This window comes from Anabrus simplex, chromosome 2 (assembly GCF_040414725.1).
Source record: "Anabrus simplex isolate iqAnaSimp1 chromosome 2, ASM4041472v1, whole genome shotgun sequence".
NCBI classification, from domain to species: Eukaryota; Metazoa; Arthropoda; class Insecta; order Orthoptera; family Tettigoniidae; genus Anabrus; species Anabrus simplex.
The window spans coordinates 922,485,609-922,773,966 of record NC_090266.1 but is presented as its reverse complement, the minus strand read 5'-3'; the positions used below and the strand labels follow the sequence as shown (position 1 = coordinate 922,773,966).

The window sequence follows — 288,358 nt, the reverse complement described above, 5'->3', positions numbered from 1 at the left end:
AATGTGTTCAAAATGTTTCTGTCATGATGAGACCGTTGCTCGTCCTACCGGGCCACCTGGCATGCTTAACAGCCCGAGTGTTGAGTGTGAGTGCTGGACTCGTTCCGTTGGAAGCTCGATTATCGGCTGAATATCAAGTTGAATATGGCGATCTATTCGTCGTGAAGTCGAATTACCAATTACTGGCATCAGTCCAGGTTGATACTTAAGTGAATAACTTCCAATATATGTGTTGAAAATGCTGTTATGTTTCCGTGAAGCTAGTAGAAGCTCAGTCCGTCTCCGTAAGTATCTAGTCACTCCACCTACACTTAACTACGAACAACTCTTGTTATCAGCTCTCTTTTTCTTCCCGCGCAGTGACTCTTTCTTAGTTAATTACTCGAAATACTCTAATTAATATGAGTCGACATGTTCGCTGCGCATTTCTACTTGAAGCGAACTTGGTAATTGTAATCTGCTGTCTCCCATTGCAACCCACCATTATATCTTTGCTCAAGAGATCTATTTCGGCGACACGCACCGTACCACGTTCACACATCAACAGCGATCCCATTTCAAGGATCACACCCTTTTTTATAAGTTCCCAGAAGAGATGCGGCGCAAGGGGGATCCTCAACAAACATTGCCTTCTTCTTTGTGTCAAGTAACCTTCAGTTCCCACGCTCCACAAAAGTATGAATATTAGTCAGAGCACTAAACTAAACTGAAGACACTTGAAAAATTACAAAACATTTCTCTGTTTTGCACTCGCAAACAACATTTGACTGAGTAATTTGCACATCCAAACAGTCATCACCCACTCTTCTACCCGCTGAATTGAGTTAGGTAATTCCCCTAACTTATGTCTCTGCCACAAGCCTCGATTCTCTCTCATACACCTGTGCACGCTGTGGGTGGCCAACTATACTGCTACTCTGAGCGTTCGCGGGCTTTCCAGTTTTCATGCCTCGGTATCGGTAAATATTATTAATTCAGCGTTAAATATTGGCCTTATGACATACGATATTGTTCAGTACATATAATCCTGTATGTAGTAGTGTGTGTACCCCTTAATCCCGTTTTCTAATATGGGGTTAGGTATGAGGTAAGATGATATTTCAAGGCATGCTTCTACGACCGAATGCCCTTTCTCACGCTAACATCAGTTGAGATGCTAATGAGGATGAAATGAATGGTGATGAATGTAATTAGGTGAAAAGAAAGGGCTGTGACCTACGAATAGTAACAATACCGGGATTTGCCTGAAAGTGAATATGTGAATATGTGAAACCATAGAAAGCCGACGGTGGGGGTCGAACACACACGTCTCCCGAATGCAGAGCTTGGCGTTAACGCGCGGGGCTACTCCGCTCAGTGTACATATAATCCAGTGACACGTTAAAAACCTGCTGAGAATTTACATGGAAGTGTCTTTGTAAAAAATACTGTTTCTGGAGAAAGAGTATATCATTAAGAAACCCAATAAAACAATTCATTTTAATATATTGTTGGGGAAACGTTTCTCTCATAATTTCCATAAATTAACTTCAGAGCTGCCTTTCATCTTCTACCCAGCCTGATTAAAATACGCATTCCCTGCGAATATTAAAAATATATTGTTCTACTGCACTTAATAAACTTAATATAAAAACTGCGTGCAATACTTGTCATGTGTTTAGCGCACGGATAATCGGAGGAAATGGCAGGACTAATACTTGAATGAATGGCCTGGATATCAATCTGTGCATTTTTGTCTACAAAAATATGCGAACAATTTAAATTTTCCTGCAACCTTTTGTGAAGCACACGGAAATTAAATACCGTAAAAGGTTGCCAAATTAAAACGTTCCATCGCTGTTTTTAATGCAGAATATGTCGTATCTTAAACCGAACCAATAATCAAACCCCATGGCACAGCAGCCCTGAAGAGTCATGGCCTACCAAGCTGTTCAGCTCGAAGGCCTGCAGATTATGAGGTGTTGTGTGGTCAGCACGACGAATGCTCTCGGCCGTTCTACTTGGATTCCTAGACCGAAGTCGGCACCTCACCGTCAGATAGCTCCTCAATTGTAATCACGTAGGCTGATTGGACCTTGAAGCAGATTCCGGTAAAATTCCCTGACCTGGCCGAGAAACGAACCCGGGTCCTCCGGGTAAAGGGCAGGCACGCTCCCCCTACACCACCGAGCCGGCATGTCGTATCGTAAAGATAAATACCGGGTGGTGTGAAACAACGTGGAATGGGTTGATGAAGAGTGTTGGTCATAATGATAAATAATTTTAAAAAATAATTCGCCATCTCACGCAGTTATTTTATTATTAGGTGCTGAAGATAGGCAATCAGATCGTTTCGCGAGTGAATTCAAACGGGCTCTGCGAGGCGGTGTTTGCTAAATCTACACGGGGCTTAGGACCGGTTTGAGAGCATCAATCGCAGGAAAACCTTTGCCAATTGAGGGATTTGAATATGAACCTCCTAACTGACAGGGTCGCGCCATAGCAAGTACGCTACGGTGTTAGCTGCTTAAACGCACGGTGTGTTTGTGTTTGATGCTGATTCCTCGGCATGGCTCTCAAATCGATCTTAAGCAACACCGCCTCGTAGAGCCCATTTAAAATCGCCCGCGAAGCGATCTGATTGGCTAAATTCAGCAGCAGATAAAATTGCGACGGCGCGAGATATCGAATTATACATTTCCAAGTATTTATCAGGATGACCTACCCTCCAACACTCATATACCTGGTTCACGTTGTTTCCGACAATCCTGTATTTACAAATCACTGCTCCATTTTATATTTTAAGAACAATGCAATTTCAGTGAAGTGAAGTCTCCTTATGGTTTATTACTAATGATGTTGGCTGCAGGCCCCACTAACAATCTTTACGGTTTTCATACACGCCGATGTGCCGGAAACTTGTCCCAGTAAATCTGCTGACACAACCCTGGTGTATTTGAACAACTCCAAATATGATCGAACCAAGATGAGTTCAGAATAACCACATTTTAAAATTTTTCTCAGGTTGCACAGGTATTGTAAAATCATACACAGTGTGTTAATGTATGGTCAAATGATGTATGCATTTAAATTTTAAGTCTTATTCGCTTAAGTTATCAAAACTTGTACTTTAAATTAATGAATGTATGTAACTCTATGTATTTGGTTCATTCATTCTGTACAACAACAAAAATCACAGCACAATTTTCTGTCTTTACAGGTATGGGTGACATCTGAAGCCACACGCCACTGAGCATTCCCGTAAGGAAATATCATTTCTGCATTAATTTACACCGAACTCACAACATTTTCTTCAGTCAGGCATGTTGATAAGTATCCAAATAAACAAAGAGCAATAATATATATAAGGAAAAATTCCTATTTTCTTATTCTTTCGAATTAATTTTTATGTACAAACTGTACTCTGTAAGCAAAAGCTTCCTCAGGTTGTCGTCAGTGGAATATGGTCATCCCAGTACTGATGAAATCGCTAGCTATGTGGGCATCAAGCCGTCATTAATGAAAAGAATAATATCATACATATTATTTCAATAAGGTGTTTCTTTCGTCGCTGCGCCATATCTTCTTCAATACTTCATCAGAATTAATGATTGAGACATCATTTTGAATATTACGTTCCCCGTTAATGATGAAAAATAAAAGCATAGTTTAAAATTAATGTTTTTGTAAAAGCTTGATTTTAAAACCCTTATTTGCATAAAGATTGTAGAAGGCACCATATGTTGACAATCTGTTTAACCGGACCTCCAACCAAAGGGTGTTCAACACCATTGGAACGTGTCACAGATCTCAGTAGCAGAAATTCCACAAGTGCAGAAACCGTATTTGCATAAAGAATATAGAAGGCGCCATCTGTTAACAATCTGTTTAACTAACAAGCACGACAGCTGTATGTTGGAGTTATTTACATTTTTTAAAGAATGTAACTACAGTCCATTTCACATTGGAAGGGTACTGCGACACAATTATTAGATGTTATTTTGAAGATAACGTTCGCATGGCAGCTCTTGGTTGGAATTATTTACATTTTTCACGCAAGTGTAATATATCACTTATAAACTGTATAAATCAAATAAATGCCATATACTCGTATTGCTCCTAACCTCAGTATTTGACAATTCAATCCATAATGCCAAGGGGCACAGCAGGCAGATCAAGAGGGAAACCTCAACCATAGGGCGTTACATACCATCGGAAAGTGTCACGGATCACAGAAGTATAAATTCCAGAAGTGACGAATAACGACAACTTCGACTTCAGAAAGACAGGGAAGCTCAGCGCAATCGCTGACAAGACAGAGTCAATGCTCAACGACAACACTTAGTGCAAGATAACAACTTTGTGCCATCAACTTACTTACTTCACCTCCAATCAAAACGTCAGTGCAAGACGACAACTAATATACTTCCAAGAACATATTGTTCTGCCCGTATTTTCCCTAAAAACAATGAGGTGCAAACACATAGTATTGGTGACAAAAAAGTGCGTACATTGCTCTGCAAGGTTGTTGCAGAGGAATTCTGTGACAATTCAGCTACCATGTGTTGCAACAATGGAAAGGTTAATTTAGAGCCCATAAACGTTCGTGAAGAGCTTCAAAACCTCATAGAGCAGAATGATGACTATACTAAGAACTACCTAGAAAATATTAGACAATATTAAACAATTCTCTGGCATTTGCTTCAGTTTAGATTAACTCGGTTGACATTCCCGGCAGAGTTCCATATTCTTTTTAACTACGTGGGCAGGTGTATAATAATTACGGTAGGAAATTTGCATCCTCCTGCAGGAGTTGCACCAACTTAAACTGGCCTCTTCATTGTCGAAATTGATACTGCATTACAGTATCGTATAGAGAATGAAGCCAATAGAAATTGTTGGAAATAAATGACAGTTACATTGCAAGTAATGCTTGATACACGTAATCCTTATGCACAGTTGTTTAAATACACGTATAAAAGATGAATCGTGTGTTTCAGAAACGACACTTCTCCAACGTACCAAATTGTTCAGAAAACAGGAAAAACTGTCTGTAGTGTGTAATGTCATTTCTATCCTTCCGATATTTATTATGCTTATTCTACTGTTGAAATGACTATGACAGATAGGTTGTTTGTATGAATTAGTTCAATACGTTCCTTTACAGACTTTGTTGAAAATGGTGGAGACGTGCTGTTTCTGCAACAAACACCATTAATGAGAATATAAGGAAGTGTAACATTGTTTTTCACGTCATTTCAATTTCAAAAGGAACTTTATTTGTACTGAGGAAATACAGTGTTTAAACCCATTTTTTAATAGTTATTTGTAAGACTTACTTATTTTCACATATTATGATTAGACCACATTGTATAGAAAAATAAACAGAAGAATACTTCTTTTATGTCCCTTTCCGAAGTTAAAAATATATATAAAACAAAACAACACAATATATTACAAGTAACATGGTGTTCTTCTGGTATGTAAGATTCCAACTTCTTTATGTCTGCTAATTTCTTTTCATTTAATGGAACACAGCCTTGTAGATAAGCAAGTATAGTTGGTAACACAGGGAGAAGGGTTGCAGAAATAAGCAACTTGAAAGTATGAACGCACAGTACATAAATACGGTATTTTCCTAAGACATGATTTGCCCCATACTGAAACTCCATAAATATTTATTATATGAAACGCGACTTTTGCATCTCTTTTCACACCTCTTCCTAGTGACACAACTAAAAGAACTGACACAACTACTTTGTGAAGCGGGCTGGTTGGAAGTAAAAACAACACCTCTGCACAAAACGGAAACCTTCATTCGCGACTGACAGGCAGAGATATATGGTAGAAGTGTTTTTTCTGCACACAATGGTAGCCCTTCGTGCATTAATCATGGCAGTATTAATTACTCATATAGTGTCAAAAAGTGGAGAAGTGCTGTTTCTGCAACAAACGATTCAGATGTAGTTGACACTACACCTGATTTTAATTTACAATTCACTGCTAGCAATGCATTTCATCCTCGAAGATCCAATGCACCTACAGTTGGTGAGGTGGCTGCTGTTTTTGTCACTGATGACAGAACACCACCAGGCAATGTCGATTTTGTCATCTATTCTAAAGGAACTGGTGCACTTACTAAAATGCCGTAAGAAATTAATTCCCAATTGTTACTTCATTGACGGACCTTGGAGGGGGTCTCCGGTCAAACATTACTCTACCAAACATTGTGCCAAACTGTACGGGGTGAAAACAAGGTTGTTTTACCAGTTGCACGGACATGTATTGCCGCCAATCTCCTACCACGGGGCGCACATCACATTGGATTTTCAAACTACCTGTACCAATCTTGAATACATCGGTCTCATCGATTCGCACTCACACCAAGGATGCACAACTTCTTCGTGACTCAGACCTCATCATTCGGCACGACATTTCATTAGTTCCGAAGGACGCGCTAAGCGTTGTCGAACGACTTTTAAAGGACAACATGAATAATAATCTCCCTTATGGAGGCAAAATAATTCTGCTTGGTGGAGATTTCCGTCAGGTGTTACCCGTTGTTAGACATGCCAGTAGAGGAGACATCGTTGAAAATACAAGTTAAACGATCGGCCTTATGGTTTCATGTTAGAATTCATAAATATGAGGGCAAATGATGATCCCGTTTTCACTGAATGGTTGCTTAAATTGGATAACGGTGATTTAGGGGTTCAAACAGACAATGAAGCGATCAAAATTCCGGAACATTGTTATTGTAAATAAGATAGTATTATTACCGCCATATCCAATGCCACAGTAATCAATGTACATAATGATTCGCAATTCTATTCGACGGCCATTTTATATCCAAATAACGATGATCGTACAACAATTAATGATGATGTCATTTCCAATTTGTTACTTGAAGAGGAAAATGTTTACCTCAGTTCTGATTCTGTCCAACATGAAAAAATAAACAACGTTCAATTGTACCTCATGGAATTCTTTAACTCCTTAAATCCGCCCGGTTTACCACCTCATAAATTGCGTTTAAAGAAAAACTCTATTACTATGTTAATAAGAAATATTAACGCAAATCAGGGATTAATTAGTGATGCAGGATTAGTTGTGACTCACTTAGGCGAGTACATCATCACTGCTAAATTCATATACTCAGATAAAACTGTGCTCATACCCCGCAATAACCTCACACCACCTGATCCAACCGTGCCTGTCCAAATGAAAAGAAAACAGTCCCCAATTAGGTCAGACGCTTCAAAAGGCAGGACTGCATTTACCCGAACCTGTTTTCTTTCACATGGACAGTTAGTTATACGTGGCTTTTTTACAAGTTCGGTGATTCAGTGATATTTATGTTTGTGTTAAAGACACAGACGCCAAATGGTAAATGATGATCACTTTATAACTGCAAACATGGTTTTCAAAGAAGGTTTGTAAAGTAAGGAAGTTTGAAAACAAAATTCACATCTGAAAAAGACAATATCGATTTTTTAATGTCTACCTTTAACGCGTTTTACAATTAAATATATTTTGTATCCAATTATAACCTCTGTTTACAGTATGACTGATATTTATTAATACTCTTCAAAATAAAATGCATTTCATTAATAAATACTTGTTTCAAATTATATCCGCATATTTTGTGTTATGATGGATGATGAGAAAGGTAGCGAAGTTTAGATGGTATTTACTCAAGTAATGGTGTCTGTATGTGTAGTGTAATTGTTATTGAAGTGATGGTGTCTTTAGGTATAAGATGGATGGATGATAAGAGGGGTAGCGAAGTTTAAATGGTATTGATGATAAGAGAGGTAGCGAAGTTTAGATGTTATTTATTCAAGTGGTGATGTCTGTGTGTGCATTTTAATGGTTAAAGCAAAAAGTAATTGAGGACTGGAATTGAAGTGTTAAGTGTGAAATGTGATGATGGATGGATCATAAGAGAGGAAGCGCAGTTTAAATGGTATTGGTAAGTGATTTATTAGTTAATTGTAGATCGGTAAGCAAAGTTGGTTGTAGATGATTATTTAAATTAGATTAAGCATGGTTGAATAAGACGAGCAGGAACAGATAAGTAGAGCAGTGATAAAGTTGCAACGTGAGCAGAGTACGTAGTAGCAGAATGTGAGTGCAACGGAAGTATGGAATCAGCAACCCAGAGGGAGTCAAGTAGAGGAAATGTAGGAGGAATGGAATGTGCAAAGGTTTGCGTGTTTACTCAGCAGGGGCATGAAGGTCTGTGACATTCATAATACAGCTTAAATTGCATATTCTGGGAAAACAATAGAAATATTCAGGAGAGAAGTTGGACGTGACATGAAGAGGCCGAGGATGACTACCGTGGTGACCTTCATTTGGAGCGTCACGTTTCCGGAGTATCCTAGGGGATTCATGCCATGTCCAAGAAGTATCATTATTTTACTAAATTGTTCTATTCATTTTCTGTTCATTTCGTGTATTATTTTCTTTTCTTTTTCTGTACAGTATATAGAGTGTGAATTTTGGCTTAGGCTGGACATTGTTATTTTTCTCTTTTAACGGACCAAATGGGTATTGTTACTGTAGATCTGGAGAAATGTAATAAATCAATCAAGTATATCCGCATATTACCATTCGGTGACTGATCACGACACTGTGCGAAATAATCGCAGGGGTCAGCTAGTACAACTTACTTCAACTTGAATATATTTATCGTCAGAAAGAGAATGCTCAAATCTGTAACATCAATTTACATTAGTAAAATGAAACAAGGAACCACTTTCTCTAGCTCATTTCTACAGCCAGAGGTATTGTGCCACAGCACGCTAGTAGATACTTTTCAGAGTGTCGGCGGCGCCACCTCCACAGGCCCCCGGCAGAGGTCTCCGCAGCATTGACCTCTGGCAAGGTCATTGCTATGCTAGCTAAGACAGCATGCTTAACCTCACATCCGTTATCTTGGAGGGGCTTAACCTTACTTTTTACGCGTAAGAGAGCAAGCCTAACCTCATGGAGGGGTCTAACCTCACTTCTACGGCCAGATGCCCTTACTCACGCCTAAGAGAACGAGCTTAACCCCACAGACGCTATCTTGGCGGGGCTTAACCTTACTTTTTACACGCGAGACAGCAAGCCTAACCTCAGAGCCGCTATCTTGCAGGGGCCTAACCTTTCCCGACGCCAATTTCACAAGATGGCGGCTATACACAGCTCCTTATGAGACGGCATAAGGGCGCTTGCACAAGATGGTTGCTGCTCTTGGGAGATGGCCAAGGGCGCTTGCGCAGTATGGCGGCTATCTATTTCTACAAGATGGTGGCTATGCATAGGCTCTTATGAGACGGTTTAAGGGCGCTTGCGCAAGATGACGGCTATACATAGGCTCTTATGAGACGGCCAAGGGCGCTTGCGCAAGATGGCGGCTATCTAATTGCGCAAGATGGCAGCTATACATAGGCTTTTATTAGACGCCGTAGGGAAGCTTGCGCAAGATGGCGGCTATTTAATTGCGCAAGATGGCTGCTGTACATAGGTTCTTTTGAGACGGCCTAGGGGCGCTTGCTCAAGATGGCTGTTACACATAGGCTCTTATAAGACGCCCTAGGGACGCTTGCGCAAGATGGCTGTTATACACAGGCTTTTATGAGACGCCCTAGGGACGCTTGCGCAAGATGGCGGCTATCTAATTGCACAAGATGGCGACTATACATAGGCTCTTATGAGACTCCCTAGGGACGCTAGCGCAAGATGGCGGCTATTTAATTGCACAAGGTGGCGACTATACATAGCTTCTTATGAGACGGCCTAGGGGCGCTTGCGCAAATGGCTGCTATATTTAGTCTCTTATGAGACGCATTAGGAACGCTTGCGTAAATGGCTGCTATATATAGTATCTTATGAGACTCCCTAGGGACGCTTGCGCATGATGGCCACTGTACATAGCTTCTTATGAGACGGCCTAGGGGTGCTTGCGCAAGATGGCTGCTATACACAGGCTCTTATGGAGAAAGCTAGCTTAGAGGCTACTGCGCAAGATGACGACTGCTCTTATGAGACGGCTTAAGGGCGCTTGCGCAAGATAGCGGCTGCCCTTATGGAGAAAGCTGGCTAAGGGGGCCTATTGCACAAGATGGTGGCTATACACAGGCTCTTATGATGAAAGCTAGCTTAGAGGCTACAGCACAAGATGGCGGCTATACATAGGCTGTTATGACTTTTCTTCCTCTTCCTCCTCTGTCAAGGCATAGCGTTATGTCTCTATCAAACAAGTTTAAACACGCATTACTATAACTACGCGATCTTATGCTTAAGGCTGGAGTGAGCACGTGCTATTATTCTGTTTTAACCTGCAGCGATGACGTCGTCATAGTTGTGCATGTTCAGACTTGATCGTTTTCTCATGCTTTTATAGATAGAATAAGTAGGTGTAAGGAGGCAAAGGAATGCAATAAGTATATTTCTGAATGCAATAAAATATTTATTTACAATGAGCTACAACAGTTTTCGTTTTGCTGCTGACAAGGTTGGTATGCTTCTTAACAGCTTTGTGTGAAGAGGTAGCATGCTTCCGAAATTGTAATGCCTCCTGCAACATTAAAATGAAGCAAAACATTTAGACATATATTATTATAGCCTATGCTTTACAAAGAAGATAATGCAGTTCGTACTTTGTTGTTTTTCATGTGGTTTGTGCCTGTTCATCGTCGTCATGTACTAGAAAATAATCATCCATACACTGTGTACACTGTTTAATCTTCACATTTGGTCCATCCCAATCATCATCACCATTTTGACCTCGATGCATGTAATGACGTTGACAGGTTCTGCATAAAGCTACATCGATTGACATCTTACCATGGAGAAGAAGGATGTCTCGATAATTATTTACCAAAGGAGCAGCGTACGTAGATAAAAATCCTGATGGTAAACATTGAATCAGATGTTTCTGAGTCTGAGATAAGGTTCCAAGTTTATAGAACATCTTACTTACTCGTGTGAGATAAATAAGATGTTGCGTATGAGCATGCGAACAGCATGCACATTGACAGTTCTGTTTGTTGTACTATTTCTGTTCCATGGCGTACGATGTCGAAGCACATACTTATGTTGATGATAAAGGACTATTCCGTAGGAGGAGGGATTGAGCTAACATCGGTAACTGCGAGGAGGAGGAGGAGGAGGAGGAGGAACGTAGCTATGTCCGGTCGGAGGAAGAGGAGGAAGCTGTTATCTTAACAGCTGTTCCATTAAAAATAATTAGTGTCGGGAAGGGATTATGTTACACAATAATACGCTTACGGCGTAATTCGTCTTCTATTTCCTGAATATCTCGTACATACACTGTGTATCCAGCATCTTGATAAGCTCTTAGGAGTTGTAATCGTTCAACGAGTAAGTTAACGTCTTTACAGTGTCTTGCATGTGCATAAAGTAACAGAGTTCTGCTAATACATGTAGACAGTTGATGTGTAGAAAAGGGAAGAACTTGTTTCGATGCGGTATAAGCTTCGGCAATGTTATCAGCAGATAAAAACTTAACACTGTTTGATTGAAAAGAAGCGGTTAATCTTCTTCTTTTTCTTCTACTGATGCATCTTGCTTCTCTTCTTGAGATGTTTGCACAGCTACGGAACATGTTGCTGGGATAGAAAATAAAGTAGAATGAAAAAGCTTCGATGGAAAGAAACGTGTTCTTCGTTTTCTTCCTTATGCACCTCCTTTTTATCTGGTGGTGTGAGGTTAGTAACGGAAGCTGTAGTAAGCTGTGACGATGTTATATCGTTTCGATCACGTTTTTTTATATCACGCTTTCGACATTTAGTTGATGTTCCTATGCGTTCTACTCGTAAATTACTTAAACAAATGTGTTTAGAATTTACATGTCGTGTGAGATTATCACGTCTGTTGAATATAGCAGTACATTGTTTGCATGCACATATTTCGGATTGAGGAAGGGTTTATGGACTGGGAAGAGGCGATCGACATTATTGATCATGCTTATGAGAGAGACACGTTCCTGGTTTTCTGTGTATAAAAGCAACATGAAAAGTCTGAAGGAATTTAAGACGAAGTTCACAGACAAATATTGGAACGAATACGTTCAAAGCCGTGAAAGAGAAAGGGTAGTATTTGGGAAGTTCAAACATAATGAAGGTATCTCTGTGACTGAGTATTTCCTGTCACATGTTATGATTTGCTAGAATTTAGACGGAATCACGGCTGGTTCCGATGTAGTCCGATTACTGTTACGACATTTCCCGGACAGGGTACGCGAAGCAGCGTGCATGCAACGTATTAAGATTATCCAGGGAATGGAGCAGTTATTAGGGAGTTCTGATGCATTAGGAAACATTGGGCATAGAACAGGAAACTCACAGAATTTTGTTCCTCATAGTGAGCCAAGGGATTATAGGAGACAGCAAAACTACGAGAATCGTAATCAGTTTCAGCCAAGGAATAACGGTAGGGGTGGAGCACTTGAAAATAGAACCGGAAATGCCCAGCAAGATAGAGGACAAGTTACTAATGAGCCAAGTGTACGTACACGAGTGCAACCTTTAACTAAGTGCAGGCTGTAATAAAGGGTCAGAATTCCAGCCTTATCGGGAAATAGTTAGAAATTGTGTTATGAAACAATTGCCGTATGACCTAGACGTTAAGGAAGATCTTATGTGTGAACCAGATCATAATTATTTTGATTCAGGTGATGAAGTGGTTAATCCTGTGGTTCAATTAGAAGTATGGTGGGGGGCGTATGTTAATGCGTTAATTGATACAGGAAGTCAGAAATCATGCATTAGCTCATAATGGTATGATTGTTTAGTTAAACAGGGTATTAAGATTGAAGAGATGCGCGTTAAGTCAACATTAATTGTTACGGAGTTATCCGTGGTAGTTAGAGGTGAAAGAACGTGCTGGGATGAACAGGTCTCAATCTACGAAATTAAAATTAATTTAAAATTTAACAACGTTATATTTTCTTTTTAAGATCAAGAAATAACAAATATAACAGGTACTTAGTAGCCTAGCAACAAATCGAGAATGTACAATTACAGTGATTACAGGATTTGGGCTCCGAGAGCCAGACACACAATTCTTGAGCTATAAGCCCAACTTGACACTATACGAGATTCAACAAAGGGGCAGAAGACCCCAATCATGCCCAGGAGCTCTTGCTCCCAATTACACAGTAAAGCCTCCTCGAGGCACGCAGAAACAAATTTTTTGGGAAGAGCAACCCGCTCTCAAAGTTCCAGCCTATCAAAGGCCACACCAAACTCCACCTTCAAGCTGACCTCCGAGCACATGAAAACAGGGGTAAAAATACCCAACCTACTGAGGCCTACTTAATAAAGAAATAGGACAATTACATGGCCTCCAAAATACCAACTTGAGGGGAGGCGAAACTGCACTCCTAATACATTTTATTTAAACCCTATTTGGCACGAGGCCGCATATGCAAGGGCTAATCCCATACTAAAGAGGTGACACGATAGGAAAACTTATTACATTACGAAACGAAGAAAAATGGTTGAGAAAACGTAGTCACCTCAAACACAATATGAAAGGGAGCTCGAGAGGGTTAGGCACTCTCTATCCAAATTTGTAGTTTAAAGAGATTGAATTTATACCAAGAGTCTTTTACATTTTAGAGGAAAGTTACATAGTAAGAGGTATCGAACCTGCCCCGAGAGTTAAACTGCTGATCTAGCAAGAAAAGAAGTTATTAAAAGGCCATTACCTTATTGAAGAACTGCTGCCCGACGAAAGAGGCGCTTCCCGCCCCTGCTACATAATTTACACAATGATAGATGTTACTGAAGTGGCGCAGAGACCCGAAAATCAGCAGTTTATATACCCTCGCGGAACATTCGAGACCTTTCATGAATGATAACACCCGCCCACCAGCATTTTATTGGACGGTCAAAAGATTACAAGTCAAAACTGAAGAAGACATCTAGGATTGGTGGAAAATTAATTACAAAAATTTATGATTGGCCAATTTCAAAACTGGCGGAAAGAAAGGGTTAACGTTGCCAACTTAAAAAAATGGCAGAAAGAAATTTAATAGAGAACAAACTTATGCATACTAAAATTCTTCAAAAAAAAGTTATTTCACTTCGCACTAGGGTGCACCGTTGTATTTCTTCAGTAGTGTCATCTAGAAGAGAATGTTCACACTTCTCACTACAGAGAAAACAAAAATAAATCGAAAAAGACACAGTTCAGAACTCTTCAAAATTTACCGATAGCGACATCTTCTGATAACCTTTAGAATTAACATGGTTGTTAGAGTTCAGGCTTCCTCCAGTAGAGGAGTTTCAACTGGCGCAAAGTTTGAATTAGCGGCGCGGAGGTGTACCGCCTGGTACATTAATTATTAAAGCTGTTGGTAAAAAGTCGAAACAAATCTGCAAGCAATTCGCGGTTCTCATTGGTATAGAGGGTTTAATTTCTGCACATGTATGTTTGGTTATTCCTCACCTGGTATTTCATCTCATCTTGGGATGTGATTGACTGACCTTGAAATCGGCCCAATTAGATTACAAATAAACAATGGTAAATCTGAAGTGGGATGATAAGTATATCAAACTCGAACTGAAAAATTGAATTCAGAGGAAAACGAGTGGTTGTGACATGTGGAGTGTTATTGAGGTTTCTAGATATAAGGAGAAACCCAGTAAAGGGTTTAATATATTCCAGTTGTCGTTGAAAAATGATCAGATGAATGCCTTATTTGAAGCTGCGAGTAAGAGTAAATTGGAGGAAGTCCAGAGGGACGAATTGTTGGGAGTGTTATGTGAACACGCTGAGATTTTTCTGAGAAACCCTGTAGAATACATGTTTATGAACATTCTTTTTCAGTGCTGAATGACTGTCCTTTGAGCGGGCCACGGTATGCTATACCACACAAATATGCCAAGGCAGTTGATGATCAGATACAAGCGATGTTAGCCGATGGCGTTATTGAAGAGTCTAATAGCCAGTATTTAAATTCTTTAATCGTTGTGCTTAAGAGTGATGGAAGTGTAAGACTTTGTATTGACGAAACGTATTTGTGCCGACCAGTTAAAATCGCAGACAATTGAAGAGTTAATTCAGGGTTTCCAGGCTAAAAAATGGTTTTCAACTGCTGATTTAAGTAGTAGTTGTTGGCAGATTCCTTTGAGAGTAGGGGACAGGCCTCTTACAGCATTTAGTCATAAGTACAGCTTGTATCAGTTTCAGCGCGTTCCGTACGGGACGAAGACAAGTTCGCCAGCTTTAATTAGAGAATTAAATATTGCATTAGGCGATGGCACAGGGGATTTTGCCACGGTTTATATTGATGATCTGGCTGGAGTTTTATATTAAGGACCTTATCGTATACATAAGAAACCAGGACCTTGTGCTTATAAATTAGCTGACGGCGATAGCATTTTACTGGGATCGAACCACATTACAAGTCTACGTAAATATACTACGAGTTCGGTGGATTTTCCGTAGAGATGAGATATAGGTCAGTAGACCAGGCCACTCTTATATAATGTAGCTGTCGCGGGGAGTCCGGTGCCGTGGTGTTTCACAAGTTTTGTTTTGCTGTCCAGACGGTGTGTGTGTGTGTGTGTGTGTACGATAGACACGAGTTCATTACCAAGGTTATGTCTGCTCTCTTTATGTAATGTCATGTACGGGGTAATCTAGTAATTGATTTAATATAACGAGGATCATTAATATTGGAGAGCAAGATTTGTAAATTCTCCGTAGACAATATGAAGTCATCCTAAAAACTTGCAATAATTTTACCCTAGGCTAAAACCACGTGAATGTGTTAGCGTATGTGTAGTGATAGTCGTACAGCAAGAACGTATAAAACACTTGAAAGTGTAATACGATATATTTTGTTTGTGCTAATGTTGTACAGGTGTAAATTGAATTGTCAAGTTTTGCATACGCTGGATTCATGAAATCAACAAGATACGATGAACATTTTAGAAAGTGAGATATCAGAAGCTTGCTAAGTTATTTATATTGTGTTTTTTAGGAAATTTTTAAGTATTAAATATTATCTGTTGTAATTAAGTTGTATGTGGAATCATCAAGATGACGAACGGTTGGTCGTAGAAGAGACGAAGATGTAATTTTGGAAAATATTGTTTCATATGTTATGTTGTACAATGAGGGAATGTGGAGCTGCTTTAAAAAACAACTGAAACGTAAGTGGCAGAGCGTAGGTATGAGCCCTCAACGGAAATGTCACTTGTTTTGGGCTCAGAGGGGCGAATGTGATGTTTGGAACATCACAGCATGTTGTAAATTATTAAACTATGTAATTAATTGGAAGGGTATATATATTTAATCACTGGTAGCTCATTATTAAATTATATATGTAGGGTTTTAATCACCCATTTCACATCATCATTTAATTTCTTTGTATCGCGGATATAGCGTATTCTGAACGAACGACTTATTGAGTAAAGTATTTCAACATCATTCGTATTAATAGCTTGCAGTAAATTTTCTAATAGCCGAAGGCAGGTGACCAGAGTCAGCAGGCTAATTTCAGCCCATTACCAGGAAATGTACGTCATCAAGCTCACAAGAGACCTTACCCTCTCCACAGTCTGAGGAGACAGTTAAAGCCTTGTTAACGCCTACTTTTCGAAGTTCGCTACCCGACGCTTTGATTCTGCGGGAAAGTTCAACCTATGTGTATGGACGTAATGGAGCAGCATGATGGATTCACAGCAATGGATAAGAGAATGGATAGTACATGAGATCTTACTGGACCATGTGATACGGTTGATGGAGGGAGACTTTGGAACCTATATACATCAACGACAAAGACCTGGTAGGACACTCTTACTTACAACTACTTAGAGGGACGATTCTAATCTATCATCGGAGGAGGGCTGTACGTCTTGACATCGGAGAAGATCTTAACTTAATTCAGTGTACTACTCAAAAAAAATTCTCATTGAGACCTGTTATCTCAATGACAAGAGTTAGTCAACGGGAGACCGGTTTCTGTCTGGTATAGGGCAGGAGAGATTTTCTTATGAATTTAGTTACGCTACTGTTCCGTAATACGGAAGAATACAAGTGTATTCTCTCCATGAACGTAACCCATGGTGGTTTTGCTGTTAAAATTAGGACTCATTACGACTTTATGTAAGGAGTACAGTAGGCAGTGTTAAAGGCAGGGAAGTCGTAGTACAGCTAGTGTACTATGCATAAAGCAGAAGTAGGACTGGAATCCACAACAAGAGATGACGCCGTCTGTACGAGAGGTCCAGCAAACATCAGCTGCTACATAGATTGTATCTAGAGAACAGAGTCTACAAATGGTGAGCTCTTGGGATAATTTACTGCAAATCTTCTCGTAACAGTTCATTTTCTTAGAGTTTATTTCAATCAATTTTTCTTCTGCTTCCGTAAGTTCAGATTCCATTAATACGCCGTTACGTCACGTTCTTCATCCTAACAAATAGCTGTTTTAATTTATATTTTCTGAAATTTTTATTAATGATCCTTAACTTCCAAGTTAGTGTACTTAATGGTTAGTGTTCCGCCACCCCACACCTGGGAGTTTTTAGAGTCTCATTACGTATTATTATTATCATTATAGATTATCAACTATCGTTTTCAAGCCACAAGCTTGAAGGCTGGCGCCAATGGGATATTGTTATGGAGAAACAATGAGATATTACTTATTTATATTAAAATTACGGTGACCCGCCACGTCACAATTTTGCCACACATCTGTGGGCAAGAGTGCGTACGTCACATATCTCTACCAACCTATTTCATGGACTTACAGGAAGGACCTGTAAATATGCCAAGCCAGACTAAATACATCGGACAAGTACATACTTACTCATAAACGTCGGCGAATAAATCGTGGAAAATTATGTGGCATGAACAAAATAAACGAATATGAAGACATTTTACAGAAGTCAGCATTTACGACTGCGCAGCACTAACATTCTGCATGTGATTTGAACCTTTATTCATTTACCGATGTACTTTAAACAAATAAATAATAATAATGTAATTGGCCTTACGTCCCAATAAATACTTTTACGGTTCTCGGAGACGTCGAGGTGCCGGAATGTAGTCCCGCAATAGTTCCTTTACGTGCCAGAAAATCTACCGACACGAAGCTGACGTGGCTGAGCACATTCAAATACCACCGGACTGAGCTAAGATCGAACCCGCCAAGTTGGTAACAGAAGGCTAGTGACTCAACCGTTTGAGCCACTCAGCCCGACAAACAAATAACTAATGAAGTACAATTAAACGTGTTGCACTGAGGTATTTAAACTAGTTTACAGAAGTTAAGCAAATGTTACGAGTAAGCTGGGCAACACCACCTTTGCTGGCAGGACCTAGTGTTTACAGAGCACTATGTCTTCTGGTATAGGCTAGAGCAATTTTGTTACTTTCATAGATCTGTCTCTGTCTTATCCTTGGCTTTGACAATATGAAAGTGACTGAGGTATGAGCGATGCTAGTAATGCCAATCCTTATGCAGCCAGTTCCTGCTATGAATGGTATGAAAATGTTGCTCATAGGGTGGGTTGGTGTATGCAATCCAGTGGGCTGGGCAGACTGATATGTAACAGCAACTCTGGCTCGGTGAGGAAAGCAACAGGAAAATACCTCACTCCTCATTTCCCTAGTACGCCTCTTCAATGATGCCTAGGCCATCTAGGACAGCTGATGGCAGAGCAGTTGAGGATCCCACTAGCGGCATCGCTGACGGACTGAACATACATAAGCAGGGCAACAAGAAACAGATCGCAAATCGCACTATATATGCACCTACCAACCTTACGTGTTCGCTCTGTATGGAGTGTTTCCTGATTTGGCTAGCAGCGTAACTGCAAGGTAAACACCACCAGTGCCTGAGCCCCATATTCCCTCAGTCGTCTTTGCCCTGTTATAATGTGCGGAGTGTAGCCTCGTGGTGAACGTGACAACACAATGGCACAACGATGCCATTTGGACCACGTTTTGCATGGTATAATACTCGGCCGCCGGGAAGCTGGCCAGACACAGACCGAAGTCGCCATATCCTTAAATGTGCCACAAAGTGTCATTTCCAGGCTTTGGAGATGATTTCGAGACACAGGAGATGTTAGTCGTAGGCCAGTACCATGTCGACTAAGGGTAACCACCCCGCAGCAGGGCCGATATCTGGCCTTAACCGCCCGACGAAATCGGAGTGCACCTGCAAGACAATTGTCGGCGGAGCTTGCAGCCGTCTCAGGGGTTGCCGTTACCCGGAAAACTGTGTACCGGAGGCTCAGAACAGCAGGGCGGTTTGCCGACGTCCAGCGGTGTGCGCCCCGCTCACTCCAACACAGAGAGGGGCCCGTTTACTGTGAAGCCGTCAACATCGAAACTGGAACATGAATGAATGGAGGCATATGCTCTTCAAAGATGAATTCCGCCTCACTTTCCAGAACGGTTCCTTTCGCACATTAATCTGGAGAGAACCGGGTAGCCGATACAACCACAGGAACATCGTGGAACGGGACCAGTATGATGGTGGTGGCGTCATGGTGTGGAGCGGCATCATGTTGAATGGCCGTAAGGACTTGCACATCTTTATGGGTATTCCGAGGAACACTGTTAACGCTCGGAGATACAGGGATGAGGTACTGTTTTTTTTTACAATTTGTTTTATGTCGCACAGACACAGATATGTCTTGTGGCGACTGTGGGTTATGAAAGGTCTAGGAGTGGGAAGGAAGCGGCCGTGGCATTAATTAAGGTACAGCCCCAGCATTTGCCTCGTGTGGAAATGGGAAACCACGGAAAACCCACTTCAGGGCTGCCGACAGTGGGGCTCGAACCCACTATCTCCCGGTTGCAAGCTCACAGCTGCGCGCCCTTCACCGCACGGCCAACTCGCTCGGTGATGAGTTACTGAGACCACATGTTCGACTCTTCAGAGGTACGGTTTGTCCAGACTTCCTCTTAATGGACGATAATGCTCGACCGCACCGCGCTGCCCTGGTGGATGAATTTCTGGCTGGGGAAGACATTCATCCCATGGACTTGCCAGCGAGGTCTGCGGATCTGAATCCTATAGAGCATGCCTGGGATGCATTGGGGAGGCAAAATGCATCTCGTCAGCCTCCACCAAGGACCCTCCAAAACCTTCGCATTGCCTTTTCGGAGAAATGGGGTCGATCGCCACAAGAGCTCTTGGACAATCTGGTAGAGAGCATGCCACGTCGCTGCGAAGCATGTGTGGCCGTTAGGGCTAACCATACCCCCTACTAACAGCATATTTTCTTGTGGAAGATATTGGCAAGTTTTGTTAGTTGTTGTGAAAAGTGTACCTAGTTATCAGAACCTTTTTGACACTGTTAGTTTTGGACAAGTTGTGTGACATATTGTGTGTGAATCAGTTTCCGTTTGTTCAGCAATCTGTCTGATATTCCTATCAGGCGGTATGGCCTCGTATAGTGCTTATGCTTGACTTTTGGACACTAGTGATTGTAAATGCAGATCATTATTCGCCATAGTGAATCAGGAAAAGCGAGCGAGTTTCTACGCGGTTTGGACCACGTAGCTGTCAGCTTGAATTCGGTAGATAGTGGGTTCGAACGCCACTGTAGTCAGCCCGAAGATGATATTCCGTGGTTTCCCATTTCCACACCAAGAAAATGCTGGGGCTGTATCTTAATCAAGGCCAGGGTCGCTTCCTTCCCACTCCTAGATCTCTCCTATCCCATCGTTGCCATATGACCGGTGTGTGTCGGTGTGACGTAAAGCAAATTGTAAATTAATATTAATAAATCAGGGAGAGTGATTCCTGATATGAGAACGAGAGTACTTGCAACACACATCAAGACCTCCATTTACATATGGTGTGCAATGTGGCCAGCAGCAGCCCGAGTGCACGCCTGGGTGCGACGAAGCCTCCTTCCTCGTACGCGTTCACTTACTGTGGCGTCGTTTCTGATCATGCACGCCCTCCAAGGTCTTGAAGTTCATGCACATCGCGTCTGTACATCTGTTCATTCGCAAGGCCCCAGAAATAATAATCCATGGGATTTAAATCAAAAACGTCTAACTGACCATTGCACTGACTCAATTTCTAACCATGATCTATTTGGACGGGGGGATTCACCATCGATCAGGAACCATCTATCTCTCTGCGAATATGTAAATATGTATATAGTGGGTTCAAACGCCACTGTAGTCAGCCCTGAAGATGATATTCCGTGGTTTCCCATTTCCACACCAAGCAAATGCTGGGGCTGTATCTTAATCAAGGCCACGGCCGCTTCCTTCCTACTCCTAGATCTCTCCTATCCCATCGTTGCCATAAGCCCTGTGTGTGTCGATGTGACGTAAATGTAACAATAATAATAATAATATATTATTATTATTATTATTATTATTATTATTATTATTATTATTATTATTATTATTATTATTATTATTATTATTATTATTCGTCAGAAATGTTGAGCTTTGAAGCAAGGTGGAGTACAAAATGCTTATGATTGTGTCTTCGAAAGTTCTTTACCACAAGTTCAATGAAACCTTCTGTTGAAAGCTGCTCTGAACAACAACATCGGATTTTTTTCATTCCAGATACGCGAGATACGGAAATTTAGTATTCCATCCCGCGTAAAACATTTTCGTCAGTGACTGAAATCTTGAGCCGCCTCTGTGGTGTAGTGGTTAGGGTGATTAGTTGCCAATCCCGGAGGCCCGTGTTCGATTCCAGGCTCTGCCACGAAATTTGAAAAGTGGTAGGAGGACTGGAACCCGGTCCACTCAGCCTCGGGAGTTCAATTGAGTTGAGGTGGGTTCGATTCCCACCTCAGCCATCCTGCAAGTAGTTTTCCGTGGTTTCCCACTTCTCCTCCAGGCAAATGCCGGGATGGTACCTAATTTTACGCCACGGCCGCTTCCTTACCTCTTCCTTGTCTATCCCTTCCAATTTTCTCATCCCCCCGCAAGGCTCCTGTTCGGCATAGCAGGTGAAGCCGCCTGGGCGTGGTACTGGTCATCCTCCCCAGTTCTATCCCCGATCCACAGTCTGAAGTTCCAGGACACTGCCCTTGAGGCGGTAGAGGTAGGATCCCTTGCTGAATCCGACGGAGAAAACCGACTCGGGAGGGTAAACAGATAAAAAGAAGAAGACTAAAATCTTTGTAAGAAAATATAAAATCATTGCTCTTATTTTGTCACAAACCAAACCTTAGGGTATTTTCATAGAGTGGCGTGTACCATCACCAGTATTTCAGTTGTACAATGTATGTACTCGAAATTCGCCAAGCAAGCACTGAATCCAGCTGTCAGGCGGGAAACAGGAACAAATACAGGGATACATCACTGAACATGCCCGAATTCTGTGAACAGTGAACTGTAACTGCTAATGTGTTCTTCCTGTTACTTTCTTCATTTATAATTCTGAAAACACAGTTAAGAATTAAACGCAAAAGGTTATACAGTTTTAAGAGTAGCTGGAATCTCTTATCTTATCTTATCAATATTAAATTTGCCATTTTATATCCCTGTATTCCTGAGAATTCTGCAGTGAGAACTTTTAACATTGTAAAGCTTTCCTTGCCATGTCTTTTAGCTGCACTAGACCAGGCTTAAGTGATTATCGTTTTAATACGATTTACGAATTTCTTTTCACTTTAATCCATTATTTGTCTCTGTAATTCACATAATGAGTAAGATTGCGTTACGATTTTGGATCCGCGGGTTTTTGTAATCGTTTTAAAATAGTTGATGAAAATATTTGTATTATCCGCTCAGTAGTTTGCGTTACACCGATGTCTTGCTAACTCGCTGAAGTGTTCTCTCCATAGTGCTACAAGGCTGGACAGAGCATTATGGGGAACCTAACTTACCCTTCCACCAAGATCCCCCTTTGGTTTTGCTGACAGTGTCCAAAGGAAAGGCTGAACCAATAGATTTGGGACCAGTCCAGCTTCAGCAGCTGCCAAAAGGAAACGCAATATGCCAGCCAGCCACCATGGGGGCATGACTTCGCATCTTCAGACAAGATAATCTCACATACTTTGGTAGTCCCCCCCCTACAAACCTGCAAGGCAGCAAACTGTACACATATGATATCCCTGAACACTTGGTTTTCTCTTTCGCCATTTCCATCGTACCGAAATTCATCTTTTCCGCTGTCGATGCCGTTGAGATTTCATTCGTAACTCTGAGCTGGGAACCTTGCTAGATTCTGCATACTTGGTCAGTGTACTCTAGGACTCACGTTGGCAGAATCGCTACCCCCTCAATTAGGGCTTCCTCTATAAAGGGTGCTTACCGCTACCCATAGTTTGTCGGTTGTTTGTACATATTAAATTGAAAATGCGAATTCTTCGGTGAATGGTCAGCATACTGACTTTCGGTTCGGAGTGACCCCGAGTTCGAATCTAGAAGAGGTAGATAATTTTAACTGCATATAATAATTAGGCCTATATAATCTTTTTTAAACCAGCATACAGGATTTCTCTTGAAAATGCACTCAAAATGTTGAACTTTAAAATACCTAGAGTTAGGGCTGCAAAGTATGGGGATTAATTATTGACGAATTACTATCTTGGAGTGGTCAAGCTCAGGCGATATACTGTATAATACAATTACACCAGCTATTGGCGTTCTTAATAGACTGAAGTACAAATTGACTAACATTTTCTTAAAGTATATTTTTCACACTCCTATTCAAAGTCGTATATTATATATATAGTATGTGTTTTGGCATTTTGTAGTAATGAGCTATTTCCGACCGTTGAATTTATATACAAGAGAACATTGAAAGTACATTTTAAGCTGTCTACATTGACGGCAACAGCTTATCTACACTGACTGACAGAGCAAATGCAACACCAAGAAGGAGTGGTCAGAACTTTATGCCAATTGCAGGGTAGACTGACGTCACTGAGGTATGCTCATGATGTGAAATGCGCCGCTGTGCTGCGCACGTAGCGAACGATAAATGGGACACGGCGTTGGCGAATGGCCCAATTCGTACCGTGATTTCTCAGCCGACAGTCATTGTAGAACGTGTTGTCGTGTGCCACAGGACACGTGTATAGCTAAGAATGCCAGGCCGCCGTCAACGGAGGCATTTCCAGCAGACAGACGACTTTACGAGGGGTATGGTGATCGGGCTGAGAAGGGCAGGTTGGTCGCTTCGTCAAATCGCAGCCGATACCCATAGGGATGTGTCCACGGTGCAGCGCCTGTGGCGAAGATGGATGGCGCAGGGACATGTGGCACGTGCGAGGGGTCCAGGCGCAGCCCGAGTGACGTCAGCACGCGAGGATCGGCGCATCCACCGCCAAGCGGTGGCAGCCCCGCACGCCACGTCAACCGCCATTCATCAGCATGTGCAAGACACCCTGGCTGTTCCAATATCGACCAGAACAATTTCCCGTCGATTGGTTGAAGGAGGCCTGCACTCCCGGCGTCCGCTCAGAAGACTACCATTGACTCCACAGCATAGACGTGCACGCCTGGCATGGTGCCGGGCTAGAGCGACTTGGATGAGGGAATGGCGGAACGTCGTGTTCTCCGATGAGTCACGCTTCTGTTCTGTCAGTGATAGTCACCGCAGACGAGTGTGGCGTCGGCGTGGAGAAAAGTCAAATCCGGCAGTAACTGTGGAGCGCCCTACCGCTAGACAACGCGGCATCATGGTTTGGGGCGCTATTGCGTATGATTCGACGTCACCTCTAGTGCGTATTCAAGGCACGTTAAATGCCCACCGCTACGTGCAGCATGTGCTGCGGCCGGTGGCACTCCCGTACCTTCAGGGGCTGCCCAATGCTCTGTTTCAGCAGGATAATCTCCGCCCACATACTGCTCGCATCTCCCAACAGGCTCTACGAGGTGTACAGATGCTTCCGTGGCCAGCGTACTCTCCGGATCTCTCACCAATCGAACACGTGTGGGATCTCATTGGACGCCGTTTGCAAACTCTGCCCCAGCCTCGTACGGACGACCAACTGTGGCAAATGGTTGACAGAGAATAGAGAACCATCCCCCAGGACACCATCCGCACTCTTATTGACTCTGTACCTCGACGTGTTTCTGCGTGCATCGCCGCTCGCGGTGGTCCTACATCCTACTGAGTCGATGCCGTGCGCATTGTGTAACCTGCATATCGGTTTGAAATAAACATCAATTATTCATCCGTGCCGTCTCTGTTTTTTCCCCAACTTTCATCCCTTTCGAACCACTCCTCCTTGGTGTTGCATTGTCACTGTCAGTCAGTGTATACAAACATTCTACTCATAATATTCTTCCACTTGAATCTTTACGTCAAATATCTTCATCTGTGATGATCTATACACTCAGAAATGATTTGGTTCACTTAAATAGACTATGTGCGATAACGTCTGACATTTACTCCTACAAATTTAGAGTTACTAATAAAATTCACATTCATTCAATTAACTCAACTAAATATGGCAGCAAATCCGTATGGCACTACTCTGCACATGTGTGTAACTCACTGATCATATTCGACAGGCTGCTTCATTTCCTGTATTTAAACACAAACTTGTAAAATATTTACATACAATAATAATAATAGTAATAATAATAATAATAATAATAATAATAATAATAATCGTATGGCCTCAGCTACCGTGTGCAGATATTTCGATTTGACGCCATCTGGCTGTCTGCTCGTCAATCTCGACGCTCTGTTTTACTCTAAGCCCACTAGATGGCAGACCGAGTAAACTGAAACTCTCTTGGGTGTCTATGGCTGAGATTTAATGAATTTTGTCCGGTAAACACCAAAATGAGTCACCAGAGATCTTTTACATGCCGACATCGCACTGCATGGAGTGTCGAATGGACTTATTTCCGCCCTTCAAAAATCCGACTACCTCTGCCAGGTTTGAACTCACCATCTTCGGATACGGAAGCCGACACTCTACCACTCATCCACAGAGGCAGCTACATGTACGTATGATGCTATGAACATAGAGTATTTGTTATTTTAACTCTGCAACTTGTATACGGTAAATGTATTGCACTTACATTATGAGTATAACTCACTTTATGTTTAATCATCATCATCATCTGTTTACGTCCGACTCGTTGGCTGAACGGTCAGCGTACTGGCCTTCGGTTCAGAGGGTCCCGGGTTCGATTCCCGGCCGGGTCGGGGATTTTAACCTTAATTGGTTAATTCCAATGGCACGGGGGCTGGGTGTATGTGCTGTCTTCATCATCATTTCATCCTCATCACGACGCGCAGGTCACCTACGGGTGTCGAATAGAAAGACCTGCACCTGGCGAGCCGAACTTGTCTTCGGACACTCCCGGCACTAAAAGCCATACGCCATTTCATTTTTTTCATCTGTTTACCATCCCGGTTCGGTTTTTCCCTCGGACTCAGCGAGGGATCCCACCTCTACCGCCTCAAGGGCAGTGTCCTGGAGCTTCAGACTCTTGGTCGTGGGATACAACTGGGGAGAATGACCAGTACCTCGCCCAGGCGTCCTCACCTGCTATGCTGAACAGGGGCCTTGTGGAGGGATGGGAAGATCGGATGGGATAGGCAAGGAAGAAGGAAGGAAGCGGCCGTGGCCTTAAGGTAGGTACCATCCCAGCATTAGCCTGGGGGAGAAGTGGGAAACCACGGCAAACCACTTCGAGGATGGCTGAGGTGGGAATCGAACCCACATCTACTCAGTTGACCTCCCGAGGCTGAGTGGACCCCGTTCCAGCCCTCATACCACTTTTCAAATTTCGTGGCAGAGCCTGGAATCGAACCCGGACCTCCGGGGGTGGCAGCTAATCACGCTAATCACTACACCACAGAGGCGGACATGTTTAATTCTCTTGTAAAACCTCAGTCTTACTAAAGATGCTCCGTTACCTCTTAATTCTGATTCTTGTATATCTTACACATATTTCACCTGCTGTATACAGTAAAGCCGCCTCTGTGGTGTAGTAGTTAGTGTGATTAGCTGCCACCCGCCCCCCTCGGAGACCCGAGTTCGATTCCCGGCTCTGCCACGAAATTTGAAAAGTGGTACGAGGGCTGGAACGGGGGCCACTCAGCCTCGGGAGGTCAACTGAGTAGAGTTGGGTTCGATTCCCACCTCAGCCATTCTGGAAGTGGTTTTCCGTGGTTTCTCACTTCTCCTCCAGGCAATTGCCGGGATGGTACCTAACATAAGTCCACGGCCTCATCCTTCCCTCTTCCTTGTCTATCCCTTCCAATCTTCCATCCCGCCGCAAGGCCGCTGTTCAGCATAGCAGGTGAGGCCGCCTGGGCGAGGTACTGGTCATCCTCCCCAGTTGTATCCCCGACCGAGAGTCTGAAGCTCCAGGACACTGTCCTTGAGGCGGTAGAGGTGGGATCCCTCGCTGAGTCCGAGGGAAAAACCGACCCTGGAGGATAAACAGTACAAGAAGGAGAAGAAGAAGAATTATACAGTATGAGCCGCCGGGCAGGTGCTTTTTACGGAATAAATAAATGTTTTAAATTATATTGAAAAGGATGTATATAAGAAGCCATGGTCGAAGTAATTCGTTATAAGCACTAATAGAACGAAACACTTAACTCATACTCAGCTGCTGCCTTCTATATGTCTTTTCACGAGAGTTCAATCCTGATGTGATCATGGTATGTCCACGCCTCCACCAAAGAAAGAGTTGTGATTCGCTGAGCGTGTAGTACCGACCTCCACCCCGTCAACGTCTCGTGTTCGGACGTACAGGGCTGCGCATCGCATACGACAACAGTGCGAAGACCTGAACTTCCGATAAACAACTAAACCTGGGTTCTGTTCACTTAGTTTATTGAACACGTTCACAATGCACTGCCTCTGGTCACTTCTGAGCGGTTTTCCTCTTTTGTGCTTCACTACACGCGATGGTCCTACCTCTTGCTCCATTTCTCTCACTATGAATACTGGCACTGACTGCTGCTGCAGGATGCAACATCTTATCTCCACACTGTACAGCTTGGGACTTTCCCTCACTACAAGAAGACCTCCTGTATTACACCACGCCTTGTGTCTTCATTTCTCGTTATTTAATCACTATTTTATATATTTTTATACATATATATACCGGTATATATGACAACAATATTTGAATTTGATTTCGTACTCTTCCAAACTCTCTAAATGTAATAAACTAAAATAAAATTAATGCCACGTACTACTTCCCTTCGAGCTCGCATTCAGTTGAGTGAGTGCGACGGTTGCTTCTCCAAACAACTACGTTTATGTCCACGTGCAAAGGCAACGTTCACCGCCTATTTGTTTACATCAGGATTAAACTCTCATGAAAAGACATATAGGTTTGCGTACGTAAATAATAAAGCTTTCTGTATGAATTTGTTGAAACCGACACCTTCAGTAACAGTTTATTAAGGAAATGGAAAGTTTTCAAAAGAACAACAACAAAATTTTAACTTTAATTTGGTAAACGCCAGAAACTTGTATCTACGTTAACTGTATCACGAAATTTTAAATTAATTTTGGTGGGAATAAGTCTAATAATGTCTAATTTTCTAACCTTAGGGTTCTGACTCCGCTTAATGAAAGAGATACCACGTAAAAGTAGATATGGGTCGTCCACGAACAAACTGACTCAATTCAATGACTCATTCATTCACTCCACTAAAGCTAGAACCCGATTGTGTTATGAACTTTGGTCTCCAAAATGAGCTAGCTCATACATTATGACGGACTTTCATTCCCTTTAGTCTATAACATGCTCCAGATTATCACATGACATGGAATGCCACTTCATAGCCTATCTAGCTTAGCCGATTTACTCAGGGGTCCGCCATGAATTTGCAGCCTGCAGTCCATTGAACCAATAAAACAAAATTGCAAATAAACTAACATATTATTTAAAATTACTCACCAATGTTCTTGCCGCGTGAAGTTCAAATCTATGAAGGATGTAGATAGATCATGTAGGTTATGTGCAAATAATCATCAACACCACCGAAACGACATAAGATTGAAATGATTATTATTATTATTATTATTATTATTATTATTATTATTATTATTATTATTATTATAGATGCCATGCATTACTTTTTGGCTATTTGTTTAACGTCGCACTAACACATCGAAAGTTTTAGGCGACGGAAGGATGGGGAAGTGCTAGGATTGTGAAGTTGGCGGCCGTGGCCTTAATTAAGGTACAGCCCCAGAATTTGCCTTGTGTGGGAAATAGGAAACCACGGATAATCATCTTCTAGTCTGCTGATGTTGGGATTGGAACCTACTATCTCCCGAATGCAAGCGCACAGTTGCTCGATACTAACCACATGGCCAACTCACCTGGTCCATACATTATCATGTAAATAAATGTGCAAACATACTTCGTCCACCCTTGTAAATAAAACTACATCATATCATTTAGTTTTGATAACAATAGCTCATAATTATATATTATTTGATGAAATCCGTACGTTCACCTTCAAGAGTCGAAAGACTAATAGAGAGAATAATCATGAACGAACTGACTTTAGTGAACGATTCGCGGCTGCGAGCGGGTTCAAAAGAGCTAGCTCACAGCTCCGAAATGCAGAAATGGTAGAACAAAGGATGGGAGGCAGAGTGAGATGGTAGAGGCCCAGCTAGGGGCCAACAGTGAGACAATTCTGTATTCAAGCTAACTTGGTCAACTAAGGAGTACAGCGGTTGAAAAGGGGTCGGCATGTCACCTATTCGACTCTGAGAAACGGATGTCTCTGATTGCAACCTCAGGCGTAAACTCCACTTTTGCGGTCTTGCCCGTTGGAATTCCTCTTCTGACTTTACAGACAAAGGGAAACGGAACACTGCTAAGCCTTATCCACCACATACTTCTCTCTGTAATTGCGTTGACACTGGAGAATAGTCGCAAAATCCTCATCCCTGTGCTTAGTATTCGTAGTGATCTCGAATTGTGGACTTTAGCTAAAGACGGGAAAGAAGTACGTTGTCCCGTGAAAACTTCGTGCCGCCGAGAGGTACCGTAGTGTTCAAATCAACAAAGAAACCCACACAGGCGACTCTGTGCAGGGACTTGTATAGTATAATAAAACACTAAGCCATATGGTTTACTGTATTGAGTGCTTAGCCTCTTGAATATCCATTAATTAATCTATGTTTCAGTAGGCATTAATTTTGAATAATTTGGTTTATTAATTTGTATCTTCTTTGATTTATTAACGGTTGTGTTTAAATTCCGAAAGTGCATTAAATATGCATGAGTCATTGAATTAATTTCCATGCAAATTAATTTGGCATAATGAAATAATGGCCCATTTATAACCCATTAGAACCAATATACAACACAACGCGCGTTAATTAATGTTTAAATTACATCATGAATTAGTACGAAACGATAAATGAAGTTTCCTCTCCTCACGATCAGTCTGTTCTGTTTCTAAATTTTTCGGTGAGGTATAACTTAATTTCATTCAGTGAGAAGAATTCGGGTCGTCGTTTTTGCTGTAAGAGCGGGTTATTTTTCTGGACAAATTTACTTACATTAAATGAGGTGGTTGTTCTTGGTCAGAAAAGGGTACGTTGCTGCGCTGTTGCGGTTTGAAAATTACCTCTTCCTACACGAGAAATGCATTATCTACAGGAATGATTGTGTACAAAATAATAAGGACTGGTATTTACAACAGTGTCTCCAGTTCTTAATACCTCTAGTCAATTCAATAAAAAAGTGGATCATCTGGATTTGTCCTGGACGCTGTTTGCGGAAATAGACTCATTTGAAACTACCAGGTTTTGATGGGGATATCTGAACTCATTCTGTCATCAACATACCCACTAACTCAGCAATAGAATGACTAGACCTAAACAATTCACTCATTCTCTCACTGTTCCTCCGACATTATTAACTAGACCTATGCAATTCGACCATAAACACAGTCACTCTGTCTCAGTCATTAATTGGCTGGACCGTAATTATTCATCCATTTAGCGGTTCGAATTGATCGGTTGGCAGAACTCACGATGATGAGTGGTATTTGAAGGTGGTGAAATATTCAAACACGCCAGCCTCATGACGGTAGATTCACTGGACTTGAAAATGAACTCATACGGGAAGAAATTCCGGCACACGGCGTCTCCGAAAACCGCGAAGGAGTAGTTACTGCGACATCATGTGTTTACACACTCGCTCTACTTCATTCATTAATTGGCTGAACAACAGTCATTCACTCACCAACACACTGTCCGACTCGTTGGCTGGACGGTCAGCGTACTGGCCTTCGGTTCAGAGGGTCCCGGGTTCGATTCCAGGCCGGGTCGGGGATGTTAATCTTAATTGGTTAATTCTAACGGCACGGGGGCTGGGTGTGTGTGTTGTCTTCATCATCATTTCACCCTCATCACGACGCGCAGGTCGCCTACAGGGGTCAAATAAAAAGACCTGCACCTGGCGAGTCGAACCCGTCCTGGGTTATCCCGGCACTAAAAGCCATACGACATATCATACCAACACACTCATTCTGCCATAGCTGTTTACAGTCTTGGCCATAGTAATTCACCTTTTATTGCAATGTAACTCAGTCGTTAACTTACTAGACCTTAGCCGCCCACCCATTAACCACGGCCGACTTAATGCGTCGCTCTAGCTAGCTCCTTACCGGCTTTGACAATCGGGTCCACGCACTGTAATCTGAGTAGTTACACAGCTCGACACGTGGCGCTGGCGGCCTAACTATTTCCGGTAGAAATGCATACTTCTTTAAGGAAAATATATTGACTTTGATTGCCGATTTATCGTAATTTAGAGTTATGGAGAATGTTACATAGGTTAATACTGTTAAAATGATTAATCCTAGAGGTTACTTTCGTTGATATTTGTCAAAATAATGTCGTGAAATGAAACTGCGGAGAGATGGAGTAGTCCAGCTGACGTTCTGTTATTGCCTTTGATTGCCGATTTATCGTAATTTTGGGAAAGAAGGAGTATGTTACATTGGCTAATACTGTTAAAGTGATTAATCCTAAAGGCTACTTTCATTGATATTTGCCAAAATAACGTCGTGAAATGAAACTGCGGAGAGAATGAGTAGTCCAACGGACGTTCTTTAACTTTGAGGAATAATAGTAGTCACTTTTACTATCATAGAAGAACTTACCACAATACACTTGTATTCCGATGTTAATCTTGAGATTAAGAGTCATTGTTCAATAGAGTTTTAAAATTCTTCAAGTCCTGCTGTCAGGAAAGGGTCTAGACAAAACATGAAAGGCTTACTTTTTTCTATATTCGGTGCATGGATGACATAAATATTTTGAATCTAACATGTTTACATTTTAAATTCAATATATATAGTTTCAGATTACATTTAATTCATATATTGCACTAGAATTTTAAATACCTGGCGAGTTGGCCGTGCGGTTAGGGGCATGCAGTTATGAGCTTGCATCCGGGAGATAGTGGGTTCGAACCCCACCGTCGGCAGCTCTGAAGATGGTTTTCCGTGCTTTCCCCGTTTTCACACTAGGCTGTACCTTAATTAAGGCCACGGCAGATTCCTTCCCACTCCTAGACCTTTCCTATCCCACCGTCGCCATAAGGCAATGCAATTCAGCTATCATGCCCCTCAATGTGGCGCTGTGGCAAGTTCAGGAATAATTTGGCCGTCATTGCTACCATACTTGTTGGGCTGCGGATAAACGTTTTTCGACACTTGTTGAGAAATCCAATAGAGAAAATCCATTGCCATAAGTCGGTGTATAAGTTTGTCCAACCCTTATTCAGTTTCTCTACACGGTCGGGTATGACGTGTAGCCATGTAGCCAGTTTGTACGATCGGAAGCCCTTCCTGACGTCATCCACATCAGGGGAGTTAACAAGGTTAATGACGTGTGTATGATAGTAGGAAGAGGGAGGGTGCAACCCGGTGTCGGCATATAGTCCTACACCTGTCGAATAGAACATTTACTGGTTAACGGCCCCATCCGACGGACAAATCGCCATCAAAAGCGCCATAAGCCCGCACTCCATATGAACACTGTGGAGAGGTTTGGAGTTGAATCCGTGCTTTTTGCACGCAGTCTAGTGATTAGGATTTGTACACCACTACCTCTGCTACACTGCCGACCAACATTCTGATAGTGATATTTTTTCCACAAATGGGACTCGAACCGTCTAACTACGGTGTCAAACCGTATAGATTTGACGCCGTAACGATTATGGCTACTCTAATAATACACCCATGTTGATAAAAAACAGAACACCTTGAAATACTAGAGATAGGAAGTTCATAGTCACAGGACATTGCTATCATCATGATATCAACAATCACAGGTTTCTCTGGTAACCTTTAAAAGGGCTAGTATGTTCTGCAGAAACGATTAGCATTTCAGTCACCTAGGGTCAGCATGTGTACTGTTGCCTAGTAGGCAATCGGTCCTCCATGGACACTGATAACTTGCTCCATCCGTGATGGTATTGACGCGTATAAGGTGCGAATGGCGTCCTGGGGTATAGTCATCCATGCTGCATTCACCTGGTTCCATAGATCATCTTTGGTGGTTGGCATTGGGTCACAGCGCCGCACCTGTCGTTTCACCATATCCCACACATTTTCGATTGGCGACAAGTCCGGTGATCGGGCGGACCAAGGCAACAGTCTGACATTCTGCAACAACAAGAAGGCGCGTGTTTGTGCAGCAACATGTGATCGCGCATTGTCCTGCTGAAATATGACACCTGGGGTGTCGTGCATAAAGAGTATAGCTACGGGTCGCAGGATGTCATTCACCTAGGTCAAACTGGTCACAGTGCCCTGGACACGCACTGTGTGTGATTTGTGGTTGTACCCAATAGCTCCCCTCACCATAAGGCCTTGAGTTGGTACTGTGTCTCTTGTGTGAATGCAATCAATGTGATGCCTCTCCCTCTGTCCGCGGCGAACCAAAATGCGGCTATCATATCCAAACAAACAGCACCTGGATTCATCCGAAAACACTACCTGCTGCCATTCCTGTCCACGGCGACGTCGTTCCATACGCCATTGCTGTATAGCATGTTTATGCACATTTGACAAAGGAAGGTGGATAAGTGGACGACGCGCCGGTAACCCAGATCCTAATAAACGGCGACGGACTGTCACTCCTGATAGTGTACGATGTGTTACACTGTTCCACGGTTGCGCCACAGCCGTGGAGAACGCAGATCTCTACTGCAATGCCATTCGTATGAGGTGTCGATCTTCTCGGAGATTCAGCTGGGTGGATTGACCAGACGCATCTCGTCGTGTTCTACGGCCTTTTCTGAACCATTCTGTATATACCCGTTGCACTGCCAACACACTTCGTCCCACACGAGCAGCAATTTCCCGGGTGGATGCATCACGTTCTCTCATGCCAATAATGTGCCCTTTTTCAAATTCACTCATTTGACGGTACGGTTCTCGCATTCGTCTGCGGGGCATCCTGCACGTCTGCTCAAGTTACACTGATCCATTACCTTCGGTTTATAGCAGGCACAGTTTGCCAGTCGGTGGTGGTGCGCCGAGATATCGATGTGGACCTTGAACCTGAGAATAGACATGGTTCAAATGCTAATAATTTATTCAGAACATACTAATGCAAATATCCTGTGAACATGCTAGTGGCATTAGGCCTACGTCGCACAGACACAGATAGGTCTTATGCCGACGATGGGATATGAAAGGCCTAGGAGTTGGAAGGAAGCCGCCGTGGCCTTAATTAAGGTACAGCCCCATCATTTGTCTGGTGTGAAAATGGGAAACCAGGGAAAACCATCTTTAGGGCTGCCGACAGTGAGATTCGAACCCACTATCTCCCAGATACAAGCTCACAGCTGCGCGCTCCTAACCGCACGTCCAACTCGCCTGGTCCTGTGAATATGAACTTCCTATCTCTAGTCATTGAAGATCTTCTGGTTTTTATGTACATGAGTGCAATAAATAATAATAATAATAATAATAATAATAATAATAATAATAATAATAATAATAATAATAATAATAATAATTTCTTTAGGTTCCACAGAGTACTCTTACGGTTCTCGGAGACGGTGAGGTGCCGGAATTTAGTTCTGCGCGAGTTCTTTTACGTGCTAGTAAATCTGCCGGCACGAAGCTGACGTATTTCAGTAGCTTCAAATACCACCGGACTGAGCCAGGAGGCTACTATCACAAGTCGATAACATGAACTTCCTGATATAAAACTCACCTGCCGACTGTGTACCTCCGTTATTTCCCAGGTGAATCTAGGCCTAAGTACTGGCACAAATTCTTTGCATGTGAAAAAGGGTTCGGTTCTTAGCTGCTACCTTGTAAAGATACGATGTTATTATTATTATTATTGATAATGATGCTGCTGCTTGTTGTTTAAAGGGGCCTAACATCGAGGTCATCGGCCCCTAATGGTACGAAATGAAATGACAACAGAAAATTGAAAATCATAAATTGACCAAAAAAAAATCGTCATGAAGAAGGAATGGATGGACATGTAGCAAAAAAACACAACAAAAAACGAGCAAACAAAATAATTAGTGGATTCAATTCAAGAAAAGGATCATATATAATTTATTACTGACCAAGGGACCACTCATAAAGCAGAATCCTGAATCGAGGATGCTTGATGCCGAAAGGGGTGCAAATTCCACGTCTAAGGCCCCACATAATGGTACACGTCGCGAGTAAAGCATAACCATGCTCTTTGTCATGTTGGGGTACTGATCAAAAGTAGCGAAGACTCACAGTGTTCCACACAAGATGGTACTAATCACAAGTATTGTACTTCATACAGGTAACGCAGACCTATGGTGTATCTCACACAATGGCGCCACTCATAGCCAACGCAAACCGATGAATTTTCTCACCCAGGTGTACTAGTCACGGGTGCCGGTCCCATGGGCCCCGTGGTGTTCCTCACATAGGGGGTATTAATCACAGGCAACGCGGACCCACGGTGTCGCTCATATAGTGGTACAACTCACAGGCTACGCCCAGACCCGCGGTGTTGCTCACATGGGTACGACGCACGGGTACTGGAAACCCACAGGGGAACCACTCACTGCTTCTACAAATCACAAACCTATTGTGTACCAAGTATAGTGGTACTACTCGTAAGTAAAGGCGACCCATGGTGTTCCCCGCGTGATGGTACTAATCAATGGTAGTTTCATGGTTCTAATACCAGCATCCCTTGGTCGCCCCTTGTAGTCGCCTCTTACGACAGGCAGGGGATACCGAGGGTGTATTCTACATGTGCGTCCCCCACCCGCAGGGGGTATTATTATTATTATTATTATTATTATTATTATTATTATTATTATTATTATTATTATTATTATTATTATTATTACCAGGCAAGTGCTGGGGCTCTACTTTTCCTTCCCACTCCTATCCTTTTCCTGTCACATCGATCGCCATAAGACCTATCTCTGTCGGTGCGACGTAAAACCAATTGTAAATAAAACATTATATTATAAGGTAACCGTCCAGGGTAGGTTTTACCTCAGACTCAGCGAGGGATACAGCCTATACCGCCTCAAGGGCAGTGTCCTGGAGCGTGAGATATTTGGTCGGGGATACAGCTGGGAAGGAGGACGAGTACCTCGCCCAGGCCGCCTTACCTGCTATGCTGAACAGGGGCCTTGTGGGGGTGGGAAAATTGGAAGGGATAGAGAAGGAAGTTGGGAGGAAACAGCCGTGGCTTTAAGAAAAGTACCACCCCGGCATTTGCCTGGAGAAGAAGTGGGGAAACCACTTCGAGGGTGGCTGAGGAGGGGAGTCGAACCCCGTCTTCTCAGTTGACCTCCAGAGGCTGAGTGGACCCATTCCTACTCCTCGTTCCACTCTTCAAATGTTATGGTAGAGCCAGGAATCGAACCCGGGTCTGCGGAAGTGGCAGCTAATCACACTAACCACTATACCACAGAGGCGGACGTATATTTCATATCTATCATTCATTTGTATCACGTGCATATAATGTGTAGTTTTTGTATTATTTACGGTAATCATTAATAGGTCAGACGCGCAGGTCGCCTATATGGGGTCATCTCAAAAGACCTGCACCAGACCTCTTCGGAGGCCACACGCCATTTTTGATGAATAAGTGTAATTTACATATGTAGGATTTCTACATAGCAGTTTTGTGTGTATAGTGTTGAAGGCACAGAACGGAGTTGGCTCCGTGGTTTGGGCCCACGTACCTCTGAGCTTGCCTTTTGGAAATAGCGGGTTCGAACTTCACAATACCGAGCGAGTGGCTAAGCGGTTTGGGTCATGTAGCTGTCAGCTTATATTCGGGAGATAGTGGTTTCGAACCCTACTGTCAGCAGCCCTGAAGATGCGATTATGCGCTTTCCCATTTTCACATCAGACAAGGCCACAGTCAATTCTTTCCCAGCTCTAGCCCTGTTGTATTCCATCGTTGCCGTATGACCTACCTGTGTTAGTGCGACGTAAAACCAATAAAAAAATTATATATACATATTGATAATGACGTTCAGCAGATTGGACATGACAGAAGATGTTGTGTATCGTTGTTTATCACTTACTAGTGGGAAGTTTGAGTTAATGTACGAGATAAAAGTAATTGAAGTATCCTGTGCCTCGAATATATGATACAAAATGGTATCAGGATTAACTACAGTAAACAATAAGCACTCATTCCTTGTATAGAGATTACACACTATGCTTCATGTTGTGATGACCCTTCAGAAAGTCTTCAATTAATTTAGTATCGTGTAATATGTGGCAATCGATCTCCTTTCGGAGACTGAACTTTTATGCCTGCAATAGATTGAAGTACACGCGAACAGAAGCTTTACTCACCGTTCAATTTCTCTCGCGAACTAAATTTAGAAGTTCAATCACGGCTTTCACCGTCAGTGTTTGTAATTCTGTTGCAAGCAATTCAGAATTTAGGATGCATGCGCCATGACAGTAATTTGCGACAAAATAAGCACATCTCCTTTCTCACTGGTTCGCACGTCTGTCGAATTCTCTCTGACAGTACGCTCTATGAGTTGTTAACGAAAACCAGTCCCATGTACTTTGAAATACATTAATAAATATCTTCCAAGTAAAATATTCCTCCTAATACCAACTCCTGATCAGATAGGTGCATTCATGTGTACATTTTTAAACCATACACACGAATCTAAAGCGTAATCCACTCGATTGTCTTTACTGTTGATAATACGTCATATTCAGAGTTTCGGAACGTAATTATAACTACCGTATATATTTCCCCTTTGGCAGTTTTTAACTGTAATCTAACTAAAATTCTGACATCTTGGTGACAATTCTGGTCGTGCAGCTGTAAGCTTGAATTCACGAGATGGGAGGTTCAATTCCCGCCATCGGCAATCCTGAAGATAATTTTCCGTGGTTTCCTACTTTCATACGAATCCCACCCCAACGTCACCGAATATCTACCCGTGTTGGTGTGATGTTAAATTAATCACAAGAGAACATCGTAATGTTTAAAACTGCAATGATTTTCGTTCATAGCAAACTGCAACAATGATCAACACACTTCTTTCTTGAATGACTCTATTTGCCCGAAATGTCATCCGGATGAATGACTTGTCAATTATGCTCCTATGATAGGTTACCCTGCTTTTGTGTCTGATTTCACGCCTCATTCGATGACAGGACACTTTATTCAAACCTCATTGCAGTTCAATTATTCTGTACATCCATTTCATCCTGGCTTTTTTGATTTCTGCGTTTAATTTTATCTTATCTTGCCTCTTAATGTGAGTGCAATTTAATCATCTTCGACCCTCTAGCCTTAACTCTACACCTTTGTTTCTTCTTCTAGATCAGCCGTCAGAGCCGCCCAGTACCGGCTTACACTCTCTATCTTCGCACAGTGGGCCAGAACTGTAATACAACGGGACAAAAGAAAAACATTTTCTTGTCTCCATTTCTTCCCTCCCAAACTGTATGCAAATAACCATGGATAATGGTTTTCAATCCACCTGACAATACAGTATATAAACATTCATTTTTATTGGTATTTGTTTTACGTCGCACCGACACAGATAGGTCTTATGACTACAATGGGATAGGAAAGGCCTGGGAGTGGGAAGGAAATGGCCGTGGCCTTAATTATGGTACAGCCCCAGCGTTTGCCTGGTGTGAAAATGGGAAACCACGGAATACCACTTCAGGGCTGCCGACAGTAGGGTTCGAACCCACTATCTCCCGGATGCAAGCTGACAGCTGCGCGCCCCTAACCACATGGCCAACTTGCCTGGTGATATATAAACAGATATGACTGGAAATAACACTTTTTACCTCTCCTTTCTGGAAGAGACTGTCTGGCTTACTGCTACAGTAGTTGTGTTTTAGCAGTGAACTTCGCCGGTCGCTAACGTAGTACCAGTCGACGATATTGAATATCTGAAGAATGGAAAAGAAAGCTACAAATTTGCAACTCCATATTAATTGAATTGAAACAATTAGTTTCATCACTATTCCACGCCAAAGGCTTACAGTATGTAATGTGAATAGCGTGTGAAATTCTAACTTTACAAAATGTACATAGTTATAAAAATGTATCTGATCCTTCCCGCCTGAATTCTGGTACCACGATATAGATCAGTTCATGAGTATTAAGACTAATGTCTCAGTACGTGCACATTCGTGCACACTACTTGGAAAAGTAACTCTGTCTGCAGTGGCGCGTGCTCCACTGTGACCCGTAATAAGTACACAGTGAGCTGTGTCAAGTGTTGCAGGGCAAGAAACAGATTATAAACGAGATAGACGAATACGTATTATCGAAAATGAACATTCAGGACTGCTCTTCAAATGTTTTAGATTCCATTAAATTGACACTGAGTGTTTTCGAATATAAATGTCAAGAGCGATGAAAATAATGTTATAGGATGAAAGACAAGGTTTCAATGTCTAATTAGTATTTGCCGACTTTTTTTCCGATTGGTTAACAAAGCATGTACACATTCATGAAGATGCGCATGAATCTACACTGTCTAATCTTCAAACGAATAATTCAGTTCCATCCATCTTCAGAGTCGGAAGGCCTAGGAAATTCTACGAAGTTAGCGGATTGAGAACTAAACGGAGAAGGTTAGATAGTTTCCATAAATCATAATTTAATTGTGACCAAGGTAGATGGCAATATATATAAAACACTGAGGCAGACGCTTCTTCGCATATTTGCAACAAAGGCGGCAGTACTCCAAAAACAACGAAAGCCATTAATGTAGCGGATTGCAGTAGCATTGACGCTGGGAATTATTCTTTTGAACTTTCTCCTTTGCATACCTGGATCCGATTGTTTGAGTGCATTTTACACATTGCATACAGGAGTGATATTCGAAAGTGACAAAAAAGGAAAACTGAAGAAAGATCAATTTTGGAAATAAAAAACGTATAATTCAACAGATATTTACTTTTGTTGCTATTTTACTTTACGTCGCACCGACACGGATAGGTCTTATGGCGACGATGGGACAGGAAAGGCATAGGAATGGGATGGAAGCGGCCGTGGCCTTAATTAAGGTACAGCCCCAGTATTTGCCTGGTTGAAAATGGGAAACCACAGAAAACCATCTTCAGGGCTGCCGACAGTGGGGTTCGAACCCACTATCTCCCGGATGCAAGCTCACAGCTGTGCGCCCACAACCGCAGGGCCAACTCACCCGGTAAACGGAGATTTAGATCCCAAATGGGAATATTAAGTGATGAACCAATAGGAGGTTGCAGTGGCACTTCAAACGACCGAAGCACAGTTCACATTTTTCTTTTGAGAACTATGCGTTATAGGCAGAATTTACAGGTGTAAGTGAAATACTCCTCAAACATTTTCTTTCCTTCAAAATATTATCGACCTGATCAAGAAGCTACGAAGTAAACGAGGAAGCATTCAGCAAGTATGCTATGGAAACCGCAAAATTATATTCATCATGGTTATATATGACTCGATCTGTTCATAAAATTCTAATTCATGTTGCAAAATTAATACAGGCCGCTCGCTATCCTGCCGACTGGAATGCTATCACAAGAAGAAGTAGAATCAAGAAAAAGTACCAACGCCTGTATGAGTTAGAGCCTTGCGAGAATGTTCTTTCGAAGGTCTATTATACAGGATGTTTTTAATCTCTTACTAGTAAGTTCTGGGCCCTGTTTCATAAAATATATATCTCTAATATAATTAGTAAAAGTCAATAATATTAACTAATAACATTTGTATTATGTTTCATAAAGTTATTACATAATAATGTTAGTAATTAGTTTATGAGTCAAAATTATTAGTAGATGTTCGTAATAAAATTATTAGTGTGTTCCATAGACAACATGACTAATAAAAGTTACACTAATGGAAATAAACCCAATAATATGAGTATTTTGACTCATAATCCATATTATTAGTGAAACCAAAGTGAATGGTATTTTGATATTTTGGCATAAAATTGTGAAGATCGGTGAAATGGTTGACTCTGATTCAAGTAGTGATGAGGAGAGAGTGTATATTCGCCGTCCAAGGACTTTTAGGCAATAACGGCCCGTACTAATATGGTGCAAACATATGAATACAATGAGAGATTTAGGTTAGATTACAGAACATTTGAATATGTGCTTGTCACTTGTCAAGACGTGTAGACAATTATATGGCGCCTGAAACGGAAGACAATCACTTGGGGGAAGAGGATATTCGGGAGGGTGATGAAATTCCAGTCCAGACTCAATAAAAACTGCAATTCCTTTACGACCACTTCGCCTGAACGAACTTTGTGATGACTGAATAAAAATTAAATAAAAGGAAAATGGTATGGCCACCAAACAGAGTAGTGCTTTTTATTTCCTTTGAGGTCTGTGAATGAGCCGTAACAAAGTTTCCTTCATCATTTACTATATTACAATCATTGTTTGCAATGTAAAAGTTCCGAGTGTGCCGCAGCTCCTCAATGCTACTTGTGAGGGAGCGAATATTCAATTTTCAACGATTTTTCCTTTTCCAACACCTCGACCTCCAGTTTAGGAACTTCAAGTTGTAGCTTTGTTTTCTTCAGATATTATATTTCTTTAGTCCGACTCGTTGGCTGAACGGTCAGCGCACTGGCCTTCGGTGTAGAAGGTCCCGGGTTCGATTCCCGGCCGGGTCGGGGATTTTAACCTTAATTGGTTAATTCCAATGGCACGGGGGCTGGGTGTATGTGTTGTCTTCATCATCATTTCATCCTCATCACGACGCGCAGGTCGCCTAGGGAAGTCAAGTAGAATGACCTGCACCTGGCGAGCCGAACCCGTCCTGGGATATCCCGGCACTAAAAGCCATACATTTCATTTCATATTTCTTTAGCCGTATGTAGTTAAGCACTAGCCTACTGCAAGGAACAAACACATACTAAGAACATGCAACAAACCGATTCTTACCTTCAATTGTATCAGCTGACTAGTGAACTATTATGAGTGAAGTCATTTTATTAGTCATGCATAAATCTTTATGAAACAGAGTTAGGTTAACTACTAATTATTTTTATGAGTTCGAATGTAATTAAGTAATATTATTAGTTCGTTTTATGAAACAGGCCCCTGACCCCATAATTTCACAGATAACTGCAATATCAAGGAGCAAGAAGAAGGGGTCATTACTATTGGATATTCGTTGTTTGCTGAAAGAACGAAGATTAACCAGTGCCGCATCTGAGCAGGGAGGTGACATGCACAGTGATGACGAATGTGATGGCAGTGATGCTGCTGCTGCTGCTGCTGGTGACCAGGACAGTGATGAGGAAGATGATCTTCCTACAAATGACCAACATAACAGATATCCACCACAGTTCCTAAGAGGTAAGTTCGGTTGCTTCTAAAATTTAACATTTATGATGGCTGACTACTGTGCTAAGGAGAATTTGTTGCATATTCTTACTTGCAATATTAAATCTTCATAGTACCTATTCAAACTGTATCTTATGCTAAGTAATTTTGTCCCGCTAGAACTGCATTCTCTCCCACTGTGCATGGTCAGAGCGAGCACATGCAACACATTCATATGCACACAACTGAAGAGCGAGGAGAGACAAACAGAGAGAGCGAAGATAAATACGTCAAATCATTAAGCGTCAAATTATCCTATTTCGTTGTAATCCTTGTGTGCTGAAATGTGAGCGGTCTTGGCCATGACTTTTTATCAAATTGCGCTCGACCATAGTATGAAAGAATGACCCTTAAATTTGTAAGTATAGGCCCTATTCAATTAAACTACTTTAATACTTTCGTGAGCACTGTAAAAATAGTATTAATATAGTATGGACTGAAATACGCGCGCATATCGAATTTGTCGGCCAGAAATTAAGATGAAACAAGGTAAAATCTTCACTAAAGCTTAGTACGGCGAGCCGTGTTTCATCTAAATACAAACGCTTTAACTGAAATATGATACCTTGCTTTGATTAATATAATGATTCGTTGGCTGAATGGTCAGCGTACTGGCCTTCGGTTCAGAGGGTCATGGGTTCACTTCCCGGCCGAGTCGAGGATTTTAACCTTCATTGGTTAATTCCAGTGGCTCGGAGGCTGGGTATTTGTGCTGTCCCCAACATCCCTGCAACTCACACACCACACCTAACACTATCCTCCAACACATTAAGACGCAGTAACCTACATATGGCAGATGCCGCCCACCCTCATCGGAGGGTCTGCCTTACAAGGGTTGCACTCGGCTAGAAATAGCCACACGAAATGATTATTATTAATATAATTATGGGAAATGACAGAGAAATTAAATGGCATAAAATGACGTATAACAATAAAGGACACAGTTTATGTTTACATTTACAAAGACTTTTAAGTGACGAATATTCTTCAAACCCCAAAATATAAAGAATAATGATAGGCGAATTGTAATAGGTAAAAATAAGTTATTCTCATAATATAATAATAAACTGTATTGAAGAAATAAAGGAGTGCATATTTTAAGAAAAGGTTAATGAATCAAATGCACGCTTCATCCGCACAAAAATATAAATGCCTCTCCAATAAAAAATATGCCTGTTGTACAATATATTTCTGTTTTATATACTGAATTATTTTAAATGGCCACTAATATTTATTCTAGAATTATTTCTTAACTGGCTGTAACTGTGAAAACAATGAGATTTAAAATAAATGTACCATAGTAACTCTTTTAATTGAATCCAGAACAAACATAAGAGATCACATCTTGTATATTTCTTCACAATAAAATTACAGTTAGTTAATTGTTTTCCTTGATTAGGAAAAGCCAGTATAGCCAGAATGTTTAATAATGGAAAGACCCTACTCAATTCCCGAGAAAATGTTAATCGAACAGGAGTGATCAGTGAGCGTGTGGCGTCACAAGCCACACCTCGTGGAAGGCGAACACACCAGACGTTGTCCCGCTTTTCTCTTCTCCTTCCCCAGCGTTGGCCAAAATTTAACCTCAAAACTTTACCTGTTTTCCCTTCCAACCGGAATTCTTTCGATGCTGAGTGTACAACAGGTCATGTCATTTCTTACGTCTTTTACTCCCTAAATTAAATCATTTACCACAAAATTACTGTCAGAACTCCTCAATTGTGGTAAATAGCTCAAATCATACGATTTCCTATCTCACATTTCTAAACTGGAATGCCAACGGCTTTGAAGGTCAAACGTGCCTCCTTCTTGGAGTACATATCTCACCATAATATAGATGTATCTTGCAACTCTGGAACACACCTAGTTCAATATAATCGTTTTCCTGCACCCGGATACAACGTATGTAGTACTGATCTCGCAGCTTGCCTCTTATGGAGAAAAAACGGTGTTCCTACCCCAGCTATCCATCACAGAAGCTTGTGCTATTAAAATTAAGTTAAGCAAAGAACCTCGCCTGGCTTCCATAGCAGCCTATAAACCCACATCATCAAGTGTGCACATGGAAGACATGCGATGTTTATTTTCAGACTGGTCACCAAGCATGTTAATGAGAGATCTTTGCAGTAATAACGAGACATGGTATTATCGTATAACAACTCCTAATGATAGACAACTGTTATGGCAACTGAACTTAATGCCATCCACGTCACTTCTTCAGAAGAACCGTCCCACTACCCATATAACATAAACCAGCAGCCAGATATCCTCGACATTGCCCTAATCAATCATTTCTCAGTCCTGATTTACATAATATCTGTATCTGAAATGGACTCGAATCACTGCCCAGTAATTACATCATTTTATGCTGAAACTTTCGTTCAACAACTTCGCTCACTCATTTATGGTTATATTAAACGGGATATTTATCAACAACAGCTTGTCAACCAGGTATGACACTAACAACCTGTGGAGATATTGACAATACTATTCACCACTTCACAACCGTCATAAGTACCTCCCTTAAAGCAGCCACAGTATCCCAAAGGGGAGAACGAGACACAACTATTCTCTCAGCCTTTTCCCTCAGGTACATAAGATGCGACGTCTAAGGCAGAATCAGCATCCACCTTGGCAACATCATAGATTAAACCAACTTATGAGATTAGTTCGGTTCGCCCGAAAGGACGTGGGTTCGAATCCCCGTCAGGAAGTTGTAACATTTAAGAAACGAGATTTCCACTTCCGGAGGTGCATATCGCCCTGAGTTTCACTCAGCCTAAACCAAAAATGAGTACCAGGTTAATTCCTGGGGACGAAGGCGGCCGGGCGTAGACCTAACCACTCTACCCCATCACGTGCCGAGGTTAACAATGGTGGAAGCCTTTACATTCCACTCCTCTAAGGGCCTTCATGGCCTGTACGGAGGTGATTTTGCTTTGCTTTTCATCAGATTAGTACGCAGAGCGTTTGACAACCATCGTTTTGGATCTATCAGAATCTTATCTCCAGTCTGTCGCCCGATGATTGCACACTCATGAAGGAAACAAAGCGAATACTACATGAACCAAGCATTATTTCACCTTTGAAAGTATCTCATGCACATTACTTGTGATATACTCGCGAGTGTTTTTGAAGTTGCCTTTACCATCTGTGTCGGTGAGACGTAAAGGAGACTGTAGGAGCTGCCTTCACTCCACAATCAACCACGAGTATAACAGTGCATTCGAAGATGTTTCAGTATTCTACCCTACAGTTCCGGAAATAGTCAAATATACCTCACATGGACAAATCCAAAATCTGGTAAAAGAATTGCCCATCCAGGAAGCTGCTGGGCATGATGTAATCCCTAACAAAGCCTGGAAGCTATCCAATTTATATGAGATAATCCCTGCTAAACGCCTCAATAACAGGCAACATCTCTCCTTCCATTACACCAGTCTGGCCTCGACCACTCAGCAGCTACTACGTATTATGGAATATATTGCACTAGGTTTCGAGCTTAAGCATCACACTATTGCAGCTTTCTTAGATTATACTGTACAAAGGCATTCAGTGTTTAGTATAAAGGCCTTCTATGAAAGTTGCAGAAAATAAATTGAAACCCCACATTACACATATAATATTATCTACAGCTTATTGAGCCAGCGAACCTGTAGTGTACACATCAACTCCAAGAATTCAACACCTCGTCCATCAAAGCTACTCTTCAACATTGATACATACTATATTCCATTGCCTCCATTCATCAACAGATGCAGATGATACCGTTGTATTCACATCACACCATGCCAACTTATCTGCCTCCCAGCGCCGGCAAGATTCCCTGCAAATCATACCCGCTTGGTTAGAGGATTGGGGAATTTCAGAAAATGTACTGAAATGTGACCCTTCGACCCTTCAACGTCCACTACCTTCACCACCAATAATTCTACAATGGAACAGCCATACCATGGACGCCTAAGGAAAAATCTGGGAGGATACCTTGACCGCCATTTAACGTGGAAGTATTTCATGAATCAGAAACTAAAATTAAGTTGTGCAAGGCTAATGAAATTGTATCCACTCCTAAAGAGGAAATTGTCCCTCAAATTTAAATGTGGATTACGTCTAAACAATTCACTACTACACCCTTTATTCACCTACGCCTACCCGGTATGGGCAAGGTTGGATTGAACCACTATCAGACGACTAGAGTCATTCCAAAATACATTTCTCCACATCATCACCAATGCTCCATGGTATGTTCGAAACAAACAATTACATGGTGAACTTCAGTTAGATACACTGGAACACTGATATCCACACCAGTCAAGACTTTCTTCAAGAAGCTACTGAAAGTGTCTAATTCTGTGTTTTTTACTCTTGGGAATCGGCCATCACCTCCATGCCGGTTTAAAAGTCAACTCCCTCAGTATATTTTACTTTCACCAAGAGACGTGTCTGAAGATGATCAGTGAATGTTCCTCTGAATCAGTTCATTTACTTCAACTCCTGTGCTATTACTCAGTGATTATTTTAATCAAGTGTCAAGTTAATTATTAATAATTGATTAAATATAACTAGTATTACAGGAAAACAACAAACCAGAAAATGAAAACTGGTATCACTTCATGTTTGTGTATGTGAAAATTGTATTTTTCCTCTATCTTTCCGCTGTTTTATCTTACTAAAAAGTGTTGTCTTGCGATGTTACAGAAGGGTCCATAGGAGTTCGACTTCAAAACACGTTACTAGAAAGAGTTTATTTTTTCTTATATTTTTACATAACAAGATGTTTTATTTTGTTCTTCTTATCAACAGTAATCTGAGATAGCATGTACCTATGCTGAACGATTAAATACTAAAGTCCCTAAAATTGGTGCATATCGCCGGCCTAGTTCTAACACCACGTATCTGACAACGCTTTTCCTATCTATTATTTTCCTTAAGATAGATCAGGCCACATCCATCAGAACAGTTTTCCTTGTGTTCTTCTTCCTAAGCTGATGTTTAGACGAAAATGAACCGTAAACACATTATTCATTTATTTATAGTATCAGAATCACTAGCATATACATATAAATATAAACTGTGGGAGTAAGTACATCATACAAACACAATTTCTACAGTACGATACGGTAAGATTAGTTTTGCTCTACGTATTATCATAGTAAAATGAACACAACGAAAATTGTAGTGATGGACTACATATCCATATGTGGCTGGGAGGTGTGACAAGTCTTAAGGAAAATATCAGATATACACAATATTGTCAGATGCGTGGTATTAGATTAGGCCGTCGATATGCTTTAGAAATGCTTCGTTACATCCTCCACTGTGTTCACTTCATGATATTTCCTGAAATATGAAAAAATCCTTCACCGATATACCATGAGCGCCTGGGACAGAATTTTGCATCAGAACACCATTAAGTGTGATTTTCGATCCGTTATCAAAAGCTTCCAGTCCTGTGAGTACTGTCTTAAGGACTACAGGGCTTTTTTAATCAATAATGTTAGTTTGATATCAGCACTTTGAATTGGTTGTAACATGAATCATTAACGGACAAAGAGCTTCACGCCCTATCACATCCATTTTAAAATAGCGAACTGAGAATAAACCGTAATTTCCAGTCTTACAAGCCTGAACATATCGTAAACAGCTGTAAATATTAAGACAAGGTATTACATAATATTAGTATTACAATTACTATTATTTAACCTGAGCAAGGGGAACTAAACATGTAACATTCGCTTCAGATAATCTATAGTGCACCTGTATGTTGTTATGCAATCTGTGTATTCCTTACAATTACCTGACGGTATCTTTGCTTTTCATTTCGTTCTGTTTAATATGTTATTCACCGAGGGATTTGGTCACGCTGTATGTGTCACGAAGTTGTCAGCTTTAATTCGGGAGACAGTAGATTCAAACCCCACTGTCGACAGCCCTGAAATTGCTTCCTAGTTTTTTTCCATTTTCATACTATGGAAATACTGGGTGCTGTACTTTAATTAAGACCAGGGCCACTTCCTTTCCAGTCGTAGCCCTTTCCTATCACATCACAGGTATAAGACCTGTCAGTGTCGGTGCGACATAAAACAAAAATAAAATATATAGGCCTATAATCCTGTATCGTCAATTAAACACGAAACCTATAAATTATCCACCCTTGCACTTGATTAGTTTTAATTCAGTATGAAGCCATTCACTGACACACTCTACTCTGTGATTTGATTTACTTTAACTCTATGAAAAGTAGCGTACAACACGTTTACTTCTAAGCATGCATACGAGAGATGGTTTGTTCAAACCTCACCATCAACAGACCTCAATATGGTTTTGCGTTTCATTTCCACGTGTGCTGAATGCCGGTATTTTGCTTTAATTAGGTCCACGGTGGCTATCTTCCTAGTTCTAAACGTTCCCTTACCAACGACACCGAAAACCAAAACAGAAAAGTCACCCTCTGTTGATTTCGCGCTTGGCAACTCAAAATTCCGAACGCTGCTGATGTTATATTTTCTGTATGTTAGTTGCGTCGTGTCCCAGAGTGTTAGATTATCGGCTATACCTTTAAGACATCACGCTGGATGGCATACGCACTGAAATAAATTCGAATATGAGCAGCACGCCCATTCCTTGTCGGTAACACATGTTACAAATCATTCAGAAAAACATTGGCTTGGGCTGTACCTTAATTAAGGCTACGGCTGTTACCTTCCCAAACCCAGACCTTTCCCATCCCTCAATCGCCGAAAACCTACGATGTGTTAGTGCGACGTTAAACAAGTAATAAAACAATAAAAACAGAGCTTAATACTTACATTCCAGATATGGGAACTCCAATGGAATCGAAGTTCATCATGTCACGTCACTGATCACTAGAATGTATTCCTCTCATCTATCCATATATATAAAATTGGATGTTGGTATGTTTGAAGCTAATAGACTCAAAAACTACGGGACAGATTTCGCTGAAATTTTCACAGTTTGTTCTTGTTACATCTGAGAGGGATTATGAAGTGGTTTGAACGAAATCTGATTGATAGTTCGGCACTAAGGGTTGAAAAATAAAATAGGGGAAGATGAGCAAAACGCAAGACAAATCCGATCAGCGGGTTGCCTACCCAACAGTATGTGAAGATTATGATGTGTTCCTTAAAACTTATTTCTGCTTTTATCTAGAAAAATTACTGTAGCGGCAAGAAACCCCTAGCACCCCTAAAGGAAGGGGGTGAAATTTAAAAATCCGAAAGTTACGATATTAGTGACGAATTCATAGTCTTTGGGGTAGCTGAGGTGAGCTGTGACACTCTGAATGCCGTTTAAGTCAAAGTTCGTTCCCAATCGGTATGGTAAACATATTATGACTTACTGTTTGGGAAAGAAAACTGTAGGGTAAGACACACATACGGGCGGGATCGTACAACTGAAGATGTTACAGACGTTAAAATTGGTATTTGGAATCTTCTTTAAAAATAAACATTTTATTTTTTATTTTTGGAAAATTCACAAACTATATTATCGGTATAAATGTTCATAAAATTATTGAAATGGGCAGAAAAAACAATATGACTATGACAGGCATATCAAGACGAGTTATCTGACCTGTTGTGGAGCAGCGCACGGGGCCACTAGTATTCTATATGTATTGTGAAGCTCTGCTCTGATTATATACTGTGTGGTGATTGTAGTAATACTTCATTAATGAGTACCATACATAGAAACTACGACTGGATACATTTTAATAATCAATAAAATTGATAGGGAGGATGTATCGTATCATTTGTTATATTTGTTAGATCCCTCCAATGAAAGAGGGGAAATTCAATTTACCCACTGAAATGCAGTCGTCAACCAGCCTCGCAGCACGTTTGTCACAAGATCACTTTTGGTACATGGTGTAAAACTGGACTCAGACTAAAAGCACAGTGCGAAGTGGAAAATGGATAGCTACATATTGAGGTAAAATGGACAGACGAGGTTGTCGACATATTAGGTCAGACGTTGCTACTGTGACGTATATTTCAACGAATCATCCGAAGGAATGAAGACCGTACTCTTGCATTTCATATGCAAGTTGCCGGGCTGAGTGGCTCAGACGGTTGAGGCGCTGGTTTTCTGACCGCAACTTGGTAGGTTCGATTCTAGCTTAGTCCGGTGGTATTTGAAGGTGCTCAAATACGTCAGCCTCGTGTCGGTAGATGTACTGGGACGTAAAAGAAATCCAGTGGGACTAACCGAAAATGTACTTATTGGGACGAAAAACAATTATTATTTTTATCATTTAATAATCATTTCATTACCGGTAGTAGCTCCCTCTGTGATAAATGTGTTGGTCTCCGTTACCCAAGGTCTCGGGTTCATACCTGGAAGATTAGACGGATTCTTGAAGGGCAAAGTAGACCTACTCAGTATTCCGTGTCGTAGAATGTCTGCATGTAAAGGATCTGCGGTATCATTTGATGAAAACTCCTGCCATAGGTTACCTAACAGTTCTGGTTTCCTCTGACGTCTATAATAGAGTGAACCGAAATACCGACATTCAAAACTAGGCAGTCTCTAGCGTCAAATAGTGTTGCCTGCAAACTGTTACTGACGACATAAGATAATAATTATTATTACAACGGGCCAACTGGCCGTACAGCACGGTCCACGTAGCCACTTGGTATTCTGGAGATGATCGGTCCGGACACCACCATCGGAGCCCTGTATATCTTTGTCCCTGGTTTCCCATTATTTCTACACACCAGGCAAATGCTGGGGCGGTACTTTAATTAAGGCCGTGATCATTTCCTTTCCTATTCGAACGTCACCAAAACCCCGTCTGAGTTGGTGCGATATTTAAACCTTTCAAAAACAATTGTTTTAATTACTAATTATTTTACGTCGTTCCGACACAGACAGATCTTATGGCGACGATGGGATAGGAAAGGGCTCTGACTGGGAAGGAAGCGACCGTGGCCCTAATTAAGGTTCAGTCCCAGCATTTTCCTGGTGTGAAAATGGGAAACAACGGAAAGCCACCTTCAAACCCGCCGACAGTGGAAAGAATTTAAATTATTATTATTATTATTCTTATTATTATTATTATTATTATTATTATTATTATTATTATTATTATTATTATTATTATTATTGTTTCTTCAACCGTAATCTGCCAAAATATTGTCCTGAGAGAGCTTCTACAAGTTGCCTGTAAATTAATTTACTTGGATGTCTTGGATCTTGCACGTCTTAATGCCAACCAACTGTCTAGGTATCTGATCCTGTAATCTTAAGCACAGAAGGCGAGTGGCTAACCAATGTACTGTATAGCCAGCCTGGTTAACTAATTTGCTCATCATATGTCCGTCTGCAGCGTATCGGTTAGCGCCTTTAGATTCCGTCCCCAGAGACCCGGGTTCGGTTACCGGTACTGCCTGTTATTTAAGAAAGGTAGGACGGCTGATATGCGATTATATCGTTGCTAATGGCACAGTACATGCAGCGCATCTCCACAGCGTGTCCGCCTGAAAAGAGCTGCACCTCAGGAGACGAGAACACGAGTTTACTTTAGTTCATACGAAAAGAAAACCACGGCGCAACACCTACCAAGTGACCGCTGCTCAACCAGGCCTACAGATTATGAGGTGACGTGTGGTCAGCACGATGAATCCGGCTTCGTAGATCGGGGCCGCCATCTCACAGTCAGAGAGCTTCCCAATTGTGAGCACGTAGGCAGTGAGTGGACCTTGAACCAGCCCTCAAGTCCAGATAAAAATCTCTGAACTGGCCGGAAATAGAACCCGGGCTCTCCGGGTAAGATGCAGTCACGCTACTCCTACATAGCGGGGCCAGCTTTAGCTCATACTAGCGCAATAATAAGAAATGCTTATCAGGTAAATCTGACACATGTATTAAAAGACACTACGCAAGTGTACATAGTCAGGATGTCTGAATCCCCAAAACTTAGTAAATCAAAACAAGGAAATTAGAAATATCATATTACGTGTGGAAGAATAGCCCATTTACCAAAACGTGTTGATTGACAGTATTTCTATTTCGGTATATTCCACATTTTTATTTAATTCCTTTAACTAACACATTAGACCTAGTCAGCTCTCCAAACTGGGATATAGAATATGCGTGAAAAATCCATGCAGCACAATCTTTCCTCCTCATTTCAGCAGCGTAGCACAGTGTTGATAGGTATTGGCATCACTCAGCCTTCATACATGTTTCTGTAATGTTCTGGGCGACAAGCTTTTATCCACTTTACTGGATCAGCGAGTTTCACCTCTCAGACATAGCTCCCTTAACCACTTCGTAAACTGGCGTGTGTGAAGCTTTCATCAAAAAATTGGTACCGAAGTAATCACTGATGTTGATGATGATTGATGATATAATAATAATAATAATAATAATAATGCTGAGTTATGTTTTGCTGTTACCGAGCTAGTTAGCCGTGCTGTTAGGATCGCACAGCTGTGAGTACGCATTCGGGAGATAGTGGGTTCGAACTCCACTCTGGGCAGTCCTGAAGGCAGTTTTCTGTGGTTTCCCATTTTCACACCAGTCAAATGCTGGGGATGCAACTTAATTGAGGTCACGGCTTCTTCCTTCCCACTCCTAGCCCTTCCCTCTACCATCGCCGTCATAAGACATATGTGTCGGTGTGACGTAGAAGCAAATAATTGTAAAAAATTATTTTGTTGTTGCGTTGTCAAGTAATGAGTGTTGAGTAGTTCAGTGTGTGGAGCACTCGCATGAGTTGATTGTGCGAGTTATCGGCTTGTCTGAAATCGAGCCAGTTGCGCAGTTACAGTGCGCTGTGATAACCAACGCTCGTGTGTTCGAACCAGACTGCATGGGACTACTGAGCGAAGTGAAAGTTGAAACCTGTCATTCAAGATTAGGGATGTCTTTCCTGTTCCACGCAAAGACTACCAGCCGCAGAGCTGCTGTGAGGACAAGAGATTTGGTGAAATAGCCAGTAATTACTGAAGGTGTTTTCATTCATTATCGAGTATAAATGTGTGTGTGTGCGTGCGCGGTGATCTTCGATTAAAGTTGTTCATTAAAACAGTCAGTGTGTTATTATTATTATTATTATTATTATTATTATTATTATTATTATTATCATTATTATTATTATTATTATCAGCGACCGGCTCCATGGCTATATCGTTATCGTGCTGGCCTTTGGTCACAGGAGCCCCGGGCTCGATTCCCGGCAGGGTCGGGAATTTTAAACATAATTGGTTAATTCCCCTGGCACGGGGACTGGGTATATGTGGCGTCTTCATCATCATTTCATCCTCATCACGACGCACAGGTCGCTTATGGCCGTCAAATCAAAAAGTCCCACATGAGGCCTTTCCGGAGGCCACACACCATTATTATCAGCTTTTCTATACCCATCGCTGATTGGTTAGTTTTTGTAACTGCAGCTGTAATGCCATCTAGAGAATTAGAGTGACAGTGGAAGACTCAGAGCACGTCACATCTAGCAGCATTACTCAGTTATTGATATTGTTGATAAGTTCCAGGGGCTTATAACATAGCAGATCATCACATTTTGTTTTCTTCCGGCTCTGTGACATTAGGGTACTTGAGACCTAGGCTCCCAAGACCCGCCCTCCAACCATTCATTTTTCCCCTTCATTGTTCGAGAGACGGTTCCTTCGTTCTTTTCTTCTCGTTTTGATAGATATTTTTATTATTTCCCATCAATGCGAGCTAATAACGGCGCGATTTTGTGAACTTACAAAATCAATGAAGACAACCATCACCATCGCAGCTCCTTCACCATGATGATTGAACAATATTTCTACATGAGCTATGCTCGTCGTTGATGGAATTCCAATAAAAATCTAAATTCATGAAAATACTTATTGTTTTAGCTCTTCTGTAACAATTCATGAGACATAACAAACCAGAAATTGGATACTTGTTTGTTTGCTTGTTGTTTAAAGGGACCTAACACTAGGTCATCGGCCCTAGAAATTGGAGTTTCTGTCATTTTTGTTAGATAAACCTTTACAGTATGCAGTAACTAATATTTCCGTAGATATTTGGAAGTTTGTGAGAAAATGCAATAATCACAAATAAATCCATCATTAATCCTCGTAGGGTAAGGAGGTATGAAACACGAAAAATTGTAAATTATATTTTGCACAATCTTTTCAATGTAGTTTTCCGTTGCAGCAAATGAGAACGGAGTAATTTGATATTTCATGGTTTTTGTTCCCTTGATATTATTACACTACTGTACAATAACCAAATAACATATACAGGATGTTCGAAAACAACGCGAACCGGGTATATGAGCGTTAGAACGTTAGTCATACTGATACGTGATTTGAAAAGAAATACGTCAATATCTCGAGCAGTTGCCATTTTATCAGCTGCTGAAGTTAGCCTATCAGATCGCTTCGCGGACGACTTCACATGGGCGTTTTTCGAGGTGGCGCTGCTAAACCTGCACGTGATTTATGATCGGCTTCAGAGCGTCGATAGAAGAAATAAACTTCTCCAGAAGAGGGCCTTGATAGGCTCGGTCCACAGCAAGCGCGCTACAGTGGCATTGGCTTAAACCCACGGTGTGTCAGTTTTGATGCTCATTTCTCGGCTAACACCGACTTTTAAAACCGATTTGAATTCGCCCGCGAAGCTATCTGATTGGCTAACTTCATCAGCTGATTAAATGACAACGGCGTGAGATATCAACGCAGTTTTTTGAAATAACTCATCAGTATGACCAACTCTCTAACACTCATATACTCAGTTCACGTTGTTTCTAACCATCCTGTATATATATCAGCGAACTTAAATACCGAGATTCCAGAAATCCTGTTAGGCTATTTTCCTGAGATGTCAATACAAACAGACAAAACGTGAACTAAACCTCCATTCGAATTTTATATACCTAATTGGAGATAAAAAAGATGTACGAGACAAAAAACTGAAGTGTACAGACAGATTATATGTATTTATTGAAATAATAATAATAATAATAATAATAATAATAATAATAATAATAATAATAATAATAATAATAATAATAATAATAATAATAATAATGTCCGACTCTTTGGATGAATGGTCAGCCTTTTGGCCTTCAGTTCAGATGGTCCCGGGTTCTACTCCTGGACGGGTCAGGGATATTTATAGCATGTGATTAATTCTTCTGCCTCGGAGATTGGGTATTTGTGTCTGTCCCAACACTATCCTTTTCATACTCAGACAACACACCAAGCTAACAACCACCACGGAAACACGCAATAGTGATTACATCCCTCCACATAGGGTTGGCGTCAGAAAGGGCATCAAGCCGTAGAACATGGTCATTTCCTCATGAGCGTCACAGTTCGCAACCACGATTCCACAGGTGTGGGAGGAGTAGTAGCAGAAGATCCGACGCAAGGGTCTAGGGGTATGTGCCTGCCTCCTACCTGGAGGCCCCGGGTTCGATTCCTAGCCAGGTCAGGGATATTTATCTGGATTTGAGCGCTGGTTCGAGGTTCACTCACCCTACATGAAAACAATTGAAGAGCTATCACACGGTGAGATAGCCACCTTGGTCTAGAAAGTCAAGGATAACATCCTGCTGACTACGCCTCATCCCGTAATTTGCAGTCCTACGGGCTGAGCAGCGGTCGTTTTGTAGGCCAAGGAAAGTCGAGGCTGTAGCCCCTGGGGTTTTGGATTGTTTGGCTATATGATGATGATGATGATGATGATACGAATAAAACACCGTATGTAATTTAATTCAAAATGACCCAGGCCCGGTTTCTTCAACGAATGTTAAGTGTTGACACTGCTGTTAAGGAGACTTAACACACAATTTAACAAAATGGTTGTCTCATCAAGAATTGTTAACTCGAACAATTGTTAAATCTTGTGTTAAATTAACCTAGCAGTACCCCTGTGTTAAACCTCTTAACAGTTGCTAAAATTTCAAAATGGAGACATGTAGAAGACGTAAGTTTGAAGCTTTACTGCTGTATGAGGACTATTTATAAACTGAAGAAGGCAAAGGACGACCCATACTAAGAAATAACGACCTTTTAGAGTTGTCAGAAGAAAGATTTCTAATTACCGAAGCCATAATGAACAAGGTACTAGACGATATAGGTTAGAGTTTCCAACAGATTGCAACTTACCAATCTCTCCAGTGCAGCAGTTGCTTATAGACTTTACAAGGATGGGTCAGACCCTGCGTCCAAACGATTTCAACTAGCTTAATGTACCTGTTGGGGGACACTCAACAGTAACTCGTGTAGAAGGGTTTGGGTCAATACCGTACAGTTTCGTTTTCGAAATAAATGAGGACAAATGTCATGAGGCAGGATCCGCTTCGGACCACGTGGAAGGGATAGAACACTAAAATGCGAAAACATTTAACTTGAACTTGTTAGGTCCGCAACCTAATAATTTTCGAAAAAATTACGAATTCCCGATTGTAAAGCACCGCGTATATACTTGAAAAGTTGCGTACTAGTCAAGAGTATCAGTGGCCGAGTGGTCATCGTAGTAGTCTACGAGCCACGGTGATGAGAGTTCGAGTCCCGCCTTAGATCACTTTTTTTTATATACAAATTTAATTAATTATTTCAGGGAATGAGAAGGTAAAAATGCGAATAAAAGTAATGATCAAATTGCAGTGGAACTTTATTTCCAACCTCAAATTAATGTAGTCCGCCTCTGTGGTGTAGTGGTTAGCGTGATTAGTTGCCACCCCCGGAGGTCCGGGTTCGATTCCTGGCTCTGCCACGAAATTTGAAAAGTGGTATGAGGGCTGGAACGGGATCCACTCAGCCTCGGGAGGTCAATTGAGTAGAGGAGGGTTCGATTCCCACCTCAGCCATCCTCGAAGTGGTTTTCCGTAGGTTCCCACTTCTCCCCCAGGCAAATGCCGGGATGGTACCTAACTTAAGGCCACGGCCGCTTCCTTCCCTGTCCCATCCAATCTTCTTTCCATCCCTCCACAAGGCCCCTGTTCAGCATAGCAGGTGAGGCCGCCTGGGGGGGTACTGTTCATTCTCCCCAATTGTATCCCCCAACCCAAAGTCTGAAGCTCCAGGACACTGCACTTGATGCGGTAGAGGTGGGATCCCTCGTTGAGTCAAAGGGAAAAACCGACCCTGGAGGATAAACAGATTGAGAAGAAATTAATATATACAGGGAAAGAGATCCAGCAGTAACTGTGAGAACGTTTAGACCTATATTAATTTCAGGTAGAAAACAAAGTGTACCGGTACTGCAATTTGCGTAATATTTTTGTTCCAAATTTTAAATAACGTTCCCTGAAACGAGACTCGAACTCACGTCTACGACGCTCGCAGACAAGTACGATGAGCACTATGCCACAACTCCTAAGTTATTAGGTTGCGGACCTGACATGTTTGTAATGACATCTGACCTCGAGACACTTTCCGTGTAGGACTAATTGTAGGGGCAAAAGATCTTCATAGGTCGACGTCCGGAACAAATAGTATTTTTTAAAAAGAATAAAAGTCCGAATTGTAGGCGACTATGTTCACGACGGCAAGAAAAGAGTGTGTAGAATTCTACAAAGAATTCTTGCTGCCATTGCAGCATTAACAAGGCATTACATTATTTTCCCCGCAATAAAAGAATGCCCGAAAATCATTCAAAACATATCAATTATCACATTTTCCCGGTGATATAGGAACCTTAGATTGCACTCCTACAAGAATAGGCTATATCGAATGTTGTGATATAACAGCCCGTTATTTCATTTTTTAAGCACACTCGCATAATTTTAAATTAAAACTATAACAACATTTGTCTCGCATTCATCATAATAATGCTGTTGTTGCCTCTTACTTGACATGTTTACTTTTTAGCGGTCTCCGCTAACCATAACCTATAATAATGTCAACCATGTGTCTGTGTGACAAAATACTATTTCAGCACGCCACTAGGAGCGCTATATGTAAAGAAACAAAAGACGCTCACTGCCAAACGCGTTCAGAAATCTTACGGAAATGTGTTAATTTCTTTTTAACAATTGTTTCGTAACAAATGTTGGAAATATGTTCGTGAAACAGGGAACTTTTAAACGAACTGTTAAATTAACAATAATTGTTAGTTAACATTTGTTAAGCAAAATTTAACATAGAGTTGAAGAAACCGGGCCCCAGTAAATGCACCCACACATATATACACACGCAATTACATTCAACCGTGAATGACCACACTGACTAATTGCTGCCTGTTTACAAGTCTCCGTTCTTTACAAACAGCAGAGAGGACCACCTCGTTGGAATTATCTGGGAGGGCTATAATTCTATTCACAGGCTCGCCTTACTTTTACTTCTCCAAGTCGGATCACCCCACACAGCAACTGCGTGCAAATAGCTAGATATGAACACAGTACTATTGGATAAAATTTACGCGATGACTGTTCCTTGGTTCAACTCCAGAGACTGTCCAGTAATTCACACAGTCAAACACAGCGAACAAATAAACAGCAACAGCTCAACAGTGTTAAACTGCAGGAGAATACTCATCACAACAACGACCATTAACTCTCTTCCAATTAAACTCACTATAGCTGCTCAAATCGCTGACTCACGACGTTGCTCAACCCACAGAAGTACAATCACACAGTACTCCGTGCCGTACCCGATAATACCCTGACGGCAGCCAACAGCCGTCTTCAGTCTGACTATTCATTCGGCACTTCGACGCCACATACACTTCTCCTTCAGGCTCTGGTGATACACTATTGCAGTCAATAAATCTGTCGCCCTAAGCCCATCCACCGAACCCAACACACTGACTCCAACTCTCCGAGTCCAACACCGGCTCCACCACAAAGGCCCATACTGACGCTAACACTGACTCACATGGACTCCAACAAACCTCCCACACTGACAGACTGACCGCGACTAGCCGCCTTTTTATAGCTCGGCTGATGTGTATCAGAATATCCGCTATGTGGCTAGAGACGGAACATTCTCGTTGCATCTCCCAGAAACCCACAGGGAAACCAGCCGACGGGAACAATACCCAGAAAGGCCTGACCTACCTTCCAGGCCGGGAGATCCCTGATCGTCTGACCCACTACCCCATTCTAGGGAGTACAAAAGGGGCTACCACAGGGCTACATTTTACAAAATTTAATTTTTTCTCGTAATTTTCTTCTTGAAAACAAGCTGTCACCGTCACATTCTAGTAATCAATACACGTAGCATGGAAGAAGAACAAGAGAAATGGTGAAAAATATAACATTTTTAGTTCTACTACAGCTTTACCAGTGCTGCTTGAGATACTTCTTACCTCTCCAACACTTCCACAGATATCAAAATGATCCTACAACATCCATCACGGCTGCGAATGTTCTTAAAATTAAATACAACTATGTCTTCAAGTGCCCCTGCAGGGCGTATTTTGAGTGAATGCAAAGATGTACTTTTCCCCCAAGGTGCTCGAGGCTTAAGCGATGAGAATTTTAAGAATCAATTATTTCGTATTTAGCAAATTATTTGAAACTCTAGAAGTCACTAACTGAAAAATGAGCGTTTCGAAATTTCGAAGCTATTATAGTCTCACTTAGTGTTGATAGCCACTAAATGTCTCTATGCTTAAGGAAAAGCACAAACTGAAGTAATTCTTATCTTTTCCTTCGCAAAATATTGCATCATTCCAGCTCAATGTGAAAAAGTGTGGGCCGATGACCTTCGATGTTAGGCCCATTAAAATAACAAGCATCGTCATCAACAAGCAAGCGAAAAAGTGTCGGTGATTTGCTCAAGACTGGTGTCATGTGAAGTAGTTGTAATTTTACTGAATACTTGCAGAAAAAGTAATTTGTAATCTTAACTGAGTAAAATGTACATCAGGTAACTACAAGAAAAAGTGATGTATTGAATTACACCCTTCCGATTTCTGTATTTAGTATCTTGTAAAGCCACAACAGTCAAAATTCTCTTGTAGACTTCCAACACTATAAACTTGAAATACTTATATATTGTATCCTGAAAAGTGTTGAAATTCAGTAGATATGATTCAGTGGAAAATCATCTGGGAGGGAGATTGGAACCTAATCAGAGAAGAGGAACTTTGGAGGAGATGGGGGAATTAAGATTTATTGGGCACTTTCCTTCAGATGTCTCAATTCTCCCGCTAGAAACACATCACTTCATCATATTTAGGGTTAAACACTATCCTTGAATCTCAACCAGCAACAAAATGAATACTGCTTAAAGCAGTTAATTTTAATATGTTTATTTTATTTTCAGTTCTTTGCGTGGAGTGAACCATCCTGCTCTGACTTTCATATGGCCAGCTCCTCAAAAGTAAATTTTTAACTTCTTACAGCTTTTCCAGGCAGTTAAATCTCAGATGAAAAATTACTACGTACATTGTTCAGAAATTAGATGTTCAGCCATTTTTATTGAGAGTTCTATTTACTTTTCCCAGTCTGCGCTAGATTTTGAGTCTGGTTCCATCTCCTCAGCCTCCTCACCCCGGGAATTTGGCGGTGAGCCGCCGCCTCTGGCACCTCCACCCCTCACGCCACCATCACCACTACTAGAAGAATCCAGTCCCAAGGTTTTCATCAACCAATTACCAAACTTTCTGAACAGCCTCTTGAAGAATTTGCCGATTTTCTGCCCTAAAATAAAAGAAACACATACTTGTTATCAGGATGATATTCGTTCTCTGATAAAGCTAAATGTCTAGACCAATTTCATGCTCATACTGTAAAGTGAAAGTAAATTAGACTTCTCCTTTACTGTCTCTGTAGATTTTCGAACGTTTGGAGAGTCGTGATTCCTAACGTTCACTAATTCTAATTAATACCACTGATACTATTTAAATAGAGGACGCGCAGCTGTGAGCTTGCATCCGGGAGATAGTGGGTTCGAGCACCACTGTCAGCAGCCCTGAGGATGTTTTCCGTGGTTTCCCATTTTCACACCAGGCAAATTCTGGGGTTGTACCTTAATTAAGGCCACTGCCGCTTCCTTCTCCACTCCTAGCCCTTTCCTATCCCATCGTCGCCTTAAGACCTCTCTGTGTCGGTGCGACGTTAAGCAAATTCTATAAAAAGAACGAATTAAATAGTTATCGAAATACATTTTAGCATATCTGTTACAGCAAAGGTATTAAACCTAGTCACTGCACAAAACAATCAGCCACTTGTACCAAAATGAGCCAGTATTTCGTACATTATCCGGCTAGTTCCAAATATACATTTGTAGCGTCGCCAAAGTAAGTAATTATCTTTACTTGTTTCTTACCTCATTTTTAAAGATTTTTAATGAAATGTATGTCCATCCTTCTTTCTTCCTTTCTTAATGTGTTTACCCTCCAGGGTTGGTTCTTCCCTCGGACACAGCGAGGGATCCCACCTCTACCACCTCAAGAGCAGCGTCCTGGAGCGTGAGACTTAAGTTCGAGGAATAAAACTGGGGTGGGTGACCAGTACCTCGTCTAGGCGGCCTCACCTGCTATGCTGAACCGGGGGCTGTGGACTGATGGGAAGATTGGAAGTGGCAGACAAGGGAGGGGAAGGAAGCGGTCGTGGCCTTAAGTTAGGTACCATCCTTTCATTAGCCTGGAGGAGAAGTCGGAGCCATGGAAAACCACTTCTAGGATGGCTGAGGTGGGAGTCGAACCCATCTTTACTCAGTTGACCCACCAAGGCTCAGTGGATCCCGTTCCAGTCCTCGTACCACTTTTCAAACTTCGTGGCAGAGCCGGGAATCGAACCCGGTCCTCCGGGGGTGGCAGTTATTCACTCTAACCACTATACCTCAGAGGCGGACGAATGTATGTCTATTATGGATGAAAAGTTGGTATTTCTTTTTTAATATGACCATCGCAAATAAGTGTTCAAAATACTACATTGAAAATATAACAAATCGCACAATGTACAAAAACATATTATAATGACGTTATTTGCTTTACGTCCCACTAACTACGGTACTTTTATGGTTTTCGGACACGTGAAACATATAATTGTTGTTCCTATTGTAATCTGAATCCTGTCTTTGTTTCAGTCCTACCGTTGTGACAAAGTGTGTGCTTTACAATTTAAAGTAACAAGTGGACAAAACCCACTAGAATGGGATTTCATATTCTCCTTGGACATTAGCCACGTTCATGCCTCTAACTCGCGTTCTGACTGGTCAAAACACGAATTAAAAGTTAATTCCACATTTATTTCGCGTTGTGGCCGGCTCACCACCAACGTGCGACAATTCCAACCAATTTCCAAAGGAAACGATTTCGGGCTTTCATCATAGAATACCATTTAGTATTATCATTCCAAACTTCACGTTATGAACAGTCGCCTTCACAAACTGAATTTGTACTGTTAAATCCCAGTATTTTCTGGGGTCGCTGGAGTCACCCAGGCCGTTTTCGTTTTGGGAGGGTGTTAGGTGTTCAAGGCCGGATTCATTTCCTGACGCCATGCAATTTTTGAAAAGAAAATCTCAAACCAGCATCGACGGGGTTTCGAACCTGAGCCCTCCATTTAGGAATCCAGCAACTAAGGGAACAGTTAATAACACTCCCTTATTTATTATCGACAAATCTATTTCTTACAACGAATAGCACCAAATCATCTCAGTTTTTACGATTCAGTAATACACCAAGTAACTTAAGGAAGTGATAAAGCTATGTACTCCAAACTGCGCACAGAAATTCAATGGGTTGAAGTGTACGTCACAATTTAAATATTAAATTCCGTATTACAACAAATGTGTTCGACCTTTGTTTACTTCATCTTTATTGTAACAGGTGAAATATCAAGCCATTTTATTATATGATGTACTCTGTAGACTGTGAATAGCGACAAAGTGCAACCCATGTCCACCAAAAGACTGAGAGCGCAATTTCTACAACGAGACTCATGTCAATGAAAGGCCTCTTCAATCTTGTGCACCATTTCAGTCAACCTCCTTGCTATCGTAAGCTTCTCTTCCCGTGTTCCTTTCTCTTCAAAGCTGTAATTATTGTCACTCGCGGCTTCCTGCTCAGGAGGAGCTCTTTTATCTCCTGGCACATAAAGAGTTTTCAGTCTGCTGTTCTACAGGATAAGCTATATTAAAATATACTTCAGTATGGTGGGCCTTACTTATCAACCTCTTACAGAGGAACTGTCCGGAATGATGGAGCCGGAGTTCTTCACATCTGATATAGGATGTGCAAATATGCCTATATAGAAAATCTATATTTCATATTGCAAAGTGTTCAGCTAATACGGAAAATAGATAACTTTCCATAACAGCTAAACGCTTTGTGATATATATTTTTTGATAAATGATCTATCCAACACATTGCATGGTCATTAGGATCAGAATCCCAATAAAACTTTCGGACTCTCTGCTGGTAAATTTTCTACATGAAATGTAATTTGTGATTACCGTTTAATTAATGTACATACAAAAACTGCAGGTACCGATGTAGTGAACTTCTAATATCTGGGATTTGGACAAATTCATTGCATGGATTGACTACTGGATGTAGAGAAGTGGTGGAGAAGTCGAAATGATTTGACAGTCCTTATAATAAACATCTCGCACCAGGATCATGCACTGTACCCTTTAAAGACGGGACATAGATGAATATCAAGTAAGGAGTATCATGTGGATTATTTAAATACCTGTTGTGTAACGAAAGTCTCTTTGAAAACTCCTGCCGTTTAACACAATATAGGGATTAAGGGAGTATACATACACAGAAGTTTTAATTCGCCTCGCAAAGTTAGGGGCACTTGTGCCTAATTCCTACGCTACTATACTACACTAGCGTATACATAAAATATATAATATACTACACGATATAAAAATAAGAGGACGTATTGCTTCCTAAATACAATGTCCATCTCTTTGGCTGAATGGCCAGCGTTGAGGCCTTCGGTTTAGAGGGTACCGGCTTCAATTCCCGGCCGGGTCGGGGATTTTAGTTGCGTCTGATGAATCCTTCTTGCTCGGGGAGTGGGTATTCGTGTTTGTCTCAACATTTTCCTCTTCATATACAGACAACACATTACACTACCAACCACCACGGAAACACGCAATAATGATTACATCCTTCCATATAGGGTTGCGTCAGGAAGGGCATCCGGCCGTAAAACAGGGCGGAATCAACATGTGGTGCGCAGTTCGCACTTACGACCCCACAGATTTGGTAAAAGCGATAGAAAAGGAGGAAGAATAAAGACTGTTTCATAAATATAATAATAATATAATACCTATATAGGAATTAACTGACATAATAACAGTATTGTCAATAAAAGTAATGAAAATAATAATATTAATAAACTGAACTTTAAATTGTCATTTAATGTTAAACACCAGGAATAAGAATTATTTAATTGGAGAATGACAGCTGGGTACTTCTGCGACGATTTGCTTTTAATAATAATAATAATAATAATAATAATAATAATAATAATAATAATAATAATAATAATAAAAGAAGTGGAGAATGAAGAAGTAGAAGAAGAAAAAATATGGGAATGAAAAAAGAAGAGGGCCTTTTGTCGTTCTACGAGTTTATACCACGGAGATATTTTAAGCACGCTCGTTTAGAACGTCCGTGGTTTGAAGAATATTATATCGAGGACTAAATTCATGTCCACGGAGAAGACACGTAAACATACAGGGTATGTTTTGGGTGAAGTCAAAATAGAGTGGTTGGACAGTATTGAAGCTGTGTATTAATACCAGTATTGTAGGGTAACTAACAAAATCGATATAATAAGTTTTCTAACTAATTCATTTAATTTCTAAACTGACTTTTAATCACTGACATTGCTGTAAAGGTGCAATATGATTGCTGGAATTATTAAAACTCATTCAAATATAGGAGGAAGTATACATGAATACGGCTTGGAAATTTCTGCGGTGAGGAGGTAACAATAGAAAGATGATGAAAAGATTTAAGAAAGGAATTCAAGCTACAAATGAAATGTTCAAAGTATGCGATCATGAGATGCGAATGAACAAAGTACATTATTCAGAGGACTGATGAACTTGCATAAGAGATACTTAAAGGAATGCGCCCAATTGCCCAGTAATTGTCGGTAACAAAAGCATTATGTAAATTAAGAAGGTACGTTTTAGTTCCATACAGAAAAGAATATCCTTTCATTATATTAAATTTGTTGGCGATTTTCACCTTTAACAACTGAGAGTTTTTGTCCTGTAAATCACTTTGTCGAGAACTATATACCAGCAATATTATTTTTAAATATCCACCAAAATCTTTTCAAGACTTTAAATCTCTATTCTTGTCACACTTCAGAATTGGGTGGTGGAAAGATTTTCCTCAGTTGAACCAGCTGCATTATTCTTATCAAACTCAGTATTGAAGCTTAATAAATTAACACAACTCTGACTCAACATGCGTCAATTTGTAATTCTGTAATTTTATTCGCATCTTTGTGTGTGTTTTTTCAATACACTTTCAATTCTTATATATTTTAAGAATTACGAAGAAAGACCTGCGTCATTACAGCAGTTTTCACGAAGTATGTAACAGTAAATGAAACTGATGAACTGAGATTTATATTTATGCCATTAGACTTTCGTGTGTTGCTGATTCCTAAGTCTTGGATGCCAATTAAAACGCACCTTCTAGTTGTCAAGTCAAATCACTGCTTAGAAAAGATCGCACTAACATGCATTGTAGTCGAATGTGTAGTATTTGATAATTTATTTCACACTCAAGTTGCACTCATCTAGTAGGCTTGATAGGCAACCTGAATAAATGCTAGTCGAAGTAATATTGAAGGGAACTATGGTTCTCATAAGAGTATTATACAAACGTTTAATGACCTTCAATCTGATTTACAAGACTACACACAGCACATGATCATGCGTGCTTCTAGTACTGACCTAACCTCAAATGGGTTGTTACTGACGACAAAGTTTCATTCTTACAGCGTGGACCTCATCTCATTCATTCATACATAGTACTAGATCCAAGGCGAAGCTACATCCGAATAGCCCATGGAGGCCCGGGGAGGAGCGGGAGGTAAATATACCTTTATTCGTTACCTCGGCACAAAGTGAGAAAGTGCGTTTGCCTTTGTCCCAGCAATTAGCCAGGTATCCTAGACCCAATAGTTATTAATAATGACGAGACAGTTCTTGTTTATGATCAGACATGCAGGGTGTTTCTCCCTACAATCCAATCTATCAGTCATACATATTTCGACCACCGATGAAACCTACACAAAAATTCATAATATATCGACCATTCAATAATTTAAAAAGGAAGGCCTCGTCGAAGATGCAGAAAACGTTCAATGTCATAACATAAATATGTACGATGACCTAGGTGGAAAATTTACTTTATTTAAAATCCAAATGACGGGAAAATATCACAGCACAGAGTGAGGATTAATGTGGAACATTCATTTTGGCTGTCGGACGAAGCGCAATTAATGAGACAAAGGGACTCCATGTATGGACATTGCAGAATACAACCTTATGTCCAGTATGTTCTAGGGTACGGGAATTTAACGAAACACAATTACACAAATGATGATGACAAATTACAACACACTTACAGACTAATTACACATAACAATAAACAAGCAACGTTGTGGTGATCCATTCAGAACTTTCGACGTAGGTCAGTGTACCACTTGAGGTGCATAATGACCACTTTGCTTTTTTTTTTTTTTGCTAGTTGCTTTACGTCAGTAGTATAATTGGATGGTTCTGGCGCCACCACCCCCACCGGCTCCCAGAGGCCACCTCCACCACCACCACAGCCAGAGGCCTCCCAGATGCCTCCCCCACCACCACCACCACAGCCAGAGGCCTCCCAGAGGTCTCCTCCACCACCCGCGGGAAATTTGAATTTGTAAATAAAGCCACGTGCTTTTTGACAGCTGTCATCGACAACAACGCATCGCTAACCTCAGTACTGCCATCTTGACGGGCCTAAACCTCAGTAGTGCCAACTTGACCTAACTAGCGCGAGATAAAAAAAGCCACGTGTTTTTTGACAGCCACGTGCTTTTTGACAGACAACAACGCATCGCTAACCTCAGTACTGCCATCTTGACGTTCCTAAACCTCAGTAGTACCAACTTAACCTAACTAGCGCGAGATAAACAAAGTCACGTGTTTTTAGACAGCCACGTGCTTCTTTTTTTGACAGCTGTCATCCGCCATCTTTAAACTACAGAGCACCGTGCTGCCCTCTTTATCGCAGTAGCTGCAAATTCGTCACCTGTCATCGGCAGTGCTGCCATCTTGGCGGGCCTAAACCTTAGTGCTACCAACTTAACCTCACTAGCTCGAGATAAACAAATCCACGTGCAGCTGTCATCCGCCATCTTTAATCCATAGAGCACAGTGCTGCCCTCTTTAGCTACTTACCTTTGAAATGTGGTACGTCACAGCTGTCATCCGCCATCTTGCATCCGAAACCTCAGTGCTGTACTCTTTAGCTAGATACCTTTGAAATGTAGTGGTGGCGATTTGAAACATTCTTTATGCTCTTGTTTGGAAACAAAGCCACGTGCTTTTTGACAGCTATAATCCGCCATCCTTAATCTAGAGAGCACCGTGCTGCCCTCTATGTGGTGGTGGTAAATTCTACACGCTCTTGTTTGGAAACAAACCCATATGTTTTTCTGACAGTTGTCAACCGCCATCTTTAATCCAGAGAGCACCGTGCTGCCCTCTTTATTCCGGTAGCAAATTCCACGTGCTTTACAAACTCACATGCTTTTTGACAGCTGTCATCCGCCATCTTTAATCAAGAGAGCACCGTGCTGCCATCTTTAGCTAGATACCTTTGAAATGTGGTGGCGGCAAATTCCACGTGCTCTTGTTTGGAAACAAAGCCACGTGCTTTTTTGACAGCTATCATCCATCATCTTTAATCAATAGAGCACTGTGCTGCTATCATGCGGGTAATTTCGTCAGATGTCATCCACCATCTTTAATCTACAGAGCGCCGTGCTGCTCTCTGTAGTAGCGGGCAATTTGAAAAGTTCTGTTACTTGTCATCCGTCATCTTTAATCAACAAAGCATCGTGCTGCTATCTTTAGCTACATACATTTAACATGTGGTGGCGGATAATTTGAAAAAAAACTTCCGTTAGCTATCATCCACCATCTTTATTCAACAGAGCATCGTGCTGCTATATCTAGCTACATACATTTAACATGTGGTGACGGCAATTTGAAATTCTATCTAGATGCCATCTTTAATCAACAGAGCACCGTGCTGCTATCCCTTTGAATTGTGGTGACGGATAATTTGAAATTCCTTTAGCTATCATCATTAAACATTAGTGCATTCGCTAACCTAACCTCTCATCTACTATCTTGAAGGAGACTATACGACACCTCCTCTACCTCCTGCTCTTCCTCCTCCACCTCCTCCTCCCCTACCACCTCCGCCTCTTCCTCCTCTGTCAAGGCATAACTTTATCGAACACGCATCGCGAAGGCAAGAGTGTGCAGCGATATGCATGTTTAGACTTGCGGATTACGAAAGAAACATAACAAGACTTGAATTTAACACTGCACTCGATGTCGTTAACTTCAACATGTGATTAAAACATTGTCTGGTGTGTTCAGAACACTACATAAGTAGAATCGAACGCTGTACTTAATACAACATGTTAGGGGATACCTTTGTTCTAAGAAGATCAGATTGAAACATAACAAGACTAGAATTGAACACTGCACTCGATGTCGTTAACCTTAACATGTGATCAGAAAATTGATTGATGTGTTCAGATCACTAAACAAGTAGAACTGAACACTGTACAACATGTTAGGGGATACCTTTGTTCTAAGAAAATTAGATTGAAACATAACAAGACTAGAATCGAACACTACACTTGATGTCGTTAATCTTAACATGTGATCAGAACATTGATCGATGTGTTCAGATCACTAAACAAGTAGAACCGAACACTGTACAACATGTCAGGGGATACCTTTGTTCAAAGAAAATTAGATTGAAACATAACAAGACTAGAACCGAACACTGTACTCGATACAACATGCTAGGGGATACCTTTGTTCTAAGAAGATCAGATTGAAACATAACAAGACTAGAATTGAACACTGCACTCGTTGTCGTTAACCTTAACATGTGATCAGAACATTGACTGATGTGTTCAGATCACTAAACAAGCAGAATCGAACACTGTACAAAGTGTTAGGGGATACCTTTGTTCTAAGAAAATTAGATTGAAACATAACAAGACTAGAATCGAACACTGCACTCGATGTCGTTAACCTTAACATGTGATCCGATACAACATGTTAGGGGATACCTTTGTTCTAAGAAAATTAGATTGAAACATAGCAAGACTACAATCGAACACTGTACTCGATACAGCATGTGATTAGAACATTGTTTGATGTGTTCAGAGCAAAAGTACAACTTCAATGATTTACCTAGTGTAAAAATCAAGAACACACACTGTGCACATATCGCATAGCTAACTCGGCAACACTTCAAATGATTTGCTTAGTACGAAAATAACAAAATCTATACCGCGTAGCTAACTCGTTCATCGCACTGCTGATATGCTTAGTAATTGCAAATACACTGATATATATCATACGAAAATCAAGAAAGCACACTGCGTAGCCAACTCGCTCGGGTCACTCGCTTAGTAATTGCAACACGACTAGAACACTGATACACGTTACTCTTTTTTTTCTCGAAACACACACACACACACACACACACACACACACACACACACACACACGGATAAGAATGTTGCGAGATACTACATACTTACATGTTGCTGTTTTTTAAATAGGGGGGGTGAAAGATCATAAATTATATGTACACATGTTGTCTCCTCCAAGTTGTAAGACGAAATAGACGCAGTACTGCGAGTTTCCGCTATAGCTGGCGAAAGGAAGTAGCATGATATCTCAGCAAAAATATACGCGTGAGCTTGCATACACGCAAGTAAGACACAATGATGGATACCGCGATTCAAATCCTGGCAACATATGCCGTCAGGAATGGCATCCAGCGAGCATCTAGCTGTAAATCCCCGATTCTCATGTTGGAAAGGGCAACTTGTTGTAAAATAGATTCTTAATCCCAGTTCTTTGACGTCAGGAAGGGCAACCGGTCTAAAACAATAGTGTATGATGTAAGAGGCTAGATACTGCCAGTTTTGCGTCAGGAAGGGCAACTAGTCTTAAAACAAATTATTGGGATTTAAAATCTTAGTTTTGCGTCAGGAAGGGCATCCGGCTGTAAAACAATAGTTCGTGATACAGCGATTTAAAATCTAAGAAGTGCATCTAGCTGTAAAACCCCGATTCTCGTGTTAGAAAGGGTAACTAGTTGTAAAACACATTCTTAATCCCAGTTCTTTGACGTCAGGAAGGGCAACCGGTCGAAAACAATAGTGTATGATGTAAGAGGTTAGATACTGCCAGTTTTGCGTCAGGAAGGGCAACTAGTCTTAAAACAAACTCTTGCGATTTAAAATCTTATTTTTGCGTCAGGAAGGGCATCCGTCTGTAAAACAATAGTTCGTGATACAGCGATTTAAAATCTGAGTTCCTGCACTAAGAAGAGCATCTAGCTGTAAATCCACGATTCTCGTGTTAGAAAGGGTAACTAGTTGTAAAATAGATTCTTAATCCTAGTTCCTTGACGTCAGGAAGGGCAACCGGTCGAAAACAATAGTGTATGATGTAAGAGGCTAGATACTGCGAGTTTTGCGTCAGGAATGGCAACTAGTCTTAAAACAAATTCTTGCGATTTAAAATCTTAGTTTTGCGTCAGGAAGGGCATCCGGCTGTAAAACAAAAGTTCGTGATACAGCGATTTAAAATCTTAGTTCCTGAACTAAGAAGAGCATCTAGCTGTAAATCCCCGAATCTCGTGTTAGAAAGGGCAACTGGTTGTAAAACAGATTCTTAATCCGAGTTCTTTGACGTTAGGAAGGGCAACCGGTCGAAAACAATAGTGTATGATGTAAGAGGCTAGATACTGCCAGTTTTGCGTCAGGAAGGGCAACTAGTCTTAAAACAAATTCTTGCGATTTAAAATCTTAGTTTTGCGACAGGAAGGGAATCCGGCTGTAAAACAATAGTTCATGATACAGCGATTTAAAATCTAAGAAGTGCATCTAGCTGTAAAACCCCGATTCTCGTGTTAAAAAGAGCATCTAGTTGTAAAACAGATTCTTAATCCCAGTTCTTTGACGTCAGGAAGGGCAACCGGTCGAAAACAATAGTGTATGATGTAAGAGGTTAGATACTGACAGTTTTGCGTCAGGAAGGGCAACTAGTCTTAAAACAAATTCTTGCGATTTAAAATCTTAGTTTTGCGTCAGGAAGGGCATCCGTCTGTAAAACAATAGTTCGGGATACAGCGATTTAAAATCTTAGTTCCTGCACTAAGAAGAGCATCTAGCTGTAAATCCCCGCTTCTCGTGTTAGAAAGGGTAACTAGTTGTAAAACAGATTCTTAATCCTAGTTCTTTGACGTCAGGAAGGGCAACCGGTCGAAAACTATAGTGTATGATGTAAGAGGCTAGATACTGCCAGTTTTGCGTCAGGAAGGGCAACTAGTCTTAAAACAAATTCTTGCGATTTAAAATCTTAGTTTTGCGTCAGGAAGGGCATCCGGCTGTAAAACAATAGTTCGTGATACAGCGATTTAAAATCTTAGTTCCTGCACTAAGAAGAGCATCTAGCTGTAAATCCCCCATTCTCGTGTTAGAAAGGGTAACTAGTTGTAAAACAGACTCTTAATCCCAGTTCCTTGACGTCAGGAAGGGCAACCGGTCGAAAACAATAGTGTATGATGTAAGAGGCTAGATACTGCCAGTTTTGCGTCAGGAAGGGCAACTAGTCTTAAAACAAATTCTTGCGATTTAAAATCTTAGTTTTGCGTCAGGAAGGGCATCCGGCTGTAAAACAATAGTTCGTGATACAGCGATTTAAAATCTAAGAAGTGCATCTAGCTGTAAAACCACGATTCTCGTGTTAGAAAGGGTAACTAGTTGTAAAACACATTCTTAATCCCAGCGGTCGAAAACAATAGTGTATGATGTAAGAGGTTAGATACTGCCAGTTTTGCGTCAGGAAGGGCAACTAGTCTTAAAACAAACTCTTGCGATTTAAAATCTTAGTTTTGCGTCAGGAAGGGCATCCGGCTGTAAAACAATAGTTCGTGATACAGCGATTTAAAATCTTAGTTCCTGCACTAAGAAGAGCATCTAGCTGTAAATCCCCGCTTCTCGTGTTAGAAAGGGTAACTAGTTGTAAAACAGATTCTTAATCCTAGTTCTTTGACGTCAGGATGGGCAACCGGTCGAAAACAATGGTGTATGATGTAAGAGGCTAGATACTGCGAGTTTTGCGTCAGGAATGGCAACTAGTCTTAAAACAAATTCTTGCGATTTAAAATCTTAGTTTTGCGTCAGGAAGGGCATCCGGCTGTAAAACAATAGTTCATGATACAGCGATTTAAAATCTAAGAAGAGCAGCTAGCTGAAAATCCCCGATTCTCATGTTAAAAAGAGCATCTAGTTGTAAAACAGATTCTTAATCCCAGTTCTTTGGCGTCAGGAAGGGCAACCGGTCGAAAACAATAGTGTATGATGTAAGAGGCTAGATACTGCCAGTTTTGCGTCAGGAAGGGCAACTAGTCTTAAAACAAATTCTTGCGATTTAAAATCTTAGTTTTGCGTCAGGAAGGGCATCCGTCTGTAAAACAATAGTTCGTGATACAGCGATTTAAAATCTTAGTTCCTGCAGTAAGAAGAGCATCTAGCTGTAAATCCCCGCTTCTCGTGTTAGAGAGGGTAACTAGTTGTAAAACACATTCTTAATCCCAGTTCTTTTACGTCAGGAAGGGCAACCGGTCGATAACAATAGTGTATGATGTAAGAGGTTAGATACTGCCAGTTTTGCGTCAGGAAGGGCAACTAGTCTTAAAACAAATTCTTGCGTTTTAAAATCTTAGTTTTGCGTCAGGAACGGCATCCGGCTGTAAAACAATAGTTCATGATACAGCGATTTAAAATGTAAGAAGAGCATCTAGCTGTAAATCCCCGATTCTCGTGTTAGAAAGGGTAACTAGTAGTAAAATAGTTTCTTAATCCTAGTTCTTTGACGTCAGGAAGGGCAACCGGTCGAAAACAATAGTGTATGATGTAAGAGGTTAGATACTTCAATTTTTGCGTCAGGAAGGGCAACTAGTCTTAAAACAAATTCTTGCGATTTAAAATCTTAGTTTTGCGTCAGGAAGGGCATCCGGCTGTAAAACAATAGTTCGTGATACAGTGATTTAAAAATCTTAGTTCCTGCACTAAGAAGAGCACCTAGCTGTAAATCCCCGATTCTCGTATTAGAAAGGGCAACTGGTTGTAAAACAGATTCTTAATCCGAGTTCTTTGACGTTAGGAAGGGCAACCGGTCGAAAACAATAGTGTATGATGTAAGAGGCTAGATACTGCCAGTTTTGCGTCAGGAAGGGCAACTAGTCTTAAAACAAATTCTTGCGATTTAAAATCTTAGTTTTGCGTCAGGAAGGGCATCCGGCTGTAAAACAATAGTTCATGATACAGCGATTTAAAATCTTAGTTCCTGCACTAAGAAGAGCATCTAGCTTTAAATCCTCGATTCTCCTGTTGGAAAGGGTAACTAGTTGTAAAACTGATTCATAATCCCAGTTCTTTGACGTCAGGAAGGGCAAGCGGTCGAAAACAATAGTGTATGATGTAAGAGGCTAGATACTGCCAGTTTTGCGTCAGGAAGGGCAACTAGTCTTAAAACAAATTCTTGCGATTTAAAATCTTAGTTTTGCGTCAGGAAGGGCATCCGGCTGTAAAACAATAGTTCGTGATACAGCGATTTAAAATCTAAGAAGAGCATCTAGCTGTAAATCCCCAATTCTCATGTTAATAAGAGCATCTAGTTGTAAAACAGATACTTAATCCCAGTTCATTGACGTCAGGAAGGGCAACCGGTCGAAAACAATAGTGTATGATGTAAGAGGTTAGATACTGCTAGTTTTGCGTCAGGAAGGGCAACTAGTCTTAAGACAAATTCTTGCGATTTAAAATCTTAGTTTTGCGTCAGGTAGGGCATCCGGCTGTAAAACAATAGTTCATGATACAGCGATTTAAAATCTTAGTTCCTGCACTAAGAAAAGCATCTAGCTGTAAATCCCCGATTCTCGTGTTAGAAAGGGTAACTAGTTGTAAAACAGATTCTTAATCCTAGTTCTTTGACGTCAGGAAGGGCAACCGGTCGAAAACAATAGTGTATGATGTAAGAGGCTAGATACTGCCAGTTTTGCGTCAGGAAGGACAACTAGTCTTAAAACAAATTCTTGCGATTTAAAATCTTAGTTTTGCGTCAGGAAGGGCATCCGGCTGTAAAACAATAGTTCGTGATACAGCGATTTAAAATCTTAGTTTCTGCACTAAGAAGAGCATCTAGCTGTAAAACCCAATTCTCCTGTTAGAAAGGGCAACTAGTTGTAAAACAGATTCTTAATCCCATTTCTTTGACGTTAGGAAGGGCAACCGGTCGAAAACAATAGTGCATGATGTAAGAGTCTAGATACTGCTAGTTTTGTGTCAGGAAGGGCAACCAGTCGTAAAACAGATTCTTGTGATTTAAAATCTCGCGTCAGGAAGGGCAACCGGCCGTACTGTAAAACAACAGTGTATGATGTAAGAGGCTAGATACTGCTTTTTAAAATCTTAGAAGGGTATCTAGTTGTAAAACAGATTCTTGTGATTTAAAATCTCGCGTCAGGAAGGGCAATCGGCTGTAAAACAGATACTTATGATTTAAACTCTTGCGTCAGGAGGGGGCACTCGGCTGTAAAACATATTTTTAATCCCAAGAGAATCGAACCCGAGGCTGCCGGGTGAGAAGCAAGCACACTAAACCAAACTGTAGGCTATAGGTTACATTTTTTCTTCTACAGTCTTTGAAGTTGTATCGGCGCAGTCATTCAGAGCGGAATGCATGTGTTGACTGAAATTGTACACGCATCTTCCGGCTGCACTAACCTTGAACGGGTCACTGCGTGCTGATAAGCCACTTGTAACTCACGGAACGTCTTCTTAGCTGTGTGTAGCATTTAGCTGGTGTAAGTTCCTAACATAAAATATTATGATTGTACGGAGAGGTTAAAACACAGTACCAGCATATAGCCTACCCCTATCGAAAGAGCCTGCACGGCGCCGGCATATAGACTACTCCTGTTGAAGGAGTCTACACAAGGTTTAACACCCCCATCAACAGCCCTTACTTAATGCTGGCTTTTTGCATGCCCTCGAAACTACCTGAGAATGTAATATGCAACAGTAGGATCACCCCCATCCGACAAATGAATCACCCTCAACACTCTTGTACCCGCAATCATTCTCGCTACTTCGGGAGTTAGCAGGTTCGAACTCCTAATGTCGGAAGCCGTAAAAAATAGCAAATGCTAGGCGAGGGACCTGCGCGATCGTCATAACATGATCTAGCCGGATGCCCTTCCTGACAGCATAAGTTGCCAGGATTTGAATCGCGGTATCCATCATTGTGTCTGACTTGCGTGTATTCAAGCTCACGCGTATATTTTTGCTGAGATATCATGTTACTTCCTTCGACAGCTATAGCGGAAACTCGCAGTACTGCGTCTATTTCGTCTTACAACTTGGAGGAGACAACATGTGTACATATAATTTATGATCTTTCACCCCCCTATTTAAAAAAAAAACATGTAAGTATGTAATATCTCGCAACATTCTTATCCGTGTGTGTGTGTGTGTTTCGAGAAAAAAAAGAGTAACGTGTATCAGTGTTCTAGTCGTGATGCAATTACTAAGCGAGTGACCCGAGCGAGTTGGCTACGCAGTGTGCTTTCTTGATTTTCGAATGACATATATCAGTGTATTTGCAATTACTAAGCGTCTTAGCAGTGCGATGAAAGAGTTAGCTACGCGGTATAGATTTTTTATTTTCGTACTAAGCAAATCATTTGAAGTGTTGCCGAGTTAGCTATGCGATATGTGCACAGTGTGTGTTCTTGATTTTTACACTAGGTAAATCATTGAAGTTGTACTTTTGCTCTGAACACATCAAACAACGTTCTAATCACATGCTGTATCGAGTACAGTGTTCGATTCTAGTCTTGCTATGTTTCAATCTAATTTTCTTAGAACAAAGGTATCCCCTAACATGTTGTATCGGATCACATGTTAAGGTTAACGACATCGAGTGCAGTGTTCGATTCTAGTCTTGTTATGTTTCAATCTAATTTTCTTAGAACAAAGGTATCCCCTAACATGTTGTACAGTGTTCATTTCTACTTGTTTAGTGATCTGAACACATCAATCAATGTTCTGATCACATGTTAAGGTTAACGACATCGAGTGCAGTGTTCAATTCTAGTCTTGTTATGTTTCAATCTGATCTTCTTAGAACAAAGGTACCCCCTAACATGTTGTATTAAGTACAGCGTTCGATTCTACTTATGTAGTGTTCTGAACACACCAGACAATGTTTTAATCACATGTTGAAGTTAACGACATCGAGTGCAGTGTTAAATTCAAGTCTTGTTATGTTTCTTTCGTAATCCGCAATTCTAAACATGCATATCGCTGCACACTCTTGCCTTCGCGATGCGTGTTCGATAAAGTTATGCCTTGACAGAGGAGGAGGAGGCGGAGGTGGTAGGGGAGGAGGAGGAGGAGGAAGAGCAGGAGGTAGAGGAAGTGTCGTATAGTCTCCTTCAAGATAGTAGATGAGAGGTTAGGTTAGCGAATGCACTAATGTTTAATGATGTTAGCTAACTGAATTTCAAATTATCCGTCACCACAATTCAAAGGGATAGCAGCACGGTGCTCTGTTGATTAAAGATGGCATCTAGATAGAATTTCAAATTGCCGTCACCACATGTTAAATGTATGTAGCTAGAGATAGCAGCACGATGCTCTGTTGAATAAAGATGGTGGATGATAGCTAACGGAAGTTTTTTTTTCAAACTATCCGCCACCACATGTTAAATGTATGTAGCTAAAGATAGCAGTACGATGCTTTGTTGATTAAAGATGACGGATGACAAGTAACAGAAATTTTCAAATTGCCCGCTACTACAGAGAGCAGCACGGCGCTCTGTAGATTAAAGATGGTGGATGACAGCTGACGAAATTACCCGCATGATAGCAGCACAGTGCTCTATTGATTAAAGATGATGGATGATAGCTGTCAAAAAAGCACGTGGCTTTGTTTCCAAACAAGGGCACGTGGAATTTGCCGCCACCACATTTCAAAGGTATCTAGCTAAAGATGGCAGCACGGTGCTCTCTTGATTAAAGATGGCGGATGACAGCTGTCAAAAAGCATGTGAGTTTGTCAAGCACGTGGAATTTGCTACCGGCTTAAAGAGGGCAGCACGGTGCTCTCTGGATTAAAGATGGCGGTTGACAGCTGTCAGAATAGCATATGGGTTTGTTTCCAAACAAGAGCGTGTAGAATTTACCACCACCACATAGAGGGCAGCACGGTGCTCTCTGGATTAAAGATGGCGGATGATAGCTGACAAAAAAGCGCATACGTTTGTTTCCAAACAAGAGCATAAAGAATTTCTCAAATTACCGCCACTACATTTCAAAGGTATCTAGCTAAGGAGTGCAGCACTGAAGTTTGCGATGCAAGATGGCGGATGACAGCTGTGACGTACCACATTTCAAAGGTAAGTAGCTAAAGAGGGCAGCACGGTGCTCTCTAGATTAAAGATGGCGGATGATAGCTGTCAAAAAAGCACGTGGCTTTGTTTCCAAACAAGAGCATAAAGAATTTTTCAAATCGCCACCGCTACATTTCAAAGGTATCTAGCTAAAGAGTGCCGGACTGAGGTTTCGGATGCAAGATGGCGGATGACAGCTGTGACGTACCACATTTCAAAGGTAAGTAGCTAATGAGGGCAGCACTGTGCTCTATGGATTAAAGATGGCGGATGACAGCTGCACGTGGATTTGTTTATCTCGAGCTAGTGAGGTTAAGTTGGTAGCACTAAGGTTTAGGCCCGCCAAGATGGCAGCACTGCCGATGACAGGTGACGAATTTGCAGCTACTGCGATAAAGAGAGCAGCACGGTGCTCTGTAGTTTAAAGATGGCGGATGACAGCTGTCAAAAAAAGCACGTGGCTGTCTAAAAACACGTGGCTTTGTTTATCTCGCGCTAGTTAGGTTAAGTTGGTACTACTGTGGTTTAGGCCCGTCAAGATGGCAGTACTGAGGTTAGCGATGCGTTGTTGTCGATGACAGCTGTCAAAAAGCACGTGGCTTTGTTTACAAATTCAAATTTCCCGCGGGTGGTGGAGGAGACCTCTGGGAGGCCTCTGGCTGTGGTGGTGGTGGTGGAGGAGGCATCTGGGAGGCCTCTGGCTGTGGTGGTGGTGGAGGTGGCCTCTGGGAGCCGGTGGGGGTGGTGGTGCCAGAACCATCCAATTATACTACTTACGTCGCACCGACACAGATAGGTCTCATGGCGATGATGGGACAGGAAAGGGCTAAGAGTGGGAAGGAAGCGGCCGTGGCCTTAATTAAGGTGGTGTGAAAATGGGAAACCACGGAAAACCATTTTCAGGGCTGCCGACAGTGGGGTTCGAACCTACTATCTCCCGAATACTGGATACTGGCCGCACTTAAGCGACTGCAGCTATCGAGCTCTGTGACCAGTTTGCTGCTAGTTCATTTAGTATTTAACCCGTCAGGAAAGGCAGGCTCTAGGACTGTTATGAAGCACGCTTAACACCTGACGCCTCCTCGGCGACGAAGGAATAAGAAAGGAGCTAAGATTGGTATGGAAGTAACAGCGGCCCTAAATAACGCACAGCCTGGTATGAAAATTGGAAACCGCGAAAATCATCTTCGGGTCTGCCGATGGTTGACTTCGAAACAACCGAGTAGCGAATGCAAGCATACTGCTATGTGGCGCGTACTACACAGCTATGGCCCGCATACAGTCGGATGCCTTTCCTGGCACCAACTTAAGGGTATATTAAGGAATATATTCGATTATAATGTGCTTCTGTGATAGTTGGCAGTGTGATGTGAAAATGGAAAAGTGTGAATTAAGACAAATAGAAAAACCCAGTCCCTGAGCCAAATCAATTTACCAGACGCGGTGAAAATCCCTGTTCTCTCTTGGAAACTAATGCCTGATTTTTTAACCGCTATGCTAAACAATAAAACAGGAAGGTGGACATTTCTTGAGTTATATTTGCTTTCAATATGCAGTACCTGTCATAATAGATGATCTTCGATTTTAAAACAACACCTGACTTCTATAGGTATATAGTGGAGGTTATGGAATTAAGATAAATATGACTATAATGCAGGGTCTCTCAAACGCCCAAAATCTCACGCGTGCAAACAGCGGCACAGAGTTCCTGTGCACAGTGCATCGGTCCCGCTCGGCTCGCCTCGGACCAACGCTTCGTCTCTGGGCTACTCGGCTAAGCTCGGCTCAACTCGGCTCAACTCAGCTTGGATTTGGAGTGCTACGGAGCAAGTGATGAAGAGGGGGAGAGGGGAAGCGAGCGAGACAGGCGTGGGGAAAGAGAGAGATAGCGCTATTGCTCCAAGTCGGGGAGTGGGGGTCAGCACTCTGGTCAACCAAGCGAAGTCGTCTTTGGCACCGTGCACAGTGCATGCACCCTGAGAGGCCCTGCTATAATGTATTCAGAATACAATTATTAACTTAGATTTTTTTTTGCTAGGGGCTTTACGTCGCTCAGACACAGATAGGTCTTATGGCGACGATGGGATAGGAAAGGCCTAGGAGTTGGAAGGAAGCGGCCGTGGCCTTAATTAAGGTACAGCCCCAGCATTTGCCTGGTGTGAAAATGGGAAACCACGGAAAACCATCTTCAGGGCTGCCGATAGTGGGATTCGAACCTACTATCTCCCGGATGCAAGCTCACAGCCGCGCGCCTCAACGCGCACGGCCAACTCGCCCGGTTAACTTAGATTAAGAGAAGGATGAGTGACATTAATTTTGAGGCTTTTATATCTCTCCCCCTTCTCTCTCTCTCTCTCTCTCTCTCTCTCTTGCATTCTTGTGTCTAACCATCAGAAATATGTACATTTCTAAGAAAATTGTTTCACTGTTTTAGGTTTATATTCTTTAGATTGCTGTAGTCTAAAATAATAAATAGGCTTCATGATTTACTTTCTTACTTATTATGTAATGTGTGTGTTCATTTTACTGGATTTGGTATCTGTATTTTAAATGTTTAAGTTTAATGTTTTATTTAATACTTTGATATTATAAAAATGTAGTTAGTGTGTTCATAAACCTGTATCGTATTATATACGGACTCTACATAAAGGGGATTTTCAGCCTCAGTGGCACGTAAATTATCAATAAATTCAATAATTCAATTCAATTCAATTCAATAATTCTCTCTCTCTCTCTCTCTCTCTCTCTCTCTCTCTAATTGATTTATACATTTACACTATCTACACTATTTTTCTCGAGTTAATACTGGAATATGAGTTAATATCTGACGATATTCTTTTGTTGAGCTTTTCTGATTTCTACAACTGACCACGAACACTATTAAGTTAAAATATCACGTGGTAACTGACATCTTCACTAGTTCGCCATCAGGACGATTACGTTTCGACTCACGCATGATGGACTTGCTAAATCAAAAGTCGGGTCCCTGTGGTTCGAATTCCGCGTAATGTTATGTAGCCTATACCGTGGCTATAATCAAGACGTTAATAGTCAAGTAAAACTACGAGTTTCATTGTTCTGTACCCGGTCTCAAATAACATGCATTATGCAATTTAATCCAGTATCAGCGATATGAAAATGGTTCAAAAGGAACCAGTTTAAGATAAGTAACCTTCTACTGTTCTTATACTGAATAAAACCTTACGAAAATCTTTCCAAGTATTGAACTTAAATTTCCTTCAAACGACATATTAACAAGTGCCACTTCTGAATTCTATTTCCTACTCCAACTGTTGATCTCTTTGATCAAGTTTTGCAATGATCCTACAACATGGAAAACTCTGTGTCTGAAGTTCGTCACGTACACAAATCATGTTGTACGGCCTTTCAATTACTCAGATCTTGTTATTTCTGAATCAGAGCAGAGCTCCACAGATTGGTCACGTGTTATGAAGTTAAACGTGCTAGTGCCACGCAGCATGTGCAATTAATCCTGTGATCCCGCTTCGGTCCTTCAGAGCGTCCTGTGGTCCAGCACCCAATCACTCGAGCTTTAAATTGACATTGGAAACCTAATACATTGCCTGGCTCGGCGGAAACAACGAGACCTTTGTAGCTGCTCTGCAAGGTCCGTAACTTACCATCACTCAAATTGGTTCGTCAACAAAATTTCCTTTAATTTTCCCATGCATTACAATGTGATTTATTTTCACAAGGTTACCATGTGAATGCTTACTATGTGTGAATATGGAGCAGTAAATACGAATTAAATAATTAACAGAATATTAATAAGGTAGCGTGCCAATTAACTTAACAACACAAATAACACGTTGCTCCCGCTCTTTACAAGCGATCTTCAACCCAATTGACGTCAGGAATGTTGCCCAGCTTCAGGGTAGGTAAAGAGCTACAGTGTGCACTGGAACTGGCACATCTAAATTATTGTAGATTTGGCAAATATTTTACAGATTTGTATTCGATGCCCAGTCCACCTCGTTTCACAGTAAGACTTCAATTGTCACTGAGGTCAAAAACTGGAACTGATCACGTTCAATACAATCCCGCGCATGCTCGATCCCCTACTGAACGTGCTGGCCAATGAGCACTCCCCTACTGAACCTGCTGGCCAACGAGCACTCACCTACTGAACGTGCTGGCCAACGAGCACTCCCCTACTGAACGTGCTGGCTAAAATATTTAACGAGCACCTGTAAGAGCCCACGGGAGAGATGAACGATGCACGAATGCCATTGTACTGTTGGGAAAGTATATCTCCCTATTGTTGCACGAGGACTGTAAAACAGGTAGTCCTAAAGATTCAAAGCGAATTGACTGCATTGATTATAACTCCCCACACCATGATTCCACTCTAGTCCGTATTATTGACAATACCAACTGTGGACGATTTTGAGCACTTGGTCAACACCGTAAACGATTATCATCAGTGCCGTCCGGCTCCATGGCAAAATTGTTAGCGTGCTGACCTTTGGTCACAGGTGTCCCGGGTTCGATTCCCGTCAGGGTCTGGAATTTTAACCATAATTGGTTAATTCCGTCGGCCCGAGGGCTGGGTGTATATGTCGTCTTCATCATCATTTCATCCTCATCACGACGCGCAGGACACCTACGGTAGTCAAATCAAAAGACCTGCACCTGGTCTAAAAGCCATACACCATTTCATTTCATAAGCGCCAGAGCGTAATCTGTTATCGTCTCTGAAAACAACGCTACGCCACACGACAGGGCTCATTTCACGACAACGGCGAAGGTACGCTGCGCTGCGGTGAAGCGAGAGTAGACCTTTGCCTGTCGGCACTCTTTATCGTAAACCAGCTCTAAGCAAAAGGTTACAGATATTCGTAGTCTACACTACTAGTATGACAACACCACCTCTTCCGCGGCCACTGTGTAGTCCACAACAGACCGTCGTAAGATGCAATGAGTTTTGCATACATTTGCATTTCTCTGCACTACAGAAGTAGATGTGTGGGCATGAACTGTGAGTTAATAATGAAATGAACGGATTAGAGCAAACCTACATGCCTCACTTTATGGAACAACGAACGGTTTGTAAAACGTGAGGAAAACGTATTATATGGAATAGCCATTCTGCAAACTAGAAACGATAGAAGCAGCAGTACCTACATTTCAAGTTATTGCTGTTTCTTTTCTACTAACTTAGTAATAAAGCTGGTTGTTCCTTCTAAGGAAATCTTGTGTCTAATGAGCATTTGACCAAGAATGACAAAATTATTAAGAAATGGGTTCCCCGCAATATGGACAGGTGTAGGGTATATGGAGATTAGGGATATTGTCGAGGTTGTTGGATTTCATAGAAAATTGTCGGTATTGGGTTGACGTGTTTCAGGATTGTTAGTAGGAGATTTTTTAAATTGTTGGCAGTTATCGAGGTTTAGTGGTGTTTGCCAAATATTGGTAGAGTTCGTTCAGAACTTTTAGAGATTATTGTACACTGACAACCGAATATTCAGCGTCGAGTTCATTTCGGGATTGCTGAATATTCCTACAAATTATTTTGTGAATTTTTAGAGATTACAGCACATTTTAATTTTTTACTATCGAGAATTGTTGGAAAGTGTTGTATATGTTTACAGATTATTTCCTTTCTTCAGTGGATATAACTAAATTCTCCGACATTGTAGGAGTGTTTCCCAGTCGTAATTCTGGCTAAGATTATAGGTGATTACTGAAGATTTTAAAATATTATTAGAGCTACCGAGAATTACTTTCTCTCAGTAGAAAAATATTGTTACAGATTGCCGGGAGTTATCGTAAATAATCTTTGTCCTTCTGTGATTGCTTTCTTCTTCGAAGGAGTGGAGGAATCCTTTAAAAAAAGGAGTAATTTGTATGATGATTCAAGTTGCGTTGTAATTAAGAAAAATACAATAACTACTGATATTGATTAAAACATGTTTCTCACCACACAGGCAAATTGTCCATACGAATCATTTTTCCCTGCACGTCCTTGGATGTACGATGCAGTAGAGTATATACAGGATGAAGCGTAATTCGCGCACTCGGGCCTCGCAGCGCGACTCCTCACATGCCAGCAAAAAAAAAATGTCTCTTACAAAATTTCGTCTTGCCAGTATATCCGGCAGAAAAACGACGTTGAAGAGTAGCAATCTGGCAACGCTATAACCACATCTAGGGCAACTACCTCTGTCAGCAGACGTAAGTCGTACTGAACAGTTGGTGCAGTGGATAGAGTTTTGGGATAGGTTGCAGGAGGTCGGGTGGTCGATCCTGGGTTGAGGCGTATGTTTTTTATTTCGTAAATGTAGTCCAAGCCGCCTCTGTGGTGTAGTGGTTAGCGTGATTAGCTGCCACCCCCGGAGGTCCGGGTTCGATTCCCGGCTCTGCCACGAAATTTGAAAAGTGGTACGAGGGCTGGAACGGGGTCCACTCAGCCTCGGGAGGTCAACTGAGTAGAGGTGGGTTCGATTCCCACCTCAGCCATCCTCGAAGTGGTTTTCCGTGGTTTCCCACTTCACCTCCAGGCGAATGCCGGGATGGTACCTCACTTAAGGCCACGGCCGCTTCCTTCCCTCATCCTTGCCTATCCCTTCCAATCTTCCCATCCCCCTACAAGGCCCCTGTTCACCATAGCAGGTGAGGCCGCCTGGGCGAGGTACTGGTCATACTCCCCAGTTGTATCCCACGACCAAGAGTCTGAAGCTCCAGGACACTGCCCTTGGGCGGTAGAGGTGGGATCCCTCGCTGAGTCCGAGGGAAAAACCGAACCTGGAGGGTAAACAGATGATGATGATGATGATGATGAAATGTAGTCCAGGTGGTATGGTATCTGGCATCTTAATCGTCAACAGCGATTGCAGCGGGTCCTCTAGAAACCATTTGCACTTACATAATACGATCCTAGAAATGGGCGAACTATCGTTTTCATTGGTCAGCTTTGAAAGGCGCCCTTTCCACGTCGTGGGCGTGAATTTAATATGGACAATATTAGTGCTAATGTGCTACATCTGCGCAAGGATATTACATGTAGTATGATGGCATCTGTCCGCCTCTGTGATGTAGTGGTTAGCGTGATTAGCTGCCTCCCCCGGAGGCCCGGGTTCGATTCCCGGCTCTGCCACGAAATTTGAAAAGTGGTACGAGGGCTGGAACGGGGTCCACTCAGCCTCGGGAGGTCAACTGAGTAGAGGTGGGTTCGATTCCCACCTCAGCCATCCTGTAAGTGGTTTTCCGTGGTTTCCCACTTCTCCTCCAGGCGAATGCCGGGATGGTACCTAACTTAAGGCCACGGCCGCTTCCTTCCCTCTTCCTTGCCTATCCCTTCCAATCTTCCCATCCCTCCACAAGGCCCCTGTTCAGCATAGCAGGTGAGGCCGCCTGGGCGAGGTACTGGTCATACTCCCCTGTTGTATCCCCCGACCAAGAGTCTGAATCTCCAGGACACTGCCCTTGAGGCGGTAGAGGTGGGATCCCTCGCTAAGTCCGCGGGAAAAACCGAACCTGGAGGGTAAACAGATGATGATGATGATGGTGGCATCTCCGAAAACCTTAAAAAAGGTAGTTCGTGGGACGTGAAACAAATAACATTATTATTATACATTTAGTATGTAAATGACAAGGTAGACGTTGTGTTACTGTACTGTGCTATCATCTTTAGCATATCGAAAGTGATATTGTTTGTGTAGTTATTCTGTCCTATGACTGGTCATTTGTTTCAGTTGTCTATTTCTTATTAGTCTAACCAGGTATTTGTTGTTTCAGCGTTACAAAATGTTGTAAATGTAGGATACATGTAACCTCAGAAACGGTGTCTTACTGTATTACAGTAGGTAATGTCAGATGGAAATTAGCAAATAAAAAATGCGCCTCAACCCAGGATCGAACCATCGATCTCCTGCATGCCAACCAAAAAATCTACCCACTGCACCAAGTGTACAGCAAGGCCAGAACGCGCTGACAGCGGTAGTTACCCTACATATGCTTACAGTGTTGCCAGATTGCCACTCTTCAACGTCCGTTTTCTACCGGATATACTCGCAGGACGAAATTTTGTAAGAGACATTTGTTTTATTGCTGGCATGTGAGGAGTCGCGCTGCGACGCACGAATGCGCGAATTACGCTTCACCCTGTATATACCTCTGTAACAAAGATTGAAAATTGAATTGAACGTATCTGGATGAACCTCGTAGAGGAAAGCATTTTTCGCACATTGAAGAATATATTTATAGGTCTGACTAATTGGCTGAATGGTCAGCGTACTTTTGTTCAGAGGGTCCCGGGTTCGATTCCCGGCCGGGTAGGGGATTTTAATCGCTTCTGATTAATTCTTCTGGGTGTATTTTTCCGTCCCAACACTCTCCTTATCGTATTCAGACAACATACCACACTACCAACCACCACAGAAACACGCAATAGTGATTACATCCCTCCATTTAGGGTTGGTGTCAGGAAGGGCACTCGGCCGTAAAACAGGGCCAAATCCACATGTCGGACGCAGTTCGCACCCGCGACTCCACAGGTGTGGAAAAAAGCGGTAGCAAATGAAGAAAGAAAAGAAAGAAGAATATATTTATAGAATGTCCTTGATTTTGTTTGCCTAGTATTTGGCTTCATTGTGGACGTATAATATCACTTGCAGTTGAACTGGAAAATGCTACAGCATTTTACATTGGATCGGAGTTTAGAATGTGTTTTTCATTACTTGAAGGGAATTTGTGAGCCACGTAGCTATCAGCTTGCCTTCTGGAGATAGTGGGTTCGAACCCACCTGTCCGTAGCCCCGAAGATGGATTTCCGTGGTTTCCCATTTTTACACCTGGTAAATGAATATCATCAGTGTCGCGGCGTAATCTTCTATCGTTTCTGAAAATAACGCCACTCGAATCATAAGGCGCTCATATCACGACCTTAATTAAGGCCATGGTTGCTCCAACTCCTGCCAAATGTTCATAACAACTAGGGCTAACGGTCGAAGTTCCCACCTAAAACTGCCCCCTTGATCAGCCCCTGAAAAGTGCTGAATGTCTTAACTATATCATCAACAATAATTCAGTAGTCGACTAATCGATAGTTGCGACAATAATTGAAAAATTCGCTAATATCATCACCATAAGACATATCTTATGTCGGTGCTGCGTAAAGCAAGTCCTAAGAAAAAGTTATACATCCTGACTAAGGTATTTAGGGACCGACATAGCAAAGCAAACCCACCTTTGTACACGACATGAAGAAACTTGAAACTGTAGGAAGTACGAGCTTCTGCTATACATCACCACAGCAATATGCGAAATGAGGTGGTTAATATTATGCCTGGCTTCTTGGTAGTCATTGTGGTGTAGGCTGAGTGAAACCCAGGCCATGTGCCCTTCAGAAATGGATGTCTCATTTGTCTTTGTTTTAGATTTCCTGACAAATAATCGAACTCACGTCCTTCCAGGCGAACCTCAGATATCTTACGACTTCGTTTAGGAAGCCCTAATCATATTGACAAAAGTTCTTGATAGAGCAAATATGAAAAATATTAGATAATATGTTTTATAAACTCTTCTAACGAGGGTTATTGATGTATTTTTCCCTTTCTATAAAATTCCCATAGACTTAAAAATAGTACTTACGTATAAAAGTAGAACATTTAATTCAATGCTTAAACTTATTGTTTCTAACACCTATCTCTTCATGTCTAGTCATTTAATTGTCATGAATTTACACTAAAATTAGAAAGTTTTCAAAAATACATATCACAGAAAATAGTTTTCTGCATGTGCACTACTATTTTTTACCATATGTTTGCAGTTTATATATTAGTTCTCAATTCGGGGTTTATCGCTGAGTTATTTAAGACAATAGGAGAGGAAGATGGTAGAGCCGCAGTACGCGGAGACCTGCCGGTACTGACGATCGATATCCTGACTGTGAATAAATGACACGTTCTTCCCCACTAATTCAGGAAAGTCATAGAATAGCACATTATATTATAATATTCTCAGGGGTCATTCTCTCATTTAGCTCTTAAACAGATGCAAGTATAAGGGTCGATCAAAATGTTTCCGTTGGACGGCTATAGAGTCCTCAATCGGGATGCCAACCTGGCAAAATCGCCGAGACCATTGAGGCACACATCCCCCTGTGGTAAAACACCGTGTCCTGCTGCGTGAAGGAGTCCGTAACCGGTAACCGCCCACTGCACTTCCTCGTCCGACAGGAAGCATCGACACTTCAAGGCCTTCTTGAGGGAGCCGAAAGCGTGATAATTGTTTGGGGAGAGATCACGATTACAGGCCTCATCCACCGCCCGCTTTTTGCTGTCCGTAATGGATGATTCTGTCCTCCAGGATCGATCGGGGTCTTGTGTCGAAACGCGACCCGCACGAAACTTGTGCAACATTCCACAACGGTGGTTTTCTAGAGACATGCTGCCCCATACGCAGTCTTCATTCTCCGATGGATGTCCACCGGCGTTTGTCCTTCGGCAGCCAAGAACAGAGTAACAGCACGATGGTCCTGTTTGGACGCATTTGGTAATAACGTCTTCATAGTTCACGTGACCGCATTTAACGCACTCACCTCGGCACGACATGACTGCCACACTAATCCCTTTGCCTACATGTCCGTTCTTATATACCCGCATCGGAGTCGCGCAACGTTGCATGTCCGCTGGAGCAAAACCCTCAAACGGAAACTTTCTGATCAAGCTTTATAAATGCAGATGCATTTAATATATAGGTAAATAACTATTTATCAACAAAGTACATGGAACTGAAGAATGTGATATCCCAAGCCCCTTTAAGACTGTTAGGCTCTATGTCTCTTAGGCAAATGCTTTTCAAAACGATGCTTATTATTAGACTATAGAAACTCCATACATATCGACAGTCCGGGTTACATAAGCTTCTTGTCCGATAATTAACTATATTTGGTCAGGGCTATGCATCATTAAAATTAAAATTATAAAATTGTAAAATGCAATCTTTTTGACACTGAACGCATTATAATTGCATTGATTATCAAGACAGTCATCTTTGAAGGAATAAAAAAACAGGCTGCGCAAGTGGCATGTCTGCGAAGTACTTCGTTTCGAAGAAATATATGGTTGAAATAGTGTTACGAAACTTCTGAAACAGGCGCTGAGAATGACTGCGACCTTAGTCGTCACGTCAGCGAGCACCTGACCAGTAGTGGGAGCGGAGTAGGCAGTGGTAGGGAACATATACACTGGCCGAGGCAAAACGGGCGTGTGTGTTAGATTAGATGCTCGTTCCCATCGTCACCATAAGACTTATCTGTGTCGGTGCGACGTAAAGCAACTAGCAAAGAAAAGAGATGCTCGTGTTGGCTCTGTTATGCCTATCGTCAGCTTCGCTACCGTCGCCTTTTCATTCTATCTCCATGGTATCGCCACAAAACCAACTATTGGAAACGCAAGGCATTAAATAACGCACTCGTGAGTGTTGGGTGATAACACATTACTGTTGCCAAAGACAGAAATGAAAGCTACCGGATTTTCCTGGCATTTATACCAAACATACGTAGAGATTCTTAAATGGAGCAAATTTGCACCCGACATTTATGCAAATGCAGACATTAGAGAAGCAGCAAAGAAATCGGTAAACATAATTTACAAAGACATGAAAATGAACAGATTACGAAACACTTTTGCACATATTCCCGTACCAGGACATACGTTGTTATAACTACGATTACACACACTAATCTGGATGAAATCTTCAATTCCTGTGCCTCCAAGGACAGGTATTTCGGGGATGGAAATAACGATTCCCCCCACACTTAATGATCTTCAACACTAGAACCTACACACTCCTCAGTAAATAGTTACAAACACTCTAGTGGCATTAGGTTGGGACAAGAATTCGTGATGTCATTGCACAAGGTCTGCGACATGTTCTACAGGAGGTGCTGTAAATGGCCTCCATGGGTTTTAATACAGGCTGAAAAACGGCGCGTTATTGACTGCCTAACCTACTCGAAAACTGCACGCCTATGGCGATTCGCCTCACAAGCGTTCGTAGTGAGCTGCTTGTACATTCTCTACAGGACTTGAGTAAACCACTGACTTGAGATTCCCCCTAAGAGAAAGAGAGAGAGCTTGCCATGCATGTGTTTTGTGTGCGCATAAATATAATTTTTAAAATGTTATGTGGTCACACATCGAAGAGTTGTGTGCAATGGATCTTCCTTAACTGTGATAGTGTGTCTGAAGTGTTGAGATACATACTGCTTGTTACTCTATTTGTATTGTTGAAGCCCACTAGCTTGTGTTGGGTTGATGTTTGCGCTTGTGTTATTGCAGTGTTGTGGCATCGAATTATCCGCGTTAGTGTGTAAGGGGAGTAAAGGATGTGAAATATTGATGGATTTGTCACAGAATTAGTAAGTTCGATGAAGTTGGGGCCAAGTTAAGGTTACTCAAGTTTTGTATTATTTAACTCATAACAGGCAAATGCTTGGGTTGTGGTGTACTTCGTAGCTTTTTCATCTGTAATTTTCTAGGATGTTTATTTTTGGATTTACATCGTTCTCCAGGTTTAGGTAATGTCGTCCTCTACCGTGTATTTCATGAGTGGACTTTTATAGTAACATAATTTATAATTCAGGGTTATGTCGGTTAACTTCACTTTCAGAGGCTTGGGTCGTTATTGTTACCAAATCATCCCCGTTTGACTCTCTCTGTGTATTTCGTTCCAAACCCCCCGAAGCTGTGTTAAGCTCGTTCAAACTCTGAGAATCGTTACTGGGTTAACAGGACAGGAATTTGATAGAGTCTTCAACATATCGAGGATCTGATCTCATAAGCAAATTGTGGAGAAGGATCACCATGCAGTCTCTCTTCTTTATGTCATAAATGGCTGACTTGGCGATGAAGGAAGTGTTCGTCTTCGTCGCGACTTGCCTGTGGATTCTTCCCCTTGTTGCTCGCCGTCGTCTGGGTCACTCCTCCTATACCGTGAGAGTCGTTCCATCTGTGGACTCTCCTGAGCCGTCAGCTGCTCCACCTCCATTGTCCCTAGAATAGAACACAGAAGTCCATTAACATGCAAAGTACTGGTACAGTACACTGAGTACAGTGTTGTTTCAAACAGATCAAGGACTGTTTACACGGTATGTTTGGAAAATAAAAACAAATGATTCAATGTGAGACTTCTTGTCAAGTAAATGGTTACTGATATATTTGAAAATACCCATAATCAACCCTCACACCGAATTTTTCACTCCAAATTGATACACACTAATACAGACGTGGAGAACTTAACTTTCAAAAGATGCCTGCGGGTCTGAGCACTGGAAAACAGATGAAACCTAGATCATCTTACCAATCCGATGGCGTTGAGTCTCGTGGTGATAGCCTTTCCCGTGTCAAGTCCACCGTTTAGCTTGCAGCGTCATTCACAAATTAAAACGTTCCATGACACTTCGGCTTGTTTTGAATGAATTTATTAAGACTGCACCTCTCGCGTTTCAGTATTCAAAAGTGCAACAGTGCACGGATGCAATTTAAGTCACGACGAATGTTTAGAGATTATCTGGAACCTGGGGTTACAGATGAAGCACTTTCCAATTAACTAGTTAGTTCTTAGTAAGGAGTTACATAAAGCATGGCACAGCTGGTAGTTGATAGATTCCGTCGAAGCCATTCTTCACTCATTAGAAGATCTTATACTTCTTTCGTGGCAGTTGAGAAGTAGCACACTACTGTACCCTTGAAACAAGATCTGAAAGGAAATCCTTAATATCTGGAACACTTCAAATTTTAATCCGCTAACGAAGCAATTAAAAATGCATGAATTTTCTCTCCCATGTACTCAAACAAATTCCACTTCACCTAACGTGGCCATGATATCCGAGTGAATTAGTCCCTAATATCTCACCAAGATGTTCGTGATTTCAATACCGATCTATGAAAATGAGATTTTTGAAAAGAAAAATCTCGTCTCAGTGCTTCGTACTCCGTAGGAGTGATGACTTCATGCTCGTGCCTTAGTTTCTACTCTCTTTCCTTTCTAATCAATCACATAACGTTTCATAACAAAAACTCTAAGATTGCTGGTGTTTTTCTTCAAGTCGTAAAATGTCTAAAGCGACTTTCCTCCGTACTCATCTCAAACTACTCTAAACATAACCTATAAAATTACCCTTCTTATTAACCCTTGTGTCTGTCTATCCATTCCCATGTTCGGTAGAGTGTCTAATACCGGACGGGTTGGCCGTGCGGTTAGGGGGTTGCAGCTGTGAGCATGTATTTGGGAGATAGTGGGTTCGAACCCCACTGCCGACAGCCCTGAAGATGGTTCTCCGTGGTTTCCAATTTTCACACCTGGCAAATGCTACGGTCACTTCCTTCCTGTTCTTAGCCCTTCCCTCTCTCATCGTCGCCGTAAGACCTATCTGTGTCGGTGCGACGTAAAACAACTTGTGTTTTTCGTTTGCAGAGCTCAGGTAAATAAGAGTGAGAATGTGGAGAACGGCTTCTGTTGATCAAGAAGAATGGGAATCATTTGTGAAGAAATCAGTAGTGAAACTACGAGGGTCTTGTGGTAAAGAATTACAAAATCATGTGTATCGTCACTCGCCTAAACACGGGACACATATCTGCAGGCAAGCTGAGTGCCCATGACAACAATCATAATCTGCCCCGGAAGCAGGCGTCTTGCCAGGCCAAGGATCAATTACTATAAAATGGTAGGCAGTGATTCACCTCGATGGAAATATAGTAAGCTGTTTGGTCTGTGCCGATGACTTGGTTTTCTTATGGCAGGCTGTGCTGAAAGCCTGCAATATAATACCTTGGAGCTTGAAAAGTAAGGCAGCGAGTATAAGGGGGAAACTATCTTTTCCAAGACCAAAGTGATGTCAGTCGTAAAGAATCTGCGCCTATTCAGTATCGGGTAGGGAGTACAAGAACGGAAAAGGAGGATTACTCTTTACGATGTGAAAAGGTTTCTATTGCTTTCACGTCACGCCGACTCAGATATGTTTTTGTTACAATCTGCTCTACGTCGTACCGACATAGATAGGTCTTAGGGCGACGATGCGATAGGAAAGAGTTAGGAGTGATAAGGAAGCGACCGTGCCCTTAATTAAGGCACAGCCCCATTATTTGCCTAGTATGAAAATGGAAAATGACTGCAAACCGTCTTCAGGGTTGCTGACAGTGGGATTCGAACCCACTATTTCCCTGGACTGCAAGCTCACAGCTGTGCGATCCTAACCGCACGACCAATTTGCTCGGTCCCAAGAAGAACGACTCATTTGCTGTTTTTTACGTCATTCCGTCTTCCGTATATTTTGAACCCTGTTTCAGGTATCTGGTGTTTGCCTTCCAGTCATGTCTGTCTGTTAGGTCATCAGCCCAGAGGCTGATTGGATCCTCAAAAAGCACCACCAAAGGTTATGCGGTTATAAGGAAACCCCAAAAACCAATGGCAGCACCAAAATGAGGCATACTAGGCAAGATGAGGAGTGAGGTATTTTGCCATTGCTTTCCTCACTGGGTCAGAAATTACTATTGCAGCACGACTGACCCTATGAGCAGCACCTTTCATAACACTCAGATGCACTAGTCGTGCTCTGAATACCATTACTCAGCACTACCCATACCCCAGCAACTTCCATATTGTCACAGTCATGGATGAGACTTTGACTTTGGTGGAAGCTACACTTTACTCTGGCCTGTGCCAAGAGATGGATGCAAAAGTACTGTATCTATCAAGAAATGACAGCAGGCAGCTTCCAGTCATATCAACTGGATACCATACGTTGTAACTGGGGTGCTTTTAAGCTTAAGCAGTGTCATTCTGGTGGCTAATGAGAGGTTCTAGATCTTCAGAGTTTCGTAAGTGCCTTTGGTTGCTGCTGCCGCTTTTGTTGAGTGTGCAGTCGCTTAAGTGCGGCCAGTATCCAGTAATCAGGAGATAGTGGGTTCGAGCCCCACTGTCGGCAGCCCTGAAGATGGTTTTCCGTGGTTTCCCATTTTCACACCAGGCAAATGCCGTGGCTGTACCTTAATTAAGGCCACGGCCGCTTCCCACAACTTCCTAGGCCTTTCCTATCCCACCGTCGCCATAAGACATATCTGTGTAGGTGGGACGTAAAGCAAATAGCAAAATTTTGTTGAGTGTGCAGTGTGAAAGTTGATCCTGTAGTTTGAAGTGTGATTCCTACGTATTTATCGATAGTACAATTTCAAGTTGTTCACAGCTGCAACTGGACAGATCAGTGGTGCTTAGTTCTCTTCCCGCTTCTGAATTTCATCAAATGTATTTTAGCTCTGTTAATACTTGGAGAATTATAATTAGCTCATGCCTGGAGGTCGTTGATTCTGGGCTCTTTGGACAATAAAGTCCTGTCATATGCACACATTATAAGCTTTACCTCTGTAACCTGGAATGCTCTTGTAATATCTGCTGTCATCAGGTTGAATAATAGAGGGCTCATTTGATGCCCCTTGCAAGACATCGCTCGTCTGTGTTAAGTGCGGTGTGCTAGGAATTCCACCGTAGATTTTCACATAATTTAGATTGAGTTTGGTTTTTGCTATTTCCATTTCGTGCTTCAAGTTGTTCCTGTAGTCTCCTGTCGATGATTTCGAAAGCTTCGGCGTAATCACTGGACGTGACATAAGGAGAAGTAATTGTATTTAACAGCGCACTGTCTATTTCACCTAGGATTTCCCTATATCCTGTAATGTAGATTTCCTTTCTGTGAATCCATACCAGTTTGTCATCATCATCATCATCATCAATGATCAGCATTTAGTGTTGTCACCCCGGTGGTAGATTCCCCATCAGTTATTTACCCAGATTTTTCTTAAATATTTTCAAAGAACTTGGAAATTTATCGACAATTTCCCTTGATAAACCCTTACACCTGTCTTATTATTCTTGGTCTGGTATGATGTTACACAAGCTTTCAGAACAGTTTGAAGATACTGCATTCTAGTCTCGGTACGAGAAGGGGTCTTCCTAACAGCCTTTGACTTTATACAGAATTACTATACCTGACTGTCTCAATAAATCCGGTATATTTTACCATTTGAGGTATTCAAAAAAATTGTCTCTTTCACCTTTACATGTTCATTGAATATTCGATCTGCAAGTAAAATTGTACAGAGGTTAGCAATACATCACAAGATGTGGCTTGCTTGAAAGTAATCATCTATTTTAAATGAGAGTTGAATGTCACAATTCTATAGAGTAGTGTAATGTATACAGTACTGTGCTTCAAATGATATACAGACTGCATGAGAACTGTCTACAATAGTCATAGCCCGTAGAAAGGGAAGGGATCAGACACTTAACACGAGAAGAGGAACCAACCCTCTAACTCGCAGTTTTCATTCAGTCAACTGGGGGAAAGTAACGTGATAAAGTGTCAGAGCCATAATATATCACATGCAAGTCTCAGTGGTCATTCTGACAGGTCTCCAGTTCAATATATTCCATTCGAACAACGTTGAAGTGAAGATGATCTCTGCTTCGTAACTAATTTTGTCATTTTGTAACCCTCGTATACCCGACAAGTGCATTGTGCAACATAACTGTGGTTCAAGATCTCGTTAGTGCTCCTTTAAAGGTATCTGAAGGAACATCTGGATCGCAGAACTCGTTAAAAACATTTCAGTTGAAGCTGGATGAAAGCTGCGAGTTAGAGGGTTGCTTCCTATCCTCATTTCATTTGTCCTCATCCTTTTTATGAGGGCCTGTGATTATTGAACGTAAGTTTTCGTACACCCTGTATGTAATATGTCGTTATAAGTACATTCAAGTAAACAGGCTACTTTTACGGTTTTCGGAGGTCCAGATGTCAGAAATTCTCTTTTATGTACCGGGTAATAAAATTGAATACCTGTATGTTTCAAATTTTCGGCTAAAATTCGTTCTATTCTCGGATAAGGAAACTTAAATTCCGTTGTTTGTTTGTTTGTTTGTTGATTTTTGTTTCTTTGTTTGTTTGCGGAGGTACCACGCCAAATTTATTGGAGTTAAAGACATGAAAGTTGCTATCGAAGCGGAAGACAGACTAGAAAGAAATCTAGACCACAAATTATTACAATATTCGTAATTAGTAGAGGTTCGATTTGAAAGGGCTTTCCCAGTACCTTTTTCACATACAGTATATCCAAGATGGTTAATTTCCCGAATAAACTGTAAATAACAATAGTGTAGGAAGAAAGTTTGAACATTTTGGTTCTGATCCTTTTCTGTTAGGACTAATCATTTCTGGTGTATCTGTGGAAAGCTGTTTCTATTTTTTCCACATTGAAAATTACAAATATTAATCATCTTTAATGTTGTGGCAGCACTGCGTATGATTTTCTCCGGAGATACACTGCCTGAACAAACATGTTAAGCACCCAGAGGGAGTGGTTGAAAGTGAATGAAACTACGTATGCTGAAAGAACCTGTGCTTTTATTGAACTTATTACAATTTGGGATGAAAGATACAAGGCCGTTGGCAGTTACAGGTGGAATGTTGGCGCCAGGTCAGTAAGGTGTCGCACCCCACCTGGTCGCAATGCATGTCCTTATATGGTTCGGAATGGTGTCAGACAGCCTTTGGATCCTCTTCTGAGGCAATTTCGTCCACAGTTGTTGCAGCTGTCCTTCTAGATCCCGCAGGTTGGTACTGGAACGGAGTCTGCTTCCAATGACATCCCACACGTGTTCAGGGATTGAGAGGTCGGGGATCTTGCTGGCCGCGGGAGGAGATCAGCATGGTCTAGGCAATACATAGACACACGTGCTGTGTGTGGAAGTGCATTATCTTGTTGGAACACTGTCCCAGGATGCTCTGCCATACAGGGTAGGACGTGCAGACGAAGAACGTCTGTGACGTATTGCTGTGCCGTCAAAGTCCGCCGAATCACCATTAGAGGTGACCTGAACGCATATCCTATGAGTCCCCACACCATCATGCCAGGGATTACGCCTGTGTCTTTCCACAGTATGGCCAGGATTTTCCCTCTGCCCTCGACGCAGCCAAACCCACACACGATTGTCATCGGAGATTATGGAGAAGCGGGACTTATCACTGAACATGATGCGACGCCAGTCGTCCTCTGTCCATGCCTTCCGGGCAAGGCACCACTCCAAACGTAGGCGTTGGTATTCTGGTGTCAATGGCAACCAATGCATGGGGCGGTACGGCCCCAATACGGCGGATGTGAGTCGTCAAGGCACTGTGTGGGAACTCACAGGATGTTGTAGAGTCTCCAGTACATGTTCACGGAGGGCGGGTGCCGAAGTTATGGGATCCTCCAGTGCACCATACGACGGTCTTCCCTCGGGGTGGTGTTTCTTGGTCAACCCGAACCTGCACGACATGATTGGGTGCCGTCCTGTACCCATTGAGTCCAACATAGGGCCAGTGTGGCATCTGAATGACCCACATGCCTGGCATTTGAACGATACGAACAACCAGCCTAATGCATTACCTCAATGAGGCCTCTGTCAAATGCTGTCAATTAGTTGATAGGCTGTCTAACGCGTCTGCGAGGCATCGCGGGTGCTTCATACTGTACGTAGTCCTCTCTGCACGTCTTGCTTAACTGTCTGACTCACAGCAGTTGACTGGTAACAACTTATCAACAACAGGACGGTGCCATCACGAATGCACTCTGGTGGGCGTTCTACACATTACAGATCCTTCTAAATCTAATCATTTACTCACACGTCAATGGTATGCATGTATACCGAAATGGGATAATAATGGACCACACCTTATGGGTGCTTAGTTTTCTTGTCAGGCTGTATGTATTAAATTCTCCGGGAAAATGCTGGGATAGGATCTCATTTCGAGTCCCACGGCACCTATCCAAATCGCAGGCTTATTACGGTCACAGTAGTACAGTGCACAAACCACTACATTCACCACAATAACGCCGGTTATCAGACACAACGGTCTTCCGTCGGGGTGGTGTTTCTTGGTCGACCCTAACCTGCACGACGTGACTCAACATGCTCTAGGCAGCCCATAGACACACGTGCTGCGTGTGGACGTGCATTATCTTGTTGGAACACTGTCCCATTCAATTATCCTGGCTACATTTACGGTTTTAAGAGACGCCAAGGTGCCAGAATGTTTCCTTTATGTACCTGAAAGTATACAGAGCAAGGAAGAAAACTGTGGAATTGTACAGCACTAGAATTCTCTAGAACCATTGGAATGTCGTATGGCTTTTAGTGCCGGGATATCCCAGGACGGGTTCGGCTCGCCAGGTGCAGGTCTTTGTATGTGACGCTCGTAGGCGACCTGCGGGTCGTGATGAGGATGAAATGATGATGAAGACAGCGCATACACCCAGCCCCGTGCCATGGGAATTAACCAATTAAGGTTAAGATGCCCGACCCGGCCGGGAATCGAACCCGGGACCCTCTGATCCGAAGGCCAGTACGCTGACCGTTCAGCCAACGAGTCGGACTCTAGAACCATTAATTCCCACAGTTACCAGCCGTGATCTCTTGAGGATTTAATCGAATCATTGTTAAACAGGTAGAACTGTGTTTAGACCGGCTATAGGCTCTCTGTTCCTCAATTTATTTCCTACGAAATAACCTAAATATTTGTGCAACTATATTCTTTGAAATATAACATATTTTTTTGGAGTCTGAAAGGTTCAATGTTATTAAAATTAAATTTGTCGGTTATGCATTGCAAAGGAGAAAATAAAGCATTGATACCATAAACGTTTCACTATAATACCAAACAAAATCAAACCCCAGACGAAGAGCCTTGGCCTACCAAGCAACCGCTGCTCATCCCGAAGGCCTACAGATTATGAGAATCCTCTCGGCCGTTATTCTTAGCTTTCTAGACTGGAACCGCTATCTCACCGTCAGGTAGCTCCTCAATTTTAATCAATAATCACGTAGGCTGAGTGGACCTCAAACCAGCCCTCAGATTCAGATAAAAATCCCTGACCTGGCCGTAAATCGAACACAGAACCTCCGGTTAAGAAGCAGGCATGCGGGTCCGGCGCTATTGTCTATAACAACGGACAATATGAGTGGCTCAGATGGTAGAGTGCTGGCCTTCCGAGCCCAGGTTGGACGATTTCATCACGGCTCAGACCGGTGGGATTTGACGATGCTCACATACGCCATATTTGGGTCGACAGATTTACGGTCACGTAAAAGAACTCCTGGGGGACAAAACCGTAAACCGTAGAAGTATTTGGTGGGACATAAAACATGTAACATTATTATAGGATGATAGTTTATAACATCCTCAGTTCCTTAATAGAATTCAGCATACATGAAATTTGATCAGTCCCCTATGTTCCAATTCATCTCCGCTTGATGGCATGCTGGATGTGTTATGAGGACATATTTTCTGCAATTGTACAGACACTAACCCGCCAACGACGGCTACTACAACAAGTAGTATACGACGGATATATCGTAGGCTGTTGTGTGTAAATATGATAATTAAGTACCGAGCAAGTGGCTGCGTGGTTTGATACACGTAGCTGTCAGCTTGCATTCAGGGGATAGTGGGTTCGAACCCACCCATCGCCAGCCCTGAAGATGGTTTTCCTGGTTTCCCATTTTCACACCTGGCAAATGCTGGGACTTGTTCCGTAATTAACACCAAGGTCGCATCCTTTACACTCCTAGCCCTATCCTATCCCACTGTCGCCATGAAGGCCTATGTGTGTCGGAGTGACGCAAAGCAAATTGTAAATTGTGTGATTATTAAGAGCTAGAATTATAGTAGATATATTTTTTCTTAGACTGATTGTATGAGAAGTGCCCATCATAAAGTACCACAACTGTATAGTATGTTATATGATATTTAATACATATTTGCATGAGGTAATTTTATCACCATTATGTATAATTGTGTATAATTGAATATGTGTGTAAAGGAAAGAACTATTCAGCTTGTTGAGTACGTCCAGTACCAAGGTCTGTTTGTGTGTTCTGCAGGTGTCTATTGTACTCTTATGTACAGAAGATTCTGGCTGCATTGGATCAGTGTCCATCCCTTTCATAAACCAACGCATTAAATTCCACTGCGTTAGTGTTTTCCACTTTCCAGCCAGCAACCATTTTAATAGCCGCCTGACAACTAAATGAAGCCACTTAACGTACATGCAGTTCCCCTCTAAATCTCTATCGGTTTCTGCGTGAATTGCCTCTGGCACAACCGCGATAACTCTGTAATCACTTGTTTTCATTTCAACCTAACGCTTGTAAACTCCCATTCTAAAGGTTTTCAAGTACTATAGAGGCATCTGATAGAACCGTGTATCAAACTGCTCTGTTGTAATCAATGACTTGCAATAAACCATCAAGCGTTACGTGCAATGGAGTACGATGGATGCAGATGATTTCCGCAGTTCATTGTGTGCCAATGTACGCGAGGCCATATGTTTCTACATCCGAATTCTTCAAGTGATATTTTGCGGTAGTTGGTTATTGATCGCTGTTTATGGAGCAGAATCTAGTTTCCTGATTATGCCGTCACCACTCCTGACTTTTGCTCAATGTTTAAATACAACTTTCTAAATCAACTGGCTACTGATATAGAACCATCGGTCTTGCCTTTAAATACATTTATATTCTGTTGATTTTCCTTTAGTTTCATTGGGATATGTTGTCTCAAATGTAATATAATGGTACAAAAATGATGACTTAAATTTCAACTTCGTGTGGCTATATTTACCTTTGTGCAGCCCTTGTAAGGCAGATTCTCCTACGATTGTGGGCAGCGTCCGCCTTAAATACAGAAATGCCTGTTAATATTGTAAAGATTAGTAGTCCGTGAGTTTTAGAAATTTTGGGGCAGTGTAATCACCCAGTCCACGCACCGAGAGAACTGTTCAAGAGCAAAATTCCATGACCAGGCTGGTAATTGACACCTAGTCCCTGATACCCTGAGACCGTGACCTGTCAGTCCCGAAGCCGACTTTTCAAGGGTGATTACACACATCTCTAAGCTTTTCCTTTGTACCTATATTTAAATTCTCAACAGGTTTTTCAATTTACCATGCTGATTTCCCTAGTTGATTCCGTGTTGAATTGCGTCTGTCTCTGTGACCTATTTATGGGCGTTTTGGCTCTGGAGACAGACACAGTACACAGTAACACAATTTATCAAACAATATTTACACACTAACGTAGTCCGAGCTTTATCAGCACTAAATCAAGTCCATGAAGAATTCGATCCCAGTCGATGATATTTGACTGTGATTCTGACTGTAGTTTCCTCCGGCCAGTAAGGTATACAGGGTATAGGAAGAATTCTCTGTAATAATAACTGTAAATAATACTGGGGTCAGGACAATTACTGTAAAATAAGAATGGAAATCAACCTTCTAACATAACATTTTCGAACAAAGTCAACTGCGGGAAATTAGTATGAATAATAATGTTATTGTTTTTACGTCCTATTGACTATTCTTTCCGGTATACTGAGACTCCGAGGTGCCTGAAATTTGAACCGCAGGAGTTCTTTTACGTGCCAGTAAATCTGCCGCCACGAGGTTGAAGTATTTTAGCACCTTCAAATACCACCGGACTGAGCCAGAATCGGACCTGCCAAGTTCATGTCAGAAGCCCAGTATCTCAACCACCTCAGCCACTCAGCGCGGCGCGGGAAAGTAGGATAATGTAGGTTTTCAACAGTAATTTATTAGGCGAGAATCTCCGCGGTCATTTTTCTTGATCCCGTTTCGAATTTTACTTTTGAACGATGATGCGAGTAAGGGGAGTATTGTATTCGTGCACAAATTCGACATTCTCTTCTTGATGTATCCTGAAGTTCCATGATCACTGTTCACCGAAAAGAGGGTTTCACAATATGATTATGATTTATCACGTCGTGGAGCTCCTTTCAAGGCATTTTGGACGTAGAGTGCGTCTAAAACAATACATCTCAAGAAGGTTTGGAGTATTATGGTATTATGGTATTAGGCATGTTATCTGGGCGTGCGAAGTTATGTTGTAAGTGGTAGAGAGCGCTGTATATACACAAGTAATTCAGCAGATGTCGCGGTCTAGGTTTTTGTTGAGCCTGGGGTGAATTATGCCATTTCATGTGAGGACTAATGGTAGTAGTGTATGCAGAGCAGTACGAACTTCAGATAGTGTTTACGTTTTATCTGTAAAGCGGTCCGACTCGTTGGCTGAAAGGTCAGCGTACTGGCCATCGGTTCAGAGGGTCCCGGGTTCGATTCCCGGCCGGTTCGGGGATTTTAACCTTAATTGGTTAATTCTAATGGCACGAGGGCTGGGTGTATGTGTTGTCTTCATCATCATTTCATCCTCATCATGACGCGCAGGTCGCCTACGGGAGTCAAATAGAAAGACCTGCACCTGGCGAGCCGAACCCGTTCTGGGATATCCCGGCACTAAAAGCCATACGACATTTCATTCCATCTGTAATGCGCATTTCTCAGTTTGACGGAGCTAAAATTGTGGCATTGATTTTGGGTGGACATACACAACCAGCAATATCACGCATCGTAAAGGTTACCCATAGTAGACAGCGCAGAGGAGCCCAACTTCCACTGCTCAACAACTACGCGACGATTTCATGAGGGCAACTGGTGTCCGTATATCTGCACGAACTGTAAGCAATCATCTGCATAGTGCCCAATTAAGATCATTTCGGCCGATTCGACGTGCTCCACTAGAACATAGGTGCTTAGCTGGGCGCCAATTGAGGCTTGTCCACTACAGCCGGGCTGGCCTGACGTAAATACGGGCAACTTATTTAGCAAGCATACGTCACAGTGAAGCGAGAGAGCGAACACACTTGGTAAGGAAGTGAAGCAGTGACGTTCGAATGTGACTAGAAAGCTTCCCTCCACTACTCAGTGAAATGTTGCGTTGTAAATTATACCTCTTTGTTACATAACAGGCATTTTGCACGGTCTCTTGCCTGCACGAAAACAAAATCTAACAAACCATTTTTCCCTACCGGCTTTCTGCTGTTAGATTCAGCGAAGCCTTTTATCTCTTATTATTTTCTGCCTCCATTTCAAACTCTGGTATCGCCGCAGTGATCGAGAGTGACTGGGAGAACTTCACCCAGCCTACACGGCCGCTGACGTCACTGTGGCTGAATAGCATACGCTCACCGCCTGCCTACCCGCCCACCCCTTTACAGTGCTGTGCGCCTGAGAGACGAGCACCTCTGCACTAGGGAATCGTTGTCGTGTTGTGAAAGTATGGGCCATACAACATATTAATTGGGGGTGGCATGAATGGCGTGATATAATTTTTGTAGATGAAACACGGATATCACTTAGGTCAGATGCACGACGACAAAGGTGTGGAGACGCGAAGGACGTGGTGGAATGTGCCAGCTTGTTCAAGAGTATCATGCATTTGGAGATGGTGATGTAATCTCTTGGGCTTGGATTATACTGAACCATTCTGTTCATGGGAGCAATTGTATTAATTTGAGTATTGGATATTGGAATAATACTAGGCCACCCACGAAGCCGATGTCTTACAGTCTATGTCATAAAGGGGTCCAGAAGAAGCGTTCTTATGTGAAGTGAGCGCGAGCGTCATTATGAGAAATCTCCAGAAACCATTAGAAGGAGTTATGTCCAAAGCGAAGCCTCTTGATGAAGCTTGGGGACGCTTTCCAGTTCCCGGCTAAACTTATTCTAGGAGGGAAGAATGAAATAAATTAATATCTTTGGTTACAGAAGAGTTGCATTGGATTTGAGACAAGAATTGCAACCTGTATTATATCTGCTTTATTTTGATAGGCATTAGGGCTGCATTAATTAATGCATTCGCTAAGTTGCGCTCATGATAATTAATGCGGGAAAATTTTCCCGGGCACGCTAAGATTGCACGCAGCCAAGTGGCTTGATGACGCGACCCGGAATTATAAATTAAGGCCGCCAGGGCATATCAGAGTCATTCGTAGACCGAGAGGCTGCAGGAACGAATCGTCATACGGCGTGTTGGTACTGAGAACAACGCTTTGTCTTCAAGCTACAACGACTACCTGTACTGCTATTTCTGCAAAGATGTAAGTAATCAACTTGAATATTCAGATGAATTGAAGATTTTACCTGTGAGATTATGCTATGGGGAGATGAGGCACTGCTTATAAGAGACTAATGAGCTAGGAGCTTCATATTTCTGTGAGGTCAAGGGATTTCGGACGAAATGCTAGAATTAATATTGGCTCAGGTTAGGAATTCTAAAACTATATGTTGTCCATGTGATAGGGTGATAGAACAGTGACGGAGTGTAGTGAAGAAACTCTTGTGTACCAGGTTAAAACTCTGAACGAGACTTGGTCAGTGTAACGTGTGAGACACGCTAACAGTGAAGACCGGCATCGAGTTTGGACAGTCTGTAATATATGAATTTATTTTCATTTACCCCAGCATCAAGTCAGAACGAGTGTGTGACAGCATCATTCCAAAGAAGCCACAACCAGGAGCTGAAGCCAACACAACAACGGGCATCGATCCAAGAACGTTGGGAGCACCTGACCAGCACAACATCGAAGAGGACACCTTCCGACTACAGAGGGAGCTGTACGAAGACGCCACACCAGCAAGAATGTCTCCAAATGGTCAGCAGTATCTGATGCAAGCTCTGCAGTCTATCAGAATGTGGTAGATCCAGTGGTCCACAGGGATGGCCGCTCCGCTATGTCCTCTTCAGAATGCTAAATTAAGGTCAGAGCTTTCCAATTCTGTTTCAAGCATGTCATTTAAATTTAGATAGGTATATGGGGGCCGTCAGTCAGCAAGAATTTGTGGGAATAGGAGAATTTCCCTTGTAATTTAGAGCTAGGCCTCAAACTCGAACCCCGTACTTTAAGGTAGATGTTATTGGTAGAGTCCTTGTTAGCGTATTTATAGTTCATTTTGATTGCGTTATTTTAATGTACGTGTTTTTGTAAGGGTCTGATTGAACTCATTTTGTCATAGGAGGTTAGTCTACAGATAGGTACTTTTATTAGATCACATTCAGGCATTTGTTTCTGCAGACGTAGAAGTGTATAATTATGACCAAGTTGTGACCAAGCCGTGACCAGTAATTCACCCAGATTCATTGATAGAGCGAGCGAGTCCAGGTATTTAAGAGATTTGAGCCCATAAGAGGCAGAAGTAAGATTTGCAGTCGGCCTGAGAGAGCCCAACCATTGAGAGTTTATTGAATATATTTTGGAAATGCCTAGGATGGCAATGTGACGATCGCTTAATTATTAGGGTTTTGTAGCACTTGGATTTAGCCCATGAGAGGCATAAGTAAGATGAGCGAGATTGCTGAAGGTATCGAGACGAGGGCAGATCGCCCAGGTATATTTAAATGAGGGCTTTAGCAGCTGACTACGTGAAGTGTTCTTTTGAAAGGCAAGATTTTAGCCTGGCTCCCCGGTAGAGCTCATAAATTAGGGGACTGCCGCCAGTGGTGGGGTGAGAATGGAGGTCATTGAGCTTGACGTCACAGGCGGGTGTGTTGGTCGTCTGCAGCATTTCAAGTATGCCAGAAGGGGAAGAAACGACCTTCATGGTTTGAGAGCAGAGAGAGATTTGTTTTATGTCCTATTTGTTTTATGTAATCTTTTAATACTGGCCCGTTTTTTGACTGACACCCTTGTAGGTGTTGATTGGATCCTTTTATATTGTTTGCATAGGTATCTTGGACGCCTTACCTGTCATAGGACTAGGGTTCGTGACCCAGTCAGGTCATTGTAAATTTTGTAGTGATTTTGTTTGCACCGGGGTTCGACGGCGCGAGGCATTGTAAATTTTTATGGGAATCATTGTTTTTGTGTCAGTAAGCAGATATCCATCTTTCTAAACTTCGTTACTTACCCTATGGTTACATGCTTGTTGCAGCTCACGGATCCTCGTGAAGGCAGTGAACTGATAGTCATCGGCTCAGCGTCATTTTTCCATCTCATATCATAATGATATTTTATTTGTAAATAATTCAATTTTATGTAATAAATCCCTATTTGATAAAATTGGAATGCAGCGGTGTTTTCTGTTAGATATTTATTTTAATTCTTTTTACTTAGTCGAATTCTTACCTGAGTAGGCACATGTCCTAGTGTTTGAGCTTTATGTTGCCCCATTATACCCATATTATCCCTGAGAAGAGCGCTCTCCCGGCTGATTGAAGAGGACAGTGTTCAGGTAAGACTATGTGCATCAGCTCACGTCTGTGAGAGTTCGTTCACTACTGTACTCCAGGTTCGAGACCGGCCTTCGCCTGGACGGAACTTCATAGTGCAGTAGGGCACATAGTTTAATTGGCGCCCAACGTGGGGCCTCGATATTGCTGTAATGAGGGCTACCCAGACGGTGTAAACAGAGCGCCATAGTTTAAATGGCGCCCAATACTCGTGGAGCTCGATAACTTAGTAAAAAGGGGCTCATTAGGCCATAGCGCCATAGTTTATGACGACGAGTAACGAATGGCCCGATATTTCAGTAAAAGGGACCAGAGCGCCTTTGTCTACATTGTGAACTTGGTGTGGCTAACTGAGGACCCGATATTGCAGTAAGGAGGGTCATACAGCTTATTTGATTATGCCGTCAGGTGATGCTTGATATTTGTGTAAACGAGCTCACACAACCAAGTGGTATTTTGTTGATTTTCCCCATAAAATAGGGCTATAGGTCATAATGTGTGTCTATAAAGGCAGGACCTGATATTTTGGTAGATAAAGGTCGTGCAAGGCTTGATTTCAGGCATATGTTATGACAGCTGCATTCTATTACGTGTTGTGCAGGTATACCAAGTTTGGTCTGTGATCTGTACTGTTAGCTTGGTGATATATTTGGAGTATGTTGTTAAACTTGTGAAGTTGAATAACTGCCAGTTCAGAGAGATATTTTGTGATGTTCTGTCTTTGATCTTACCATTAGTTTATGGATATTGCTGTTGGTGGTGTTTAGCGAGGATGTGCTGATTTTGTGGTTTCCTTGAAGTGATGGATGATATTCGTGCGGGGATTTGACCTGCAAGGTGTTGTGTTTTACAGGTGTATAATCGGATAGCTTGGAGTTGTGCATGTGGTAGTTTTTGCTGGTTTATGACATTTTGTGGGAGAATTTTTTTTGTTTGTGTTGTGTATATATTTTTATATCATAGTGTTGTACTGACGGTTACCCTATGTTTGAATGACATGATATTAGATTGAGGTAGCCAATTTAAGATTTGAAAGTTCGAGAGTTTAGCAGTAGGAACATTTTGATAAATTAGAAAGAGTAGGAAATTTATAGTATTTGAAATTTAATCGAGGACATACGGAGCGGCTTTTCCCGCAGGACTTTATGACAAGTGAGTAGAATGTCGGTAGACATAGGAGAGATGCTGAGGCAACTCAGCGAGCAGATAAAAGAACAATGTGCGAAAAGCGAGGAACAGTTTGTGGCGCTTAAAGAGGAGGTAGGAATTATTAAAGGACAACAGACTACGCTTAGAGAGGATGTAGGAGAGATTAAAGGACAACAGACTAGGGATAAAGAGCAGATGAAAGAACAATTTGTGGCGCTGGGGGAACGTTTGAACGACCAAGTCAGTGCTCAATTTAAAGAACAAGAAATTAGGAACTCGGATCAGATAAAAGAACTTAAAGTACACGTGACCGAACAAGTAGTACGCACCGAAACACGGGTAGCTAACCAAATAACCGAGCTAAGGGAACACACTAGCATTCGTTTGGAGCAATTGGCCTCTGAAAATGAAGCAACTAGGGAAACCATAGCAGAATTAGATACCAAAATAGAGAATGTACGGCTGTGCTGTGTTACCACGACCGAGAAGTTGAGTCAACAGATGGAAGAATCACACAGAACGGTAGAGAAGCAAATTCAGGAAGTAAAGAATAGTATCGAGGGAATAGAACAGCGTATGGAAGAAAAGGATAAGGAGACTCAGTCCGAATTAGGAACATTTAGAGAAAACCTGGTGGCAGTCGTAGTCCGCATGGATCATACTCAGGAAGAACTAGTCAGAATAGAAGAAAAACTAGAGGCTAGGACTCAAGAAGTGGTAGACAAATATGAAAGGACGACCGAGAAAAATAAGGCTAAAATGGCTGGACTAGAATTGGATTTACAACGAACTAGGAAGGAAATCAACGCGGAGGTCCAGGGTTTGAAGAAGTGCCGTGAGCAGGAACAACGGTCAACTGAGAAACGTATACTAGGGTTAGAAAATGAAATGGAGAATATACGGGATAAGTTGGACCAATTACAAATTGAGGAAGACAACGGAGTAAAGAAGCGAAAACTGAGTAGGACTCACAGCCCGATGGTACGCCAGTATGGAGAAGACAGCCTGAATGAAAGTCAGGAAGAGGGACATGAGATACTAGGAGAATCATTTAGGGCTAAACCAAGAATAGGAAATTCAACCCTATTCAGTCAAGACAGTGTATTCCCAGGTTACCATTGGATTAGGGCACCCGAGGAGAAACCGAAGAAATTTGAGGGGAATGGAGAGGTCACACCCCGTTCATTCCTGAAAGAGTTAGAGACCTACATGGACGAAGGATAGATACCACCTGAGCGCAGACTACGCACGGCAGAAAAGTATCTTGGAGGGATTGCTGGAGCTTGGTTTAAAGCGTTTGGGCAATCATTTAGGAATTATGATGAGTTTAAACGGGCATTCCTGAATAAATTCTGGAATCAGGGACATCAGCTGGCGCTCAGAATGGAGCTCTACGCACGAAGATATGCGAATAGTACACCCACTAGACTAAGCGAGTTCTTCATTTCCCAATATTTACGCTTGCAAGAGCTAGATCATCAGCCCGAAGAGCTGGAAATCGTCACAACCATCATCAGACAGCTGCCTGTAGAGGTACAGAGGGCTCTTATCGCGGCTAATGTTACGACGGCGGTAGCAGCGGAAGAAATGCTTAGGCTCTGGGACCAAACGTCTGCACTACATCAACCACGGATACGGGCCATAGAGACGGTCCATAATGTGAACATACAGGCAGAAGCGCAGATGGAAGAAAGAAGCCACATGGAATGTCAAAATTCCGGCACTCAAACACCAACCCGGAGGGAGCGAGATGACGAAAATCCTAAACCCAGAGGAGATGCGAACTGGCGACCTCGAAGATGGAGCACATGGCAGGAGGAACCGGACCGATGGAAAGGGCAAGAACACCGAAGAAATTCATTCGAACAGCGGCGGAATGACCGGCCGTACTGGAGACGAGACGGTGAACGGTACAACTCTAGAAGCAACCGCCAGCGATGGAATGGGAACCGAGCGAGATACGACAGGCCGAGGGAGAGTTCACTGCGCCCGAGAAATGGTGAGAGACAAGACGGCGTCTACCACTCAAGAGGGAGAGAGTCGGGGGAGATGTCAACGCGCGACACATGGCAAGAAGCGATCCGGAATCACAGTGCTGCTAACTCTCCTGGAGCTGCGAGCTTGGCAAACCAAGAATTTCATAATGGCGCCAGGCCGAGGGGTCTCAACCCAAATGCACCTAGCTTTGCCGAGATCGAGAGAGAGGATAAAAAAAACGAGAAATTTAGTGCCAGGAGATAGAATATTTCGCGAGGATGCCGGTTGGATGACTATAGCTATTCATAATTGGGTTATCACTCCTGATGATCTATTAGAGGATCCTAATAAAAGTAATTTGCCCCGACCGAAAGAATTACCTGTAATTTATACCAGAATTCACGGTTTAAACGTACGCTGTCTGGCTGACACTGGAGCCACGGTCAGTGTAGTATCACAGGCCTTAGTTTCGGACATTCAAAGTAGAGTTCGTATCCCGTCTATACCAATTTCAAAGGTCAAAATTAAAGGGATTATACCTGACAAAGTAACGTCCTGTAAGGAGCAGGTATTACTTGACATCCAGATTGGAGATTTACTGGTGTCCCATCCATGTATTTTGCTGCCTAAAATGGAATACAATCTTATATTAGGAGCCGATTTCTTAAGAGAATACGAAGCTGTAATTGACATGGGTACGAACTCTATTCTGTTAAAATTAAATGGTAACCAGGAACGAGTAGAATTAAACCAGAACCAGGATTACCAACCCGGGGAACGTATTTGGACAATGGACATGAAGACGGAAGAACTTGATTCAGAAAGGTGGCTACAGGATCACGAGGAAATTATTCCTGAGTTCGAAATTATGGTATCCGAATTGGAAGAACAGCGAGAGAAAGAAAAATTTCTAGAACTATTGCCGAGTAAAATCGAAGAAGCAAAGATTAGTCCGGAAGACAAGGGACGGCTGCAGGAGTTATTGATGAGGCATGAGACGGTCTTTGGTTCGAAGCCTGGAAAGATCCCGAATTACCAATACAAATTATGTGTCAATAACTGGGAGCCTTTCAAACAGCGACCATATCCAATTCCAGAGAAGATGTTACCCCAGGTCCGGGAGGTAATCGAAGACATGGAGAGGAACGGGATAATCGCCAAGTCTCCGAGTCCGTTTTTAAATCCATTATGTGCAGTGCCCAAGGCGAATGGAACGGTGCGCGTGTGCCTTGACGCACGATATTTGAACCAACGCCTAGTCCCCGAGTATGAGAGACCTCCAAACCTTAAGGATATTCTCAAGAAGTTCGGATATATGGAATTTTTCAGTACGGTAGACATGACCTCAAGCTTTCACCATATCGTCTTGGATCCAAGTACAAATATGCTCACTGGATTTTTATTTGATAACCAGACGTATATTTTCCTACGTCTTCCATTTGGCCTAGTCTCAAGTTGTGCTGCTTTGATACGGGCACTGGAATCGAACCTCAGTCCCGAGGTAAAAGAGTTTACGATTCGGTATATCGACGATATTTTAATCTGCACTAAAACCCTAGAAGAACACATGGAAAAATTGAATTTACTATTTCAGGACCTCGAGAGATGCAATTTCAAGGTTAATTTTGAAAAGTCACACTTCTGTCAGCGCAGGGTATTGTTCCTGGGGCATGTAGTCGACGGTCAAGGCATACGGCCCAACCCAGCTAAAATTGCGGCGATACAAAATTTTCCTAGGCCGATCAAGATTAAACATGTTAGGCAGTTCTTGGGCTTAACGAACTTTTTCTCCAATCATTGTCCCGGTTACACGGATACAGTGGCGCCTCTTCAAGATATGTTGAAGACCAATAATAGATGGAAATGGGGAGAAGAGCAAGAAAAAGCTTTTGTAAACACTAAGGTACTTTTAGAAAATTCTGTAAAATTGGGATACCCTAGCTTCGATAGGAAGTTCATCATACAGACGGACGCTTCTGCAGTTGGAGTCGGAGCAGTGCTGTACCAGGAAACACCCGAGAGGGAGCATAAAATATCATATTTGGCTTTCATGAGTAGAAAATTACGAGGACACGAGTTGAAATACACGACCACCGAGTTGGAGATGTTAGCCATAGTTACGGCCTTAGCTCACTGGAGAAAGTATGTGTACGGATTCCCAGTAGTGATTAGAACAGATCACAAAGCACTTACCTTCATTCTTAAGACGGACATGGCTAATGCACGGGTCAGTAGATGGGCACTTTACGTCCAGCAGTTCGACCTCACGGTAGAACATTGCCCAGGGAAACTGAACATACTAGCTGACGCGTTGAGCAGAAATCCTAATCCGGAGGAACTTACAATACACTTAACTCTGTTAGACCAAGAGGATCAAAATATACTGGAGAGACTGCGGAATATTCATGAGGACCAGGAAAATTACCCAGAGACCGGACTGCTAATCCAGTACTTTCGGAAAGAACTCCAACCCGGGACTCCGCAGTACGCTGAAGCGGAGCGCAAAGCGGTAAATTATCACTATTTTAACAACATTTTGCATAAATTTGTGGATGAGAATCATACGAAATTTAGAATTGTGGTACCTCCGCGATTACAGATTGACTTAATATGGATAGCTCATCACTCTACAGGACATTCAGGAATTGATAAAGTGGTAGCAACACTGCAGGAAACTTTCGTGTGGCCTAAAATGAGGTCGATGGTACAGAAAATCCTGCGTACCTGTGACATTTGTCAGAGGGTGAAACCAAATCCGTACCTTCTGAAGCAACCGCCACGACCACTGATACCTACGGGACCCCGTAAATTATTCGCAATAGACTTCTTCGGTCCCTTACCCTCTGCTACTAGGGGCTTAAAGTACATCCTTGTTTGTATGGACGTCTTCAGTAAATTTGTTACATTATGCCCTATTCAAAAGGCGAATACTCGTTCAACGCTATCGCAGATCAAAAGAAAGATAATACCCATTATGGGTAAGCCTGAGAGCATCCTAAGTGATCATGGGAGTCAATTCACTGCTGCAGGGTTTAAGCGTGAACTAGAAAGACTAGGGATCAAGCATGTCTTATCCAGCATCAGACATCCGCAAGCTAACCCGAGTGAACGTATCATGAGGGAGATATCCAAGTATTGCAGGATATACTGCCCTAGAGAACATTATAAGTGGAACACTGTAGTGCCCATTATTACAGAGTGTATTAACACAACTAGACACGAATCGACCGGTATGATTCCAGCATGGATTCACAATAATGAGCTGCCTAAACGTCCTTGGGAAAATGTAATTCCGTGCCCTAGGGATCCTCAACTAGCTCAAGAGATATGCGTTAATAACGTGGCAGAACACTTAAAAGCACAGGCTGAGAAGCGGCTGCGTAGAACTAGGAATAAAAGATTCCATAGACCTTTACAAGTGGGCGAGTTAGTGTTAGTTAAGACACCCACTGTCTCTAACCCTACAGAGAGATACTACCATAAGTTCGCTGAGCTATACACTGGACCGTATAGAATAATTCATAGTTATGAAAATAACTCATACAAGGTACAAAGCTTGGACGCTACAGTGACTAAGGTCTTTAACTCATCAAACCATAAGCCCTTTTTCCAACCCGGCCAATATCAATTAGACAATCAAGAAGAAGAAGAAGAAGAAGAAGGAGGCGAAGAAGAGGAAGAAGAACCTGAGGACGAAGAGACCGAAAATATTGCCAGAGAGGAGGTTATCATTCCGGAAGAAGATGAAAATGACAGCGAAGAAGAACAACCAGAGGTACCCAATGGTGAAGAAGAAGATGAAGAAGAAGAAGAAGAAGTGAATATGATTTCTCCAGGCGACCAGCAACAGCTATCTGAGCAGCGCATAGAAACGGAGTGTCAAGACTGCGAGAGTAACCACCGGAGATTTCTAGCTCTGCTGGGTGCCTATTACAAAGTTAGGAAGGATAGGGAGGCTATCATGTCTGTCGCTGAAGATAGTCCCATGCCCTGAAGTTTTGAATATTGACAGCAGATATAATTGCAATGAGAAACTGATCTTGGAAGTTGGGAAAATAAAATTCTTGACAAAATTTTATTTTGTCGTTCACGGGGGGCTATGAACCATTCTGTTCATGGGAGCAATTGTATTAATTTGAGTATTGGATATTGGAATAATACTAGGCCACCCACGAAGCCGATGTCTTACAGTCTATGTCATAAAGGGGTCCAGAAGAAGCGTTCTTATGTGAAGTGAGCGCGAGCGTCATTATGAGAAATCTCCAGAAACCATTAGAAGGAGTTATGTCCAAAGCGAAGCCTCTTGATGAAGCTTGGGGACGCTTTCCAGTTCCCGGCTAAACTTATTCTAGGAGGGAAGAATGAAATAAATTAATATCTTTGGTTACAGAAGAGTTGCATTGGATTTGAGACAAGAATTGCAACCTGTATTATATCTGCTTTATTTTGATAGGCATTAGGGCTGCATTAATTAATGCATTCGCTAAGTTGCGCTCATGATAATTAATGCGGGAAAATTTTCCCGGGCACGCTAAGATTGCACGCAGCCAAGTGGCTTGATGACGCGACCCGGAATTATAAATTAAGGCCGCCAGGGCATATCAGAGTCATTCGTAGACCGAGAGGCTGCAGGAACGAATCGTCATACGGCGTGTTGGTACTGAGAACAACGCTTTGTCTTCAAGCTACAACGACTACCTGTACTGCTATTTCTGCAAAGATGTAAGTAATCAACTTGAATATTCAGATGAATTGAAGATTTTACCTGTGAGATTATGCTATGGGGAGATGAGGCACTGCTTATAAGAGACTAATGAGCTAGGAGCTTCATATTTCTGTGAGGTCAAGGGATTTCGGACGAAATGCTAGAATTAATATTGGCTCAGGTTAGGAATTCTAAAACTATATGTTGTCCATGTGATAGGGTGATAGAACAGTGACGGAGTGTAGTGAAGAAACTCTTGTGTACCAGGTTAAAACTCTGAACGAGACTTGGTCAGTGTAACGTGTGAGACACGCTAACAGTGAAGACCGGCATCGAGTTTGGACAGTCTGTAATATATGAATTTATTTTCATTTACCCCAGCATCAAGTCAGAACGAGTGTGTGACAGCATCATTCCAAAGAAGCCACAACCAGGAGCTGAAGCCAACACAACAACGGGCATCGATCCAAGAACGTTGGGAGCACCTGACCAGCACAACATCGAAGAGGACACCTTCCGACTACAGAGGGAGCTGTACGAAGACGCCACACCAGCAAGAATGTCTCCAAATGGTCAGCAGTATCTGATGCAAGCTCTGCAGTCTATCAGAATGTGGTAGATCCAGTGGTCCACAGGGATGGCCGCTCCGCTATGTCCTCTTCAGAATGCTAAATTAAGGTCAGAGCTTTCCAATTCTGTTTCAAGCATGTCATTTAAATTTAGATAGGTATATGGGGGCCGTCAGTCAGCAAGAATTTGTGGGAATAGGAGAATTTCCCTTGTAATTTAGAGCTAGGCCTCAAACTCGAACCCCGTACTTTAAGGTAGATGTTATTGGTAGAGTCCTTGTTAGCGTATTTATAGTTCATTTTGATTGCGTTATTTTAATGTACGTGTTTTTGTAAGGGTCTGATTGAACTCATTTTGTCATAGGAGGTTAGTCTACAGATAGGTACTTTTATTAGATCACATTCAGGCATTTGTTTCTGCAGACGTAGAAGTGTATAATTATGACCAAGTTGTGACCAAGCCGTGACCAGTAATTCACCCAGATTCATTGATAGAGCGAGCGAGTCCAGGTATTTAAGAGATTTGAGCCCATAAGAGGCAGAAGTAAGATTTGCAGTCGGCCTGAGAGAGCCCAACCATTGAGAGTTTATTGAATATATTTTGGAAATGCCTAGGATGGCAATGTGACGATCGCTTAATGATTAGGGTTTTGTAGCACTTGGATTTAGCCCATGAGAGGCATAAGTAAGATGAGCGAGATTGCTGAAGGTATCGAGACGAGGGCAGATCGCCCAGGTATATTTAAATGAGGGCTTTAGCAGCTGACTACGTGAAGTGTTCTTTTGAAAGGCAAGATTTTAGCCTGGCTCCCCGGTAGAGCTCATAAATTAGGGGACTGCCGCCAGTGGTGGGGTGAGAATGGAGGTCATTGAGCTTGACGTCACAGGCGGGTGTGTTGGTCGTCTGCAGCATTTCAAGTATGCCAGAAGGGGAAGAAACGACCTTCATGGTTTGAGAGCAGAGAGAGATTTGTTTTATGTCCTATTTGTTTTATGTAATCTTTTAATACTGGCCCGTTTTTTGACTGACACCCTTGTAGGTGTTGATTGGATCCTTTTATATTGTTTGCATAGGTATCTTGGACGCCTTACCTGTCATAGGACTAGGGTTCGTGACCCAGTCAGGTCATTGTAAATTTTGTAGTGATTTTGTTTGCACCGGGGTTCGACGGCGCGAGGCATTGTAAATTTTTATGGGAATCATTGTTTTTGTGTCAGTAAGCAGATATCCATCTTTCTAAACTTCGTTACTTACCCTATGGTTACATGCTTGTTGCAGCTCACGGATTCTCGTGAAGGCAGTGAACTGATAGTCATCGGCTCAGCGTCATTTTTCCATCTCATATCATAATGATATTTTATTTGTAAATAATTCAATTTTATGTAATAAATCCCTATTTGTTAAAATTGGAATGCAGCGGTGTTTTCTGTTAGATATTTATTTTAATTCTTTTTACTTAGTCGAATTCTTACCTGAGTAGGCACATGTCCTAGTGTTTGAGCTTTATGTTGCCCCATTATACCCATATTATCCCTGAGAAGAGCGCTCTCCCGGCTGATTGAAGAGGACAGTGTTCAGGTAAGACTATGTGCATCAGCTCACGTCTGTGAGAGTTCGTTCACTACTGTACTCCAGGTTCGAGACCGGCCTTCGCCTGGACGGAACTTCGTAGTGCAGTAGGGCACAATACGTGGGCGTCGTACACCTTCGATAGCAATTCGAGGGACATTTACTGCCCGGCGGTATACCATTTGTACAATCTTTTAGGAATAAAAATGTTGCTGAATCCATTTTCGCCGACGACAATGCTTTTACTCATCGAGGTGCATAAGTGGGGAACTTCATGAGGGAGGCGAGTATCAACCATATGCAATGGCCAGCTAATTCAGCGGACGTGAACTGCATTTCGCATGCATGAGAAACGTTGAAATCGGTTGTTTGTGTTCGTCCACAACCTCCACAGTCACTCCCAGACCTCGTTAGTTGCCCAGATGTAATGGGACCTTCTTTCTCAAGATGATGACAATGTACTGATCGCAAGCATGCCAAGGCATGTCACAGACATGAACCATGCTAGAAGAGAGCATAAGTCTACACTTTACTAAGGCAGAGAGAAGAAAGAACAACATTAACTAAAAAGGAAAACAATACTAATTCCATTTTTTTAAATTAATGTTTACTTGCGTTAGATATTGGAAGAAAACTCTTCATTTTGTAAGAGTTTGCATTTCCATGTTTTGTGTCTGTGTTACAATAATTAACATTCTGTAACTTTATTATTGCGCAGCATCCTTCATATTCCAAACTTTATTGTGTCGTATACCAGGTGGCTCTCGAACGCCGTACTTTCTACTTATAAATGTCCCGCATGCATAAATGATGAATGGGATATCTACCAACTGATTTTCACAGGGGCACTACTGCCAGAGGGCAGGTTACGTCAGAATATGAAGAGATAAGGATCGGCTTGTCGCTCTCAGCATGTTACTCAGCGGTACAGGTCTAATGCACCCCTTGCATAAGTGAACCTCTTTTTCCACCGCATAGTTCTAGGCTGGTGTATGGTACAGCCGCACTATATTTGCTGTCTGCATTTCGGCAGTTGCTTGTGTGTTCAGCAGCGACGAATACACAGGCATCATTTAAACTGGACATCCTGGTCGCGATGCAGCCAAAGCTCCAAATAGACGTCTGCCTTCTACACACGTATTTCGCCGAACAGTAGTAGTTTTTGTTTCAGACAAGCAACTCTCTTATCGAGTGGAATGTCTACACGTGTATAAATGAATAAGTTATTGCATTTTCTTTTCTTCATCTTTAGCGTGTTTACAAACAGTATCGGCGATTAGGGGGTGGGGCGAGGAGGGTCAGTCGCCACCCCCCCCCCCCACTTACATTTTTATTCCACTTTAGCCACCTGGAACTGGGAATTATTTAAGAAAAGCTATTTGTACATGCCATTTTGTCTCATCTGCTAATTCGTACCTTTATTTTTTAATTATTAACATAATTATTGGCGTAAATACGCACAAAATGCCGTTCTCCGCGGCTAACCGATTTGTATATCACTACAGCAAGTAGGAGAGTTTGCTTGTGCTATGAGAAAGGGTAGTAGGGGTACATATTTTTTACCTAGGTCGTGGACACTGAGTTATAATTCACACGCTTGTCACGCGCATTCGTCAGTCTGGCAGTCTCTTTAGTGCCTGTTAGTTTCTTAGTGTATAATCAAATACTAAATGATTTTTAATTGCATCATGCCGTACATCTAAGTAATTGTATCGGGCGAGCTGGCCGTGGGGTTGGGGCACGCAGCTGTGAGCTTGCACCCGAGAGATAGTAGTTTCGAATCCCACTCTTGGCAGCCCTGAGGATGGTTTCCCGTGGTTTCCCATTATCACACCAGGCAAGTGCTGGGGCTGTACCTTAATTAAGGCCACGGCCGCTACCTTTCCACGCGTAGCCCATTCCTGTCTCATCGTCGCCATAAGTCCTATCTGTCTCGGTGCGACATAAAGCCAATTGTAAAAAAAATATTCAGTTGTAATTGTGATTTCAACGGGAGATAATACCAACTTTCTCTTCAACGGGCTAAATTATTTCTTTTGTGTTATGATATTTATTAAGTAAATGTATTTAACCTGCCGCGTGGTTTGTTTGTGAGACCTAATGAAAATTGTATTATACCGTACATCATTGAATCAAAGTCTCAAAAAAAGCTATTATTACTGTACCGGTTGGTACACCTATACGCCGCACATTTGAATTTTCCGCCTTAAATTACTCCTCTACAGCTGAAACTCTGAACTTTAAAACTGAATTAATTAAACCATTTATCTGAAGTTGTCACTGTGTTAATTTCGAATTATTTTTGTTTACTAATTATCAAGAAGTGTGGACATTCTCTCACGGATGTCTCAACCAAAAACTATGATCATGCTCCCTGGTGCGAAGTGAAGGAACTTTTGTTGAAGAAATTTTGTATTTATAAGTTTTGGTCTTTACTAAATTTTGTTCTTTCATTTGTGGGTTGGCAATATTAAGCTTTCTTTCCGCCTGTTTTGAACTTAGCCAATCAGTAATTTCTGTAAATAATTTTCCACCTATCAGAGGTTTCTTCTTCGAATTTCCTTGTGTAACTCTTAGCTACCCAATAAAGTTGAGTGGGTGTGTCTTTATTATTCATGAAAGGTCTCGAATCTTCCACGAGGGTTTAAAAACTGCTGATTTTCTCGGATCTTCGCCACTTCAAAAACATCTAGCTTAGTATATGGAACTATAGCGCCTCTTCCTTCGAGCAGCAGCTCTTCAGCAAAGGTAATGGCCTCTTAACATCTTTATTTCTTTCTTGGTCAGCAGTTTAACCCCCGGGGAAGGTTCGAAACCTTTTCAAAGTATCCTACCTGATTAAAAATGTAACTTAGTGCCGGCTTATGTAAACATTTTCTTATTACTTTAAATGTAAATCGGGGATAGAGAGTGCTTTACCCTCTCGAGCTCCCCTTCATTTCGAATTGAGGTGACTATGTTTTCGTAGCTGATTTTCTAATCTTTAATAATGTGTTAAAATTTTCTTATACAAGTCACCTATATAGCGTGGGAATAGCCCCTGTGTATCGGTTTAGCGCCACTTAGATTTTAACAAGCTTTCATGTAGGAGTGCAAGTACTAGCCTCCATTCAATCTTGTATTTTGGGCCATTAATTTAACCCGTTTTTGTTTTCCCTCCTGAGAAGGCCCAGTAGATTGGGTACGAGGTACCCCTGTTCCATTATAAGTTGTGCCTTGATGGCAGCTAAGTGTAATAAGCTGTTATTGCCTTTAATAGGCTTTAACGATTGAGAGCGGGTCAGGTCTTTCTGGTATTTTGAAAGGTGCCTCTAGGAGGCTTGACATTACAAGGTGGAAGCAAATGCTCCATGTAATTAGGGGTTTTCTGCCCTTTGGTAATTTGTGGTTGTGAGCTGGGAGCTCAGAAATTGTTAAACTTTGGGAGTCGTAGCCCATAATTGTAAAAAACCCTTAACTTGTGCTTTCGTTTATAAAGTTGCATTGTACCTAATTTTTCTTTGTTATTTCACCTAGTGAAAATTGTTAAATCTTGTTATCAGTTGAAAATATAACCTTTATTTAAATTTTAAATTCATCTTTCGGACTTTTAGTTAGACCCATTCCAGCCCGCACCTTCTTTCATCTCTGTTGATCCAGGAAAACACGGTAACAAATGGTAGAAGAGCGTGGTTGAATGGGTCTCAATTTAGCCCCTTTTGACGGCTGAACATTGCTTTTGATTCGAACTCTAATAATTTTCTCCGTTGCTGGAATTTTTCGATTTTTCTAAATTTGTAAATTGTCTGTCATCATGTCCGGCCTTCGCGATGCCCTACACCCCGGCTATTTGCGAAAGGAAGAATTGATTCACGAATTAACTATTAGAAATGTTCAATCTGGAGGCGCGGTTGCGGCCGATACCACTAAGCTTAAAGATTATCTTGATTTGCCGATTACCACCCCAACTTTGGGAGAGAAAGAGATTGACGACGCTCTCTCCACGATCACTGACAATACTACTGAGCTAGCATCCGTAGTTAGTTTTTTTGAAGGAGGGGATACCTCCCCAAATCAACTTAAACGTGTACAAGCTAGATTGTTCCATTTTTACAATAGGGTTACTGATCTATTGTCTCTTAAGTTAAATGACATTCAAGGGAATGAGGCTAGTGCTCTTCTCGAAAACCTTTCTAAATTGTCCAGTAAGGTTAGCCTATTGTTAACCGGGGCAGTACCCCCCAAAACCGACCATCCCACTCTGGTAAACGTAGTTAGCGAGGAGCATTCTCCCACGGGGGAAGAAAGTAGGAAATCTGTAGGAGTCCAACAAACATCTGTCCCATTAGAAACTGATTCCGGTCGTCGCACATCCATTCCACCCTTTGTATTGAATAATGCACCCTTTGAAACAGATTCTACACCCATAGGCCGTTACCTACTATGTCACCCGGGTTCAGTAGTTTGCCTCATCCATTAGCAATGTTGCTCAGGGGTATTTCTAAGTTTTCGGTGAACTCCACCAGTGATGTTATTTCATTACTAAGGTTTTTAGTTGAGTTCCAAGATCACGCTCTTGTATTTTCTCTTTCTCCGTGTCAAATTTTATAATAATTTATCCCTATTCAATTGGTGTTCTCTCTGACAAAATAGTAAGAGCCATTGCTGATCAATCCTCTATAGAAGACTTCCACGCGCATCTATTAGCAAACTTCATTCCGGCTAGGGCAAGGTCCTCGTTAATACAGAAGTACTATTACCGAGTAGTGTTGGTTACTGAATGCATGATTCGAAGCAGTGCATCGATTCACTGAAGTGTCCGAGTGAATCGATTCACAGGAACGGCGAGCTCACGGCACACGATTCAGCTTACTCCCAGCGGACAGTGCTGAGTGGCGCACTCACTGGACGTTGACGAGGAGCCGAGCTTCCGCTGCAGCGAGACAGTGAATCATGGCACATCGAAAGAATCGTGAACGAGCGCGACTCAGTGAGACACAAGGTACACACGGCTCCTTATCGGCTCACTGGACACGCGGAGAGCCGAGCTTCCGCTGCAGCGAGACGTACAGTGATCCATGGCACACCGAAAGAATCGTGAACGAGCACGGCTCAGTGAGACACAAGATACGCACGGCTCCTTATAGGCTCACTGCAGCGAGACATACAGTGAGCCATGCTACACTGAAAGAATCGTATGCTATAATGGACTCTCGAGCTCAGCTCATTAAATAATAATACCCATTTGCATTCACTGTCCTCTTCTTACAGGGAGGTTTAAATAATAGATGGATTTATTTGCAGTGTTAGTCACAACATAATTCTGAAGTAGCTAGTAAGTAGGTAGGCTATTAGGTTATACTATTTATTACTTTAATGAATCTTAGTATTATAACTTAGTTGACATTTGACAATTAAACTCGGCTCTAGCCTGCCCTATGACTATGAGTCATGCTCATAACCTTTCAAAAGTACCTGTTTTATATTGGGAAGAACGGCTCAGTATTCTCTCAGTTCTTATGTCACATCGTTGCACAAGACTTCAATCATATGTGGACAGACGCAATAACAGTATGTTGAACCAGAAAATCAGCGGGCTACTGTACATCTCGGGTAGCCTATACAAAATATGACGATTAAAAAAGTCCTCAGCTGATAGAAAAATACATATTTTCAAAAATGACTGAGCGAGTTGTCGTGCGGTTAATATCGCGTAGCTATGCGCTTGCATTCGGGAGATGGTGGGTTCGAATCCCACCGTCGGCAGCCGGTTTTCCGTAGTTTCCCCATTTTCACACCAGGAAATCCTGGGACTGTACCTTAATTCAGGCCATGGCTGCTACCTTCCTAATCCTAACTTTTCCCACCCTGCGTCGCCGGAAACCTTCGATGTATTAGAGTAACTAGCATTTTTTCTAAGAAAGGAGTTCATAGTATGAAGACCAGATGGCAGCTGCGAGCACTGAATGCTGTTGCTGCTGTCTTACCAGCACATACTACACAGATGCAGTAGGAGCGGTGACCAATGAGCCGTGAATCGGATCACTGTATCGATTCAGTAACGTGAACGGAATCAAATGAATCGATTCAGTAAAATGAATTGAGTGTCCCATCACTATTACCGAGAACAGCGGCTGGATGAAAATCTTGCCGACTTCATCCAAGACATCAAATTCTACACCAGAGTATTTGCCCTCCATTTTCCAGAAGATTAAATTGTTCAGGCTATTGTGGAAGGGATTTCACCTCCGTACAGGTCATATTTGTGTTTTGCGTCGCGTCCTCAAACCTTTGCCGAATTATAGGCTGTGGCTGTCTCTGTGGAAGGAGTTATATATGCTGACACACTACGTGTCGCGAGGGAACCCCCTCCTTCTTCAAGTAACATTCGGCTTCCACCTCGCGGAGCTTTCACACCCCGCAAATGTCATGCTTGTGGGTCTGCTGACCATCTCCGCAACAAGTGCCCTTTGATTAAATCCAACGGGGAAAAGAATGGAGCAGGGTCATCTCGAGGCTGTTTTAAATGCGGCGCTTTTTTCCATTTTGCCAAGAATTGCCCGAATTCTAATAGCACTCCCTCCTGCTCAACTTCGGGTGCAACTTCCACCAACAATCAAAAGTGACTAGTGGCTTCGGCTGAGTCGGCTAACTCATCTCTCCGAGGCTCAGCCCCAAGTAACCCAGCCGAAATCTCAGGAAAAACTCCGTCTTCTAATTTAGCATTTGTAGGTCCCAAAGAATATCTTAGGATTGCGGTGGAGACACCCGCTCCGGTACCATTTCTCAAAATTGAATTAAATAATGAGCCGGTAACAGCTCTGTTAGATTCTGGCAGTGTGTGCTCCATTATTTCGGCTGAATGGTATTCCAAATTAAAATCTGTTTGTAAATTTTCTGATTTTTGTTCGTCTTCCGTTCAATGCGTTTCGGCAAACTCCTCTCCTTTAAAAATTCTAGGTTCCCTATATGCCAAAATTAGAATTGCTAAATTTACTTGGAAAGTTAAACTGTTTGTGGCTAAGCATTTGTCTTGCCCCATTATATTGGGGGCGGATTTCATGTCGCACACCGGTCTAGTGCTCGACATTCAGAGCAAGTCGTGCACCTTCAAATTTGCTAGTAATTTCAAAATTCCCTTATTTAAATGTAATTCTGTGTCGTGTTCATCTGTTTCGCCTACCGGATGAGATGTTGTTAGACCTTAGACATCTACCTGAGGACCAGGCTGAGAGTATTCGCAAGTTGTGTCAGTCGTTTCCAGAAGTTTTCTCTGATACTCTTGGTGTTACTGACCTCATAGAATACAAGATTGAAGTTACGGATTCGATCCCTGTTCGATTTCCACCTTATAGGTTATCTCCACCTAAAATGAAGGCTCTGAAAGAGATCATAGGTCAGATGTTGAAAGATGGTATAATTCGGCCCTCTAAATCGGCGTATTCATCGCCTATTTTCCTTGTTCCGAAACCCCAAGGTGGCTTCAGGCCTGTGATTGATTATAGGGCTCTCAATCGGAAGTTGGTGTTAAAATCTGTGCCCCTTCCAGACCTTCACTCTTGTTTTTCATGGTTTCGAAAGGCTAAATTCTTCACCATCTTAGACCTCAATCAGGCTTATAACCAGATCCCTCTGGCGGAAGAATCTAAACATCTTACAGCGTTTGACACTGATTGGAACTTGTACGAATACAACCGCGTGCTTTTCGGGCTCCCCACGGGAGCAGCTTTGCTTACAAGACTGCTAGAAAGGGTCTTCTCAGACATCAAATTCGATTACTTATATCATTATCTTGATGATGTCGTCGTATTTTCTGAGACCTTTTAAGAACATCTAGATCATCTGAAAGAGATCCTGAGTCGCCTTCGTAAGGCAGGGTTAACGGTGAAGTTGTCCAAAGTTGCTTTCGCTAAACCTTCCATGTCATTTATAGGGCATATTGTGTCGCCCGATAGTGTCGCTGTAGATCATTCTAGATCACAGGCCATCCGTGATTTCAAACCTCCTAAGGACATCAAAGGAATTGCCAGATTCATTGGCATGGTGAATTTCTTCAGAAAATTTATTCCTAACTTCGCTAATAGTGCGGCGCCCTTGAACTTACTTCGTAGGAAAGGCGTCAAGTTTGAGTGGGGTCCTTCTCAACAAGCCGCTTTCGAAGATCTCAAATTAGCTCTGTGTAATGCCCCTGTTCTTGCCATGCCTGAGTTTTCGAAGAAATTTATCGTCCAAACCGACGCGTCGTCGTCGGCGGTGGCTGCAGTCCTTCTTCAAGAGACTGAACTAGGGAGGCAACCCATCGCCTATGCATCTAGAACTTTATCGGCTCAAGTAGCCAAGTATTCAATTTATGAACTTGAAGGTTTGGCAGTCTTATTTGCTCTAGTAAAGTTCCGCGTCTATTTGGAACATGTCAAGTTCGACTTGGAGACTGACAACCAAGCCTTAAGTTGGGTCTTAGGTAGGCCGCGTCGCACGGGTCGCATAGCCCGCTGGGCCATCAGAATTTCTGCCTTCCAATTTGATGTTAGGCATATTAGAGGAACTGAAAATGTTATGGCAGATGGACTAAGCCGTATGTTTTCCAATGATGTTTTCCCCTTGAACAGGTAGACAGTTCTTCACTTCCCGAGTCCATATCTCCTGGGGAAAATGCCATACTAACGGATGCTCCCATGTTTTTTCGGGATCTTGAAAAATATCAACGTGAAGATCCGACGCTGGCCCCTATTATGGAAACCCTTTCTTCTGGGGAACACGTCTTCCCTTATGTATTGAGGAATGGTGTTTTATGTTGCCCGTCGAGGCATGATAAGAAGATGAAAGTTGTGGTTCCAGCTGTTCTTGTACCTGTGACCTTCAAGTACTACCATGAGACCCCATTAGGGGGGCATTTAGGCATCTTCAAAACTCGAGAAAAGATCAGAGAAATGTTTATTTGGAAAGGTATGGACGGTGAAATCCATGAGTTGGTAAAGGCTTGTAAATCTTGCTTGCTTAGTAAACCCACCATGTCCACTAAGCTAGGTCTTCTGTCCTCCCATCAAGCGTCGCGCCCCATGTAACGCATCTATATCGACTACGTAGGGCCCTTCCCCCAATCAAAGTGGAACGCCAACAAATTCATACTTGTGTGTGTAGATGGTTTCACAAGATTTTCCTGATTATTTCCGACTAAGCTGGCTACCGCTCAGAACACTATTTCTTGTTTAAATTCCATCTTTGCTTCTTTTGGTCCGTGTCAATATATCGTTTCGGATAATGTTAAAACCTTTACATCCCATCTCTTCCGTAAATTTTGTTTTGATCTATCCATCTCACATGTAACAACTTCTCCATACTATCCTCAACCATCTCTAGCTGAACGGGTCAATCATAATCTGAGATCGGCTCTTATTGCCTATCATCACGATGATTATTCCAGATGGGACACGTCCTTGCATTGGTTAGCTTTCGCTTTGAATTCGGCGGTTCATGAATCCCATAAGTTTACTCCAGCTTCTTTGATGTTTAAGTTTGTTCCCAACACGCCGCTCTCTAACCTTTGGTCTTTTAGTGATATTCTACCTGAGACAATAGATCCAGATAATATTAGAGATCTTTGGAAGAAGGCTAAGGCCAACCTTAAAATTTCTCATGAAAAGGTTAGGAAAAGATATGATCGTGGACGGAGGCCCACCAATTTAAATGTAGGAGACCAAGTTATGGTCAAGAACTTTGATCCCGCAGGCAAGCTTGCCCCCAGATTTCATGGGCCGTGCATAATTTTGGATTTCCTAACTCCAGTAACATTGCTAGTAAGCAATCCAGCCACTGAGAGGATCTTTAGGGTACATATGTCACAAATTAAACCCCTGTAGAGTCATTGTTAACTTTGGCGTCTATGTGTTGCAGCGGCGTAAAGGTTATATATTTTTTTCACAGGCCTTCTGCCCCAATATAGTTTAATTGTTATTGTAATCAATATTTGATGTAAGACCTTACCCGTGGGTTATTATGCTGCCCTTTCCTGTACGGCCATTACCAAGCTCCCGTCTCCTGCTAAACCATACCAGTGGCAATAAAAAAAATATATTTTCCACGCCGCTGGCCCCTCAGCCTCACCACCAAGGCAGTACCCTAAAGCATTAGTTCCAACAAAAATTCTGCCACCGAGATTTTACTGTTTCAGCGCCCCGCAGCCGTTCGTTGCCTTACCCCCACTGTGGTGGGGTATGGGCCCACCCCACTCCCGTGATGTCCTTCGGGGTACGGCGCGCCGGAGTCTACCTCCCGGCACAGGCTGATGTGCGGCGCACCATCCGCCAGCTTATCCCTGGACTGTAAACAAACCTTGCATCTGCGGCGTGCTTCACCACGACTACTCCTCTCATAGTGCGGGAGAGAGGTATCTCAGGGTACTTGAGGGGCCCGGGCGACCTCGACTGGATTTTGGCAGCGGCGGCTGGTCTTGCCGTTAAAAGTAGCAACATGTACCTGGTATTCTACGGCAAACAAGACACTCTAAATCTGGAGTCTAACAAGTTATCAACTAAAAGACTTCGAAATTTTTTTCTTTCTTCAAAATTCTTCTTCTTCAATATTAAGAAACCTTTTCATTGATTAATGTTTCTGCCATGTACTTCAACAAATATATCACCAGGGAAGCATATTTTCTTCAAGTTGGTTTAAACAAAACTTGGACTTTTGTTTTGGAAAATAATTGTATTCAACATTCTTCTGTGTCACACCTTGGAAGGACTTTTGTGGGGGGGGGGGGGAGTTCTGTACCGGTTGGTACACCTATACGCCGCACATTTGAATTTTCCGCCTTAAATTACTCCTCTACATCTGAAACTCTGAACTTTAAAACTGAATTAATTCGACCGTTATCTGAAGATGTCACTGTGTTAATTTCGAATTATTTTTGTTTACTAATTATCAAGAAGTGTGGATATCGCTCACAGATGTCTCTACCAAAAACTATGATCATGCACCCTGGTGCGAAGTGAAGGAACTTTTGTTGAAGAAATTTTGTATTTATAAGTTTTGGCCTTTACTAAATTTTGTTCTTTCATTTGTGGGTTGGCAATATTATGCTTTCTTTCCGCCTGTTTTAAAATTAGCCAATCAGTAATTTCTGTAAATAATTTTCCACCTATCAGAGGTTTCTTCTTCGAATTTACGGCAAACAAGACACTCTAAATCTGGAGTCTAACAAGTTATCAACTAAAAGACTTCGAAATTAAACACAACTTGGACTTTTGTTTTGGAAAATAATTGTATTCAACATTCTTCTGTGTCACCCCTTGGAAGGACTTTTGGGGTTGAGTTGAGTGGGTGTGTCTTTATTATTCATGAAAGATCTCGAATCTTCCACGAGGGTTTAAAAACTGCTGATTTTCTCGGCTCTTCGCAACTTCAAAAACATCTAGCTTAATGTATGGAAGTATAACAGGGGGCGCGTTGCGCCTCTTCCTTTGAGCAGCAGCTCTTCAGCAAAGGTAATGGCCTCTTAACATCTTTATTTCTTTCTTGGTCAGCAGTTTAACCCCCGGGGAAGGTTCGAAACCTTTTCAAAGTATCCTACCTGTTTAAAAATGTAACATAGTGCCGGCTTATGTAACCATTTTCTTATTACTTTAAATGTAAATCGGGGATAGAGAATGATTTAACCTCTCGAGCTCCCCTTCATTTCGACTTGAGGTGACTATGTTTTCGTAACTGATTTTCTAATCTTTCCTATTGTGTTAACATTTTCTTATACAAGTCACCTATATAGCGTGGGAATAGCCCTTGTGTATCGGCTTAGCGCCACTTAGGTTTTAACAAGCATTCATGTAGGAGTGCAAGTACTCGCCTCCATTCAATCTTGTATTTTGGGCCATTAATTTAACCCGTTTTTGTTTTCCTTCCTGAGAAGGCCCAGTAGATTGTGTACGAGGTACCCCTGTTCCATTATAAGTTGTGCCTTGATGGCAGTTAAGTGTAATAAGCTGTTATTGCCTTTAATATGCTTGGACGATTGAGAGCGGGTCAGCTTTTTCTGGTATTTTGAAAGGTGCCTCTAGGAGGCTTCACATTACGAGGTGGGAGCAAATTCTCCATGTAATTAGGGGTTTTCTGCCCTTTGGTAATTTGTGGTTGTGAGCTGAGAGCTCAGAAATTGTTATTAAACTTTGGGGGTCGTAGCCCAAGATTGTAAAAACCCCTTAACTTGTGCTTTCGTTTATAAAGCTGCATTGTACCTGATTTTTCTTTGTTATTTCACCTAATGAAAATTGTTAAATCTTGTTATCAGTTGAAAATATAACCTTTATTTAAATTTTAAATTCATCTTTCGGACTTGTAGTTAGACCCATTCCAGCACGCACCTTCTTTCACCTCTGCTGATCCACCAAAACACGGTAACAATTACAAATATACCACGTGACAGGTTAATTACATTTACATAATAAATAACATAACACAAACGAAAGAATTTAGTCCGGTGAAAGCAAAGTTTGTATTATCTCCCGTTGAAATTACAATTACAATTAATGTATATTTTTTTACAATTGGCTTTTTGTCGCACCGACACAGATAGCGCGATGATGATACAGGAAAGGGCTAGGCAAGGGAAGGAAGAGGTCGTGGCCTTAATTAAGGTACAGCCCCAGCATTTGCCTGGTATGAAAATGGGAAATCACAGAAAACCATCTTCAGGACTGCCGAAAGTGGGATTCGAAACTACTATCTCCCGGGTGCAAGCTCACAGCTGCGCGCCTCTAACCTCACGACCAGCTCGCCCGGTACAATTAAATAGAAGTACGGCATGATTATGGAATTAAAAATAATTTGGTATTTGAATACATACTAAGAAACTAACAGGCACTAAAGAGACTGCCAGACTGACGTATGCGCGAGGCAAGCGGGAGAATTATAACTCAGTGTCCACGACCTTGGCAAAAAATATGTACCCTTATTACCCTTCCTCATAGCACAACAAACTTTCCTACTTGCTGTAGTGCTATACAAAGCGGTTAGCCGCGAGGAACGGTAGTTTGTGCGTATTTCCTCCAATATTTATGTTAATAATTAAAGAAATTAAGGAAAGAATTATCAGATAAGACAAAAAGGCATGTACAAATAGCTTTTCTTAAATAATTCCTAGTTCCAGCTGACTAAAATGGAATAAAAATGTAAGTGGGGGGGCGACTGTCCCTCCCCGCCCCACCCCCTAATCGCCGCTACTGTTTGTAAACACGCTAAAGATGCAGAAAAGAAAATGTAATAACTTATTCATTTATACACGTGTAGACATTCCACTCGATGAAAGAGTTGCTTGTATGAAACAAAAACTACTACTGTTCGGCGAAATACGTGTGTAGAAAGCAGATGTCTGTTTGGAGCTTCAGCTGCATTGCGACCAGATTCTCCATATATTAAAATGATGCCCGTATATTCGTCGCTGCTGAACACACTAGCCATTGCCGATATGCAGACAGCAAATATAGTGCGGCTGTACCACACTCCAGCCTAGAACTATGCGGTGGAAAGAGAGGTTTACTAATCCAAGAAGTGCATTAGACCGGTAGCACTGAGTAACATGCTGCGAGCGACAGTCCGGTTCTTAACTCTTCATATTCTGACGTAACCTGCCCGCTGGCAGTAGTGCCCCTGTGAAAATCAGTTGGTAAACATTCCATTCATCATTTATGCATGCAGGACATTTATAAGTAGAAAGTACGGCGTTCGTGAGCCACCTGGTATATTACGTTACTCACCCCATTTCAATCTAGATGGTCATTGCGAGTTAGAGGGATGGTACTTGTCCTCTCTATAATTGTCTTGATACCGAACGAGTTGGCCATGCTGTTAGGGTCGCGTAGCTGTGAGCTTCATTCGGGAGACAGTGGATTTGAATCCCACAGCCAGCAACCCTGAATATGATTTTTCAGTGGGCCTGTACTCTAATTAAGGCCACGGCCGCCTCCTTCCCAATCCCAGCCCTTTCCCATCCTTAAGTCACCGAAAACCTTCAATGTGTTAGTGCGACATAAAACACTAGCAAAAAAATCTTGATCCTTTTCATCTCTGCTAGTTATCAATAGATGGCATTCTTCCTACACCATGTACGTTTCCAAGTCGTACGGAAGATTTCTCATTTTTTCCTATCCCATCGGCGCCATAAGACCTTTCTGTGTCTGTGCGACGTAAAGCAGATTGTAGAAAAGATCTCTTCCCGCCCATGTTAATTGTAGTTATTTATATCATTATAACTATCGAAGTAATATCATCAAGGAAGATTAACATGTAGGCCTACATGAGATGCCAAAGACATATTGGAGTGTGAGTAAGAAGCAATCCCGCTTACAAAAGACTGTGGAGGGTAGGATTATTTTATCAGTATCGCTGGCTTGGCTCTCTTCACAATCCAATTAACCAAATGAGGAGGTAAATAAATCCTCCCAGAAATCGAGGATGAAATTTATACTGAGCATATTACTGACTTTATGGAGTCTCGGTCCCTTCCTTTGGTGGAAATGTAGTGGCTACAATTTATATATCTGAAAATCCTTTATCATGAGCGTTTATTACTGACTAGAATAGAGTGACTTCAAATTCCCTTTAATGCTTACATACTATGTTATCACAAAGAAGAGAAGAGCAGGTAAACAAAGTACGTGTTACAGGTATCGACAAGAAATATGATGTTGTAGCTATAAAATTTTAACTTGAACAAATTCCACTTAGGCATACGCTCTGTAATAGTCAGTGCAGGATATTTAACACGACATATTACCCTTAAATTCTTTATGATACTACAGTGGGTACTGGGCTTAATAAACAATTCTCTTCGACCAATTTATGACTTAAATACAAATTTCAATCATGAATAAATCGTTACTCAAATGTCAGTCGTAATCATGACTGAAGTAAACAACAATTAATACTTTAATTAATACTTCTAATCACTTGTTTCAATAGTTACTGCTACTTAGCAGAATTCATATATACAAAATGATCTTACTTGTAAGAAAATAAAAGTAGATAAGATAAAACTGCAATGGTGTTTTGTATCACCCTAGTGCATATAGTCCGTGAAATAGCTCCATTGGTATCACTGAGTCTTGTGTATGAATGGATTACAATTTTGAACATCTATCTCTACTTCTGTTCCGTGAAATCAGAGTGCGAATTCCATATCTCTTTTCGGAAACATTTCTGGTGGTACTTAAGTGATGTACTCCTTACATGATTGTGCTTACGAATTATAAAATTAGAAGTATATGAAATTGTTTCAATATAAACATCTCTACATGACCGATAAGTTAGAAAGATATTCTACCACTGGCGACGAAATAATTATGGAGGTTACGTTAGACAGCGATCTCGCCTGAATGGTACGGGCTACGTTTATAGTCCATTTGTACAATGTGGAGGACGTACAACAGCGACAGCGCACTAATTCAAGTATTACAACCACCGGCACTCTCCGTTAGTACTGTACCCGTGCAGCATGGGCCATCTCATCCTGATTTGATATTGAATTTCTGGAATACATTTGGGAACCTGGTTACTCACTTGGGGAATATTACCACACCTGCAAGCACATACAGACATATTTGTCGCCAGGAAGATTATGAGGACAACAGAAATTGACATTTCCCTTGCGAATCAACCTGGCTAGTTAAGCTGCTTATCTAGGCAAGAATCACACGAAATGCCCGCTCTCTCAACTACGAGAGTGGAAAGTTGAGAGATAATGAAGAAGTCACTAATTGCTACCAAGGCTGGGCTGAGTAGCTCAGACGGTTGAGGCGCTGGCCTTCTGAACCCAACTTGGTAGGTTCGATCCTGGCTCAGTCCGGTGATATTTGAAGGTACTGAGATACGTCAGCCTCGTGTCGGTAGATTTACTGGCACGTAAAAGAAATCCTGTGGGACTAAATTCCGGTACCTCGGCATCTCCGAAAACCGTAAAAGTAGTTAATGGGACGTAAAGCAAATAACATTATTATTAATTGTTACGAGGAAAAGAATACCGATATTCCTGCTCAGTGCGAAGTGGCACAACGCCAAAAAATCTTAGAAATTGGGAAACAAAATTTCCCAGCCTACGGGCACATATTCGTAAGGTTCGCTACGGGAACAATAAGGAACATTTAAAATGCCAGCTTTACATGCTAGACCAATGACAAAATTCTGGTGTCGATGCTGACAATTTCCAGGTGTGCCAGCTTTGAATCCGTAAATATGAAATCCGGCTATATTTCCCATTTATAATAAATACCATATCCGAATCACAGAACTTCAAATGTGGGGATTTTAGAAGATCTTCACCATGATCATTTGCAATAACTTTAATAATTTAAGCTATCAGTTTCTGGGAATTGACCACAGCTGGACTGTTAGTGGCCAGAGCTACACGACGCCAATAGCGACACTGGAAACCCTCAAAACCTGGAAGATGGAAATCTATTGATATCTTATCAATCCATGATCGATTCTTGGTAAAATTACGACATGTGAATTTAAAATATTGGACCGTTCAGTGGTGAAAATTTGAAAAGCCAGGCCGGCCTCCAAATACCTATTCAAGAAAATCACTCCCATCTTTCGGGTTTGACCTCAGATGAACCGAAAGAAGAGGGTAGAAATATATAAAATAGGCCTCCCGATAGACTCGACAGACGACAGTTGAATAGTTAGCCGAGGGAGGAACTTTTGCCGCTCAGCGCAAAATTATCCGCATTGCACTTTAGCTATTTACAGTGTATAACCCGAGTACTATGAGTTCGTATTGGTTAGAGCAACAGTCATAAATTCAGTTTGATAGTTATTGCGTCTCACGTCTCGTAGGCAGTAATTGAATTCAGTGTAAATTACCGGCATATGCCGGAAGCACTTGTAATTTAGGCAATGTGCCTAGCCTGGATTTATCTATCTTTAGACTCTGACCAGACATTCGTACGGACATTTCCAGCATTCACTTCGAAGGGAGGTAGGCTATAGTCATAGTATAGACAATCTAGCCGTAACATTTTGGACGATGAGACTTCGTTATCTGTGGAGGAAAACCGAGTCAGCGTAGCGAACACTACACTGCCGAGACAATGATAACTTCTGAGAGTGTCGCGTTCGATACTCGCGAAGCGCGTCAGATCAGTAGTATAATGGGAGAGTTCTGCCGCCACCACCGCCACCGGGCTCCCAGGGGCCTCCTCCACCACCACCACCCGGGGGGGCCTTCCCAGGGGCCTCCTCCACCACCACCACCCGGGAGGCCTTCCCAGGGGCCTGCTCCTCCTCCCGCGGGAAATTTGAATTGGTAAACAAAGCCACGTGCTTTTTTGACAGCCACGTGCTTTTTGACAGACAACAACGCATCGCTAACCTCAGTACTGCTATCTTGACGGGCCTAAACCTTAGTGGTACCAACTTAACCTAACTAGCGCGAGATTTGAATCGGTAAACAAATCCACGTGCTTTTTGACAGCCACGTGCGTTTTGACAGACAACAACGTATCGCAAACCTCAGCGCTGACATCTTGATGGGCCTAAACCTTAGTGCTGCAAACTGAACCTTACTAGCGCGAGATTTGAATCGGTAAACAAATCCACGTGCTATTTGACAGACAACAACGTATCACAAACCTCAGTGCTATCATCTTGACGGGCCTAAAGCTTAGTGCTGCGACCTTAACCTTACTAGCGCGAGATTTGAATCGGTAAACAAATCCACGTGCTTTTTTGCCAGCTGTCATCCCCCATCTTTAATCAACAGACCACCGTGCTGCTATCATGCGAGCAATTTCGTCACGTGTCATCTGCCATCTTTAAACTACAGAACACCGTGCTGCCCTCATGCGGGTAAATTCTACGTCACAGCTGTCATCCGCCATATTTAATCAACAGAGCACCGTGCTGCTATCATGCGGGCAATTTCGTCAGCTGTCATCCGCCATCTTTAATCAACAGAGCACAGTGCTGCAATCTTTAGCTGAAATGTGGTGGCGGTAAATTCTACGTGCTATTGTTTTGGAAACAAAGCTACGGGCTTTTTTGACAGCTGTCGTCCGCCATCTTTAATCAACAGAGCACCGTGCTGCTATCATGCGGGCAATTTCGTCAGCTGTCATCCGCCATCTTTAATCTACAGAGCACCGTGCTGCCCTCATGCGGGTAAATTCTACGTCACAGCTGTCATCCGCCATATTTAATCAACAGAGCACCGTGCTGCTATCATGCGGGCAATTTCGTTAGCTGTCATCCGCAATCACTAAACTACAGAGCACCGTACCGCACTCTTGCGCGCAATTCCGTTAGCTGTCATCCGCCATCTTTAATCAAGAGAGCGCAGTGCCGCACACTTTAGTTGAAATGTGGTGGCGGCAATTTCCACATCCACCATCTTTCATCAAGAGAGCACCGTGCTACACACTTTAGTTGAAATGTTGTGGTGGCAAATTCCAACTACAGAGCACCGTGCCGCACCCTTTAGTTGAAATGTGGTGGCGGACAATTTAAAAGAACATGTCAAGGAATACCTTCGTTCTAAGAGATAAGACTACAGTTCTGAACGGCTTGCGTAAGATAGCGGTTGTTATAACCTCTTTTTCCCTGCTCTCTCGAGGTATAGCTTTATCGAACATACAACGCGATCTTATGCATAAGACAGCACACATTTCGCGTACCTGCAGTGATGCATGTTTAGACTTGAACACACATACTACTGTTAGCAAACATATAGTTCGATGTTGTTGAACACTGCATTGCATGACTAGAATCAAACACTGTTTAGAAAGAAACAAATTCTCTTCTCAACATACTTACTAAGCTGCTCTTCTTCTACCTCCTCTGTCAAGAATCATCTCTATCGAACATGCATTGCAAAAGCAAGAGTGTACACGTTTAGTCTTGAACACATACTACCGTTCAAAAACATATATACACACTAGAGCTCGATGTTGTTGAACACTGCAATGCAAGACTAGAATCAAACGCTGTTCAGAAAAAGTAAAATTCTCTTCTCAACATACTTACTAAGCTAGACGATAACATACTTGCGAATCTGGTCAATACCTTCTTTCTTGACGTACTTACTCTTCTTCTTTGAGTGATATAGTATTGAACAAAACTCTATCTTGCAAATAAGGAGCGGGAGGAAGGTAATACCTAATCTAAAATAAAAGATTATGCCAATTCTACATTATTTATTTACATTTTGTATGTACAAGTTTTATCTCGAATCATTTTACTGTAGTGATGTTTACGTACTTCTATTCTCAACGCAATTCTTGTATGTACAAGTTTAAACATGAACCATTTGCTGTACTTCGCTCTCAGCGTACCTCTTCCTATCTTTATACAATATGTACAGTGAATTGTGATGTAAGACAGCTTAACGTATATATCACAAAATACACACCTCTAGCATAATGTTTACACACACACACATCTGCCTTATGTAAAGTAGTGCCTATCAATACCACTATGCGTCCAGGCTATAGTGTTGGTAGAATTTGGAATGACAAACCGTTTGCAATCATCATTATTAAGGGCTACCTTACTAATTAAATGAGTGTAAAACTGGTGCTTCTTGCTTCTAATGACAGATATTTGCTTATGTAAAATAGGTGGATTACTTTTAATACAATTGTTATAGTTTTCTAAACTTAGCTGATTCTGAACTAAATTCTTTTTAACCCCCTTCAATCTCGTTATTTGTAGTTCATTTAAGAGTTTCATGCAATATTACTTGGATTTAGTACCTACAAATGAATCGATAATTTTTCCAGCACATTCATCTTTCATTTTACCTAGAACCTTTTTGTTCACTAGCGGTAGAAGATATTGATTATTTGCAGGATAGTTACTAGTATCAAACCTACCTAAGCCTGGCTTGATATCATTGTAATAGTCATCAGTTTTGATTTGATAAATAAAAGAATCGGTATCTGTGTAGAGCAATTGCGCATTATGAGCGTACTTCTTCATCATATAATCGTAATGGAATTCATACATTAGCCAATTCAAGTACTGCAAAGCCGACGTAGGTAAGTTTGTCGTACTTAAACCTAACACGATTCATCTGTATAATAACTAAATTCTCATGTATGATGGTGCAGCTGTGGAAATTTGGTTTACTTATTAAATAGTTAGCACCATACCTTTTCTTAATATTTTCCCAGTTTATAATCAATTTTACATCAACGCGTTTGTCAACATTTTCCATAGTCTTACCAAACACACTGTTATTCATGAGCTTGTAGAAATCTTTCTCAAACTCGTTAACTGCATTTGTTCTTAAATTATTATTGAGATCGATATATGGCTTTAGCCATGGTGACTGATTAAATTCTAGTACGCGATGAATTTTGGATAACTTCAAACAATGCTGCAAACACTGTTTTAAATTTCGGTAATGAATGATATACTTAGATTTATCACACAAATTAGCAATTGGCATTTTCGTCGTTGATGTGATGTACGGGGACTTCATATTTTCAGGGCAGAACGGTAAGTCATTATGAGAAGTGTGTAACTCTTTAGGATACTGTAAGTCAACTTCGAGGAAATAGCGTTTATTAGATTCATCGTCTAGGGCGTGCAGCTGTAAATCATCAATTTCACATTGCGTTAGCCAGCGGAAACCATTCACCGGTAGATGCTGACTCATCGCCCACCCGTACTGATTGTTAGCATCGAGATAAACAATGTACTGAGATTCCTGACTAGAATCGAAACACGGCAGGTACTTATTATTTGCCTTAGAATACCGCCCGCTACACTGACTCAGACCGCATCGATAGACGATTTTATAAACTGCACCATATCAATATCATTTAGCAATTCCAAATTCACCTGTGTGTATTTTAACGTGGCATCCCAACTTAACCCAGGCGCTGTAAAATACTGACATGGGTCAAGGCTGTAGGTTTTCTTGCAAACACAGCAAAATTTTTCGAAAACATCAGCTAACAAAAGTACATCCGTCTTTAAATATAAGTCAGAGTATTCACCTAGCGTTTGAATGCAGAAATGCTCCCAGATATGTTGCGCATGTAAATAGACATCATCACTAATATCCGCTGAATTTAGGGAGCTGTAAAATCATTGTTTCGATGGTAAAGCACGTTCTTCGAGGCGTTCTAAGCAGTCAAGATATTCAGAACAAAAAACACCCGTACGCCGAAGTAAATTAAACTGCGCTTCTTCAGAAAAAACGCGTCGAATTTCTGTAAATGTTTCTAGCTGCAAATTACTTGAAAGTTTATCGAAGCTACTCGCCATAAAGCGAAACGAGTCAAGGAATCTCAGTTTTATAGAATGTTCCTCATCTACTTGTACACACTTTGTAAATGCAATGTACCGCTCTTTGTTCTGTGGGATTATATCTACTTTTTCATCTGAAACTCCAAATTGTGAAATGATGAAATGTGAGTCGTAACCAGATAAGTTATGAAAAATTACAGGGATAAATTCTCGAACACTGTACTTAAGATTACAGCTATTATGAGCGGGACATCTGCATCACTTTCAAGTCTTTCTAAAAATACTTTAGCAGCATCAGGTCCTCGATACAGCTCTAAATTGTTAAGCGTACTATCATAACTGCACTTGATGTAATACGCGAAGCTATACGGGGCATGCATATGTGTAGTATTAGTGAAAGAGTTGTCAGGATTAGGCGAGCATGTGCTGCATGGCTTGAGGATGGCTTCAAAGTCTGCGTAAATCACGAAAGGTACTCACATCTGCTTGTTATAATTTGTAAATTTTAAAACATTATTGCCTGTAGTAGGTATCTCTGTACGTACATGATTGCAGTCATTCTTGGAATGGCTCGTTAACTGATCTTCAGTTTTAATATACTGCAAGCATCCATCGCATAGCCACTTTTTACCATTACGTTTTGACAACTGACTACCAATAAATCTACTCAAATTTTTAATCCAACAAAAGTGGCTATTCTCACTGTTTTCGATATAGAGTAAGTTAACATGAGTACTCTTCTTATGACATGTATAACACAGAGGACCTACTGGAGACATTTTGTCTACACCATACACATGAATGCTAATATTATTTAGTTCTTCAAAGCGCTTAATGTCCTTTAACTGCATAGGAAATTCTGTACTATCTAAATTTAGTTGCGTTGAATAGTGAGGGTACAATGATGTTCTATTCGCTACATGCGATTTCGCGGGATTTAAAGCCGATACCACCGCCCATGCAAAACATGCCTCGTCATCGTTTTGGATGTTTACAACAGCTTCTTTTCGCTGAATCCATGTCGGCAGCTCGATGTGTGAAGAGTCTCGCACGGGATTCTACTTATTGATGTTAACTTCTAGATACAAAATTTCAACTAAAGCCAACCCTGATCCCTTTTCCTGAAATTCCTCTCTCTTAGTTGAAATAATGCTCGAGACATCCCTAAGTACATTACCAAAATTAGTCGACTCACTTACTACAAAATTCTTCGTATTAAATGATTTAATGTCAGTTATTTCGGATTCATCTGTGCTCTTAATATACAACGCAAAAGTTCGAAATTAACTTTAAAAAAATTATGATTAGACAAAGTTTTGTCAAGAAGCTGTTGTACATCCGGTTGAACACAATTTAAAAAGTTTTCAGTACGTTGAAACTTCTGACTAGCACGAATTCTGCAACTAGAAATCCTGCTTTTAAATGCAGTATTAATTTCCTCGATGTTTGTATTACTACCACTTCTACAGGCATTATTTTTAAGTGCATTGCTCCGTAAGTGTCCCTGAAAATGTGAAGATGGTACATCAGTGTTACAGTGCTCGCAGTGAATAGTTTGAAGTTCATGATTTTTCCTTGGTTTTTTACTACTACTATTTTCTACGGCTACATCTGTATTTACACGCTTTCTTCCCACTACCTGAGGGTTATAGTTGTAAGTAGATACATGATGTACCTCTAATAAGTGAGCCTGGTATTGCTCTGCATTAGCGAAATACAACCCACAAACATCACATAAAGCAGATGTTATGCCTGGTGTTTTGTTTTTAAATGACGTTTGAGAGCATCTAGTCTTGTAAATGTTAAGTTCACTGCTCGCAGTGTAATGTAGCGGTCACCTCATGTTTAGTTTTTAGATGGCGTGCGGGGCTATCACGTCTTCCGAACGTTTTATTACCCTGCGCGCAGGGGAACATCGTATCTTCAAGTTCTGACAAGAGAACAACTATTTATCAATAGGGATTAGCCTAAAGTTACAATGTTCGGAAGAAACCAAGTTTCAACCTATAGAGGTCAGACATTGTCGTGAGTTTTGAAAAGCAGACAGAGAGAGATGAATGTTCTATACCTAACAAAGTAGAAGCAATCTTGTTGTTAAAACTATAGTAACTCAATATCCTTCCCTCGAGTTGCAATAAAAAACGAAAATTCAATTAATAACGATCAACCAGCATGAAGGATTGAAGAGAACAACTATTTATCAATAGAGATTAGCCTAAAGTTGCAAAGTTCGGAAGAAACCAAGTTTCAACCTATAGAGGTCAGACATTGTCGTGAGTTTGAAATTATAAGATTAACCTCTTCTATAGCATGAGGATTGAAGAGAACAACTATTTATCAATAGAGATTAGACTAAAGTTGCATTGTTCGGAAGAAACCAAGTTTCAACCTATAGAGGTCTGGCATTGTCATGAGTTTTCCAAAGCAGACAGAGAGAGAGAGTATGAGAGATAGAGATGAATATTGTATACCTAACAAAGTAGAAGCACTCTTGTAGTCAAAAATATAGTAACTCAATGTCCTTCCCTCGAGTCGCAAAGACAAAAAGAAAATTCAATTATTAACGATCCACCAGCATGAAGGATTGAAGAGAACAACTATTTATCAATAGAGATTAGCCTAAGTTGCAAAGTTCGGAATTAACCAAGTTTCAACCTATAGACGTCAGACATTGTCGTGAGTTTGAAATTATAAGATTAACCTCTTCTATAGCACGAGGATTGAAGAGAACAACTATTTATCAATAGAGATTAGACTAAAGTTGCGTTTTTCGGAAGAAACCAAGTTTCAACCTATAGATGTCGGACATTGTCATGAGTTTTGAAAAGCAGACAGAGAGAGAGAGAGAGATGAATATTGTATACCTAACAAAGTAGAAGCACTCTTGTAGTCAAAAATATAGCAACTCAATGTCCTTCCCTCGAGTCGCAAAGAAAAAAAGAAAATTCAATTAATAACGGTCAACCAGCATGAGGATTGAAGAGAACAACTATTTATCAATAGAGATTAGACTGAAGTTGCGATGTTCGGAAGAAACCAAGTTTCAACCTATAGAGGTCAGACATTGTTGTGAGTTTGAAATTATAATATTAAACTCTTCTATATCATGAGGATTGAAAAGAACAACTATTTATCAATAGAGATTAGACTAATTTTGCGATGTTCGGAAGAAACCAAGTTTCAACCTGTAGAGGTCAGACTTTGTTGTGAATTTGAAATTATAAGATTAACCACTTCTATAACATGAGGATTGAAGAGAACAACTATTTATCAATAGAGATTAGACTAAAGTTGCTATGTTTGGAAGAAACCAAGTTTCAACCTATAGAGTTCAGACATTGTAGTGAGTTTTAAAAAGCAAACAGAGAGAGATGAATGTTGTATACCTAAGAAAGTAGAAGCACTTTTGTTGTTAAAAATGTTCGGAAGAAACCAAGTTTCAACCTACAGAGGTTAGACATTGTCGTGAGTTTTGAAAAGCAGACAGAGATATGAATGTTCTATACTTAACAAAGTAGAAGCACTCTTGTTGTTAAAACTATAGTAACTCAATATCATTCCCTCGAGTTGCAACAAAAAAACTAAAATTCAATTAATATCGATCAACCAACATGAAGGATTGAAGAGAACAACTATTTATCAATAGAGATTAGCCTAAAGTTGCAATGTTCGGAAGAAACAAAGTTTCAATCTATAGAGGTCAGACATTGTCGTGAGTTTGAAATTATAAGATTATCCTCTTCTATAGCATGAAGATTGAAGAGAACAACTATTTATCAATAGAGATTGGACTAAAGTTGCGATCTTCGGAAGAAACCATGTTTCAACCTACAGAGGTCGGACATTGTCGTGAGTTTTGAAAAGCAGACAGAGAGAGATGAATGTTGTATACCTAACAAAGTAGAAGCACTCTTGTTTTTAAAAATATAGTAACTCAATGTCCTTCCCTCGAGTCGCAAAGAAAAAAGAAAATTAAAAAAATAACGGTGAACCAGCATGAGGATTGAAGAGAACAACTATTTATCAATAGAGATTAGCTCAAAGTTGCAATGTTCGGAAGAAAACAAGTTTCAACCTATAGAGGTCAGACATTGTCGTGAGTTTGAAATTATAAGATTAACCTCTTCTATAGCATGAGGATTGAAGAGAACAACTATTTATCATTAGAGATTAGACTAAAGTTGCGATGTTCGGAAGAAACCAAGTTTCAACCTATAGAGGTCAGACATTGTCAATGAGTTTTGAAAAGCAGACAGAGAGAGAGATGAATGTTCTATACCTAACAAAGTAGAAGCACTCTTGTTGTTAAAAATGTTCGTAAGAAACCAAGTTTCAACCTATAGAGGTTAGACATTGTCGTGAGTTTTGAAAAGCATACAGAGAGAGAGATGAATGTTCTATTACTAAGAAAAGTAGAAGCACTCTTGTTGCTAAAAATGTTCGGAGGAAACCAAGTTTTAACCTATAGAGGTCGGACATTGTTGTGAGTTTGGAATTACAAGATTAACCTCTTCTATGTCTATGCCTTCTAATTCTCGTATCTTATAATGCTAAAAACAATGTAAACATATAAGATCGATAGAAAAATTTCGAAACGCATTAAAATGTACGTGCTGCAAACTGTTAGTCGGATGAATAAAATGTGCACGTTCAAGCCTGTAACTCGAACGATAATATTCTTGTTGTACCTAAAAAGAACAAAAAATATATGAATGTGATGCAGAAGCACTTTTGATAATAGGATATGAAAGGGTAAATCTGCTAGCTTAACTATCTTTACAAACATACAGCTCAAAGTTCGAAACATACCTTAAAATGTACGCGCTGCAAACTGTTAACTCAGATGAATAAAATGAGCACGTTCAAGCCTGTAACTCGAACGATAATATTCTTGTTGTACCTAAAAAGAACAAAAATAAATGAATGTAGGGTAGCGATATGAAAGGGGTAAGTCAGCCAGCCTAGCTATCTTTAACTCAAAGATGTTTATTACCTAGCGTAAAAGTTGCTTTGCAAACACTAACCAAACGTTTAGGCTTACCTTAAGTTGAAGGCTGCAAACTGAAGAATAATATTCACAGCAGACAGTAATTAGTCGGTAAGTAAGAACGTAGAGGATGTGCACGCAATAAACGCACACGGAGAACTGTGAGCGCTTGACACAGGCTGCACCGAGTAAATATGCAGCTTGTTACTAAGCGGATATACGACTGCAGACGTGTGCAGTGGACTTCATACTTTGCTGAAGCATCGCATTCCGACAGCAGCTCGCCAGCCGGATGTAGCTTGTGTGTGTGTGTGTGTGTTTGTGTGTGTGTGTAGGCTTGCTTCAAACTTCATCTAAAAAACATTCCAGATGTTTTTTCTTGTTCAGGTACTCTATAAAGTCTGCTTATTCGAAACCCGGTGCTAGTACATACCTACTCGCGAAGTATAACGCCTGAACTATACTAGGAAGCAGCTAGCTGCTGCTCTCCTACTCCTAGTCCTGCTTTACAGCCGGATGCCTTTCCTGACATGAGATTTTAAGTCGCAAGGATCTGTTTCACAGCCGGATGCCCCTTCCTAACGCAAGAATCTGTTTTAACAGCTGGATACTCTTTTAGGATTTTAAATCACAGTATCTAGTGTTTTACGTCATGAACAAATGTTTTACGGCTAGATGCCCTTCCTGACGCTAAAAGACCAGGATTTAGCCAGTTACCCTTCCTGATGTAACAAGATTAGAATTTATTTTTTTCGCTAATTTACAAAAGCATGTTAGGTGCAAATTATGCTAAGCAAACAATCACTATCTAACGCAAGCTGTTCAGAACTGTAGTCTTGTTATTTTTTCCCTTAGAACGAATGTGCAATCCAAACAGATCAATCAATGTTCTGATCATATATTGTATCGAGTACGGTGTTCGATTATATTCTTAATCACTTCTTTTGTAATATAATCTTCAGGTTTTCTATAACATTTCCTTTTAAATCGTCCACCACCACATTTAAACTAAAGAGTGCTGCACGGTGCTCTGTAGGTGCAATTTGCCACCACCACATTTTAACTAAAGAGTGTAGCACGGTGCTCTCTTGATTAAAAATGGCGGATGTGGAATTTGCCGCCACCACATTTCAACTAAAGAGTGCGTCACTGCGCTCTCTTGATTAAAGATGGCGGATGACAACTGACGGAATTGCTCGCAAGAGTGCCGTACGGTGCTCTGTAGTTTAATGATGGCGGATGACAGCTAACCAAATTGCCCGCATGATAGCAGCACGGTGCTCTGTTGATTAAAGATGGTGGATGACTGCTGTGACGTAGAAATTACCCGCATGAGGGCAGCACGGTGCTCTGTAGATTAAAGATGGCGGATGACAGCTGACGGAATTGCCCGCATGATAGCAGCACGGTGCTCTGTTGATTAAAGATGGCGGACGATAGCTGTCAAAAAAGCACGTAGCTTTGTTTCCAAAACAATAGCACGTAGAATTTACCGCCACCACATATCAGCTAAAGATTGCAGCACTGTGCTCTGTTGATTAAAGGTGGTGGATGACAGCTGACGAAATTGCCCGCATGATAGCAGCACGGTGCTCTGTTGATTAAAGATGGCGGATGACAGCTGTCAAAAAAGCACGTGGCTTTGTTTCCAAAACAAGAGCACGTAGAATTTACCGCCACCACATTTCAGCTAAAGATTGCAGCACTGTGCTCTGTTAATTAAGGATGGCGGATGACAGCTTACGAAATTGCTCGCAAGAGTGCCATACGGTGCTCTGTAGTTTAATGATGGCGGATGACAGCTGACGAAATTGCCCGCATGATAGCAGCACGGTGCTCTGTAGATTAAAGGTGGTGGATGACAGCTGACGAAATTGCCCGCATGATAGCAGCACGGTGCTCTGTTGATTAAAGATGGCGGATGACAGCTGTCAAAAAAGCACGTGGCTTTGTTTCCAAAACAAGAGCACGTAGAATTTACCGCCACCACATTTCAGCTAAAGATTGCAGCACTGTGCTCTGTTAATTAAGGATGGCGGATGACAGCTTACGAAATTGCTCGCAAGAGTGCCATACGGTGCTCTGTAGTTTAATGATGGCGGATGACAGCTAACGAAATTGCCCGCATGATAGCAGCACGGTGCTCTGTAGATTAAAGATGGCGGATGACAGCTGACGAATTTGCCCGCATGAGGGCAGCACGGTGTTCTGTAGTTTAAGGATGGCGGATGACAGGTGACGAATTTGCTCGCATGATAGCAGCACGGTGCTCTGTTCATTAAAGTTGGCGTATGACAGCTGTCAAAAAATAGCACGTGGATTTGTTTACCGATTCTAATCTCGCGCTAGTAAGGTTAAGTTTGCAGCACTAAGATTTAGGTCCGTCAAGATGGCAGCGCTGAGGTTTGCGATATGTTGTTGTCTGTCAAAAAGCACGTGGCCGTCAAAAAGCACGTGGATTTGTTTACCGATTCCAATCTCGCGGTAGTTAGGTTACGTTGGTACCACTGAGGTTTAGGCCCATCAAGATAGCAGTACTGAGGTTAGCGATGCGTTGTTGTCTGTCAACAAGCACGTGGCTGTCAAAAAAGCACGTGGCTTTGTTTACCAATTCAAATTTCCCGTTGGAGGAGGAGCAGGCCCCTGGGAAGGCCTTCCGGGTGGTGGTGGTGGTGGAGGAGGCCCCTGGGATGGCCCTCCGGGTGGTGGTGGTGGAGGAGGCCCCTTGGAGCCCGCTGGCGGTGGTGGCGGCCGAACTCTCCCATTATACTACTCAGATCGCATAATATGATACCTCGTCGCTTAGTATCAATAGTTCCCAGTTCGGGCAGGATCGAAGACAATTCAGTGAATGTGTAGATGGTCTTACGCACCGAAAAGACAGAATACTTGTATATTCCTGTGTAAAAATTCAGTTAAGATGTGTGTGATGTATAAGTGCATAGGATTAATTCAGCTCCATGTCCTAAAGGCCGACACCATGTCAGATTAAGGCGGATGGGGACCTGAGACCTTCGTCCGTTCAACGCCAAGAAGCCTTCAAAAGCGATGAGTATCATAATATGATTAATTATGTGGGAATGTTATGTTATTACGTTAAAATTGGGAATAAATATATTAATAATGGTTACTTAGCGTAACACATGGTCCGCTTCTCGGTTCCATGATTTGGTTTTGTCGGCAGTCCTGAAGATGGTTTTCCGTGGTTTCCCATTTTCACACCAGGCAAATGCTGGGGCTTTACCTTAATTAAGGCCACGACCGCTTCCTTCCCACTCCCAGCCCTTTCCTGTCCCATCGTCGCCATAAGACATATCTGTGTCGGTGCGACGTAAAGCCAATAGCATGATTTGGTTTAGATATGACGGAGGGATATAATTATATTAACTGTAAATATCAGTTAAATCGTTTAATTAAAACTTGTTTGTTTTACATATATTCACTGTGGGTTTATCATTTGTTTACTGTTGTGTTTCGGAGAGTGTTACTTTCACCCGTGTATTTAAATGAATTTCTTGACCTCTTTGTTCAATGTTATATTTTATTGTTAGGAATAAGGAGGGGCTGCCTGGCCGAGGCGGTAAAGGCGTGCTCGGTTCGCCCGGAAGGACGTGTGTTCGAATCCCCGTCAGGAAGTCGTAAAATTTTAGAAACGAGATTTCCACCTCCGGAAGTGCATATGGCCCTGAGGTTCACTCCGCCTACACCAAAAATGAGTACCAGGTTAATTCCTGGGGGCAAAGGCGGCCGGGCGTAGAGCTAACCACTCTACCCCCATCACGTGCCGAGGTTAGGCCCTAACAATAGTGGAAGCCTTTACCTTCTACTCCTCCAAGGGCCTTCATGGCCTGTACGGAGGTGACTTTGCTTTGCTTGTTAGGAATAAGGCATGTTGTTACATTCAATCCAGAGATATGAAATTGAATTTAAGTGTGTGATTACGTGCGAAATGTCGGATAATAATACTGTGATGCCGAGATTTTGCCGGTGGTTATAAATCAATTAAGTTATCGGGACTTAAAATACGATATATAAATGTATACAGTGTTACACTTCGACCCTTAAATAACATAATACTAGGATGACTAGGAATCACTAATGCCATACTAAAATTTCTGATTGGGTTCCAAATGATGTGTTAATTAAATTTTGTGTTATTTAATAAGTCAGAATGCTGCCGTCGGTACTAATGTTTAAATCGCGGTTCTAATGAATTGTAAATAGTGGTCAAATTTTATTGTGCAAGTAGTGGTTTGGGACCAAATAATAACTACGTACTCACAATCGATAAAAGTTATGGGAATATAAAGTTACACCCCTACGATCATTTGTGGAGACTAACCTCAGAAAACAAATCAAGTGTATAAGTGGGAAATTAGGAATAACATGCAGTTAATGAATAAATAGTCCGCCTCTGTGGTGTAGTGGTTAGCGTGATTAGCTGCCACCCCCGGAGGTCCGGGTTCGATTCCCGGCTCTGCCACGAAATTTGAAAAGTGGTACATGGGCTGGAACGGGGTACACTCAGCCTCGGGAGGTCAACTGAGTAGAGGTGGGTTCGATTCCCACCTCAGCCATCCTGGAAGTGGTTTTCCGTGGTTTCCCACTTCTCCTCCAGGCGAATGCCGGGATGGTACCTAACTTAAGGCCACGGCCGCTTCCTTCCCTCTTCCTTGCCTATCCCTTCCAATCTTCCCATCCCTCCACAAGGCCCCTGTTCAGCATAGCAGGTGAGGCCGCCTGGGCGAGGTACTGGTCATACTCCCCAGTTGTATCCCCCGACCGAGAGTCTGAAGCTCCAGGACACTGCCCTTGAGGCGGTAGAGGTGGGATCCCTCGTTAAGTCCGAGGGAAAAACCGAACCTGGAGGGTAAACAGGTGATGATGATGATGATGATGATAATGAATAAATAGATCGTAGTATGTCGTCTACGGAATATAATCAGTCGTGAACTCTGCGAATAATAATTGAGGAATAGTACTCTGAGGTATAATGAAAGAAGGATTTCCGCATCAGGGATATTTATAATGAAGCTACGATGAAATATATAAAGAAGTCAACGAGAAACACAGATAATATTAGTGTCCGGGTACTGAAAAATGGAATTGTCAGCCCGTGGGTCGTAGGCAGAGTTAGACTGAGTTACGAACAGTGCAGGGATTGCACCCCCTTTATAGTACGTACGAGAAAGATAGGCTGCATGCGTAGTTATGTGAAGTACTACGGCCCAGGAGATCAGAGAGATTGACAGTCCACATGAATGACCGTCAGGTGGAATGATTAATTATGGCAGGTTAAAATAATTTAAATGGGACCCATAACAACAATGATGATAATAATAATAATTATTATTATCTTTTAATATTGTACACCAATAACAGAAATCATAATATTGATGTTTCGACGTTCTTAAAGATGAAAATAATAATAATAATAATAATAATAATAATAATAATAATAATAATAATAATAATAATAATAATAATAATAATAATGCTTGAAGTCGCCGTGAGTCGGGGGTTGGTTTTGACCAACAAGTTAGGCTTCCGTAGGATACTTTTTTTTTTGTTAGTTGTTTTACGTCGCACCGACACAGATAGGTCTTACGGCGACGATGGGGCAGGAAAGGGTTAGGAGTGGGAAGGAAACGGCCGTGGCCTTAATTAAGGTACAGCCCCAGCATTTGTCTGGTGTGAAAATGGGAAACCACGGAAAACCATTTTCAGGACTGCCGACAGTGGGGTTCGAACCTACTATCTTCCGAATACTGGATACTGGCCGCACTTAAGTGACTGCAGCTATCGGGCTCGGTCCTAGGATACGTAGGTGCATAACTTCGTGAGTGAAACCACGGCTGGTAAATGTCCGGATTATGTGAGGTTTTTAGGGTCACCTTCCGATACTTTTATATGTCGAATTGACAATTGTAAATATTAAATTGAGCCTCAATTTTGCGAGCTGTTACTTTCACCTTCGTGACTCTAGATGGTTAGGCTAGGGTCCTTCCATCTAGTTTTCCCCTTTTATGATAACACTAGCAAGATACCCGTGCTTCGCTACGGTATTATACTGAAATTTATAATTAATTGCTTAACGTATTATATATAATCCTCCGATATTCGCGATCTGACTCGTTTTCTGGGAGATTACGGCAAAGTTCCTCACATTTTCAATCTTTCTTTCCAGCAATCAATTTCGTACTTCCCGAGGTAGGTCCAGGTATTCCACGCGGTCAGTTCGGTCCCTAAATCTTTGCCATCTTTCCCTATAAGCATTTTTAATATGGATCAAATCCTGAAGGAGATCCGGCGTGGTGTCGTCTTGGCTGCCTTGGCGGTACTGAACCCGCGGCTTGACTGTATTCGTAGTCATTACCAGGCCAGGACCCGTTTCCAGCGCGGTCCGCACAATTTGACGACGGTCCAGAACATTATTATTATTATTATGATTATTATTATTATTATTATTATTATTATTATTATTATTATTATTATTATTATTATTATTATTATTAGATGTTCTGGACCCCACAGCAAGATGCAAGACCGTTACTTGGCGGTAAATTACATCTGCTACCAATGTCATTGTTGACAATGTGACCAACACCATTGTCGAGCGTAGGCAAGTGTCCGGGATTTCTGGCGATACGAATGACATACTTCCGTGCATTACTGACCCTATTATAAAGGTGAATAATTTGACGGTCAATCTCATTCCTATCGTTTATTTCAAATGTGTTTAAATTTTTATTTATATGCCAGGAGAGTCTACTGTAATCTAAGAATGTTCTCCGAAGGAAAAATGGCTGTTGAAATCGAACCCAGGAAAGATTAAAAATGATCGGTTTATGATCAGAATAAGTACATCGAATATCTACAGCCTGTTTCCAGTCATTCGACAGGGTCAGGAATGGAATGAATAAAGCCCCATCTAGCGGCGAAAATAGGAATTGTGCCGGCTGCCGAAGCACTCCTCTGGGGCAATGAGCGATGAATGACAAATGAAATTAAATATTGGACAGTGTTTCTGGAATGAATGATGACAGGGAAAACCGGAGCATCCGGAGAAAAACCTGTCCCGCCTCCGATTTGTCCAGCACGAATATCACATGGAGTGATCGGGATTTGAACAACGGAACCCAGCTGTGAGAGGCCGGCGCGCTGCCGAGTGAGCAACGGAGGCTCCTTATAAGTACATTATGAACAGTAAAATCAATTGGTCTCACCTCCTTTTACACACCACCGCCGTTAAGTTTATTTACCCCCTCCCCCCACCAAAGAAAAATTAAAAGAATTTAAAGGAGATTCCAAACACCAATGTTCACGTCTTACCTTCAGTTTTGAGACATAAGTATCCCCATAAAAATAATTCACCTTGTTTTGACCTTTTCATCCGCCCCCCCCCCCCCCCGCAGGTGAATTTTCCGGCAAAAATACTTGTTTCTTTAATAGTAAATCATCTTCTAAATACCAATTATCACGACTCTTAAATTCTTCAGTTTTTGATTTGTGTGTCCTCATAAAAGGAATTCAACTCCTTTTCATTCCTGCCGCCCTAGATGGTTTCCACTTCAAAACGCGTTTTTCTTTGTTTTTAAAGGATAGCCAAATACCAATTTTCACGTCTATAACAACTTTAGTTTCTATTAGATGCATGTATTCTCATACAGTGAAGTCAACGTGTTTCTTTACTTTTAAAGCAGATTCCAAACATCAAATTTCACGTCTGTAACATCTTCATCTTTGAGATATCAGTAGCCTAATTAAAAGAAATCGACACCATTTTCAGTTACTTTTACAAACACACCCCTTCCACCCAAGTGGTATTTCCGAAAACTAAAAATACACGTTTCTTTGTTTTTAATAGAGATAAAAATACCATTTTCACTTCTGTAACGTTAAGTTTTTTGATATATACTGTAGAAATTCTCTTTTTTAAATTTCACCCTTTTTTTATTTCCCCTTAAAGGGAGTTTCCAAAAACAAATCGCCTACGTTTCTTTACATTTACAGGAAATTGCAAATACCCACCTTTTACGTCTGTAACATTTTACCTTTCTCAGATATTCTGTAGATATAGTCTTTCAAAAAATTCACCCCAATTTGTCACTCCAGTTTATCTGCCATTACTTGGATTTTCCAATTTACTTATTTATTTTTAGAGGAGATAACATATACAAATTTTCAGTTCTGTAATAACTTCAGTTTCTGAGATATATGTATCCTCATAAAGGGATTCAAACCTTGTACACCCCTCCTATTGGGATTTACAGAAAACAAAAAATACGTGTTCCTTTATTTTTAAAGGAGATTCTAAGTACCAATTTTTACATGTGTAAAGTTTTAAAGTTTCGAGATGCAAACACATTCATTTTAAAAATTCACCCCCCTATTTCAACCCCCATTATTTGGATTTTCGAAAAAACGAAAAAATACCTGCTTCTTTAATAATAAAGTAGATCCCAAATACCTATTTTCAGGTCTGTAATATCTGCAGGTTCTGAATAATAAGTAGCCTCATTAAAGGCATTCAACCCCCTTTTCCCCCTTTTGCACCCTTCCCATTGGGATTTTCCGAAAACAAAAAATACGTGTTTCTTTATTTTTAAAGAAGATTCTAAATACCAATTTTTACATCTATAAACTTTAAATGTTTTGAGATATAGATACACTCATTTTAAAAATTCACCCCCTTTCACCCCCCACATTAATTGTATTTTCCGAAAGCAAAATAATTGTTTCTTTATTCTTAAAAGAGATCCCAAATACCTATTTTTAGGTCTGCAATATCTTAAGTTTCTGAGATATTAGTATCCTCATTAAATGCTTTCAACCCATTATTCACCTTTTTACACCCCTCCTATTGGGATTTACAGAAAACAAAAAAATATGTGTTCCTTTACTTTTAAAGGTGATTCTAAATATCAATTTTGACATGTGCAAACTTTTAAAGTTTTGAGATATAGATACAGTCATTTTAAAATTCCACCCTCTTTTCACCCCCAGAATTTGGATGTTCCAAAAGCAAAAAAATTGTTTCTTTACTTTTAAAAGAGATCCCAAATACCTATTTTCAGGTCTGAAATATCTTCAGTTTCTGAGATATAAGTATCCTCATTAAAGGCATTCAACCCCTTTTTCACCCCTCCTATTGGGATCTTCCGAAAACAAAAAAATAAGTGTTTCTTTACTTTTAAAGGAGATTCTAAATATCAATTTTTACATCTATAAACTTTAAAAGTTCTGAGATATGGATATACACATTTTTAAAATTCACCCTCTTTTCACCCCCCCGCCATTAATTGGATTTTCCAAAAACAAAAAAACACATGCTTTTTATTTTTAAAGGAGATTCCAAACACCAGTTTTTTGGTCTGTAATATCGACAGTTACTGAGATATAAGTATCCTCATTAAAGGCATTCAATCCATTTTTCACCCCTTTTCTCCCCTCCTATTGGGATTTTCCGAAAACCAAAAAATACGTGTTTCTTTATTTTTAATGACGATTCTAAAAGCCTATTTTTACATCTGTAAACTTTAAAAGTTTTGAGATATAGATGCACTGTTCTTAAAAATTCACCCCCCTTTTGACCCTCCCATTAATTGGATTTTCCAAAAACAAAAAATTACGTGTTTCTTTATTTTTAAAAGAGATCAAAAGTACCAATTTTCAGGTCTGTAATATCTTCAGTTTCTGAGACATAAGTACCGGTATTCTGATTAAAGGCATTCAACCCATTTTTCACCGTTTTTCACCCCTCCTATTGGGATTTTCTGAAAACAAAAAATACGTGTTTCCTTATTTTTAAAGGAGATTCTAAATACCAATTTTTACATCCGTAAACTTTCAAAGTTTTGAGATATAGATACAATCATTTTAAAATTTCATCCCCCCTTTTCACCCCCTTAGCGAAGGAATATCCAAAAATCCTCTCTTAGCGAGCACCTACATCTTAATATCAATATATCCTCAAAATTTCATTTCTTTATGTCCAGTAGTTTTGGCTCGGCGATGGTGAATCAGTCAGTCAGTCAGTCAGTCAGGACAAGTTATTTTATATATATAGATTTGTAGGACAGGATTCCGGGCTATCTTATATGTGAACAACCCGGAGGTAACTCATCTAAAGGAACGTGGAGGCGACCGCAAGGCAAGTTGTGCTCGTGCCCGCGTCTCCTCAAGTGGTTTCAGGATTACGTGTCTAAGTACACAAGTCATTGGTTCGATCCATAGGATCAGGTGCTCGATCGATTCAGGTTTACATGTACAAGCATTCGGGTCATTGTTCGAACTCACTTAATTTTATTCCCACCATCAGATGGTAGGATGGTGAGAACACAGGTTTTATTTTCTTCAGGTTTGTTCAGTGTCGTACTTGAAATTCTGTCGTGACATAATATTGCCTACTTATTTAAAAATAAATTTCTCTTTTATGCATTTTCAAAAGGAAACAGTTACATTATATTTTTATTGTAGATATTTTTTAGTCATGCCCACGCTAATCAATTCTGCCATTTCCTAGTCCTATTGTGGAATCTTTCATTTGAGTGTCTATGAATGACAGATTTCTGTGGTTGCATATTCCAAGTGGTCGATTGTATCTCACTATTCTAGTTACAATTCTTAAAACAAGTGAAGGTATCATGATCAAATAGATATCCGAATTATTTTACAAGAATACAGCACACAGGATGTTAATCACGCTGTCCCACAATCTGAGTTCTCAGTCTGATTGATTTTATTTTAAATTGTTTTTGACCAAATGGATTGTTTTCACTGCACACTGATAAACGTTGCTTCTGTGCAATCAAAGAACTTTTTTTGCTAGTGGTTTTACGTCGCACCGACACAGATAGGTCTTATGGCGACGATGGGAGAGGAAAGGCCTAGGAGTTGGAAGGAAGCGGCCGTGGCCTTAATTAAGGTACAGCCCCAGCATTTGCCTGGTGTGAAAACGGGAAACCACGGAAAACCATCTTCAGGGCTGCCGACAGTGGGATTCGAACCCACTATCTCCCGCATGCAAGCTCACAGCCGCGCGGCTCTAACCGCACAGCCAACTCGCCCGGTAATCAAAGAACTGATTTGGTGTAAAAACACTTCATATTCCATAAAATGCACAAGATAGAATTGTTCGGCTCCTTGGCTGAATGGTCATCGTCGTAGACTTCAGTTTATAGGGTTCCGGATTCTATTCCCCGTCGAATCGATGAGTTTATCCACGTCTGATTAATTACTTCGGCTGGGAGACTGGGTGTTTGTGTTCGTATTTGTAACAATACACATCTCTTTATATTCGCTCAATACCCCGCGTACCACCACAGAAGCACGCAGTAGTGAGTACATCCCTCCATATAGGGCTGACGATAGGAAGGGCATCCGCCAACAAAACAGGTCTAAGTCCACATGTGTTGCTCAGTTCGCCTCTTAGATCCCACCAAAGTGTGGAAGAAATGGCAGGGAAAGAAAGAGAATAAGAAAAAGTACCAGGCAGGAGTACTGAAAGTACTTACCGGCAGTTAGATTGTGCCTCTGCATCCAGCTTACAGTCTTCTCACCGTCTTTCCTTGAGATTGTGGTAGTGCCTAAGATACTTGTTATCCTCCAGCGAACTTGACGACCGCCTGATTTTCCTTCCAGCTCGCTGATTTTCCGCCGAAAATCGTTCCAAGCGCCATTCTCTTGCTGAAACAAAAATGCTCAATTACGAGGGCCACTAACTTCAGTTCACCGAGAACTTCTTGCCCGATGATGACATTTTTTAGAACCGAACTATTTTAAGCATAACAACGCAGGCCAATAGTCTAGTAGAGACTAGAATACAAGATTTCCTTGTATTCGGCACAATTTGTTTTCCATCTGATGTATTTACCTGTATGAACGTTCGTACGTTCAATACCACTCAAAATTCTCATTCTCTCATTTTCACAATTAATTGGGAAAAAGGGTTAAGAAATTGTGGAATATATTCCATAAGTGTTACTTTAACGGCACCAGAGAATACTTTTTATATTTTGCTTTTTCCAAAGTAACCTCGTCTTACTTTGATCACTGCTTTGCACACTCTAGGCATCCTTTGTGTTAAGTGTGCCTATATGTTTTTCCGGAAATGACCCTCCACCACTTCTCCAAACGGTTGCGATTGTCACATGTTTCTTCTTGATCTCTCTACCCAAATGATCCTAAAGAAGCACAGTCGGGCTGTAATCCTGGCTTTTAGTGGACGATACCAAGTTTTTCAGTTCTCTTTTCACTCCTAGTCTTCCAACATAGTGAAGATGGATGTTTAGGCTCATAAGATTCCTACATTAGGAAAACCCTGCTAATTAAACGCAGCCCGGATGGTCTTTCATGACGTTGGAGAATGTTATGATACTGTTCCATTCTCACTTTTCTCTCAATATTGTCAATATCGCCCGTTTTATTACCGCTAAAGTAATCCGATACCATCATTGAACCACCTCCCATACTCGACTGTACTTGATAAGCACTGAGGTGCCATGGATTCCCCGTTTGCACGTCAAACAAAACGAACTACGGTTTAAACCAAACAGTTCGGATTTCGATTCATTCGTAAATAATACATTATTCCAGTGATAAACAGTGCAATTTCCGAGTTGCTTGGCCCAAGATAGTATTTTAATCTTATTGACAGTCCTCAGTAGGGCTTGCCTCAATACATCATTTTACTGTAGGATTTTCATCCAGAAGTCCTTTCTTTACTGCAGAATCACAATAATGTCAATTCACCAACTTATTTCTGCTGTCGGCATTGGTGTTATTTTCAAGCGAACACGTTTATTAGTCACTGCCAAATATTTACACTGACTGACAGTGCAAATGCAACACCAAGAAGGAGTGGTCAGAACTTCATGCCAATTGCAGGGTAGACTGATGTCACTGAGGTATGCTCATGATGTGAAATGCGCCGCTGTGCTGCGCACGTAGCGAACGATAAATGGGACACGGTGTTGGCGAATTGCCCACTTCGTACCGTGATTTCTCAGCCGACAGTCACTGTAGAACGTGTTGTCGTGTGCCACAGGACACGTGTATAGCTAAGAATGCCAGGCCGCCGTCAACGGAGGCATTTCCAGCAGACAGACGACTTTACGAGGGGTATGGTGATCGGGCTGAGAAGGGCAGGTTGGTCGCTTCGTCAAATCGCAGCCGATACCCATAGGGATGTGTCCACGGTGCAGCGCCTGTGGCGAAGATGGTTGGCGCAGGGACATGTGGCACGTGCGAGGGGTCCAGGCGCAGCCCGAGTGACGTCAGCACGCGAGAATCGGCGCATCCGCCGCCAAGCGGTGGCAGCCCCGCACGCCACGTCAACCGCCATCCTTCAGCATGTGCAAGACACCCTGGCTGTTCCAATATCGACCAGAACAATTTCCCGTCGATTGGTTGAAGGAGGCCTGCACTCCCGGCGTCCGCTGAGAAGACTACCATTGACTCCACAGCATAGACGTGCACGCCTGGCAAGAGCGACTTGGATGAGGGAATGGCGGAACGTCGTGTTCTCCGATGAGTCACGCTTCTGTTCTGTCAGTGATAGTCACCGCAGACGAGTGTGGCGTCGGCGTGGAGAAAGGTCAAATCCGGCAGTAACTGTGGAGCGCCCTACCGCTAGACAACTCGGCATCATGGTTTGGGGCGCTATTGCGTATGATTCCACGTCACCTCTAGTGCGTATTCAAGGCACGTTAAATGCCCACCGCTACGTGCAGCATGTGCTGCGGCCGGTGGCACTCCCGTACCTTCAGGGGTTGCCCAATGCTCTGTTTCAGCGGGATAATGCCCGCCCACACACTGCTCGCATCTCCCAACAGACTCTACGAGGTGTACAGATGCTTCCGTGGCCAGCGTACTCTCCGGATCTCTCACCAATCGAACACGTGTGGGATCTCATTGGACGCCGTTTGCAAACTCTGCCCCAGCCTCGTACGGACGACCAACTGTGGCAAATGGTTGACAGAGAATGGAGAACCATCCCTCAGGACACCATCCGCACTCTTATTGACTCTGTACCTCGACGTGTTTCTCCGTGCATCGAAGCTCGCGGTGGTCCTACATCCTACTGAGTCGATGCCGTGCGCATTGTGTAACCTGCATATCGGTTTGAAATAAACATCAATTATTCATCCGTGCCGTCTCTGTTTTTTCCCCAACTTTCATCCCTTTCGTACCACTCCTCCTTGGTGTTGCATTGTCACTGTCAGTCAGTGTATCTTCATTATTTTACGTCACTTTAAGCCTTCCCTTGCGATAACGATCCTTGTTTCTCTGAGCAGTCACGTTCCTCTTGACAGTAAAATGTACATTCAGTCACACAAAAATTAGCCGTCGCATAAGATGACTTTACTTCAAAATCCTTTTGTTTGAAATCGGATGAACATACTGTGCAGGTGGTAGGATTCCAAGTCCGTGTCTTCGGTTACGACTACCCACAGTTTACGAATATTCTCGTGTTCCGCGAATGTATGAAATCAAATGTTTCTTTGCTGGCCATTTATTGTGCAATTGAGTGTACACTTCCCAAGATCACATGTCCTTGTTTTTCCACGCATGCTATGTTCTGCTGTGTGTAAGCTAATAAATTACACTACGTTTATCTGTTGAAAGTTGCTTTCTTCTGCCTGTTCTAATATCTACACTTCACATGAAAATGTTTGTCGAAGCTTGTTTGTGAATCTCTAGACTGCTTTTAAATGGCGATACCTATTTAGTCAACTTACGTAAGTTTTATTTGGTGAATTACAGACATATTTTGTGTTCCAAAACATCTGAATTATTTAACGTACGTGTGAATTTGTATAGGACTGTGTTGTAATGTTAAGCTAGTAATAAACTCATTCTATATTTTTGTAAGCCGTATTGTTAAGCACTGGAAATACATAACTCGTGTGCAAATTTGTCTATGATGATGCTGGATTTAGAATGTCAAACTAGTAGTATTTCTCGTAATAGTTTCTTTCCATGGAATTGCTTGTTGTACTCTTTCTTGTTGTTGTTGTTGTTGTTGTTGGGTAATTATGTTTTAACTTTATTATCACACTACTGTAAGTGATAATTGACACCGGGATATTTCCTAATTGGGGTGTATTTTTAAGAATAATAATAATAATAATAATAATAATAATAATAATAATAATAATAATAATAATAATAATAATAATAATAATAATAATAATAATAATAATAATAATAATAAGTGTTCCCATAAGAGTCATCGATGCTTTATCTCAAAATATACATCATTAATCAAGAAAAGGTAGAATAATGTAACATAGTAGTGTTTCTATGGATTTCCACCTCAAATAACCTTAAATTTGTTTTGTTGTATTAATACTAAAGATTATATCAGAAACCGGAATATGTTCAAAATACTTTGAATGATAGAGTATTTATGTATGTACAGCCGCTCAAGAAAAGAATGAGTGGGTGATATTCTAGGTTCCTCGCATTCAGTATTTATCAAACATAACTTTAATTATTATCAAAATACACTGACTGACAGTGACAATGCAACACCAAGGAGGAGTGGTTCGAAAGGGATGAAAGTTGAGGAAAAAACAGAGACGGCACGGATGAATAATTGATGTTTATTTCAAACCGATATGCAGGTTACACAATGCGCACGGCATCGACTCAGTAGGATGTAGGACCACCGCAAGCGGCGATGCACGCAGAAACACGTCGAGGTACAGAGTCAATAAGAGTGCGGATGGTGTCCTGAGGGATGGTTCTCCATTCTCTGTCAACCATTTGCCACAGTTGGTCGTCCGTACGAGGCTGGGGCAGAGTTTGCAAACGGCGTCCAATGAGATCCCACACATGTTCGATTGGTGAGAGATCCGGAGAGTACGCTGGCCACGGAAGCATCTGTACACCTCGTAGAGTCTGTTGGGAGATGCGAGCAGTGTGTGGGCGGGCATTATCCTGCTGAAACAGAGCATTGGGCAGCCCCTGAATGTACGGAAGTGCCACCGGCCGCAGCACATGCTGCACGTAGCGGTGGGCATTTAACGTGCCTTGAATACGCACTAGAGGTGACGTGGAATCATACGCAATAGCGCCCCAAACCATGATGCCGCGTTGTCTAGCGGTAGGGCGCTCCACAGTTACTGCCGGATTTGACCTTTCTCCACGCCGACGCCACACTCGTCTGCGGTGACTATCACTGACAGAACAGAAGCGTGACTCATCGGAGAACACGACGTTCCGCCATTCCCTCATCCAAGTCGCTCAAGCCCGGCACCATGCCAGGCGTGCACGTCTATGCTGTGGAGTCAATGGTAGTCTTCTGAGCGGGCGCCGGGAGTGCAGGCCTCCTTCAACCAATCGACGGGAAATTGTTCTGGTCGATATTAGAACAGCCAGGGTGTCTTGCACATGCTGAAGAATGGCGGTTGACGTGGCGTGCGGGGCTGCCACCGCTTAGCGGCGGATGCGCCGATCCTCGCGTGGTGACGTCACTCGGGCTGCGCCTGGCCCCCTCGCACGTGCCACATGTCCCTGCGCCAACCATCTTCGCCACAGGCGCTGCACCGTGGACACATCCCTATGGGTATCGGCTGCGATTTGACGAAGCGACCAACCTGCCCTTCTCAGCCCGATCACCATACCCCTCGTAAAGTCGTCTGTCTGCTGGAAATGCCTCCGTTGACGGCGGCCTGGCATTCTTAGCTATACACGTGTCCTGTGGCACACGACAACACGTTCTACAATGACTGTCGGCTGAGAAATCACGGTACGAAGTGGGCCATTCGCCAACGCCGTGTCCCATTTATCGTTCGCTACGTGCGTAGCACAGCGGCGTATTTCACATCATGAGCATACCTCAGTGACGTCAGTCTACCCTGCAATTGGCATATAGTTCTGACCACTCCTTCTTGGTGTTGCATTTGCTCTGTCAGTCAGTGTATAATTCAGTCCGGTTCCAAGGTCAGAGTAGAGGCCGTCGGTTAAGAGGGCTCTGTGATCGAATCCAGGTCAGGCTGCCGATTTTAACAACATTTGGTGTTTGTGATCGTCTTAGTATATATTTTCACTTTCAAGCAACACATCACACCACCAATCACCGTTACGGAATACATCCCTACATATAGGAAGGGGATCCAGCTGACGTTAATGTTGATTCCAGATAAATATGAAAAGGCCAGGAAAGAAATATCCGCAGTTCTAGCCCTTCAGGCAATATCACAGTGATGAAAACATCCTGGGGATATGAGCTACGAATTTTAGGTGTATAAGAATAGAGCCTAATAAAGTACGAGAATACAGTCTTCATTTATTCCTAAAAATTACAATCCTTTCCATAATCGTCATTATCCGGTCGATTAAATTAGCAGTTAGCCTTTTTCTACCGCTACGAACGCTGATATGAGTCAATGCAGAGTTTCACTTAAGCCCTTATAACTACTTTCGGTATTGATATTTTCAAAAAAATAAAAAAAGCCTGAGGATACTGAACCAAGGAACACATTACAGAAAGAATTATGCAAATAAGTTAATTTGACTAGGATTTGAATACAAAAGACAACGAGTAAAGAAACAAGCGATTTTAGGCCGCTTTTCTGGAACTGCACTTAGGCCGGAAGTGTTTTTCGAAATTTGTTTTTTAGTTTGATAGAGCTATCCAAGACAAACAATTTGAAACCTTTCCGAACCCTTTAGCCCTTTAAGTTTTGGCACAGTTGAGGAAGTTGCTTAATTTTACGTTTTTCGTAGTATGAGGTCCCCTATCTTGTCGGCTAAGAAATGTTTTCAGCATTAGAAGAGGAAGGACGATAAGATATAATTCACCTCCCTCTGGATATCCGCAACCAACATTATGTCAATAGATTCTATTATTTCTGATACCTGTGTGTAACTTACACAATACCATGCTCTCATTCCTTTTTTGAGCGACTGTACCTGTTTTTCCAAGTCCTTTCTGGCCGAATGCCTTTCAGGTTGTTCCACGTGATATTTAAACCACTCCTGCACTTTCACTAAAATCACAATAACTCCTAAAGTATTAATACAAATTACATATTTTAAAGGGTATTATTATCTTCTCTCTCAAGTACGAATGACCACCAACTGTGGAGAGAATATTAGTTTATTGTAATCATAACTGTTACATGCTGTTAGTTTTGTAACTATTAAAATAAACTCATATTCCAATTATCAACATGCCACAAGGAATAAACAAAATGTAATATATTAATATAGAGATAAAGCATGCATTTAATAAAGTTATTGAGGTGAATACACAATTTATTTTGAAAAAATATTTTCGAATTTTAAGTTTGACTTTTTACTACAAGCTGAAACATACACAATCTAATTGTGAAATACATTTTACAGCTAAATACGTGCCGTTCTGGACTTTCTTGTAAAGCTCATTATGCTTAATAATTCTTCTTCGAAAACCCTGGATCTCTTGTTTACCGTTTAGGCAGAGTAAGCCGAAAAAGTTCTCGGATTGCCATATTTCAACAATTTAATTCCTTTATTAAAATCGCCACTGATCATCTCCGTTTCACTATATATTTGTGTTTCATACACATAAACCTTCATGTGATACCATGTGAGGCGAATGGAGGAGGATAGGTTACTAAGGAGGATAATGGGCTCGGCCGTGGTGGGCAAGCGTAGTAGAGGGGGTGACGATGGTTAGACTAGATTTTTAATTGATTTAATGGCATGAGCTGTGGAACTAAATGAAGTCAGAGAACTAGTTGCAAATCGAGGATTGTGAGACGCCTAGTTAATTTGACAGAGGCTTGATGACTGCACGCTGAAATGCATAAAAGTCTATAATTAAGATGCATGCATATAACGGTGAAAACCGTATTGCCATACGTTCAATTATTCTCAAGATCTGCCAACACAATCACACACACACCTGCTGGCGGCTTTACTTTATAATATGTACATATTTCTGATTCAGGCCCAACATAACGTCCGAGAATGTGGCCGAAATGTTTAAAGTAGCAACTCAGGCTAAGTGAAATTACAAAGCAAGGAGTTGAGCATAGTGGAAGAGGATTCTTTGACATCGCAGTGAAATCAACGTGAATATGGGTTATTTAAAAGCCATTAGAAAATTTCTACCTGTTAAAAGAATGATATTTTTCGAATAAAAAGTGCGTACACTAAATTATAACAAGTCAGACAGAAAATTTCGGATTTATTAGAGAACTTAAGAGCATGAATTGTCAGTGATGACATTGCTCGAGAGTGCCACTGACGTCGACATTGAGTCAAGAATTTAAACAAGTAAACCCAATGTCTGGGACTGTTTATTGTATAGAATGAAATATATTGAGACTGTATTTGTGAGGAAGGAGAAAATCGTCATGTGGTATTATCATTAAGTTAAATGATTGTGAACAGAAGAAATCCTACGGGACAGAGAGAGTTGGCCGTGCGATTAGGATCACATAGCTGTGAAATTGAATTCGGGAGACGGTGGGTTCGAATCCCACCGTTGGCAGAGCTGAAGATGATTCACCGTGGATTCCCATTTTCACAACAATTAAATGCTGGGGCTGTACATTAATTAAGGCCACTGACGCTAATTAAATAATTCTAGCCCTTTCCCTTCCTTGCGTCGCCGAATACCTTCGATGAATTAGTGCGACGTTAAACCACTAACAGCGAAAATCGTACTGAAAAAATTATTCATGACATCATCGTGGGCTATACGTCTCGTACCACTCTTCTATCTGACGTCGACAGTGCTGTGCTAAATATCTCTTGCTGTTGTATGAATAAACCGACGCACATATACGAAGATTGACCACGTGTTGAAAAGTGTGATTGTTAGTGAATTTGCGGTCTAGTTACATTGCTCTGAATTGTGAAATGTGAACCATTATTATAAAGTTGGAAGTTATACGTAGTACAGCCATTAAGTTCTGAGACTGACCGCATGATGGCGCTGTGGTGCACTATAGTGCATAGGTGGCGTCGTGGTACGGTACCATGTTAGTTAGTCTCTCGTTTCTGCAAGACACAGTTGAGTACATGCACTGGAACCAGATGTACGCTCGTTGTTGTGACGGTGATTTGAATGTGCCAGTAGGATCTGGATATGTCAGAGTTTGAGCAACGCGCAAACATCAAGTTCTGCCAGAAATTAGGCAAAACCGCTGCCGAAACGTTTGAAATGATGCAGCAGGTTTACGGTGAGGACGCACTGTTCGCAGTGTTGTGTTTAGATGGCTCCGACCTTTTGTGCAAGGACGGGACAGTTTGGAAGATGATGTGCGCACTGGTCGGCCACAAACTTTTCGAACGGAACGCAAGACCCAAGAAGGTGCAACGTTGGTGTGTGCTAAGCGTTCCCAATCAGTTGACAATCTTGCAGCAGCAATAGGGATCATCCATGGTACTTGCCACAAAATTCTGACGGATGACCTAAACATGTCTCGTGTTACCCAGCACAGTGTGCCAGGAATCCTGTCGCAAGACCAGCGTGATGATTGCATGACGATTTGTGGTGACCTCATCAGTAGTGCTGACGATGATCCGACGTTTCTCAACCGGATAATAACTGGAGACCAAACATGGTGTTTCCTTTCAGCGGTGCTTTCAGCAGTTATACCAACGTTGGCAAACGTGCATAACGGCCAATAGCCACTATTTTGAGGATAGGTGTGGTTCTGTTTAAGTGGTTAACGGCCAATGGCGACTATTTTGAGGGTGGATGTGGTTCTGTTTAAGTGGTTAACGGCCAATGGCGACTATTTTGAGGGTGGATGTGGTTCTGTTTAAGTGGTTAACGGCCAACGGCGACTATTTTGAGGGTGGATGTGGTTCTGTTTAAGTGGTTAACGGCCAACGGCGACTATTTTGAGGGTAGGTGCGGTTCTGTATAGGTGTACACCACGTAATATGGCATCGTGTGCAACATTCAGAGTCGTGTGGGTGCCTATCCTCCAGGCGTCAAGTCTCAGAACTGACAGTAATGACGGTAGTACGTATGCCGAAACGTACAGTAAAGCTATTTTGTGTAGGTGAAAACACCTTCAAGGTTTGGATTGTGTATTTTATAAGGGAAATATCTCTATCCAAAGTGTCGTGTGTTGATTCATTTCTGAGTGCGACATAATGTTAGTTGTATTTTTGAAGCTCCAGTGCCAATAAAACAACGTGGAATTTATAAGAGTGAAAGACCAGGAAACAAGTACAATGAAGTGCTAAATCCACGCCGAGCGAGCATCGAGCTGATTTCATGTTAATGCCACCAATTCCCAATGCAACCAGATTGAACCCGTTATATTTGTATGTGTCGATTATCCTATAATTTTTCGTAGTTCATCTTTCAATTGTGTAAATTTTGTGTGCATTAGCCAGTGTAAGTAGAATGAAGGTATTTATTCAGAAAATGTGAAAAAGATTATAGGATCTTCCGGACATTAATGATTTATCTTGCAAATGGGAATTATGGAAAAAATTTCGGACCTCCTAAACCTTCCCTGTAACATCAAACCGAAAGAAAAATAGAAAATACTACGTAAAATCATGTGTAAAATTAGAAATTGGACGAATTCCAGAACGGTGGTGCGTGAAATCAATTTGAAGTTTATTGTTCGACTTTTTATTAGCAATGTTTTAATTTAATTCCGTTAAGTATTTTAGTTGGAATATGATACTATGATACTTGAAACGTAGACCGGTTGTGGAATTCGACAGCCATTACAGCTAACGCAGACTTTCTATAATGTATAGCGGGAGAGTACTATTGTTGGACGAGCTGAGTAAGTCTTGAGATCAGTATCAGGTATTCCTTTGTAATCTTTGTTGATGACCTAACTCTCAGCGTGCATTCCTTTTGTTTCTTAAGTATGAATAAATGTTATTTTAAAAGACTGTTTTAATGTACGCACTAAGATATTGTTTATGCTACCATCGATATACCCTCTCCCAAGCTCAATATTGGTCTTATAAGTATGCCATTTAATGGGCGAGCTGGCCGTGCGGTTAGCGTCACGCAGCTGTGAGCTTGCATCCGGGAGATAGTGGGTTCGAACCCCGCTGTCGGCAGCCCTGAAGATGGTTTTCCGTGGATTCCTACTTTTCACACCAGGCAGATGCTAGGGCTGTGCCTTGATTAAGGCCACGGTCGCTTCCTTCCCACTCCAAGGCCTTTCCTATCCCAACGTCGTCATAAGACCTTATTGTGATCTAAAGAGGAAAACACACTCAATGGCATTTTATCAAGGGAAATAATCGTAGATAAATATCTTCTTCTTCTTCTTCTTATTATTATTCCTGACCTGATTACCCTCCAGGGTCGGTTTTTCGCTCAGACTCAGCGAGGGATCCCACCTCTACCGCCTCAAGGGCAGTGTCCTGGAGCTTCAGACTTTGGGTCGGCGGATACAACTGGGGAGAATACCAATACCTCGCCAGGTGGCATCACCTGCTATGCTGAACAGGGGCCTCGTGAAGGGATGGAAAGATTTTTTTTTGCTAGGGGCTTTACGTCGCACCGACACAGATAGGTCTTATGGCGACGATGGGATAGGAAAGGCCTAGGAGTTGGAAGGAAGCGGCCGTGGCCTTAATTAAGGTACAGCCCCAGTATTTGCCTGGTGTGAAAATGGGAAACCACGGAAAACCATCTTCAGGGCTGCCGATAGTGGGATTCGAACCTACTATCTCCCGGATGCAAGCTCACAGCCGCGCGCCTCTACGCGCACGGCCAACTCGCCCGGTAGGATGGAAAGATTGGAACGGACAGGCAAGGAAGGGGGAAGGAAGCGGCCGTGGCCTTAACTTAGGTACCATCCCGGCATTTGCGTGGAGGAGAACTGGGAAATCACGGAAAAACCACTTCCAGGAATGCTAAGGTGGGAATCGAATCCACCTCTACTCAGTTGATCTCCCGAGGCCGAGTGGACCCCGTTCCAGCCCTCGTACCACTTTTCATATTAAGTCGCAAAGCCGGGAATTGAACCCGGGCCTCTGGGGTGGCAGCTAATCACACTCACCACTACACCACAGAGGCGGACCGTAGATATACACTGACTGACAGAGCAAATGCAACACCAACAAGGAGTGGTCAGAACTTTATGCCAATTGCAGGGTAGACTGACGTCACTGAGGTATGCTCATGATGTGAAATGCGCCGCTGTGCTGCGCACGTAGCGAACGATAAATGGGACACGGCGTTGGCGAATGGCCCACTTCGTACCGTGATTTCTCAGCCGACAGTCATTGTAGAACGTGTTGTCGTGTGCCACAGGACACGTGTATAGCTAAGAATGCCAGGCCGCCGTCAACGGAGGCATTTCCAGCAGACAGACGACTTTACGAGGGGTATGGTGATCGGGCTGAGAAGGGCAGGTTGGTCGCTTCGTCAAATCGCAGCCGATACCCATAGGGATGTGTCAACGGTGCAGCGCCTGTGGCGAAGATGGTTGGCGCAGGGACATGTGGCACGTGCGAGGGGTCCAGGCGCAGCCCGAGTGACGTCAGCACGCGAGGATCGGCGCATCCGCCGCCAAGCGGTCGCAGCCCCGCACGCCACGTCAACCGCCATTCTTCAGCATGTGCAAGACACCCTGGCTGTTCCAATATCGACCAGAACAATTTCCCGTCGATTGGTTGAAGGAGGCCTGCACTCCCGGCGCCCGCTCAGAAGACTACCATTGACTCCACAGCATAGACGTGCACGCCTGGCATGGTGCCGGGCTAGAGCGACTTGGATGAGGGAATGGCGGGACGTCGTGTTCTCCGATGAGTCACGCTTCTGTTCTGTCAGTGATAGTCACCGCAGACGAGTGTGGCGTCGGCGTGGAGAAAGGTCAAATCCGGCAGTAACTGTGGAGCGCCCTACCGCTAGACAACGCGGCATCATGGTTTGGGGCGCTATTGCGTATGATTCCACGTCACCTCTAGTGCGTATTCAAGGCACGTTAAATGCCCACCGCTACGTGCAGCATGTGCTGCGGCCGGTGGCACTCCCGTACCTTCAGGGGCTGCCCAATGCTCTGTTTCAGCAGGATAATGCCCACCCACACATTGCTCGCATCTCCCAACAGGCTCTACGAGGTGCACAGATGCTTCCGTGGCCAGCGTACTCTCTGGAACTCTCACCAATCGAACACGTGTGGGATCTCATTGGACGCCGTTTGCAAACTCTGCCCCAGCCTCGTACGGACGACCAACTGTGGCAAATGGTTGACAGAGAATGGAGAACCATCCCTCAGGACACCATCCGCACTCTTATTGACTCTGTACCTCGACGTGTTTCTGCGTGCATCGCCGCTCGCTGTGGTCCTACATCCTACTGAGTCGATGCCGTGCGCATTGTGTAACCTGCATATCGGTTTGAAATAAACATCAATTATTCATCCGTGCCGTCTCTGTTTTTTCCCCAACTTTCATCCCTTTCGAACCACTCCTCCTTGGTGTTGCATTGTCACTGTCAGTCAGTGTATTAACGAGTTAAATGGTTGAGTGAGTCCGACTGTCACCCGGCGGCCCCGGCTTCGATTCCCGGCCGTGTCAGATATTTTTAATTGTAATGATTAATATCCCTGGCCTGGGGACTGGGTGTTTGTGACGTCCTTTATCTTCCTTTCCTCACACAAAACATTCCACACTACCGCCATTTCAATTACACGCAGGTTCATATAATATGGTACCAGTAGGGGCAAAAGATCCACATGGGTCGACGCCCCGAACAAATGGCATTTTCTTTCTTTCTTTCTTTCTTTCTTTCTTTCTTTCTTTCTGTCTTTATTTATTTATTTATTTATTTATTTATTTATTTATTTTTTGTTTGTTTATTTATTTATTTATTTATTTATTTATTTATTTATTTATTTATTTATTTATTTATTTATTTATTTATTTATTTATTTATTTATTTATTTTACAAAATTAGTCCACTGAAGCATTGAAACTGTATATAGCTTTGAAATATCAACCCACACGATCGGTAACTATTAATAAGCATGTTCTATACGTGAGCCGTAGCGAGTAGAAGGTAACAGTTATTCTCTACCATAGTGTATAGGTTCCTTCGCTAGGCCACTCTTCCAGCAGTAAGTGAGCTCCAGCTTACGAGAGAGCATACGAATAAGGCAATTATTGCATGCAAAATATTATGTTTTTGCTTGCCGTTTCAGAAGTCAGTTGTCAGATAGTTTAGATATCTTCTGGGTAGACTTAGTGGTCCTAGAATATTTCAGTTCCTTTCTCATCTGACTTGTTGCAAAATAAAATCGACACTTCATACAATTTAATACAAGTTTAGGGATAATATCCACAACATGGTCGTCGCAGCATCCTAATTCTTTCGAATTAATTGTGATACTGTGCAAACTGTCCAGACACTCGTAAAATATATCGCCCCATAGACTATGTTTTACGGGAGAGTTTTTATTCCACTACGCTTTCAACTTGCACGAACACATTATAAACTGCTCTTGAAGGATGGGTGAAGAAGAACTGTCAATGCTGTATTTATTGCTATAGTCCCTAATAAATGTGAGGGCTGCGACAAGTATTTCTTCGTAGGCTTTCCATGTAACAGGATGACACATTTATGACATTGTGTGATCTTGGATATATTGCGTACTATATATCTCCTCCTAGATAATAAATCAAACATTCCTTAGCAAGACTGTGGCTATCAATGATAAGTAGGCGTAGTAAATTACTCTCCCAGTCCGGTGAGAGGTCATCCATGTTCTAAGTGAATTATAGTGCTTGTTTGATTTTATTTTGTGCTATTTCAACTACTGCCTTGTTTGTTTATTCTGTCTTCTTAGCAAGTGTTCTCGTTTTATTGACGAAAGATGTCAATGTCAATTCAAATTTGGGCTCACAATTACTACCCGATGACAGGGCTCATAAATATACTGCAGCATGTGCAAATTCAGAAAATCTATTGTTGAAGGGTGGTTGTCACAACTTAATAAGCATAGTATACCAAAATCCCGTTCTAGTGGGTCCTGATTAAATTTGTCTGTGAGCATATATAGGAATGCATTATTGCATAAATACTCGAACACCTGCACGGTGCTCTCAATATTTAATTCCCTGGTGAAGGTTTCTGTCTGTTCACCGTCTTCAAATCCCTCTGAGTTTATCTGTCTAAAATAAGTTATGCCATTTGCAACAAAAATAACTGAAAATAAAGTCTCACGTTCATGTGCTGAAATGAAGTGGGGTCTATATGTGCAGACGTTAGCTTGTGACAAACTTTCAAGCCTGCAAATTTATGGCAGTACTCCATTTCAGAAACCTGTCGGTAGAATTTAAAGTCACAATTTCATTATTGTAATAGACTTGCCTTTTGTCGCGGAAATTATTTCTGATGCAATTCGTTATATGTACAGAATCTTAAAAGAACCAGTCTCCTACTAGAATCAAAAGGGTTAGAAATAGAGCACATGACCTTCCATTCTTTTCCATTTATTCCTAAAAATGTTCACACATTTTTTATTAGACTGACTTCCATCTGCTCCAGTTGTAAGACCATCTGGGTTAAAATTCGTGACAAAATATCACCAGGTGTCGAATTTCGGCTTGTATACACAGCAACTGGTAGACCCCAGGCACAAACACGAACACTAACGCAGGGTTTGAAAGTTTATATTTCCCGTGTTCTTGGGTGTGTTCTACTAAATTTACGAATCCATCAACTTTTAATGAGTTGGTGTTGAACTGAAACTCTTCGCTTAGTTTTACTTTGTCAAATATGAGAATTTCCGTGCGACTGTTTTCACTCTTCTCATCGGAGAAATAGGTTTGTTTTTTTACAAGTTGCTTTACGTCGCACCGACATAGATAGATATTATGGCGACGATGGGAAGGAAAAGAGCTAGGAGCGGGAAGGAAGCGGCCATGGCCTTAATTAAGGTATAGTCCCAGTATTTGCCTGGTGTGGAAATGGGAAACCACGGTAAACCATACTTAGGGCGTCCGACAGTGGGGTTCGAGCCCACTATCTCCTGAATACTAGATACTGGCCGCACTTAACCGACTGCAGCTATTGAACTCGGTGGAATAGTTTTCAATAGCACTAATGGCATGGGTGTTCACCAAGTAAGGGCACTTAAGACTTTTAACTAGTTTTCGCAGATGAGCCTCAGAAGGAAAGAAAGCATGTCTAGCTTAAAAACAGTGTCTATAGCCCTTAGGTGACTTAATTTTAAATAAGTGACTATCTAAAAGGAATACATTGTCATATCTAATCCCTTTCTTATTTCTTAGGTGACATTTCTTTAACATGGTGTCAATGATCACCTTCTGCTTTCTGCTTTATGCCGGTTCACTTAAATCATTTGACTGTAACTTGGAATTTCTTAGTTGCTTTTCTAGCAAAAAAAATGGCTATTTTCAATTTATTACGGGTAGTCTTTACATAACGTCCATGTCTCTTTAGATTTTTGTAATGAACCTATTGTCTTTTTAGCTGTGTCTGAACGTATTTCATAACTTTCAGCACTCTCAGAAAAAGTATCGAAATGTAATTCGCGGTGAGGCCTATGTAATTTGTTTCTTGAAAGTTCCTCCGTCCTAGGAGGCTGTCTCTTACGTGGTGATTACCTTTTGTTCAATTATTTCGTGAGATATTGTGGCAAACTGGGGAATATATCAGGGACAGCGCCAGTTTACAGTTACCATCTACCTGTTCGCCTTGTATTAAGAATGAATCTGATTTAACTATAAATTCATCAGAAAGATGTGAATCGCACGCATAACACTTATCAGAAAGCTATTTGCCTTTTCTGCTAATCTCCTTTCCCCATTTTGAAAATTATGCTTCACTTTTAGGTAGTTTGATGAAGTGTTTACATTTCGAAGTTTTTTAGCCATACTTACACTTTGGAAAGAAGCAAGTAGGCATTTCTTTCCGCTTCGGTGTATTTTTAAGTTTCATAAGCTCAGCAATATGTTTACACTAAATAAAAGAATACCATCACAAAATCACACGCTCCTCACTTTCACTTAACAATAATGCACGACGCTTAAGTTTTTGGCTTCAAAAATCAACACTACCGAACATAAACATATTAGAACTACAGATACCAAACCTCAGATAGTAAAGGTGCTGCCCCTAGCGGACGATTCATCACAGTCCTTGTACTAGCCAACAGGGAACAACTTAAGAGCTCACATTTCTCTTCTACTCGTTATACTTGAGCTATTTACTTTATAAAAACTTTGAGGTTCCACTCACCGCGAGAGTAACAGCAGAACGTAACATCATATTACTGTATGCTCATGGAGTCGCAATAACACGCTTGTGTACTGCTTCTGATAGTGACGAAGGAAGGAAGGAAAGAAGGAAGGAAGGATGGAAACCGCTCCACACGAGATGAGGAGATTCGCACACTCCGCCAACGGTTTATATTTATACAAGCTACAACGCTATGTCGCATTGGACTCAAAAGAGAAGATGGATTTAATGTGGTCAAGATGATGAGGATAATTGTACCATACTCAGTCCCGTTTAGCATTCTCTTTGAGTTAATATTTAAAGGGAAGTTCGATTTACCTTTCTCAAATGTGTTGAAACTGCCTAATCTTTGTCCCTATACAACTGAAATCTTCTTCTTCTTAATCTGTTTACCCTCCAGGGTTTCCCTCGGACTCAGCGAGGGATCCCACCTCTACCGCCTCAAGGGCAGTGTCCTGGAGCTTCAGACTTTGGTTCGGGGCGTACAAATGACCAGTACCCCGCCCAGGAATGGAAGTGGAGGATGGGATAGACAAGGAAGAGGGAAGGAAGCGGCCGTGGCCTTAAGTTAGGTACCATCCCGGCATTCGCCTGGAGGAGAAGTGGGAAACCACGGAAAACCACTTCGAGGATGGCTGAGGTGGGAATCGAACCCACCTCTACTCAGTTGACCTCCCTAGGCTAAGTGGACCCCGTTCCAGCCCTCGTACCACATTTCAAATTTCGTGGCAGAGCCGGGAATCGAACCCGGACCTCCAGGGGTAGCAGATAATCACGCCAACCACTACACCACAGAGGCGGACTACAACTTAAATCTCCTCATCTATAATTTTGAAATATTTTAATTTGGTTTTGTCGTCCATTGTAAGTTCACTAAGCCACAATGTTTCTTATTCGAATACGACGAATGATTTAATTTTCGTCCGACTCCGCTTCCATTCCACTCCTAGCCATTTCCTGTCCAATCATCACCATTAAACCTATCTGAGTAGGTGCGACGTAAAGCCAATTGTAAAAATAAATAAAAATACAGTGTGATTCAGCAGCCCCTTCCAATACCGTTTGCTGCAGCACAACTAACGTGCACATGGTTACAGGGGGTGCTATTCTCATGAAGGCGTACTCTATGGTACTAATATTCAGTGAGCACATTTTGCACATGTTTCTGAACCTTAGCGAAATGTTATATCACCCGTTTGCAAAACATAACGCCTTGAAATCATGTAGCAGCGTCCTCTTACCATGTAACTATGTTACTGTGTCGTGCCTCGTGATCGGGTGTAACCAAAAGGGGAATCAATGCAAAAACTAGGTAGGAGTGCAGTAATTAATGTCTTAAACACCGAACCGGATGGCGTATGTACTCTTCTCTCGTCTTACTACCAGCGTGTTATCAGCAATGTGGCGTAGCGGGTGTAGTTAGGCGTCGCCAAGCAATCTACGGAATGTGCCAGCGGTGGTCCTAATCTTGCATTGTTAAAATATTTTTGCATCGGTATGATGTTTGAATATGTAATCACAGGTCCATTTTTTCCACATTCAAACAGTAGAATGACGCTGTTATTCATCTTGTGCCCTGCGCATACCCCGCTGGTTACGGCCTGAGTTTACTATAATCTCTGCTGTCATTCAGCAGATTTTCCACAGAGGAATACGTTGACATGCTCCTCATAAATGGGGAAGCAACACAAAAAACCTTGCGAGGCACTTCGTCTGTACCAGGAACGGTATCCCGACAGGCGACACCCGGCTGCTACAACATTCCGCCGTGTTGAAAGACGCCTAAGTAAAACAGGCGTGATTACCAGTGATTTCCAACCAGCCACCAGTCCGTGACAGGCCCGTTACATCGAGTGAAACAGAAGAGGCCATTCTGGAGGCAGTTAGTAATAATCCACACATCAGTACAAGGGCGATTGCACGACAGGTGAACACCAGCCTGTCGTCCGTCTGGCGAATACTGCATGAACATAAATTTCAACAATACAAAATTGAGCTACACTAACAGCTCAATGGGCGGGATTTCAAAGCTCGAAAGGAGTTCTGTTGGTGCCTCTTAGGCAGGCTAGACAACGATGTAGCATTCGTATCGTATATCTTGCTCTCGGATGAATCGCGCTTCCACAATAATGGGAACTTCAATCGCCACAACATGCACTATTGGAGTCCGCACAATCCTCACTGGGAGCGACAGGCGGCCCATCAAGTACGATGGGGAGTGAATATTTGGTGTGGAATCTTGGGGGATCGCCTGATTGGACCTTATATCTTTGAGGGCCATTGGACGGGCTCACGTTACCTGCACCTTCTACCTCAGGAGCTCTTACTGCAGCTGGAGGATGTGGCTTGCACGACCGTTTGACGATGTGGTTGCACCAGGATGGAGCTCCACCACATGCGACTTTGCCCGTTCGTAACCATCTGAATGAGGAACTGCCAAGGAAATGGATATGACGAGGAGGCCATGTTTCTTGGCCTGTCAGATCAGCGGATATAACGCCGTTAGACTTCTTCTTGTGAGATCATTTGAAGAAATTCGTTTACGCTCAAGCACCGGGAAACACCGACCAGCTCCGGCAACTGATCACGGACGCCTGCCGAGCAATTACACCTGGAATGCTTCAGCGCGCAAGACGGCATATTGGATACCGGGCCCGAATATGCATAAACCAAAATGGTCATCATATCGAGCATTTGCTGCGATAACACGTTGTCACAGCAGTTGTGTTCCTATTATTTCCGGTCTGTATTGCACCCATGGAATTGGTTAAAGGGTGCAGTATGTGTCCGGCCTGCTAACTAATCGGCCCATCTTAGGGCCACAAACACATTCATTCCCACACGATTTCCATGAAAGCGGGTATTGAACTTAAATTGCTTGTGGTACGTATTAAAAAAAATATTTTAAAAATTGCAATCTTCGACCTGGACTCGAGCCTCCCACCTCACATACAAGCCCGTTCCGCGATGCCTTTACCAACTATACTACGTTTCAGTCCGGCACACTGGGCAGCTTATACCACGTATTAGGTTTACTGCGGTCACAATATCAATTTAGTGTTTCACCGGCGTGTCAGGTTCATATGATCTAGAAGGCACACGCATGTCTTGCAGTGTTTAACACGAGTATAATATTACGGCATCCTATCATGGTGAAGCGGTAAATACCAAGATATCCGGTTGTGTTGTCTGAGCATACCGACAGGGCAGATGCTTTCATCACGGAATGAATACTGTGGGTTGCATACAAGTACACTGGAAGGGGCGCCAGAATCACGCTGTATATACATACATTTTATACGATATATCACTACACTGTTTTGCTCGTTAAGTATAACTATAACTAAATTGTCAGTAAATATCTCACCTTCTTGCATGTTATCATCAATACATCACGACTGGTTTCTTTCCTTCTCGTTGCTTGTTCAGTGCGACGTGGTTTTAGCCCTTCCCATTATCCTCACTAATCCAGTTTATGTCCGGAAGACTTAAGTCATCTGCAATTACAGAACTTTTTTGCATATTACTGCCTGTACACGTGGCGTCATACAGCCAGCGAGTGTTGAGTAGTAGTTATTGGGCGTCCTGTACAGGGTGCGGAAAAACTTCGCCTCCTAATGTATTTATTTATTTATTTTCAAATGGCTTTACGTCGTTCCATCACTGATAGGTATTACGGCGACGGTGAAATAGGGAATGGATAAAAGTGGGAAGAAATCAGCCGTGGCCTTAATTAAATACAGCCCCAGCATTTGTCTGGTGTGAAAATGGGAAACCATGGAAAACCGTCTTCAGGGCTGCGACAGTAGTATTTGGACCCACTATCTCCCGAATGCAACCTCGCAGCTGCGCGAACCTAACCGGACAGCCAACTCGCTTGGTCCTTCGTAAATGAAAGGAGTGTTAGATGGTACAATTATAGGTAATGTGAATGTTACGGGGTTACCCGTGGACCAGCAGAGGTGAAAGAAGGTGCCGGGATGAATGGGTCTAACTACAAAGTCAAAGTTAATTGAAAATTTTAACAAAGGTTATATTTTCGAAAAAGAACAAAACTTTAACAACTTTTCATTTAGTGAAATAACAATGACATATCAGGTACCATGACAAAGTTTAGACAAAGCAAGAAAACCCAAACTTTAGTGACTGTTTAGTAACCAGGGCTTCCAGCCCCTCGCTTTACATTACCTGAGCTCTCAGCTCAACTTTACAAAAGATTACAATTTTACACAAGGGCATAAATCCCCTAATACCTGGAGCTCCTGCTCCCAATTTACAATATCAAGCCTCCTAGAGGCATTCTTACAATACTTGAAAAGAGCTGACGTGCTCTCAGTATTCACAGCCTACTCAAGGCAACACCATGTGAAAGCTTAACAATCACTGGCCTTACAAGGCACTACTTACAAATAGCCATCTTATTACACAGGGGTATCTAGTACCCAACCTACGGGCCTTAGTAAAAAAGAACAGGTTCAATAAACGGCCCGAGTACAACAGGAATGGAGTCGGAGATTGAGCTCCACAAAAAAATTACAGACCTATAGGGCACTTGGCCAACGAAACAGGGGCTAATCCCAATCTACTGAGGTAGCGCGGATGGAAATCACTTTAATACATTGCAGAAACAAATGCGATACCTCAAACCAAGATGAATGGGAGCTCGAGAGGGTATATCACTCTCTACCCCGATTACAGTTAAAGATTTATGAAATTTTACATGAGCCGAACGGAGAATTACATTTTAAGGAAGTTGGTTACATATTTAAAGTTTCGAACCTTTCCCTCGGGTTAAACTGCGGAGCTAGCAAAAGTGAAGATGCTAAGTGGCCATACCTTGTCGGAGTACTGCTGCCTGATGAAAGAGGCGCCTCCCACACCCTGCTTGACACACACACTTAGTTAGATGACGACAAAAAAATGGCCAAAAGAAGAGAAAATCTGCAGTTTATAAACCCTCGGGGAAAGTTCGAGACCTTTCACGAATAAAACAGCCACACCCTCACAATTTTATTGATGGATGAACAGTTTACACTCAATATCGAAGAAGAAATACGGGATTGGTTGAAAATTAATTACAGAAATTCTTGATTGGCTAAATTAAAAAACTGGCGGAAAGAAAAGATAAATATTGCCAACCCAAAGATGAATGAACAAAATTTAGTAAGAAAAAACTTATGAATACAAAACTTCTTCAAAAAGGTTCTTTCACTTCGCACCAGGGTGCATGATCATAGTTTTCTAGCAGTGACATCTATGAGAGAATGTCCAAACTTCTTGATGAACGGAATACAAAAACAAGTTGAAATTCACACAGTACTGGAAACTTCACAATAACAAAATTACGCCAAATTTTAGTGGTGCCATCTTCAGAGAACAGTTATAAGTCGGTCCATTTTCAAGTTCACTGTTTTTCCTGTAGAGGGGTTCTTTAAAGCGCAAGATTTAAATGTGCGGCGTAGAGTTGTACCTCCCGGTACAGTGAACATAGGAACCATAGGTCTGCTGTGATTAGATATGGCGCTACGAGCGCTTAAAGATCTCAGATTGACTGCAAACCCCCCAGGTGTTCGAAGTAAACGTGACGCAACGTTTGCCCTTGGTTTACATTTTAGCTGCACATAATTAAAACTGACAAACATACAGTACCTCAGAGCAGATGTTCGAAATTTCTCCCTCCAACTCGTTGGCACAATTCTTTTTTTTTCTTCTACAATTGGCTTTACGTCGCACCGATATAGACTTATGGCGACGATGGGATAGGAAAAGGCTAGGAGTGGTAAGGAAGCGGCCGTGGCCTTAACTGAGGTATAGTCCCAGCATTTGCCTGTTGTGAAAATAGGAAACAATGGAAAACCTTCTTCAGTACTGCCGACAGTGGGTTTCGAACCCACTATCTCCCAAATACTGGATAATGGCCGCACTTAAGGGACTGCAGCTATCGAGATCGGTACGACACCATTCACATCGACACAATAATTATTCACATATTCGTTGGAAAATTCCCGGCGCTTTTCGGACATGATGTGCAGGAGTGGCGATGGACAGACGGAAGGACGCAAGTAAGACAGGAGGAAGGTCACATAGACAGCATCTACGCAAAAAGTGTGGCTGGTTAACGCTCAAGCGTCTGGGAGATAGGCAGCTAAAACTAAAAACCGCACAAATTTGTTCACTATACTTTTATCTGTACAACCTAACACTCCCTTAACTTACAAAACAAAGTTTTTCTGCAGCCTGGATATTCCTAATAAGTGAATAGGCTTGTGGTCCGCCTCTGTGCTGTAGTGGTTAGTGTGATAAGCTGCCACCCCCGGAGGCCCGGGTTCGATTCCCCGCTCTGCCACGGAATTTGAAAAATGGTACGAGTGCTGGAACTGGGCCCACTCAGCCTCGGGAGGTCAACTGAGTAGATGTGGGTTCGATTCCCACCTCAGCCATCCTGGAAGTGGTTTTCCGTCGTTTTCCGTGGTGTCCCACTTCTCCTCCAGGCAAATGTCGGGATGGAACCTAACTTAAGGCCACGGCTGCTTCCTTCCCTCTTCCTTGCCTATCCTTTCCAGTCTTCCCATCCCCGACCATGGTCCCTGTTCAGCATAGCAGGTGAGGCCACCTGGGCGAGGTACTGGTCATTCTCCCCCGTTGTATCCCCCTACCCAATGTCTCACGCTCCAGGACACTGCCCTTGAGGTGGTAGAGGTGGGATTCCTCGCTGAGTCCGAGGGAAAAACCAACCCTGGAGGGTAAGCAGATTAAGAAAGAAAGAAAGAAAGAAATAATAGGATTGTTCTTCCACTGGTCTGTTATTTGCACACACAAACACACACACAGCATTTCATTAACCTGATCAGCCCATTAACTATCAATCCTCTTACGCACATTAGTAAATACACCGACAAATCTAGTTTCTCTGTCTCTTCTGTACATAATGAAATTACTCTGAATTACTCCGCTATTATTCACATTCCCGCTCAGCCATGACCCGAAGAGCTCTAGAGAGAAACTGAAGTAATATATTTTAGTCTGTAAGTGATCACAAACCTGTTTTTGTCGTAGATAAAACTAAATTAGATAGAAAGGGAAGTTTTACAATTAGAACTATTAGGCAATACCATATGACTGATAAGAGAGGGAAGTTTACGAAACGTAATTGAGGAGTGTCTGCTCAAAAGATGCTATTTCCACCCTAAGAAAGTTATGAGAAACCGCAAGGAAACGTAGCTATAAGAAAAGGCACATGGATCGTACCCGTGATCGGGTATGGTGCTACTTTTAAGGGCTTATATCTTCCTCATCTGGATTGCTCATGAAATTCAATAGGATTCGACTATTGCTATGCGAGTGGACGAAATACTAAAAAAGTGAAGTGTAAATAGCACGTTTTGATTATGATAAGTGGAAAATAGAAAATAAAAATATAAACAGCCTATTCAATGTGCTAAAAGTAATTTTTGAGGACTATGAAAGCAGGTCTGTGGTGTAGTGGTTAGCGTGATTAGCTGCCACCCCCGGAGGTCCGGGATCGATTCCCGGCTCTGCCACGAAATTTGAAAAGTGATACGAGGGCTGGAACGGGGTCCACTCAGACTCTGGAGGTCAACTGAGTAGAGGTGGGTTCGATTCCCACCTCAGCCATCCTCGAAGTGGTTTTCCGTGGTTTCCCACTTCACCTCCAGGAGAATGCCGGGATGGTACCTAACTTAAGGCCACGGCCGCTTCCTTCCCTCTTCCTTGTCTATCCCTCCCAATCTTCCCATCCCCCTACAAGGCCCCTGTTCACCATAGCAGGTGAGACCGCCTGGGCGAGGTACTGGTCATACTCCCCAGTTGTATCCCCCGACCAAGAGTCTGAAGCTCCAGGACACTGCCCTTGAGGCGGTAGAGGTGGGATCCCTCGCTGAGTCCGAGGGAAAAGTCGAACCTGGAGGGTAAACAGATGATGATAATGATGATGATGATGATGATGATGATGAAAGTAGGTATATGCATTTAAAGGTTGTAAGGAATGGTAAAGAAGCACTATATATATAACAGAGTAATGAAGAGATATAGAAGGAGGTGCAGGTTAGACAGGAATAGACATAGGAATAGTTGTGAAAGTAAGGAACGATTGAAGGAACTTACCAGGAAATTGAATTTAGCCAATTATATGAATTTTAGTGAAAAGTGGAATGGTATACAGGGTGAAGCGAAATTCGCGCACTCGGGCGTCGCAACGCGACTACTCACATGCCAGTAATAAAAAAGAAATGTCTCTCACAAAAGTCCGTACTTCCAGTATATCCGGCAGAAAAAAGGACATAGAAGAGTGGCAATCTGGCAACACTGTAACCACATGTAGGGTAACTACCTCTGTCAGGAGATATTATTCGTGCTGTACAGTTAGTGCACTGGGTAGAGTTTTGGGTTAGCATGCAGGAGGTCGAGGGGTCGATTTTGGGTTGAAGCGTATGTTTTTTCATTTCGTAAATGTACTCCAGGTGGTATGGTGTATGGCATCTTAATTGTCAACAGCGATTGCAGCGGGTCCTCTAGAAACCATTTGCACTTACATACTACGATCCTAGAAATGGACGAACAATCGTTTTCATTGGTCATCTTTGAAAGACGCCTTTTCCACTTCGTGGCGTGAATTATTCGCACCCTTCTCCAATGTCTCATAGATTAGTACCAACTATTATTCTTGCCTCGTTCAGGTCCATTACATTTCGTTAGGGCCTTACGTTACCAGTAGGCCTAGCAAAGTATTTGTTGTGTTCAGCGTTACAAAATGTTGTAAATGTAGGATGCATGTGACCTAAGGTACGGTTTCTTTTGTATTACAGTATGTAATGTCCGATGGAAATTAGCAAATTAAAAAATCTGAAACATGTATTTGACTACAGTTTGCATGAAGGAGCTATACCAGTTCAATGGAGAGTTACTACAGTAGCCCCAGTATAAAAAGAAGGGTGATGAACATCATCATCATCATCTGTTTACCCTCCAGGTTCGACTTTTCCCACGGACTCAGCGAGGGATCCCACCTCTACCGCCTCAAGGGCAGTGTCCTGGAGCTTCAGACTCTTGGTCGGGGGATACAACTGGGGAGAATGATCAGTACCTCACCCAGGCGGCCTCAGCTGCTATGCTGAACAGGGGCCTTGTGGAGGGATGGGAAGATGGGAAGGGATAGGCAAGGAAGAGGGAAGGAAGCGGCCGTGGCCTTAAGTTAGGGACCATCCCGGCATTCGCCTGGAGGAGAAGTGGGAAACCACGGAAAACCACTTCCAGGATGGCTGAGGTGGGAATCGAACCCACCTCTACCTGGACCCCGTTCCAGCCCTCGTACCACTTTTCAAATTTCGTGGCAGAGCCGGGAATCGAACCCGGGCCTCCGGGGGTGGCAGCTAATCATGCTAACCACTACACCACAGAGGCGGACGGTGATGAGCATTATGTAGATCATTACAGACAAGTCACCTTGACATGTGGTGCATGTAAGCTCTGGGAAAGCATTCTTTCTGATTATTTTTGACGCGTTTGCAAAATAAATAATTGGTTACATAGAAGGCAGTACGGTTTTCGTAAATATTATGCCAACGAGTTTAGGATTCCACCAAGATATTGCAGATATTTTAGATTCAAGAGGTCAATTGGACTGTATCGCTACTGACCTATCCATGACTGTTGATGGGGTAGATCATGGGAGAGTGCTGACAAAAGTGAGGGCTATTGGACTATTCAAAGGAAATAATAAAGGAAATAATAGTAATGTTATTTGCTTTACGCCCACAGACTAATTTTACGGTTTTCGGAGACGCAGAGGTGCTGGAATTTTGTCCCGCAGGAGTTCTTTTACGTGCCAGTAAATCTACCGACACTAGGCTTACGTATTTGAGCACCTTCAAATACCACCGGGCTGAGCCAGAATCGAACCTGCCCAGTGGGGGTCAGAAGGCCAGCGCCTCAACCGTCTTAGCCACTCAGCCCGGCAACTATTCAAAGGAGGAGTTGAATGGGCGGCTATATTTCTAGAAAAAGAAACTTGAAGAATTAGATCACGTGACGTGTTATCTGATCTTGTAATGATGAAGAGGGGGAGGGGACAGGTCAGTATTATCGGAGCTTTATGGTTTCTTAAGTACAGTCATAGTAAAAAGTATTCGTACACTTAATACTGAAACAAAAATACTTTACTTAGTACACTTATTGTCATGTACATGTTATAACATCAATAGGTTAGCTTTCTGTACACTATGTAAAGATATATACATCACAAAACATAAAATTGATACATGTCTCTGTCTATAATAGATAAATAACTGACAATACCATGATTTCATACTCGTAAAAAGTATTCGTACAGTCCGGTTTTACTTTCATTCGCCACGGATTTTAGTACATATTTAGTATTTTGTTGACAATCCTTTTGACTTTACAATGGCCTCAAGCCGCCTAGGCATTGAATGAACTAGCTTGGAGGTGAAGGTGGGCTCAATCTCACCCTATTCTTCCAAAAGAGCGATTTTCAAAGCTGTCATTGATGAAATATTTCTCGTGCTCAGTCTCTCTTTAAGATAAGCCCACACATGTTCAATCGGATTCAGATCCGGGGATTTGGGGGGTGTTACCATATATCTGGGTGTGTTGTATAAAATCCACAATCGTGTATCAAGGGCCGTATGCTTTGGATCATTATCCCGCATAAATACATAATTACCCAGAAGTCCCATTTTTTCGGCACTAGATGCTAGATTTTTCTTCAAAATTTCAATATAGTATTTACGGTCCATCTTTCCATCTATGAATTCTAAGGAACCTACTTCAGCTGAGCTCATGCAACCCCAAACCATTAAACAACCTCCACCATGCTTCACTGAAGGAACCAGATTTTTTTTCTTTTTCTGTGTTCGTTTTCCTCCACACCTTTTTGCCACAGTGAATTTACTTTCATCCGTAAATATAATTCGATTCCAGAATTCTAGAGACGCATGTTTATAGTCGGTAGCATATTGTAGTCGTTTCTTCCTATTTGCTGAAGTATTTAAAGGTTTTCGCCTGGCATTTCTACAATGATACCCATTCGTATAAAAACACTTTTGAATTGTGGAAGCACAGATATTAAGTTTTAAATCCTTTCCTAGCTCAGACGTCAGTTTTGCAGCACTGATTCTAGGATTTTTCGTAACTTTCCTGAGGATTAGTCTTCTAGTTCGATCGTCTAGTTCGCATGGACGTCCACATCTACGTGCATTTTTGAAAGATTTTCTCTCACCATACCTGTCAATAATTCCCTGAATTGTAGATCTTGGTCTCTTCACAAGTTTCGATATTTCCGAGAGCGATTTACAGGAATTATGAGTCTGGATTACAATTCTTCTCTCTTCTTCTGTTGTTTCTTTCATTTTTCGGCCCATCTTACCGATTGACTGTATCACTTGTTGTTCACAACGACTGAAGCACAACTGGCTTGGTACAAGACGTGACCTTTACTGCTTACCTGCGTTGCAAGGGATGTCATCAAGGTCTTTGATGTGAAGATAAATCACCTGTACGATTACTTTCTATGCACCTATATTTCAAACTTATTGGATGATACGTTTGTTAAAACGAACATTTCTCAAGTACTTTTGTTATTTCCGGTACGTATTCATACTCATGTTTCGCGGAATACCGAAATATAGAATAGTAGTGAAATTTCTAGCAGTCTATGGACAATGCGTCAACTACAAACGATAACCTTCCTTAACTTTTAAGGTGTACGTATACTTTTTCGTATGACTGTATATAAATGATACGAATGAAGTACCGGAATCACAAATAAGCCTGTTTGCTGATGATGTTACACTGTACAGAGTAGTAAATAAGTTACAGGATTGTGAACGACATCAGTGTTGACAATGTTCTGAGAAGGACAGAAGACAATGGTATGATGATAGATGAGGTGAAAAGTCAGGTTGAAAATTTCACCAAGACGGAAAATCCTCTCAAATTTAATTACTGTGATGATGGGGTGAATGTACCTCACGGAGTTCACAGTAAGTACTTAGGTGTTAATACAAGAAAAGATCTTAAATGGGGTAGTCACATTAATGAGGTTACAACTAAAGATTGCAGATCTCTTTACGTGGTTCTGACAGTATTTAGAGGTAGTAGTAAATATGTAAATGAAAGGAAATATACGTTTTTGGCGTGATCCCAGTTAGAGTATGGTTCCAGTGTATGGGATCCATACCAGCATTACTTAATACGTGAACTGGGAAAGATGCAAAACACGATTAGTTCTGTGTGATTTCCGACAAAACAGTAGTGATATGAGAAAATATTGCGAACTACATTGTGCTGGGAGGACTTGAGAGTGAAGGGACGAGCTGCTCAACTAAGAGTTATGTTCCTAGCTATCATTGGAGAAATGGCGTGGAATGACATTGGTATATGAACAATCTTGAATTCAAAACGATAAATTGGGGGGAAATATGTATTTATTAGAATAGGAACTGGAATAATTTAACAAAGGAAGTGTTCGATAAATTTCTAAGATCTCTAAAATCATTTAAGTAAATACTAGGTAAACAACTGATTGGGAATCTGTCAGATCCACGACAGCACAAAAATGCAAATCAATGATAATTGATTGACTGTACAAATTACAATATCCACTGAATATGAATCACCAAGATTCCAAAAATTCAATAATTTTATTTTGCACGTTTTGATAATTTTACTGCAATAGTCTTTGGGTCTTTTCCTGCTGCTCATTGCTCGTCGTTAGTTCCAGTTGGTAGCCCAGTACTTTCTGCCGTTATCTTCACTTTTCTTCGAATTCTGCAATTTTACGATTTAATTCCTCTGAATCAAAGTCTTTGGCTTTAATATTGTCTTCCTCATATTTTCCATCGTATCACAGACTTTGCAGTGAGACAATGACTGCTTGCGTCCGTAGTATTCCATAAGCTACACGTGTCGGATGTACTGTGCTAAAGAACAGTTACTGCAGGCGCAAAGGAAGTGCTATCATCTGCTCCAAAAGCACACTGCAGCATTGGTTATACGGACTTGTCTCTTGACCTCCCGGATGAAGCGATACGCCCACGCATTTAAAGGCTCTTATGAGAGACGCATAAACACTCGCCCGAAGCCTCGGCTCCCTGGAGGAGCTCTCCGTACCTGTCATCTCAACATCGAAAGCATCAGCAGATTAAAATGTTGAATATCAAACAAGATCCATAACGAGCACGAAGTTGATGTTGTTGCATTGCAGGAGACGCATACGGGCAACGCAGACCAGCTTCCGACACGTAGTATAATCCTTGGGTATCATACGATGGGGGCCACTTGACCAGTACAGCACAGCCACCTATATCCGAAAATCAATACCAATAACTCATTGCAATAAGTTCTCACAATGACTCCTCAGCAATAACAACCAAAATCGGCAACTTCAGCATTATAAATATCTACAAGTCGCCCAATGGTCATTGCATGATGGTCTTTGGCCAACCGCCTCACATCCAGCTACCATCACCGGCGATTTTAACAGTCATCGTACCAACTGGAAATACAGAAAGGTTAATTCACATTGTACTGAAGTGATCAACTGGACCGAAGCACATAATCTACACACATCGTGTATGATCCAAAAATTCGTGCACATTCCGTTCAGCCAGCTGTAACTTTGAAACGAACCCAGACTTCAGCTTTGTCACAACTGACGATGCACGTTTACCACTGCCGCCCACCAGATTCAATGTTGATAAATTTTCACACAGTCAACAGTGGCCTATCATTCTAGAAATAGGAATGCAGATACCACTCATTGGAAATTCATCACACCCGCAATGACTTTTTCCAAAGGAAACTTCGACGATTTTTTTATATCTTGAAACAATATCCGATGAATCATTCCCACCCGTGCTAACTACCAGAATGTAGTCAAGCTGGTAATCTCAACTCCAAAAACCATTTATCCAGAGGCGTTCGAGAATAATACATGGACCTACCGTGTTGGAGCAACACTAGTGAGCTTCTATATCCAATATCTTCTACAGAATGACCGGACGGAAGTTGGAGATCTCATTAGTAGTGTGGATAATGACAAAACGTTTGAGGAACTAGATTTTGAACATTCGAGTAAAACAGCCTGTAGCCTTCTAAAGAAGCTGGGAGGCCATTCTCATAAATCATAGGTACCTCAATAATTCAAACCAGACAGAATAGCAGACCGAATCGTTCAGATGTTCGGGGCTAAATCAAACAAAGCAACTCCAAAGAAACCTGCGAAACCTAAGAAAATAATGCTTCTGTGTAAACTTTCAAGCATCGCCATTCACCGTAGATGAAGCCCTTCAAAGCTGAAAAATGGCTAACTTTACCTCATTCACAATGAGTTCCTTGTTTACTGTGATAAAACGCTAGGAAATGGATTGCTGATTTCTTTTCATCCATCCAACACACAGGACAACTGCCACCGTAGTGCAAGAGATCAATGATTACTGCTTTCTCGAAACCAATAAAACCTTCCGTACTCCGGAAAGCTATAGACCAATAGCATTGCTAAGCTCAGCCTATAAGCTACTGAAAAGCTTGATCCACAACACAATCAAGATTTTCCACGCAGAGCAAGCGGGCTTTAGACCACAACGAAGTTGCGAATACCAATTACTTGCTCTGACAACATTCATTGAAGCTGGAGTTGAGGAGAAGCTTTTGACATTGTACGAATGGACGGGTTAATTTATAGACTCTTAAAAACCTCACAGTGCAAAAAAAAACACTACAAATCTAATCAATCGCATGCTTTCAGATAGAATAATTCAAGTGGTCATGAACAATACACTGAGCAAACCAAAAGGACTTAACAGTGGACTCCCTCATATTAATCCCTCTGTTATTCAGGAATTATCTAAGAGTCATCCCAGAAACGGTGCCATACAATTTGCCTACGCCAATGATATTTGTGAAGCTTATTTCCAAATGGTACCAACTCCAAAAAAATCGAAATTGAGATTATGATGGGAAACGTACGTTGGTAGGTAGCTCCATCGCATGAAAGAAAAAGAAACAGCCAAAACGACCAAAATCCATATCAAACAGGGCATTAAAAATCTCGTTTGATGCCAATAAGTACCAAATCCTGTGGCTTGAATGTGCCAATACGTACCGTATCCATGCAGCCAATGAGAGGCCATTTCTGGGTCACGTGAACAGCAGCAAAATGGCCGCGCTATGTTTACATGACGTGAAGTGACAGTTTTCTTACGAAGTTCGTTTTGTTACTGTGTGCTATTTGTTTTTCAAAAGTATGGAATCAGATATCTCAGATGAGTACTGTGATACTCCTGAAGAAGTAAATAAAACAAGGAAGAGGGTATTAGCTCCAGATAAACGGAAGAAGACGCGTGCTAAAGTGCAAAAATACGAGAGTAAAGCGAGTGTTAAACCAAAAATTGCTTGTTTCCACAATGTCGGTGAGTTTTGTAGAGCCCGTAATTTAACAGAACAAGAAATAGTAGAGTTTCATGGTGCCTTCTGGGAGAATACACATGCTGTTTCTCAAAAAATATTTATTGCTTCGTGTATTGATGTTGTATCATGTGTGTTTTGAAGAAAATGACGATTAAATATAAAGCTGAAATTGATAGTGGTGTTGTCAGTGTTTGTAAGGATACATTTTTAAGCCTCCTGAATGTCAGTCGAAGGAAAATTGAGAATGCTGTTAAGGAGAAGAAAGAAAATTCCTTTAGTTCAGTACTGGTACTTTGCATTGTTTTCATTGTTTTGTTGAATTTTATTTAATACTAGCAAGATACCCGTGCTTCGCTACGGTACTATACTGAAATTTACAATTGAATGCTTATTGTTTTAGATATATAATCCGCCGAAATTCGCGATCTGACTCGTTTTCTGCGAGAATCCACCAAAATTCCCGATCTGACTCGTTTTCTATTAGATTACGGCACGTTTCCTCCCATTTTTCAATCTTCCTTTCCAGGAATCAATTTCGTACTTCCCGGGCTAGGCTCAGGTATTCCTCCCGGTCAGTTGGGTCCGTAAATTTTTGCCATCTTTTCCTATAATCATTTTAATATGTATAAAATCCTTCAGAAGATCCGGCGTGGTGTCATATTGGGTGCTTTGGCGGCACTGAACCCGCGGCCGGACTGCATTCTTAGTCATTACCCGTCCAGGAGCCGTTTCCAGCGCGGTCCGCACATTTGACGACAGACCGGAACATTATTATTATTATTATTATTATTATTATTACTATTACTATTATGTGTTGCTGGAATGGCTGATGACAGGGAAAACCGGAGTATCCGGAGAAAAACCTGTCCCGCCTCCGTTTTTTCCAGCACGAATGTCACATGGAGTGACCGGGATTTGAACCACGGAACCCAGCTGTGAGAGGCCGGCGCGCTGCCGCCTGAGCAGCGGAGAATACTTATAAGTACATTAAGAACAGTAAAATCAATAGGTCTCACCTCCTTCTACACCCTACCGCCGTTAAGTTTATTTACCGCCACCCACACCCCCCAAAAAATTAAAAAAAGGCTTGTTTCTTTATGTTTAAAGGTGATTCCAAACACCAATGTTCACGTCTATTGCCTTCAGTTTTGAGATATAAGTATCCCCATAAAAATAATTTACTTTTTTCACTTAATTTCTCACTACACCCCCCCCCCCCCCTAAGTGAACTTTCCAGCAAAAAATACTTGTTTCTTTAATAGTAAAAGATCTTCTAAATACCAATTATCACGACTCTAACTTCTTCATCTTTTGATTTATGTGTCGTCATGAAAGGAATTCAACTCCTTTACACTCCCGCCCTCCAAGATGGTTTCCCCACCAAAACGCGTTTTTCTTTGTTTTTAAAGGAGATCGAAATACGAATTTTCACGTCTGTAACAACTTTAGTTTTTATTAGATGTATGCATTATCATTCAATTAAGTCAATTAAATTTTTAATTCTTTCACCCCCCCCCTTTTCATTGGATTTTCCGAGAATACGTCTTTCATTACTTTTAAAGCAGATTGCAAATATCAAATTTCACGTCTGTAATATCTTCATTTTAGAGATATCAGTAGCCTAATTAAAAGAATTCAACACCATTTTCAGTCAATTTTACCCACCCCCCACCACCAAAGTGGTATTTCCGAAAACTAAAAATACACGAATCGTTATGTTTAATAGAGATAAAAAATACCATTTTTCACTTCTGTAACATCTTAATTTTTTTTAGATATACTGTAAAAATTCTCATTTTAAAATTTCACCCCTTTTGAGTTCCCCTTAAGTGGAGTTTCCAAAAACAAATCACATATGTTTCCTTACGTTTACAGGAGATTCCAAACACCCAATTTTTACGTCTGTAACATTTTACGTTTCCAAGATATTCTGTAGGTATAGTCTTTCAAAAAATTCACCCCAGTTTGTCACTCCTGTTTAACAGCCATTAATTGGATTTTCCAAAAACTAAAAAATACGTGTTTCTTTATTTTTAAAGGAGGTCCCATATACAAATTTTCAGTTCTGTAATGTCTTCAGGTTCTGAAATATAAGTATCCTCATTAAAGGCATTCAACCCATTTTTCACCCTTTTACACCCCTCCTATTAGGATTTACAGAAAAAAAATACGTGTTCCTTTATTTTTAGAGGAGATTCTAACTACCAATTTTTACATCTGAAAATTTTAAAGTTTTAAGATGTAGACACACTCATTTTAGAGAATTCAACCCCCTTTTCACCCCCAATATTTGCATTTTACAAAAACGAAAAAATACGTGTTTCTTTACTTTTAAAGTAGATACAAAATACCAATTTTCAGGTCTGTAATATCTTCAGGTTCTGAAATATAAGTAGCCTCATTAAAGCCATTCAACCCATTATTCACCCTTGTACACCCTTCCTATTGGGATTTTCCGAAAACAAAAGAATACGTGTTTCTTTATTTTTAAAGGAGATTCAAAATACCAATTTTTACATCCATACACTTTAAACGTTTTGAGATTATTTAAATAATCTATGCCTTCACTCTAAATACCTTAAATCTGACTATTTTATAACTAAATACAGTTAGTTTTATCAAAAATTCTGATGACTGCAGTAAAATTTATGTTTTTCAGGCGAAGATATTTAGAGTTTCAGTGCCAAAAAGTACCAAATCCATCATTTTCTTTGAATATTTCCTAAACCGCAAAAGCTTCAACAGAAATAATTTCTATAACAATGCATTTATTCTCTCTGAACGTAATAAAGGTGCTAAAATGAATTTTCAGTTGAAATTTTACACTCTGGTCATTTTCCTCTCTCCTGTAAAATATTACTTTTTGGATTTGGTACCTTTTGGAAATAAGCTTCTCATTTGAATAGTCACGCACCACACACTATTTAAAAGCCTTGAGGGCATGCTAACGACAGATCTCTGCTTACTGATTTCATTCAGAAATGGCGCTTGACATCTAGTACAACCAAAAAATAAGCTGCAAACTTGTCGCTTAAAAGGTCTTCTGGTTTTTGAGAAATGTTTCTGTAGTAACATACTGGCCCAGGACACATTGAATGTGGTTCTCCATGACAGCAATTTACCGTACAACAAAAATCCGACTGGAACGGACACTGTCATACAGTAAACATCTTACAACTTTGCAGCCAAACTATGTACAAGAAACTACAACCTATCTAAGCTATCTGGTAACATACGGAGATCCACAGGAGCAACTTTACGTACTTCTGCGTTAAGCGTGCTATATACAACAGCTGAATACTGCCCTGCCGTCTGGCTGAACAGCACCCACTCCCTAGGTGTTAATATAAGGAAAGATCTTCACTGGGGTAATCACATGAATGGGATTGTAAATAAAGGGTACCGATCTCTGCACATGGTTATGAGGGTGTTTAGGGGTTGTAGTAAGGATGTAAAGGAGAGTGCATATAAGTCTCTGGTAAGACCCCAACTAGAGTATGGTTCCAGTGTACGGGACCCTCACCAGGATTACCTGATTCAAGAACTGGAAAAAATCCAAAGAAAAGCAGCTCGATTTGTTCTGGGTGATTTCCGACAAAAGAGTAGCGTTACAAAAATGTTGCAATGTTTGGGTTGGGAAGAATTGAGAGAAAGAAGAAGAGCTGCTCGACTAAGTGGTATGTTCCGAGCTGTCAGCGGAGAGATGGCGTGGAATGACATTAGTAGACGAATAGGTTTGAATGGCGTCTATAAAAGTAGGAAAGATCACAATATGAAGATAAAGTTGGAATTCAAGAGGACAAACTGGGGCAAATATTCATTTATAGGAAGGGGAGTTAGGGATTGGAATAACTTACCAAGGGAGATGTTCAATAAATTTCCAATTTCTTTGAAATCATTTCGGAAAAGGCTAGGAAAGCAACAGATAGGGAATCTGCCACCTGGGCGACTGCCCTAAATGCAGATCAGTATTGATTGATTGACACCATCCTGAATGAGACAATGAGGATTTTGAGCGGTGTCATCAAAATAACTCCACTGCACTGGCTTCCAGTCCTTTGTCAGATCCTTCCTCCAGGTCTCCGCCGCATGAACAATTTGTCCGAGAGGCAAATAAAGTACAGGCTATTAAATCACTTCCTATTAACCAAGACATCCATAGAATCGCATCAACCGACTGAAATCCCAATAACTTCCCCTTCTGCTGGCTCAAAGACTAATGAAAGAAAATCACTGTGGTCTGCGAACCTGGAATGAAGAATGGACTGCTAAGGCTCTCGATGAATGGAGATCGATCTTTGATCCTACGCAGCCCCATCTTGATTTCATCTTCCACGGAGTGTATGGGTTCCACTAAACAGAGTGCGCACGGGACATGGAAGAAGGCCGAGCTGAGTGGCTCAGACGATTATGGCATTGGCTTTCAGAGCCTACCTTGGCGGCTTCCATCCTGGCTCAGTTCGGTGGTACTTGTAGGTGCTTAAATACATCTTCCCCGTGTCTGTAGATTTGCTGGTACGTAAAAGAACTCACACGGGACAAATTTCCGGTACCTTGGTGTCTCCAAAACCCGTAAAGGTCTTTAGAGGGATGTAAAACCAACAGCATGGAAGAAGAGGGTATGCGATGCATTCTTGGGGCCTTCGACTTTCTCCAAGCTGTGAGCGATGGTGAAGAATTCCAGACCATACGACACATCAACTTCAGATGCCTACATAGAACTATTGGTGACCTTCTAACAGCTTGAACGTCGGCTATTCAGTGGCTGCAATTAGCCCTGCAGCAATGGTGCTCTACGTTGTGACATAAGTGCTGGCGTCTAGTCTCACAGAACCCTGTATATTTTTTAATATCACTCTAAATTATAAGTGACAAAAACATTTAATTATTTTAATAGTTTAAATGATTTATAAATAACAGCTAAAATTTTAAATCAAACATTTGTGCTACATTTTATAATTGCACTTAAAATTCTAAAAGCTACTGTAAAAAATGTGTAATGGTAGCATATAATCTATAACAAAAATGCTAGTGTCTAAAATTTGAAATTATTTGATATTAAACTCTATTTTATCATAGCAAAACACCAAATGCAAAATATTTCCTTCAAAGATAATCACCCTGGGCTTGAAATTCTATGACTGAATTTGCTATTCATGAACTATTTGGAAAATGGGCACCCCTGGCATGAAAATTAATCATGACTTAAGACATAAGACACAAAAACATTTCACAAAATTTGCAATAGTCTTACTCTCTATTGTGCACATGAAGCACATTATCTTTCTCTTCCTTGTCTGATTCGTCAGGGTTTTATTCTAAATCGCTTTCACAGTCTTCTTCCATGCTCACTTTCCAGTTCACTGGCCATAGTTCACTAAATAAAATTTCACTAATTATAAAGTTCACACTAAACCCACCAAGAAGTACGTAATTAACTTTTGAAACATTATTTTCCTACCCTAATGCTCGTACACGTAATTTTATAGGAATGTGTGTGCACTTAGATGTGTAACACGAACACTGGCGCCAAGTCTGAGAGAACCAAACGGCTATTATTTCCGATTCTATCATTGATCACGCACCCCGAGAGTGCGAAGTCAAAATAGATCATTGAATAGGAAGGTGCACAGAGAAAGAGGTTCGCAACCCCATTATTCTCCCACGAAGTATAAAAATATGTGACATGGGTCTGAGAGACTAAGCACCAGTGCTGAAGGGTTAGATATCATAGTTTAGTTCACATTTTCGTGTGTTAATTTATATATTGACTTATATATTGAATTATTTATCTTCGTTTTTTATTTTTTACTGTTGTACTTTTCTATCTACTTCCTGTATCACACATCTCTCGATTTCTACTTTGTATTTTATCTTCACTTTGTATACTTATCCTGTTTTGTAGATTATTGGTTATGTTTTTCATCATGCTATTCGTACTCCATTTGTGCGTGGATTAACTTGTACCATATGCAAAATAAATAAATAAATAAATAAATAAATAAATAAATAAATAAATAAATAAATAAATAAATAAATAAACAGACTTTGCAGGATCAACGACTGGCAAACCAACTTTCTTCAACTATGTACAATCGAGATGAAACCACTTTCGGTACATCTCTCACCTTATCCCATTCTTTTAGTTTTTAGTGCATGTGGAACACAATTAACGTCATAGCCTCGATTATTTGGAAAACACACTTCACTCGAGTACCTGGGTTCACCTCTATACTATCAATAGGTAATAGGCCCGCTTTAACTAATGCCAGAAACCATAAGCTAAGGTACTAGGTCCGCAAAGCCTATTCTTTTGCAGGAAGGTGCGCTTCGTACACCCGAACCACGACCCTATACTCACCCGGTAAATCTCCAATGTGCAAACCATGGGCAGCAGAGCTGTGAGAAAGCACGTCCTTTCACTTCGATAGCCCGACCATAAGCTCTCTCCCACCCCAAACTGCATTTTGATGTAGAAAAAAGTATATTTTAGAAAATAATATCTGGATAACGTATTAATCAATTTCTGCAGTTAGTCGCTCAAATGTTCTTAATTTACCCGTGATTACTTTTTTTTCGTAACACAGCGATCGGCAGTAAAAACAGAGCTGCTCCTATATGCTCTTGATGAATCGAAAAGTACATTCTTCTAACCGGCTGAAAGCTAAGATGATGTCCCTAAATCTTTTAAGGAAACAGTATCTGGAGCAACAGCAATAAGGAAAATATGCAATTATTGCGTCAACATTTTTCCAGATTTTTCGATGAGGCTATCCCGAATTTCCAACATCACTTTATGCAGTCTTTTGGCATGAGATCAACAGTACGTTCAACTGTGATTACAGCAAAAATGCACTGGGTGTGATATTATCAAGCATCGTGCTTTATTAATTCCAAACATTTTATGTATAACACTAAGAGAGAGGGAGAGAGAAGAAGAGTGTGGGTTCAGCCGCAATAACAGGGATATTAATACTCTAATAAATGAGCCATTGAGTGACGAGGTCATTGCAGCATGCCACTGCTCTTTATCCCTTACATGGTTCTCTCCCCATTCGGAGGTGGGTATTCTAGGTAACACAAATAAGTTCATTGAAAGAACACGAAACCGATAAGTTTGAATATGACCTCATTAAAAGCGCGTTTTTCCCGCATGTGTTTTACAGTGCACTGAACAGATTAGAGTACCCGAGATCAGTTCATGTTTGTATTACAGAAAATTCTATTACACCAATATGTGCAACTACATTGGCTATTCAAGGGTAAACTGTAGTCTGGTTTTTGAACTGATAATAATGTTGTTATATTTATATCGCAGAGACTACTTTTTCTGTATTCGGACTTGCCGAGGTGCTGCAGTTTTTTCTGGCATTAGTTCAGTCACTCGCCGTGCCAGTAAATCTACAAACACCGAGGCTGACTTATTTGAGCACTTTCAAATACTGCTGGACTGAGCCAGGAACGAACCCGCCAGCTTGAGCTCAGAAGGCGAGCGCTCTACCGTCTGAGTTTTTCAGCCCGGTCAGTTTCTTGAACTCATATTTTTGAAAGCACAATAGAAAGCTGAGGTTTCTTTTTACAATTTGCTTTACGTCGCAATGGCGACGATGGGATAGGAAAGGGCTAGGAGTCGGAAGGAAGCGGCCGTTGCCTTAATTAAGTTACAGCCCCAGCATTTGCCTGGTGTGAAAATGAGCAACAAAGGAAAACCATCGTCAGGGCTGCTGACAGTGGGGTTCGAACCCACTACCTCCAGAATGCAAGCTTAAAGCTGCGCGATTCTAACCGCACGGCCAACACGCTCGGTGAAGTTGTGTAAGCTGAAGGATCAGACGGGGACTAGTCTGAACAGAGATTTTATACAGCCTCTCCTGAAAATATATGCTCTGTATGTTATTCATGGTTCGGAGTCAATATTCTTATATAATGCTCCATTTCGTCAGATTTACACAGATTTCATCATACACTCCAAATCGCAGTCCCTACTCATACTGTACAAGTGCACAAGGCTGTACGATAGGCCCTTGTGCCTAAGAGAGTCCAAAAGTAGGAATATCAGCAGCTCTGCGAATATTTTTGTCAGATAGTGAACTTGTGAGATTTGTCCGGCTCTTTGGCTGATTGGTCGATGTCGCAACCTTCGGTCTAAATGTCCCTGATTCGATCCCCTGCTGGATCGGTGCTTTTGGCCACCTCTGAACAATTTGTCTGTTTCGGGGAATTGGTGTTTATTTGTCTCAATGAAAATCGCGTCATATGCACACAACCTAGCACACTGCCAACCACGGCAGAAACATGCACTAGTTTACTCATCCTTTGAAATATTTTTGTCTTCAGGAAGGGCGTCTAGCCTTAAAATGGCCGGGTTCATATTTCAAGTCTATAACGCCACTAGTGTATGAGAGAAGCAGCAGAGAATAACGATGATGGTGGTGATGATGATGATGATGATGATGATGATGATGATAATAATAATGATGAAGATGAAGATGATAATTAAAATCGCTCTCTGAGGAACAAACCTACATTGTGTCATAATTGGCTTTGTGCTGGAATGATGGGAATTTATTGTCTTTTGATTGTGTAAGTATATATAAAGTATTTATTTTGCAATTTCAGTGATTTTACAGAAAACACACTATGATAGGATCCCTGTGGTAATTTTCAGTCCCCAAGTAACTCTACTGTCCTTTGTTATGGCTTAGGAGCTACTTGAATGCTAAGTTACATCTTCTAGACATTGTAGTCTTTGAGAAATTGTTGTTCATATTTTGTAACACCATCCTCTCCCCCACCCCAAACCATCAGCAGTGATTTCTTTATTTCAAACTGCCCAGGTAATTCTTTAAATGGGGTAGAGTGAACATAAAGTACGAACTCTTTAGAATAATGGAAAATACTCCATCTGCAATTTCAAATATTTTGGAAAAACCCTTCCCATTCTTGGATCTACCATTGTTGACATCGTTTCGAATTAGGATCTATCGTGATGCAAACGTTCAGCTTCCAAGGCCTTCTAGTTTTTGTCTATACTGAAGACAAAGAACCAACGGTATGAGAGGTTACTTATAAGATAAGATTCCAGCAATTTTCCAACATGGACCTAATAACATTTGAGAAATAATACACTCAGAACGGTCACTACAAGTGCATGGTTTCGAACCCTAAGAGTGTGACATGCATCCGGGAGATACAGGGTTCGAAACCCACTGTCGGCATCCCTGAAGTTGGTTTTCCGTGGTTTCTCATTTTCACACCACGGCCGCTTCCTTCCCATTTCTAGGCCTTTCCTGTCCCATCGTCGCCATAAGACCTATCTGTGTCGTTGCGATGTAAAGCAAATAGCAGAAAAAGTTTGTGAAATTCCTGTTGTTAATCCAGTTCATTGTTTGAGTAAAAATGTTGGTCTCATTAAAATGTTCTTCTATACTTTCTAGTAGGTCATGTGTGATCGCCTATTTAGAAAAATATTCAGTCATACTTAAAACGATCTCTAGGATTATTCTGTCACATTTCTAGCCCCCATCTTGGGTTAGTGGTTGAGACAGTAAATTTTCATTTGGTTGGCCTGATTCATTTCCCATCTCTACTACGAATTTGAGATACCAGCGTTTGATTTCTGTAATATCGGCACTCAATCCCGGGTTTCAAATCCAACCCTCACTATCCAAGGTCTGTTTTACCATGACTTCACATTTCAGCTCACAGTTGTATCTCACATAAATATCACGTCTGCTTCCTTCCCAATTCTACCTCTAATTTATTGACACAAGTGAAGACACTTTAGTCGATCAGGTCATTAGTTGACTATACACGTATGCGATATACGAGACCATGATGTTCTAAGCTACTTATGTGTAGAAATAATAATACAACAACCTGTTTAAAATATTATTCTTCTTCCTCTTAATAATAATAATAATAATAATAATAATAATAATAATAATAATAAGTCCCACTAACAACTTTTAACGGTTTTTTCAGACGTCCTTCCTGTTGTTCTTCCTGGCATTTTTCCGATCAAGCTGCAGGGCCCCTCTCTGCATCTCTCCTTTCATATCTTCCGTCTGCAGCATCAGCAGAACAAAAACCTACAGCTTACGTTTGGTTTTAATGTGAATGCCCATCTCGCTAGGACTCGGAATCTGCTTTCACCACATGACCGTACCACACTGCAGTCTCTCGTCCTCCTTGTCTGAAATAGGGGCAGCCCTGGCGGTGTTTCGTACTGTTTCATTTGTGATATGGTCAAGGCGTGTGACAGTAGTAGACCATTATGGTGTATCACAGTGGTGGAGTTTCTTTATGATATCCTACTGATTAGCAGATCTCATGGACATTTTTAGAGATCACTGTAGAAGGACCACAATCCTAAACCATCCACCAGTTTACCAGGTGATTTTCCGGTATGGACCTAGTGACATTTGAGAATTAGTACAATTAGAACAGTGTCTACAAGTGCCAGGGTTCGAAGCACAAGTCTGTGAAATTCCGTTGTAATCCAGAGTCAGTGCCTGAATAGATAATGAATAATAATGTTATTTATTTTACGTCCCCCTAACTAATTGTAGCCAACGGCCGTAGCCGTGTTGAAACACCGGATCCCTTGCGATCTCCGAAGTTAAGCAACATTGGGCGTGGTCAGGAGTTGGATGGGTTGCCACGCGCTCTTGGTGGGGGGTAAGGGAATGGCGGAGCGGAAAGGAACTGGCCACCCTACCGCACGTAAACTCCGGCTCAGGGGCACCTCTGCGGAGGTTCGGACCTGCCTTCCTGCAGAAAAAAAAGAGAAACTAATTGTAAGGTTTTCGGAGACGCAGACGAGCCGAAGATGTGTCCCGCAGGAGTCCATTAGCGTTTCAGTAAATCTACCGACACGAGGCTGACGTATTTTAACACCTTCAAATACCACCGGACTGACCCAGGATCGAACCTGCCGACTTGGGCTCAAACTGCCAGCGCTCTACTTATCCCGGCATTAATTAATTAAATTAGTGGTCGTATTTGTGGACAACGCAATAATGAAAAATCACGATTTCGATTATATGAAATACAGGGTGTTAGGTGTATTCCTGCAGATATTTCTTCTAGCAATAGAGAACGATATGACGAACCACTATATATCAAACTTTTAGTAATCCTCGGAAGTTGTTTTCGAGAGCAAAGAGATACGATGTTTTTAGAATAGGTTTGTCCTTGTGAATGAATAGCTTCCCTTTGAGAATAGGCGAGTCACGCGCCATCCGTGCCAAACTGGTTTCTGTTTATGTTTACGTGCAAATGTACTACTGTAACAGCTGAACGCTACCTATGCAATGCACGAGATGTTACGTAACAAACTTGTCAAACTGTTTATATGTATAAGAGCAACTGAGCTACGATAACAGCTGAAGGTGGCTACTACAGTAGTGTATGCCATGTTACGTTACATTCTCGCCAGACTGGTTTCGTTGTTGTCAGTATTTAGTTTCCGTCTTAGGGGCTTCAGACAACCCTGGTCATCAGTTTCCGACCCTGGAGATGTACCGAATTCTCAGCGTTAATACTGGTTCATTTGCTGTTATGTCCTTTAAGAGATTGGGATATCTGTGGTCATCAGCCCCGTGGTCTAGTGAGTATGGAAATGACCTGAAAACCTGTATCGGTGCGGGACCTGTACGAGCGTGTGATATAATTATTGGTTGGGATAGGCGCGCCGGGACGTAAAATACGGTAGATCCCCGTTGTGCATTGCGTAAAGGTAGAAGAAAGATGGCAGTTCCTTACGCCAACGAAAGCAGTCATGGGATGCCCAAATCAGTAGCATCGGAATTGAATTATCGTAACACATCGAACGTTTAGTTTCAAAGGAATATTGGACAAGTTATACAAGTAAATAAATTAAACGTACCTACATTTCGTGCCTCCTTCCGGGATGAGTGGCTCAGACGGTTGAGGTGCTTCCTTTTGACTCCAACTTCACAGGTTTGAACCTGGCCCAGTCCGGTGGTATTTGAAGGTGCACAAATACTGTGCGTCAGCCTCGTGTCGGCAGATTTGCTAGTACATAAAAAGAACTCGTGCGGGACTAAATTCGGGCACCTCTGCGTCTCCGAAAACCGTAGAAGTAGTTAGTGGGACGTAAAGCACTTAACGTTATTATTATTATTATTATTATTATTATTATTATTATTATTATTATTATTATTATCCGGTCATTAAGAGCTGAAATACGTGGAAGAAAATAGTAAAATATGCGTGGTTTAAGAGGAAACAAGATGAAATGTATGTCACGTGAGTTAGCATCGGTCGCAGGAGTTACCTACAGATTACTATGCATAAGACGAGAACCAGGTCAAGCTCGTGGGGATGAGTCAGCTGTAATCTTGTATTGTGTATAAACATCAAACATACACATCAACAAATCTAATAAACATAAACAAGGTTACTCGTTAGAGACATGTAGCTATTAACCTGAACGCCAGGCCGACGGTCGCTTTCATGAGTTATCAAATTATACACAATCCACAGATGTCGAACGTATCTAAGAATATTCCACCACAACTATATTACATTTTAGTATGATGGTGCTAAAAACAAATCGCAGCAGCTATTGGCTTTAAGTCGCACCTACACAGATAGGCCTTATGGCGACGATGGGACTGGAAAGGGCTAGGACAGGGAAGGAATCGGCCGTGGCCTTAATTAAGGTGCATCCCCAGCATTTGCCTGGTGTGAAAATGGGAAACCACGGTAAACCATCTTCTAGGCTGCCGAGAGTGGGGTTCGAACCCACTATCTCCCGAATAATCGATACTGGCCACACTGAAATGAAATGTCGTATGGCTTTTAGTGCCGGGAGTGTCCGAGGACAAGTTCGGCTCGCCAGATGCAGGTCTTTTGATTTGACTTCCGTAGGCGACCTGCGCGTCGTGATGAGGATGAAATGATGATGAAGATGGCACATACACCCAGTTCCCGTGCCAGCAAAATGAACCAATTAAGGTTAAATTCCCACCCTGCCGGGAATCGAACACGGGACCCCTGTGACCAAAGGCCAGCACGCTAACCATTTACCCATGGAGCCGGACTTAAGCGACTGCAGCTATCGAGCTCGATAAATCGCAGCAGATTACGCTACTGCGTGTTAAGATGATGTCGGTAGAATACAGTATACCTGTTAAGACATAAGGCTGCAGTAGAAGAAGAGGAAGAAGAAGGTAACGAGAGCCACATAGTCAAGCAGGGCAGAGCCGAACAAAGCGCACATTAGTGACACAGACATAAGAGTGGCGTGGTCGTAGGAACTACAGTCGCATTAGTAACACTCTGTTGTAGAAAAATAATGAACTAACATACAGTACGGACTCCGTAATTCCAGGTGGACGGTAATAAGACTATCTCGAATAGAAAAGTACGGATTTACGAACGTACACGAAAACGCCTGTGAACAAAAAATGTATCTCTGTTAAACATTGCAGTACGAGAGTTTAGAAAACAAAAACATACAGATTGCCTTACACTAAAAGAAATGTTAAACTTTCTTTTGTAAATTAACAAAACACTCTAGGCAACCTTCTTAAGTTAAATGTTAACTTTAGTTCCTATTTCAGTAATGATGAATATAAAACAATTATTTTATTGAATATTTATACGTGATAATGATGATGATAATTATGATGATGATGATGATGATGATTACTGTCTTAATGTCATCGGCCCTTAGAAACGCAAAGTGTCCTCTGTTTTAACTCGTAGTGAATAAGAAACAAAATATAAATTGCTCGAAGCCTTTCCCGATAGATTCATGAAGGGCGACCCGTGTTCTGTTCTGCCACACGATACACTAACAGCATATAATGGTATTCGTGGTATTCATACACTGGCATTATTCAAATACTACTACTGATGCTACTACTACGAAGTAACTCGCGTACTAGTACGGACGATAATTCGCATCTCTGACAGCTGTTATTCTGGTCAAGGTCAGACAGACCGGTTTCATGTAGGGGCGGGGAACCCGTCCAGCCAGATCCCCGTCGCTAGGAACAGCAGACAACCGAACCGGCACGTGACAGGTGTAGTGCTTTTGTCGAACTGCTTACGTGGAATATTCTCCCACAGTGCGATTTCAATATCATGATCTTTTGGGAGTCCAACTCGCCGTTTGCAGAAACATCCCGTGTTGACGTGTACGTAAATAAAGTTTATTACGTCAACGAAAGAATGCATGGGATAGGATTTCCAAGTGAGTAGTATCGGAATTGAAATGTCAAAACACATCGAATGTTTTACTTCATACCAGCAAGGGACATTTTATAAACAAAAATTAATTCAACGTACCTTCCTTTCGTGCTTCCAACCGAAAAGAACATGTTTAAAGGTAAATGAAAGCCTTCTAGCTTACTACTGATTTTGCAGTGCCTATTAAACGTATCAAAATAAACGTCGCCAGGCTGAGTGGCTCAGACGGTTCAAGCACTGGTTTCATGAACTTAGCAGGCTCAATTCTGGCTCAGTCCGCTGGTATTTGAAGGTGCTCAAATACGACAGCTTCTTATCGGTAGATTTACAGCCACGTTAAAGAATACCTGTGGGCAAAATTCCGACAACGCGCGTCTCCATTGGAACGTAAATATTTATTATTATTATTATTATTATTATTATTATTATTATTATTATTATTATTATTATTACTGGGCGAGTTGGCAGTGCGATTAGGAGCGCGCAACTGTCAGCTTGCAACCGTCGAAAAGCCACTAACAATATTATTATTACAACTGTGTTAGTCTATTATTACTAGGGCCCGGATTTTTAGGTTCTTAAAAACCACGTTTTAGTTTTTTAATAGCTAAAAATAGTTTTTTAAGTTTTATCCTCCTAAAGTAGTTTTTAATGATCATTTCAATCATTACTAAAGTTATACTATTCAATCAAATTTCTTGTACTTTATTGTAACCTTCACGCCTCTCTAGTACAAAACTATACCACTCATTTCAAAATATGGGACAGAATGGCTTAATGAAAGCACTTCAAACGCATCATACCAACTGAAATTAAAAATAACAAAGAGTATATGCGCTAATACAATAAATGGTTCATGTAGGTTATTTTTTGTCACTTCCAATGCATCAAGAAACATTGTTAATAAACTTAACCATGATAGGTTAATATTGTGTTTGGTCTGTATTGACTAGTCTAAATGCCAGCCGGCAAAGAAATTGTTTAATAGATTTAGAATTTTTACCACGGAGGAAGGGAATGGTTGAGATTTACCGAAACGTGTTTGGTTTAATAAATAGTTTTTCTTTCATTTAATGAGTGTATTGATCAAGGCGGATTAAATAAACTATTTTAAATAGTTATATTATACATTCAAGAAACATTTTCAGAAGCATAGAACACAGTTTTCACTTGTTGTTACATTGTACAACTAAATGCATTTCCAGATTTTTCAGAGTAAAACTTTTTCTGTTATCTCTCAAAATATTCTTATAGCAGGAAAATGTACGCTCCACACAACAAGAAGTCATTGAAGCAATAGCTCTCGGTCCCCATGGTACCTCGTCAGTAATTTCTTCTCCCTGAAGTACTGTATTGCAGACACACTGTTCATTGTTGAAAATCCAGGGTTCCACTGTAGAATTTTGGTGAGCTTGAGTAAATAGGCTTCACCCACCGGTCCTGGTATTTCCTTCTTCGAAATGGAGTCCACAACTTCTATTGAATCTTTTAATGACAACGATGCCGACTCAACACGCCCAGTGGCTGCAGGAAGATCAGCAAAGTGTGCCCTAATGAAGGCAAGTGAAACAGCGTTCTTGTTCGTGAGAGCTGTTTTAGCCTTCACTATGCAGAGTGCATCATCGACATCAAAAGAATTTATAACATTTTTAATGCCTCCAAAGTGATTGGCATAGTATAGGGCTGCATTGAGCCCTGTCTCCCGACGAGTGATTATGGGTTTGGGAGGAAGAGGAGTTTGAGGCAACATTTCCTTGAATGTGAGAATGCAGCTAGGAGCTTTAAGAAACAACTTTCTCACAAAAGAAACAATACTGTTTACTAATGGAAAGTTATTTCTAACCTCTTCGGCCAATCTGTGTAAGCCATGGGCTATGCAAGTTACATGCAGCATGTTAGGGTAGAAACTCTTCAATACTTCACCAGCTTTGATCATATATGCCGCACTATCATTCAAAAGAAGTAAAAACTTGCCATCCTGTTTTTCTCTTGATCAAAGAATGCGAAGAGCATCTCGGACGGTGCAAGCTATGGTCAGCGTATTCCACGACACGTTTGCGGAAACCAGCACTTCACGTAAACGGATATTACCGAGCTCGATAGCTGCAGTCACTAGTGCGGCCAGTATCCAGTAATCGGGTGATAGTGGGTTCAAACCCCACTGTCGGCAGCCCTGAAGATAGTTTTTCCGTGGTTTCCCATTTTCACACCAGGCAAACGCCGGGGCTGTACCTTAATTAAGGGACGGGCGCTTCCTTCCAATTCCTAGGCCTTTCCTATCCCATCGTCGCCGTAAGACGTATCTGTGTCGGTGCGACGTAAAGCAAATAGAAAAAAAACCAGACTTGACAAAATATAATTTTGCCATCTGTAGTAAAGTCCGGATCGTTACCAATCCACTGGCGAATCAACCAACTTCGAGATGACTTGCCTTTAGGCATCGCTACTTCTAAGATGCGTAAGCTTCTTAAACTGCCTTCAATAATAAATTGATTTATAGGGAAAATTAATTTTATTCTGTCGCATAATAATGTGTATAGAGCTAAACAGTGAACAGCGCCGTAGCTGGCGGTAGTCGACCGTACACAATGAGAGATGCACTGAAGCTGGCATGTTAGGCGGACTTGTACCTGCTAGATACAGGTCAGTGAACGCCAGGGGGTTGTTTCGCTCGCACTAGTTATACTTACAAACCACTTCCAGTTCCAAACAATGAAGTCATTTCAAAAACTCGTGCATAATGTTTATTTTTTTAAAAATCATTCAATTTCATTAATATTTGGTACATCTATTTCAAAATAACGTAGTACTGTCTTGAATAGCCCATTTAGATTTTTTCGGTTTTAACGTCTTATTTAGTTATTTTTAGGTTTTATAAGATTCGCGTAATTTACTCCAATGGTAATGAAATGGATAAGTAAGTTAAAATACTGCGCTTAACTTGCAAGGAATAAAATAGTTTAAAACCTAAAAATCCGGGCCCTAATTATTACTAACTATTATGAAAATAAAACTTAATCGCCCCACGCAAACTTCGTAGCTCGTAATCTGTCAGAAAACACTAAAGAAAATAGTGAACTAATAACAGGTCCGAATTATTATTATAATTGCAGACATGTCTCCGAAATTACCGAAACATGTACTTACAAATTGTTTTACGTCGCACCGACACAAATAGGTCTTACGGCGACTATGGGAGAGAAAAGGGATACAAGTGGGAAGGAAGCGTTCTAAGTCTAATAAAGGTACCCCAGCATTGCCCTAATGTGAAAATGGGAAACTACGGAAAACCATCTTCCTGGCTGCCGACAGTGGAGTTCGAACCCACTTCACCAGAATACAAGCTCACAGCTGCGCGCCCCTAACCGCACGATCAACTTACTCTAAGCTCCAATGGCGTTGTGAGTAGCTCGGACGATACAGCGCTGGTCTTCTGATCCCACCTTGGTAGGTTCGATGGCGGCTCAGTTCGGTGGTATTTGAAGGTGCTGAAATACGCCAGTCTCGTGTCTGCGGATTTACTTCATTTAAAAAAGTACTGCGGTACAAAATTCTGGCACTTCAGCGTCTCCGAAAACCGTGAAAATTAGTTAGTGGAACGTAAATATATTAGTAGTAGTAGTTGTAGTAGTAGTAGTAGTAATATTATTATTACGGAAGTTTTAATTAAACGGGTCCGTTACATTACATATCGGCACTTACTGTCCAGTAACTAACCTTCTGTCCACCTCTGTGGTATAGTGGTTAGTGTGATTAGCTGCCACCCCCCGGAGGCCCGTGTTCCATTCCCAGCTCCGCCACGAAATTTGAAAAGTGGTACGAAGGCTGGAACGGGGTCCACTAAGCCTCGGGAGGTCAAATGAGTAGAGGTGGTTCGATTCCCACCTCAGCCATCCTGAAAGTGGTTTCCAGTAGTTTCCCACTTCTCCAGGCAAATGCCGGGATGGTACCTAACTTAAGGCCACGGCCGCTTCCTTCCCTCTTCCTTGTCTATCCCTTCCAATCTCCCCATTCCCCCGCAAGGCCCCCGCAAGGCCCCCGCACGGCCCCCGCAAGGCCCCTGTTCAGCATAGAAGGTGAGGCCGCCTGGGCGAGGCACTGGTCATTCTCCCCAGTTGTATCCCCCGACCCAATGTCTCACGCTCCAGGACACTTCTCTTGAGGCGGTAGAGGTGGGATACCTCGATGAGTCCGAGGGAAAATCTACCCTGGAGGGTAAACATTTTAGGAAAAAGAAGAATAAGCCTTCTATTAGAAATGCCCGGCGGCAATTCCACAGTAGACCGAGTTTGATAGCTGCAGTCGCTTAAGTGCGGCCAGTATTCAGTATTCGGGAGATGGCAGGTTCGAACCCCACTGTCGGCGGCCCTGAAGATGGTTTTCCGTAGTTTCCCATTTTCACACTAGGCAAATGCTGGAGCTGTACCTTAAATAAGGCCACGGCCGCTTGCTTCCCACTCCTAGCCCTTTCCTGTCCCATCGTCGCCATAAGACCTATCTGTGTCGGTGCGACGTAAAGCAACTAGCAAAAAAATCCACAGTAGCTATTTTTCCTTCGAGCAATGTTCACGCATGGTTGCAATTACGCTTTTTGAAGTCTGTCTCATTAATAACAATATGACTGAATACTTACAGCCTTTTCTTTCAGTGTCCATCGTCCTTTCATTGACCTGAAAAGTTTATGAATAAGCATAGATAACTCGCATTTTCTATTGTCAGAAATCCATCGTAGACTGTCGCAATAACAGCACAGAAATGTTGCGCTCATTTTTCATTTACTTATTAACTATTTCCTTTCATTTTGTCAGCTTGGATCACTGAGTAATGCCATTGACGTCTTATAAATCGCACACAACTACACAATACTTGATTCGCATGTATGTGCTGGTACGTATCTTCGAGGTCACTGTAAGGATTCTGTGTACATTTCACACAGAGTGCCCTAGACCGGTTTTCAAGTACAGCAAGTGGCCTGGCAAGTGAGTCATCCTCTCCTACTTGCCAAGCCTTTAGGGGAAGTGCACAACAACATGCGTTGGCATTTGATAAGAAACAGGTTCAACAAGCCCTATACTCTGCTACTGTACTTCCACTACGCGTGGGCAGAATGACGTAACCGGCATATCCTGCTACGGCCGTTCAAAACACATTAGGTCCTGAAATATTTGGCTCAGTTATGGGCAAACTAATAGGACAAGATAAAAATTACATAGCATATATTGTGAGATGTATTTTTCTTTGCCGACTAGCTTAATATCTGCACGTATACCCCTAACACCCTGTATACCAGATCAATTATAACTGTATAATTTGCGTCGATGCAGTCGTCAAGCCCCTCACTCATCAGTTCCCAGTTCGAATCCCGGATATTTTAGGTGGGATTTTCAATAGGCCCAGTGCATGGTGGCAAGAAGTAGGTCAGGCTTTAATACCCAGGCCTAGACTGAGACTGAGCCTGGATGTTGCATGAACCCCTTCATGAACGTGGGAAGATAACAATGAAAAAAAAACCGAATAGTTTTACTGAAAGTCTTTTTAACTCCCATGCTCAGTAAAAATTTAGTTTTCTTATAGATCGATTAACGAGCTGGTAAGTTTATTGCTACAGGTCCCTTGCATTTAAGCGTTCTTTATCACGAGCCGACTGCGATTGGATTCGAACCCTGAATTTCGTGCATACAAGGCGAGCACGTCAGGCAACTGCACTACGTAGCCGACTAGACGGTAACACCTGCATTTCGTTCAAATATCATACAACGTACGTGATCGCTTAGAAATGCAAAGAAGTCGGCTCCTTATCCATCAAGTTCTGGATAAAACTGCAAATATCATGCCAAGTGATCGGATGATTTAACGTGATAAGAATCTACAATCGTTTTACCTTGTTCCAATTAAGGGTGGTGGATTCTCTTGAAGTGAATGCATACAGGGCACAGAGCTACAAATTAATTCCCAGCGACATTGTTTACATTAATTATATTTAACCATATGCAAAGGTAAGTAGGAAGTTAATTAACTTTATCTGAACTAACAGTGTCCTCTTGAGTCTGCTATCTCTTCAATGAACCATGAGCTTGTCCCGTATTCCTTTCTCCGCCCAAGGGGATATGGAGCTAGGGAAATAGCTTTACAGCAGTCAATTTCAGACGGACGTCAGCTTGGCAGATTTTAGATAGTCGAAATACGGATCGGAATGAATGGGCAAGCACAGATTCTAACTGGAGTAGCCTGGATGGATTTCTAAGTAATGAAATCCTTAGCCGTGCCCTCGTCTCTATAATACAGGCAAATATGACGGCAATATTAGCTTCCATATCTCAACCACTTCTCTGTTCTTCCTTTTATAAAATGAGGATGGTATATTACATTAGACCTAACATACCATAATTTACCATGCGAAAGAATCACGTGCATTCCTCATTAAATGAACAATTCCCATTGTTTCTGTTATTATTTTATATTTTGTTATAAAGGTACATGTTTAAATAGTTACTTGACTTCTTGTACGGACAAATATTACATACCACTCGTTAATGTTTGACCGGGCGAGTTTGCCGGACAGTTACGGCCGCGCAGCTGTGAATTTGCATCCGGGAGACAGTGGGTTTGAACCTTACTGTCAGCAGTATTAAAGATGGTTTTACGTGGTTTCCCATTTTCACACCACGCCACGGCTGCTTCCTTCCCACTCCTAGGCCTTTCGTATCCCATCGTCGCCATGAGACGTACCTGTATTTGTGCGACGTAAAGCAGATTGCGTTAATGTTTGCTTACCCTTTAGTTTCATTTCGTGCTGCGGAGTCGGGGATTAGCTGAGATGAAATTGATGGCATGTTCTTACGGCCAGGCGCCCTTCCTGACGCCAACCTCAGTTGAAGAGCTAATGAATATGAAGTGAATGAAATTGGGTAAGGAGATGGAAGAAACCGGTGTGGCCTATGAATAGGAACCGTCCCGACATTTGCCTGGAAGTGAAACTGGGAAAACTCAGGAAACCATTCTCAGGACAACCAACGGTGGGGTTCGAACCCAAGCGTCTCCCGAGTGAAGAGATTGGCTCCATAGCCGTAGTGCGTTAACATGATCGGCCACTCCGCTCGGTATATAGCACTCATTAATGAATTGTGTTAATGATTGACAATAAAACAGTGGAGTGGTACGTACCGGAAATGAGTCTAAGGCTTCCACTGTAGAATGTGCATTAAAATGGATTTTTTAGAGTCAGTTTTGCATGTTTCATTTTGGTCCTTTTGTTGTTGTTATGCCAAAATCTTTACTGACGTCCTCCATAGAAAAATCATTCAGTTCTTCGAGAAGATAAAAATGTTTCCAACGTATGCAAACAAGGATACGAAGTGTTATGCATTTTGTAGAAAATATGATTCTGAATAAAAGAATAAGCGCAAAATTTCTTCGTCAATTCAAACTTGTGTGGTCACACATCAGTGAACAAATGGTAGAAACGGCTGGATTAAAGGTATCCATTTGATGCAGCAGCAAAGCAATCTGTATCTGGACGGAGCCAGTATTTCCACTGGATAAGATGCAGTGAGGTAGAATCTCTGGATTATGAGTACTTGTCTGGTCAGTACCACACTTCGAAGTCAGAACCATCACCTAATACGATTTGAAGTTAAAAGATGTATTTTCGACGAATAGATTACCTGAATGTCTGTAGTTACGACTGTCAAAAAACATAATAATAATAATAATAATAATAATAATAATAATAATAATAATAATAATAATAATAATAATGTTATTGATTTTACGTCCCACTAACTACTTTTACGGTTTTCGGAGACGCCGAGGTGCCGTAATTTTCTTCCGGGGGAGCTCTTTCTCGTGCCAGTAAATCTACCGACACCAGGCTGACGTACTTGGACACCTTCAAATACCACCGGACTTACCCAGGATTGAATCTTCCAAGCTGAGCTCAGATGGCCAGCGCTGTACAGTCTGAGCTATTTAGCGCCACATAAAACCTTGTCAGAGAGAGTTCAGTTCGAGAAACACCAGATCCAAGCTGACGAGATTGATGAGTCAATGGTTCTGCATTATTCTATATTACTTGGAGTCCTTCCAAGTGGAGCAAATCGGAGAGATATGGTGCTTATAATTCTGTTCTAAAACAGCTTGTCATACCCCTCGTAATACAGTGCTGCAGTAACAATTAGCTCCCGAACACTGGTCTACATGCAATAAAGGTGTTCTTCAGCAATTTCAAGTAACCTTCTATTTTCACAGAGCACCAGTCAAATTGCTCCATCTTAATTGTGTACACCGGGCGAGTTGGCCGTGCGCGTAGAGGCGCGCGGCTGTGAGCTTGCATCCGGGAGTTAGTAGGTTCGAATCCCACTATCGGCAGCCCTGAAGATGGTTTTCCGTGGTTTCCCATTTTCACACCAGGCAAATGCTAGGGCTGTACCTTAATTAAGGCCACGGCCGCTTCCTTCCAACTCCTAGGCCTTTCCTATCCCATCGTCGCCATAAGACCTATCTGTGTCGGTGCGACGTAAAGCCCCTAGCAAAAAAAAAATTAATTGTGTACCGGTATTTTCTTCTACCATATTGATAACAGAACGTAAACTGAAATTGACTAATAAACTGCATCCTGGCATAATTTGTTGAAATGGCTGTTCGGTTAATGTCGTGCAGCTGTGAGCTTACATCCGGGAGATAGTGGGTTCCAACAATACGGTCGGCAGCCCTGAAGATTGTTTTCCGTGGTTCCCCATTTTCACACCAGGGAAATGCTGGGGCTGTACCTTCATTAAGGCCACGGCCGCTTCCTTCCATCTCCTAGAAATCTCCTATCCCATTGTCGCCATAAGGCCTATTTTTGTCAGTGCGACGTAAAGCAAGTAATAAAGAATTATTGAAAATATAAATTTGTGTGTGTAGGTTGTATGTATGTAATATGTCTTCGCCCAGCACCGTGGTGTACTTGTGGCAGAGAGCTGAGAACATAACAATTCAATACCTATGAGCCATTTGGCTAGTCAGTAGACATTGTGGCAGGCAATGGACATTAAAATAAAAGTGGATAAATTAGACAAAATGCGTGTCAGATGACCAGAGCCGTGATTTCTTATTCAGAGTCCTGCTATGGTCCAAAAAGTTTACCAGAGCCGTGCTTTGTTATTCAGAGTCCCGTTATGGTCCAAAAAGTTGACGGAGAAGAGTCCTAAGGTCGGTCACCATAGTAACGTTTCAATTACTGTGGGAATGGATATTCTCGATATTATTTGTGTGAGTGGTAGAGCTGTCATATTCTCATGTAATATTCTCATTCAAAGTTTAATATAAATTTCTAGTTTTATGTGATGATTACAGCCACAGGACCTACAATTTTACATTGGCCATAGAAGTCGGCACAAATATCGATGGCCAAGTTCCAAAATCACGCAAATCATTCACACACTAGACCGAGCGAGCAGGCCGTGACGTTGGGGGCCGCGCAGCCCTCAGCTTACATTCAGAAGATGGTGGGTTCAAATACCCCGTCGGCAGTCCTGAGGATGGTTTTCCGTTGTTTCCCAGTTTTACACCAGGCCAATACTGGAGCTGTACCTTAATTTAGGCCATAATTGCTACCTTCCCAGTCCTACCCATGTCCCATCCTTCCGTCATCGAAAACCTGTGATGTGTTGGTGCGAAGTTAAACCAATAGCAAAACAGTTGCACCGTACTTTATGGGAGAAGGAAAAAAATCTTACTTGTTGATTATTTATCCTTTTTATATGGTTTTATTTTATTAAGTGTAATTACTACAATAGAACTTCTTCTTTTCTTTTCCTACCGCTTTTTACCGCACGCGTGGAGTCGCGGTGCGGATTTGGCCCGATTTTACGGCCGGATGCCCTTCCTGACGCCAACCCTATATGTAGGGATGTAATCACTATTACGTGTTTCTGTGGTGGTTGGTAGTGTGGTATGTTGTCTGATTATGAAAAGGAGAGTGTTGGGACGGATGTAAACACCCAGCCCCCAAGCCAGAAGAATTCATCCCAAGCGATTAAAATCCCGACCCGGCCGGGAATCGAACCTGGGACCCTCTGAACCGAAGGCCAGTACGCTGACCACTCTGCCAACGAGTCGGACAATTACTACAATAGAACATATTTGTGAAATATCAGAATATCTATATTCATTATATTGTGAATAATTAATAATAGTTTGCAGATACATGTTATTAGAATGAATCTTGCAACAAAATACATGTTATTTGAGCTTAAAATATAATTATGGATGAAGTTAAAAATTAACATTTCGTGTGATGTCTTGACATGACATGTTAATTATAACCTTAAACAATACTGAATTTCAAAGAGAGTCTGAACATTTATATTTTTATATTCATGTTATGGGGTAAATTGTTGCAATATTCTGACAGTCTCTTGTAATTAGATATTTAAGTTCCCGGAAGTGATGCCACTTTCTTTCAGAAATTTGAAGTCTGGCAGTATAGTGGTTCTGAGGGAGTTAATTTCTGACTTTACTTTTCCTCTGTGATAGCTCTTGTAAGTCTTCATCGAAGGAAATCTTGTACATATTATTTTCACCCCTATACTCCAATATCGTCATTTCAGTTCCGTTGGATCTCCCCTTTTTCGTCCTGGACTCATTTTACTAATGGTACTGCAGTGATTTATCCGATAAGTCTTTTTTTTTTTTGCTATTTGCTTTACGTCGCACCGACACAGATAGGTCCTATGGCGACGATGGGACAGGAAAGGCCTAGAAATGGGAAGAAAGCGGCCGTGGCCTTCATGAAGGTACAGCCCCAGCATTTGCCTGGTGTGAAAATGGGAAACCACGGAAACCCATCTCCAGGGCTGCCGACAGTGGGGCTCGAACCCAATACCTCCCGGATGCGAGCTGACAGCTGCGCGCCCCTAACTACTCGGCCAACTCGCCCGGTCCGATAAGTCTTTGCGGACTGAGAAGCAGAGTAAATTATCTGCCATTATTGATATTTTATTCCGATACCTACATGCGTCACTGCATGTTAGTAGCAGTTCACAGTGAATGATGCTAAGGCATATGCTACTAGGTCACCTCCAGTTTCAATTCGCCAGTGATTAGTGGCCTGATGACTTTCAACATTGTAGACGTGACGTTCTGAAAACACAATTTTGTGTTATGGTATACCACTTTAGCTTAACCAAATTGAAATTTAAAAAATGTAAAATTATGATTATGATTATTATTATTATTATTATTATTATTATTATTATTATTATTATTATTACTATTATTATTTACACTTTGCGTAAGACGATAGGATGGAAAAGGGCTAGGAGTGGTAAGGAAGCAATCGTGCGTTAGTTAAGAGAGAGTCCCATTATTTGCCTGATGTGAAAATGGAAAACCACGGAAAACAATATTCAGGACTGCCACTATCTACCGAATGCAAGCTGATAGCTACGTGACCCAAAGTTCATTATTAGCATGTAACATTTGCAACTACAAAGCGCCAGCTTGATATTTATTTTTCTCCAAAGTGGCCCTGCCTTTTGCTTATCGTGGATTTTGTACCCTGTTTCTATTATATCGACGGCTTACTTCTAAAACCTCGTATGTCCCGATGCTCTTCCTACGCATTATTTTCCTTAAGGCTGGCCACGCCTCCCGGCCACATATGGATATGCAGTCCATCAGAACAATTTTCATTGTGCACAATTTCTTATGCTGACGTGCAAAGGAAAATGGACCTTACCATACCGTATAGTAGGGATGTTGTTTGCAACACGTATTTACGCACTCCTACAGCATAATGCATTTCAGGTTCAATTTCCTTTACACATCAACATATGGAAATGAACACAACGAAAATTGTTCTAATGGGCTGCATATCAATATGTGGCTGGGAGGCGTGACCAGTCTTAAGGAAAATAATGGATAGAAAGAGCATTGCGAGATACGAGGTTTTAGAAGTAAGCCGTCGATATGAACCATCCACTCTTTGATTCAATGTGTATTCAAGAAAGGTTTCTTGCAGTCTTCCTTACATCCCTCACTTTTTTAATGAATACTCATACGTAGCAGAACAGCTGGTAGGTTTTGGACCCTTAATTGAGTGTTTCTTTCTTGGTGGAGGGGGGAGTAGTATCAGCATGATATGCCACATACGCCTTATGTATGTCAGTTAGTCACCATCTCAACTCTTCTTCCTCCACATGATTTAAATATGTCGGTAATTTGAACACAATACTTTATCTACACATTTAAACACTAGAAGAACTGACAGAAGAATGGGCAGTGTTTCCTCATTCAACGTGCACAGATGGACTTTTAATTGTTGAGATAGTTCGTTGTTGAAAGTGAGCGGTAGAAGAAAGGAAGTAGTACTGTAAACATCTTTGATACACTGGTGGTATAAGCAGTTGCGCGTAATGTGAAATCTGCACGTGTTATCAGAATGAATCAACTTATATCGTATCGTCGCTTCACCTGTAAAACGTTGTATCCCACAATACTCTTCCTATCCATTATTCTCCTTAAGACTGGTCACGCCTCCCAGCCACATATGGATACGCAGTCCATCAGAACAATGTCCGTTGTGTTCGTTTTCCTATGTCAACGATTAAACGAAAATGAACCTGTCATGCATTGTACACTAGGAGTGCGTAAATACCTAATGCAAACGTACGTTCCTACAGTACGGTATTGTAAGGTTCATTTTCCTTTACACATGGGCATAGGAAAATGAACACAACAAAATTTATTCTGATGGACTGCATATCCGTACGTGGCTGGGAGGCGTGACCAGTCTTAAGGACAATAATTGATAGGAAGAGCTTTGTGGAATACAACCTTTTACCGGTCGAGCGACGACATTAGCAGAGAGTTTTCACTTCAAACTTACATGAGGTAAAAGAAAAGTAATTTCCAGTATTGCATCATTAGTTACAGAATTTTAACTAAAATATATTCTGCTTCTGTGCATACCACAATCTCACTTTCGTCAAAAGATCACTTACGTGGTATTAGAACTAGGTCATCGATATACCGGGTGGTACAGCTGCCCCTATTCACGCAGTTTTATGCAACCCGCAGATTATAGTCGAACCTAAAAATATTGACCTTGACTACTCACTACAATGTCTGCTCTTACAACGCTTTCCATAATTCGTTTATTCGTGTCAAGCAAATCAGCATTAATGATAAAATACCGACTGATGGTAAAGAATCGTGCAAATTATGTGTCGCAGAAACGTCCTGTACAGAGAATATTATTGATGAATGACTAGAAGTAGCAGCAAGACAACGGCGCTAAACAGCAAACCGTGATAGCCGAGATTGGTAAAAGTTAGAGGAGAGTACCGGTGTTCGTTAGTAGGCGGTTCGAGTCCTGTGTACGACGAATATTTTTATTGCGTTGTTGATGTTCGTGAGAGTCGTGTTGTTGACGACAAATCTAAATCATGATCAGTTCTTATATTGCAGGTACTCAGCTATGTTTGTTTCTTAAGGAGCTCTTAAAAGAGCTATTTGCAATAAAGTGAGATTGTACCGACAGCGGTGCGATGGGCTTATGCATGGCCATTCGATTAATGAAGCAAATGTTCAAAATGACCACCTGCTCCGTTAATGCACATCTGAGCACGGTGGAGGAGAGACATTCTTGCTTGCTGCAACATATGTGGTGGAATCTGCCTGCAGGCTTCCATGATGAGCCGCCGTAAATTATTCGGGCTCTCAGGCTCCTGCTCATAGACTCTTTCCTTTAACACGTTCGCGGCCAATGACGACACATGTGCGTCATGACTCCACTTTCACTCAGTGCTGATGACGACACGCGTGCGTCACCCTCCGCGCCAAATATTAAAGCTCGTATTTCCGCCAATATGTATGTAAACTAACAGACTTCTTATCTGTGCATTGTTAAGGTGTTATTAAACATATGCGCCATCCGGGCATCAAATCAATTGTTAGTTACAATCTCTGTAGCCATTATAAGTCGGCATACATTTCTGTGATGTCAAGAGAGAACAATGAAGTTTCAGAACCTTCTCTCCGGGAGAAACCCCGTCTTAGCGGGATAAACAGGCGATTGGCAACAAATGATGATAGTCTGGAAGCTTTTCTGAACACCAGTGACAGTGACAGCATTGATAGTGACGACAGTGATGGCAGCGTGAAAAGTAACTGTAGCCACCTGGGTGAGAATCTTAATCACGGTTGTGTGTGTCGAGTGTCTACTCCCAATTCTCACATTACAGAAAATGAGGCACACGTAAGTAATATCTCATCTCCAAATCTACCGCTAAATAACATGGGCAATATTTCAGGGGTCATTTCTTGGAGTTCAGATTCGTCCTCGATGAAACAAATAAACTTTATTGGTCGGTCGGCAATGAAGGTTCCACTGCCAAGTGACGCGAAACCCATTGATTATTTTCGCTTGCTTGCAGATGACAACTTGCTGAATAACATTGTAACTGAATGTAACGCATTTGCAGAAGAGTTATTTTTGCTAGGAAATGTCACTGAAATGTAGTACACTGTTTTGACTAGTTACATGGTACAGCTTATGGAGTAGGCCTAATGTAAGTATACATTGTCCACACAGCAATAATAAGATTCTACTGCACAGTATCTTTGTGTGAAATGTTCAAAAACTTATTTTTCTATTGTAAAGAAGTTCTACATTCGAACAAAACATTATTTTCCTTGTACACTTCATTTCCAGTCATGACGCACACGCTGCGTCAAACGGCACCGAAGGCGAAAAACTCATCGGTAGTGCCGCTGACGCAGCGTGTGCGTCATGGCTCGTATGCACATAAATAATATTGAAATAATTAAAATAATAATGTAAAATGCATAAGGACACAGAAATGAAGTCCTTTAAGCAAAAAAAGTATTACGGTACCATGGTAATGGTTGCCGATATCCGAGCGGCCGCGAACGTGTTAAATAACCCCAGAGGAAAAAGTCGAGTGGAGTAAGGTCAGGTGATCTAGCCGGCCATGTGACCGGACCCCCTCGTCCAATCCATCGTCCAGGATATGTCCTATGCAAGTGGTTCCGTACTGCCAACGACCAGTGTGGGGGAGCTCCATCCTGCTGGAACCACATCCGTAACCGTGTCATAAGGTGCACATCCTCCAATAAGAGTGGGAGGTACTCACGAAGAAACTCTAGATAGCGTCGTCCCGTGAGGTTTCCTTCGAAGAAATATGGTCCAATTATCTTGTCACCTAGTATCCCGCACCACATGTTGACGCCCCATTGTACCTGAAATCGAGCTCCCCTGATCCAGTGAGGATTTTCAACGCTCCAGTAATGGAAGTTGTGACGATTACAGTTCCGTTGTTGTAAAATCTGGATTCATCACTAAAGAGAATGTCCATTAAGAAATTCGCATCAGCTTCAACTCTTTGTAATATCCATTGCGAAAATTCTATCCGTTTTGGAAAGTCATCTCCGTGAAGTTCCTGGTGCAGCTGTTGATGGAAAGGGTGGAATTTATGGCGGTGCAATATTCGCAGTACAGATACATGACTGATGTTCAGATCATTTCCTATGGCCCGTGAGCTTGTGTGCGGGTTGTATGCAATTGCATTTCGAACAGCTTCGTCGTTATTTCCAGACGTCACTGGAGCATCCCGAACGGGGGTTAATGTACGAAATGACCCCGTTGCACGCAACCGTCTTTCAACATGTCGAAGTGTATCTGCAGTTGGCAGCCTTCGTCCAGGAAATCGTTCTTGATACAAGCGTCTGGCTTCCCGTGCATTTTGCCTTGCTTCTCCATAAAGTAGTACCATATTCACATAATCATTCCGTGAATACATAATGTTTGCCTTCGTGCTAACCGTACAGTACGTGCTCACACGTTGTTGCTAGGATTACGATATGCTGTTTCATGTGCCCTACGTATGAAGTGTAGACCGCTGTTAGTTGGTCTTCGAGTCGAACGTGCGCAGTTGCTTGGTTGAATGGGTGGGTCAGAATGTTGACAACACGTGCACTGCGCTTCATTCCCCGTAGACGTTTGCCATATGGAAGTCGCATGTTATTATTCCTTTCGTATGTATGCTTTCTTTGTAAAGGTGGCAAATTACTTTTGAGACTTAAGAACGTTAAATATTTATTACGAATGGCCTTACAAGTATAATATAAAAATAAAATTGAAAAGCTCGTAACTAGATTCGAACTCTAAATGCCTGCTAACATATCGTATGCTCGCTGCGATCGGTGCCATGTAGCCACTGCAGGCGACAAAGAGTTGGCCTCGTAGCTCTGTACTAATGGAATTACCTAGGCTATCGCTTCGATACTGATCGTTGATGTTAAAAGTTCTGAACTCGAATGTGCAAACACCACAGTGAACTAAATAATCGCGTCTCTCTTACGCCCAGATAGTTGCAACCATTTTCTACGCGTTACTTGGTTGAATGAGTCCAGCGTTATATTTCAGGTGGTATTCACAATCGGTGCGTATGTGGCGATATTTACGATACCTGTTTATTATAACTTCCGTAGAAGAATATCGGAGACTTCAGAAAGGTCTTCGTAAACTATGCCTAGGCGAATACGAAATGACATTTATAAAATGCATGACTCAAGAATGGTTGGAACCCTTTCTGCTTAAAGTAACCTATCGAGGTACGTCTTCCATACGTAATTCCGGGCAGCTATTTGCAACGTACAAGCGCCATCCTTGTAACTCTGTATTCACGAGGAGACCGGAAGTTCCCGCTTCGACAAGTTACTGATGAGTTACAGCCTTATGGTCCCGTTTTATGCCTTTTTTGATCGCTCTAACGGTAGTAATTACATGGCGTAAGCTATCACATCTGCTGTACAGCATTTGCGTGCCAAAGATTATAAACTACAGTTCAAAACACGTTTCTATCAATTTCGATGTGATGAGACTGTAGAAAATGGTGGTGCATTGACATGTCTGTAATTGGTCTTACCCTATCACGTTTTCTATGATACCACGACCGCCCTTTCTATCAAAAGAAAATGGCCTCTTGGACCAATCAGGTGCGCAATTCTCTACCGACAGCTATAGGCGTGTTTATGGTTTGTACAGTATAGTAACATTTCGTAAAAATTAGTAGAGTATTGGACACCGCTCTACATAAAATGGTACAGTGTTTTTGAGATGGACCTCACTCACTGCCTCTTGTACCATTTTTCCATTGTGCGGAGAAGTCTACATCGGGTTAACTGCACATAACATTGCTGTAAGGTGTTGCGCAAGATGGGACTAAGAGACATTTACGTCCTAGCTGGTTGCATATATTCGGGAAAAGTAGGGGCAGCTGTACCACCCGGTATTTCCCCTAAATGACACGTATATTTAACCCAATTATTTACCTATATGGATAATTTGGTTGTATTAGTGGAAAATGTATCTACGTAAAGTGAAACAGAGCCTACACATCTACAGTTATTCATTGCACTGAGACAGAGTTCTTTTTCCAAATCTGACACATGAGTCCAACCCAAAACGTACTAAGTTATATTTTCGTTGCTATTCCCAAATCATTACGGTACGTAGAAACTCAAGGCGTAGATCACTGAAAGGTGGTATAATGCGGCACAGATTTTGAATGATGCGTTCAGAAATGGATATCAAAGAACATGAGTACTGGGTATTAGCGATGAAAGTGCAAATTTTGAAGATCCTGAATACCGTATAAAATAATGCACATATGATAGAATCATGTCAGCGTTTACCGGGCTTGTAGGAAAGGGTCCAGGAGCGAGTGAATGTCCCGACGTTTCACCGAAGACTGCGTTCGGCATTGTCAAGGGTTCCGACTGAATTCGATAGCTCCTGGACCACGGCCTTCAAGCTCGGAAAACGCGGACATGATTTGTAACGCCGGCCGTGAAAGCCTCAATTGATACATAAATGATAGAATCATGCTTTCTTACATGATCGCATGTAGATACTTCCATATTCAGGCAGCCACATTAATGAATGGAAAGCAAATACATCTCCGTACAGGCCACATAGGTCCTTGGGAGCAGTGAATGTAATATTTCCCGGACACCTTTTTCCGAAGGAATTCACCGGGCAATCGTTATATGTGTAGGATAATTGAACCTCGGCCAGAAGTGGAAATCACGTTTCTGATGTTTCGGCTTTCTAACGGGGAATCGAACCAATGTCGTCCCATGTGAACCGAACACTCATTCAAAAATGTCACTTCGAATTAAACACAAAGGTTCCTTTAATTTTTTTTTATTTTTTTTTTATTTTGTGATTTAAATGCACGTTACTGTTGTTTGTCACATCCAAGTTTCGATCTTTCTACTTAGGTTTCTTCGGGCTATATCATTGTTAACCCCGTCTTTCAGAAGGGAACAGTTCTAATAATTGCTGTACTCTCCATTTTAATGCATATGAATGTAAACGTATTTTTCGATGGAATATTCTACCAGAGCAACATTTGAATCCACTTACCTACCACTTGCACGTATGTCGAATAAGAACGAATATTCGAAACATCTATGCTATTGGTCTATACTGCTCACAAATAACATTATTCACTCTCGCAATGGGCATCCGACTAGCATAACGGTTACACTTTATATTTACCACTTCGATTGCAAATCAGTTTTACAGCATAGATGTTTTAAATATGTTTTTCATCCCTGCGAGGAGAATCTGATGAGCAAAGAATATGTTTATTTCGTCTGCTAATGTACAAAATTCACAGAGCATATCGAAGGTTCTTAACGGCGTAAGGGTAGGAAAGGACTAGGACTGGAAAAATAGCGGCCGTAGCTTTAATTGAGGTACCTTCTCAGCATTTGTCTTGTGTGTAAAAGAGAAACCATGGTAAACCATCTTTAGGCCTACCTTTGGTGGAATTCGAACTCATATGACAAATGCAAGCTCACAGCTATGCGATCGCAAGCGCGCGGCCAAATCGCTCGAGGGGGCAGCAAATAATTTAATTCCACAAAGGGATGTACTTCCATAGAATCGTTGGATACTGTGTAAATTTAAAGCCATTTCACGTCACGTTTAAAAACATGCATTTTTGCGGAAACATTTGCTTTGCCTGAATATCAATATAGGAGTTGAGTTGAAGGTTATGAAGTGAAAACATGTCCTCACTAAGTTAAAAATAATGGCTGAGTGGCTGAGACGGTTAAAGCGCCGGCCTTCTGAGCCCAAGTTGGCAGGTTTTATCGTGGCTCAGTCCTGCGGTATTTGAAGGTGCTCAGATACGTCAGCCCCGTGTCGATAGACTTACCGGCACGTGAAAGAACTCCCGTGGGACAAAATTCCAGCACCTCGGTATCTCCGAAATCCGTAAAAATAGTTAGTCGGACGTAAAACCATGATTATTATTATTATTATTATTATTATTATTATTATTATTATTATTGTTGTTATTGTTATTATTATTGTTATTATGGTCCCCGGGACTCAGGCGGTAGCGCTTCGGCCTCTCACCGCTGAGTTCCGTGGTTCAAATTCCGGTCACTCCACGTCAGATTTGTGGTGGGAAAAGAGGAGGTAGGACAGGGTTTTCTCCGAGTACTCCGATTTTCCCTGTCATCTTTCATTCCAGCAACACAATCAATATCATTTCATTTCATCTGTCAGTCATTAATCGTTGCCCCAGGTGGGTGCGACAGGCTTCGGCAGCCGGCAAGATTCCTATCCTCGCCGCTAGATGGGACCTTCATCCATTCCATTGCTGACCTTCTCAGATGACTGGAAACTTCATCATCATCATCATCTGTTTACCCTCCAGGTTCGGTTTTTCCCTCGGACTTAGCGAGGGATCCCACCTCTACCGCCTCAAGGGCAGTGTCCTGGAGCTTCAGACGCTTGGTCGGGGATACAACTGGGGAGTATGACCAGTACCTCGCCCAGGCGGCCTCACCTGCTATGCTGAACAGGGGACTTGTGGAGGGATGGGAAGAGTGGAAGGGATAGGCAAGGAAGAGGGAAGGAAGCGGCCGTGGCCTTAAGTTAGGTACCATCCCGGCATTCGCCTGGAGGAGAAGTGGGAAACCACGGAAAACCACTTCGAGGATGGCTGAGGTGGGAATCGAACCCACCTCTACTCAGTTGACCTCCCGAGGCTGAGTGGACCCCGTTCCAGCCCTCGTACCACTTTTCAAATTTCGTGGCAGAGCCGGGAATCGAACCCGGACCTCCGGGGGTGGCAGCTAATCACGCTAACCACTACACCACAGAGGCGGCTTGACTGGAAACTTGCTGCGGATTATTATTATTATTATTATTATTATTATTATTATTATTATTATTATTATTGTTGTTGTTGTTAGAATGGCTTATTCCTCACGAATTAATTGATGTAATTGCATTGAATTCAGTGTAGGCTTGGTGAAAAGCTGAATGATGAATGTACAGAAATATGTTAAACCAATTACTGAAATATTCATAAATCACAGATAATCCTACAGCATTAACAAAACTGTCGAGTAAATCATGTATAATTCTAATTGTCACAAATTCATGAAAGGAGCCACACTACTAGTAATTCTCACCTAATAGCAGAAAAAGAAATATTCTACTGATCAGAAATATTTTCCTTTCATAAAGATTGCATCTTTGTTGATAGGCCTATGATTGTTTGAATCAGTTGTCCCTTGCCCTTCGATTGTTAGGTTATGAATGAAAATCCATGTCAGTGATGGCAGAAATTTGCTATGGTAGGGGTTTATTTGCGAAGAGGCGCGGTCATTACGAGTTCTCTTTGATACTGTCACGTAGTGCCACGTTCTGCTGCTGTCATATTCCAGGCATCCTGCCAGCTATTATTGACAAAAATAAAGGGATTTTAGTAAGTCTTTTCAAACGTACTCCCATAAAATGGTGGGATAGTGTGTAAATTTAAAGCCATTCACGTCACATTTTTAAAACACTCTTTTTTTCGGAAATATTTGCTTTGTCCGAATATAAGTACAGGAGTTGAGTTTAAGGTTATGAAGTGAAAAATATTTTGTCATTATATCAATTTAGGTAAACTATGGAAACATACTGCTCATCATATTCAGGAAATATGGCATACATTAATTAAAAATGGAACCAAATAAAATTTTACAAAATTCCTTCATCTCAAAACAACACGTTGATCTTGGACATCATACCACTGGATTGAGAGGCTTCATAGCGATTCATAGCGTTCACTGGGAGTCCAGTCGTTCACTTTGTTTCTCGACACAGTACACGCTAAGGCTTGTATCGCTTCGATGAAAAACACATTAAGTTTTATGTCATTGCTTTCCATTTCGGTTTCCTGCATCGTCTGAAAACGCCACTGAACGCCACTCTCAAAGACAAAAATGACGTTTAAGAATTTAAAAAATCTGTCCCTGCAATGAAATAAATTATGTCCAAAATCGATATGAAATATAACAGATGCACCAGGCCCTTATAATTCATGAAGATATGCAACCCACCTTACATCAGTAGTCTGCTCTGCTTGCTACCAGTATATCAACAACGTAAACCGAGGCAGACTTACACAGGCAAAAGGTCCATATGCTATCCTCATATCAAGATAAAAGGTTCATTCCACAAACATACTGTTTATTGCGTGCCTTCATAATATCTATCCCACTCCAGCCCAAATTTATTTGACACGTGAAAAAGAAAATTCTTGAAAATCCCCTTCAAATAGTTATGAATAAATTTTATGTGCAAAAGTCCATACCGTTTTAGGAAAACTGAAGAAAATAGAACAGTGATTCCAAATGGGATGTGAAAGAGTTAATTAGGAAATTCACAGGAAATATGAAAGTTCATGATTCCAATTGGAATCGTAGGCCTGGAAAGGAATATACATATACCGATAATACGAGCTAGTTACTAGGTCATGCGAAGTGATGCATTGTGGCAGAATGCAAAATGAACGCTGTAAAACCTGAGTCAGGGGTATGAAAAAGGTATTGCATTGCGCGATGATGGCCATGCACTCCAAGTACGTCTTCTAAAAGACAAGCGCTGTACCCGAACAAACTCTGAGAACGATCACACATGGGAATAACACGTACGCTACAAAAGGAAGTATACAAGAAGACCGTGAACTGATACCGAGTAGGTTGTGAACTCTCTTTCATAAGATGTACCTCCAACAACTCAGTTGGAAAGACTACATGACTGAGAAGCAGGCACATGACGAAACAAAGGCAAGTTCGAATAATGATCCCGTATCACCTATTATGTTGGGTGTGGCAAGATCTCATACGTATTCGTGACCACCTTTTAAAATGATTTAGCTGCCTGAGGAGACTGATTACCTCGGATCGCTTCTGTAGCGTAACGGTTAGTGTTATTAGCTGCCGTCCTCGGAGGACCGGGTTCGATTCCCGGTACTACCAGAAATTTAAAACTGGCAGGAGGGCTGGTACGTAGTTGAAATGGTACATGCAGCTCACCTCCAATGGAGGTGTGCCTGAGAAGAGCTGCACCACCTCGGGATGAGGACCCGAGTTTACTTACTTACTTACCTCGGATCGAGTAGGGATAGAACATTTGCCTCGACAAAGAAAACGGAAATACATTCAAAACGTCGGCAACGTGTACTTTAGGCACAAAAACCAACAACATGGTTCAACGGGGAAATAAAAATTAATCCTATACTACTTCTTGTATATATGGACTTGCATTGACATCAATCTTTTTATTACGTAGAGAGTTAGACAGTAGTGTTTAAAGAACTTTAATTTCTGAGCAACATATAACGATTTTGTAAGAAATCTTAGCGACTGCTATCTTCCCTTAGCTGACCAAGAGTGCTTTGGTCCTACTTTCATACAATTTTCCATTGAAAATTTATTAGAAAGGGGTTACTTAAAAAGAATAAAATGTTCAATTTTATTTTTTCTAATTCTATGTTTTTCATACATGGTACCTGAGAGTACCATCGGTCCCTATGAAGACTGGTTCAATATACACTGACTGACAGAGCAAATGCAACACCAAGAAGGATTGGTCAGAACTTTATGCCAATTGCAGGGTAGACGTCACTGAGGTATGCTCATGATGTGAAATGCGCCGCTGTGCTGCGCACGTAGCGAACGATAAATGGGACACGGCGTTGACGAATGGCCCACTTCGTACCGTGATTTCTCAGCCGACAGTCATTGTAGAACGTATTGTCGTGTGCCACAGGACACGTGTATAGCTAAGAATGCCAGGCCGCCGTCAACGGAGGCATTTCCAGCAGACAGACGACTTTACGAGGGGTATGGTGATCGGGCTGAGAAGGGCAGGTTGGTCGCTTCGTCAAATCGCAGCCGATACCCATAGGGATGTGTCCACGGTGCAGTGCCTGTGGCGAAGATGGTTGGCGCAGGGACATGTGGCACGTGCGAGGGGTCCAGGCGCAGCCCGAGTGACGTCAGCACGCGAGGATCGGTGCATCCGCCGCCAAGCGGTGGCAGCCCCGCACGCCACGTCAACCGCCATTCTTCAGCATGTGCAAGACACCCTGGCTGTTCCAATATCGACCAGAACAATTTCCCGTCGATTGGTTGAAGGAGGCCTGCACTCCCGGCGCCCGCTCAGAAGACTACCATTGACTCCACAGCATAGACGTGCACGCCTGGCATGGTGCCGGGCTAGAGCGACTTGGATGAGGGAATGGCGGAACGTCGTGTTCTCCGATGAGTCACGCTTCTGTTCTGTCAGTGATAGTCACCGCAGACGAGTGTGGCGTCGGCGTGGAGAAAGGTCAAATCCGGCAGAAACTGTGGAGCGCCCTACCGCTAGACAACGCGGCATCATGGTTTGGGGCGCTATTGCGTATGATTCCACGCCACCTCTAGTGCGTATTCAAGGTACGTTAAATGCCCACCGCTACGTGCAGCATGTGCTGCGGCCGGTGGCACTCCCGTACCTTCAGGGGCTGCCCAATGCTCTGTTTCTTGCAGGATAATGCCCGCCCACACACTGCTCGCATCTCCCAACAGGCTCTACGAGGTGTACAGATGCTTCCGTGGCCAGCGTACTCTCCGGATCTCTCACCAATCGAACACGTGTGGGATCTCATTGGACGCCGTTTGCAAACTCTGCCCCAGCCTCGTACGGACGACCAACTGTGGCAAATGGTTGACAGAGAATGGAGAACCATCCCTCAGGACACCATCCGCACTCTTATTGACTCTGTACCTCGACGTGTTTCTGCGTGCATCGCCGCTCGCGGTGGTCCTACATCCTACTGAGTCGATGCCGTGCGCATTGTGTAACCTGCATATCGGTTTGAAATAAACATCAATTATTCGTCCGTGCCGTCTCTGTTTTTTCCCCAACTTTCATCCCTTTCGAACCACTCCTCCTTGGTGTTGCATTGTCACTGTCAGTCAGTGTAATTTAACAAATCGTAGAAACCTCATCTAACACATGAACACATTGACTAAGGATACTCTCACTCGTAAGGTTACACGAAAATTGCGAAGAAAATAACCACTTATCATATCGAGCGTTCGCCACGCAGTTTGGGTCACGTAGCTGTGAGCTTGCATTCGGGAGATAGTGGATTTGGACCCCACTGTCGACAGTCCTAAAGGTGGTGTCGCGTGCTTTCCCACTTCCACACCAGGCAAATGCCGAGGCTGTACCTTAATCAAGGCCACGGTCGCTTCTTTCCCATTCATAGCCCTTTTGTATCCCATCGCCGCCATAATGTAGTTATGTAACTCTTTATTTCATACCCTATTTTGTTTCTAGTATTTTCCTAATTATATTTAATAATAATAATGTTATTTGTTTTACGTCCCACTAACTACTTTTACGGTCTTCGGAGACGCCGAGGTACCGGAATTTAGTCCCGCAAGAGTTCGTTTACGTGCCAGTAAATCTACCGACACGAGGCTGTCGTATTTGAGCACCTTCAAATACCACCGGACTGAGCTAGGATCGAACCTGCCAAGTTGGGGTTAGAAGGCCAGCGCCTTAACCGTCTGAGCCACTCAGCTCGGCCCTAATTATGTTTAATGAGATTAGAAGTTATAAGCAAATATTGTAATTATGCTAACTTCTGTATATTTGCATACAATAAATAAATAAATAAATAAATAAATAAATAAATAAATAAATAAATAAATAAATAAGACCTCTCTGTATCGGTGCGACGTAAAGCAAATTGTTGAAAATATTAGTAATAAATAAAACCTTTCGTTGAAAACTAAATGAACAGTATATTACCGATGTGCCTTTGCTGGCGGGACCTAGTGTTTACACTGCACTATGTCTTCTGGTATGGGCTAGAGCAATTTTGTTACTTTCATTGATCTGTCTCTGTCTTATCCTTGGCTTTGACGATATGAAAGTGACTGAGGTATGAGCGATGCTAGTAATGCCATTCCTTACGCAGCCAGTCCCTGTTATGAATGGTGTGAAACTGTTGCTCATAGGGTCGGTTGGTGCATGCATTTCAGTGGGCTTGGCAGACTGATATGTAATAGCAACTTCTGGCTCGGTGAGGAAAGCAACGGGAAACTACCTCACTCCTCATTTCCCTAGTACGCCTCTTCAGTGATGCCTAGGCCATCTATGACAGCTCATGGTGGAACTGTTGAGGGTCCAACCAGCCTTCGGGCTGATGACTAAACATACACATACATATTACCGATTTATGATATTGTGAACATGAGCCTCTATATTTATTTGTTAGGCATTATTTGTGGTGTGTCAAGTGGGTGTAGGGGTGCGGGTGTTGGGTGCCTGCTTCTACGCGGAGGCCCCGCGTGCGAGTCCCGTCCAGTCCATAAATTTTAATTCTATGGCGTAAGAAGCAGCGGCATGGTCACGGAAGTCAAGCAATACGGCTGAGGCTGTCACCAGGCTTACTAGGTGACATTAGGGCTGGCAGCATCCGCCCTAGCAGTCTACGGCCTTTAACAGTCTGTAGTGCCACAGGTTGGTTGTTTCTTGTGTTTTGTAGGTTTCTGGGATGAAGTGATGATCAAAGTTTTTGCGGTGTCTGTATTGTTGTATTCGCTAATTAGAGTCAGTAAAGCTGACTTCTGGTTTGACGTTACCCAAAGGGAAAATTAAACTCGCACAAACACTTATATCAGTGACGAAATTGTTCGGAGATAATATCTCACTCTATCACGGTCGACCCTCGAGACTGGAGTCTTAACAGGTATCGCGCCCAATGATTAGAGTATTGGTGTGTGTGAGTGATTACTGACTATGGTTCTATGTTCTCATTATCCGTTGAATTTATACCGGACAATTTACTCTATACAATTTGCCTCTATAAAACTTGTAAATTCCAATGCACTTATTTTCGACTTCCGTAAGTCTTGATACTTTAACGCATGAAGAAAATTCTTTTAGAATTTTAGCTAAAAATGCATTGTTTTATTCCGAAAAAATAAATTACTCCTTTCACGGTAAAATGTATCTTCGTGTTTGTCCAAAAGCCCTGTCATGGAAGCTTAGCTCTGGAGATTTGAATTGTAGTGAAATACGGCATTTTGCTCCCATGTATTATGATAAACTTCTAAGATCTGTCAACAAATGATGGTATACTTCTTGTTGCAAGGAATATTTGTCACATAGGGAACAAGAGACATTAAATTAATGCTTTGGGATAAGGGAAGGCATCGTTCAGGAGTGACAATAATGATCACTAGGAAGTGAAGTGTACGATATCAAAACATTAATTAATTTATGAAAGTACTTTTGTTCACCTTCACTCACAACAATAAGAATAACAAAGTATCAAATGATCGAGATATATGGCCACTCTTGCATAAGTATTCGCTTATACATCAATGGAGGGAAAATATGTTGCACTGCTAGTTGCTTTACGTCGCACCTACACAGATAGGTTGTATGGCGACGATGGGACATGAAAGGGCTAAGAGTGGGAAGGAAGCGGCCGTGGCTTTTAATTAAGGTACAGCCCCAGCATTTGCCTGGTGTGAAAATGGGAAACCACGGAAAACCATTTTCAGGGCTGCCGAAAGTGGGATTCGAACCTACTATCTCTCGAATATTGGATACTGGCCGCACTTAAGCGACTGCAGCTATCGAGCTCGGCAAATATGTTGCAAACGACAGGCATGAAGAAATAGAAAATCCGCAGTAAATATATGAAATGTTTTCTTTGTATGCGGAAAGGAATATAAGGGAGAAATATCATATATTCACAGTCCATAAAAGTGAAAATGTAGCGAGGAAACTTACGAAAATAGGATTTTCTTAAGATATCTGGGAGCAACGGAAGGCACTTCCTATGATAAGAGATGCAGTGAGGTGAGAGTTCACAAGGGAGCCCACGCAGAAAGTTTTTCTTCGGAATGTTCACAAGTCCAAATGGAAATTGCGCATCAGTATAATAATTTCGTATGGCTATTTCTAGCCGAGTGCAGCCCATGTAAGGCAGACCCTCCGATGAGGGTGGGCGGCATCTGCCATGTGTAGGTAACTGCGTGTTATTGTGGTAGAGGATAGTGTTATATGTGGTGTGTGAGTTGCAGGGATGTTGGGGACAGCACAAACACCCAGCCCCCGGGCCATTGGAATTAACCAATGAAGGTTAAAATCCCCGACCCGGCCGGGAACCGAACCCGGGACCCTCTGAACCGAAGGCCAGTACGTTGACCATTCAGCCAACGAGTTGCGCATCAGTAAGAGTTAGATAAACTCGACGTACGGTTGGATGGCTAGTCACTGGTACAAGACAAAAATGTTACGTTTTGTGTGTGAATTCTTTGTTATTCATTTCAGTTGCATGACAGCCTTGGGATTTAGCACATTACTGAATTGTCATGGCATCGAGTAAACGAGACGGATTCATTTTTCTGGCATCTCCCGTGTTATTGAACTGCAAGTGATTATTAAGAATTTGTAAAAAAAAAAAAAAACGGAATATTGCGATCATCTACCCTTGAGATGCGAGCAGTGTTGATACGGGCATTATCGTGTTGCAAAGTCCAAAATTCAAAGTTGCGGAGTGGATAATACCGGAATAATTACTGAATGGACATAGCGTCAAATATTCAGAGACCTCTCGACAATCAACAAATGGACCAATTCACAGTTAAACATTTGGGCAATAAAACTATAATTAACTGTATTAGCACCACATTTTTATCAGGAATACGGACCATCGGACCCCGCCCCCCGTATAACGTCCTCGGACCCAGGATTGCAATATGAAGATTCGTCAGTACTAGTTTTTCTTTCAGTGTAATTGTTTCACACATTTGGCCTTCCTTATTCGTCGATGGCAGGAACTTGCAGGAAGATTTTCTGCAAGGACAAGGGACTTCACTGTGTGATAGTGGTTGTTTCCTTAACGGGCAAAGCAAGGAGTAATGAGCTGTGACATACACTGACTGACAGAGCAAATGCAACACCAAGAAGGAGTGGTCAGAACTTTATGCCAATTGCAGGGTAGACTGACGTCACTGAGGTATGCTCATGATGTGAAATGCGCCGCTGTGCTGCGCACGTAGCGAACGATAAATGGGACACAGCTTTGGCGAATGGCCCACTTCGTACCGTAATTTCTCAGCCGACAGTCATTGTAGAACGTGTTGTCGTGTGCCACAGGACACGTGTATAGCTAAGAATGCCAGGCCGCCGTCAACGGAGGCATTTCCAGCAGACAGACGACTTTACGAGGGGTATGGTGATCGGGCTGAGAAGGGCAGGTTGGTCGCTTCGTCAAATCGCAGCCGATACCCATAGGGATGTGTCCACGGTGCAGCGCCTGTGGCGAAGATGGTTGGCGCAGGGACATGTGGCACGTGCGAGGGGTCCAGGCGCAGCCCGAGTGACGTCAGCACGCGAGGATCGGCGCATCCGCCGCCAAGCGGTGGCAGCCCCGCACGCCACGTCAACCGCCATTCTTCAGCATGTGCAAGACACCCTGGCTGTTCCAATATCGACCAGAAAAATTTCCCGTCGATTGGTTGAAGGAGGCCTGCACTCCCGGCGTCCGCTCAGAAGACTACCATTTACTCCACAGCATAAACGTGCACGCCTGGCATGGTGCCGGGCTAGAGCGACTTGGATGAGGGAATGGCGGAACGTCGTGTTCTCCGATGAGTCACGCTTCTGTTCTGTCAGTGATAGTCACCGCAGACGAGTGTGGCGTCGGCGTGGAGAAAGGTCAAATCCGGCAGTAACTGTGGAGCGCCCTACCGCTAGACAACGCGGCATCATGGTTTGGGGCGCTATTGCGTATGATTCCACGTCACCTCCAGTGCGTATTCAAGGCACGTTAAATGCCCACCGCTACGTGCAGCATGTGCTGCGGCCGGTGGCACTCCCGTACCTTCAGGGACTGCCCAATGCTCTGTTTCAGCAGGATAATGCCCGCCCACACACTGCTCGCATCTCCCAACAGGCTCTACGAGGTGTACAGATGCTTCCGTGGCCAGCGTACTCTTCGGACCTCTCACCAATCGAACACGTGTGGGATCTCATTGGACGCCGTTTGCAAACTCTGCCCCAGCCTCGTACGGACGACCAACTGTGGCAAATGGTTGACAGAGAATGGAGAACCATCCCTCAGGACACCATCCACACACTTATTGACTCTGTACCTCGACGTGTTTCTGCGTGCATCGCCGCTCGCGGTGGTCCTACATCCTACTGAGTCGATGCCGTGCGCATTGTGTAACCTGCATATCGGTTTGAAATAAACATCAATTATTCATCCGTGCTGTCTCTGTTTTTTCCCCAACTTTCATCCCTTTCGAACCACTCCTCCTTGGTGTTGCATTGTCACTGTCAGTTAGTGTATATATTTTTCAACTGCTCTCCGGGGATTTTATTAAATACTGTGATATTTTTGGAACAAACAGAACTGCCTGTTACATTTCACCACAGCCTAATAAGGTCCATCAAGGGGCGTCATACCCGAGTAACATCGGCATTGCATTCTCACCAAAGTGGCTGCCATTCGAATCCCAGCCACCGATTTGTGAGCTTTTCGAAATAAACTGTTACGCCACGGTGGTTTGGATTCCACGAAAAAACTGGAGGACTCGTGATTTTGATCATGATATCAAGAGTTATGTACAACTACAAGCTTGCTTGATTATACCGGGTGGTACAGCTGCCCCTATTTTTTCCCGAATATATGCAACCAGCTAGGACGTAAATGCCTCTTAGTCCCATCTTGCGCAACACCTTACAGCAATGTTATGTGCAGTTAACCCGATGTAGACTTCTCCGCACAATGGAAAAATGGTACAAGAGGCAGTAAGTGAGGTCCATCTCAGAAACACTGTACCATTTTATGTAGAGCGGTGTCCAATACTCTACTAATTTTTACGAAATGTTACTATACTGTACAAACCATAAACACGCCTATAGCTGTCGGTAGAGAATTGCGCACCTGATTGGTCCAAGAGGCCATTTTCTTTTGATAGAAAGGGCGGTCGTGGTATCATAGAAAACGTGATAGGGTAAGACCAATTACAGACATGTCAATGCACCACCATTTTCTACAGTCTCATCACATCGAAATTGATAGAAAAGTGTTTTGCACTGTAGTTTTGCACTGTAGTTTATAATCTGTGGCACGCAAATACTGTACAGCAGATGTGATAGCTTACGCCATGTAATTACTACCGTTAGAGCGATCAAAAAAGGCATAAAACGGGCCATAAGGCTGTAACTCATCAGTAACTTGTCGAAGCGGGAACTTCCGGTCTCCTCGTGAATACAGAGTTACAAGGATGGCGCTTGTACGTTGCAAATAGCTGCGCGGAATTACGTATGGAAGACGTACCTCGATAGGTTACTTGAAGCAGGAAGGGGTCCAACCATCCTAGAGTCATGCGTTTTTTAATGTCATTTCGTATTCGCCTAGGCATCGTTTACGAAGACCTTTCTGAAGTCTCCGATATTCTTCTACGGAATTTGTAATAAACAGGTATCATAAATATCGCCACATACGCACCGATTGTGAATACCACCTGAAACATAACGCTGGACTCATTCAACCAAGTAACGCGTAGAAAATGGTTGCAACTATCTGGGCGTAAGAGAGACGCGATTTTTTAGTTCACTGTGGTGTTTGCACATTCGAGTTCAGAACTTTTAACATCAACGATCAGTATCGAAGCGATAGCCTAGGTAATTCCATTAGTACAGAGCTACGAGGCCAATTCTTTGTCGCCTGCAGTGGCTACATGGCACCGATCGCAGCGAGCATACGATATGTTAGCAGGCATTTAGAGTTCGAATCTAGTTACGAGCTTTTCAATTTTATTTTTATATTATACTTGTAAGGCCATTCGTAATAAATATTTAACGTTCTTAAGTCTCGAAAGTAATTTGCCACCTTTACAAAGAAAGCATACATACGAAAGGAATAATAACATGCGACTTCCATATGGCAAACGACTACAGGGAATGAAGCGCAGTGCACGTGTTGTCAACATTCTGACCCACCCATTCAACCAAGCAACTGCGCACGTTCGACTCGAAGACCAACTAACAGCGGTCTACACTTCATACGTAGGGCACATGAAACAGCATATCGTAATCCTAGCAGCAACGTGTGAGCACGTACTGTACGGTTAGCACGAAAGCAAACATTATGTATTCACGGGATGATTATGTGAATATGGTACTACTTTATGGAGAAGCAAGGCAAAATGCACGGGAAGCCAGACGCTTGTATCAAGAACGATTTCCTGGACGAAGGCTGCCAACTGCAGATACATTTCGACGTGTTGAAAGACGGTTGCGTGCAACGGGGTCATTTCATACATTACCCCTCGTTCGGGATGCTCCAGTGACGTCTGGAAATAACGACGAAGCTGTTCAAAATGCAATTGCATACAACCCGCACACAAGCTCACGGGCCATAGGAAATGAACTGAACATCAGTCATGTATCTGTACTGCGAATATTGCACCGCCATAAATTCCACCGTGAAATAAAAGTCTTGTTATGAGTTATTATTCTCGTTATTGTTAACCAGATGTATAGAATAATGGATTTGGTAGTCACTTTTCGTCAAGTTCGCGGTACCAGATCCTTGCCCCGTTGGTTGGTATTTAAGAGTGCTCAAATTTGAAGGAATCATGTCGGTCGGTTTGATGGCACATAAAATAACACCTTTTCAGTGTAAGGAAGTTGTTAGGAACGAATATTACGCAGAGAAGTGCCTCAAGAATGTATCAATTAAGAAATATAACAAAAAAGATAATTTAATTATACTTTATTTATTATTTATAATTATCAACTATTATCAATTATAAATTCATTTTTGAGGGTCACTACTGTAACTTATCCTGAAAAATCGCAACGTTGCGAAGCAGTAGCATTACAAGTTTCAATGTTTCCATTCCAGTGTTCACAGAAGCTACATTTTACCACACACAGTTATCGAAAATGCGTGGCGCCTACCTTGTGCGCAGTGTAGAAGATCCTCTTTCAAAATTTAACCCTTGGTGAATTACATCGTTTTTACATACGTTAAAAGAAGATAGGTTATAACAAGTATCTATGTATAATGACCGAAAATGGTAGAAAAATCCTAAAATTAATGTGCAGAAAAAACTCCTCAACGTTTTGATACGTTTCAGCAAATCCCTCAGAAAATGTTTCACGTGTAAAGAGGCTTGTAGGATTTCCATCCAACTGCATTTCATCTAAATTTCAGTCCTTCTGTAAATGCACCTTTTATAAAGTGAATACGGCTGATGTTAATAGCCGGTATACCGGACGAGCTAGCCGTGCAATTGGGGGCGTGCAGCTGTGAGTTTGCATCCGGGAGATAGTGGGTTCGAACTCCACTCTCGGCAGCCTTGAAGATTGTTTTCAGTGGTTTCCCATTTTCACACCAGGCAAATGCTGGGGCTGTACCTAAATTAAGGCCACGGCCGCTTCATTCCCACTCCTAGACTTTTCCGATCCCATCGTCGCCGTAAGACCTACCTGTGTCGGTACGACCTACAGCACCTTGAAAACAAAATAGCCGGTGTAACTGTACTAAGTTTGGTACAGATGCCTTAAACTTCCCTACTTATACCTTGGGCATGAATAAAATGCGGTAAAATAATTTGCTAAACATACAGTCACCGAATAACACCATGGATTGGGATCAAATCATTCAACTACGATAAAAATATTTTAATTTCCCGTTACTGATCCCAGTACGGCACCTTCACTTTTACGTGAAATCCGAACTAGGGGAAAACGACTTCCTATTTCAAAAATCCCATCACATTGACCTGGATTCGATCCACGGCCGCCATGGTAAGAAGTGAGCAAAAAATCACTCGATTATCACACCCCATTATCATCTGTGGGTTTCCAGTCCTATTGTCAAGCTGTGCTAGCGTAACCAGCTTGGTTAGGGGCAATTATTATTATTATTATTATTATTATTATTATTATTATTATTATTATTATTATTATTATTGTTATTATTATTATTATTCCTAACGATGGGATATGTGGTGAGGGATCTCCGTGTCTTTCTTGAGTTTCTTTCTTACTACTGAGTGAGCTGACTGTGCGGTTTACGTATCAGTAACCTTGTGTTCAGGTGATGCTGGTTTCGAATCCCACCGTTGGCAGCCTTCAAGATTGTTTTCCGGGATTTCATATTTCGACACCAGGAAAATTCTCTGTCTGTGCTTTAATTAGGAACAACTATCATTACCTGCCCATCTTCGTGGTGCCGAAAACGGTTAAATCACTCGAAAGAAGTGCTTACAACAACGGATATGTGGATCTTCAGGGCACAAAATGTAAGGTTTTCTTAAAACGACCCTCATTATTTTGTCTTTCAGATTCAGTAAGGGAGAAAATTAATGACTAATAATACAGTGATTCTGTTTTAACAAGATAGATGTTACTACCATTGGTTTTGTACCGGTGTGTGACTGATGCTTACGTCCATGTGGGCATAGAGTGTGACCGCTTTAGATGGGGAGGGAGATCACTGTTGTGTGACCAGGCAAACATGTACAGTACATTGCATGCATGTAAGAGTGACAATGAATGAACCTTTCTCGCTTTCTGGGTGATGTGCTTTAAATTCCTTGGAACGAATCTGTTGAAAACCCCTATGTTAAAAATGTACGTTCTATGAATTCAGGAACCGATTCGAATGTTCTGGAATCAGTGCCACGTTTATTATTATATGCCACAATAATCCATCAACTGTCGTTACGATGTATGCTATAACCAGATTGGGAATCTAATCATCAAGGCATTCAACTTGTGGTTGTTCTAAGAGCAGCCTGGAGTGCGATCCTGGCTGCCAGTTCAGGCGTATGTCATTGTTAGATGCAATAATAATACCCTTCATCATACGAAGTTTATAGATAAGTCTTTTCAACCGGTTGTCGCAATTGAAAATAGGAAATTATGATTTTAAATCGGCGAATAACTAGATAGTCTCTCGTTATGTAGTGAAAATTGACAAAAGTAAACGTGACTAGTCAAGAAATGTGGAACGATTGGAATTTCACTAATACCCTAGACTACGTGGCAAGTTATGTTGCACCAAGATGCCAAATGTAAGTATTTAATATCTGGCCAGTAAGCTGCCTCTGTGGGTCAGTGGTAGAGTGTCGGCCTCCGGATCCCAAGATAGCGGATTCAAACCCGGCAGAGGTAGTCGGATTTTTGTAGGGCGGAAAAAAAGTCCATTCGACACTCCATGTCGTGCGATGTCGGCATGTAAAAGATCTCTGATAACACACTTGGTGTTTACCTGACAAAATTAATTAAATCTCAGCCATAGACGCCCAAGAGAGTTTAGGTTTATTCGGTCTGCCATCTAGTGAGCCTAGAGTAAAACGGAACGTCGACAGACTGGCAGATGGCGTCAAATGAAAATGTCTGCACATGGTATCTGAGGCCATACGATTATTATTATTATTATTATTATTATTATTATTATTATTGTTATTATTATTTATCTGGCCAGTTGAGTGGAACTGTCTTCCATTCATCGAGCAAATTAGCTGGATGGTTAGATTCGACTTGCTACGGTGTCTATTGTAGAGTGCCTAACGTTGTTCTTCCACGCAGACGTGTAGCTTACGGACACTTGAGTGCTAAGAATAATACAGGCAACATCGTACGCTGACGTATTAACACCATGTAAATTGAAAATATACTGTCTAATATACTTCGTGCCCTACTTGCTAGCCGGGAACATGGTGCTCGAAAACACAACTACGTGTGCTGTGCCAAATATAACTCTGTTAATATTATTCATTTTTCACTGTCACCCTACGCACCAATGGATGTTTTTCTTTATGTCGTGTCTTCCATGCTACTCCTAAATAATCAGCCCGTCGTGGTCTGTCAACACTCAGCTATATGACTGTGACACAACCCTTTAAATCTTACCTCAGCCACGACCTACTGCACGGCGCATCACGTTTCCTTCTTCACCACATTCAACGTTAAGAAACAGCATTAAAGCCGGTATATGCAGAGTGGGTCTCGACCCACAAGTGGTCACGTCTGGTCTGTGGTCCAACAGCTCTGCACTCTGCACGGCCAACCGAGCACAGGACGGGACTAGGGATGGGACAAACGGTTGCTTTCCTGTATCATGTTCCACTGTATCCGTTACAGTGTAGGATTAGGTTGCAGTATTAGGATATAAATGTAACCTAATACAAGGTACAGGGCAGCTTTTGGGATGAATAGTCGTTAACCCCCTGATGCCTCTTGCAGCCCCTAACCAGTACGTAAATAGCGGTACTCTATCTCCCTCTCGCTTTCTCCACTACCTCCATCCCTTTCACCTGGTCGTCACTTACTATTCCAAGAAATGTTTGCAGTGACCCATTTACATTCCTAGAAATACTACTACGTAGTCAAAACCGGAACCGGCTAAATGACTTTTTAACATCATGCACATTATTACATATATACAGCATAGTGATAGACAAGCAAAGAATACCCGAGTAATTTATATTAATTCATGATTATTATTTCATTTATAAAACTATACAAATTAAAACCCAGCATGAGCTGCAATACTTTAGGAGAAGATTAGTCTATACTCTACGCAATAGATAGGAATTCATGTTTAAAAACAAAATCCTGTCCAAGTTCTTTGAGCTTAAGCGTGTTCGGCGATCGTTTATCACTTGCCCTGCTTTAGAGAATAATCTTTCGCAGGGCACAGAGGTAACAAGAATGTTGAAGTTCAGCCTGACCAAGTTCGATAAAGTTGGATAGAGGTAACAGTTCTCCTTCCACCATTGTAGTGGGTCCCGACTTCGGTGCAGCAATTCGTCATCCAAGTAGCGGTTAATTTCAATGGCAGCAGCTGACAATGGTGTACCTAATAAAGAAAAGAAAGATTATAATAATATGTCTCATTGGTGTTCATTGTTATTATTATTATTATTATTATTATTATTATTATTATTATTATTATTATTATTATTATTATTATTATTATTATTATTATTTATCACCAACATATCAATCTACCTGTGGGTTTTCTCGAAGATGTCACCTTATCAAAATCAGTCCAAATAGAGAATTCACTCCTATTGTCAGAACGTGTTTACCATCATCTGCGTTAGCTATAACCTGCTCTTGTTTGTTTAATTTTGATAGCAGTTCGATTGCACGCTTCTTTGCTAGTTCTCCTGCAGTCTTGTCTGTGAATGCCAGTAACTTGAACCTTGGATCCAGAAACGTACATAAGGCAATCGCTTCGTTGTACTCTAGATTTTGGAATCTTGTAGTGAGTCCCTCATATAATTTGTTTACAACGCCGATTACTGTGTCACTGAAGGGCTCAGTTAACAGTTTTCGGCAAACATTTGTGAGGCCATTTGTCAAAATAAGTACTGGCTGCCTGTTACATACTTATGGCCACTCATTATGAGTGTAACCTCTTCAAATGGCTTGAGAACAGTACAAAGTTCCTTACAAATGTCCATTCCTCTTGCGAAAGGATCGGGATACCTCTATTTATGAGAGCTATTGACGTTTTTACTGCGTTCTCTAGTTCACAAAACCTTTGTAACATATGGTAGGTGGTATTCCACCTCGTGGGGACTTCCTAAATAAGTTTCTTGGGATGAAAAGAACCCATGTTCTTTTGTGCTGTCAGTAGCTTCTCCATACCCGTCGTGCTTCTCTTAAAATACGCCACCACATGTTTTACTTTCTCCAGTAATAACTGTATCTGTTTCAATGCATCCTGGACGATTAAATTTAAAGTGTGCGCATAACAGGTAAAGTGCTTCCATTGAAGTTCATTTACTATAGCATTTTTCATATTAGATGCGTTGTCCGTTACAACGGCTACAATTTTTTCGGACAAATGAAATTTGTCTGAAATACACCTAATTTCAGCAGCTAAATTAACACTTGTGTGGCTATGAGGCAAAATTGAACATTCCAGCAAAACTGACTCTAGTTCGAAATCTTCATTTATGAAGTGTGCAGTGACAGCTAGTTAGCTCTCTGAATTCCTAGACGTCCAAGAGTCTGTAGTTAAACAGACGCTGGAAGCCGACATTAAATGTTCACGAACAACTGTCATACACTGTTCATATGCTGCTGGAACAAGTGGTGATGAAATAGTCTTCCTATCAGGCAAAATGTAGGCAGGGTTTAATCCAGTACAAAACGCTGCAAAACCTTCATCTTCCACTATAGAAAAAGCCTGAAAATCCACGGTAAACAACTGTAATAGTAGCTTGTCCAGCATCTTTTTCTGCACATCACTCATTTTTCTTTGCACTGGCAAATATGATGACAGCGATTGTTGCTTCACTGCCCCACGGGCTGCAGGTGATGATGAAGATTCAGGAGGAGGGATTGATACACGAGGTGGCACTTGCGATGGCTGTTGAGTACTATGGACATTATCAGACCCACATGCACTGGTAGAGTTTTGAGAGTTTAACACGGAAATATTTATTGTTGGGTGCCTTCTTTCAATATGTTTCTTCAAGTTAGAAACCGTTCCCCTGTAACTAAATTTTTGCCCACATGAATCACATCGGGCAGATTTATTTACATCGTCTGTGACAGTGAAATAACACCACAGAGGACTCGTCTTCTGTCGTTTACTAATCTTGTACAGCACAGTGTAAAGCACGAAATATTAACTGGAAAGACTACGCGGAACTGTTCCGAGAAACTACACAACTGTATGTATTACCTCTTGTAAACCTAATACAACGCTCTTGAGACAACTAATGAATATCTGTAATTCTGTAACCGGCTGACAAGTAACAGTGTAGGAATGTCAGTACTGCCTCTAAGCGGTTACAAATGTATCGCTCACGCCGGCGCAGGAGTGCGCTTAAGTCTAGCTGCCATGCTTGCTTGCAGTCTAACATCCATTAACCAATCAGGAGCTCCCTTGGTTTCGCTGAGACAGTTACTTTTGTATTAGGGTCTCGGATGGAACATAATATTTATGGAACAGCTTACTGCAATGGAACAGAATACAGTATCATAAAACGATATGTAACTCCCATATCTAGTGGCAACGGCTCTACCGTGGCTCTACGCCTCTACATTTGGGAGACGGGACAGGGCTGGACCTCACGGCTGGTCCCAACCATCGGCTATCCTGAGAATGGTTTTCCGTGGTTTTCAGTCCTCCTGCACTAAGGCGAATGGCGGTACAGTTCCTAGTATAGACCACGGGCGCCAATCCTCTAACCTTCTCCGTGCAGCTCCTTCACCGAAACAACTCTCCCGGCCTGAGAGACAGCGTCACCGTCCAAGAGGCCCGCCTCCCCTTCAGAGGAGGATTGAAAACATTTTAGTAGTAGTAACAGTATTAAATATTAATCTGGGCACGTACAATGGTCAGTCTTGGAATATTCACCGGGTAGCTCTAAGCAGGATAGGGGCTAACGAGTGTAACACTTCAAAGACTTCCCTTATCATTATAACTTATAACCAACGTTGACGGTATCTGTATTTAGAACGATTCGACCTTACCAACTCCGACGAATCATCAGTTACCTGATCGTAACTGTCGTCTCTAGACCAATTCTCCACCACAAGCACGAATCCTAATTCAGGTCATTAAATTATCACTGTTGGGGGGAAAATGGTACAATATAAAGGATCCTCCATACTGCTTAGAGAGAGAGGGAGGAAGTGTACTTAATTTAGAAAATCATACTATTAGGTTTCCTAGTTCTCTCATGGTACTAATAAGGCTGTGGATGTTAATTATTCCTATATGGGGAGGAAAAAGAATTATAAATAATAATCCATAGAAAAAACTCAGTTTTAAATGGATATCATTTTATTAAACACAAGCTGTATCTCCTAGGAGACTTATCTATGCCTTGCAAACGGGCACACATATCCTTGAACATGTAGTACACCCCGTGCATATGTCAATTGTCTACCCATATAAAAACGCCGTAGAAAATGCTGCAATAATACATATTATCTCATAAAACAAGATATATCAGACTCCATCAGATTGCCAAGACAAAGGCGAAAGACAGTCCAGACAGCACAACGCTGCCAAGATATCAAGAGCTAAGACCAGCCGATAAACGATAAGATTCACAGACTACTGTGACCCTGATAGATGGATAAGTTGACAGATCCCTTCCCTTTCCTGCGCCACCTTAAATAGTCTCACTCCCCTGTCCAGTTGCTGGTGCATCACGGATCCAGAGCTTCCGTGACTACTGTATAGTGCAGGGATGTCAAGTCCTACGAGATGACCTGTGTAGCATGTTACGGAGACACTTCCTTGGAGTTGCAACAAAGAAAAATCGGCGAGCTATCACATGCTCCTGGATGACTCATACAAATGTCCACAATTAATATTCACTGTTCCTAGAATAACTTAACTTTTTCAACTAGTGTGCAATATATAACGTATGTATATATGGAGACCTTCCAGCTTATATACATTCTATATGAATAATGTATTTACTGAATAAATGCAATAATGAATATAATTCTGGGGTGCGGTACAAGGTTAGGGTTGCCAGGTGTCCCGTCTTATAAGGGATTTCCCGTTTTAACAGCATACGGTACCGTACTCCCTTTCTCTTACCATATTTGAACAACTCACTTCTTCCATGGTTAAAAGTATCTATTTACAGTATCACATACCGATCCTGCATTTCAGATCATTATTTTTCGTCTAGCGAATCTACACTAAGAGAGATCTTTTCTCTCACGTTAATTTAGATGCTGTTCCAAATATATTTGTATTATGTTCCAAGTACACCTGCTTCAAATTCATATGTTGAAATAGTTTTTTTGAATTCTTAAAAGCAAATGGAACGATGAAATGAGTATAAGTTCAGCAACTGTGATAAAGTCAGAAATTCAAATTTCACCTAATTTTGTTCACTGTTGTCAGAAATATCATGGCCTGATTAGGAGAGATTCGACATTGTTGAAAAAAGGCTAAAAGTGAAAGTAGGAGTTTTAAACATTTTATGTAGAAAATGAAACGGTAAAATACTGTAATAAAGTTTGTGCCTACTATGTAATGATAGTAGGCCCACAGTATTTTTTTTGCTAGGGGCTTTACGTCGCACTGACACAGATAGGTTTATGGCGACGATAGGATAGGAAAGGCCTAGGAGTTGAAAGGAAGCGGCCGTATCCTTAATTAAAGTACAGCCCCAGCATTTGCCTGGTGTGAAAATGGGAAACCACGGAAAACCATCTTTAGGGCTGCCGATAGTGGGATTCGAACCTACTATCTCCTGGATGCAAGCTCATAGCCGCGGGCCTCTACGCGCACGGCCAACTCGCAATGTTACAGTAAATTATATCTCAGTTTTTTCTTGGGTGAATGTCGTTATGACGTGCCGACATAACCTGTCCATTATTAGCATTTCAAAAACGGTATACGACAAAACAAACGACACTGAAATTACTGATCATCTGCTGTCCACGTTTCCCCAGCAACGAGTGTTGGATCCAGATTTCTTCTGTAACGTACGGTTTCGAGATGAAAGTCATACACACTCTGATGACAATATCAACCGAAAACAAGTCTTTTTTTATGCTTTCAACGGTTTGGTGTCATTACACTGAAACCATTACACAGTGCACGAGTTATAATTTGATGCGCCGTGTCCTGTCATGAGGATATTGGGCCCTTATTTCGTCGAAGATGCTGCACAGAATCCAAGAAACAGTGGACCAGGGAGTCTGCAGAGACCTCATTATTATCCCATTGGTGCGAGATTTGGGCGATTCTATTGCGCCTGTAACTTGCCTCTCCAAGATGCAGCAAGATGGAGCTGCAGCAACACCGCGGGAAGTTCCGCAATGGCACGTTGAAAATCGCATAATTTCTCGTAGAACTTAGTTCCCATACCCTTCCTTCCAGCTTCCTGGATCTCACGGTCCCAGATGTGTTTAATCGGTTTTCAAGACGAATGACCCACCTATAATTATTTCCGAGTTACTCGAGAAGATAACGCTATTTTTTGTGTCCTTTCAGCAATCTTTGTTCATCAATATTGAACCCTTGGTGGTATGGGTTCAATAATTTTCATAAATGTTAAGAACAATGACGATGAGAGAACACATTTCGAACACATACTGTACCAAGGAAATTAAATATCAGTTCATTGCCATTAGTTTTACCGCACGCGCCATGTACTATCATAATCTGACAAATGCTTCATTACTACGAGGTAAAACTAGTGTAATTACAAATTCGACAATTATGTATGAATGGTATGCAATTTCTAAACTCTTCTTTGTATGATAGTTTCCTTAATAATTAAGTTAGACATACAACAGTTTTATAGGAAGATGTGCCTCTCAATGTTGAATATGGAGATGTAGGAAACTCAAAACCAACTATTTATTTCTTAAGATTTTGATTTTAAGCGACTTCAATTTTTTGGCTCTGTAATTTACCCGACTGGCGGAATAATTTGTTAAGAGGTAAGCCGTATTTTTAAGTGTCGACTCCAGTAATCGGGAGATAGTGGGTTCGAACCCCACTGTCGGCATCCCTGAAGATGGTTTTCTGTGGTTCCCAATTTTCACACCAGGAGAATGCTGGGGATGTACCTTAATTAAGGCCATGGCCGCTTCCTTCCCATTCCTAGGCCTCTCCTATCCTATCGTCACCATAAGACCTATCTGTATCGGTGCGACGTAAAGCAAATAGAAAACAAAAGTGTCGACTCAGTTAAATGTAACTCAAAAGATGTTCAGTCTATCGAACACACAGTTTCAATAAAAATGTTACTCTGCAACATACTTGTCTGTTAGGTCATCAGCCCAGAGGCTGGTTGGATCCTCAAATAGCACCACCAAAGGCTATGCATTTATAGGGAAACTGCAAAAACCAATGGTAGAGCCCATATGAGGCGTACTAGGCAAGATGAGGAGTGAGGTAGTTTGCCATTGCCTTCCTCACTGGACCAGAAAGTTCCACTGCAGCACGACTGATCCTATGAGCAACACCTTTCATAACACTCAGACACTAGTTGTGCCCCAAATGTCATTACTCAGCACCGCCCATACCCCAGCAGCTTCCATATTGTCACAGCCATGGATGAGACTGGGACTTCGGTGGAAGCTACACTTCGCTCTGGCCTGTGCCAAGAGACGGATACAAAAATACTGCATCCATCAAGAAATGGCAACAGGCGGAGCAACATACCTAAAAAAACATAAGTTTATTATTAAACAAGAAATAAAAATACACACTACCAAACAAAGAAGGACATGTTTCATTCTTAAAACCACATCATCAGGTCATTTTCGATATTTAATAATGTGGGTTGTTTTTACAGGTATGTTGTATTTATATGGAAATCATGTGTTTGACAGAATGAAAAGCTTTTGAGTTACATTTAAGTGACACTGAAAAGTATGGCTTCCTTGTTAACAAGTTATTCGGCCAGTCAAGCAAATTACGAAGCCAAGAAACTCAAGTTACACTTAATTTTTAGTCACGATACTTTTGTATTCAGTATGGGAATTGTTAGGTTTTATGGTTTTCAACAGAGAATCCATTTCAAGGAACAGTTAACCTAAGGTTGCTAATAGGTTGTCCTCGGGAAAGAAATCTCTGTTGGGCGGTGCACTCTGGTTAACAATACAAGAGCGACTTTTACATATTATTTAGCGGACAGCTATTATGTTCTTGTGTGCGGAGGTTTCTTTCTTCAAGCTGCTTTACGTCGCACCGTCTTATGATGACGATGGAATAGGAAATGGCTAGGAGTGGAAAGGAAGCGGTCTTGGCCTTAATTAAGGTACAGCAATTTCTAACGCCACTTTTGGTGTCCTTTCAGCAATCTTGGTTGATCAATATGTTCATTAATTTTCATAAACGGTGACGGTACACATTTTGAACACATACTGTACCAAGAAAATTAAAAAAACGGTTCATTGTCGTTAGTTTTACCGCACGCGGCATGTAGGCCTACTATCACATTCCGACAATCTAAATATAGAGATGCAGTGAACTCAAAACCAACTATTTAATTTTTTTATTTTCTTAAGATTTTGATTTTAAACGACTTGACTATTTTGGCTTTGTAATTTACCTGACTTTTGTGAAAATGGGACACCACGAAAAAGAATTTTAAGGGCTGCCGACAGTGAGGTTCGAACCCACTATGTCCCGGATGCAAGATCACAGATGCACGCCCCTAACCGCATGGCCATCTCGCCCGGTGGAGAGGTTTTCCTTAAATGGATGAAACTGATGGAAATTTAATGCGTGGGCACTTTCAAGATAATTTACTCAGGGAACTGGTCGGTGACACTCAGTTTAAAGATATTTCTCTTGATGCACGGAGAATTATTGTCTAATTAAATCACTCCCTTGCACGTTCTTTGTGAAATGAGGAAGGCACTATTCATTGAACCAAATCGAGTGAGTGGGATTTACAGGAGAGAGAGCATTTTAGGAATGCAGTTTTGTAGATGCTAGGATTTTAAAGATCCAAATGAAAGAGAGAGAGATTTCTTTTGAGAGCGGGTAATAATATTGGACTCCTGAAGAAGGATCTGACAGAGAAAGGAATGTTCCGCAGGCGAAGATCGACGAGTATTCACTTTTAGAGACAGCGGCTTACGTGAATCACGACTGAAGTACATCGCGTAGACCGCAGATGACAGTTGATACACATGTTAGAATACACAGACCAGAAGAGAGAGAGTTTTTTCCTCTTTATTGGAATTATTCTACTACGGCTCTCCAACTTTTCTCTTTATTACAAGTTTTGGAAATCGTCGACAATAGCCTCATGCACGTTTTGCATGCTATGTCTGATCTATCTCCGATGAGGTGTAGTGTTATAATAATTTTGTGTGGCTATTTCTAGCCTTGTACAGCCCTTGTAAGGCTGACCCTCCGAGGAGGCTGAGCGGCATCAACCGTGTATGGGTATCTTCGTGTTGCTGTAGTGGAGAATTGTTTTGTGTGTGTGATGTGTGAGTTGCAGGGATGTTGGGAACATTCCAAACACCTAGTCCCTGAGGCAGGGTAAATAACAATTTAAGATTAACATTTCGGACTCGACCGGGAACCGAACGCGACTATGCTGACCATTAAGCCAAGCATCAGGAAGGTGTATGAAGTAGATTTAGTTTGGTACATTCATGAACTTGTCCGAGACTCAATTTTAGCTTTGACAGTATAAAAGTGACCGATGTATTATCAACGCTGTTGATGCCGTACTTTGCGTAACCAGTCCCTGTAATTGTTCCTCACAGTGTAAGTTGGTATGTTCATTTTAATGAGTTTGACAGAATAATAAGCCGGGTTGAGTAGCTCGGACGGTTGAGTGCTGGCCTTCTGAGCCAACAATTGTCAGGTTCAATCCTGGCCCAGTCGGTGGTATTTGAAGTCTCTCAAATACGTCAACCTAGTAGATTTACTGGCACCTTATTTATTTATTTATTTATTTATTTATTTATTTATTTATTTATTTATTTATTTATTTATTTATTTATTTATTTATTTATTTATTTATTTATTTCAGCAGTGGCGAAGTTAGGGCTCGTGGCCCTCTCTTGCACTTAACCACATAATTCATCTACAGATAATACATATATAAAAGAAATATACTATTCTATCATAAAATCAAGGATAAGCTAAAAATTACAGATTTGGACAACATATAATGGAGAAAGAAAGCAGAGTTCAACAAATAAAATAGAATAAAATTCGGAGCGTATACTGTAGATTATGAGAAAGAGACAAAGTCATAATGAAAAAGTAAGATACAAACTGGAAAAAATAAGCAATGCATAAAGAGAACACAATAAGTAATAAAGTAAATGGAAACATAAGTATGGCCATAAAAGTGATGTATGTACATGAGTAAGAAGCTAAATATTATGTACATTACACTATAATAATAATAATAATAATAATAATAATAATAATAATAATAATAATAATAATAATAATAATAATAATAATAATAATAATAATCACACAACCTATCATACGTCATCACACACACACGAGACAATCAGCGGTATTCAACAGGTAATCTCTACATGCAGTCTTAAATTTCGATATTGAGTTTGAGTTCCTGACATCAGCTGGGAGTGAATTCCGAAGTCGTGACCCAGACACAACGAAGGATCTGTTATATATTAAAGAGTGGTTGACGGGAATAGCGAGGAAAGTGCCAGATCTAGTGTTACAGTTATGGAATGAGGATAATAAATGGAATTTTGAAGAGATGCATTTGGGTAGATTTTCCTTCTAAGTTCGATATATCAACGTAAGTACGTGGAATTTCCGTCACCTGTCGGGTTTCAGCCGGGAAAGAAATGTGTAGCTAGGGGTTATGTGAGCAATTCGAAGACCAGAGTTCAATGCTCGTTGAAGTTTCATAGTTTGTTCACGGGCTGCATCAATGAGGACAATGTCGCAGTAGTCAAGTATTGGTAGTATCAAAGTTTGGAGTAGTTTTATCTTTACGTCTTGTGGCAAAATTTCCTTATGTCCTTATGTCCTTATGTCAAACTCAATATCGAAATTTAAGAATGCATGTAAAGATTACCTGTTGAATACCGCTGATTGTTTCGTGTGTGTGTGATGACGTATGATAGGTTGTGTGATTATTATTATTACATCGCGTACATCTTTCCACATGTATTTCTTACGTGTGCAGACCAGTCAAGAGTTTCAGTCAGGGTCATACCTAGGTTCTTCACTTCCTTACTGAACGGGATTACAATGGCATTTAATGTCAGCGGAGGAATAGCATAATTTTTATACATGATGTTTAATAATTTCTGAGAACCGATACTAATTGTTTGAGTTTTTTTGTGGTTGAGGAGGAGAGAGTTTTCACTGGCGTACACACTGAGTTGTTGAAGGTCGGAGTTAATATCTCTTATTGCATTCGATATATCATTTATATTAACGTGGCAGTAAATTTGGAGGTCGTCGGCAAAGAGGTGATATCTATTATAATTCATTTTAGAGGACAAACAAAAGGGGACCAAGAACAGAACCTTGGGGGGTTCCTGCCTTCTGGAGTCGCCACTGAGAAGCAGTATCTTGTACTGTAAAACGTTGCATACGATCTGAAAGATATGCGGTGGAAAATTTTAAAGCAACATTACCGAAAAACGATTTGAGCTTCATCAGCAATGTCTGGATGTTTATCGTGTCAAAAGCACTGCTGAAGTCAAGGAGTGTGAGTATTGTCACTTGTCTTTCGTCCATTGCTTGTCTGATGTCCTCAGTCATTTTGAATAAGGCAGTAGCTGTGCTATGACCCTTCTTGAAGCCAGATTGCAGGGGGTCAAGAAGAGAGTGAGCCTGAAGGTATTCCAATATTTGCGCATGTACCAACCGTTCTAACGCTTTGGAGAGAGCAAGGAGAATCGAAATGGGACGGTAATCGGAGAGGAGTTTCGAACCTGGGTTTTTAGGAAGTGGAATTACATTGGCGTACTTCCAAACTGTCGGTAATGTGCCGTTTTTGAGACAGTAATTAAAAATATGGGTGAGAATGGGTAGAATAGCGCCAATAATATTATGTATGAAAGTAATAGGAATTTCATCGACACCGCTTGCTTTGGATTTAATAGAAAACAAGACTTTCTTAACTTCATTAGTGCTGACGATACGAAAGGCAAAGCAGGGGCGATTTTGTGGGACAGGTGCTGGGACGTTATTTACGTGTGGTCTGTTAGGGTACGTCCAAGATGCACGCTGGTTTTCTGAGTCAGACAGTCGGCACCGAGTCGACATAAGTATGTCCTGTGCTTTTAAGCGGGACTGGCCATAATGCACCTGCGCGCAGGAAGCCTGCGCACTGGTAGTCTGACTCAGATATTTACCGGAATGATTCGTTCATTCTGGTTTCAGACAACCTGCCGCGCAGGCTGTTGATTTTCGTGTTGAGTGTGGTAATTTGCCCAGTTCATCGTAAGCCTGTGTTCAAATTTTAACAAAATAAAACAAAACGTATCCGAACTCATTCTGAAATATTCAAAAATCTGTTTTCGTCGACAAGTAACTGTGGAAAAAGGTGTTTGTACTCCCCGTAAATATATCTTAATTCATTTATTGGATGTATATCACTTCTCATTCGTTTTAACTTGGTTGTAACATTGTCACTAGCAGCAATAGAGCGCAGCCTGTTCTCTTGTTAGTTCCATGCTACACTGATCAGTTGTATTTCATATCTTTTCTTTTGTGGCAGCTCTGTCTGCGCTGACAACCAGCTTTCATAATGGCCACATCCCACCTGCCACTCGGAGTCAGACATTCAGCGCCGACTGTCTGACTCAGAAAACCAGCGTGCATCTTGGACGTACCCTTAAGCGGATTAGACTGAGCTCTCTCTTCCGTGAAATACTCACTTAAATCCTCGAGTGGAATGTCAGGTACCTGAAGCTGTTCATGTGTTTTCCCTATGCCCATGGCTCGGAGATGCCTCCAGGCACTAGCCGTATTTAGGTTACTTACTGATTCGCGAACATATTTAAATTTAAGATTACGGATGATTTGTTTAGTTTTATTCCTAATTATTCTATACTGTTCATAGTCATTTCGGTTAGCCATGGATTAGGTTTGCGGGATATTCTGATCAGTCTTTTCGGTGCATGTTTGTTGTATAGATTGTGTATTAACGAATTAAATGTATTTATTTTTTCATCATTGTCTGTCAGATTTAAAATGCTATTCCTCGGAAGATTGTAGGCATCGTGTCTTAATTCATACATATCAATATCTTTCATATTCCTGCGCGTTATATACCTAGGTTTGTATTTTGGAACGCGAAGTGAGTACGCAAGAAATATAAGATCGTGGGTGGACACGGCCGGTACTGATATTTGTCCGTGGATTACCACTTTCTGAGGGTTGTTTGTTACTTTGGGATTTATTAAGGTGTGGGAAATGTTGTTGGCAATACGTACATGATTAATAGGGTCAGAGTCAAGTCACATGAGGAAAGCAAGTCTTCTAGTTTCTTTGTATCGTATTTCTTAGTAAGTAGATTTGTATTGAAGTCGCCTAATATAATGATATGTTGATAGGCTGGTAGCAAGTTAGGAAGGTGCGTTTCAAACCCGGTCAAGTAAGATACTTTAGGTGGTCGGTAAACTACTCCAATAAGTATTTTCTGTCCACTAACAACTACTTCAGCGAACATAAACTCCGTCCTCGGCAATTCACCGGTCGATGAGGTACAAATGACACGGCTCCTCAGGTCATCACTATAGTAGAGAACAATACCTCCATCCCTCTTATTTGTACGATCATGACGGTAGAGGTTATAGCCGTCAAGACGAACCATGTTATTTGGAATTGATGGCGATAACCAGCTTTCACTAATACCTTTCAAATGGACGCTATTTTTGTTAAATATAGCCTGAATTTCGTCAATGTGTGCGGGAAAGCTTAGGCTGTTCAAGTGACAACACTGGAGAGTATGAGGATATAGTGAAAGTTCTTGTTTCAAAAGGTTACCGGCATCTATGTTCTGTGAGGGAGTGAGGGGTGTGCTATTCTTAGGGAGGTCATTGTCATGAGGAAATACCGTAGCTACCTGTCTAATGGGCATACTTTAACTGAGACAAAAAATCTTACCTGGATTTCCTGAAGAAATGGACCGCTGACTGGTTAAGGCACCACACACACACACACACACGCGCACACAAAATTACACACTTAAATTTAATAATAATAATAATAATAATAATAATAATAATAATAATAATAATAATAATAATAATAATAATAATAATAATAATAATTGTACCGGGCGGTACACCTCAACGCCGCAATTTTAAATCTTCCGCCAATAAAGTACTTCTCTACCGGAGAAACTCTAAACTTTAACAACTGAATTAATTCAACAGTTCCTCAGAAGATGCGACTGTGTATATTTCGATTTGTTTTTGTTCTTTTGGTGGATCAAGAAGTGTGGACATTCTCTCATAGATGTCACTGCCTAAAAAACTAGGATCATGCACCCTGGTGCGAAGGAATGAACCTTCAAAAAGAAATTTTGTATTCAAAAGTTTTTGTCTGTACTAAATTTCGTTTCTTCATTTGTGGGTTGGCAATATTAAGCTTTCTTTCCGCCAGTTTTGAATTTAGCCAATCAGTAATTTCTGTAATTAATTTTCCTCCAATCATAGCTTTCTTCTTCGAATTTCCATGTGTAACTCTTAGCTACCCAATAAAGTTGAGTGGGTGTGTCTTCATTATTCATGAAAGGTCTCGAATCTTCCACGAGGGTTTAAAACTGTTGATTTTCTAGGCTCTTCGCCACTCGAACAATATCTAGCTCTGTGTGTGAATATGTAGCAGGGGGCGGGAAGCACCCTTTCTTCTGGCAGTAGTTCTTCAAAAAGGGAATGGCTGTTTAACATCTTTATTTCTTGCCAGCTCAGCAGTTTATCTCTCGGGGCAGGTCCAAAAACTTTAATATGTAAACTATCCTTTGAAACATGTAAATCTTTCCGGTCTTTTCACATAACTTTAACTGTAAATCGGGGATAGAGAGTGCTTTACCCTCCCGAGCTCCCCTTCATCTTGAATTTGAGGTGACTACGTTTTCGTTACTGCTTCTCAACCTTTCCTTCTGCAATATCTTAAAAATTTGGCCTGTACGAGTAACCTCCATAGTATGGGAATAGCCCCTGCTTATCGGCCTAGCGCCACTTAGGTTTGAATAAGTTTCATGTAGGAGTGCAAGTACTCGCCTCCATTCATCTTGGTTTGTTGGGCCATTTAATTAATCTGTTTTTTGACTAAGGCCCCGTAGGTTGGGTACAAGTTACCCCTGTCTATTTGTAAGTGTGCCTTGTGAGGCAGTTAATAGGAAGGTTGTTGTGGCCTTTGCTAGGCGTGAAAAATTGAGAGCGAGTTATCTCTGTCTGAGGTGATTGTTGTGCCTCTAGGAGGCCCGATAGGGTGTTTGGAGTTTATACTCCCTTTATGAAGGGGTTTTCTGCCCTTTGTACAGTGGTAAAGTGGAGCTAATAGATCAAGGAATGTAATACTGGGGCTCGAAGCCCTGAAAGTGTAAAGATCCCTGAAGTTGTGTTGGAGTCTGTAAAATTATACTTGTACCTGATTTTTCATTGTTATTTCACTTAGTGAAAAATTGTAAAATCTTGTTATCTGTTGAAAATATAACCTTTAATAAAATTTTAAAATTTTAAAATTCATCTTTCGGACTTGTAGTTCATTCCCATTCCAGCCCGCACCTTCTTTCATCTCTGCTGATCCACCAAAACCTCGGAGCAATAGTAATAATAATAATAATAATAATAATAATAATAATAATAATAATACTAATAATAATAATAATAATAATAATAATAATAATAATAATAATAACCGCCTCATATGTTAGTTCAGTTCATTAGGTGAGCTTTCTTTCCTTGTGGATGTCAGAGATTCAGTTATTAATAATTTGGCGCGCCAGATGCGGTCTCTTTCATGGTACCTGGGGAATTTAATGATGATCGGCCTATTACCTGCGGACACCACCTCAGCTGCTGTCCTCTTCATACGGCCAAGTCTATGACATCGATCGATGCTGTCTATAGACAATTCGATGTTCAGACTGTTTTTAACGTACCCAGCGCCACAGCGTACGTGTCCTCGTTGGGGGTCTCACAGACACCATGAAGGAGTAGGCAGTTCCTTCTGCTATATTGCTCTGCCTCGTCAATCAGGATGTCCTGCTGATCGAGACGTTCCTGTAGATGGCTTACCTCCTTCTTCATTTCACTTAATTCCTCTGAAATTATTTCCCGAAAGTCCTGGAACTCTGAAGCGAGGCCGGTTAGTGTGTCGCCTGGGTTGGCAGCACCGGTCGCGCCAGCAGCCATGGCTTCCTCCAAGCGTGCTTGGAATTCTGCCATTCGCTTCTCGAACTTTAAAGACGTTCATTTACGGCCTTCAGCGTCATAGGACTTCACGGCTATTGAAGTTCACACTTAAATAAAGCACTAGCACGCCCACGAATATTAAAATAATGATTATCTGGCTGATATGGCAGGTGAATTGCGGAGCACGTTTATTCGCGTTGTACAGCGCGTGCCAACTTGAAAAGTAAGAACTCCGGCGGTACAAAATTCCGGCGCCTCCGCGTCTCCGAAGACCGTAAAACAAGTAGCAAGGAAAAAGTCCTTGACGACAATGGGATAGGATAGGGCTAGGAATAAGAAGGAAATGACACTGCCCTTAATTTTATTAAGGTTCAGCCCCAGAATTTAGCTAATGTGGAAATGGAAAATTATGAAAAACCATTTTCAGGGCTGCAGACTGTGGAGTTTGAACCCATCATCTCTCGAATGCAAGCTAACTGCTAATCAAGTAAGCTTGTAATTTCACTTGACTGTTGACATCATGATCGTAGCAACGGACTCCAAATTTTCTTGCGATCCAAACACTGAGACGTGACTGCCGTTCCAAAAAACCAAAAACCCAGAGACGTGAATTTTCATTCCAAAAATCCCATACTGTTTGGCCGAGAATCGAACCGCTTCCTCCTTAGTGAGAATCCAGTAACAACGCTAATCGGCTATCAACGACCCTTGTTAAGACTGTTGATAATTATAATGGATATTAAAATAAACACCATTTTTATTACTGCCTATTCGAAACTTCCCGATACCGTATGTCATTTTGCTTTTTCTATTCTACTGATCGTTATTCGTACAGTTTACTTAGGCTAGGGGTAAAGATGATGTCCACTGACTTCATGAATTCTGTAACTTCGCATTCATTTGTAGATGGTGTAGAAAAATGCTGAAGAAAATCATATTTAAGTTGGTCACTAAATTTTTCCTTGGCTACGATCACGATATCAACAGCCACTTATAACTATAATCTTTTTGCTTATAAATTCTCCATGGGCCCGGTACCAAACCAATTGTCTTTGTCAAAATATTTCTTTTTTTTTTTTTTTTTTTGCTATTTGCTTTACGTCGCACCGACACAGATATGTCTTATGGCGACGATGGGGTAGGGAAGGCCTAGGAATTGGAAGGAAGCGGCCGTGGCCTTAATTAAGGTATAGCCCCGGCATTTGCCTGGTGTGAAAATGGGAAACCACGGAAAACCATCTTCAGGGCTGCCGACAGTGGGGCTCGAACCCACTATCTCCCGATTACTGGATACTGGCCGCACTTAAGTGACTGCAGCTATCGAGCTCGGTAAATATTTCTCTCATAGTACTGTAAGAGTTTCAGCTCGCCCAGCTATTGAGCTTCGTTTACTTTTGTAATTTAATTAGAAGAACAACACAGAGTAATACAAATGTTTCACCTTGTTCATTCCCAAACGTATCAGTACAAAACAGCGGGCAACCTCGCCAACTTATTCGAGGACCATGAGCATTTTCTCTGGAATAAGTAGCTGGCATTCATTTTGACGGATTGGGATATGCATGGTCATTATTCTAGGGTATCTGTGTGTAGGAACCGTTTGACAACATGTGTTCCCTAGAATCTTCTGTATATTTGTGGAAATAAATGCAATTACTTATGACTAGAACTAGAATCGAAATATGGGACATGATCCTAAGCCTACCTCCAAAATAGACAACATACATACAGCACACAAGTAGAATTTTCGGAGGAAAGAGAATTACTTAATTTGATTTATAACGTCCTAAACACTCGCCGAACATCATAGAGACATCGTCATAAATGCAAGACACCTGTGTCAGTATAGGCTCGTTCTAACATAGATGAACCCTCTTCAGAGCAAAATCTAGACCCATTGACGTGTTTAAAAACCTTTTCCTGGGAATCGAACTGCGCCCTCTCTAGTGAGGATCCACAATGCTCATGCCCATTGTTAACACCGTTGGTAATTAGAATGGATATTAAATAAATAGCATTGCTAATAATGTCTAACACCGGGCAAGTCGCGCAGCAGTGTGCTTGGATCCGGGAGATTGTGGGTTCGAATCCCACCTTCGGCAGACTTGAAGATGGTTTTCCGTGGCTTCCCATTTTCACACCATGAGCATTTTCTCTGGAATAAGTAGCTGGCATTCATTTTGACAGATTGGGATATGCATGGTCATTATTCTAGGGTATCTGTGTGTAGGAACCGTTTGACAACATGTGTTCCCTAGAATCTTCTGTATATTTGTGGAAATAATTGAAGCCAAGGCAGCTTCCTTCCCACTCCTAGGCCTTCCCTGTCCTATCGTCGACATAAAACCTATCTCTGTAGGTGGGACGTAAAGCAAATAGCAAAAAAAAAAAGTCTAACCCCTTTTCCATACCGCATGTCGATGATGTTTGATGATGACGTTGTTTGTTGTTTAAAGGAGCCTAACAGCTAGGTCATCGGTCCATACCGCATGTCATCTTGTATTTTCTGCTCTAATGATGGCCTTTAGTAGTATTAGTAGTAGTTCAACCTTTGGTGTGCAAATGAATTTAGCATATAATTCAGTGTTTCCATTGTTACAAATATTTCAGCATGTCGCTATAGTTTTGGCAATAAATAGGTTAATCCTCAGATTTGACATTTTTCATCGTTAAGCTGGGTTCACACGCTGCGAGTAGACTCGCATGATGCGTGCGCATGTTTGGACCGCCACTCGCATCATGTGAACAGTTGATGCGAGCCCAGTTGCCTGAGTTTGAGAGAAGCGAGTTAACTCGGACCGTGTCCAAATTTCTACAAGCGAGTAACAGATTTAAGATGGCGGAAGGCTTGAATACGGTGCAAGGAAGGAAGTGAAGCGATACGCAGACAATAAAATTTGTACAATTAAACGAATCTGAAGAAGTGTTGTGGAATGCTAAGCTTTCCACTTATAAAATGAAAGATGCCAGGGATTCAGCGTTGCTACGGATTGTTAAAAAATGAATACGCCTATTCCTGGGGTAGGCGTCGAAGAAATCAACAAAATAATTAAAAGCATTCGTAGCACGTACAGACAAGAACTATTAAAAATTAAGAAATCCAAGAAGTCAGGCACATCACCCGAAGAAATTTATTCGCCGACAATTCAATGTTTTTTTTGCTAGTTGCTTTACGTCGCACGCACACAGATAGGTCTTATGGCGACGATGGGACAGGAAAGGGCTAGGAGTGGAAAGGAATCGGCCGTGGCTTTAATTAAGGTACAGCCCCAGCATTTGCCTGGTGTGATTATGGGAAACCACGGAAAACCATCTTCAGGGCTGCCGACAGTGGGGTTCGAACCTACTATCTCCCGAATACTGGATACTGGCCGCACTTAAGCGACTGAAGCTATCGAGCTCGGCATTTCAATGGTTTAACATCGCTGATGAATTCCTGAATGGAGTAATGAATACGAGATGTAATTTCACCAGCTTGCTAAAAGTGTGTTTATTTATTTATTTATTTATTTATTTATTTATTTATTTATTTATTTATTTATTACTCTGTTGTCATCTATCATTTATTATGGGGTCGAAGAATATAATGCATACATTTTAAACCATTCAATATTTGCGGGCTGAGTGAATGTTAACAATGTATTATATTCTTTGATACGTCTTAGTAAATAATACATGCGAACACACTATAATGTATTCCTTCAGTGCATCATAGATCGCATCCAACACAGCCAGCAAAAACGTGGATATTGTACTCTTCGGAACTTCATATAAAGATCCCAAAATCTGAGCCAGTCACAAGTCGCCAAGTACCGTAGTGTAACCTGGAGTTTCAGACGGACAGGTGAAGCCGCTCTCATATTTGTGTGGCGTTTCTGTATTTGTATATTAATCATCAGTAGAAGCTGATCGAGCTGGGTAACAGTGAGTCGTAAGTGATTTTTAAATGTGCTTTCATCCTCTCTAGAACTTCACGTAAAAAGATTGTCAACGCACCGAATGCACTACGTCGTTGAATCCACCCTCGCGCCCACATTTCTTTTTTCTTTCTTTTTAGTTTTCCAACACTATTCACTAACTCGACAATTAACATATAAGCAATAGCTAATATCCCTTCCCTTACGAGGTCCGCCATCTTAATTCAGACGCGAGTACAACGTCGTATGAACACCTATTACATGCGAGTAGCTGGCCAGGAGATGCGCACGCATCATGCTAGTCCACTCGCTCCGGGTCCACTCGCACCGTGTGAACCCAGCTTTACCTATGCCATCGTCACCGCAAGACCTGTCTTTGTCGGCGCGACGGAAAGCAAATTGCAAAGAAAGATAGAGCTTTTTTTATATTTACTTGCTTATCACATAACCTTAAAATGAACAGTTCTTTATGTGTGACAAATGAAGACTTCAACCATAATTGAACTTCTTCCTCTCCCTCGTCACGAATATCTTTCATACAGTCGTTCATGAACTTCATCTTCGCTAGATGTATTCCTCACATTCTGCATTTGGCTTTTATGTACCATGGAGCCACGAAGTAGACGTCTCTTCCTCATGTATATTAAACTAGCTTATGAAGGCCTACATATCCAGCAATTATGAATTTGTTTTCAGCACGGAAATCCACCTAATATTTAGAGTTATTTATGTAATGAACAGTATTTTGTACGATATCAGAAATTAGGTCACTTCAGAGGTTTTCACATTCGTAATATACAGTATTTTTCATCGAGTGTGTTTAAGATTCTTTTCGATGTAAATATAACAAAGAACATTTATTTTTACTTGCTGGTACTGGATGCAGTTCTTCTTCGGTCCTTAAGAACTGGTGCCGTATTTGCAAACTTAACCTCAATCCAGAAAAATGAAGCCACTTGGCCATAACTGTACGTAATTCTCCATTACTGACATCATATCACCTACTCGATAAGTCCGCCACCAAAATTACGCAAAAGCGGGATTTAGGTACCAAATTACAATTATTTAAGAGCCACATACAAACATACGCAGCCAATGAATCTTCTGCCGTTTCATAGAAATTTCTGATCCCACTTCTCTTCACTTATTGTGCCTCTCCTCACGATTATTCAAATTCTCTTGAAGTACTGCTCTCCGATTACAACAGCCTCCTCCTCCAAAATTAACCAGTTAAACAGAGCAGTGACCTTTGCTGTCACTGTATGGAAAAGAAATCCCAAGCACAGAAATCTGTCTTCGCTGTCGCCACTCCGGATTAGGCGACCGACGACTATCTTGAATTTTCTCCATTGGATTTTAAAGGGATGTTTCCGCTCGGAATATCTTGCTTCATTGTTCTTCCCCATATCCATTCCCTCTTCACCACAGTCAAATACCTTCTCCGCATTCCTCACACTCTGTTCAAAATACTCCATTGATCCTTTCTAAGCCGTCTCCCAACTCTTACGCGAGCTTGACACAGTATATCATCAAGTACTATCTGCGCACTTTTTAGCGATAGATTTACACCCTAGTGCTGAATCGGTCGACTTCAGTTATCTTCGAGATTCGTATTGGCAATCTTTGAAACACAAACTAAGAATCGCTTATCATCGCTGTGCGACATCTGGCGTACACTTTAGGTACTCGTACTGTTGTCGTTTACATAGCAAAGCCTAACTATAGAATTCATGCTAGGAACACGTTTCGCATCGAGAAATGTTATATAGTATTATATATTGTGTGTGTGACACAGTTGTTGGCGTAAGATAATAAAGGTTTAGAAAATTCATATCGATCGATCATATTATCGATTCAATTCAGATTTCATTTCCATTCAGTTGGCAGTATTACCGGAACCGGCAGTGCTCCCTCCTTACTCCTCAAACCCGTACAAAAATCTATCACTAAAAAGTGCGCGTACAGTAAAAGCATATATTCCTAGTGGAGCGCAAGTAAGAATAAGTTAATGTGTAGTGGTTTGTCATCATCTTGACCTATGATGACTTGGCTACTTGCAATGACATTCTCGGGGCTTTCGATTTGTACAGTTATTATTATTATGTACCTGATATTGTTACGCATTCGATACTTTTGTTATATTTTATTATAAAAGTTTACGTTTGTAAATTTACCTGTTGACAGTTCAAATGAAAAGTGCTCAGTGTAACCACATCTTGCGATTTGAAATTAAATATAATCATCGTCATAAATACTTTTCATAAACATGTATGGTGATTCAAGAAAGCATTGTAAAAGAGTTAATTCCCATGTCGAATCGATCCACGATGATTTTGAGGATTTCTTATATATTCCATGTTATCATTTGTAAAAGATTTGTCCTTTTTTAATCTGGAATATTCTTAATGTTGAATTTTAACAGTTTGGTTATAGCAATTTTCCATTATTGTAATATATGTTGTTTTTATTTTGACGGGTTGAGTATCTCAGATGGTAAAACGCTGGCCTTCTGAGCTCAAGTTCGCGGATTCGATCCTGGTTCGGTCCGGTGGTATTTGAAGTTGCTTAGACACGTTAGTCCTGTGTCAGAAGAACTAATTTTTCTTCTTGGCCTTTTCCCTATTTATTGCGGTAGGTACATGATGCTTTATGGCCAGGTTACCTTATTGACGCCGACCATATGTGGAGGTATGTATTCACTGCTGCACGTTTATGTTGTGGTTGCTGGTGTGGGGTGCTGTACGTAGATGAAGAGAAATGTATTCAAACGAATAAAAACATCCCGTCCCCTATCCAAGGGTATTAACTATACGGAGTAAACATTCCTGGCTCGGCAAGAAATTGAACCTGGGGCCCTCTCAACCGAAGGCCGGTACAAGTTGTCTTACATGTAAAAGGACTGCTACGAGTAAAAATTCCGACACCTCGGCATCTCCAATAACCGTGAAAGTAGCAAGTGGGATGTAAAACTAATACCATCACTTATTTCTTGAAGCATCTTCTGGACCTAAGTGTCGCCGACTTGATCGAGAGCCTCGTATTGAGGAATATATAGGTATTTCTTGTGTTCATGAAGCTGTTTAACTATTATGAGACACGTTGATATAGTTATTGCATTATTTAACAGATTTGTACTATAACTGGGGAATATTCGTCTGTTGTTTTATTTTTCAGAATACTTCGACCGTAAGTTAGTCGTGCCGTTTTGTCGATATTGTTCATCATTGGTTAATTATATTGGAAGTTACGTCCAGAAGACTTTAGCTGTACATACTACCATAAATACACATCACCTCTGGGTTATTTCCAATACTTCTACTACTACTACTACTACTACTACTACTACTACTACTACTACTACTACAATAATAATAATAATAATAATAATAATAATAATAATAATAATAATAGGTGCGATAGCCTAGTGATATCGTCGCTGACTTATCATCTAAGCGCCGCGGTTCGAATCCTGGCCAGTGCTTGTTAGATTTTCGAAATGATGAGATGTCCATGTGATTTATTGATTTTTACAATTTGCTTTACGTCGCACCGACACAGATAGGTCTTGTGACGATGATGGAATAGGAAAGGGTTAGCAGTGGGAAGGAAGCGACCGTGGCCTTGAGTTAGGTACCATCCCGGAATTTATCTGGAAAAGAAGCGGGAGACCACGGAAAACTACTTCGAGGATGACTGCGGTGGGCTTCGAACACCCCGTTGCTCACTTGACCTCTCGAGGCTGAGTTGACCTCGTTCCAGTCCTCGTACCATTTTCAAATTTCGTGACAGAACCGGGAATGGAACCCGGGCCTCCGGGGGTGGCAACTAATCACACTAACCACTACACCACAGAGCCGGAATCCATGTGGTTTATATTTCACGTAAACTGTAGGTTCCATGATTATGAGCACGGTATGAAGACTGGCATAAAAGTACAAAATTGCTTTATTATTATTATTATTATTATTATTATTATTATTATTATTATTATTATTATTATTATTATTATTATTATTATTATTATTATTATTGTGTTGTTGTTTGAGTCATCAGTCCATAGACTGGTTTGATGCAGCTCTCCATGCCACCCTATCCTGTGCTAACCTTTTCATTTCTACGTAACTATTGCATCCTACATCTGCTCTAATCTGTTTGTCATATTCATACCTTGGTCTACCCCTACCATTCTTGCCACCTACACTTCCTTCAAAAACCAACTGAACAAGTCCTGGGTGTCTTAAGATGTGTCCTATCATTCTATCTCTTCTTCTCGTCAAATTTAACCAAATCGATCTCCTCTCACCAATTTGATTCAGTATCTCTTCATTCGTGATTCGATCTATCCATCTCACCTTCAGCATTCTTCTGTAACACCACATTTAAAGAGCTTCTATTTTCTTTCTTTCTGAGCTAGTTATCGTCCATGTTTCACTTCCATACAATGCCACGCTCCACACAAAAGTCTTCAAAAACATCTTTCTAATTCCGATATCAATGTTTGAAGTGAGTAAATTTCTTTTCTTAAGAAAGCTCTTCCTTGCTTGTGCTAGTCTGCATTTTATGTCCTCCTTACTTCTGCCATCGTTGGTTATTTTACTACCCAAGTAACAATATTCATCTACTTCCTTTAAGACTTCGTTTCCTAATCTAATATTTCCTACATCACCTGCCTTCGTTCGACTGCACTCCATTACTTTTGTTTTGGACTTATTTATTTTCATCTTGTACTCCTTACCTAAGACTTCATCCATACCATTCAGCAACTTCTCGAGATCTTCAGCAGTCTCAGATAAAATAACAATATCATCCGCAAATCTCAAGGTTTTGATTTCCTCTCCTTGGACTGTGATTCCCTTTCCAAATTTCTCTTTGATTTCCCTTACTGCCTGTTCTATGTAAACATTGAAAAGGAGAGGGGACAAACTGCAGCCTTGCCTCACTCCTTTCTGGATTGCTGCTACTTTTTCAAAGCCCTCGATTCTTATCACTGCAGACTGATTTTTATACAGGTTGTAGATAATTCTTCGTTCTCGGTATCTGATCCCTATCATCTTCAGAATCATAAATAGCCTGGTCCAATCTACATTATCGAATGCCCTTTCTAGATCTACGAATGCCATGTACGTGGGCTTGTCCTTTTATGATTCGATCCTCTAAGATCAGACGTAAAGTCAGGATTGCTTCACGTGTTCCTACATTTCTTCTGAAGCCAAATTGATCTTCCCCCAACTCAGCTTCAACTTGTTTTTCCATTCTTCTGTAAATAATACGTTTTAAAATTTTGCAGGCATGAGATACTAAACTAATAGTGCGGTAGTTTTCACACCTGTCAGCACCGGCTTTCTTGGGAATAGGTATAACAACATTCTGCCAAAAAATCGGATGGGACTTCTCCTGTCTCATACATCTTGCACACTAAATGAAATAACTTTACCATGCTGGTTTCTCCTAAGGCAGTCAGTAATTCAGAGGGAATATCATCAATTCCAGGTGCCTTGTTCCTATTTAGGTCACTCACAGCTCTGTCAAACTCTGACCTCAAAATTCGGTCTCCCATTTCATCAGCATCAACAGCCCCTTCATGTTCCAGAACGAAATTATCTACATCGTTACCTTGATACAACTGTTGGATATGCTCCTGCCATCTTTCTGCTTTGTCTTCTTTCCCTAGAAGTGGCTTTCCATCTGAGCTCTTAATATTCATGCACCTAGATTTCCTTTCTCCAAAGGTTTCCTTGATTTTCCTGTATGCAGCATCTACCTTTCCCAGGACCATACAGCCTTCGACATCCTTGCACTTCTCCTTCAGCCATTCTTCCTTAGCTACCTTGCACTTTCTATCCACTTCATTCTTTAATCGCCTGTATTCCTTTCTGCCTTCTTCATTTCTAGCATTCTTGTATTTTCGTCGTTCATCAATCAGGTCTAGTATCTCCTGAGTTATCCACTGATTCTTAGTTGATCTTTTCTTCCTTCCTAACATTTCTTCAGCAGCCCTACTGACTTCATTTTTCATGACTCTCCACTCTTCCTCTACTGTGTTTCCTTCGGCCTTTTCATTTAGTCCTTGTGCAACATGTTCCTTGAAACAATCCATCACACTCTTTTCTTTCAACTTGTCTAGATCCTATCTTTTTGCATTCTTTCCTTTCTTCAGTTTCTTCAACTTCAGATGGCATTTCATGACCAACAAGTTGTGGTCAGAGTCCACGTCTGCTCCTGGGAAAGTTTTGCAATTCAACACCTGGTTTCTGAATCTCTGCCTAATCATAATGAAATCTATTTGATACCTTCCAGTGTCTCCAGGTCTCGTCCACGTATACAGCCGTCGTTTGTGGTGTTTGAACCAAGTATTGGCGAGGACTAAATTATGGTCAGTGTAGAATTCAACCAGCCGACTTCCTCTTTCGTTCCTTTGTCCCAATCCAAATTCTCTTACTGTGCTACCTTCTCTTCCTTGGCCTACCACTGCGTTCCAGTCTCCCTTCACAATTAGATTCTCGTCACCTTTGACATATTGTATTAAATCTTCTATCTCCTCATATATTCTTTCAATTTCTTCATCATCCGCTGAACTAGTAGGCATATAGACCTGCACTATTGTGGTGGGCATTGGTTTGGTGTCTATCTTGGCGGCAATAATTCTTTCACTATGCTGGTCGTAGTAGCTTATCCGCTGCCCTATTTTCTTATTCATTATTAAACCAACTCCTGCATTACCCCTGTTTGATTTCGTGTTGATAATTCGGTAGTCGCCTGACCAAAAATCCTGTTCTTCCTGCCAACGTACTTCACTTATACCAACTACATCTAACTTTAGCCTATCCATCTCCCTTTTCAGATTCTCTAACCTACCACAACGATTCAAACTTCTAACATTCCACGCTCCGACTCGCAGAATGTCAGTATCCATCTTCCTGATGATCGCCCCCTCTCGTGTAGTCCCCACCCGGAGATCCGAATGGGGGACTAGTTTACCTCCGGAATATTTTACCCGGGAGGAAGCCATCATCAGTACATCATTCATACAGAGAGAGCTGCATGTCCTCGGGAGGTGGTTACGGCTGTAGTTTCCCGTTGCCTTCAGCCGTGTAGCAGTATCAACACAGCTAAGCCATGTTGAGTATTATTACAAGGCCGTATCAGTCAATCATCTAGACTGCCGCCCTTGCAACTACCGAAAGGCTGCTACCCCCTTTATTATTATTATTATTATTATTATTATTATTATTATTATTATTATTATTATTATTATTATTATTATTATTCACTCTTCGGCGGACATTGGGGTACTACAGATTGGCGAGGGAGCAATGAGTGATATATAAGTGAAATAGAAGAAGGATCGAGTGAAGACGTAATGTTTAGTTGATTAGTGAGATGCAGTTAAGTGTTCTGGATATGAGGAGGTGATAGTAAGTGGTAAAGTTTGGGTTAAGTGGAGTAGGAAGCGAAATTTTGGTTGCACGTGAATCTGGGTAATAGTGAGGTTAAGTAATGTAAGTTTGCATACCGTCTAGATGAACAAAGAGCTTGCCAAGGTCAATCATCCCACGACCGTGATACCAGTAAATGTCTTGCCGCACATATTGCAACGGTGGTTTTTCTCGCCAGTGTGAACGACTGAGTGCCAATATTGCAGAGGTGTCTTCCCTTACGAAAGTGAGTCAGTGCATGCAATCTTGGTTTTTGCATGCTAACACTTAGTGCACCTGCAGTGTCTATCCCCTGGGTGAACCAAGTTGTGTGGGGACTCGTGTGTTCCTGTATAAGAGATAGAAAGGAGTTTTCAAGCTCAAGACTAAGTGAGTATTTGACAAGGTAAGGTGTGAGCAGCATATCATGATCGGCATAGAGCAATACCGTGCGGCGATAGGTGGCTGGATGGGCAAGCAGAAGAAGGCGTCAAAGCAAGCGGCGAATAATGGAGAACTGGGGAAGATTGGTGAAGTCATTTTGGTAGCTACGGTAATAACGGTGCTACTAATTATAGGAGGTGTAGAGATGAATCCCGATCCTGACGTGAGCTGGGAGGACTGGGAGAGAATTAAGGGAATGATAGGAGAAGCGATAAAAACAAGCACTGGAGAGATATTGGTAAATGAACTCAAAAAGGAACAAGCCAAGGGTTTCGAAGATATGAAGTCCTGGTTCAAGGAGCGGTGGGGTGCCACCGAAAAAAGAATAGAGGAGAACGAAAGGGCAACGTGTGTGCTGAAAGAGCAGGTTAAAAATATGGAAAAGGAACTGACGTTCCTAAAGAATGAGCTCGGACGCGTCAACCAAATTAGGATGAAGGAAAGTATATACATCTATGGGCTGCAGGAAGACCGAAACGAAGACAAAGTGAAACTTATTTATAAAGTGGTGGACCTCATCCAAAATAAGCTAAAACTAAACTTTAGTGAAGTGGATATAGATGATATAGAAAGAGTAGGAACAGTGAAAGGTAAGAGACCAGTGAGAGTGAAGATGATATCAACGATAATGGCGGACATAGTATTAAAGAACGCAAAGAACGTACAAGGGGAAAGGATTTGGATTAACAAAGACTTAGGAAAAGACGGGATGGAGAATAACAGAATCCTACGAAAACATTTAGGAAGAGCCAAACATCAGGGACTGAAAGCATTTATTAAGAACCAAAGGCTAGTGGTAACTAATGGAGTATGGTGGCGCGTGTGGACTGTAGCAAAAACTAAAGAAGATGGAAGAAGAGCTGAAAAAACATGAAGGGGAAAGCGCGAAACGGTCCAGAGAGAGACAAGTGCACACGCAGGATGAGGGAGGAAATGGGGTATCCAGAGTTGAAACACAGAGGCAAGAAAACAGTACAATGGTAGATAGTGGGAGTGAGCAAGTGGTGCAAAGTGAAGTGAAAGGAGCAAGTGAAGACAATAGGAAGCAGGACAAGGACTCAGCTTCACCGATCAAAAGTAATGCAGAAAATAAAATGGAAAGAAGACAGATACTAAACAAGGAAAGATCATTGAGTTTGAAGGATTTATGGGGAAAGAAAAAAGGAGTAGGCACGGAGAAAGGGAAGGAGGAAGAAGGGAAGGAAGAAGGGGTGAGAGAGGGAGAAGTCTTGCAAGAAAGAATGACTAGGAGCAAGGGAGGAAGTGGTGAAGCTTAGAAACAGAGGGGAGGAGGTAAAAAATAACTAGAGATGAAGATAGGGTTGTGGAATATTGAGGGATTGATAGGGAAGTTAGGAAATAAAGAAATAGAAAAATTAGTCAAAGAGTTTGAGATAATAGCCTTTGTAGAGACTTGTTTAGGGAAAGGGATAGAAATTGATTGGGAAGGTTATAGAGTAATCAATGTCACAAAGAAAAAAATAGGGAGGAGGGGAAGGAACCCTGGAGGAATAACTGTCTTAATAAAAATGAAGTAGTAGGGAGAGTGGAGAGAATACAGAATGAGGTAGAAGGGGTGGTGTGGTATAGAGTGAAAATGGGAAGTGAAGAGGAGGAGGCAATATGTCTAGCTCTTTTGTACAATCACCCTAAAGATTCAGTGTATGCGAATAAAAACTTTTTTGAAGATCTGATGGAAGAAATAAATAAAATTAAAGGTACATATATGGAGGATGGAATGATATTATTAGGAGATTGGAATGCAAGAGTGAGCAATAGAGTACCGAATTATGGAAGGAAGGATACTGAAGTGAGGGGTTACAGAAGAAGCAGTAATGACAAAGAGATGAATAGTAATGGTCTAAAATTGATAGAGTTATGTGCTATAGAAAAATTATATATTTTAAATGGGTGGATGGAGGGAGACAGTACAGGAGAATTGACGTTCATCACATCGAAGGGAGGGAGTGTGGTAGATATAGGAGTAAGCTCGGAAACAGCTTTAAGGAAAATTATAAGTTTTGAGGTGGTAGAATGTGGATCAACAGAGCACTTGCCCATTAAGATGAAATTAAGAGGGGAAAATGGTAATGAAAAGAGAGGGTTAGGAAATAAGATGAAACATAAAGAGAGATGGAAGTATATTTGGAATGATGATACGATCGAGAAATTGAGAAGGGAGCTAAGGGTGAGAGGTGATAGTATAAGAGTAGAAGCTGAAAGGGTGCTGGAAGAAGAGAACATAGATAATGCGTTAAAAGTAATAGAACATCCGGTATGGGAGGTGGGAAAGAGAGTGAAGATAAGAGAGGAGGGAGACAAAAGAAGAGCCATGGGATGGTTTGATGAAGAATGTAGCAGAGAACGGAAGATAGTGATGACAGCACTAGCAGAATTTAAGAAAGGAGGGAAACAGGAGAAAAGAGAGGAATATTGTAAATTAAGAAGGGAATACAAGAATTTACTGAAAGAGAAAAAGAAATGTTGGAGGGAGACGGAAGCGGAAAGAGTGAATAGATATTGCAAAGAGAAAAGATTTGAGAGAATATGGGAAACCATAAACTATCTTAAGAGAGATAGGTATACGGGGAAGGGAACAGACATAGAGGAAAAGGAGTGGGTAGGCTACTTTACGGGTCTTTTGGGTGGGCGAGGTGACTGGCAAGAGGAAAAAAGTATGACATCAATACGAAGAGATTTACAAGTAGGAGTACAGTTACTAGATGGAGAAATAACAATACAAGAAGTAGTTAGTGTGTTAAGTAAAGTAAAAACGAAAGTAGCGGGCGGGGCAAATGGTATAAACAACAGAGTCTGGAAGGAAGTAGGAACAAATGAATCGATGCTGAAGGTGATGGTAAATTTTTTTAACAAAATGTGGGAATCGGCGAAATTTCCTAGAGAATGGAGAAAAGGAGTATTATGTCCGATATACAAGAATAAAGGGAGTCGGAGTGATCCTAATAACTACAGAGGAATTACACTCCTGGACTCGCTATCGAAGGTGTACACAGGAATTTTAGCCAATAGGATCATAAATTGGGCAGAGAAGTATGGAAGGATTTCGGAGTTTCAAAATGGGTTCAGAAAAGAGAGGAATACGGTAGATAATATATGGATTGTGGATACCCTAATCACGAAATATGTCAAGATAGCAGGGATGAGATTGTATGTAGCAGCAATAGATTTGGAGAAAGCCTTTGATGCAGTGAATAGGGAGGCGCTGTTTACTAGGCTAAGGGATATTGGGTTATCAAGGAAAATGAGGATGGCAATAGAAGGGATATATAAGGAAGTAATGGTAATGATTAAGTTACAGGGGGGTGGGTTGAGTAAATGCACAGAATCCAAGAGGGGTGTAAGGCAAGGTTGTAAACTGTCTCCGATTTTATTTTTATTGTTTATTAACAATATATTAGATAGTCATGGAGGGGAGGGCTGGCATTGTCCTTGGATAAGGAATCGGGAAATACCGGGTCTGCTTTTTGCAGATGATTTATTGATTATGTCGCTAACACCAAGGGGATTGAGAAAAGGATTAGAAGAGGAGGTGGAATATACTAAGAGATGGGGACTTAGAATAAACGTGCAGAAGACACAGATAATGATATGCAGGAAAAGAAAAGGCAAGAAAGAAAAGAAATATTGGATAGTAGAACAGGAAGAAATCAGAACAAAGAATAAAATTGAGTATTTAGGAGCGATAATTAGCAGCAATGGAAAATGGAAGGAACAGACCAAAAGAGCTTTATTAAAAGGGAGAGGAGCACTTGCAGTAGTGGCGGTTTTAGAAAACAAATTCCCGGAAATTAAATATAAAATTCAGAGAATGGTGTTCCAATCGATGGTGAAAGGAAGAATGCTATATGGAGTAGAAGTGTGGGGATTGGAAGAAAATAGAAAGGAATTAAACCGGGTGGTGGGAAAATTTAGTAAGATTATGATGGGGGTTCCTAACTGTACAGCTAATGTGGGTTCTAGACTAGTATGTAAAGAATCGGTAGATATTACGATAGCAAAGAGGATAATGGAGTATTGGATGAGATTGGAAGAAGGGAAGGGAGGAGATTTAGTTCAAGAGGTGTATAGATTCCAGAAAAATATGGAAAATGAGGAATACTGGGTGAATAAGTGCAAAACGATATTACGAAGGATAGGGTTAGGAGAATGGACTGAAGGATGGGGAGAGAGGAAAGATTGGGTGTTGAGCAAGGTGGAAAAGAGAGTGGCTGATATAGAAAGACAGAGTTTAATAATGGAATGTAGGGAAAGGAACTCATTATCAATATTAAATAAATTAGTAGAAATTACAAACCCGAGAACTGAATTTGAGGGTAGGAGGGTTAAAAGAGGTTTATACTGGTGGGTTATGGGAATTCCAAAAAATATAGGATGGATAGGTAGAGAAAATAAGAATAGATGTATTTTATGTGGAGAGGGGTGGTCGGATTTGCATATATTTTCCAAATGTAGTGAATTAGAAGAGTTGAGAAAGAAAGTGTTGAATAAGAAAGAGATAGAGAAAGTAGAAAAGGATTATAAGATGAAGGCATGGCTATGCAGAGAATGGGAAAGAGGATCGAATTTATCGAAATATTTAAATTTGGTTAGAGCTAGGTTTATAAAGAAATTAAGTGAACAATAGAAGGATGTCATGTACCAGTAAATGAGTGACAGAAAGAAAGTTTGTAAAATTAAAATAGAAATAAGTAGTGGGTCTTTTTATATCATTATGACGAAAAGATGTAAAGAAGAAGAAAGATCGATGAGGAACAAGAAAATATAGACATATTGACAATTTATGTAGACATATGATGTACAAAATATGAACCTCGTGTTATAACGTTGTCAATATTGTGGATAAGCTATGTAAAAGTATTATAAGAGAGTTGAACAGCTGTAGGGATAGAAGGGAGCTGGAAAGATGTGGAAAAGGGAGGGAGGGGGGACATAAGAGGGAAGGATGGGGGGAGAAAGACCCATCCCTAGTCGAGATAAGAAAACATGTCCGCATATTAACGGAGAGTCATGATGGGAGAAGGCAGTGTGTAGTAAGACGATACAGACTAGTAGACGGGGCAAAAGATAAGAGCGAGACGAATCGCATGATGGTCTGGGTTCCAGCTCAGCGATTCGACATGAAGAGAAGGGGAGGGAACACATTGCGATAGAGATTTAGGTGGGTATGACATCTGACCCACGAATGTGGCTGACAGCGGCATCATGGGTGGAAGGGGTTCCCTCATTACCAGGGGATGCTGCGAGCAGCCAGTTGCTTTCCTTTTGGCAGGTATTTTAGATGTATGTAGTATAACTTTAGTTTTAGTGAAGGGTGGTGCTGCTTATGGTCTGGCTAACCGCCTCTGCAGCGCCACCAAGGTAGTTAATGGTTTGTTTAGTGTAGGGTGGAGTTACCCATGGTATGGTTATCCGCCTGGGTGACGCTACTAAATTAGTAGGGACGTAGGTAGTAGTTCAAGGGGTGTAGAGTAGTGATTGTTTATCTATAGTTTTGTTCTTTTATTTCTATGTGTTTTGCATTATTTATTACCTGTGATCGTTTGGTGCCCTAACATATGGACAGGTCATCCGCCTTTGTTAGGAGCATCGTAGTAGATTTAGTGAGGTAGTTTAGGTAGATTTTAAGAGAGGATAGTAGACATTGTATGTTTGCCTTTGTATTTTTGTATCCATTTTGTCTTTATTGCTGGTAAGCCGAAGGTGTAAACTAGGGTGGCAATAAAGAAATGTTCTAATTCTAATTCTATTATTATTATTATTATTATTATTATTATTATTATTATTATTATTACAGCAGCACCTGGCACTATTAATTTATGGATATTCTACTCAAAATATCCTGTGTTTTCCTTCATTACTTTCCCAGAAGAAGAACTCAACTCGAATGCTATTCAACCGAGCCGGGGGCAACTCACGACTCTAAAGCTGAGGCCTGTATATTCCTCCACAAGCGGTTTAGGAAGTCACATTCATGGGAAACCTGAGGTTTGAATCCGAGATATAGTAGTTGCTGTCGCGAGCGTAGTCTTTCCTTTCTCTTTGCCCACACTAACAGCGGGAAATTCTTTGGATGTTACCATATTTAATGCTGCGTGGCACACCGCAAACTTAGGCTCAAGTACTTTGTATTTGGGTGAGAAGGTGACATACTGTATCGTAGACACTGCATCCTACTACCAGACCTCAGTAACCAACACAGGGTATCAGGTAGTTTCTATTTTACGCAATGTAAATGACTAAGCATAGAGACGTATGTGACGGTAATCTATGTTGAACTATGGGCTTCGAAAACATTAATGCTCGATTAAATAAATTAAATTTCGTGTAGCTATTTCTAACCGGCAGCCTCTGTAAGGCAGACCATCCGATGAGGGTGGGCGGCATCTGCCATGTGCAGGTAACTGCGTGTTATTGTGGTGGAGGATAGTATTATGTGTGGTGTGTGAGTTGCAGGGAAGTTGGGGACAGCACAAGCACCCAGCCCCCGAGCCATTGGAATTAATCAGTGAGGGTTAAAATCCCCGAACGGCCGGGAATCGAACCCGGGACCCTCTGAACCGAAGGCAACTGCGCCGACCATTCAGCCAACGAGTCGGACAGAATGTCTCGATTATGACGTAGGATTAGTTCGTACTCGCTTCGGCGGTTTATACAGACAGAGAAAAGACTAGCATGGCCCCTGCGATAGGATGGCACGCAAAATCCTGAAGCTTTCAAAATAAATCACACAGAATGTATATAGGGATATCCCTTTCATATAGATCAGAGGTATTCCGAACTTTTCATTCTAAAATATGTGTCAGTTTGTTCCTCCCATTGACTAGGTATGTAAGAATGCTTCCTTATGTTGCATTGCCTTCTTTTAAAAAATCGAAAGTCCACACATTCACTCCATTTATTTTCAGTTAGTAGTGTATGTAGTACGATAGTAATTGTTGTATTAATAATTATATTCGTATATATATATATATCGTTGCTAGGCTGTGACACCTCGTAATTCCACTCACGAGGAAACCACGTCTTGCGAAGGCGTACCGCGTTGCCGGAGGGGGAACAGAAGAACAGAACGGTCGAATAATTGGGCTATCATACAGCACTGAAAGGGGTAGGAACACTATTCCGGCCATTGCTGACCGCTCAGTTTTGGGCTTCTTCCGTAAACTTTATTTATGAGTTTTTATTTTCCATCCACGATACATATATATATATATATATATATATATATGCTGAACAATGGGCTTCAAAAACATTAATGCTCGATTATGACGTAGGATTAGTTCGTACTCGCTTCGGCGGTACAGGTACTAAAATTAGAACGATAGACAAAAGACTAGCATGGCCCCTGCGATAGGTTGACACACAAAATCCTGTAGCTTTCAAAAGAAATCACACAGATTGTGTATAGGGATAGCCCTATCATATAGACCTGTGGTATTCAAAGTATGTACCCGTACCACCAGGGGTGCGCCGGTCATTCCATACACAATGCATTGTCGTTATTATTCAGTGTTGCGGCTTAGCTGCTTGCCTGACATTCCGATGACAGTGGTTTGGTTCCTGGTGTTGCTTGGGAGAGATTTTCAGTTGAAAATATCGTGATGTTAGAAGGGCATGAGACCTTAAATTCCCGACCACAGCCCTATCATGCCTCAGTGCGCGGATGGACCCTGAGCAAGCGGGATAAGGTGCGTAAGATGAAGATGATGATGATGATGATGATGATGATGGTTGATATTATTTGGCATCCAGCAACAATCATTTGCTATTTCTGATATAATCGCAATATACTCTATTTCGGGGTTACGAAGATAATACAATTGTATTTTGGGGGTATATCAACCAAAAGGTTTGAATACCACTGATATAGATTAATTAACGACAACCTAATAAGCTCCTCGATATGCGTGACTTTTGGTAGCGTGATTGTAGCCAAGGAACCTCCAGATTTACGTGCAATTAGAATCATTTAAAAAATCCCACGTACGTGGACAAGATTCAAACCGTTGCCATTTTGGTGAGAATTTCACTCGGCTCTCACCCGAATTAATTACAGGAAGGTCCAACTCGTTGGCTGACTGGTCAATGTACTGGCCTTCGGTTCAGAGGGCCCCGAGTTCGATTCCCGACCGGGTCGGGGATTTTAACTTTCATTGGTTAATACCAATGACACGGGGTCTGGGTGTTTGTGCTGTCCCCAACATCCCTGCAACTCACACACTACACATAACACTATCCTCCACCACAATAACACGCAGTTATCTACACATGGCAGATGCCGCCCACCCTCATTGGAGGGTCGTCTACCTTGCAAGGGCTGCACTCGGCTAGAAATAGCCACACGAAATTAGTATTACAGGAAGGCAAATTATACTGTTTATACGCATTATCGCTCTGTAATAAGTAAGTATTGAACCAACGTAAATGGCGTAGTCGACTAACCAGTGTCCTCCTGTTTCCAGGAGAGTGAGTTCGATCCTAACTTAGGTCGGTGGCATTTAAAGGTTAGGTCTTTATGTGATTAACGTTAGCTTCCTACATATTAAAGAACACTTGCGAAACAATTATTTATTATTATTACAGTAAAACCTCCGTTAACCGAAATAAAGAGTAGGTTCGTGGTTTTGGGTAGCGAAAATTTCCGATAAACACTGAATGGGGATTTCGGTGTTAAAGATAGTAAACGACTCTTACAGCATTTTATATTGAAATAAATGTTTGGTTCACTCTATTTAAATTATACTACTACTGAACCAATAAAAAATATGAAGAAGAAAAATCTGTATGTACACTAGGATGATTCAAAAATTTACAAATAACTGAATTTCGCAAAGCGATCAATGTACATAAATTATAAATCTCAAATACAGTCCTACTGTTTATCTTACGCAAAGAAAGTTTTTCCCCGTAAACTGGACTAGTATTATAATTTCAAACAAACAACTTGCCATTGCGATTAAACGATATTTCGGTTAATATGGTTTCGGTTAACGGAGGTTTCACTGTATTGCTTATGTAGGCCTGCTGAAGCTAGCTATTTTAACGGCAGGTTTGTATCAAGGGTCCCCAAAAGTATCAGTTTACATATTATTTTCTTGAGAAAATTCAAACTGAGATAAACTGAAAATATCTGTAAGTGGAATACAAATATAGTGAAACTCCTAGGGCTACGGATCTTAGCACGAAATGTATTGTAGGCAGATGACGTAGATGTTATACCCCTTTTAAACAACAAGCAACAAGAAATGTACTATTATCCAATTTCTTGTACTACCATACTACTTTTCTTCGATCAACACACGTAATTGAAGAGTATCTGTTCGAAAGGTGCTATTTCCGCTTCCAAAAACTTAATCAGTATTTCGTCAACTTGCATTACAGTAGTTGAATATTATCGATTGCCACGTGCAATCCAGACCTGGAAGTTGTAATTCCTTAAATATTGTACCATACCCGCTCATTGGTACTTTCCATGTGACTTTTATTTGAGGTTCCCTGCGCTTTCCACACAAGTTTCATAAGGTGGAAATAGCACAATTTGAACAGACACTCCGCAATTGTGAACTACTTTATTTTTGCAGGTCACAGAGCGATGTACAGTATTTACAAGAGACTTACCCGAGCAAGACACAGCTGAGCGACGAGCAGGATGGCGAGGGCAAGCGTTCTCATGGTGAAGTGAACCGGCCTTGGGGAGGTGTCAGCTTATAGCACCGGGCTCCGGAAGTGGAACAATACTAGGGAAGCACCGATCTCTGGTTGGCATAATATGGTCCATACATTCGGGAAACTGATACGAGGAACGGAGAGAGTATAAACGGTGTAATAAGACCACCTCAGTCAATGACGACAGTCTGAAATATTCTTTAATGTAGTGAAGGAACCTCAAACGCGAAAGAATATGTAGAAATTAGTTTTAATTTTTTGCGATTCATAACTAATAATAACGGATGTTGTAAGCATTTGCCATTAGCCATCTTACTTCCGAAACAATTATGTAACTACTAACGTCAATGAAAAAATGTATGAGCTTTTTGTTCAGTCTTTCCTCTATAGGAGCGTTTTCCAATCTCTTTCAGTTAATGGACCTGTTAAAAACTTCAACGTTCCTATGGGATATTAAATCATAACATTAAAAAAAATATTTTTAAATATGTACAGTATTTATTTATTTATTTATTTATTTATTTATTTATTTATTTATTTATTTATTTATTTATTTATTTATTTATTTATTTATTTATTTATTTATTCTACTAGTTGAATGTCGCATCAACACATCGAAGGTTTTCGGCGACGTAAGGATAGGTCTTATGACGACGGTGGAATAAGTAAGGACTAGGAGTAGGCAGGAAGCGGCCTTAATGAAGATAGGCTAAAACCCCAGCATGTGCCTAGCGTGAAAATAGGAAACTATGGAAGATCATCTTCAGGGCAACCAACGGTGGGATTCGAACCCACCATCTTCCGAATGCAAGCTCATAGCTATGCGACCCTAACCGCAAGGCTATCTCGCTCGGTAGTATGCCTTTTAAAACAAAAATTAATCCAACACTGAAACCCTACGACATAATATGCCAGTATTATTAATAAATCTGTAAACAAAAATGTAATTATAATACACTGACTGACAGAGCAAATGCAACACCAAGAAGGAGTGGTCAGAACTTTATGCCAATTGCAGGGTAGACTGACGTCACTGAGGTATGCTCATGATGTGAAATGCGCCGCTGTGCTGCGCACGTAGCGAACGATAAATGGGACACGGCGTTGGCGAATGGCCCGCTTCGTACCGTGATTTCTCAGCCGACAGTCATTGTAGAACGTGTTGTCGTGTGCCACAGGACACGTGTATAGCTAAGAATGCCAGGCCGCCGTCAACGGAGGCATTTCCAGCAGACAGACGACTTTACGAGGGGTATGGTGATCGGGCCGAGAAGGGCAGGTTGGTCGCTTCGTCAAATCGCAGCCGATACCCATAGGGATGTGTCCACGGTGCAGCGCCTGTGGCGAAGATGGTTGGTGCAGGGACATGTGGCACGTGCGAGGAGTCCAGGCGCAGCCCGAGTGACGTCAGCACGCGAGGATCGGCGCATCCGCCGCCAAGCGGTGGCAGCCCAGCACGCCACGTCAACCGCCATTCTTCAGCATGTGCAAGACACCCTGGCTGTTCCAATATCGACCAGAACAATTTCCCGTCGATTAGTTGAAGGAGGCCTGCACTCCCGGCGTCCCCTCAGAAGACTACCATTGACTCCACAGCATAGACGTGCACGCCTGGCATGGTGCCGGGCTAGAGCGACTTGGATGAGGGAATGGCGGAACGTCGTGTTCTCCGATGAGTCACGCTTCTGTTCTGTCAGTGATAGTCACCGCAGACGAGTGTGGCGTCGGCGTGGAGAAAGGTCAAATCCGGCAGTAACTGTGGAGTGCCCTACCGCTAGACAACGCGGCATCATGGTTTGGGGCGCTATTACGTATGATTCCACGTCACCTCTAGTGCGTATTCAAGGCACGTTAAATGCCCACCGCTACGTGCAGCATGTGCTGCGGCCGGTGGCACTCCCGTACCTTCAGGGGCTGCCCAATGCTCTGTTTCAGCAGGATAATGCCCGCCCACACACTGCTCGCATCTCCCAACAGGCTCTACGAGGTGTACAGATGCTTCCGTGGCCAGCGTACTCTCCGGATCTCTCACCAATCGAACACGTGTGGGATCTCATTGGACGCCGTTTGCAAACTCTGCCCCAGCCTCGTACGGACGACCAACTGTGGCAAATGGTTGACAGAGAATGGAGAACCATCCCTCAGGACACCATCCGCACTCTTATTGACTCTGTACCTCGACGTGTTTCTGCGTGCATCGCCGCTCGCGGTGGTCCTACATCCTCCTGAGTCGATGCCGTGCGCATTGTGTAACCTGCATATCGGTTTGAAATAAACATCAATTATTCATCCGTGCCGTCTCTGTTTTTTCCCCAACTTTCATCCCTTTCGAACCACTCCTCCTTGGTGTTGCATTGTCACTGTCAGTCAGTGTAATTAAATATTGTGTAACAACATTCGTTTATCTTCAGACCAATCACATTATCAGTTTCCTACCGAATACGATATTAAGAGTCGAGCTAAATCTGTAGTTTAAATATGATAGTTTATTTAATTTTTTCTTCGTCTTCCTCCATCTCTTTCCTCTTTCCTACTTCTTGGTGGAGCCGCGAGTGCGGACTGTGTCGCACGTGTGACTTGGCCCTGTTTTACGTCTAGATGCCCTTGTTGACTCCAACCCTATTTGGGGGGATATATTTCACTATTGCCTGTTGTTATGAAGGTTAATATTGTGGTATGTTTTGTCTGTTGAGACAAACAGAACAATCAGTACCCGAAAATAGTTCACAGACAATAACCGCATATTTAAATACTGGAATACAACAGGGGTCAGTACTAGCGCCACTCCTAATTTCGATCTTCATTTCAGGACTAACTCAAGTAATTAAACATTGTCAATGGTTTGGACGACTTACAAATATAAACACATGTACAACCTCGTGACTTACCGACTGCAATAAATATAATGAATGACGACCTAGAAAGAATCAATGACCAAAATGGCAGTGTATCCTTTTAGCTACACGAAAATCCCACGCATGCCTCACAGACGTTCATACCCACATTAAGAGGCACTCAGTTATAATTCAAAGACACAGTTAAAATCTTAGGGATGATAATGGGCAAAAACCTTAGTTGGAACGATCATCTAAGAGGTATATGTCAGCGAGTGTTGTATTCCTTTTATTCCCTTAAGAAACTCAGAGATCTACTCTCCCAAAATGTAAGAAGACTGCTTATACAAAGTATGGTAATGCCAATATTCGACTACTGTGACGTGGTACACAGTAACCTGAACGCCTCACTTTCCATCAAACTCCAGAAGGCACATAACGCATGTGTTCGATTTATTTCAGATATGCCAAGGTTTAACCATATTTCTCCCACATTTGATAGACTTTCATGGCTCCGCTTAAGAGTGCGACGAAATTTGCACACTGTTTCATCGTATACTGAACCTTAACACTCCTGAATACCTTGCCACACAATTCCAGTACATAGCATCACCTTCTAGTATTCCTACCAGATCATCATCCACCTCAGTAATGAACCGAAGACTGTGACGCTGAACCAGGTGGTGTAATTAACCGCTCTTCATATTATGCATGTGTAGTAACAGAAGTTTGAACCCTATTGTCGGTAACCGCGAAGATGGTTAACCGTGGTTTCCTATTCTCACACCTGGCAAATGCTAGGACTGTATCTTAATCACGGTCACGGTCGCTTCCTTCTCACTCCTATCTCTTTCCTATCCCATTCTTGACATAAGACCTATCTGTGTCGGTGCAACGTAAAGCGAGTTATAAAAACGTTATTGTAACAGAAGGAAATACACTATTAGGAAATGAAATAAGAACTCTATACAGCCCTTTTCCCAGTAGATATGTAGAATCGTGAGGGCGTGCTGGAAGACTGCACGTACCCTCGTCTGACAGCAATACGTACCACTACTCTCGCAGCATGGGTAGTATCGTAGAGGAGACCATTACCACCCTGCCCACTGGAGTTCTACAGTCTGTACATCCCGCCGAATGGTGCACCTGAACCACGGTGAACATTGATGTGGATGACAGGTTTGGACGACCTCCTATCCGTGTACACAAATGCTCAATGGAAGACAGATCTAAAGGTTTTGATGATACTAGGCTTCAAGGGGCATCTTCGAGAACGCGATATATGGTTAATCTATGTCCTCGCAGAATAGCGTATCTCCCCTTGTTGTACGAATAGCAATAGAATGGTTTGGACGATGTTCCGGATGTATTGTGCATCGCTAAACTTTGTTGTTCAAAGACCACATGTAACAGTGGGAGGTGTTCCTCAGTTGGTAGACGCCACTCACGTAAGCGGCCAATATTATTACCGAAACGGAATCTGCTGTCGTCATTGGACACAATGCTGCAATGCTTCTCCAGTCGTTCATTATCGACGCCACTGATGGTGAGGCATGAAAGAAAGTCTGTCTACTGACATGAGTGATCATAGCTTAGCCTGGCTTCGGTCAACGGGTTTTGTAGAGTAGCATATTTCTTCAAGAAATGTGAAATTTCAGGATAGATATAACTTTCGCTGAAGAGGATTTGACTTCATAATAAGCTACAGGAATACATTAAATCACTTGAGGGAAATGAATAAGGAAAATCATATATGCTCACTATACTATTGGAAGGCAGTACATGAGAATGTCCAGTGTGTAGTGCTATAGAAGAATGAGGAATTGAGTACAATCCATCGAGTATCTAAGGACGATCAGCAGTTGCGCACCTGCACTAGTAGTACACTGCAGTATCCACTGCACTGAGAGGTTATGTTGACTGTTTTTGACATGCCAAAATGGCGTTGGATCCAGTCTTTTGTGCAGTTAACTAAGTTTGAACGAGACAATATAGCCTGTCTCTTTGAAGTCGAATGGTAATATTTACAGAATTCACAAAACGTTGGACTTGATGTCTCAACAGTGCATCTAAATAAAGGAACACATTCCCGTACGTCCCATTCCAGTCAACAGAAATAAACAGACGCACGCCGAGATAGTGGCATCGCTCGAGTGGCCACAGTAGACCACACAACCAACGCAGAACAGGTTATAGGCAGCGTCGTACAATATGTGACGGCAGGGACCATCTGCAACTGTTAGCTTGAAATTGGACTATGACTACGTGTGTCATTTGACTGAATCCTACTTATGCCTTACAGCCGTAATAATCCGCCTCCAGTATTGTTTGGAAAGGAGCAGCTGGCGAAACGAATGGCGATGACTAATTTCTGTGACGAGAACTCCTTCTTCCGCGAATATAATTACGGTCGGTTGAGTGTGTGCGTCGACCAGGTGTGTGACCACTTCCACAATGAATATGACATCAGCACACAGGACATGAATCGTTTAGTAAGGACCTGTAGTATCTCTTTACGTATAGTGTTTTTAGAATAATATTTAGCAGTACACAATACAACCAGAACGTCATCCAAAACGTTCTGCTCCCATTACTGCAAAAGCAGGGAGGTTTAATTTCCCAACTAGCCAGTCTCTGTCCGCATACTGCCTGTTGTGCAACACAACTTCTCTCTAAGGTTTTCACCGAATTCCTAGGACATTGTGCGAGGACCTGGATTGGAGGTCGTGTAGCCTTGTCTTCGACACTCAAGACAAACCTGGCACAGTTACACTGTCAAGTGGAATGAGCATTGAAATCCGTTCCTCTAGAACATATTCATCACCTCTACGATGGTATCTTTGTGAATATGGCCACATGCGTCAAATGCTGTACATTATACAGGGTGAAGCGTAATTCGCGCACTCGGGCGTCGCAGCGCGACTCCTCACATGCCAGCAATAAAGAAATGTCTCTTACAAGATTTCGTCTTGCGAGTATATCCGGCAGAAAAACGACGTTGAAGAATAGCAATCTGGCAACACTGTAACCACATGTAGGGTAACTATTTCTGTCAGCACAAGTTAGTCGTACTGTACAGTTGGTGCAGAGGGTAGAGTTTTTGGTTGGCATGCAGGAGGTCGATGGTTCGATCCTGGGTTGAGGCGCATTTTTATTTGCTAATTTCCATCTGACATTACCTACTGTAATACAGTAAGACACCGTTTCAGGAGGTCACATGTATCCTACATTTACCACATTCTGTAACGCTAAAACAACGTAACGTAACGTAAGGCCCTAACGAAATGTAATGGACCTGAACGAGGCAAGAATAATAGTTGGTACTAATCTATGGGACCATTGGAGGAGGGTACAAAGAAGGGTACAAAGAAAACAGGTTTCACATCTAGTAGATGAAGTGGTGCGAATAAATTCACGCCCACGACGTGGAAAGGGCGCCTTTCAAAGCTGACAAATGAAAACGATTGTTCGTCCATTTCTAGGAACGTAGTATGTAAGGGCAAATGATTTCTAGAGGACCCACTGCAATCGCTGTTGACGATTAAGATGCCAGATACCATACCACCTGAACTACATTTACGAAATAAAGAACATACGCCTCAACCCAGGATCGACCACTCGACCTCCTGCATGCTAACCCAAAACTCTATCCACTGCACCAGCTGTACAATACGACTAACTTCTCCTGACAGAGGTAGTTACCCTACATGTGGTTACAATGTTGCCAGATTGCTACTCATCAACGTCGTTTTTCTGCCGGATATACTCGCAAGACGAAATTTTGTAAAAGAGATTTTTTTATTGCTGGCGTGTGAGGAGTCGCGCTGCGACGCCAGAGTGCGCGAATTACGCTTCACCCTGTATATCTTATAGTGGTGCGAAAAACATTCCGCTCTTCTGGGAGAAGGATTCTATTCCGTGTGGTGTTTACTTTTTGTCAAGGTATTGCGCCCTGGTGGGGTGTGATAGGCGTCATTCAATTATAATTAATTATTGTGGAATATATATTTCATTTTCAGAAGCAAGAATGTCGTACTTTACATACTGTAAGTACAGACCAGTCCGAGATGGTATTGTGCAATCTGCCACAGACTGTTGTCTCCACTAAGATTAAGAAATACAATGGCCAGCAGAATTAGAATTCTCAGAAATGGTGACAAAGGGGAAAGAGAGAGGCGAGAGTTGTTGACAAGTTAGTGGAAAGATTCATCGCCGCGAGCGAAATTTGTAGTGGCAACCCCGTAAGAGCCGTGTGCAAAATTCCTAGAAAAGACGTCAAGGGAGCTCCAAGTTACTAGCAGGAGCTGAACGCAAGGTTGTCACTTGAAGAAAAAAATATGGAACTTCTCTCTCCCGCGCTAGCTTGGACCAATCGTAAAATTCATAGACCAGTAGCAGGCACGACAACTTCGTTGTAAGAAGCACTAGCAACCTTAACTCCACGGATTAAATTTATAGAAGGAAGTGATTAATAAATTCGGGATAAGGTGAATTTTAGAAGCCTAACCATACAATAAAAGTTATTAACTGAGGGAGATTGATTGGCGTAATCCTGAGAATTCATGAATGCTATCCGTTGATTGGCTGCAGGCAAGAGACGCCACAAATGGGCGCGAAATCTCAGCCTGGGATACAAGAGCTAAATTCGCAATTATATCAATTACCAGCGAACGATATTAGTTGAGAATTGGCATAGAGCCTTTGAGAACATAAATAATTGTAACTGCTACAAAATTTATAAAGTTAGTAATGTTAAGTATTTGGGATTATTAATTGATTCGAACATGAAATGGAATAGTCACATTACCGATTTAAGAAAGAAAATCAGAAGAACTGTTTACATATTTCATAATTTAAAATACATATCCAGTATGAAATTATTAAGAGAGGTTTATTACGCCTTAGTTCAGTCTATTCTTAGCTACGGAATTTTGGCATGGGGAGGAGCCTACAAAAATGTAATCAATAAAATACAGGTTGTTTAAAACCTTATATTACGAATAATGTACCAGAAAGGAAGATTATACCCAAGTAATCAATTATATGCTGAAGCAAATATATTTAATGTAAAACAGCTCTATGCCCTTGAAATATACAAATATATTAACAGAAACAAAAATATAATTGAGAACATTAAACATGAATATGCAACACGCAGTAAGATGTACCACCGTTGTATGTTATACAAACCGAAACTTAGCATAACAAAGCGCAATTTCTTGTACTTCATTCCAAAATCCTTTAATGTCCTTCCCGGTTCTTTACAAACTACTTCATTAGGTCAGAAAATGAGTCTGAAGTGTCTTAAATCTTTTGTCAGGGATAATAAAACTGTTATGGAAGAAATAACTAAATGAGAATATCACGTCACCATATCCAATTTTTATTCAATGCTCCACCGTGTGCTGTTGATCATATCCGTAATTCACTCATGCCCATACTCGTACTTCAGGCATCATTTTAACATATATATGTCTCTCTATGTAATTAATATTCTAAATTACCACACACAAGGTTTCACCTTACGTGGTATTTTACTGATATCTACTCGACTCTGTTGAGGTTAATGTGATTTTGTATAATAATAATAATAATAATAATAATTGTTGTTGTTTGAGTCATCAGTCCATAGACTGGTTTGATGCAGCCCTCCATGCCACCCTATCCTGTGCTAACCTTTTCATTTCTACGTAACTATTGCATCCTACATCTGCTCTAATCTGTTTGTCATATTCATACCTTGGTCTACCCCTACCGTTCTTGCCACCTACACTTCCTTCAAAAACTAACTGAACAAGTCCTGGGTGTCTTAAGATGTGTCCTATCATTCTATCTCTTCTTCTCGTCAAATTTAGCCAAATCGATCTCCTCTCACCAATTCGATTCAGTATCTCTTCATTCGTGATTCGATCTATCCATCTCACCTTCAGCATTCTTCTATAACACCACATTTCAAGAGCTTCTATTCTCTTTCTTTCTGAGCTAGTTATCGTCCATGTTTCACTTCCATACAATGCCACGCTCCACACAAAAGTCTTCAAAAACATCTTTCTAATTCCGATATCAATGTTTGAAGTGAGCAAATTTCTTTTCTTAAGAAAGCTCTTCCTTGCTTGTGCTAGTCTGCATTTTATGTCCTCCTTACTTCTGCCATCGTTGGTTATTTTACTACCCAAGTAACAATATTCATCTACTTCCTTTAAGACTTCGTTTCCTAATCTAATATTTCCTATATCACCTGCCTTCGTTCGACTGCACTCCATTACTTTTGTTTTGGACTTATTTATTTTCATCTTGTACTCCTTACCTAAGACTTCATCCATACCATTCAGCAACTTCTCGAGATCTTCTGCAGTCTCAGATAAAATAACAATATCATCGGCAAATCTCAAGGTTTTGATTTCCTCTCCTTGGACTGTGATTCCATTTCCAAATTTCTCTTTGATTTCCTTTACTGCCTGTTCTATGTAAACATTGAAAAGGAGAGGGGACAAACTGCAGCCTTGCCTCACTCCTTTCTGGATTGCTGCTTCTTTTTCAAAGCCCTCGATTCTTATCACTGCAGACTGATTTTTATACAGGTTGTAGATAATTCTTCGTTCTCGGTATCTGATCCCTATCATCTTCAGAATCATAAATAGCCTGGTCCAATCAACATTATCGAATGCCTTTTCTAGATCTACGAATGCCATGTACGTGGGCTTGTCCTTCTTGATTCGATCCTCTAAGATCAGACGTAAAGTCAGGATTGCTTCACGTGTTCCTACATTTCTTTTGAAGCCAAATTGATCTTCCCCCAACTCAGCTTCAACTTGTTTTTCCATTCTTCTGTAAATAATACGTGTTAAAATTTTGCAGGCATGAGATACTAAACTAATAGTGCGGTAGTTTTCACACCTGTCAGCACCGGCTTTCTTGGGAATAGGTATAACAACATTCTGCCGAAAATCGGATGGGACTTCTCCTGTCTCATACATCTTGCACACTAAATGAAATAACCTTACCATGCTGGTTTCTCCTAAGGCAGTCAGTAATTCAGAGGGAATATCATCAATTCCAGGTGCCTTATTCCTATTTAGGTCACTCACAGCTCTGTCAAACTCTGACCTCAAAATTGGGTCTCCCATTTCATCAGCATCAACAGCCTCTTCATGTTCCAGAACGAAATTATCTACATCGTTACCTTGATACAACTGTTGGATATGCTCCTGCCATCTTTCTGCTTTGTCTTCTTTCCCTAGAAGTGGCTTTCCATCTGAGCTCTTAATATTCATGCACCTAGATTTCCTTTCTCCAAAGGTTTCCTTGATTTTCCTGTATGCAGCATCTACCTTTCCCAGGACCATACAGCCTTCGACATCCTTGCACTTCTCCTTCAGCCATTCTTCCTTAGCTACCTTGCACTTTCTATCCACTTGATTCTTTAATCGCCTGTATTCTTTTCTGCCCTCTTCATTTCTAGCATTCTTGTATTTTCGTCGTTCATCAATCAGGTCTAGTATCTCCTGAGTTATCCACTGATTCTTAGTTGATCTTTTCTTCCTTCCTAACATTTCTTCAGCAGCCCTACTGACTTCATTTTTCATGACTCTCCACTCTTCCTCTACTGTGTTTCTTTCAGCCTTTTCATTTAGTCCTTGTGCAACATGTTCCTTGAAACGATCCATCACACTCTTTTCTTTCAACTTGTCTAGATCCCATCTTTTTGCATTCTTTCCTTTCTTCAATTTCTTCAACTTCAGATGGCATTTCATGACCAACAAGTTGTGGTCAGAGTCCACGTCTGCTCCTGGGAAAGTTTTGCAATCCAACACCTGGTTTCTGAATCTCTGCCTAATCATAATGAAGTCTATTTGATACCTTCCAGTGTCTCCAGGTCTCGTCCACGTATACAGCCGTCGTTTGTGGTGTTTGAACCAAGTATTGGCGAGGACTAAATTATGGTCAGTGCAGAATTCAACCAGCCGACTTCCTCTTTCGTTCCTTTGTCCCAATCCAAATTCTCCTACTGTGCTACCTTCTCTTCCTTGGCCTACCACTGCGTTCCAGTCTCCCATCACAATTAGATTCTCGTCACCTTTGACATATTGTATTAAATCTTCTATCTCCTCATATATTCTTTCAATTTCTTCATCATCCGCTGAACTAGTAGGCATATAGACCTGCACTATTGTGGTGGGCATTGGTTTGGTGTCTATCTTGGCGACAATAATTCTTTCACTATGCTGGTCGTAGTAGCTTATCCGCTGCCCTATTTTCTTATTCATTATTAAACCAACTCCTGCATTACCCCTGTTTGATTTCGTGTTGATAATTCGGTAGTCGCCTGACCAAAAATCCTGTTCTTCCTGCCAACGTACTTCACTTATACCAACTACATCTAACTTTAGCCTATCCATCTCCCTTTTCAGATTCTCTAACCTACCACAACGATTCAAACTCCTAACATTCCACGCTCCGACTCGCAGAATGTCAGTATCCATCTTCCTGATGATCGCCCCCTCTCGTGTAGTCCCCACCCGGAGATCCGAATGGGGGACTAGTTTACCTCCGGAATATTTTACCCGGGAGGAAGCCATCATCAGTACATCTTTCATACAGAGAGAGCTGCATGTCCTCGGGAGGTGGTTACGGCTGTAGTTTCCCGTTGCTTTCAGCCGTGTAGCAGTATCAACACAGCTAAGCCATGTTGAGTATTATTACAAGGCCGTATCAGTCAATCATCTAGACTGCCGCCCTTGCAACAACCGATGAACCATTCGTTAGTCTGGTCTCTCAACAGATACCCATCCGATATGGTTGCACCTGCGGCTCGGCTATCTGCATCATTGGGACACGCAAGCCTCCCCACCGCGGCAAGGTCACATGGTTCGCAGAGGAGGCATAAATAATAATAATAATAATAATAATAATAATAATAATAATAATAATAATAATAATTTATTTAATGTGTGAAAGAGATAGTTACAAGTTCAATTTGTTTTAAGTATTAATATGTTAATAATAATACTACTACTTCTGTAATATATGTGGTTTAGTTACAAGAGTAATATTTCTCAAGTAATAATGTTATTAGAAGAGTTATGTATATATAAAACAGAGTCCTGTAAATATGTCAACGACATGATGAATGAATAAATACTACTACTACATCAGTGGATCTCAAGTTTAAGCCACTGGCTGGGCAGCAAATAGTCGTATAAGGATATCGGATCTGGGCATCGTAAGATGACCTCTCGTGAACTCGGAGGAGAGGGGAGTCGAATATAAATATAGGGTCGTGGAGACGGACTTACTTACTTCGGATAATGTGTTCGAGCTGTTACCCCGACAGGTGTGCGTAACTTACTTGTGAATATTTTCCGTGCTGTTATTACGCCAGTGAGCATGTGTGTATTTACTCGTGGAGTAGTGTTCGAAGTGTTAGAATGTTACGTAGCACAGTGATTCGTGACGTGTAGTAGTTCATAATACAGTCTTGAACAGTCTACTAGCAAGAAGAGTTCCAATATTTACCGAACTCATTAAATTAAAACCTGCGGATAGGAGTGTGAAATTCTACAAAAAGAAATTAGAAAGTACGTGACGTGAGAACGATCTCGAGTGTTCGACGTATTTCACCCAGTAAACAGTCAATCATCAACTGATACCTGGCCAGCTGAGCCAACGCGTGACGGGAAATCGAGTGTGCGCCCGGGCCGTTGTAAACCGGATCCCGAGGTATCCCATGTTCCTAGTGTCCGGGCAAGGAACGAAGAATGTATATTTACATTATGTGGGCTAGATAAAAGGCCAGAAATGTAATGTTTCAGTTCAATATTAGCGTGTGTAAAATTGTTAAAAGGTTAAAATTTTAAAACTTGAAATTTAATGTGTGTAAATCTGAAAAGTGCATTGGATTACCTCTTCAAGCTTGCATGAAAACCAGTAGGATGCAGTGCTAAACTGTACGGGGCCTGTGCTCCTCGTCCGGTTTAGCAAACTCCAGGCTGAGATGAGTACCCATTAATATACATTTATAGATTCCTATCGTTAGCGGGAGGAAATTGTATTCTTTCATTATGGTAACCTGATTGTGAAACGAACCGTTTCCGGCTTGTATAAATTCAGAGATAGATAGACAAAGGGACAAATTAATATGTACATTATTAGATCAAGCACTCATCATAATTTTGAATATTTAATAGAGTAGAGTAGGGTGGATTTGTTTATTCAAGTGCTTGAATTGTTTGAAATTATATGGAGCACGTTTCACGAAAAGATAAGATTAATATTCATTATAGAAGTGCTCAACTGTGGTTTTCGGTTATCGGAAACTTTATAGATATTAAGGCATGTTGTAAGATTTTCCGGAAGTAGAGGGTTGCCAAGTGACTTCAATGGTTGTGGGACGGAATGAAGTCCATTGAATTGTCTCTAAATATCGATGATTATTTATGCCGGGAAGTTTCGCCAGTGAACAGAAATAATAATAATCAGTAGAAGTGTCGGAGTAATCTATATATATATAAAATAACTTGTCCTGACTGATGACTGACTGACTGACTGACTGACTGACTGACTGCCTGACTGACTGACTGACTGACTGACTGACTGACTGATTCATCATCGCCGAGCCCAAAATACTGGACGTAAAGAAATGAAATTTTGGGGATATATTCATATTAAAATGTAGGTGCTCGCTAACAGAGGATTTTTGGATACTCCGTCACCAAGGGGGTGAAAAGAGGGGTGAAATTTTAAAATTAGTGTATCTATATCTCAAAACATTAGAAGTTTCCAGATGTAAACATTGTTATTTAGAATCCCCTTTAAAAATAAAGGAACACGTATTTTTTGTTTACTGTAAATCCCAATAGGAGGGGTGTAAAAGGGTGAATAATGGGTGGAATGCCTTTAATGAGGATACATATATCCCAGAAACTGAAGATATTACAGAACTGAAAATTTGTATATGGGATCTCCTTTAAAAATAAAGAAACGCGTATTTTTTTTTTTGGAAAATCCAGTTAATGGCGGTTAAACAGGAGTGACAAATTGGGATCAATTTTTCGAAAGACTATATCTACAGAATATCTGATAAACGTAAAATCTTACAGCCTTAAAAAGTTGGTATTTGGAATGTCCTGTAATTGTAAAGAAACATACAGTAGGTGATTTGTTTTTGGAAACTCTACTTAAGGGGAACTAAAAATGGGGTGAAATTTTTAAATGAGAATTTCTACAGTATATCTCAAAAAACTTATCATGTTACAGAAGTGAAAAATGGTATTTTTTATCTCTATTAAACACAAAGAAACGTGTATTTTTAGTTTTCAGAATAATAACTTCAATATTTTGCTATTAACGGTTTCCATTCTACATTGTCACTGTTCTGAAGAAGGTCTTGGTAGCAGGACCGAAACGCGTCAGCATTTATGAACTATAACACGTCTTAATATCCCGAAAATAATATTCAGTTTTTAGTGGCCGCGAACGTCTACGTTTTAAGATTACAAAAAATATCTTAACTAAAAGTCGATCATTGACATGGGAAAGGTGTATGTGTTTGTATACTAAAGTAAATTTTAAAACAGGGTAGACTCAGAAACTTCCGTGACTTTCATGTAGAAAGCTGGTTCCTGAGAGTGGTGGTGATTATTGTTTTAAGAGGAAATACAACTGGAAAATCATCCTCTATTAACACTAATCAGGGGGAAAATTGGAAGAGGTCCGACACTCAAAATGAATGTATCGGCTAAAGAATGACAAGGGTCACAAAAGGCATAAAAATGTTTTTTTTGTTTGTTAGTTGCTTTACGTCGCACCGACACAGATAGGTCTTATGGCGACCATGGGATGGGGAAGGCCTAGGAGTTGGAAGGAAGCGGCCGTGGCCTTAATTAACGTACAGCCCCAGCATTTGCCTGGTGTAAAAATGGGAAACCACGGAAAACCATCTTCAGGGCTGCCGACAGTGGGGCTCGAACCCACGATCTCCCGGATGGAAGCTCACAGCAGCGCGCCTCTACGCGCACGGCCAACTCGCTCGGTGGCATAAAAATGAAAGAATCCTCAGGCCTCGCCTAATACCTTCGGAGTTGGAAGAAAACAAGAATTGACCAAATGAATTCGGATAGGGAAGGAGAAATCGAGGAGCCTTGCACAAGTAAGAAGAAGCTATGTCCCGC

General features: G+C 41.6%; 1 protein-coding gene and 2 non-coding genes across 3 annotated transcripts; 2 read left to right on the top strand and 1 right to left on the bottom strand.

Moving 5' to 3' along the window:
- Window positions 1-61,010: 61,010 nt before the first annotated feature.
- Window positions 61,011-273,360, bottom strand: LOC136863735 (uncharacterized). Its single transcript, XM_067140089.2, has 4 exons — window positions 273,307-273,360; window positions 154,290-154,461; window positions 91,366-91,479; window positions 61,011-61,394 (listed from the first exon to the last, which is right to left on the bottom strand). The coding sequence occupies exons 1-4, from the start codon at window positions 273,358-273,360 to the stop codon at window positions 61,186-61,188; spliced, it is 549 nt and encodes a 182-aa protein (XP_066996190.2). The 3' UTR covers window positions 61,011-61,185.
- Window positions 270,313-270,415, top strand: LOC136865067 (U6 spliceosomal RNA). Its single transcript, XR_010859452.1, has one exon. It is a non-coding gene; the product is annotated as a U6 spliceosomal RNA (small nuclear RNA).
- Window positions 270,972-271,078, top strand: LOC136865066 (U6 spliceosomal RNA). Its single transcript, XR_010859451.2, has one exon. It is a non-coding gene; the product is annotated as a U6 spliceosomal RNA (small nuclear RNA).
- Window positions 273,361-288,358: the final 14,998 nt, after the last annotated feature.

Bases quoted from the DNA above. Each gene is read 5' to 3' on its own strand.
- LOC136863735 (XM_067140089.2), bottom strand. From the start codon at position 273,360: ATGAGAACGCTTGCCCTCGCCATCCTGCTCGTCGCTCAGCTGTGTCTT. The intron at 154,462-273,306 runs GTAAGTCTCTTG...TTTTTGTTTCAG, and splicing joins CTCAGCTGTGTCTTGCTCGG to CAAGAGAATGGCGCTTGGAA. The intron at 61,395-91,365 runs GCAAGTCGCGAC...CTTTTATTTTAG, and splicing joins ACAAGGGGAAGAATCCACAG to GGCAGAAAATCGGCAAATTC.